Source organism: Leopardus geoffroyi, chromosome A1, assembly GCF_018350155.1.
Source record: "Leopardus geoffroyi isolate Oge1 chromosome A1, O.geoffroyi_Oge1_pat1.0, whole genome shotgun sequence".
Lineage (NCBI taxonomy): Eukaryota > Metazoa > Chordata > Mammalia > Carnivora > Felidae > Leopardus > Leopardus geoffroyi.
The window spans coordinates 122,759,124-123,031,195 of record NC_059326.1 but is presented as its reverse complement, the minus strand read 5'-3'; the positions used below and the strand labels follow the sequence as shown (position 1 = coordinate 123,031,195).

The following is a 272,072-nucleotide window of genomic DNA, read 5'->3' as shown; positions in this document are numbered from 1 at the left end:
TGTGCTTGTGGTCCCACCCAAGCCAGGCTGACACACCACTGTTCCAGCTTCTATGGCATGGCCCCAGCCCTCAGCCCAAGCTCCTCATTCTCTGACTCAGTCAAGGAGACAGGAGTCAGTAGTAGCTTCAAGCATTTTGTAAGATCAGGATTGTCTCACCTCCCTGCTTCTTGCTTTAACTGCACTTCTAGCACCTTGTAAATTATCTTCCAAGTTAAATTCTTCCTATTTGATCACCTGGTATGGTTTTGATTTTCTGGCTGGAATATAACTAATATAGCATTCTAAAATATTAGAGAGCTTTTGCTGAAAACAGATCTTTCCGTTTTTAAACAGTTTTTAAACAGAGGTGTTTGTCTCACAGGTATCAAGTGATAGATTCACGAAGGGCAAGACCAAGACTCCTCCAAGAGAAATAAAGCATCACACACACAAAGCTGCTTCTCCCTTCCAACCTCTAAGGCGTCTGATAGTGTCTTGAGCTTGTCTGCTGGCCCGACAGGGTGAGTTCTTCTCTAGGAAGGCCCGTGTGCTGGATTCTAATAGGCCTATCAAACAGCCTGCCAGACATGCAGTATTGGCTGAAACCTGGTAGTAGACATGGCTTGGACTGAAGGCTGGAACCTGCTCCATGCAAAACACACACACACACACACATTCACAAACACCTACATTCTTACACATGCAAGAACACTCATCTGTGCCTGTGCACACATACACACACAACCAGCAAGTACTACTGTTTTCACTCACTCGTTCAACAAACGTTTGCTGATCATCAACTGTGGGTCAGGAATTAGAACTGGAGCAGTAAACCAGACAAGCAAATTTCTCGCCTTCCTGGAAGTGACAATATGATAAACAGAGAATGAACAAGTAAGCAAAGAACAAATGATAAGAGGTAAGAAGCAAAGAGGATGCAGTGATAGGGAACAAGTAGACTGGGTTATAGTCAGAGTTGAAAAGAAACTTGGACTTGGCTACTTCCATGCTTCTTAAGTTCTGAGACACTGCAGTCATCATGTTTTTTTATTCCATATTTTTGATGCTTTGAGATCTTGGGGACTTGTTGACCTTGGAGGTATTGCCCTTCCCAGGGCTAGGTAATTCCTAGAGATAGCAAATGACACCTTTCATATCCAAACCAACCAACACAGAGCCCATCAGGCCAACTACCTCCTTTATGGAACTCTCATACTCTAGGTTACTACACCCCTGCCCTAATCACCCAAGGCCAGGTACCAGACAACTAGAGATAGTCCCTAATCCCCAGAGCCAACAGAAATTATTCAAACTAGCCAATCCTTAACCCGCTTACCCATCTTATCCATCCCTTCCCACAGAAACCATAATAAAGGCTCTTGCCCCCTTTCCTCCCCCCAACCTTACCCCTTCACCCTCCTGACAGATCGGGTGCTTCCCTTGTGACACCCCCCCCCCCCCCCCGTGATGTGGCCACAAGGATCTGAGTATAACGATCTATCTTTTTGATGGCAGTCATCTCCTGATCTGTTGGCCTGAAAAATAACAAAACCTATATTTTAAAACAGGAATCTAGGCTTTTCTTGTGCCTTTGTGATGCTACTGATACTGTCTTTCTTTGCAACATAATTATTTGAACTAATGTCTTCTTTCCCAGGACTACTTTGTAAACATCCTGATGGGGCTTGTCTTGTTCACGTCTGGATCCTAACTCAGAGCCTTACACACTTGATAATATTATTAGGGACCACTAATCAGTGCCAGGCACTACACTTTGCAAAATCTACTTCATCCTCACAAAATCCTTGACCATAAGGGCTTTTATCCCACTTCACAAATGAGAAGTCTGAAGCCAGAAGCAAGAATTGATTGCCAAGATTACTTAGATAATAAAAAATGCAACCATCATTGAAGTCCTTTCTTTTCTGATTTGTATTCCTTTACTTTTAGACACTTAACTAATATTCATTTCCATTAAGCATTTGTAAAATAGATTACCTCATGAAGATAAATAAAAAGGAAATGAGTGCCAGTGTTTCTAAATTAATTTTGGATGTGCTTTTTTTTTTTTTGTTTTTAATGTTCATTTTTGAGAGACAGAGACAGAGCATGAGCAGGGGAGGGGCAGAGAGAGAGGGAGACACAGAATCCAAAGCAGGCTCCAGGCTCTGAGCTATCAGCACAGACCCAGATGTGTGGCTCGAACTCAAGAACCACGAGATCAAGACCTAAGCTGAAGTTGGACACTCAACCAACTGAGCCACCCAGGTACCCCTGGATGTGCTTTTTGAACGAATTTTTTGTGGAGATAAAATTTGTACTCAGGAGTGGAAATTCATTAGCCATTCAACAGTGATTTACTGACCATGTTTGGTATTTTGGCTCTGTGGTAGATGTTGGGAATACAGCAGGAGCAAAAGCAGGAATCACTCTTGCCTCGTTTAAATTATATTAAAGAAAACTGTTAGAATCAAATCAGTTTTTTTTTTCTCTGTAAGAGGAATGGCAGTTATAAAGAAGCCAACTGAATTTAGATATGAGATACTGATCAGGAAAAAGAAAAGAATCAGCCTGAGATTTCATTCAACACTCTTCCTTCCAGCTGCAGAGGACACAGTCAGTCACCAGGAAATCACACTGAAAGTGTAGAAGTAGAGCTTGTTATTTTCCTTCTTCTCCTTGCTATGACTGGATGGTCAAAAGTAGCCTAAACTGAAGGCTATCTAAGAAGGGGAATCAGTCTTAAAATCTGTCTTTAAAAACACAACCACATAGAATAGAATTAGATGTCAGCCCAGGGAAGCCTGAGTGGCTCACTTGGTTAAGTGTCTGACTCATAATTTTGGCTCAGGTTATGTGTTTTGTGGGATTGAGCCCCCACATCGCTTGGGATTCTCTTTCTCCCTCTCTCTCTCTCTCTCTGCCCCTTCCCTGCTCATGCTGCTCTCGCTCTCTCTCTCTCTCTCTCTCAAAATAAATAAACTTAAAAAAAAATGTCACAGCAGTATGTCAACCTCATAAAGATTGGAGAAAAGCAAAAACTGTTCCTTGCTCCCTTCCATATTGACTGAATCCTATTCAGTGAAAATCAGGCCATTGTCATTTGAGGCTTTTAGTCCCTTTCTAGACACTACAGGGAACCCCAAATGGAACGTGAGCTGAGGATGATGGAACACAGGAAACAATGGGTAAACCAAGACCAACTTGAAGCAAAATGTGAGGAGCATTGGAAGGGGTGACAAGTGATTGGTCTGGGGTTGATTTTTCGATGGATTTCAGTGTTACCTAAATGCAAAGACATGAATAAACAGAGAAAATAAGAAATAAAGCTACAATTTGCAAATGTTTTATGTTAGAAAACAGAGATGATTACGTGGGCTGAAAAGAAGGAAGTGTGGACAGTCTCTCACCTCTCCTTGTCTAGCAGTGTTTATTCACATTGTCTGCCCATGGCAGATTTCAAACAAAAGTTTAGTTTGAAATCAAACAATGAGTTGGGTCACATGAGTTAGATGAGAAGATATGGCTGTAAAAGGCTAAATTCTGATAGCCTGAATGAGACTAGTACTTGATCTAGCAAGATTTTTTTTATTGAAGTATAACTGACATACAACTTATGCTTAACTTCACATGTACAACATAATGATTCAGTATTTGTATATATTGCAAAATGATCGGCACAATAAGTGTGGTTAACATCTGTCACCATACATAGTTACAGAAATTTTTCTTGTGATGAAAAATTTTAAGATGTGCTCTCTTTAAATTTAAATATGCAATAGAGTATTATCAACTATAGTGGCCATGCTGTACATTACCTGTGCATGACTTATTTTATAGCTGGAAGTTTGTGCCTTTTGACCCCTTTCACCCATTTTACCCACCTCCACCCCCCACCTCTGGCAACCACCAATCTGCCAATCTGTCTTCTGTATCTATGAGCTTGTTGTTGTTGTTCTTTTAAAGATTACACGTATAATTGAGATCATACAGACTTTGTCTTTCTCTAAGTTACTTCATTGACCATACTGCCCTCATAGTCCATCCATGTTGTTGCAAATGGCAAGATTTCCTCCTTTTTGTGGCTAAATAATATTCCATTATATATACACACTGGATTTTCTTTATCCATTCACCTACTGATGGGCACTTGACGTTGTTTTCATATCTTGGTTATTGTAAATAATGCTGCTATGAACATGGGGTTGTGTATATCTTTTTGAGTTAGTGTTTTCATTTTCTTCGAATAAATATCCAGAAGTGGAATTACTGGATCATATGGTGGTTTTATTTTCAATTTTTAAAGGAAACTCCATACTGTTTTACATAGTGGCTGCACCAATTTACATTCTCACCCACAGTACATGGGTGATCCCTTGTCTCCACATCCTCACCAACACTTCTTATTTCTTTTCTTTTTGATAGTAGCCATTCTAACAGGTGTGAGTGATATGTCGTTGTGTTTTGGATTTGCATTTCTCTGATGACTAATGATGTTAAGCATCTTTTCATGTACTTGTTGGTCATCTGTATCTTCTTTGGAAGAATGTCTAATCAAATCCTGTGGGATTATTTGGGGATTTTGCTATTATGTTGTATGACTCCTTTACATATTTTTGATATTAACCATTCAGTAGGTTGCCTCTTCATTTTGTTGTTGGTTTCCTTTGCTGTACATAAGCTTTTGAGTTTGATGCAGTCACACTTGTCTATTTTTGCTTTCATTGTTTATCTGGCAAGATCTGATCAATAGTGAGAGATATAGATTCTTATACAGAAGGCAGTCTGGTCATAAGGTTTCTAAGCAGATTAGTATAAAGAGAGGCAGAAAGACCTTTCAGCAACGAGGACAACTCTGGGCTCAGATGAGCACATACTGCCAATCTATGGTATACTCCCACATTCACCGTTAATGTCACTGTCTTTTTAGGGAACCAGGGGAGCATTTGCTACACTTAGTTTCCAGCAAAAATGTCAAACAGAGAGGAGGGGAGATCTTCACAGAGGGGAGATCTTCAATGTCCAGCACACATTCTCCACACTGTGATCTTATCCTAAGTTGGCTTTCAACTGCTCTACCCTGGCAACCTTGCAGAGATCCACTCAGGCAAAGGATCAAACTGTAGCTTATATGAGTCTTGGGAACACCTGTGATTCTCTTGGAACCTGAACCTGAGAGGACTGGAGGCCTGGACCAGCTACTGTGAGGTCATCTCCCCACCCCCCACCCTTCCACCTCCCCTGGAAGGCTGTCTTAAGACATTTCTCATTGCCTCCCAGGTTCTCTGAGACATGAGGCTTCCTGCCCTCCCCCTCTCAGAACAGAGCTGCAGAATATAAAACCAAAACCTCTTTGCTGTAGTCTAGAATGGACACCTCAGCAAGAGGGTAGCCCACAACTCATGCTGCGGTCATCCAACCCCTTCTGGTCAGGTATCATCTTTTTCGCTGTATGGGACAAAGAAGACAGGGAGCTAGCACTTTTGGTTTGTCCTTCTCTTTGCTGTTTGTGTGTTAAACCACCTAATCTAAAAGGGCCTTCTGTCTCTTTAGCAGGTTAATCAATCAGGCTTAGCTCTGCCTTGTCTTCAATGTGTGTTCCTGACACCTTTCCAATAAACAGACAAACAGCACGTTCACCATGTGGGTGTGACTCAGGAACATGAAAAGTTCATGGTGCACTGTGCCAAGTTATAGGGCTTCACTCAACATCTCAGCTATAAATCATTTCCCTCTTTCCAAACATTTACACTCTGACTCTATTGACCAGTGGTACAGTTTGCAGGGGCATTTTTACTAAGGTGAGTGAGCCCCTGACAAGACTCGTACAAATGGGCACAGTTGATGATGTTTGCTCAACAATGTCTCCACCTTCTCCAAATATTTCCATTGTTGTGAATGATCTTTTGTTCCCTGAATGCCCTTATTCTTCCTTTAGTGATCAAGAGCACAGGTCCTAGAGCCAGCCTGTTTGGATTCATGTCCTAGCTCCTCCACTGGGGGAGTTACATTATCTCTCTGGGCCTCAGTTTTATCAAGTTATAAAATAAAGCTAACAAAATGACTTCTTATTGGATTGTTAAAAGGCATAATAAGTTAATATATGCAAAATGCTTACAAAAATTAGTACCTCAGCATGGGCAATCATCATCATCATCATCATCATCACCAACTTCTCCTTCTCTTTTAGTTTTCCAGCTTCCTAACCGTCACCTCCAACACAGCAGCCACCATGACCAACAACTTCATGAACCCTAGTCAATTACTTAATATTGAGTGATATTTGGGAAGTTTTATTTAAAATTTTCTCTTTAAGGAATTCCATATTTCTTTGGCTTGCTATTAAGAACAGAAGGAGGGAAATGGATAATCACTGTATCCACTAACCAAATAAGAGAGGATGTTTTGGTGTACAGTTTTAAATAAGAGACAATTTCATAGCTATAGAAAAGATTTGAGTACCAGTACAAAAATTTTTTTCAGGATCATTTGAGAGTAAATTGCCCATATGATGTTCTATGACTTACAAATATTAGTGCATACAAGCAAAGACATTCTCCAACATGCCCATAATCAGGAATTTAACATTCATGCATTGCTACCATCTAAGACTTAGACCCAATTCGGATTTCATCAACTGTCTGAATAACGTCTTTTACAGCAAAGGATCTGGTTCAGAATCACGTGTTACACTCAGTTAACAGATCTTTTAGTCATCTTTGGTCCGGAAGACTTCCTCAGTCTCTCCTTGACTTTCATGACCTTGACATTTTTGAAGATTACAGGCCAACTTTTTTGTACAATGTTACTCAATTTGGGTTTGCCTGACATTTCCTCATGGCTAGGTTCAGGTTATAAAAGAAGCCAGGCTGAGTTCCCACTTGATACCATCAGTTGGCACAAGGTTTGTTCCCTTACTGATTTATGTTGTTCATCTCAGTATCTTGATTAAGGTGAAATCTGCCAGATTTCCCAACTATACTTTTTTCCTGTTGTAATTAACAAGTGTTTTTGTGGGAAGGTACTTCGAAACTATGTAAATATACCATTCCTAATACAATTTTCAATTTATCATTTAAATATCAAAACTATGTTAAATGGATTATAATTCATTACTAATTTTTAAAAATTTTTTTCATGTTTTATTTTTGAGAGAAAGACAGAGCACAAACGGGGGGAGGGGCAGAGAGAGACAGAGACACAGAATCCGAAGCAGGCTCCAGGCTCTGAGCTGTCAGCACAGAGCCCGACGTGGGTCTCGATCTCCCAAACTGTGAGATCATGACCTAAGCCAAAGTTGGATGCTTAACCAACTGAGCCACCCAAGTGTCCCTCGTTACTAATTTTTTTTTAATGTTTATTTATTTATTTTTGAGAGAGAGAGAGAGAGGGTATTTGTGCATGGGTGGGTGGGGAGGGTCAGAGAGCAAGGGAGAGAGAGAATCCCAAGCAGGCTCCACACCATCAGCTCAGAGCCTGACACAGGGCTAGAACCCACCAACTGTGAGATCATGACCTGAGCCTAAACCAAGAATCAGATGATTAACCAACTGAGCCACTCAGGTGCCCTAATTACTATTTTATTTGATAACCAAATTGTCCCAAATTTTGAGCCCCTTCGAGCTGGCATCTTTGCCTTGGGGTGTGTTCCCAAGATTTTTTGTGCACTGCCTTACTTTCTGGTACTGCCAGATGTTCTAGTCTTATCATCAAAATCCTCTGCCCCCAGCCCTGAATAAACCCCTTCCCTAAGGAATGACCCTTAGTCCTTAGTATAAGAGTAATATTGTGGGGTCATCCATGTACTAGGTTGCTCATTTCAACTGGGGTGTCAAGGATTTGTTCTTATTCTGTGTTTATGACTCAGTTTACTAGATCCATCCATTTGTTGGAATAGAAAGAACTGACATGGGTCAGAGAAGTTTTAACCAAGCCCAGTCTCTCTCATTTAATTCCTGTGGCAAATCATTTCACCTTTCTGAATCTCAGTTTATTAATCTATAAAGAAGGGTCACCAATGGGGCACCTGGGTGGCTCAGTCAGTTAAGTGTCCGACTTCGGCTCTGGTCGTGATCTTGCGGTTCGTGGGTTTGAGCCCTACTTTGGGCTTTGTGCTGACAGCTCAGAGCCTGGAGCCTGCTTCAGATTCTGTGTCCCCCTCTCTCTCTGCCCCACCCCTGCTTGTGCTCTGTCTCTCTCTGTCTTTCAAAAATGAATAAACATTAAAAAAAATTTCTTTTTAAAAGGGTCACTAATGCTTACCATATAGGGTTGTTTGGATTAATTTAGATGGTATATGTTCAGGCCCTTGGTTCACAGGTATTACAATAATAAAAATCGTATCATTCATTCCATCTAGTCTAGAAAAAGAATTCAGGTTCTGTCAGTTGAGCATCTGGCTATTGATTTCAGCTTGAGTCAGGATTCCAGGGTCGTGGAATCAAGCCCAGCATTGGACTCTGCACTGAGCATGAAGCCTGCTTGGGTTTCTCACTCTCTCTCCCTCTGCCTGTCTTCCCTTTTGCGCACACACACACACACTCACTCTCTCTCTCTCTCTCTCTCTCCCTCCCTCTCACTCTTTCTCTAACTCTCTCAAATGAAAAAAAAAAAAAAATAGAAAAAGAATTCAGGACTCAGTTCTTGATTGCCAGAATAGGGAACTGAGAAATAAGACATCAGTTCAATAGTCTTTCTTTTTAAGTCAACAGGAGCAAAAGGTGTTCCGGATCTCCTAATCATTTTAAACTCCGCAGGTTATGAAAACATAGATATAAACATCTACTAGAATTGAACAAATGTGATCAAAATTAAAGAAGAAAAAAGCTCATTTTATTGATGGTTGTTATTCACAGGCAACATATTTAAATCTGAATTCAACACTTTGAAGCCATTTGCAAAATCTTAGCAGTTATTTCAGGCAGCACAACAAATTACTCCAAAATGTAGTGGCTTGAAACAATCCTAATTTATTATTTCTCATGATTCTTGGAAATGACTCTGTTCTTCTGCTTCATTGATGTTTACTGGGACATGGGGTGGTGGGTATGCAAACCCTGGCATTTGTGGTTGGTTTTGCCTAGGAGATCAGCAAGAGCTGTCCACAAGAAGTCTCAGTTGTCCATAAGTTCAAGAATGTGCATTCCAGGGGCGCCTGGTGGCTCAGTCAGTTAAACGTCTGACTTCGTTTCAGGTCATGATCTCATGGTTCGTGAGTTCGAGCACTGTGTCAGGCTCTGTGCTGACAGCTTGGAGCCTGGAGCCTGTTTTGAATTCTGTGTCTCCATCTCTCTCTTCCCCTCCCCTACTCTCTCTCTCTCTCTCTCTCTCTCAAATAAATAAACATTAAAAAAATTGTTTTTAAAAAGTGCATCCCAAAACATGAAATTTGAAACTGTAGATGTCTTAATGTCTTAGCCTCAACAAATACACAGCATCTCTTATGCTACATTTCATGTTTATAATCAAGCCATAGGATGAGTCTAGATCTGAGGAGACAGGAAATAGACTCTACTTGGTGGAAGTTATTACAAAAAATATGTGGCCATATTTAATCCACAATAAACCCATAATAAGAAGGGTGTCAAAGGCTTTCAAAGGATATGAGAGACAGTTCATGAATATTGGAACATCAGCCTTGAGATAAGATGAATCAAGGAGACCTTACAATATTATTCAAATACTTGGAGGGTTATCATACTGAAAGAATAGGCTTGGATAGACAATAAAATTTTAAGAGTTCTTTTGAAATGCATTCTTTACAAGAATGTATAGTTTAGTGATTCAGTACTGAAACCAACAAACAGTGGTTGGCTAATGACTGTAGAAAAGTTCATATATTAGGTGACAAGATGGATTACATCACCTTTATTACTTTTCCCAATTCTATGATCGCGATTCCAACAGCTTCCTTAACCTGAAGCTTAATTCAAGAAGAAACCCTTTAGAAATTAGTGAAGCTTTGGGTCACCAGGGTGGCTCAGTCAGTTGAGCCTATGACTTTGGCTCAGGTCATGATCTCAAGGGTCGTGAGTTCGAGCCCCATGTTGGGCTCGCTGCTGTCAGTGCAGAGCCTGCTTTGGATCCTCTGTCTCCCTCTCTTTCTGCCTCTCCCCCACTCATGCTCTCTATATCAAAAATAAATAAAACATTAAAAATAATTAGGCTTCTCACCTGCCATTTCTAGGACTCTGCCACAAACAGAATTCCTCAGCGCAATAAATGCTGATGCACAAATGACTTTTTCCTCTGGGTCCCAATATTTTTAAGATTTTCGATACGAGATAAATGAAGATATAATAACTTAAGTCAAAAGCAAAGCCAGTTTGAAAGCTCAGCACCAATTTAAATACTTAAAATATTTCTCTTTGAAATATTTAAAATAGTTTGTACTGTCTTACAAGTACTTTAAAGAGTGACCCTATCATAGGTCCTGAGAGCTGGGGACCTTCAGGTTGACAAGCTGAATTAGATTAGGTCCGGCATGTTATGGGAAGTCCCATAACTACATTTCATTTCTTCCAGGGCAGAATGAAAGGAAATACTATGGGAAACCATGGGGTTTGTGAAATTTTCAATGAATCATTTTTAAAATGGTTCACCAGTGCCCTCTTGTGGCCAGGTCAGAGATGGCGCTACGCTTGGTCTACAAAACAAAGCAAAGCAAGCCACAGACAATAGCTTAGTGAATATCTTTGTGCTAGGCAGGCCTGCTGGAGGAAAATAAGCAATTGCTAAGTTAAACAAGGGAAGGAAGGGCTTGTTGGTTTTGTGTTTTGTTCTACTTCTCACATGATAAGCCAGCTAAAAGAAAAACTATCTCAAATGTAGGAGAAGGTGTGGAAACCATTACAATGGGTTTGGGTGTGTATGTGGGTGTGTGTATCTAGGGGAGAGGGTGTGCATGGAGTGATGGCAGAGTAATCAAATTGACTAAGGTACCTGGAAGCCCTGGAAGCCTCTAATCCTGAGATTTTTACGGCATCCCTAAGTACTTAGCAGTGTAGAGGGAGACCTTCAAGATCTGTCCTGCCAGAACCTTGATAAACAACAGACTTCTGGCTGAACACAGGCTGCATAGACATTAAGTCCTCTCGGCATTCCTTAGCATGGATGCCAGATCCAGAGTTTCCAAGACATTATCATCAACAATAGCAGAAAGCATTTAGAAAGGATAGAGCTGTTTTTGGTTCCAGCGTAAGAATCTTAAGTTGACACTCTGTCCTAATAAGTAAAAAGCTGAAAAATCAACAACTCTTCTCAGATCCGTAAGACAAACTGATGCTGCAAGACTGGAGAGACAACCAGGAAATTACAGGGAATCTCGGATTACCAGGGCAGAGACTAGTGAGTAGAAACTGCCATGGGAACCAGTGCCAGGGCAGGAAAACCTGAGCTGTAACTGATGAACAGCTGGAAGCTCAGTGTGGACATTCTGAGTGTTAAGAACTCCAGGGGACCCCATAATATTTTAATATTCACTTCCAGGTGTTTGACAAGATTGCCATAGTAGGTATCAGAAAAATCCCGGGGTGCCTGGGTGGCTCAGTTGAGCATTGGACTCTTGATTTCAGCTCAAGTCATGATCCCAGGATTGTGGGATACAGCCCTACATTGGACTCTGCGCTGACTGTAGAACCTGCATGAGATTCTCTCTCTTCCCCACCCTTGTTCTCCATCTGTCTTTCTCTATAAAATAATAAAATTTAAAACTTAAAAAAAAAAATCCCTTGAGCTTCCAGCAGAGGAAAGGAGAAAAGGGACCATTTTAAACTAAGCCAAGCATTCTGTTCTTAACAAGGTATGCCCTTAGGGGAAACTGTTTAACCAGAGCCTAACCAGCTATTATCCCAACCTAATTGATGTGGGTGGGGAAGAGAAATACCCAACTATAGACTACCCTAGCCATGCTGTGCCCTCTAGATGAGGAGAACAAAAACTAAGAAACACTTGTGAAGTTCACAGTCCAGAGGCATAGGCTCACTAGGACTGAGACCTGATCGTAGGGCAAAGAACACTTTCCCTTCCTGACACTTCATCACCACATTACTAAAGTCCTATTTACAACAGTTCCTTTGACCCAGTACATCATATTCAGGTATTAAAAAAATTATAAGGCATCCAAAGGCAAAAAACACAATATGAAGAGACGGCAAAAGTATCAGAACCAGACAGCAAAAGTATCAGAACCAGAACCAGGAATTTAAAACAGGTATGAATAATATGCTCAGGGCTCTAAGAGATAACGTAGACCACATGCAAGAAGGGCAATGCAAGCAGAGAGATGGAAATCCTAAGACAGAACCAAAAAGAAATGCTAGAGATAAAAACAAACAAACAAACAAACAAAAACACGCTGTAACAGAAATGAAGAATGCTTTTGATGGGCTTATGAGTAGACTGGACATAGCTTAGGAAAGGCATTCTGAACTAGTGGATATATTACGACAATATCTGAACACTGAAAAGAAAGAGAGCTAAAATTGAAAAAAAAAAAAAAAAAAAACCAGAATATCCAAGGACTTTGGAACAACTACAAAAGGTATAATGAACATGTAATAGGGTAACAAAAGGAGAGGAAAGAGAACGGAACAGAAGAAATATTTAAAACAATGACTGTGAATGTCCCCAAATTAATGTCAGACACCAAACAACAGATCTGGAAAGGTCAGACGACACCAAGCAGGATGAAGGCCAAAAAACCCTACACCTAGGTGTAATATTCTCCAATTAAAGAAAACCAAAGGTAAAGAAAAAATCCTGAAAGAAGCCAGGGTTCAGGGGAGGAAACCCACCTTACCTATAGAGAAACAAAGATAAAAATTATACCTGACTCCACCTCAGAAAATCACGCAGGCAAGGAGAGGAGAGTAATATTTAAAGTGTTCAGAGAAAAATTCCACCAACCTAGAAGTCTGTACCATGGGAAATTATCCTACATGAATGGAAGAAAAATAAAGACTTTTTTCAGATAAACAAAAACTGGGAAAATCTGTTGCCAGTAGACCTGCCTTATAAAAAGTGTTTTCAAATAGTACTTTAGAGAGAAGGAACATGATATAGGTCAGAAAATTGGATCTACGTAAAGTAAGGAAGAGTACCAGAGAAGGAATAAGTGGAGGTAAAATAAAAACTTTTATTATTTTTAAATGTTTAAAAAATTGTTTTAATGTTTATTTTTGAGAGGGAGAGAGAGAATGTGCACAAGCAGGGGAGGGGCAGAGAGAAAGGTGGACAGAGGATCTGAAGCAGGCTCTGCACTGACAGCAGAGAGCCAGATGTGGGGGATCTGAACTCACAAACCATGAAATCACAACCTGAGCTGAAATCAACGTTGGACACTTAACCAACTGAGCCACCCAAGTGCCCCTTATTATTTTTATTCTTAGTTATCTAACAAATAACAGTTAAAAATAATAAGAGCCACCATGTATTTGATTATGCATACTTATGTATAATATATAATATAATACATATTATATTATATATATTATAATTATATATAATATATATAATATAAATGTAATATAAATATAATATATAATTATAAAATATAATAGTATATGTAATTATACATAATTAAATAATTATATATATAATATATAAAATATAACTATAATTATATTATATACTTATATGCTTATATATGAGTGGAATGAAGTACAGCAATGATACAAGGAACAGAAAGGAGGAATTAGGATTTTATTATTTTAAGGTATTCATACTACCCATGAAGTGTCACAGTGTCATTTGAAAGTGAACTTAGATTAGTCTTATATGTATATTGCAAACTCTAGGATGACCACTAAAAAAAGTTAAAAAGTATAACGGATATGCTAAGATATGAGAGAAAATGGAATCAAATAAAACGTTCAGTTAAAACCCCAAAAGGCAAGAAAAGAGTGAAAGACAAAAATAGGAACAAAGAAGAAGACCAACCAATAGAAAATAGTAATGAACATGGTAGATTTTTTTTAAAGCTTATTTATTTTTGAGAGAGAAAGAGAGAGGGGCAGAGGGAGAGGGAGAGAGGGAATCCCAAGCAGGCTCCGTGCTATCAGTGCAAAACCCAACATGGGGCTCAATCTCACAAACCGTGAGATCATGACCTAAACCAAAATCAAGAGTCAGACACTTAACCGAATGAACCACCCAGTGTCCCAAATATGGTAGATATTAATCTAATTATATCAATAGTCACTTTCATGTCAGTGGTCTGGAAGTAGAAAAATACACCATGTTAATAGCAACCAAAGTAAGTAGCTTTATCAATTTCAAAAAGAACTGACTTCAAAGTAAGAAGTTTTAAAGAATAAAGAAGAGTATTACACAATGATTAAGGGGTCAATTCAAAGTAATGCAACTTATTTCATTCCTCACCTCTATCTGCTAGGAAAATTTATATCTGTTAGTTGATTAAAATTCACATGTAGGGAGCCTGAGTGGCTCAGTCGGTTAAGCGTCCAACTTCGTCTCGGGTCATGATCTCATCGTTTGTGAGTTCGAGCTCCACATCGGGTTCTGTGCTGATAGCTCAGAGCCTAGAGCCTACTTTGGATTCTGTGTTTCCTTCTCTCTCTGCCCCTCCCTGGCTTGTGCTCTGTCTCTCAAAAATAAATAAATGTTAAAAAAATTTTTTTTCTTAAAATTCACATCTAATTTTCACAAACCTACCTCACTGCATTCAAACTATTAATCTGTAAGTAGACACCAGGTCTATTTTTCAAATGAGAACACTATGGTTAGTTGCCATTGTAAAGATCATAATATTATTCATTCAATTTAGTTTAATCAGAGCCTAGTTCGATGTAGTCAGAACACTAAGGAAACACATAGAAAGGACTCTAAACCCATGTGTGGGAAGTTGAGGGTAAGTGAAAGATGGCTTCCCAGAAGAAGTGAAATCCAAACTGAGATGCAAGTGAACTGGTTCCTAAGCAAGGTGAGAATCATAAATGATCAGTGATGCATTTTACCATAACTGCAAAAAGGGGTCAATAAAAATGTTTAATCAAGAGAGTTACATGATCATTCTGCTTCCAAGGAAAGAAGAGATCAGAGAATTAAAAGCTGGCAGGAGAGAAATAGCTGATTCTAGAGCTGAGCCAGGGGAAATACAAGATGACTCACAAGCATCTTAGATCACCTGAAATTAAGGAACTCATCAAAAAACAAAAAAATAAAAATAAGAGCATGCCACATGGCTATTGGGGCTGAAATCACTCTCCCTGGCAAAAGCTGGAACAATTTGACAAAAAAATAAAATAAAATGTAGTATTGAATTATAGCCAAAATAAACAATAAATATCCATGAGACTTTGTGTGTGTATGTATTTGTACATACAAATTTGTATTTATATATTTATATATTTATATATTTGTATTTCTATATTTGTATTTCTATATTTATTTATATTTGTATTTACATATATAAATATATTTGTATTTATATATTTATATCTGTATATATTTGTATTTGTATTTATGTAATTATGTATTTATATATTTATATTTATATATATAAGTTATTGGATACATGAATAAATAAATACAGGAAAACAGATCATTCTTACTTACAGAGGAATTCATAACAATTTACATAGATTCTTGTGGGGAATAGCTTAGGAATTCCCTGAACCTGCACTGATGGGTTAACAAGACATAAAGAATTAGAAAGCCATAGGATGAATACACCCAGATTTGGGCAAACAAGATTAGGTAAATGGGGCAAAGGTCCCCAGTATAGGACAAAGGTAAAGGACAACAACAGAAAGCTGCCTTCACAGGAAAAGAAGGACCAAATTAGGTAAAAGGTAAATAGGGCTACAGACCCCAGTGGGGCAAAGTTGCCCAGAGCAGAGCTAATTAGCAAAAGAAAGATGCCTTGTTGACCCTAAGGTAGCTTGCTCTTTCTTTTCCCCTAGGCCAGTTTAGGTAAACAGAGGTGGTGCCTCATATTTGCTGTCAACAACCTTCCACCCAACACCAGAATCTTGTTTTATATTGACCCAAACCCCTAACACCGCATTATCTCCAAAACCCCCTTTTCCTCAAGCCCATATGTTAATGTTCACAGTTTCACTGTCTCTCTATGCACACCCATCGCACTTGTAGGCCTTCTGATCCTAATAAAAATGGAGCAAGGACCCTTACTCAGGACTCTTGTCTTCTCCCGGACATAAGCCTCTCTCACATTTTCAATCTTGCAACATGCTCTCTTGGTGGACAAGAGAGAACTCCAAACCCACAGTCTACGACAAATTCTTCACTCTCAAGGAGATAGAGATAAACTTCCTTTCTTCCCAATGTGGGCCACATTTACTGACTTTGTTCCAAATAACAGACTATGAAAAGAGGTAAAAGATAACTCTACAGTTGAAGAAAGTGGCAAGCACTACCTGAACCAATAAATACATTTAACACCAATATGGCAAGTCATGTCAATAGCATGCACTCATGGTATATGGTGAGAAGGGTTTCTCCTTTCTGTGATGCTCTCCCCCCAAAATCCTTAGCTCCAGTCTAACCATGAGAAGATACTGAAAAAAAAAAAAAAAATTGAGGGATATCCTGGCCAGTGTTCCACAAAACTTGTCCAAGAATAAGCAAAGTATATTAATAAAGAATATCTGAGAAACTGTTATGGACCAGAGGAGACTAAGGAAGCATTTCATACTTACCAATACTAAATTTAATACAGTATCTTGGATTAGATCCTAGGAGAGGAAAAGAACATTAGTGGAAAAAGTAGGGAAATCTGAAAACGCTCTGAGATTTAGTTAATGGTAATGTGTCAATGTTGCTTCCTTAGTTATGACAAATGTACCAAGGTAATATAAAATGTTAATGGGGAAAACTGGGTTTTGTAGAAATTAGTATTTCTATAAATCTAAAACTATCCCCAAATAAAAAGTTTGCTTAAAAAATCGAAAGACGTAGGGGCACCTGGATGGCTCAGTCGGTTAAGTGTCCGACTTCGGCTCTGGTCACGATCTGGCAGTTCGTGGGCTCGAGCCCCGCATCAGGCTCTGTGCTGACAGCTCAGAGCCTGGACCCTGCTTCAGATTCTGTGTCTCCTTCCCTCTCTCTGTTCCTCCCCTGCTCATGGTCTCTCAAAAATAAATAAAGATTAAAAAAAATGTTAAAAAAAATAGAAAGATGTAGTGAAAGCAGTTAAAAAATTGTTTCAAGAAGTAAATAATGATCTGAATCAGGGAAGTAGAGAGACACTATATGAGAAGAGAACAAAGTCAACATATTGAAAGTAGACTCAACATGATATAGTGACTGTGGTAGGAGACAAAGGAAACTGGTGAGGTATAGAGAGGGGACAGAGAATACATGGTTGGTGAATGGCCAAACCAACTCATAAATCCAGGTCCTCTGCTTCTTTATGACCTTTAGAGGCAGAGTATAGCACATAGGAGAGCCCATCTGAAAGAATATAGGGAAGTAATTTTGACATGAGGCAGACTGGTGGAATAGGAAGAGAAATAGGATGTGGATAAAAGATGAACTAAGAAAACTGGTGGTTGGTTAGATCTAGGGCCATGGAAAAGTAGCAACCAAAGATGGCTTTAAGCTTAAGATCTGAAATTAGGATGATGCTCTAGAGAGAACAGAAGTCTGGAAAAGGAGGATTGACCAAGAGATAATTCAGATTTCTCTTATAAAGTATGTTTGAAATGATTTCAGGGCATCAGTGGAAATGCCCCATCATACAGTAAAACCAGGTAGAGTGTGGTGACATATACTACTGTGTATCTAGAGATGTGAGAAAAACTAACAAAAGGTCATTAGGATTGGCAAGAATGAATTCATTAATAAAATGTGAGAGGTTAGTTTAAAAGCAGTAGGGCCAGAAATCAGAATCCATTCCAATTATTTTAATTTTCTTGACATCCTCTTCCTCTTGCTATGGTTGTTCCATACCCATCCTATTTCCTTATTTGAAACGTGGTTAGTTAAATAGTGATCTTTTGTACCCAAATATAGACTTTTACCTCTAGCTATTAACTTTTCTTTTGTTTCAGTATGTCACAAAAACATTTTATTTTCTTTCAGCCAACATTTACATACGTCAACTGGAAGGCTTCCTTCTCTCCTGTTCAAGCTTATAATCAATCATTCTTAGAGAGGAATCAGTGCCAGTCTGGGAGAAGACAAAGCTGCTGGAAAGTGAGACTCAAGGATGTATCAACAATGAAGCAAGGATGGGAAGTGTTCACAACTGTTCTGGCTCTAATGGAGGTAGTCTCCAACACTGATGGCTTACCCCATTTAAAAAAAAAAAAATTATGTTCATTTTTTTTGAGGTGGGGGTGGGGACAGAGAGAGAAGGAGACAGAATCCGAAGGAGGCCCCGGGTTCCAAGCTGTCAGCACAGAGTCTGATGTGGCGCTTGAACTCAAAAGCTGTGAGATCATGACCTGAGCGGAAGTTGGACGTTTAACCAACTGAACCACCCAGGCACCCCATGGCTTACCTCTTAAAAAAAAAAAAAAATCTTAATATAAGAGCAGTTTGGAAGTTTCCTGTAAATTAAATATACAATATAGAAAGATTTTACCAATAAGAGAAAGGAGAAAGGGCAGGGAGTAGATCCTAAGTTTAACATGAGCTGAAGTAGGGGAGGAGTAGTAATAATAGCCATGTATTAAGCCTTTAGTGCCATGGTCTGAGCTCTGAGGTTGACATGCACTATCCTCTTTATTCCTGGTGACAAGCCCATTAAGTAGACATAGTTCCACAGTCCCTATTTCATCAGTCCAACCCCAGAGAGTTCTGACAATCACAAGTCTTTGTTATGTTTATTTTGTAACTCATTTGACAGCAAAACCTATCAAGAGATGACTTGAGACTATTTATTTATATTTTTTGCCACAGAATTACTAGTGTGTTTGATGAGAGGGTGCTACCCTAGACATCACTGAGCTTTCTGTAATAAACACTATGTATATCATATGACTTTTTAAAATTTAAAACAATATATATGAATTCCAAAACTCATCAGCACCAGGGATTTTAGAGAAAAGACTGAAAACAAGGGTCATAAATGTGAAGTTTCACTCAAAGTCACACAGGCAGATTTCAAATTAGGTCTGTTGTTCTCCAAAGACTGGGCTTTCAATCTTTATGTAATGTGTTGGACATGTTATTAACTTAACAGCTGGCACCAGAATTTACCCTAGAGAAAGAACCGTCTTTGGTGGGGAAAGACCCTGAAAAAAATGCTGGGTGTGGTATCAAGGACCTAAATGTCACTGGGTTCTGCTTTAGACAAGGAAATATACTGATTATTTTATTCTTGAGTGGAAGGGGTAGGAGAAGGAGTAACCAAACACTTGCGGTTTGGCTTCTGTTTGGGGAGAAATGACTAAGAAAGACTCCAAGTAAGAGTGGTTCTAAAGGCTGAAGATTCTAAAGGTTCTAAGGTGTGGTTTTATAGTATTCTGTTGTCTGGTGTGTGTAATCCCTTCTCCCATTTCTTTGTAAACTTATTAAAGTCTACTATGCCCACGAACAGCTAAGAGTGAATGGATTTTTCCCATTTTATCAGGTACCTTTAGATTGAATAGTGGAGATAGAAAAAAAAAAAAAAGGTTATAACCTCTAATAGTTTAGTAGGAGAGAGATTTAAACAAAAAAATAGAATGCCCAGTGTAACACTTTCTAACAGAAGCATACATAAATTCAGGGTTTTCAGGGAAAAAGGTCCATTATTCTAGCTGTAGATCCACAAGTACAGCCAAGGCAGGAAAGACCTTCACAGGAACTCAAAAGTGCTTTTTTAATAACTATTGTTAGGAAATACATTACTAGGATTTCTAATGCTAGAAGAAATTTCCCTCGTGAACTCCACAGTTGCTTTTGATATTTCTTACTAGTCCTGTATTCAAAGATACGATCTTCTCAAGCTGTTTTCTTCCTTTATTGCCCCAACAGTGAATACTTACCACCTGTCTTTTATGTGTTGAATACGGAAGGCTGTAAGGAGGGTGACATTATTATCTTGCCATTCTGATAAATTAAGGGAACTCACAATTTTGAGTCTCAGAAAAAAAAGTATTTAGAATGAGCCTGATTGTTGTCTTAATAAACCTTTATTTGAAGTACATAATTTCCCATCTTAAAACCCTATGTCCACTTTCAGCAATGACCCTTACGTCTCACTCTCTTCAGAGTAAAACTTCTTAAAATAAACATTGTTCCCTTTGTCTACATTTTCTCCCATTCTCTTCACTTTCCAACACAGTTTATTATTTATTTATTTATTTATTTATTTATTTATTTATTTATTCATATCCAAGTTAGTTATCAAATACTGTAATAATGATTTCAGGAGTAAAATTTAGTGATTCATCACTGACATGTAACACCCAATGCTCATCCCAACAAGTGTCCTCCCTAATGCATCTTGCCCATTTAACCCATCAGTTATTTTCAATAACTGAAAATGAGTTTATTATCCACAAATTCACGTTAAAAAAACTGAATGTTGGGACCTACTTACATCAGTCACAAAAATTAATTACAATGGATTGTAGAGCTTCTAGGATTATATAGAATATTGTCACAATCCTGGGGCGGGCAAACTTTTCTTAAATAGGATACAAAAAACACTAACAACAAAGGTAAAGGTTGCTAAACTGGACTCAATTAAAATTAAGAACCTTTGTACATCAAAAGATATTATTTTTTAAAGTATTTATTTAAAAAATTTTTTTAAATTTTTTAATTTATTTTTGAAGGAGAGAGAGAGAGAGACAGATCATGAGCAGAGGAGCAGCAGAGAGAGAGAGGGAGACACAGAATTCGTAGCAGGCTCCAGGCTCTGGGCTCTCAGCACAGAACCCGATGTGGGGGTCGAACTCACAAACCATGAGATCATGATCTGAGCCGAAGTCAGATGCCTAACTGACTGAGCCACTCAGGCACCCCAATATTTATTTATTTTTAGTGAGAGAGAACGAGTGGGGTAGGGACAGAGAGAGAGAGACAGAGAGAGAGAATCCCAAGCAGGCTCTGCGCTGTCAGCACGGAGCCCGACATGGGGCTTGATCTCCCCAAACATGAAATCATGACCTGAGCCAAAAACAAGAGTCATGCTTAATGGACTGAGCCACACAGGTGCCCCAAAAGATATTATTAAGAGAGTGAAAATGTAACCTACTCAGAAGTTCATTATAACACATGTATGTAAGGAAACTGAAGCCCACAGAATGCAGAGACCTTGCAAAAACTTCAGATTTTCAGTAGCTACCTTAAATTAGGAACCCAGGCCTCCTGAAGTATAAGCCTCTGCTCTAAATAGGTCATTAAGCTCAAATTGCTATAATTACTGTTTCAGAGTATGAAGTGGTGGGTCATAAAGAAGTGCATTAGGAAGAATTAATAAGAGATTTGAAGTCAAGTATCAGAAACACACACACACACATAAAATGTACATCTGTGTATATATACATGTAAATCTGTATATGTGTATCTGTGTGCACTTGACTATTTTAAAAATTTTTAATCAGTATTTGATCTCTGTGACCAGGGAACATAACAACTGAAACCTCTGTGCCTCAATCTCAATTCCCTTACTTGTAAAATGGAGATAATAATGCTATAGGGATTCAAAATGATGGAAATAAAGCACCATGGTGCCTGGCATAGAAACTTTTGAAAATTTTCAGCAGTAATGGTTATAATTAAGACAAGCCATGAAGTTCCATGAATACTGAAAAATAAGATGAAAGAGTTAAGATGCAGTTAAGTCAGAGGTCTTCACACATCAGGCTAAATTCATGAGACTCCATGTCACTAGTGTCTGTTACCAGTTAAACCTTGGGCACAGGATGTGAAAATCAGCAGGTGCCCAAGCAACATCCCCATTCCAGCAAGTATTATCAGCACCCACTAAACAGTTCTCTTAAACTTTTTCTTTATTCAGGCGAATAATTAGTCCTTGAAACAGAGGGAAGTAGGTCATAGTATGTTTGCTGAGTTTCTGAAGACATGCACACATAAATATGTGCACAGAGAGGAAAAGGAGACAGACGGAGAGATTTACACAAGGCTAGGCCATGTAAACACACTAAATACAACCAATAGCCTAGCAGAGTAGCAGAGTTATTCCAGCCAATGCCCATCTTAGGGCAAACGATATTTATTCTGTCCAGACAGTGATCATATAAAGCCTCAACATAGTATCCATTTATTCCAATCTGAGGAAGGAAGAGTCAGGTTATTACCAGCTAGCAATGATTGTTCCAGGGGAATTGGAGCATAAAGCTTTTGCACAGTATTTATTGCTTTTCTACGTTTATTCTCACACTAAATGAATATATTATGATATGCATTTTTGTAGTTGAAGATTTACCCAGAGTCACATCACAGTTGAAATGGCAGACTTCTAATTGGAACCAGGTCTGTCTCTTCATGACCTCTTCAATCTATGGCCTCCCAAGAGCCCCTTCTCATCACAATGTTAGGACCAGCCTCTAACTAGAATTTTATCCTACCTTTTTTTTTTTAATTTTTTTTGGTAATGTTTTATTCATTTTTGAGACAGAGAAAGACAGAGCATGAACAGGGGAGGGTCAGAGAGAGAGGGAGACACAGAATCTGAAACAGGCTCCAGGCTCTGAGCTGTCAGCACAGAGCCCAACGCAGGGCTCGAACTCATGGACCGTGAGATCATGACCTGAGCCAAAGTCGGACGCTCAACCGACTGAGCCACCCAGGCTCCCCAATTTTATCCTACTTTTATAGCACTTAAGAAAAGAAGATTGTAAGGCAGCATAGTTACTGTCGTTAATAGTTTTTCAAAATGCAAGTCAGGGTCAGTGAACTATGAGACAGAACAGAATAAAAGGCATGTAGAGTCATCATATTGAATAAGGCTATGCTTTGTTTCTTAACAATTTTGTCTACACATATGCATGCATACACTAGGCTATACAACAAAATTTCTATTTTTGCTTTGGGTACACAGTCAAAATGTTTAAAAATCAATGTTTGGTAGAAAGAGCCCAGGATTTGGCATAATACAGGTCTTAATCTGAATGTTATTACTGCTGGTATTATTACCTAAAGAGTTTCTGCAACGAGATCCCAGACAGTTCCCTTTTCCTCAGATTGCTTATGAAGTCAAAGAAAAATTCCTTCTCTCGAATATTAACTCCCTTTACAGTGGCTATTAGTACTTTCTTACCATCAACCAAGCTGCTATTTAAATTATGATTTGAGATGAAAAGAAAAAAATTTTTACTCATTCAAACTGTATCTATCAGTGCTCGGCCTAAACTCCATAAAGGCAGAAGCCAAAATCTATTTCCCTAGCAGCCAGGCCAGAGCTTTTACATAGTAGGAACTCAATGGGTATTTGAATTATAACAATGGTTGAATGCATAAAAGATGGAATGAACCAATAAATGAGTACTCTGTGGCAGGCACTAGAGACACAGAAATGAACAAGGCATAGGGGCGCCTGAGTGGTTCAGTTGGTTAGACATTAGACTTTGGCTCAGGTCATGATCTCACGGTTGGTGAGTTCGAGCCCCACATTGGGCTCTGGGCTGACAGCTCAGAGTCTGGAGCCTGCTTCGGATTCTGTCTCCTCTCTCTCTGTCCCTCCCCCGCTCGTACTATCTCTCTCTCTCAAAAATAATAAATAAACATTTTAAAAAATGTCTAAGAAACAAACAAGGCATAGATCTGGGTCTTCAAGGAAATAAGTATAAACATCTATTACTTTATTCATGTTTTCAGCAAATATTTATTCAGAACCTTCTATTTTCCAGGCACTTTGCTAGGTACTGCAGCTACCAAGCAACCATATTTGCTCCTTAAAGGGGAACAGATAGTACATAATAATCATACAAACAGCTACAGAATGAAATTTAAGTGTTATGCAGGGTATCATGAAATAATATAACAGTAAGTCCTAATGTAGATGCAGCAGAGACTGATAAGACTTGGAAAAGCAGCTCCGTGAGAAAATTATATTGAGCCTGAGTCTTGAAGGTTAAAACCTAAAAGCTTTTTTCCCTATTAAGAGAAATTAAGGGGGAACAGAGAAATGACCCACGTAGCTTGACAGACTGAGCAAAGAGCAAACTGGTGAGGGATGAAGTGAGAAAGGTCAAAAAGAGCCTAATCTCTCCTAAACCCTTCCTGAGGATTTTGAACAATGGGAAACTGAGGAGTTGCATGATCATGTTTGTTCTATAAGATCACTGGACTGTTCCATGGCATTATTTCTTGAGAAAGCAATAACAAGAAATACTGTCTTGAAGGAAATTTCAGAAAGCCACAGACTTCAAACATCAATCTACATCTCTCAAGGCCAGATATACCCTCAGGGAGGGACACAGACAATAATGCCATCATCTTTGATAGGAAAGTTTAAGGTGAGAAGAAGCATTCAGCGCTGATTTCAGATACAGATTGAAGAAGAGAACTTGGTAACAAATTAAGCATGGACAGTGATGCATGTTAAGGGCAAGTGAAGGCATCAAGGAGAACACTTAAGTTTTGGCTTAACTGGCCGGTTGGAAGGCAGAGAAGCAAGGGGAAGAGTGAAGAGAAAAATACTTGTGGTGAGTGATCCAAGTAGTAGTATGGGATATCGTACATTTGAAGTACCCATAGCACATCCAGTCAAGAATGCATTTAATATCCAGTGTGAAGAACCGAGGACACATCTAGGAAGAGATACATATCTGGGGATTTTATATAGATATAATTTAAACAATGTGAATGACTGAGCTCACCTAAGGAAAAGGAAAAGTGAGAAATAAATAAGGCACAGGACCAATCCTTGAGAAACTTCAAATCTTCACTCATTAAGAGGAAGAGGAGTCAGGGCGCCTAGGTCGCGCAGTCGGTTAAGCGTCCGACTTCAGCCAGGTCACGATCTCGCGGTCCGTGAGTTCGAGCCCCGCGTCAGGCACTGGGCTGAGCCTGTTTCCGATTCTGTGTCTCCCTCTCTCTCTGCCCCTCCCCCGTTCATGCTCTGCCTCTGTCCCAAAAATAAAATAAAACGTTAAAAAAAAATACTTATAAAAAGAGGAAGAGGAGTCAATAAAGAGGTTGAAGATGATATGAGGATCAAGAAAGTATGAGAAAATGTAGGGGACTATGCAGTCGTGATACCCAAGAAAAAAAATGATACTGAGTGTGATCAAATGTGAAGAGTTAGAAGCCATGTGCTCTGAAAAAGTGTCCATGGAAGTAACTGACCTGAATTTGTGACCTAAACAAGAACAAGTTCAGGAGCAGTAGTGAAGCAGGAGGAAGCTGGGATGGTGAAGGTTGAAACATAGAAGGAATGGGTGAACCAGTCATATACACAGTTTCAACAATGCGTTAGGTGTTGGGTTCAACCAGGTTCAAAATACCACGGTAGCCCAGAATGAGCACAAGAAGTTCTCCAATTAAGAAACAACACCTGAAGTGAATTTAAAGACTGAGGAAGCACCCACTGATGCAGAACATTCCTGTCAGATGGAACAGCATTATAAATACTGAAAAAATAACAAAAATTATGGTGATGGGCAATATCTCTAAGTGTTTACCATGTGCCAGAAATTGTTGTAAATGATCTCTATGTATTGAGATCACCTGAACTACAGAGTCAGCTTCTTCCTTCCACTTCTACCACCATCTCTTGGGTGGACTAGTACAGTAGCCAAGAAGTTGGGTTTTCCTGCTGCTCCCCTTGCCTTCAAGTTTATTCTCACAGAGCAGTTAAAATGACCTTTTAGGGAGTGCCTTGATGGCTCAGTTAAGCGCCTGACTTTGGCTCAGGTCATAATCTTGCACGTTGTGGGTTCGAGCCCCGCGTCAGGCTCTGTGCTGACAGCTCAGAGCCTGGACCCTGCTTCAGATCCTGTGTCTCCCTCTCTCTGCCCTTCCCTTGCTTGTGCTCTTTCTCTGTCTCTTTAAAATAAATAAGCATTAAAAAATGAACTTTTAGGGGCGCCTGGGTGGCTCGTCGGTTAAGCGTCCGACTTCGGCTCAGGTCATGATCTCACAGTCTGTGGGTTCGAGCCCCGCATCGGGCTCTGTGCTGACAGCTCAGAGCCTGGAGCCTGCTTCCGATTCTGTGTCTCCCTCTCTCTCTGGCCCTCCCCTGCTCATGTTCTGTCTCTCTCTGTCGCAAAAATAAATAAAAACATTAAAAAAAAATGAACTTTTAGGATGAGCGCTATATCATGTAGTTCCTGTGACATAGGTCTCCATCGGCTTTCTCTTTGGTTAAAAAACAAAGTCCTTACTACAGCCTACCCAGCCCTTCACTACCCAGCCCTCACTGCTTCCTTTACCTATCACTTTGCTCCAGCCAGACTATCACCCTGGCTGTTTCTCAAAAGTGTCAAGCAAGATTCTGCCTAAGAGCCTTTGCACTCGCTTTACTCTGTCTGGAGTGCATGCTCTTAGATATGTGCCTGGTTCAATTCCTCACTTCCTTCATGTCTCTGTTCAAATGTCACTTAATCAGCAAGGTCTTCTCTGACCATCTATAACAACTATATCCTGATCTTCCAGCATCTTAACCTTTTTATCCTTTTTCTCCATAATATTTATCATAATCTGATATACTTTAAAACTATGTCTCCTCCAAGTAAAATGCAGTGGAGGCTCCATGAGGGCAAAGACTGTCATTTTTATTCATTGATGTATCCTCAGACATAAGCACAGTCCAAGACCAGGGGGGATCTGAGATTTTACCCTACTTGGAAGCTAACAAGTTAGCCTGCCACAGTTAAAGGGATTCTGGCAGAAAACAGACTCCTGAGTCAGAGACAAGGGACTTAATTATTCAGTAGCAATAGCTAGAGTGCCAGTGTCATCTGTTCTGATTTCTCACGCTTCTCCAGGGTGACAGAAAGAGGACCAAGTGGTACCTACAGAGAAAGGGCATTGTGCTCCAGAGAAGGAGGCCATGTTTTCAAAAATCTCTAATTTTCTTAATGCTCATTTTATTTTTTATTTTTATTTTTTAGTAATCTCTATACCCAATGGGTGGCTCAAACTCATGACCCCAAGGTCAAGAATTGCATGTTCCACTGACTGAGCCAGTCAGGTACCCCAAAAATCCCTAATCTTTTTGTTTTGAATTTTTTAAAATCTTTTTGAAGTTTATTTATTTACTTATTTTGAGAGAGAGAGAGAGAGAGAGAGAGAGAGAGAGAGAAAACAGTGGGGTCGGGACAGAGAGGGAGAGAAAATTCCAAGCAGGCTTCATGCTGTCAACACAGAGCCCCACGCGGGGCTTGAAATCACGAACTGTAAGATCATGACCTGAGTGAGCCAAGATCAAGAGTCAGATGCTTAACCAACTGAGCCACCCAGGCGCCTCTCCCTAATCTTTTTTAAAGGGCACTATGCCCACCTAATCTTTGCAATGGAGAGAGATACCATCTTTATTATAATGAATGGTGAACAAACCTCCCCTTTGTTCCAGACAGAGACACTATTCCACCCTCTAAGTCCATTAGTTGTACAAACTTTTGAAAAGATTGTCTGAAGCACAGGCAGTGCGTGCCTCTCCTTATAAGAAAGGCAGAAACACAAGAGACAATGAAGAACTATCTCCTAATAACACATGGTAGACACAGCACACATACATTTGAATGAAAGATAAACACTTTGAGTTAAGTGCTATTATTATTTCAGGTCTCAGATGAATAAACTGAGGCCCAGCAAAAGTGAACTACCTGTCCAAGAACACAGAGCTATTAAGTATCCGGAGAGTACAATCTAGCCCCAAAGCACACACACACGCCTTAGGGAAGTGAGCCCTCTTTATTTCTAACCTGTGTCCCTGCCAGCTACCTTGGGCTTTGTGAATGAGTGCAACAAAAGAGAAAAAATGAAAAAGGGAAAAGCTGAAGGAAAGGAAGAAAGAATGGAGACCCATTTTTGGATATCCACACCTGCTCACATACCCAGAGCTACAGAGTACATACAGATGAGAACACTAGGACTGCCCAGAGTCACAGAGGAAGTTGGGGGAGAACCAACTAACCACCAGAACTTCTCTGACGGTGTCTTGGCCAAGCACATTCTGGCCCCTGCTACTTCTTTCACCTTTCTTATGCAGGTGACATTCCTGAGACTTGGGGTCAGGTTATCCTACCGAGTCAATCAACACGAGTCAATCAATAACTCAAGAGATCTGGTGACAGGAGAGGAGGTGGAGCCTGGGTGGCCACTCTGTCTATATGACCCTTCCAGTCCCAGGGCTCTGAAAAGAAGTGGTGAGTTCAATGCCATCTTCTACTGACTGGATACAGAACTTTCAGCCATGAAGGTAACAAGCATCCTCCTCCTCTGTGCCTTGGCCCTGTTGGGGCTATCTGGTAGGTGCCTGCATATTTTTCTGATTTGAGTAAAACCTGTTTGACTTGTTGCATTACTAAACCCATTACCTTCTAGATTTACATTCTAGTCTTAGATCTTTTGGTCCTAGCGAAATAAGGTCAGGGGCCTATTCCAGGGGGCTTCTTCAAGCCCATAAGTGCCTTGCTGCTTCTTACGACATTTAGCTAGGAAGAGCTACCTCCTTACTTAGATCACTTCAGAAACTGTCAATATCAAAATCAAATCTCACCAACATTTCTTTCTTTGGATACTATCAGGTTAGCTCCTTTCCCCTTCATTGAGCTCAACCAAAATGACCATCCTCTACATGATGTCAGCAAGACCTGTTATTTTCTGGGGAATGCAGCATGGCAATTTTAAGCATCTATCTGTGAACTGGATAAATGTGAATTGGATTAATAGGCAGTGTAATGTAACAGAGGGAATGAGTTCCTTAGGGTCCGATGTTGAGTTGTCAAAAGAGTTCCATGTTTAACATTACTTACAAAAAGATTTACACGTCATTCCAAGTTAGTTTTGTTATCACAAGACCTGGTTACTGCTAGTGGTAACTGCTTTACAATTAGTCGTATAAACTCTTCACATCTTCATCTATAAACTGAATTAAAGATACTTAGACTTCTTACATCACTAATTGTAAGATCAAAGGTCTAGTAACCAGTTGTGACAATGTCAGTGAGCATTCAGAAGATATTTGCTCTGTACCTGATACATTTCAAGCAGTAAGTAAATCACTTCTATTTTCAAAGAAATGGGTCAACTTTTGTGAAATGCTGAACTAAGATACTTTGATCATAATCAAAATTTTGCTTCATTTCCTTGACGCTTCAACAGGCAGGGAGTGATTGGACACCAGTGAGATATCCTTGAGAGAAGACAGAAACAAGAAAAGGTTGAGGGGGTGGGGGGGCAGAAGAGGCCAGCAGAGAAGTCACCAGTCTTCAATGGAAGCTGAGAATTCTGAATAAGAGCAGAGCTGGCTTTTCCCATTTAGGACCCAACCTCACAATGTCTGATTTATGTTTTATAGGCAACACTAGAGCTGACTTGCTGGAAAGACAGGTAAAGACAATTTTGTACTTTCTTATCTCTAGGGCTAGAACTGTTTGCCCCAATCAATGCACATTCAAGCGTTTTTAATTTCAATTTCATCTGAAATCAGGACAGGTGTGTGGTGCTAGCGAGGCTTAACAAGTATGGAGAGTAACAACAGTTTGCCCACAGGGGCTTATGCTGAAGAACAAATGCACTGACACACAGGCAGTTTCCATGTAGTCACACAGCCGTCGCTGTGAGGGGGTTTTATCTATTTTGAGGCTAGCTGGTAGGACAAGGATGTTGGGTGGCATTCTTTTTAACTTCACCCCAAATAGCCCTTCCTCCTTAGGGCCTGCTTGACCATGCTGGCATAAACTTTTCCCAATCCCCTAGGTGGAGCCCTAATTTATAACAAAAGAAAAATAATAAACTAAGTTCTTCCTCTAGAAAAATATTCTATATCTAACTTTCCTGTTTTTTCCTTGTGTTTATAAGGTAAATTGCAATAAATCTGAAGCCCAGAGGGGGAAGTGTCCCTCTTTTCATTACATTTATATCTAGTGAGGGGATAGATGACAAACTTAAAGGGCATGAGTGAATAAATTACACTAATGATAAGGGTTATGAGAAGTTCTGGTACCATGTGGAACCTAGACTGGTTAGATCAGAGAATGTGCCCCTAACTGAGTGAAATTTATTTTGAGTCATAAAGGATAAGTGAGTGTTAGCAAAATACTACTGGTGGTAGAAGTAGTAGAGTGAAGGGGTTAAGAGCCAAAGCTCAGGACCTAGACCAACTAGGTTTGAATCCTGGATCCAGGAATTACCAGCTATGTGGCTTGGGTGATTTAATCTCTATGTGCTTCACTGTCTTCCCTGGAAGATGAGTATAATAAAAAGTTCAAAGGATAGTTTTGAGGTTGAAAGAGAATAGTACATGAAAGCAAGTATGGCCTAAGACAGCCATTTCATAATTCTGAGTTCTTGCTGATGTTGACGAAATAGGCTATGCCAGGACTCCAAGGGGACAAAGCACTTGGTGTTGTCTGTCACATGACTGAAAGAAGGGCAGTATGACTAGGCCACAGTGGGCAATGAAGACATGCCCATGGTGTGGCTGACCTGAGAGGAACCAGCGCCCGCAGTCAATATAAACCTGAACATTATCACACTCACCTCATTTAAACCTCACATGACCATCATGAGATAGTTGGCGAAGTGAAAATACCCTTCTCACTGCACAGATGATGTGACTGAGGTTCAGAGGAACCAAGAGATCTGCCAATATCTCACAACTTGTAAATAGCGGAGGCAGTCCATACAATCAGGCTTTCTGATTCCAAACCCTGAACTCTTTCTCTCGGACACTCATTATCACTACCCCCACGGGAGTCAGGCTTCTGTCTTTAAGCTGATCAACTCCAGGGAAGTGAAAGCTGTTTTAGAGATTTTGTTATAAACTCGAAGACTACAAAATGACGGAAAACAATTCTGTTTAATTCCATTTTCAGGCTAAATGTTACAGTGAAATACCTGGATGTCCCAAGATCTATGATCCTGTCTGTGGGACTGATGGAAGAACTTATTCTAATGAATGCTTGTTATGTGTTGAAAATAAGTGAGTACGAACTTGAGTGTCTTTTAAAACGTATTTTTAAGCTAGTTGTCTTCACATTTTCATATATGTTATCCCCCTAAGTTCCAACCAATATATCAATAACATTAATCTTACCACAAGAGAAATAAAACAAGTAGTTTTCCAAAAATAATTCTCAATCTCTTCTTCTCCTTATTCTATATCTGGTATGATTCTATCCAGAGACATGCATACATTTATGTGTGTATTACAATAAAAGACAATATTTATTGTGTCAAGCATTGTGCAAGGCACTTAATATTCATGAGTCTATGAGGTACATAACACTAAGCTCATTATACACATGAAGAGATTGAGACTGAGCTTAAATTACCTGCTCAAAATCAACAAGCAGGAAGTGACAGATCTGGTTCCAAATCCTTGCTTTTTCCACTACATGTTTTTTGAGAGAGAGAGAGAGAGAGAGAGAGAGAGAGAGAGAGAGAGAGAGAGAGAGAGGCACACGCACACATGGGCACACAAGTTGGGGAGGGGCATACAAAGAATCTTGAGCAGGCTCCACACCCAACATGGAGCCGGACACAGGGCTTGATCCCATGACCCTGGGATCATGACCTGAGCCAAAATCAAGACTCAGATGCTTAACTGACTGAGCCGCCCAGGTGCCTCTCAACTATGCTTTAAAGACAGGTACCAGCCTAAGTAAATTTGTGAGATACAGAAGAAAATCCAACATGTTTAAACATGATTAAAAACAACTAATTATGCCTGCTAGGATTTGGAAAAGTTTGGACACTTTCTCTAGACCCTAAAGAAGGAGAGTGAGGCATTCCAATAAGGAGAAAAGCTGAACAAAAGGGAGAAAGGAATTAATCACATAAGATAAACGTGTTAAGGACGTGTTAAGGAAACGTCCAGTGGAATGGAGGAGGAAAGTATCTGAATGGTTCTCTCAACCAGTTTTTAAAAAATCATGTATATGACAAAAAAACATGCTTTTCCAGCAAGACAGTGGATGGTCTAGATTTTCAAAAAGCTAATACACCCAAAATACCTTTAAATTTAAAAAAATCAGGGGCACCTGGCTAGCTCAGTTGATAGCACATGTGACTCTTGATCTTGGGTTTGTGACTTTGAGCCCCTTATTGGGTATAGAGATTACTTAAAATTAAAATCTTTAAAAAAATCATTCTTGCTGATGGTAATGATTGTGTTAACTAAAGCCCTCAAAAATGCATATATGAATCGCATAGATTAGTTGGCCAAAAATAGATTTTCATAGCACTTTTATTTATGGAGATGAGAGCCGGCCTCAATGAAGCTCATTTTCTGAAGGGATCACAGGTCAGAAATCAAACTCAGGCACTCAGGCAGATCTGCCACAAACTTTCTATTTCACACAGCTACTGAACACCTAACATGTGTCCAGCAATGTGCTAGTTTCCTCTGCTTTCCTTGTGCTTTTGAGTAAGAGAAATTAACTCATCAGGGCAAACAAGGTAGCTTCTTGTAACCTGTGAAAAGCAGCATCAAATGAGGTGTGAGGAAAGTGCTACAGGTGTGAAGGAGAGAATCAGATGTCTTCTCATTGCAAGGGTCAAGAAAGGATTCATGAAAAGGATGTCATTTAAATAGGGCTCTGAATTTTGGTAGCAGTGCAAAAGCATTCCAGGTTAAATAATGGCGTAGAACAATCAAATCAAATAAAAGAGATTGCGCAAGTAGTCCAGAAAACTCTAAGTTATTCTTAGAACTGATTTAGTATTAAAGGGTTTGATGTAAGCTCAAACAACTGCATATTATTTCCATTATTCCACAGTCTAAGTTCCCAATAACATGATCTCTCTTCTTGGTCTGCTTTAAATCACTTCAGAAAATTATCAGTGTTAGCAAGCATTGTGGAAATAGGGCCCCAGGGAGAGAGATCTATCATTCTGAAGTTTTAGAACCAAAATATTAGGTGTTCTGCTTTGTGGTGAATTTATTTCCACACTAAAGATTTGTAAAAGGAACTCAAAAACACTTGTTAATTTTCTCATGATCTAGGCTGTTGACATAAAGGTCAAACATCCTATTTCCATCCAAGGGGAGGAGAAAGCAATATAACAGCCTTGAGATTTAGAAACTTTCCAAGTGCCAAGACCAAAAGGCCCAATATTTATAGCGAAATATTGGGAAAATATGAGCTTAGAGCTGAGACACGTCATTCGTTCAGCTTTTAAAACCTATCCATTCTGCTTACTTGCTCTATTTTTTCAAAAATATTCATATATGGGAAGAATATTTAAATGCCAGAAAAATGTAACTTCTCTTCCTGTATCTCTCAGATAAGTAAACAGGTCTAGAGAGAAAATGTGGTTTGTTCTAAAGTAAAATATTTTCAAATGTACCATGTTGCGTTTCTCTCTACTGCCCATTGAAAGCCCCAAATGAATATGGTGTAGAGTTAACTAGAGCCAAGCTCTAACCCATGTTGGTGGGTTGTGCTTGCATCTCCTAGCTCATCAATGTGCTTGTCAGATATAGTCAGTCAGGACTTTTTTCTGTCTCTTCTATGTCTCCTTAGGGAGCCTGTACTGTCAAATTCTGTTCTATAGATCAGCGTTCTCTGGTAGAACTTTCTTCAAGATGGAAATGTTCTATATCTGTGTTGTCTAGTATGGAAGCCACTAGCCACCAGGGCTTAAAATGTGGTTAGTACATCTAAGAAACTGTATTTTTAATATTACATAATTTTTTAACTGATTTGAATTTAAACAGCTGAATAGGGATGGTGTCTTCTCTACTGGACAGCACAGGTAGAGAAATAAGTCAATGTGTTTAAAAGTTTGCACTGTGTATGTTAAAACAACTCAGACATAAGTGTTATACATGAATAATAATTATGGAACAAAAAGACATTAAAAGCTCTTAAAAAGGTGGCACCTAGGTGACTCAGTCAGTTTAGCATCTGACTCTTGGTTTTGGCTCAGGTCATGAATTTGCAGTTTGTGGGTTTGGGGCCCCTGTTGGGCTCTGTGCTGGCAGTGTGGGGCCTGCTTGAGATTCTCCCTTTCTCTCTGTCCCTTCCCTACTCATGCTCTCTCTCACAAAATAAATAACTTAAAAAAAAAAAAAAGGTCTTAAAAGGAAGAATCATCAAGGTCCAGATAAATACATGCAAAAAGATATATGGAAGTCAGATGTCCCCAAGTAACGAAGAAATAGAAGAATTTTTATAAACCAGTATATTCAAAGAAAGGATGGCTAAGAAGAGAGAGAGAGAGAGCGCAAGCTCTGCAAACAATCTCATGAAGAACAATTACAGGATTTAAGAACATTTAGCTGACAGAAGAGAAAATTGATTTGGGAAAGGTAGTGAGTTGGGAGTGAGTTGGTAGTTGAGTGAGGTTTTTATCTGGAGGGGAGGATGCTTAGAGCTGGCAGTTATCAGGATACAGATATGATTTCCTTTTGTGAGATCCCACAGATATTAATCCCCAGAGTTCTAAGACAAAAGATCAGCCAATTAGAGCATCCCGGAGTAGGCCAGGCAGCAGCTAAGATGGAAATCTTGTGGCTAGGACAATGATATTAGGAGTAAAAGAACCAATGATGACTTAGAGGTTGATTTCACTGGTTTCCTGTAATGCCACAGTAGATCTGCACACTCTGTGAGGACAGACATTTTTCCTTTCTGTTGTATCCTTAGTGTATGTAAGCAACAGCGTTGATATTTGATGAATTTATGAATAAGTAAATGAATAAATGATTGAAAGACAAAGAAATGGGAATAAATTTGAAACCTTTCTATTTTAAATAAAGCTGATCTTTTTTCATTGTTTTTCTCCCATTGTCAGTTTTTTTTTCAGCAAAGTTTGATTTTTTTTTTTTCCAATCTCTTCTATAGGAAGCGCCAGAACCCTGTCCTCATTAAAAAATCTGGGCCTTGCTGAGAACCAAGGTGCTAAAATCCCATGTGGTCACCACAACGCCTAGCTGGCCTTACTGTTGAATAAAATGCATCTAAATACTTCCTGTTGTTCCCGAATGCTTTTTCCTCAAAGGCACATTTGATTACACTGGGGTCAGGGGGCTGAAACAAACTCAGAATGGAACAAATTTTACGAAACACAGCAATCCTGAAATTTTGGACAAAGTCTCCCTCATGATGCTTTTTCCTTTCCCATTTCCTACCTCACATTCTGAAAACTGGCTCAGGAATTGTGACTGCAGGCAGGACACAAATGATCATATAATCCCATAGAGAATTAATTGGCATGAGAAGAAACAGTTGGTAAACTCTCAGTCCAGAAACATGTTATCCACTACCTTTTGCCAACTGAAATAATTCCCTCAGGTTACCTTAGGATTTAATAGAGCATCTATTATTGTACCAGGACTCTGTGTAGTTGACTCAGATTTACAGGTGAGCCACAATAACCCTGTAAGGTTATCCTTATCCTGTGGGTCAACTTAGAAAAGTGAAGTAACCTTACTAATAGGCAAATAAGCAAATAAAGTGGCAAGTTAGGCTTTTAAGCCAGGGCGGACTCCAAATGTAACACTTCGTGTTATCCACCTCAGGTGGATTATTCTTTGCCTATTTCTTCCACATGAATTTTGGGTAACATCCTCATATTAAAAGACCTATATGCTTACGGACAGCAAATAAGGTAGAGATAGGGAAGTACCTCAAAAGAAAAAAGTATCTATAATCAATGAAAAAGACACAGAAATGCAAATCAAAATCTGTCCCAACACAAAATCTGTCCCTAAATTCAAGGTTTAGGTTAATTTCTTGTGCTATTCAGAATACGCGTGTCTTGAAGTTTAAATCTCACCACTAGAGGATGCTGTGGTCTGCTGAGTGACTCAGCCAGCTGACCCTAACAGCTCACCAAATACCGTGCTAACAGAGGTTATGGATGTAAGATGGCTTCCTGCATCTTGTCTATGATGCTAGAGGACACTTGAAGGGCACCCTTAATATGAAAGAACTTTGCCACAGTAAACGGAATTTAAATCATTGAATGGTAGAAATCGTCATGTCTAATTGGACCATTTTACAGGTTTGGAGAGAAGAGGTTTGGAGGTTACACTAAGAAGGAATACATAAACCCAGATTGTTCGCCTTTAATGGTTCTGTTCTGCTCTCTCGCTCTCTCTCTCTCACCCGTTAAAAGGTAAACAGCAACAACCTACATTTCTGCCCAGCCATATTTTGGAGGACCCCAATCTGACGATTGTCAACCTAAGTCGGTAGGACACAAAATGAGACAAACAAGAAGAGAGTAGCTGTCCCTGGGAAAGGACCAACAACTAATGGTACCCGAGAGCAAATTCATGAGTCACAATTCAAAGACCTAATTGTTACAAATGTTTTTGTTTTTGTTGTGTGTGTTTGTTTTTTTCTTGCCAATCTGAATTTGGAAAGGAAGAGGCAAGGACATTTTACCTTCCTCTATCGACCAGGCACCACAGATAGAGATAGGAGAGCCCACTTTGGTACAAACGCTTACCCTGTAGGTGGCCTCGGCCAGTTTTCCCAGAATGCCCCTGCCGGCCGCCGAGAGAGCACGATGCCCCAGCGTTCTCGTCCTGGTCACCAGATACGTCAGAGGAGGACCAATATCCCCTTTCCCTCACGGCGAATGCTCGGCTGGGACGCCTTTGTCTGGAGGGCACCGCGCAGGTGCACGAGCCGCTCCCGGACAGAAGAGCTCCCGCGAGGCCACGGTAACGCGAGACGGTCTTTGCGGAGCTTCAGCTGCTCGTGCAGCCTTCCAGCGGAAGGGCTCGCCACCCGCCGCCCGCCGACCCGCCCCGGCCCCGCAACCGGGCGGTTTTTACAGCGGACGCCGAACAACCCGAACTCAGTCCCCCTTCACAGTCGGACCCGGTCCGGTTTCTAAGCCGGAACCAGTCCGGCCCCGAACTTCTTCCGGTTTTGGAGTCGGACAAAGTCTGCTGTGGGACCCGGCCTGGTTTCGAAGTCAGACCCAGTCCAACTCCGGCTGGCTTGTGGGTCCAGTCAAGAAGAAGAAATGTTCCAGGAACGCTTGAGAGCTTCTCACATAAAAGCTGCTGGGACCTCACAGGGGCGTCCCCATCACCTCCCGAGGCAGCGAGAAGCAGCGAGCTCAAGGATCCTGTTGCTGGAGCTCAGGGGGCTCAACAGGTACCTACCTGGGTCTGGTTGCTTGAGGTCAGGGGGCTCAGCACGTACCTGGGTCTGTTTGCTCATTTTTAAGGGGTTCAGCAGGTACCTACCTGGGTCTGGTTGCTCGAGCTCAGGGGGCTCAGCAGGTACCTGGGTCTGGTTGCTCGAGCTCAGGGGGCTCAGCACGTACCTGGGTCTGTTTGCTCAAGTTTAAGGGGCTCAGCAGGTACCTACCTGGGTCTGGTTCCTGGAGCTCAAGGGGCTCAGCAGGTACCTACCTGGGTCTGGTTGCTCGAGCTTAGGGGGCTCAGCAGTTACCTGGGTCTGGTTGCTCGAGCTCAAGGGGCTCAGCAGGTACCTACCTGGGTCTGGTTGCTCGAGCTCAGGGGGCTCAGCAGGTACCTACCACGGTCTGTTTGCTTGAGTTCAGGGGGCTCAGCACGTACCTGGGTCTGTTTGCTCAAGTTTAAGGGGCTCAGCAGGTACCTACCTGGGTCTGGTTGCTCGAGCTCAAGGGGCTCAGCAGGTACCTGGGTCTGGTTGCTCAAACTCAAGGGGCTCAGCAGGTACCTGGGTCTGGTTGCTCAAGCTCAAGGGACTCAGCAGGTACCTACCTGGGTCTGGTTGCTCGAGCTCAAGGGGCTCAGCAGGTACCTACCTGGGGTCTGTTTGCTCAAACTCAAGGGGCTCAGCAGGTACCTGGGTCTGGTTGCTCCAGCTCAGGGGGCTCAGCAGGTACCTACCACGGTCTGTTTGCTTGAGCTCAGGGGGCTCAGCAGGTACCTACCTGCGTCTGTTTGCTCGAGCTCAGGGGGCTCAGCAGGTACCTACCTGGGTCTGTTTGCTCGAGCTCAAGGGGCTCAGCAAGTACCTACCTGGGTCTCTTTGCTCGAGCTCAAGGGGCTCAGCAGGTACCTACCTGGGGTCTGTTTGCTCGAGCTCAAGGGGTTCAGCAGGTACCTGGATCTGGTTGCTCCAGCTCAGGGGGCTCAGCAGGTACCTGGGTCTGTTTGCTCGAGCTCAAGGGGCTCAGCAGGTACCTACCTGGGGTCTGTTTGCTCGAGCTCAAGGGGTTCAGCAGGTACCTGGATCTGGTTGCTCCAGCTCAGGGGGCTCAGCAGATACCTATCTGGGTCTGTTTGCTCAAGCTCAGGGGGCTCAGCAGGTACCTACCTGGGGCTTTTTGCTCGAGCTCAAGGGGCTCAGCAGGTACCTGGGTCTGGTTGCTGGAGCTCGAGGGGAGCAGCAGGTACCTACCTGGGTCTGATTGCTCCTGGTTCCTTCTTCCGTCACCAGGACTGTGAAAACATAAACATGAGGCATATTACAATTTCAGGACTTTATGTGGACAAAAATGGATTCGGATCCAGCAACATCCAATCTAGCAGATCAAAAGTAGCTCCAAGGAGCTGTACAGAATGAAAGACATTTACAGCCAGAGGGGAGCAGGAACGAAGAGGTTACACTACTAGACAAAAAGGCAGGTTGGTTATTGGAAGGTTACCTTCCTTTAGGGGATGAGGGGGTCTATTGGACAGATTACCTAACTAGTGCTTATCAGGCAATTCTAAATTGACTGGTTTAAGATTCCATTTCTGGGAGAGTGGAAACTGTAATTAAATTACTCTTTGGTTTGGTGGTGTGGGTCTGTCTTGCTTTTAACAGACCCATCAGCATGTGGAGGAGCACCTGGATGGCTCAGTCCGTTAAGCGTCCAGCTGTAGCTCAGGTCATGATCTCATGGTTCTTGAGTTCGAGCCCCCCATTGGGCTCTGAGCTGTCAGCAGATTCTGTGTCTCCCTCTCTCTCTGCCCCTCCCCTGCACACACTCTGTCTCTCAAAAATAAATAAATGTTAAAAAAAAATTTTTTTAAATTAAACATGTGGGTTACTGCATTCATGTCTGGTGGTTACATTTTAAAAGACATATTTACAAACGGAAATGTGTTTAGAAGAGAAAGGCTACCAGGATTAAAAAGAACTTGAAAATGTGTCCTATGATAAATGGTTGAAAGAAATAGGAAAATTTGGTCTAAAGAAAGGAAAACCTGTGGGAATCTGAAAGGTCTTTTCAAACCATTTGAGAGAGTGTTGCCACAATGAAAGCAGAAACATCCTTTTTCATGGCTGTATTATAAGCTGGAGGAGAGTAACATCTAGGAGCTACTCAATATTCTTTTTGTTACATACATGAGTGGGGGAAAGAGGGATGAACATATTCTGGTTGGCCCAAAGGGAGAATTTAGGCTAATTGGGTAGGGATTAAAGGAGGCTGATGTGGTCTCAGTGGGAAAGTATACGCTAGGATGGCTTAAGAACAGGGGCTCTGGGGGCGCCTGGGTGGCGCAGTCGGTTAAGCGTCTGACTTCAGCCAGGTCACGATCTCGCGGTCCGTGAGTTCGAGCCCCGCGTCAGGCTCTGGGCTGATGGCTCAGAGCCTGGAGCCTGTTTCCGATTCTGTGTCTCCCTCTCTCTCTGCCCCTCCCCCGTTCATGCTCTGTCTCTCTCTGTCCCAGAAATAAAAAATAAACGTTGAAAAAAAAAAAGAACAGGGGCTCTGGTTTCGAGTGCTCTGCTGGAATCCGGGTTTCCCACTATTTAACCACATGACCTGGGAGAAGCCAGCGAATTTCCTCATCTCTAATATGGGATGAATAGTAACAGGTTCCTAACAGGACCATGTATGCCATACAGTAAGTGCTCAAGAATTACTAACTTTTTATTGTTGTTGTTACTATTCATCTTGTAATCCTTTGAGCTCACTAAAAAGGTCTCCTGATATATTAACATTTCCCTGATAGAAGGAATTTTATTTCTTCCAGTAACAGTTCAATGCATTATTGAATTGTCAGAGGTTTTATGGAAGAGATTACTCAGCTGTGTACAAGATCGCACTAAAATCTCTCTGCTTTTAAATGTAAAAAAAATTAGAGATATAAACCACACTCCCACAAATAGGAACATGGGTGACCAACAATTTTATGGGTGGAGCAGGGTTTCATGGTCCCGGCAAGGAATAGGGTAATAAACCCAGTTCCTACTGTTAGGTCTTAATCCCTGAGTAAACCTAAGAACTGTAACCCTCTTTAAATGCCAGAATACAACAACTCGAGATAAACTCCAAGGAAGCATGGTCACAGGTCCAATAGAGTTCTGTACAGTTTCCTTTACTGGTTTCAGAATATTTGAAATATGGAGCTATCAGAAGGGAATAGTATATAAAAATATTTTTGTCTCACTGGAGAAGTAAACTTGTTTGAAATGAAACATTTTTTTAAAAACTGTGCTGAACCTTCTGAGAAAGAGGGACATGACTAATACTGTAACTTCAGTTCCATTTCTCTGATCCAATTTATACCCTATGAACCCTAGCTTAATCCAACTAAGTGAAAATACAATTTATTTGCATAGTTCAGGAAGCTCTTACCTTTGAAAGCCTTAGCACTGCCACCAATTTCCTTTTTTTTTCATTGTTTAAGCCATAGCTAACTTTTAGCTCAAAATATGGACTATATAGACAATAAAATTATGTTGAAGAAGGAATGACATAAATCTTTTGCCTTTATACAAATCAGTATTCACTGAAAGGCACAAATAACAAACAAAAAAGGCTGGTTGGAGATCAAGGTACCAGAACCTGGTTGTGTAGTGTGCTGTCTTTGCTCTTGCCATTTTTAGGTTTCAGTCAGTAACCCATCCTCATCGCAGGTGTGGTCATGAATAAAGAGTGTAAAGTAAAATTAATACTACTCTTTTGGCTTTTTATCCCTCCCTGCTGAAGGAAGCAAAAGAAATAAGAGAAAGTTGGCGATTAGGAGTCACCAGGGCAAGACTTGTGTAAGAAAAGTAAACACAAAGAGAAAACAGAGAAAGTAAGAAAATACACATGTGTGGAAGTTACAAGGGGGAAAAAAGTAGAAAGAGCCATGCACACTTAAAAAAAAATTTGAGATAGGGGCACCTGGGTGGCTCAGTTGGTTAAGCGTCCGACTTCGGCTCAGGTCATGATCTCGCAATTTGCGAGTTTGAGCCCCACATCAGGCTCTGTGCTGACAGCTCAGAGCCTGGAGCCTGCTTTGGATTCTGTGTCTCCCTGTCTCTGCTCCTCCCCTGCTCATGCGCACTCTCTCTCTCTCTGTCTCTGTCTCTCGCTCTCTCTCGGAAATAAAGAAACTTAAAAAAAATTCGAGATAAGCACCTGAATATAAAAAGAGTGAGAAGCACAAAGAGAAAAATTAGTTAAGTTTTAATAGCAAATGTGGTTCTGAAGGGCCAGAACCTTATTATATTTTGAACTGTTCATGCTGAATTTCAGCTTTTTAGAGCTCCTTCATTTACTGAAATGAATTATATGTGTTTTTCTTTAAAACTTATAACACTGTTTTGAAGTAAAAACTTTTTCGAATTCTGGAGATCTTTATAATCTTCAAAAAACAGCTTAATAGAAGTTAACTCTCAGACCTTAAAGATGTGGCATCAGGTGAAAGTTAATAAAGAATAATAAAGATAATAGGAACTAACATGGATTGAGTAATTCTGTGTCAGACCCTACATTGCATGATTCCCATGAGTTCATTTTCCCATTGAATCCTTACCACAAACTCTGAGATCCTCATTTTAGGAATGAGAAAACGGAGATTCTCACTCACTCAGGGTTAGAATTAGTCAAACTGCACAGCTCCTTTGCTTCTTTGTCATGTTTAACCATCCATCCATCACTATTGCCACTGCGTCTGCCTTCTGTAACAATTAGCACCTATGGCTTTTCCTTCTTTAAAAATTATTACTTTAGGGGTACGTTGGTGGCTCAGTCAGTAAAGTGTCTGACGTTGGCTCAGGTCATGATCTCACAGCTCGTGGTTTCGAGCCCCACTTCGGGCTGTGTGCTGACAGCTCGGACCCTGGAGCCTGCTTCAGATTCTGTGTCTCCTTCTCTCTCTGCCCCTCCCCTGCTCATGCTCTCTCTCCCTCTGTATCTCTCAAAAATAAATAAACATTGAAAAAAAATATTTTTATATTAGTACTCCAGGGGTCATCTGGGTGGCTCAGATCATGATCACGCACTTTACAAGTTCAAGCCCTCCTTGGGCTCTAGTTCAGAGCCTGGAGCCTGCTTCAGATTCTGTCTCCCTCTCTCTCTCTGCCCCTCCTCCACTGACCTTCTGTATCTCTCTTTCTTTCTCAAAAATAAACATTTAGAAAAAAAGGATCTGCGGGTACTCAACATTTTTTGAGAAGTTGGGTTTTCTTCTTTCATATTTTGTGACGATTCCTGTGTGAAAATTATTGTGTGAGGAAGAAACTTTTCCTCAACCAATTAGACTCAGACACTGGGAGCCTACAAATTAAAGTGACAAGTAACCAATTAATAGGAGAAAAACCATTTATTCATGTGCATATATAGAAGTTAACAAAAGAAGTAGGCAGCTCTCCAAACAGTTAGAGACTTACATGCCTAACTCAATAGAGGAAAGAGCAGAAAAGACTTCTATGGAAAGAACAGATAGGTTTCTTTAGGAAAGACAAATGGGTTTTTTGGAGAAAACAGATTGAGAAGTTTGCTATGTTTCTCTACGCAGGTGTGAGTGGTCTTTCCATCTTCTTCAGGGCCATGGTTATATTTATAATAGTATATTCTTCCTCTTCCTCTTCCTGGTAGACCTGCCCCACAGAGGGAATTTATGTCAGCCTTATTTCCCAGAAGTTGCTGCTTTTAGTCAGATAAGAAAAGCTATGAGAAAACTTCCTTCTGTTTTTGTTTTTAAGCTCAAATGTTTTCAGCTTAAAATATTTATCATACCAACTCTGGAATTCCTAGTGTGTCGCTAAAATTGAATTACATGTTTAAAAATTTTCATCAAATGTTTTGATTAAATGAGGTTGTGATGAAATTTTGAACAGTAGAAACCTAAAAAAAAAAAACAACAAAAACAACCTTATAGGAAAAATAATGCCTTCATTAATTAGGTTGTTAACTTTTTATTTTCCACTTGATTGAACATTGTGTATTTATATTTTTGTGACTTTCAAAACCCAATTTAGGTTTTGTTTTAAATTACATATATAATATCTAACATTTATTCTGCAGTTGCAACAGTTTTACTGTGCTACAATAATTAATAGACTATTTTTTTTTGCTTCCATTAAGTTATACTCTCACCAGGTCTGAAATATCGGCATCAGAATCTTTCCTTCCCACAACCCAAAGGAGTCTAAAAAAAAAAAAAAAAAAAAAAAAAACCAGCATCCTCCCGCACTACCATATTCATTGCAGTATTATTTACAACAGCCAAGATATGGAAATAACAGAAGTGTCCACTGATGGATGAATGGATAAATAAAATGTGGTGTACACACACAAGAATATTACGAAGCCATAAAAAATCAAATCTTGCCATTTGTGACAACATGGATGGACCTTGAGGGCATTATGCAAAGTGAAACAAGTCAGAGAAAGACAAATACTATATGATCTCACTTTTAATTGGAATCTAAAAAACAAAACAAAACACACGCTTATAGATACGCAGAGCAAAATGATGGTTGTAGGGTGAGGGGAAGAAGGTGAGCTGAGTTTGCCAGGAACAATCTGTTCGTGAAGCTATTTCATAGGTATTTCCAGGAGTGAAGATCCACTAGAAACTTTTTCTGAATACTTCCATGTGGAGTAAATGATATTAATCACTGTCATACTATGATTAGGCAAAAAATGGGACTTTGGTATTGTGCTTCCAACACTTCTTACCTTCATCGGCCTCAGGTAAATAATGTATGCACTTTTGTCTCTGCTCTCAGTGGAGGAAAGACAGAAGACGAAAAAGGCAATGGGTAGTTAGTACCCAAAGAGATTGGAGTATTTTGTAGAAAGACCTTTCTTAACCTCCATAACACCTGGTAGTTGTTGATTGATTAGAAAATGGAGCCCATGGGGCGCCTGGGTGGCGCAGTCGGTTAAGCGTCCGACTTCAGCCAGGTCACGATCTCGCGGTCCGTGAGTTCGAGCCCTGCGTCGGGCTCTGGGCTGATGGCTCGGAGCCTGGAGCCTGTTTCCGATTCTGTGTCTCCCTCTCTCTCTGCCCCTCCCCCCGTTCATGCTCTGTCTCTCTCTGTCCCAAAAATAAATAAACGTTGAAAAAAAAATTTTTAAAAAAAGAAAATGGAGCCCATTTATTTGCCTCATGTTATGACATGTGACCTGTAAAACCGATAAAACTATCAATATTTTAATATGTTGTCAAAATGTTTTAATTTGGCAGGGTCTTTTTTGTCATTGTTATTGATAAAGTATATGATGCAGACAGTAAAGCTCGGGCACTGTTTTTACATTGTCTTCCTTCATCCTTCCTCTTCCGGAACTTAGGAAACAGACCCCCCTACTCATAGCTCCGCTCTTATTGTGCTCTAACTTGCTAAGTAGGTGAAGTTCATTTTTGGTGTGGTCATCACATAAATGACCTACTCTTCTTGACCTCTCAGAGATGAGACCATTCCTTCCATTTTCTTCCTTCTAGAGACTCAACCATCCCCTTAGTCATCATCCTATAACCTGGGATTCACACTGCCTTCTGTAGCAGTATGTTTCCTCTTACAAGAACACTCTTTCTTCCTAATCTCTCCCTCCCCTTCTATCTATCACAAGGTCTTTTACATTTACTCCTTTAAATATCAATCTAGGTAAATCCTTTTAGTCCATTTTCCAGGTGAGGGTACTGAACTTCAAAATTTCAGGGACTGCCTACTGCCTAAGAAGAGCAGGATAAGAATGCCTGTTTGACTCCCATTATACCATGCTGCTTCCTCCATGCCTTAAATATTGTCCCTTAATGTGAATTATGATAGATCGCTTAATCTCTACATGTACCATTCATTTTTGGTAGACAAAAAAGGAAACAGCTCTCACACATAAGTAGCAAAATTGTTCATATATATTTACCTGAGGTGTTGAATGTTTAAAAAATAAATTAAAAGCACTATGTTTTTAATTTTAAAAACAAAATTTTTGTCTCTGAGTATTTTCTCAGTTAAGAGAGAACAAGCATTCCAATTTTTGACATTAAGAAGTATGTCCTTATATGCAAAGAAGGTGGGAACCAGTGGCCTTCCAGATAGAATAAAAGCTTTTACTTCCTCATATATCTTCTGGGATTCAACCTTTTCCTAGGTCCTAATTTAAACTCCACTTATCCTGCCCTTTCTCCCTCACACGTTAGATTTACTTCTAGTTACTTGGAAAATGCTTTTCTGCTCATTCACTCCACCTCTTCCCTTTCCATCACTGGTTTCTTCTTAAATGGATGAAGTGGGTCAGTACCCTTCTGTTGAGCTCTGGAGGCCCTGTGTACACACCCCTTTCTACAGCATGCCTCATGCTTTCCTTATCCATATGTGTTGTCTGTGTCTCTCATTATTTTAAAATTCCTTAAGAGTAGAGGACATGTCTTGTCCCTACCTTTGTCTTCAGGAGACTCAATAGATGCTTATTAACCTGAACTTCCCTAATTAACTCTTACTACTATAGTCTCCCCAAAACTACAAATCCAGAGATTAAAATGAAATCTTACTTTTTCAGACTGAAAAAAAATTCCAGTTAAATGCAACGGTTGTATAGATTGTTATTCCAGGTATCTTGTGGTGATAAAACATGTACAAAAAATTGATTATTTGAAAATCATTTTTATATATTTTCTAGGTTTCTTCTTAAAATGATGTGAACTTTTAAAAATGTTTTTTAATGTTTATTTATTTTTGAGACAGAGCATGAGCATGAGCAGGGAGGGGCAGAGAGAGAGGGAGACACAGAATCCAAAGCAGGCTCCAGGCTCTGAGCTGTCAGCACGGCGCCCGTCGTGGGGCTCAAACTCATCAACCACGAGATCATGACCTGAGCTGAAGTTGGACGCTTAACCGACTGTGTCACCCAGGAGCCCCATTTATTTATTTATTTTTTAATTTTAAATGTTAATTTACTTTGAGAGAGAGAGAGGGAGGGGCAGAGAGAGAATCCCAAGCAGGCCCCCCTGCTGTTAGCAGAGAGCCTGACATGGGGCTCAATCTCACAAACTAGGAGATCATAACCTGAGTCAAAATCAGAGCCAGGTGCTCAACATACTGAGCCACCCAGGTGCTCCTATGTGAAGTTATTTGAGTTGACAGTTACTCAGGGTGGTCAAGTTAAAGATGCCTATGGCTGTAGGGATGAAAATGACACATTGGCTCAATATCATGGGTTTCACCTGGTGTGATCTGGCTAACTCCACTGTTGAGAATCTACTCTAGAAGTTGATGCTGAGTCCCTGTATTAGCATTATTCCAGAGGGAACCAGACAGTTTCTTGGTGGCAGGTTGGTTTCACTGGACCCCTTCCCTAATAGAAGGGGAAATGATCTGTCCTCATTAGAAGAGATAGTTATTCTGAGACTGGATTTCTCACTCCTGTGTACAGTTTCCCTGTGTCGTTTTCCTCTGTAGGTAGCATTGTGAATGCTTTATTTGGCATCTTAATATTCCATATAACATTGCTGCTGAAATTGTTTCATATTGTAGCTGTAACACATTACCACATACTAAAGCCTTAAAACTACATAAATTTATTCTCTTACCATTCTGGAGGTGTCAACAGGGCTGGTTCCTTCTGGAGGCTTTGAGAAGAGAATCTGTTACTTTGCTTTTTTCAACATCTATTGGCCTGTCTGTATTATTTGCCTTATGACTTCTTTTTCCATCTTTGAACTGTACCACTCCAATCTCTTCTTCTATCATTACATCACTTCTCATCTCCTATACCAGTATATCCCTCTTATAAGGACACTTGTGATCACATCACTGGGACCACCCAGAAAATCCAGGATAAGCACCGTATCAAGATCCATAACTTAATCACATGAGTAAAATTTCTTTTGCCATATAACATAACACATTAATAAATTCCATGTGGTAGGTACACATCTTGGGGTACCATTATTCAGCCTACTATAGCTACCGGTGAATTTATGCCACAGGAAATAAAGTGTGTCACTGGGGCCTCCTGAAATTCATTGATCTTCTGATACACCTCATCAATGAGAAACAGTCAGTCCTACAGAACATGGGATGACCTTCTGAAGACTTAGTTACAGTATTTCCTAGCAAAAAACACCTCCAAAGATAGGATGCTCTCCTAAAGGATGTGATATACTTTGAACCAGCAGTCAGAATATCTTGTTTCAAGCATAACCAGAATAGACACTTTAGGAAATCAATGGACAAAAGTATAGCCAATGACCAACTTAAATAATTTTGGTTTTTCCTTCCCTATGAATTTAAGCTGTGTTTTTTTTTAAAGGTTTTAATTCCCAAGGGACAATGTTTCCACCCCATGACATAATGATTTCATTGAACTAGAAGATTAGCTCGTCCCTGGCCATTTGGGGATCCTCATGTCACTGAGACAACAAGCAAAGCAGGGTCACTGATCTCTGTTATTAAGGAAAAACAAGGTGCCCCTCTATGATGGAGACAGGGCAGGTTATGTCTGGACCCCAAGGGATTCTCCAGGGTGTTTCTCGGTTCTTCTAAGTACACTAACACAGTTCATGGAAAACTACAGCGACCCAACAGAAGGATGACTAAGAACTTCAAGAAGTGAGGTTTGAATTTCCCCACCAGGTAAAGGATCTCAACCAGATGAGGTGCTGCTGGCCATCAAAGGGAACCTGCAACGAGGAGAAGAGTGAATTACACTTAGATCCATAGACTGGAGACATTCTAACAACCACTTATAGAAATGCTGACTTGTGGCAGTTACATAGTGTTTCTTCCTTAGATGTAATGTAGTATTTGTATGTATGAATCCATTCTTTTTTCTCTCCCTTTCCCACCCTATTTTATGTAAGAAGTGAGATGATGGGTAATTTTACAATTCAGTATTTTGATTATAGGACATCAGGGGTGAGAACATTCCTGTCTGTGTGCAAAGTAGCTTATTGTGTCAGGTAAGAGCACCTTCTTGTTGCAGTTGTTGTTGAGTGAAGTTTAAATAAGGGTGGAAGAGAAATGAATGAAAACTGAGTAGCAAGAGGTGGACCATGGTGATTCTTTGTCTACTAGTTGGCAGCTTTATCCATATTCTTCAGGGCTCTTTTCTGTACTGGCAAAAATGGCAGCCCCCAAACCATATTTCCCAGGTTCCCTTGACACTTGAGCCTAAGACATACAAAAAGGAGGTAAGAGGAAAGCCATTTTATTTTGTTATTGATGGTACATCGAGAAATGGCAGCAGCATCAGTAGGTGTGTCATCTTCTGAGTTCCCGCTCAGCTCTGAGGTGTGGATGCCAGCAGAAGCAGCAGCCAGGCCCTCAGCAGCGGCAATAGGATTATAAGCTTCTGCATTCCTGCTCAGCTGCGGGGGGCAGTTTCAGCACCACTAGTAGCACCCCTTCACGCCTCTGGCAGGAGCAAGCTGGGGTCTAGTCCGGGTTCAAAAGCAACTTCTAGTTTGTAGGTAATTCTCTTCTCTCTTTTGTTCCTTCAGCCTTTTCTAAGAGCCTTGTAACCAATTCCCTACATTCAGTACCCCTTTTAAATATTTAGAATAGTCTCTGGGCATGACATTAACTGATACAGATATGGACCTCCGATTTATAAAAAAAAAAAAAGTTTCCAAAGTTATCTGCTTTTTCTAGTCACTATTTCCTACCCTAAACTGGGGCTAGGTTATTGTTTGGGAAATTAACCCAATTATCTCAGGGGAACAGTGTGGCATGACTGAAGAGGATGGCTAGTCAGGATATTGGTCCAGGCTGAGGGTGAAGGATCAGGATCCTATCCAGAGATGAAGCTGTTGTGTTGATGGATCCTAGAACAGAACTACCACTCACTTCCCTTCTTTCCCCTGCTGAATCAGAATCTTTTTTTTTTTTTAAGATCATGTATTTTTGAAGGGTGAGAGAAGGAGCAAAGAGGGGACAGAGAGGATCCAAATGAAGCAGGCTCCATGCTGTCAGCGCAGAGCCCAATGCAGGGCTCAAACTCATAAACTGTGAGATCATGACCTGAGCCAAATTGAGACACTTAACCAATTGACCAACTCAGGTGCCCATGAATCAGAGTCTTTTGAAGGCAAAGGGATAAAACACCAAACACTATGGTGAGTGTGTGAGCCAGTACAAAGAGAAGATGCTAGTCTGGGGAAGGAAGAAGTAGAGAGGAGATGCTGCCTTCCCCTCAGCCAAAGAGCCTCTACCCCTACTTGTTCCCCTGACAGCTACTGCTAATGGGTAGCCTCTTGTAAGTCCAAAGGTATAAGTGCCCAGACACAGCCTCCCCAGGCTCCTCCATGAGGAGTCCATGAGACTGCTGCTGATCACAGGCAAAATCAAGCAAAATGTCCTAAGCCTGGAGGATTCCTGGATGAGCTACTTCTTCAGTTCAATAGGTAAAATTCTGAACATCGTCTGACAGGAGAAAGGGCCACTGTCCATGGAACAAGAAAGCACAGCCATCAAAGGAGACAAGTCAAGGAACAGAGGATGCCCATTGGCCCCTAGCCTTCTGTGTAGAAGGCAGTGAGAACAAGGCTTCTTAGACGTCAGAGGAGAGAAACATGGAAGGCATGGGGAAACATACCTAAGGATCAGGGCAGATTGTCTGCAAGGAAAAGATTATCACTGTTCTCAAAGACATCCCTGTGCTACATTTTTCACTTACTTCATGCCCCTACAACCAAACTTCTTCAAATCTTGCCCCAGTGTAACTGATGCCCTTACCTCTCTCATTTCTACCTTCCTCTGATCTTGCCTTCAACTATTTTTACCATGTTTCGCTAGAGTTCTCTTGCAAGACAGTGAAGCATATCATCTCCACCCATCATCTCTGAGAACTAAAAGGGGTATTTTGCCCACCTAACTAGGAAGGAGGCTTATTATGATTTTGGAAAGCTAGACAGTTTTCCTCTCAGACATTCAAATAGTCAATGGCCAGAGGTTACTTACCTGATATGAAGTACTTTTAATCAAACATAAATAAAAAGTACTTTCACTCAAACTGGTATCAATGACGTAAGTTTTAAAAGAGAGAAGACGTTAAATTTGGCCTATTTTAAGGAATTTGTGTGAAATATTCTGTGTCACTGGGGCAGGCAGAGACCAAGGCTGGGACAGAGAGCAAAGGCCCCTAACACTCAGGCAGCACTTGCTTTCTCTAGACTGTATTGTCTGACGTGAAGTTTCTCTTAGGACCCAGAAAACCCCTATGTGAAGACTTGGTGCTCCTTATGATGCCCCGCATGGCCCTGATGCCAGCCAGTGAGGTTATGTGTAATTTTCCATGCATCCTTTCGGAAAGAAGTAGATTTCAGGGGTCACTTGTTTCTCATTCTCTGAAAAGGAAAACAAAGGGTTGGGCAACAGATAGAAACATCTGTGTCTATATTCCTCGACTTTTGATTTCTACTCTTTGACACTCACCAAATCACCACTTGTCTAATTCCCGTTGGAAACGAAGGAGAGGTGTGTATACTTCAGTTTCTCCCCATGACGCCTCTACATTCCTGAAACCAGTTAAACTGACTTCAAGATAATTGCTTGAAATTAGCTTCAAGTGGGCAAGATTTGCTAGGATCAGCTGTTCTCCCTGAACTGGGAAAGAACACTTTAAAGTGTGAGAGAAGGAAAACCATAGATGTAAGAGGCACTGAGAACAAGACTGGCCAGAAAGCGTAAGGAAAGGGACAAAGCAAAACCAAGTCAAACATTAGGGTAGGATTTCCCAGAGCTCAGATCATACCCATATGATATCCATATCAAGGCCATTTTTAGTGTTTCCCTCCCTCCATCCCAACTAAACTCTCCAATTTTCTTTGCCAATTTCAGGTTAACTTAGGTACTCACCTGACCCAGTTTCTAAATCTTATCTTACTGTTTAACCTGCTGTTTTCTCAACATTTATGGCTGGATATATCGATTGCCCCAGGCAGGCCAGGTTAAAGACATGTCCATCTGTCTCCAGAACAGCTTAATTTAAATGGGCACATCCTCCTTGCTGCAAACAAGAGGCTGTTTTTAATTGATATTTCAGGAAAACTGGGATATAGTCACTTCCCCTAAGAAAGAGCACTGCATTTCTTAAAGCCACTGGGAAAGGATGATTGATGAGCCAAGGTTTGCATTTCACTATACAAAACCAAAGGAGCCTACATTCAGTGTGCTGTGTCTCTCGATACGTAGTTGATGGAAATATTTTTTCCAGCTTTATCTTTTGAAAAGTATATTTGAAATAAGAGAGAGCTATTTAAGTGGCCTCCTATATTTTAATATTAGGAGTATTAATACTCGACCACAATGAGTCAATTTTCAATATAAAAACTGGTATTTTAGGGGCCCTTGGATGGCTTAGTCGGTTGAGTGTCTTGACTCTTAATTTTGGCTCAGGTCGTGATCTTGGGGTCATGGGATCAAGCCCCGCATCAGGCTCTGCACTGAGCATGTCATGATCTTGCCGTTTGTGGGTTCAAGCCCTGTGTCAGGTTCTGTGCTGACAGCTCAGAGCCTGGAACCTGCTTCAGATTCTGTCTTTCCCTCTCTCTTTGCCCATCTCCTGCTTACACACTCTATGTCTCTCAAAACTAATAAACATTAAAAATATTTTTTTAAAAAGGTTCTGTCTACCTCCCACTCTGCCCTTCACTGCTCACTAGCTCTCTCTGTAAAAAACAAACAAACAAACAAACAAACAAAAAACCTGGTATTTTAAAAAGTCATTGGGTAAATACAAAATTACCAACTTTCAGCCCTTACACCAAGGATGATCTGTATATGGAGACATAGGAGAATTTTTGAGATCAGAAATACTGATTCTCAAAAGAGTATTATAGAAATGAATAGGAGATTCTGACTAAAAGACTTGTTTCTACAGCTTGGTGTAGTGTGTTCTGTATGATTTTCTGGATCCTCCAGTAAATCTGCCTTCATGTTCCACTTGTTTTTGCCACACTTGCTTACCTTGACTATCTGATTAGTCTTGTTCTCACTGTCCTTTTCATGGGGGAGGGGGAGGGGGAGGAGCTACTTTCCCAAATGCCTGATTTCAGGGAACTCTCTCCCATTCCAGAGAACATACTCCTGATGCTCTTTCCTGTACCATACTTGAGATACTTCCTTTTAGGAAGGATGGGCAGAGCATCACATCAGTGCCCAAACAGTGAGATTTGTCTGAGGGGAGGATGGAAGAAGCAGAGTCTAGCTTTTTTAAATTCCTCCAAAAGCAGGCTGTATAGGACCTTTAAATTGTACTTCCTTGAGAAGTAATTACATCATAAAATTGGTCAACAATGAAAATTGTTACCAGACCAGGTACAGGGGTAAGAAAATCCCCCAGCCATTCAGCTCAACTGAGCCCTCCTATCATGTGAGAGCCATGGCTGCCGGATCTCCGGAGTCCAATGGAAGATACAGAGCTTACATTTCATTTCCTACCTCTTGTAGCTCTTGCTTTACTCATTTGCTCTAAACTAAGTGTGCATTTTCTTCCAGTCTCTTACTGGCTGGCTTTATCATTTTGCAAAAGTCGACAAATTAGAGGAAAGAAACTCTAAAGGAGAGGGACTTTCTTTTTTTTTTTTTTTTTTTAATTTTTTTTCAACGTTTATTTATTTTTGGGACAGAGAGAGACAGAGCATGAACGGGGGAGGGGCAGAGAGAGGGAGACACAGAATCGGAAACAGGCTCCAGGCTCTGAGCCATCAGCCCAGAGCCCGACGCGGGGCTCGAACTCACAGACCGCGAGATCGTGACCTGGCTGAAGTCGGACGCTTAACCGACTGCGCCACCCAGGCGCCCCTTTTCTTTTTTTTTTTTTTTTTTTTTTTTTGGGACTTTCATTGGCATGTAGGGCCCTGTTTATTCCAGAGCCTTCTAAGGCAAAGAAAAGAAATCTTTCCTGATGATACCAAAAACCTAGGCTGATTTTAGCAAGATCATCCCATGCAAAGCTCTCAAGCACCTCCATATTTGGGCACAGGAGGGGACAGTTGGGCACAGGAGGGGACAATTGATGCCTATAGGGGCACCTACTGATTACACATTTTGTGATTTCAGTGTAGATGGAGTATATCCCAGAGCACAACCAAGAACTCTGATAGAAATTCTTGGGGAAATCGGAACTCCACTTGGGGCACAGAGTCAAATCTAGATAGTTCACCGGGGGTCGAGATGGGAATCGTGTTTACGATGCATCTCAAAGCTAATGAAGATGTGAGCTAGAGTACTAGGGGCGAAGGAAAAGGAGAGAAAGGGCAAGGCATAACTTGTCATGATAGAAATTAAGTGAGTTATAAAAATCTGGATTCAGAGATGTATTGTGAAATGTTAGTTTTCTAAGAGGAAGAACAGAAGGAAATGAAACTTAAACATGTTTTCAGTGTCAGCTTCTCAGGTATTCTCCTTAATGCAGGAAGCCTATTCAGGGAAGCTCTTTGGAGGGGGACATTTGATTGATCTAGGACTGCTGGGAGGTGGAGGCCCAAAGGACTGTTATAAATCACCTCTGGGGAGAAGCCTTAACTCCAGCCTCAGGTGCAAGTGCTGTGTCAAGTGGTTTCATTGTTAAGACTTCGAGGAAAAAAGATAACCACTGACTGCCACTGATTCTGGGGATTCAGCTTGAGTTTTAGGTGTGTGTTGTTTGTTTTGTTTTATATCTTATGCGTTTTATGTCAGTTGCCTGACACTTAGTAAGCCCTCCCTGAATTAATGAAGAAATAACTAGCAGGGGGTCCCTGGCTGGCTCAGTTGGTAGAACGTGTGACCCTTGATCTAGGGGTTGTGAGTTCAAGCTCCATGGTGGACTTAGAGACTTCTTTTAACAAAAAATAAAGAACTAGAAGATCATTCCTTGAAGGAACACCAGGGACATTAGTAGAGAGGGGCATAGAAATGAGCGTCCCATTGGACTCAAGTCCCTCCATTTGCCCTGGTTTCTCAGATTGGCTTTGGGTCTCACAGACAACACCCAACGGTGATGGGGAACTCCTAACTGGCTTTATGAGGCTTTTCCTTTCCTTTTTCTCTTAGGCCAATCTATATCAGATCCCTACCACAAAAGAAGGGCAGAAATAACAGAGTAAAAGGGTCTGAAATAAAACCCAGCCTTCTGTTATACTTCTCCATGACTCCATCCACTCTGAGACTAAGAACCATGGGAGAATTGGGAGTATGCACTGGAGGTACACAGAAAACCACATTCCTGCTGATTCTACTTGAGTTGATTTGTTGCCCACACTAGGCTGTGACCTATAGGAACTATCCAGGAGTTAAGACCCTTAGAAGGGACAATAGAACAGAGTCCCTAGAGAGCTCATATATTTGTGGGTGACAGAAGATAAAGTCTTCCTTCCAGAATTTTTTTTTTAACCTGGCCTACAAATACCCTCTTAGACAGCTGTTGGGGAATACGAAAAAGCTGTATGAAACCATCCTTTATTGGCATCTTCTCTGGACTATATGTGTACATTTTCCGTGAAGCTAAAGCATAGGAAACTCTGGGATATGAAAATGATCCTGTTCTTGTCCTTCATTGTTCACTAGGATGCAGCACTTCAGACAGAGTGAAGTAGTCTGGGAGAATGCAGAATAGTTTAGTATAAGACTATGAATCTTCATGTCTCCTACATTCAGTTCATCTCTTCCCATCACTCTATTAAAACATTTCCAAGGTTTTCATTGGAAAAGACTTTGTGTCCATTCTAGAGAGTTAAATCTAGCCCATCTGGGAGGAAGGGGTAGAATTAAATAATCTCAAATGTCCCTGTCTAACTTCGGAGACTCTGCCTTGTCATGGCTACCCACTGTACAGTAAAGAAACCTGAATGAAAATCTGGCAGGAAAAGACAACCACAATGATGGAGTATGAGAGTCAGACTCTGAGGGGATAATTTACTTTCTTTGAATTGAGCAACACAAAACCTGCACATATATAACTTCTTAAACTATTCTTTGCAGACTGGCTCTCATGCTAAGAACTGGGTCGTGAAGACTCCTGCTAGAAAGATCTGACAGGCTTAGCAGAGGTTGCAAGAAGCATTCCTTTCCCCCTGATGTCTCCTGACTGCATTTCTCTTCCATTAAGGATCACTGTAAAGTAGACAAGAGTCTCAAGGAATAAGGACATTACCTAAGGCACAGAATCCTGTTCTTTCTTCTCTGTCTCTTCTACATCTCAGGGCTTGAGACAGTGGGGAAAGAATCCTTGGGAAATTAGGGAGCACAACAGAAGATGCAATATGAATTGGCTTTATTTCTTCCAATTCTGTGTTGCTGAATTTGTTCCCAAACTGTACCACCCCCAATTCTTTGGTATTAAGCAGAGCATACCACACAGTTCACTGATCTGCAAATTGATGATGTTCTTCTAGAAGGTATAATCTATTAAAAATAAGTAAACATCTCAGCCCTGAGGGTCAAATTTAGAGAGATCTGGTTATGCCATTGTGAGGGAGAGACACTCAATATGCAATGGAAGGATCTTACATCTAATAAAATCTGGAGGAATGAGGTAGATGATTTCTAAACAGTCTTCCCTGGAGAAGGGGCTTATAATACTTGATTCTCACATAAAGTCCTAACATTAGTGCTGTGAAAGACTTGCTGAGAATTTTATAGCAACTTTGCGCCACAAGAGTCAATTGAACATATAGCTCACTTCCTATGGGATGGAAGTGCCCCTGTTAAGAAATCACACTAGGAATTTTAAGCACTCGTGGATCAGAGTTCTATCTACTGAAGAAGCAACATGAAGCTACCCCCCTAAGGCTGAGTCTCTTACAGTGAAGTGTAAGTCATGAAGACCCCTCCCTGAGCTCTGAAGGGTTAGGAGACAAGGAAGCACTGTCTGTCACACCTTGTCTTAACCCTTCATTACTTTGATTTGTGATATTAGAGCTGGGACAATGCAAACCCCATTGCTTCTTGACCAAACAGCCAACTCTGCCAATTGGAGGTGCTGAAAGAAGACTAGCAGACTGTAGGAGGAAAAGGGGATTTGTTCTTTTTCATTTGCATTCTGTGTGCTTGAGGTTCCTGTGAGCATCACTCCAGCATCACTGGGAGGAGGAGAATGGGGAGGGGAGAGGAGAAGAATAGAAAGAATCAGAGGAGCAAGAGGGGGAGGAAAAGAGAAAACTTACAGGGATAAGTTCCAGATATCATGTTCTTTCCCCTAAATACTTCTGTGCATATTTCCTAAAAATAAAAACCATTTTCTTCATAACAAGAGTTCAACGATCAAAATCAGGAAATTAGCATTAATATAATTCTCTCTAATCTATATACCTCATTCAGATATTGCCACTTATTCCGTTAATGTTCTTTATGGCAAATTGCTTTATTTTGTTTTGGTTCTCCAGGATTCATTCCAAGATTCCACAGCATTTAATAATTATGTCTCTGGTCTCCTTTAGAAGGTTTTCTCAGTTCTATTAGTTTGTCTATTACCTTGACATTTTTGAAGAGGGCAAGTCAGTTGTTATGTAGAATGTCTCTCAATCTGGGTTTGTCTGCTGTTTCCTCGTGGGTTAGATAGATTGCATTTGGGCAGAAATACCTTCAGAAGTGATGCTGTGTACTTTTCAGTGCATGATGTTAAAGAGGCACATGATTTCTATTTGTTCTCCTCTTGGGGCTTTTAACTGTAATCACTTGATTAAGGAGATGTGAATCAGCTTAGCCTTCTTCACTGCAAAGTTACAATTTTTCCTTCTGGGATTAATAGGGACCTTGTGGGGAGATAGTTTGAGACTGTAAATTTGCTGTTCCTTATCAAACTTCCACTTATTAGTTTTAGGGTCCATGAACTGGGTATGCTTAAACATACTGTTATGATGTTTGCCAAATGACGATTTGCCAAATGATGGATCGATCATTCCTTTTATATTTATTAGTTGACATTTTACTGTAAGAAAGAGCTTTCTCTTTTCCCCATTTATTCCACTTTATTTATTTATAACAGTGTGGACTCATGCATTGCAGTTTTTTTCTATGGATAATATTTTCTTACTGCCATTATTCTTGTTTATGCTCTAACTTTCCCATATTTTGCTAATGGCAGACCTTTCAAATTGTCTCCTTTGACTTTTGAAGTGTCCCATCATTCTTTGAGTACTTCATTACTTTCTGATGTGGCAAGATGTTCCAGGCTCATCTTGTACTTGACTGCTCCAGCCCCAGAATCAGCCACTTCCTCAAGGATACCTGGCTTCTTTTCTTTTAATGAAGCATGATATTTAGAAACCATGATCTGGATACCGCTGTGTGATTGCTGCTAGGCCCTCTCAGTGGACAGAGCTACTGTATCTCTCTCTCTCTCTCTCCCCCCTCATCTCACTACCAATTTGTATTCACACAAGCAATCTATGAGAGTGTCTATTTCACCACAACTTCATCAACAGAAGCTGTTTTTGTAATAATCTGATTTTATTGTTTTTAAGTAGTCTCCATGACAATGTGGGGCTTGAACTCATGACCCTGAGATCAAGACCTGAGCTGAGATCAGGAGTTGGATGCTTAACCAACCGAGCCACCCAGGTGCCCCTATAATAACTTGATTTTATAAGACAGTTTCTAATGGTCTGTTCTGGTCATAAAGGCCAGACTCACACAAATCTAGGAAGTGGCAGTGGTCACCATGCCACTTAAAAGTGTATATACTGTGGGGGCACCTGGCTGGGTCATTTGGTGGAGCATGTGACTCTTTATCTTGGGGTTGTGAGTTCAAGCCCCACATTGGGTACAGAGATTACTTAAAAGTAAAATCTTTAAAAAACATGTATTCTGTGTCCTAACCTGTAAACATGGGGGTCAGATGTCTCCAAAGGACTCCCCTCAGTGTGACCATCTATGACTCAAGTTGTGCCTCCAGCTTTCAGTACAAGACAAGATAGGTATTTCCCAGTAATCTGTGTCTACCTACCCCCTTGTATATGGGAGACATAAGAAGGGCCAACGTAAATCAGAGCACAAATTACAGGAGGTTCATGAAGCCTTGTCTGGAAGGTTTTTCCTGATAATGGATTATTAAGACTCCCACTAATTCTGGAGTCCTTAGGAGCACCTCAGTGGAAAAAAAAATCCTCCCTTTTGGCTTTAAAGGCTACACAGTAAAACAAAGACAAGAGTAGAAAGGAATATTGGGGAGATGAGTAAATGACATAAAGCATTACTCCTCTTTGCCTGCCGTCAGGGCTAAGTGCTAAGATTCTTGGCCATAGTACAGAACATCTAAAAGGAGATTGGGGCACCTGGGTTGCTCAGTTGGTTAAGTGTCAGACTTCAGCTTAGACAATGATCTCTTGGTTCAAGGGTTTGAGCCGTGCATTGGGCTCTGTGCTGACAGCTCTGACGCTGGAGCCTGTCAGAGTCTGTGTCTCCCTCTCCCTCTGCCCCTCCCCCGCTCACACTCTGCCTCTCTCTCAAAAATAAATAAACATTTAAAAAAAATTAAAGGAAAAATAGGATAAAAGAATTAGCATGAAGTTCTGTTGCACTTGATTCTGCCATGGCAGATTTGCTCACAGAGTGTATGTGTGAAAATCAGGACACAGGATAGATCCACAGCTGCCCCATAGTTCATATGAGGTCTTGCCAGAAAGCTTGAGTGAAAAGATCCTGGTCTTTCTGGTTAGACTGAACAAGTTCCGGGGATAGTCCTGGGAAGGATGAAATTCAGTGTTCCACTGATGAATTTCTAATCAAGCCAAGACTGGAGGAAGAGTGAAGCAAGATGTGTTTCACTGAAGAAGGTTTTTCACTGGGGAGGGAAAGGTCCAGTTCTGGTTTCCAACTGCAGCTTCCATGCACAACTACAAAGACTGAGGATCTTGCATGGATCTTGATAACAGTCTTGGAGTCCCTATTCTCTACTCTCTATTGAGAGGTGAAGGTGGAGGGGAAAATACCCTCACTACAAGGACACTAGGAATGTTGGTGACTCATCACTTGGATGTGTCTTGAAAGAAAAGGAGAGAAACAATATCAGGGCTCCTCTTGAAGTTTGGTCTCCAAGCTCTGGACTAAGAAATTGCCATATCATGTACTTGGAATTGTGCTTGGAATTGTACTTGGAATCTCAACCATTCATCTTCTCATCCTCCATTTTATACATGAATCTTTCTGACCTGAGAATAATGTGCAGAATGGAAGAAGGAATGGAAAAGGATTGAGGACGCTGAATGAAGCAAACAATTATTAGATTATATATAGATATGTTCATATATATATTCATATATATCATATGATATATTTAATGCTTATTTATTTTGAGAGAGAGAGAGAGAGAGAGAGAGAGAGAATCCCAAGCAGGCTTCACTCTGAGCTTGAGCCCAACCTGGGCTCAGTCTCACGAACTGTGAGATCATGACCTGAGCCAAAATCAAGAGTTAGATGCTTAAATGGCTGAGCCACCTAGTCACTCCTGTTTGGTGATATATCAACTGAAACTTAGATTAAAGAAATTTGGGGAGCCCAGGAGATATTTGTAACCAAAGTATGAAGCTTTTTATTCTTGGTCTCATACCATTTGCTTCTAAAATCCTGATTATAGAGACTTACCCAGGTTGATCTGAGGAACCAAGGCTCAGAAACTAAATTTAATACTCATTCCAACCTTTAGTTCAAGAAATAGAAATGATTGTCATCATGACCTATAAATGGCCAGGCCTTTGACTTAGTCTAATGTAGACTAGGCATAAAATATTCTTTCTGGTGTGATATGCCATACTGAGGTCTGGGACATGAAGGCTTCCCTTTCAGGGAAGATATATGAAACAAACCTATATTTGGTCTATAATATATCCATACAGATATTTACATAAAGTCAGACCTGGGTCATTTTCCAGAAAATTCTGCGAAATTAGGACATTTCATGACATAAAACATTTTGCTCTTCCTTTTTGACATCCTCATACTATTATGTCCTAGGGCCAAAATAAAAATGGTAGGAAAAGCGGAGAAAATATTAGGAGCCTCATCCCTTCTGATTCACAGTGGGTGTTCTAATCCCAGTAATTAGGTATTAAAACCAGATAGTCATTAGCCATTCCACTGTGTCAAAAGAAAGAATAAAGATCTACTCTCAATTATGAAGGCTAGACAAATCGTAAGAGTTACCAAGGAATTTCCCTGAAGCTCAGTATGCCACATCTCCTTTTGCTTTTGTATTTACAGCAGATTACAGCTTACTGGGAATCTAGGCAAAATAATACTGAAGCAATGTGATCTGTTCCTCCTGTCTGGGTCTTCAGTTACTCAGTGACTATAGATAAAATAAAGAAGGGTTGGAACATTGAGCTGTTTGGAGATACAGAAAGGACATTTTTTCTCACTCAGTGTTAATTTTCTCTTTATATAATGACTTTCAAAGCCTCATTCCAGACAGTACAGTAGCCTGAAAGGGAATGTTAAATTCACTTTTCATGGCATTCTTACACATAAGCCCTTTCACAAGATATGAGGATGGTCTAACAATAGTACAGTCTTGAATTCTACCACTGGTACTCTGCTTTCATATTGAAAGCACTCAAAACTCAGGAAAAGGGTTTGGCCCCATTATTCATAATATTAATGTAAAATCTAAGTCTGCTTTTGAGTTGGGGTGATGTAAGTGACCCCCAAAGGGACCTCTGAGGTGTAAAATCCATTGACTGTCTGCATTGCCCAGAAGCAGCTATCATTACTCTGTAGGGAACTGTGGACACATTGTGTTAGGCTTTCTAAGAGGAGCTTCCATTTGAAGGGTCACTAGAGAAGTGAGGTCCACAGAATTTACAGTTAAATTGAACACAAGAAGAGGCATGAAGTCCTTTTTCTAGGCTTGATTTCTCATTGTGACTCTGGGCTGTGAAGGTCTCCACCAGACAACATTCGACAAATCAAGGGAAACTCACAAAGCATAAATTCTCTTCTTCCTGTGCCCTCAAGAAATTCTTTTTTTTTTTATTAAAAAATTTTTATGTTTATTCATTTTTGAAAGACAGAGAGAGAGAGCACAAGCAGGGGTGGGGCAGAGAGAGAGGGGGACACAGAATCTGAAGCAGGCTCCAGGCTCTCAGCTGTCAGCACAGAGCCTGACACGGGGCTTGAACTCACGAACTGTGAGATCATGACCTGAGCCAAAGTTGGATGCTCAACCAACTGAGCCACCCAGACACCCCAAAAGTTCTTTTTTTCTATAAAGACAAACAGTGAAATGAATAGATGGTTTGGGCATGAGCAACTTCTATGAGTAAGAGTCTATATTTTTCTACCCCTGTCCTAATGCACTATAATGTGGAGGCAAGGACACATAAAAAATCAGACAAATGATGGACATGTACATGGTTTCTGCTCTGCATGTCTGTAGCTCAGTCTCATTTTATCTGACTGCAAGGAAGATAGGAGGGATTGGAGATGAAACCTTAAAATACCTACATGTTGTATAATCAAGATATCCTGAATTCTGAGTTGCCTGGGTGAATGAATAAGCCCTGACCTACTCACACTGAAAGGCATTCCCGCCAAATATACTGCCTAAGCCCTCCACATATGCTCTTTCAATATTTCTCTGTAAGTCTCCGAGAGGATTATTATATGAGCTCAAGAATCAGTGCTGCAGCTCTGGTCTTTGTTTCTCACGACCAGGTCTTTCATCGGTGTCACTAAGCATACAGACCATGCTGCTTCTGGATGCTTGTAACATGTGGTCCTCTGTGTTCCCCACCGCTCTCTGCACAAGTCCTCATCTCCTCTGTGGTGCAATGGTGGACCAGTTCACCCTCCCTGCCGATGCCCTCGATCCTTGTCAGGCAGACAGGCTTAGCAGTCCCTTTCAAAGAGAGGGGAATTCACTCACGCCTCTACCTTATGCCCTTTTTAGGGAAGGAGAAAGCTGTTTTCTCTCCATGTAAAGCTCTTTTAGTGAGGATAGAACAATTCTCCCTGCCTTCTTTTTAGAAGAGTTGGCAAAGCAAGACTGCTTGGGCCCCAGTGTGTGGAAGTGTTGAGTAGGATGGATCTTTCAGTTTCTACGCAGAACACGGAAGAGCTGACACCTCCCCCACCCCACACTGTCCCCCAGTGTGACTGCATCCAGACTGATGTAAGGCCCAGTGCCACGTTCCACCTGCAAACATTGCTTTCATCCATTCTCCTTTTTTTATCCTGTACTTTTAGTTACTTATCTCTCTGCCATAAATATAGTTGTAAAATGGGAGGAATATGTGAGAGATGAAGACATTGTATGAAATGAGAACCCCCAAATTTAACTTTGCCAGGAGGAAGCAGTGAGCAGACACAAGACATCTCGAAGATTTCCTTAAGAGGTTTTGTTGTCCTTGGCATGTTGGGATCCAGTCAATAGGTTAAAAAATAATCTGGCAAGACCAAGAAGGGTTAGGGGAAAGGGTATGAAATTCCATTTCTTTGACTTCAGTATCAGACCACTGTGCCCTGAACATCCTGTGTGAGGTCTCTCCCAGGAACAACAGAAAAGATTAATATTCATTTCATCTGTTGATTCAGGTGGTACAAGGGCTGGCTAGTATGACCTACAAAAGATCCCCCAGAAGCATAGTTTATTCAGGGTCATAAAGATTAATCCTGTACATAAATTTATATCTCAAGGCTTGAAGTTCAAATAAGACTGTGTAACCTCTCTTGTCCTCTCTTTTGTATTTCACCTATAAGTATCTAGTTTTTCCAATGCTCTTTGGGCTAGTTTTCACATTTTACAGGCCCTCTGATTAATTAGTTAATTAAAATAAAATCATTGATGTGTACATTCTGCATTTGCCTGAGGGTCCCAATTTTATCATATTGAAAGTTATACTTCAACAAGAGTTCAGCGTTTTAGATTTATTTGAGAGATGGTTTGGGGTTTTGTTAAGGACTGAGAAATTTATTATAAGGAGAAAAGGACGCTGAGAAAAGTGAAGGAATTCAGAATTAAGATAAAAGAAAAGAGGCTTAAAAGAGTTAAAAGGAAGAAAGTTGCTTTGCTGAAATTGAGCTCCCCACTTCTGGGTGTGACTTTGTCTTCCCTGCATCATCCCCACTCAGAATCAAACCCATTTTGTCCACAATGGGAGTCTCTGGCTCCTCAGCTTGAAAGGCCCCTTAGCTTGTACCCATGGCTGGAGGTAGGGGCATGTTAAGCAAGAGTGCCTCAGGAGGCATTGGGCAGACACAGACATCTCGAAGATCTCCTCACAAGGTTTTTTTGTCCTTGGTGTGGGAGTGGGGGGAAGCCACAGAAATCAAATTCCTTCACTGTGCATTTTTCTAACATGGAAGTGTTAGCAAGCTCCAGGCTCCCAATTTCACACTTCAGATCAACTGTAGGAAACAAATCGAATAGTAATAAAATGTAAATACAGGATGTAAATATTTAAAGAAAGTTGGCTCATAAATATGAGACAGACCATGCAGTCTGTAAGCTCTGCTTGTAAACAGCCCTTTTCTCCTTTCAGTCCCTCTGAACCTGGGATACCTTTCAGAGGAAAATAAGCACTCAGTCGTTTGAGGTATCTAAAAAATAATTTGGGGCACTTGAGGTGGGGGGGACATTTGTTTTTTTAAATTTAGAATCTGTAAGGAAATTGGGTCTGTAGGTTTTCACATATGTGGGAGTGGGCATACTATATGTGGGAGTGGGCATACTATAACAGAACAGCTAGAAGTCACTGAGACCTGTCTACATGCCAGGAGTGTACTAAGGTTAAACATAATTCATTTAGATGTCCATTTAGTAGGCAAAGGCAATTTCTACCCTGGCTTCATAGATGAGGACATTGAGGCCTAGAGAAGATATGGTTACAGGGTCTCACAGTTAGAGGGACTTGGGGTTGTAACCCAGGAAGAAGCCAAAGTAGTTGTGGGAGAAAATATGGTTTAGATATTTAGGAGGCTCAGAGCAGAGGAAGGCCATTTCTTTTCATTTCTTCTCTTTTCTTTTTTTATTTAGAAAGAGAGCACGCTCAAGTGGGGGAGCGCGGGGGGTGGTGGAGAGAGAAAGACAGAGCAAGAGCGAGAGAGCAAGAGAGAGAGAGAGAATCTTAAGTGGGCTCCATGCTCAGTGAAGAGCCCGACATGGGGCTCAAACTCACAACCCTGGGATTGTGACCCCAGCGGAAATAAAGAGTCAGATGCTTTAGCTGGTTAAGCCACCAAGGAAGGCCATTTCTTGATGGCAGTCCACTTGTCCAGACTTGGGATTTTCTGAATCAAAATCATGGTATTCTTACAGGCCTCATTTACCTTTGTCAGCCAAGTTGCTTCCATCACCGTGAGCTCATTGGTGACTTGCCCATCGTGCCAGTCAGTTGTGAATGCCTAATTCTCCAGAGCACTAGGCCTGGGGAGGGAGGGAGGAAAGGCCCCTGAAAATGGGGCACTTTGAAACCCCTTCACGTTTCCCCACACTTTGCCTGAGTCAGAGCCCTGAGGCCTTTCCTTCCTACAGAAGGTAAAAACTAAACCTTGCCAGTGTGACATGTGAAATGGAAGAGTTGGCTGTCTACTCAGCAGTGATCGTGGTACCTCTCTGTCCCTCAGCCCCAGATACTCTGCTGGGTATCAACATTAAGTAAAAAGTGAGTCCACCAGCAAGTCCTCAGTGTCACCTTAAAATGTATTCTTTCAAAATAGTCCAATCTTCTCATATCCACTGCTACCATCCTCATGTAACCAATATCACCTGCAGCCTAGGTGTCTGTAGCACCCTAATGGCATCCACTTTTGCCCACTACGAGGTCCTTCCCTACAATGCTTTAAACCAAATTTAAACTCTTCAATGGTCTTCGCTACCTTTACTACACGGTGCTGTGTAATTTGGTTCCTGTCCACCTTCCCAACTTCTCTTGCTGCTTTCTGCCATGCTCACCATTTCCAGCTATACTGACCTTCAGCAGTATTTCTTATTCCTGGCTTTCTTTCTCCTCGGAGCTCATCCTTCCATGTGAACCTCTTTTTTCTCAGCTCCCACATGACTGCCATAACCCATACCTCACTTCTCAGTTTAAATGCCGCCTCCATAGTGAGTCATTCCTACTTTCCCCACCCCCATTCCTATCTTTCTCTCAGTGGTTCATTGCTTCATAGCACTTGTGAAAATTTGCTATTATTTTTGTGGTTTGTTTTCTCATTCTTTGGCTGCCCCACCCATTAGACTCTAAGCTCCATCATGACGTTCACTCTGGGATGCATGTGCTTATTGTGTTATGTGGCTCATGTTCTCTACGCCTAGAGCTGTATGTAGTAAGATGTTTTGAGTTACTAAGCACCGTAAGAATTACGAAAATTATGGTGCCTCCAATAGACAACTAAAAGCAAAAACTGTACTAAAATTGAAATAGAACTTGCATATATTCTGAAATCAAACACACTGACTTGTAGACTTTCTGATTGCAAAATTCTGTAAAAGTTCACTGAAATGGAACTTTTCTCTTTTCTTTGGTGTCCCTCATTTGCTGATAACCTAAGCCCATGTGCTGTCGGCCATGCGGTAATATACAGCTGCCCAGGACCTGAAAGGGAAAAACTGTTTCACGTTTCAATATCAGAGCAAAGGTTTGTGTTACCATGTAAATCTTACTTAATAAATCTGTAATGGAGCAGTGGCCACTGTTAGCATGACACCTCTTTTTCTACTGTAAGAACAGTTAACCTTTTGGCCTCCCTTCATTCCTTCTCATCCCATGCAGCCTGTCGGCTCCTTAGCTATTGACAGACTCTAATCTTCAAATAAATTAAAAAAAAAAAAAACACGGAGGAAAGAAGTTGTGTGCTTATGTGTGTGAGTGGTGATGGGGAAGGAGGTAGATGCTTTCAGCAAACATCTGAGTGCGTGTAATGTGCACAGGTACTGTGCGGGAAGCCAAGACTGAGTAAAAAGTGAGTAACACGCATGTTCTTGCACATCTCAGCACCTGTGTACATTTCCTTCCCTTTGTCTGAAACCACCTGCCCCTACCCTACCCCATTATCCCTCCAGTGATACCTTCCTTGGGCTCCTAAACTAGATTATATCCTCTCTTTATGAGCTATCAGAGCTTCAGATGGTTCTCTATTGTAGCCCTCCCTATAATTTAATTATATTTGATTTTGTAGTTTCTCTTTCCTTTTAGACTATAAACTCCATGAAGAGACTGCTCATGTTGCCTTATTCACAGCTATATCCCTAGTTTTTGAACAGCACACAGGAACAGCTAGCAATAGATATTTGCTAGATTAATGTAGCAATACATTAATGAATGAACAGTATATCCCTGACTTCAGAGTGCTTACAATCAAATAGGGAAGAAAGACAAAGAAACTACTTGCCAGCAGTAAAGACATGACAGGGAACCACAGGAACCTCACTTTTTTAAAATTTAATTTAATTTTTAAATTTACATCCAAGTTAGTTAGCATATAGTGCAACAATGATTTCAGAAGTAGATTCCTTAATGTCCCTTACCCATTTAGCCCATCCCCACTCCCACAACCCCTCCAGTAACCCTCTGTTCTCCACATTTAAGAGTCTCTCATATTTTGTCCCCCTCCCTATTTGTATATTATTTTTGCTTCCCTTCCCTTGTGTTCATCTGTTCTGTGTCTTAAAGTCCTCATGTATTTGTCTTTCTCTGACTAATTTTGCTTAGCATAATACCCTCTAGCTCCATCCACGTAGTTGCAAATGGCAAGATTTGATTCTTTTTGATTGCCGAGTAATACTCCATTGCCGAGTAATACTCACCTCTTCTTTATCCATTCATCCACCAATGGATATATGGGCTCTTTCCATACTTTGGCTATTGTTTATAGTGCTGCTATAAACATTGGGGTGCATATGCCCCTTTGAAACAGCATACCTGTATCCCTTGGATAAATGCCTTGTAGTGCGATTGCTGGGTCGTAGGGTAGTTTTTTAAAAATTTTTTGAGGAACCTCCATACTATTTTCCAGAGTGGCTGCACCAGGGAACCTCACTTCTAATGTTAATCTTGGTATCATTGAAGACTCCCCAAAGGAGGCGATGGATACATTATGAAGGTTGAAGAGTTAGAGGAAGGAAGACACTGCTAGTGGAACAGGGTGAGCAAAGGCCAATGTGTCCACCTGCTATGCAGGAAGGCATTCACAAGATGGTTGGCCATAGGCGTATGGAGTTCACAGGAGGGTTCTTATAATATATTTGCTTACTGGTAGTATTTTTTTTAAAGATTTTGTTTTCTTTTAAGTAATCTCTACACCCAATGTGGGGCTGGAACTTATAACCTCGAGATCAAGAGTCACATGCTCTACCTACCGAGCCAGCCCATTACTGATAGTATTAATAAGGGATATGCAGTGAGGTCAGAATGTTATCCTTATTCTTAATGAACTCAGAAAGATCCTGACTGCTTATGTTTAATGTTCTCTGTAAATACATAATATGTTAATAACCTCTTACAGAGTAGACAAAGAATAAACAGTCACTTCCTACTGTGCCTTTTCCCTTTTTCCCCTTTTTGGGGGAAATGAAGACATTGGCCTCTCTCTGAGATAAACATCTCCAGAATTCCTCATGGTCTGCTGAAAACCAGTGTGCAGCCATAACAAAGTTTTTAGAATAACTCTGAGTGATCTGAGTATTTTGGAAACATCTTGAAAAGTATGCTATGCATAACCATAGTTACTTAAAATGATATTTATAATGATATGAGCTAAATATTATGTTATTTATTACATGCCAGATACTTACTAGCTTTTTGCAGTAATAACTTTGATCTTCAAAACAACACAAAGAAGTAGATACTGCTCTCATGTCCTACAATGAAGAAACTGAGGCACACAGAAATGAAGCATCTTGCCCAAGGTTACTCAGAGAACAAATGGTGAAACATGAACTCAATCCAAAAAGTCGGTCTTCAAAGCCTACACTTTGCAGCTTCCTCCCATTATGCTGTGGTTTCTCCTGAAAATTTAATGCAGCTTTTGGAGCCAAGACCCACACCCTATGCTTTTTTCAGATATCTCATAGAATCCAGAAGTCAAAATTGGAAAGGTCCCAGAAGAGGTAGTCTGCTCATTGTTGGTACTCCTGGAGAAGACATTCTTAGAACAAAATCAGTATTTCTCAAAGAATGCCATGCATACTACTGGCGATGTGCTAGGTGACTTTGAATATGCATGAGCAAACGGTTCCATATTCATAGCTATGTATATTTAAAATATGCTTCGGATAGACATTATGCTAATATGCATTATGATAAGATATTTTGTGTAATTATCTTAGTTTTTAATTTTGAGAAATATCAAAAATATATAACTGGAGAAATAATGTTATAACAATAACTTCTATAGCCATGATTTAGTGCAGAAGTTGTTGATATTTTATTTATTTACTGGTTTATTTGTTCAACAAACATTTATTGAACACCTAATATAGGTCAGGGACTGTTTACAAATAAAAAGACAAGCAAATAAAAAAAATCCTTGCCCCGTTATAGCTTCCATTCTAGTGGGGAGAAACATACCAAAAAATGTAGAAGGACTAATAAATAATATAGTATGTTAGAAGATGACAAATACCATGGAAAAACAGAGTATCCTAAGAAAGGAGATGGCAATGGAGAGAAGGAGTGAAATTTTAAACATTTAAAATGATTACAAATAAAGTTGAAGTCTCTGTGTTAGCCTCCCAAAATATATTATTTTGATTCAGGTTCCTTTCTCTGAGGACACTCTCTTTACCATGCTTATTTTTATTTATATTCTCCTGAAGCCAGAGACAAATTTCATTTTAAAATAAGTAACAAATAATTAAAGTAGATAAAAATAAATGGTAAACAATTAAATATTTAAAAAAAAACTATTATTAAATAATGATAACAATGCTGCATGGATGTGGCAAAAAGTGCAAGAGCATTTGAATGATTAAATTATTCACACAGGGAGCACCAAACACTTTTTTCTTCCCCCATTGATTCTGCCTGTGTTGATGGGAGGAGGGAGAAAAATTGGACTCACTCTCCCCAATCAAGTCAGCTTCTGGCGTGGAAGATGAAATGCTTCCTCACAAGGCCAGAGGGGAGGGTTCTGTCACCCATCACGCCTGAGATTCTACAACCCTTATTTCCTGCTTACTTACATGAGTACCTCTGTGGAGACAGCAGAAGGTGAAATACAGAGAAGAATACAAAAAGAAGCAAGACCATTACAACCCATTCCATTCTGTTACACGACTACATTTACATGACGCTGATGTAGAATTATGTGCAGACTGCGTGATTGTTCAGGGGCTAGTGGGCGAGGCAGGGGCCACGAGGTGCACAGAGCAGGATGCAGGCTTCTCCTTGCAGAGAACCAAGAGGCGATGCCAAGTGCTAAGGATGAGTGCACCCCTTTCCTTGACCACTGAACTATCTTCAAGTCAGTTTTGCTAGGGTGTACCTGGGTGGCTCTGTGAGTTGAGCATCTAACTTTGGCTAAGGTCATGATCTCACTGAGGGCTCTGTGCTGACAGTGCAGAGCCTGCTTGGGATTCTGTCTCTCCCTCTCTCTCCCTGACTCATGCTTTGTCTCTCTCAAAATAAATAAACTTAAAAAAAAAAGACTTAGAATATCCTCAGTTGTCACATTTTACAGAACCTTTAATCTCTCAGGATCTCTCTGTGTTTGCTATCATCATCACCATCACATTTATCATGTATTGTTTTCTCTCAATTTTTTGCCTTCTCTGAACTTGCCATGCTATTCCTTGATCCCTTGGATTAAGAGGCAGCTACGATGTACTACTACTGACTACTACTACTAGTAAGCATTTGTTTGTATGTTTACTACATGCCAAGTGCTTTTAATGCATTATTTCATTAATCTTTACCATGACTGCATGAGATAGATACTAGCATCATCTGTAATTTATAGCTAGAAACAGAACTCACCAAGAACTCGGAACACGCTGATTTCACTTCCTTTTTCTACCTACCACCCTGACTACCAGCTGGCTTGGGAACTCCAAAAGGGCATCTATGAAAGTGGCATCCGTGAAAATGGCATAAAATTTCCTGCAGGAAATTTAACACTCCAGGAGTTTGACATTATAAAGGCCTGGAACTATCCACCAACTGGTTGGTGTTACTGAGATACACGATTACTCAAGAAATTTCTGTTCCCTCTGTTTCAACTTTCTTTTCCGCAGGGGAGTGCCAAATACCTCCAAATCCTATTCAGAGAGAGAACTGGAAAAACAGTGAGACCAAGTGACTCACTTGAGAAGAACAAGCAGAGAGTAGTGCTAAGGAATCAGACTCTTATTTTATTGCAAAGTCCAGCCACTTACTTTGCTTTTTAACAACCTTGAGTGACATTGGGTAAAAGATACTATCAAGGACAAACATATTTGGAGTAATTATAATCTCTGATTACACGATATGATTTTCTTCATTTGTTATGTTTTTCTGATGGCAAATTTTAATACATTCTTTTGGAAAACCTTAGAAAGTGCAAAAAATAGCTAAGCTATTTTGTATGTTTCAGCCTTGATTTCGATTACATTCAAATTATTCTCCTCTTTTGCCTGTGCACCCTTGCCCCATTTTTAAAGACCCAGAGTCCAGGGTAGGAGAGACCCAGAGCATCCCAGAGGGCAGCAGCACAAATTCACTCCCCTCCAGCCCTGCAGCTCATTTCACCCATCTCCCCTCCCCCTTAGTCTGGTGGCTCACCATTGGTCGTTGCCATGACAACCAGCAGCTGCCAGGACAGGCAGCCTCTACCGCAGCAGGGGTGGGGCCTTGGGGGAGGGGGCAGGAGAGGAGGAGCCAGAGGAGGTGTCTGCTGCAAGTTCCTGGCTGCTTCTGAGCTCACCCCATCCTCCAAGAGGGAGGAGGCCAAGTGGTGATGCCGCTGCTCCTGTCGCCTCGACTGCTGATGCTCTAGTGAGGCTGGAAGGGTGGTTCCTCTTCGCCCCGTCGCCAACCAGAGAGCGAGGGAAAAAAATCCCACCGGCAGCTGCTGATGTTGGGTTCGGAGGCTGCATCCGACTCGGTCACAAGGAAAATGGATTCAGTTTGCATCTCTCCCTCCTTTCAACAGCTTCTCCGGGTCTCAGCATGGTAAGCAGGAGACTGTGGGGCTATCTTCTTGGTGTAGCTGCCTGTTAAAGGACCTGTGTGTACATTTGCGGCCAGCACTTGAACAATGACTCCCTCAGTAGGAGAGGAAGATGTGGAGACAGAGATGGGGATGGAGGGAGAGGAAGGTTGCCAGGAAGAGAGAAGTAAGGAAGCATCCGCTGTGTATTAAAAAAAAAAAAAAAAAAAAAAGAAGAAAAAAAAAAAAGGTCTGATTTTATCTTGAACCGGCTCAGAATGCAGACTGAGCCACTTGGTCCCTTTCCTTCCAAGCTTAGGAGCAGAATCAGGGGTGGAAAAAGACCTAACAAGAAATGGGTGTTATTGAAAGGACTCATTTAATTTGCAGCTCTCACATACAGGGTTGGGCCTTCCTCAAAAACCCATTTGGTGCCTCCTGAGCTTCCCGGCCTAATTATAAGGTGATTTTGCTTATTTCCTTCATCGCTAAGAAAAGGTGGCCCCGGAATTTAGCATTCCATTTCATATTCTAATGCACTCTTGTTGAGAAGCGATTTGCCGGATAGAGTTTGATTTTTAGTAGATAGATGTGATTGTGAACATACAAATGTGTATCCTATGGATATACATATCTTATATACACATGTTTCTAGTGCATTTAGGAAACATTTATATGCATACTGTGCTTTGCCATCATATTTATGGGTTATAAATGTCCTTGCATGCTTGGAAGTAATTGCACATTTTTGAAACTATGCTTCTGGTTTGTATTATTATTCATTGGCTTCATTTGGATTAATGTGAGATTTATTCTTGTTATTGTCCCTTAGTTTCATTGTGACCAATTAGGACAGATGCCTATCATTTAATTCTGTATCTTAGCACTAGATGCGAATTCACAGCCTGCCTCTTTTCTTTATTTTTAATTGGGTTTGTGGGAGGTGACTTGAGAGCCCTGAATTTACAATGATGGGAAAGGGAGGTGGCTTGTGGTATTATTTTGTGTCCAGCATCTTGCCAAGTGAATATTGAAACAAATCAGTTTTCTCAAAATTCCACTCCATCCCCTTCATGTTTATGCCTTGTGTCCCAGGAAAGCACAGACAAGCTGGAAGGTGAAATGCATTCATTTTATTTGATAAGGCCGCTTGCTATTTGGTCTTCATTCCTTCAGTATCCAGGCACCATTTTACAGTTCTCTCAAATGTTGTATTATGGGTCTATTTATTTAGGTGGTTAAGTAGGAAAGTGGGATTGTTTTGAAAATATAGGTGTTCCCAAGTATCTTAGCCATTTCCAAATTAGCCTGCTTATACAATGAAATGAAACAAGAGAGTGAGCAAAGCTTAGCATGAGAATGTGTGGCTTGTAGCCCGAAATGGGGGGCTGTTGTAGTTTACAAATGCTTACTGGGATCTGTTTGACCTTTATTATGTCAAGGCTTTAAGGCAGCTCAGGAGACTGAAGATGCCTGAAATGAGTAGGGTACAGGGCTCCGTTACTACCCGGGATAATGGATCTCATTGAATTAAAGCCAGAAAAATCCTTGCAGGTAAAAGTGTATTACATTCATCATATGGACTAGTTTTATCCATCCATCTCTTCTCAAACAATATCATTGTCAGTGCAAACATTTTTTTGCAATGTAAAGTAACATTATTTTTTGTCTTAATCTTGCGTTTTATTTTACACACTGCCCCCTCAGTTAAAATTTTTACATGTGCTTGAATCAAGTTTATAGTTTAATTTCTCAGAGAATAAATATTCTAGTTGGTTTATATGTAGGAAGATTTAGTGGAAGAATGGATTTAATATGCTCACAGCATGTCATATATTATGTAGATTCACAACTCTGTAAAGTCATGCTATCGTGTGCCTAATTATAACAGCTAAATAAAGTAGAGCAAGGAAAGAGGTACTGGTCTTACATGTCATATCAAATATTTATAACACACTTCATCCTACATCTTTTAATAACTTTCGACTTCCAAAAATTAAAATTTCAGATATATCGACAGTAAGCTTAAGAAATTAAGACATGTTTTGGTTGACCCTGTTTCATGCAATGAAAACCGCTTTGTTTTATTTCCTTTGTGTTGAGTTTTTATTGGGTTGTGGTTTTATAGGAGAAGTTGGTATAGTTAGGGCAGAGGCCAATCACTGTAGGCCGTGGACACAGAACAGACTATCAGTAGTAGCACGTTTCACCTGTGTGGTAAGACCCTGATGGGAATCATAGACCTAGTTTTTGATCCCATAGCTTGAGACAATTATGTGGCCTTTGCTGAAGGGCCACACAAAAATGAAGTGTGTTTAAAGGACTACAAGTGGAATTCTCTAACAAAGGATAAGGAAACTAGAATTATTTCATTTGGAGAAGAGAAAATTGAGAGAAGACAATCATTTGCTTCAGAAGAGCTGGGGTTTATTTGGAGCCTAAAATTTAGTCAGTGGGCTTTATCAGGAAGAATGAAGATTAGAAATATAGAATGTAGAGGGACACCTGGGTGGCTCAGTTCGTTAAGCGTCCAACTCTTGATTTTGGCTCAGGTCATGATCTCGAGGTTCATGAGTTCAAACCCCACATCGGGGATCCTCTCTCTCCTTCTCTCTGCTCCTCCCCTGCATGTTCTCTCTCTCTCAAAATAAATCAATAAACTTAAAAAATATATATATAGACAATGTAGAACTTCCTGATAGCAAAGTTGAGTTGTCAACTGGGCAACCAGATTAGACCGTGCATTCTTTCTTTCATCAAAACCTCCAAAAGTTTGACCTAGACATGCACTTATTTCAGATAGTGTAGACTAGATTCTTTGTCAAGAATTTCTCTGGCTTTTTCTAGAGTAAACTGTCTATTTTATTTTATTTATTTATTTTTTTTTTTAATTTTTTTTTTTTCAACGTTTATTTATTTTTGGGACAGAGAGAGACAGAGCATGAACGGGGGAGGGGCAGAGAGAGAGGGAGACACAGAATCGGAAACAGGCTCCAGGCTCTGAGCCATCAGCCCAGAGCCTGACGCGGGGCTCGAACTCACGGACCGCGAGATCGTGACCTGGCTGAAGTCGGACGCTTAACCGACTGAGCCACCCAGGTGCCCCTAAACTGTCTATTTTAAAGTGTGCTTTAGTTGTTTAATATCTGGTACTTCAAGATCTATAACATTAAGACTCCATTTTGCAGTGGGCTTCTAAATTACAGAATCTGTATATTTTTAAAGAAATCGATTGACCATCTGCTTGGAAAATTTTATATGTCATCTTGTCAGGATGCACGGAACTAAATATTGGCCTCTTCATAAGAGTCTTTTCTCGCAACTTTGTGTAGTCTGATATCTAACAGTCATATTAAAATTATTCCCTGTTGTATGGCTAATTTTGAAAACTAAAATGCGGTTGAGTGGGTCTAGATACAAAATAATTCAGAAGCCATCAAGTTGATTTCAGAACAAAGTATTTGAAAAATACATGCAAGTTATTGTGTAAATGTGCTGTTTAACAACATACAAATTTTGTTAATTACCCTTTTGTCAAACACTGTCTTGTAAATGCCAATCGTGTTGGAATGTTAAATATTTTGAATAGAAATTTGTTTTAGTTGGAGCATAGCATACATTATCTAATTCCTCACTTTGTAATAGGATGTTCCCTATTTCTTCAAGTGACCTCAGAACATATTTCAATTTTATGTACATGCTTCTAGACTCCAAAAGGATGACTTAGTAAATGTCTGAAAAGTCAAAACCATTTTCTACATTTCTCATAGATTCGTAAAAAGATTAATGATTTGTTTTCCATGATTACAACCTAAAAGAAAACCAAATTTATCATGGAAGTTTCAACATAAATAACTCAAGAATCTGTTGTTCTGCCTGAAATAAATAAACCAGATTTATACCTGAGTGTTAATGTGAGAGGTCAGTTACAAAATTCCTCCTGTTTGTATATCCCAACTATTATTCTACCAAGTAAAAACTGTGTTTTTACAAAAGAGGAATTAATCATATAATCAAACTATTTGTAGAGCTCTTATATGACTGGACAAATTTGCGTATCCTAGGAATGTAGAATATCCTACATATTCTGTAGGATATACAGATATATACGTAAGATATATAGATGTGGAAAGAATATAGTTGTAATAAGTACCACCATTACACCTTACATTAATATCATCTTTTGTAGTTCACAAAGTCTTTTTACATTCTTTATTTTTCATCTAATATTCCCCCACATTCTATCTTGCTGGTAAAACTGTGTCATTATAACTATTTTAGATTTTTTTTTTAAGTTTATGTATTTATTTTGTGTGTGTGCGAGAGAGAAAGAGAGAGAGAGAGAGAGAGAGAGAGAGAGACTGTGCACGAGTAGGGGAGGGGGAGAGAGAGAATCCCAAGTAGGCTTCACACTCCACACTAAGCCCCACACTGGGCTCTATCTGAAAATCTGAAGATCATGACCTGAGCCAAACCTACTTACTGAGCCACCCAGGTGCTCCATCATTATAGCTATTTTAAATAAGTGGAAACAGGCTCAGAGAAGTTAGACTTGTCCAAGTTTGGGTTTGGTAAATGGTCTAACTGGACCTGGATATCAAATCCCATGAGCCCACATCTGCCATGTTAGAACATTTAACATATTATCTTGCTAATTAGAATTTTAAAATATCAAATATAGCAAATCTGCATTAAATGTGGCTATTTGTATTTGACTTTTTATTTGAATATGTCAGGTGCCATGATTTGCTCTTTGATCACACTGAATTGCCAAATAGACTCAGTGTATGCTTAGGGTATCAGCCTCCCCCTCAAAAAATGGTGCATGCAAAAATTATTTTGGAGAAAAGCTGGATTCTTGATATTTTAGAAAAGCATAGTTGCATTTGTTTGGGGAAAAATCAGAACTTTGTTGGATTGATGTGCCCTTATTTTATGGCTAAGTATTGTTTTTATTTTTGGTGACATCCAGTTTGGGAAGTAACATAATTTATTTCTGTGCTTAGGACCAAATTAAGATTTCTATAGACCTCGGACCTTGAAAACACTTAGCCATACCTCCCACCTATACTTCCTAAGCATCGTTCCATGTACATGTTCTTATAATTAAAAATGATATTAAATCATAAAAATGTGTACATCAGTTCAACAGCTTTCTGATATTTTCCCTGGGCAAATACTTTTACACTTTTGTGAAATACCAAAAATTTAGTACTTTTCTCCAAAAATATTCTAATTTTTTGGTGTCTTCCTTTCTTTGCCAATGCCCTAGGCACATACTTTGTGTCTGACACTACTTCAGCAGTGGCCAAAGAGCAAATTAAGCCATTTGAACTATCATTCCACATTTGGGAAGTGTCCTTTATAATTAACTAGCTTGTAGTACAAGTGAGATCTGTCACACTAGACATTCTAATTTAAATAAATATTCACCAATATAATTAAATTTTATCTTTTAAAGGGTTTTTTTCACATTTAAAAAATATATCCTCATTGCAAGGAACAAAAAAAGGTAATATATAAATGTGTAAAAGGAAAATCACGCATAAGCCTGTCATCAAGAAATGATTACTGTAAGCATTTTGAAATATTTCCTTCTAGATTTTTTTAAACATGCGACTATAAACACACTCAGACATACAATTTCATTAATGGGACCATACTCTAGGCATTGTTTTGTAGTTCTTACAAGGTAACCATCTTTTCATGTCAACAAAATATGTCTGTACTAAATTTCCAATCTCTATGTGCTTTTTTTCCCCTGATGATTCAAGCTGTTTTTTCCCCACTCAAGGGTCTGTATGCTTTGTTTCAAATACTTGTCATGAAACAGGTAGATCTTGCTTGATTTACAGCAGCTGTGAGTCAAGCATTTTTTTTTTTCCAGGAAATCTGAGCTCTGTTACCCTGACTGCCATTGCACCTCACAATGGGTATTAAATTAACCTCGGTTTTCCCTTGTCTGCTCATAATGAGTGAGTTTTAAGCCCAAGTCAATGAAATCTTTGAATCACTAAAATCATCGTCATGTACATGCATAAGCAGACAAGCCAACACAAAAACAAAATAAATTTCTTTGTTTTTGTCATTTTATCCTCAGTATGGTAGTGGCATCTTGCAGTCTTAACCTCTTTGTCCAACTCAAATGCTCTATGAAAGCAGACTTAACATATATTAGCTGTCACATGACTTCTCAGACTAAACTGAGATATATTTTTGGCATCTATTTCTTAAACCTGTGTATGGTTTTTATTTTTTTTTTAATTTTTTAAAAGTTTTATTTATTTATTTTGAGAGAGGCAGAGATGGCATGAGTGGGGGAGGGGTGGGGGGGGGAGAGGGAGAGGGAGAGAGAGAATCCCAAGCAGGCTCCACACTGTAGCACAGAGCTTGACGTGGGGCTCAAACTCATGAAACTGTGAGATCATGACCTGAGCCAAAACTGAGAGTTGGTTGCTTAACCTACTGAGCCACCCAGGTGCCCCTGTATTATGTTTTTTAAATGAAAGCTGAGTCATCTGGCTCTTTTAAAATATGAATGGTTGGAATCTCCTTATACTTGAAGTTTGAGCTTTAAATATAACTCCTTGGAGAGATTTTCTTAAGTATATTTCTGTTCTCTGTGCCCTGTGGTTTTCCTTCATAGCATTTATCAAAGTTGTAATTACAGAGCTATTTATTTGCTTACTTGATTTTCCATACCCTTCAGTAGATTTGAAGTTCTATGAGGGCAGAAAATGAAACTGTTGGGGCACCTGGGTAGCTCAGTTGTTTAAGCATCCAGCTCAGATCATGGTCTCCCAGTTCATGAGTTCAAGCCTCACATCAGGCTCTCTGCTGTCAGCATGGAACTGGCTTCAAATCCTCTGTCCCTCTCACTTTCTGCCCCTCTCCCACTTGCGTGTGCGCATACATGCACAGTCTCTCAAAAATAAATAAACGTTAAAAAAAAAGATTGTGGAATAGCTGTGATTATCATTCTTTTATTTTGGTGCAAAAACAAAGTGGATTGTATTCTTATTTGTGATATTCTCAGGATTTTAAGGTTTCGATAAAGGAAAACCAAATTATTAAAGGCAATAAATCACAATGCTTTAAAAATCTGTAATTAAGAGTTGTTCACTACATGCTATGACATCAAAAAGAAAAGCCGTGAACATTTCTGTGGCTCCTCTTATTTCCTTTCAACACTGAATTGCAAGTCAGAAATAATGACACCAGTAGGCAAATACCTTTGGATTCATTGTAATTTATTAAAATAAATTAATAATTTAATTACTATTAGCATCAAATTACATGATCCACACTCAGCTATTTTGCTATTCTGGAAATCCACTCTACTAAATTCGCAAATCATAAACAAATCATCCCTTCATATCTGTATCCAGAAATTAAGACTAAACAGAAATGGAGGTAATATCCTTACTGAAAAGATAAATTAAGGTGGCATCTTGCCTTCATGGAAATTCTGGAACTTAAGGATGAGGTAGAAGTCTTTGTTCCCTTTCTTTGCTTGACATCTAAATCAAGATCATTTACTGCAGTGCTTGAAATTCCGGAGCCTACTGCAGCAAAAATATACTTAGAAAACCAAGAGTCTGACTAAGTTTAGTTGACAATCTCTGTCAGAAAACAAGTCCCTGGTATTATTTTCAAGGAGGAAATTTGCTGAAATCACTGGGACTCTAAAAAAACTTTGCGAGCATGTGCCAAAGAAAAAGGGTGATATTTTCCTCATGACTTCTGTTCCACACTGGAAATATTCCCCTGGAAAATGCTACCAGTATAACTACAATGAAAATGTAAACCAAGCAAATGTTTCTTTCCCGCATTCCTTATCTGGTTCTTTCCTGTGCAGCATTTCATGGAGAGAGGTTACCTTCCAAAAATAAACTGAGCTCGTACTCTGTAATCATTACTGATCCACATTATGTCTCCCATAAACTACTCATAGGTCAGATATACCTACTTTGAACATATTTTCCAGAACAAAAGCCTTTTTTTTTTTTTTAAATGAGAACATACTGAGGAAAACAACTAGAAAAAAATACTTTAAATGAGTACCATTCTTAAAAATCCGCAATATGGTGGGGTGTCTGGGTGTCTCAGTTGGTTGAGTGTCTGACTTTAGCTCACGTATGATCTTACAGTTCATGAGTTCAAGCCCCACATCAGGCTCTGTGCTGACAGCTCATAGCCTGGAGCCTGCTTTGGATTCTGTGTCTCCTCTCTTTTCCCCTCGCCTGCTCATGCTCTGTCTCTCTCTCTCTCAAAAATAAATAAACGTCAAAAAATTTTTTTAAATCCATGACATGGTGTCATTCTACCAAAAAACCCATTAGACAACTGACAATAATTTTTTATATAACAATCACCAACCTGGAGGTGGTACAAAAATGAACAGCCTGAATTCTCATGAGAATTTTCAAAATTCTGTTTATCGGCACTGCCAAGACAGAGAGAAGGAGTTAGGTGTTTTGCAGATACTCTAGATCCCAAATGTGCTTTCTTATGAATTTCCTAGATAATTCAGATTATGAAGATGGGTACTCTGGAATTATTGGGGTTTCTCCATCATCTGCTCTGCTCCAGTTACCTAGATCCAGGGGAAAGAATTACTCTTACCTCACTGGTTCATTCTTTGTCTCTCTTATCTCTTGACGGGGAATTTAAGTGTATTGAACCATGAGATAAATTTTATATTTTAGAAAATAGATGATTTTGATTTATTAAGGAAAACATTTGAATTATGATTTACTTTTATTTTTAAAACACTTCATTGAATAAAAGCATCTACAAAGTTTAGAATTTATAGTGTTTTAAAATTTTTATTTATTATTTATTTTTGAGAAAGAGAGAGGGTGAGCAGGGGAGGGGCAGAGAGAGAGAGAATCTCAGGCAGGCTCTGCACTGTCAGTTCAGAGCCGGACATGGGGCTTGAACTCATGAAACTGTGAGATCATGATCTGAGCCAAAATCAAGAGTCAGATGCTTAACCAACTGAGCCACCCAGGCAATTCTCACATTTACAGTGTTTTGAGCCAGATGCTTAAAACATCGGCCATCATTAAAAATAAACCCTAGCTTTTAAAAAATGAAGTAGCAAGGAACCTCTTACCCTAGTTACTTTTTCACAGAAGGAACAGTTTGGCCATCTTGTTCTCTTAGGTAGGTTATCCACATTTGGGGATCCACAGGGTGCAATGCTATGCTCTGAAACAAGAAAAAGGAAAATAGCCTGCTATAAAGGAAATTGATTTCTTCACCACTGTGTGACTGTTAGGCTTTTATCCCCCATATATTTGAATGAACCCAATCTCTAAATGTATGCTTAAAGATGCCTGATTCATACTAATGCTCTTGTCTGAACAGGTTTGACTACACATACTGTCCCATCTCATTTAATATGTGATTTTATATATTTTTTCTTTTCATGTTGTTTTTACTTTTTGAAATCAAACCTAAATGGTTCAGCCTGGGCCCCTGGAAGGTAGTAAAGAGATAAGATTAATATTTCTAGTCAGTCACTGGTCATCTCTTACTGAACTTTCAATAACATTTGTATAGTTGGAAAACATTAACTGTCTAAATTTGTTTTATATAATCATCTTGCTTTGAAACATCGATCTTTGGCTGTATTGTTAGCTGTAATCTAAGCAGAATTGATCCATTCTTAGTTCATATGGTATCATCACTTACTACATTCTTGATGTCCTTAAATGCTGTTTGACTAACAAAAGGATCTTTATGACAGAGAGTAGCTGATGAAATAGTTGAAAAGCATTTTGTTTAGGAGATGGTCATTTTGCAAAGAAGCACTCTCCCTTGAGTCAATCTGCAAAATTTTCAGACTTGATGCTGACTTGTCTCTATTCTTTACAAGAATTAGGGACATCCATCATTTACCATTTTATTTATAATTCAAGTAAAACAATTTATTCCAACAATGAATGGGATAATCCTAACCCTGTTAATAACAAGGATATCTGACATGCTCTGAGTATAACAAGTATGAAAAGAAGAAAATAGAACAACTTATTTTCTCTAAGTCATCCACAAAAAGAAAAGCAGCAATATTCTTTGAGTACCTATTCTGTATCTACTAGACTGTTTTCATCCATGTCCGTTTTTGCAATCCTCACAACAGAGACATTGTTCTTCCCACTTTGCAAGAGGAAAATGGAGCTTGGCGAGGTTAAATTTCTTAACCAAAGCCATTCGGTTAGTGAGTTTAGAGCTGAGATTGAAGCAAGATTTATCCAATTTTTTAACACAGTAGTTCAAATCTGGAGCCTTGTGGACTAGACCCAGCTCAGGTAAGTGTTTGTAAACGTGTGTTAAGCGTTTGTAAACAACTGTCTATGCCTCCAGCACAGAGGTTTTTAAAACACACTTTTATCCCCAAATTTTATAATTTTAACATTAAAAAAATTTTTTTAATGTTTATTTATTTTTGAGAGAGAAAGAGAGAGCATAAGTGGGGGAGGGACATAGAGAGAGGAAGACACAGACTCTGAAGCAGGCTCCAGGCTCTAAGCAGTCAGCACAGAGCCTGACGTCGGGCTTGAAACTCATGGACTGCGAGATCATGACCTGAGCCGAAGTTGGACACTTAAATGAATGAGCCACCCAGGCACCCCTATAATTTTGACATTTTATAACACACCTGAGTATCTGCTTCTTCTTAGCAAATGAGAAAATCTGGACTCACTAGGCCCACATCCCCTCATGGCAAACATATGTGAGTTTGCTAATGGGGACTCTTCTGGGTGGGTACCGTGCTCTGCAGTGTGTGTGTGTGCTGCATTGACCACCCCCCTTCTGTCCCCTCAACTCATTTGCTTTAACTCTTTTGCACTTGACACAGTTGGGGTCTTAACTCCCGTTTGGCCCATTTTCATTTCATTACTCCATGTTATTTCCCAGTAAAACATGGATTTTGTTCTTCAGGGAAACATCCAGATTTCATTAATATAAAAGCTGAAATTAAAGATAAAGAATGACCCAGCAGATAAGAATTTGATAAAAATGAACTGTCTGCATGAACTTTAAAGCTGTTGGTCTGTTTTTGGGGCAATCACAATGACACAATGATAATTTGCAACTTCAAGTGTTTTTTTTTTATGCCCCATCAATTATTTATCTTTTTTATAATTAGTAAGCTAAGACATTTTTTCACAATTGATTTGTATTTAATACTTTAATAACTTAATACAAGTTATAAAGAACTTTTGATAAAGTCTCACATATGGTATGTTATATTGTATTATTTTCCATTATGTTGTGTTGTTTATAATCATCCTCGGAGTAAAGTTCAGAGTGTCTACCTGTGTTTAGTTAGCATCACCTAACTGCTAATTGAAAGGTATGGAACTTAAATCTAGATTTCTTTACTTAAGCATTGTTTTTCTATAAGATCCTGCCTCAAACAATCAAACAATCCATCAGTGATGTGGATCAGGGCCAAAAATTTATGACATGATCTGAACTGGCCTCTAAGCCTTAAGTCAGGTGCTAAGGTAAGTTAGGTCTTTTGGTTCTTCCTCCCAGCTCCTTCTTTTCACGTATAATCTAGGTGTGTATGTCTGTATATGGGAACAACTAGATAAACCAAGAGCTTTGATCCCTGTCCAAAAGGAACCTCTGTTTTCACAAGGAAAAAAGGCCAAATTGAATAGAATGGTAGCACATATAACACTTACATGGAACGTATAGCCAGCACTGTGGTCACCAGCCCAAGTCTCTGTCTTTGTGAGGTGACCTCCATGGCTTCTAGCTAATAAACCTAGCCTACTTTTTTTAAGCCTAAACTATTGATGCATATGCTGATGAGGATGGTTTTGAATCAGTATTGAATCCTATCTTTCCCCTCCTGAGGTGTATCTTTCATTTGATGAGCCAAATGTAATAATGCTTCCATTAATAAATAGAGATTATTGAGGTATATCAGTCTACTCTTTAGACTAAATTTAGGTTTAAAAATGTCTAAAAAAATGCAGTCAAAACATATTCGACGTTCATGTCAGTTGTTGCTGTTGGGTTTTGTTTTACTACTTTGTCTAGATGCCAAGCATTGCACTAAGGTCATTGCATACCTTGTACCAGCACACTTTGAAGAAGGTAGTAGTATTCTTATTTTATGCATGATGAAACTAGGCTTTATGGAGGTAAAGGAACGTGATGCTTTCTCCAGATTATCTGTGAGCGATGGAAGCAAACTCTGAAATCAAGTACACTGGACTCCCAAGTCGTTCTTAACTAATATGCTAATTACTTCCCTTTTGTAATGAAAATTTGATTGTGATCCTGAAAATTAAAGTAAATGAAGAGAAAGGCAGATACGTTTTTAATGTTATTATTATTGTTTAACATTAATCAAGACCCACTTCTTGCTGAAGAAAGGATAGTGGCAATGTGTGAAAATGTACATTCAAGAGCAAGGCCCATATAACCAGTTTCCTCAGAGAAGAAAGAAAACAAGGAAGGGTCTGAATGAATCCCAGTTCTATTATAAACCTTTTGGAGAGTGTGTGTTTAAGTAACTACTTGATCATGCATGAGTTATGTGTATTTGTACAATATAATCGGGGGTTCTCTTTTTAAAGCAAAGTTTTAAATAGGCATTTAACATATTTTAATAACAGAAAACTACCTAGGTTTTCTTCCTACTTTTTTCAAGTAATAAAGAAGCAGGAAAACATCTTATGCTGTGTTTTCCACAGTTCTGTAAACTATGAACATTTTCTTTTTCTCTAAAGAGATTCAGAGAGCAGTTTTACAGAAATGTCATCTCTGGAAAAAAATTCCCAAGTGCAAAACAGACTGAGCAGCACAAATCCTAGCACTTAATGTTGTGAACAATACAGTTTCTGTGCTCTTATAGTTTCCGTGGAACCAAATTCATGCAACTTAAGACTTTTTTCGCTTCAATTTTTGCTTATAGTGAATAGCAGGAGTTTTGACAAGGATATCTTTGGGTGAGAAAACACTGAAACTTGATTTATCTATCTCTGTATAGATCAGAGATATATGATAAAATAATTGTGACCTGTCACACCTGTGGAATACAGTGAGACCCTTCAAAAAAGGTTTATGTTGTAGAAAAAGGTTTAGTAACACAGGACAATATGTAAGGAATGTCTTTTAAGTTAAAAGCTCAAAAATCAAAAGATGGAATTTAATCTCAACTTTGTGAAAAGAGAAAAAAATTACACAAACATCTATATGTTTTTAAAAAGACCAAAATAGCATAACTCAAAATATTAACAAGAACTAATTCTGGGTGGTGACTTTGTGAAAAATTTCTTCATTGAGTTTTTGAGGTTTTTTTTTTATGATTTCCAAATTTGCTAAAATGTATTTTATGTATTTAATTAGCAAAATGTGAATATATTTTTAAATGACAGATTTTGTCATCAGAATTGGTAAATCATCCATAAACCTGATATTTAAGTATCTGAAGTGACTCTGCAGGTCTTCTGGAAGATGGAAGATTTGTTGTGCTTGTGTGAAAGATTCCACAGTGGTATACACTGTGTTCCCGGTGAGCCATAGAGAGAAGGAAATGGCTAAGAGGACAGCATACAGGCTCTTCACACAAAAGACTCATTGCGTGTCCTCCTACTAAAATTTTGAGAAGAAGATTCTGTCACAAGATAGTTTGAAAATCCAATGATGTAACTGATAAAATTGATACTCTGTGTGCCAAATACCTATTTAAAAAAAAAAAAACTAAAATTTTCAGTTTTCACTTGGATATTCATCATCTTATTGTCACAGCCTTGAGTGGTTTTAGTTCACAGTAGTTACTGCATTCAATATTAATAGGACAGAACTCCAAGCTTAACTCCATGTGATTCAGTCATAATTCATTCTTATTGAAAACCTTAAACAGGGATTATTGGATTCGAGGACAAAAATCCATACCTAGTTTTAAAAAAATTTCCCATTTTCCCTTTAGGAGGCAGGCACAGTTATCCCCAACATGAAGGACCTGCTTACACTTTTGCTGCTCTTTCTGCAGTTTAGATGAAGTGAAGTCTTTCTGTTTAGGGGCCTGATGAGGAGGATGGTGGCTGTTCCCACTTTGAGGATGAGGTCTGGAGTTGCACAGCTCTGGGGAGGACTCTGTGAAGGACACCTCCAAAGCTGTACAGTAGGGCAGTACTGAAATAGCACCTGCTGTGTGCTGGGTGGAGTTTTGAACACTTGACAAGTGTGACACCTTGAGGTAGGTACTGTTGTATCTTCTTCTTGCCTTTTTAGTTGAATCTAAGAGAGAGAGAGATGATCAACTAACAGATGGTTTACTGAATAGTTTCTAACTACTTGTCTTTTTTTTTTAATGTTTATTTATTTATTTTGAGAGTGAGAGCACAAGCAAGGGATGGGCAGAGAGAGGGAGAGAAAGAATCTCAAGCAGACTCCACACTCAGCATGGAGCCCGACATGGGGTTCAATCCCACAACCATGAGATCATGACCTGAGCTCAAATCAAGAGTCGGGCATTCAACCAACCAAGCCACCCAGGCACCACTCTAAGTACTTGTCTTTATATTAGGTATATGGGATAAAGATCAATGTTCTATTCTCAAAAGGCTTATAGAATAGTAGGGAAGACAGCTCAAAGCATTAACCATAAAACGTGGCTAATATCATGATAGTATGTGATGGCTGAAGTGATGACCAGAGTATCATCTTTGCTTCTCTGGTGCTGTCAAGGCTGTGGGCAAGGTCATCCCTGAGCTAAATGGGAAGCCCACTGGTATGGCCTTCCGGGCCCCCACACCCAGTGTGTCAGTCATGGATCTGGCCTGCTGCCTGGAGAAAGCTACCAAATACAATGACATCAAGAAAGTGGTGAAGCAGGCACTGGAGGGCCCCTTCAAGGGCATCCTGGGCTTCACTGAAGACCAGGTTGTCTCCTGCAACTTTAACAGTGACACCCATTCTTCCACCTTCATTGCTCGTCTGGCATTGCCCTCAGTGACTACTTTTTCAAGCTCGTTTTCTGGTAAGATAATGAATTTGGCTAGAGCAACAGGGTGGCAGACCTTAAGGTCGACATGGCCTTCAAAGAATAAGAGACTCCTGGACCACCAGCCCCAGCAAGAGAACAAGGGGAAGACAAAGGTCCTCAATTGGTGGAAAGTCCTTGCCCCAACTCCTCTTCCAACACACTGTGAATCTCCCAGCCTCCACGCAGTTTCTATCCACAGTTTCTAAAGGGGAGGGGCTTAGAGGGCCCTAACTTGTCATGCATCATCAATAAAGTGCACTGTGCCTAGCCAAAAAATAAAAGTATATATTGATGGTATGGCTTTCCCATTCAGCTACCAGAGGACATGGCCTGAAAAAAAAAATTGAATACTTTAACCTTTGCCATCAAGATATGGAGTCTTACTTAAGCTAAATTGATTTTTTTTTTTACTGAAGAAATAAAAACAGAATGTGAATGATTTTGTAGTGCCTACTTCCTGTCGTATGCTACACACTGCAATACTGTACCTTAGATTGTGTATTTTAATTTTATGTGACCAAACCCATCTCAGTGATGAATCCTAAGATAACTCAAATAGCTTTTTCTTATGTGAATTATTAACCAAAGGTTATCTAGTTTTCTTCCTGACATCACCTGCGAAACCTGTTCATTGAAAAACCAGGAGTATATTTGAACATTTTGAATTAAAACAGAAGTTTAATATTTTCTTCATACCAAATGCAAATGAGTAGTCTTTCAATTTGTGGTCCTGATTTTAATACAAAGAAAAAATTAAGTTTGAAGATAATTCTAACACCTATGATGGGTTCTCTAAGTTACGGGTATGTGTGGAGGAGTAGAGAGTGGGAAATCTACAAAGATGAGTAAGATTCATTCTTAAAGGTACAGCAAAGCAGTAAGCACTTAGACACTAAAATCATGCCAAGAATTTAGTCATTTGACTATACCTACATTTGTTTCATATTCATTATGTCTCAGGGTTTCAAGGATGTCCCAACAATGGTTTTTATAAATTTAAGAAACTCAAAATCCTGTAAGTATATAAAAACAGATAAAGTATGATTAGGTTTCCAGTGAAACTGAGATACAAAAAAATGCCACAGAACCTGCTTAGGATTTAGGGCAGGCATTGTAAAGGCAGGTTTTGTGGGTTGAGATCTCTCAAAGATTTTTGACAGATAACATATATTTGAGGGTCACTTGTAGATTCCATATTTGGGGCAGCAGCAAAAGATAAAAAAAAAAAAAAAAAAAAAGAAAGTGGGTAAGAAAACCAGATCACTTTAGAAACTTAGAAATCTTGGAAGCAGATCATTTTTGGAAAGAAAGAAAATCCTGTATGATCAAAGGTATTAGAGACCTGGAGAAGAATTATGACTACCAAATTCTCCTTGAATTCATCCTTTAGAAGGTCATTGTTACCTTAAAATCTCTAAACTCTGGAGAATAATTCTATGAGATTAGAGCAAAGGAAGTAAAAGATCAACTGGTAAATATATGGAGAAAGTGGGGACAGACTACTAATTTTTAAAATAGGACATAAGAGAGAGGATTACAGCTAGAAGAAAAAGATTTGTGTAAAGATTTTTATTTTTTATTCATATTTTCATCTGTCTTCATTGTTATTGAAAATATTTGCTTTAAGGTTAATATTTGAGGACACAAGCGAAAAGCCTCATAACATAAAGTGCAATGCGAATAACTTAAAGCAGAGATGATAAGTAAACTAAGAATTAAGAGACAAATTAAACTAAAAATTACAAGGGCAAAATACAGAAAAAATAAATAGAGAAAAATCAAATCGAATCAAATCATATCATGCCAAGAGACCCTGTGACCTTTATCAGAACATAAGAACATTTGCAAATGTTCACATTATCAAACGTGAACATGTATACAGGAAAACTTGGTTAACAACATCAATCAAGGAACACGAATGAAGAAAGACAGTAAATTCATGAAGATTGAGTTTCTGTACCTGGAAGTGGGGGATGGGGGAGGGGGCATCATAATCTGCCTTTTTCTTAAAGTTAAAAAAGAATGTTACAGTGACATGAAATCAAGCCACTACTGGCCTTCGTTTTCAGAGAATAATGAGAATATGGATTTTCAAAATAAAGCAAAACAAATCCACATAAACAAAGCACTTTGCAGCAAATGTTTTTGTTTGTTTCCTGGGCTCTGAATTTCAGCATAATTGAAGCTTTATCACTTGGGATGTATTAGAAAACACACTGTAAGACTTAAGTAAGGAATAACTGTTAAATCCTGAAGAGAAAATTATGAATGGCTTTCTAAAGTTTTTTTTTTTCCTTTTTGAACCCTTCCTAGTATGTTAATCTAATGAGGCGATATAAACAGTAAGTATTGGAAAACATGTTAGATGCATTGATTCCAGTTACAGTTAAGGGACTCTTTCATTATTTTTTCCCCTGTATTTAATGCATAAAAAGCAACCTAAACAATAAGGAAAAATATAAATCCAGAGGGGAAAGGTCATTGAGTATTTGATGAGAGTATTGATCCTGATTTGCCTGCCTTCACTTTGGTGTTTTTCCTTTTTTGAACTATGATTATTACCACTACAACCTCCATATTAAATAATCTATAAATTCCCTTCCTCTATGTGTGTTGTCAAATGCCACTGAGGCAGAAACCTATAAAACCCTGGAAAATCTCTTAAACTCTTGATTTCCCTTTAAGTAAAAGGAAAGTCTTGGGCTAGATTATGTACAAGAAGGACTATTCTAGCCAGAAACCTGTATGTTTATGAGTCTGTGACTGCCTATCATGTTTTCTGTCAGTCATGTGTCATATCATTGCTTCCCAAGATAATACAGTAATATCGACTTTTGATTATTTTCCTCTTTCATGGTGTACAAGTGTGTGTGTGTGTGTATGCGTGTTACAGAAAGATGTTGACATTTACTTTAGCAAACAACTCATTAAATCTAAGCCATACAGCTAAAAAGACATATAATTTGGTATGCTGCTGGACTAATTAGTCCAGTACATAAAGGCACTGTGTTTACTTTTTCTTGATTTCAGCCAGATGCTGCATGCATTAATTGCTAATGTTCAAGCATAAGGTGAATGACTTATTGACAGAGGTATTATTGAGAAGGTTTCTAGTTTATTTAAAGGGTTATATTAGATTATATTTAAGGTCTCTTTCAACATTATGAGTGTGGTAAGTAGACCCCCAAGGCAGGAACATTCTCTGTCGTGCAAAATGATTTGCTCTTGCAATTGGGTGTTGTATGGAAACCAATTTGACAATAAATTTCATATATTAAAAAAAAAATAAGTAAACATTAAAAAAAGTTAAAAAAATTATTTGCTCTTACACATTCAGAAAATCACTTTCTAGATATTTCTTTTGGGGGGGGTGGCATGTTGGAAGCCAATTTGCATTTGTGTGATATTTTAATCAAGGTATGAATATAGCTCTATTTGAAAGAAAAAAATCAAATGAAAGGATTATCTTTTTCATTCCCTTCCATTTCTCAAGACATGTTTTGCTATTGTAAAAACAAAAAACAAAACAAAACAAAAAGAATCCCTTGACTTGGCAAGTATTCTTTACTCACAGTCTTGCTATGGGAGCATTTTCTAGGTACTTTTTAGGGTGAACCATTGTGCCATTGTGAAAGCACAAACCTGGGATTCAGAAATCCTGAGTCTAATCTCTCTGTTCAGCTACCAACTAGCTGTGTGACGCAAACAGGCATCCTGACTGTTAGTGGTTTTTGTTTTTTTTTTTTCCCAACTGTAAAAAGACAGAGAAAGGACATCACCTCCTTTTTTTTTTCCTTGTTGTTCCCCTTGAAAGGAGAAAAAAATAAGTCAAGTCCAGAAGGGTTTTCTAAATCCTTTGTTGTCAGGTGTGTGTGTAGGCGTGTTTGCAACCTGGTTGAAGGAATCTTCTGAGATTGGAAGGCCTTCTATTTGCCCTTTTATTTGCCTCTGGCAGTGATTACAATTATTTATGGACCTGACTTATTTCCCCCATTAGCCTACAATCCCCTCAAGGGAAGTGAGGTAGGAGGAAGAAGGAGAGAAGGGGGAAACCGAATCCTAAGGAGTAAATCAGAATGCAGGAAGGGGTGAGGGGATTGCAGATGGCACAGAAACACATCTTGATTTAACCTTGAAGTTTGTAATACTGCATAAAATTGCCTCGACTGGTTGGGTTGTAGTGAAGACTGGTGAAAGAACATTGTGGAGGGCATGTGTTTTCAATGTTTTAAACAGTTACAGATTAAACAATTTTTGTGAATGACATGGAAAGATGTTTAGAATACATTCAGTAAACATGTAGACATAACAGCACTGTCTCTCTGAAAAATATGTTCATATATGTATGGAGAAAAAGTCCTCAAGGAAATATAAAAATATAAAAAATACTAAGTGGTAGTAATATGGGTGAATTTACTTTTTATTTTTTGTTGATGAAGGTTTTCTAGGTTTTTCCCAATGAACATACATTACTTGGTTAATAAGAAAAGAAGCACACCAAAAAGGGTTTTTAATACATTTTTAATGTTTATTTATTTATTTTGAGAGAACGGGGTGGGGGGGGAGGGAGGGGTAGAGAGAGAGGGAGAGAATCCAAAGCAGGCTCCGCATTGTCCACCCAGAGCCTGATGCGGGGCTCGAAACCACGACCCATGAACCATGAGATCATGACCTGAGCCTAAATCAAGAGTCAGACATTCAACCGACTGAGCCACCCACGTGCCCCAAGAGCTTTTATTTTTTAATTTTTATTTATTAGTTTTTCAAAGTAGGCTCCATGCGGTGGTAGTCACATGCTCTACCAACGGAGGCAGCCAGGCATCCCCAAAAAGAACTTTTAAAGTTGCTTTTACCTGAACATTTTTAGAAAGTTCCTTATGGCTATTAAGTAGGTGAAAGTCAGGGCTCATATTCTTCACTATTAAGGTGAATGATTTCACTGTTCCTTTTTGAAAAATGTGAATTAAAATAATTATCAGCCAGAAGTAAGTGCAGGAAATGAAAGACCTGGGAATTAGATAAGACAAATGAAGACCAGTAGCACTGTCCTGCCAGTATCAAAGTGCAGTGATACTGAAGGAAAAGTCCCAAAATCATGTCAAGCAAAGTAAAGTGATTATGTCATTACTGTCACTTAAAGAGGTTTTGGGGCGCCTGGGTGGCTCACTTCGTTAAGCATCCAACTTCAACTTAGCTCATGATCCCGCGGTTTGTGAGTTTGAGCCGAGTCGGGCTCTGTGCTGACGGCATGGAGCCTGAAGCCTGCTTCGGATTCTGTCTCTCCCTCTTTCTCTGCCCTCCCCCCACTCATGCTCTGTCTCTCTCTCAAGAATAAATACGTGTTAAAAAATTTTTTTTAAATAGCTTTCTTGATATTTCATGAGCTAATACTTATACAAATTAATATTGAGGTCATTTCTCTTTTTTTGAAAATATGACCAATTGGTTTATATTTGCAGATCTTTTTCTTATAATTTATAAAATGAATTCTGATAAACCATTATTGCCATCTATTAGTATCTATTCAGTACATACTCATACTGTAATTCTTCTTTGTCATTCTAGTTATTTTTTATTTTTTTTAATTTTTTTTTTCAACGTTTATTTATTTTTTTGGGGACAGAGAGAGACAGAGCATGAACGGGGGAGGGGCAGAGAGAGAGGGAGACACAGAATCGGAAACAGGCTCCAGGCTCTGAGCCATCAGCCCAGAGCCCGACGCGGGGCTCGAACTCACGGACCGCGAGATTGTGACCTGGCTGAAGTCGGACGCTTAACCGACTGCGCCACCCAGGCGCCCCTCTAGTTATTTTTTAAATGTGTCCGTTATGAGCCTTGCTCTTTTCATAAATTATAGGCCAGTTCCCTAGTTTCATTTGTCTCTTTTGCTTAATTGTATTCAATTCCCTACCATTTGTTTTTGCTTCAGCTTCCCCCCCCCCCCCCCCCCCCCCCCCGCTTTCAGTGTCCTCTTTCCTCAGTTCGCTTCTCTGTGACTTAGTGCAGACACCCAGTGTGTGAGACCCAATAATTAGGCGAATCTTCCCCTGGCAGTGTACTCTGTTGCACTCACGTCTCCCCTTGTCTAAATTCCTATCGTGCTTGTGATCACTACCACACTGTTCAGCACATAATTGTTCTCCTTGTTTCAAATGTTCTCATTCTGTCTGCATGTCTAGATTGAAAGGCTCTTGGAGAATTTACAGTGGAGGAAGTTCTCTCACAAGTAGAGGAAAACCTCTGTTTTATGAGTGAATCCTGTATGGCATATACCATGCTGGGTGTTTTGCACGTCGTATCGCTTATACCTGATATAGTACTCTGTTCGGTTGGTGTTAATAGCCGCCTATGTCCTGGCATGAGTGAACCTGAGAGAGGTTTACTTTCTTAGAGCTGTCTGCCTCTGCGTCTCTAAACGTTTTCCATTCTACCATATTGTCTGGCTGACAACAAGTCATTTTATGTGGTAGGTCACATAATTGTATTTAATATTCTACTTTCCCATGCTCTTGCTTTGTTTGACATAAGTGAGGTAAAATGTAATGGTAGAAGCATTAAGTGAAGTCAACTTTTGGTTACTTGCTTTTAAATGGCCTTTCCTGTTCCTGTCAAGTTTTTCTTCCCCTCTCCTGTGGTATTTTTGCCACTCACCAAAACTACATTCAACCTCAAAGTGCCCAATTCAGTAACTGCTCTTCTAGCCCAGGAACCATGTTAAAGACACGGATACATGAATAAGCCCTCTCTATTCCCTGCGTGCAAGAACGTACTTCTCTCTATTTCATTTTGAGATTGTTTTCTGCCTCTAAACTAAAATATTCTCCCAGTTGTGGAGGCTCCAGGCTCCAGAGACAAAAGGCAATGAAGAGGAGGCAGTGATTCCAGACTTCATTCCCTGCGGTGCCTCTAGGATATTCAGAAGCCTATTGTAACCTGAGCCCAACAGGAGACAGCAGAACAGAATATTTACATAGAGAATGCGGAAAATGGAAAGGCTCCCCTTCAACTGTGTTAGCTTAGCAGGAAGAAAGACTAAGACAGTCTCCGAGCTTCTCCCAAATTGACCACCACTTTCCCACACCTCTTCTGCCTCACTGTGTTCCTCACTGTGTGTCAGTGACAACAACTGGGTTTCATCTTCCCATTAATGCAACGTGAAGAAGTGAAAGGGAGTAATTTGAAACAAACACCAAAGATACTAAAGGAAGCTGTCCGAATGCACCAAGCCAGGCTGTTCGGTCTCTCTGTCTTCATGAAGTTCTCCTGCACTCCCCAGATTCAGATGGGACTGCAGGAACAAACCAATGGCTGCCAGTGGTAGTCTGGGGTCACTTGTCATAGAGAGTCAAGAGATTATGGACAGAGCTAAGATTTAGTTCAGGGCTAGAGATTTTTACACACATATATTATTCTTCAAAATGATTGTGTTTCGGAGTGCCTGGGGTGGCTCGTTCGGTTAAGCATCCGACTCTTGATTTCGACTCAGGTCACGATCTCAGTGTTATGAGATCGAGTACCATGTTGAGCTTGCACTCGGTGTGGAGCCTGGTTAATATTTTCTCTCTCCCTCTCCCCCTGCCCCTCCCCTCCCACCCACCCCACATACATGTGCATACTCTCTCTTTAAAATAATAAAATAAAATAAAATAAAATAAAATAAAATAAAATAAAATAAAATAAAATAGTTGTGTTTTCATCCTGATATACTACTGGCAAGAGTTCACAGGGGGAAACATTTCCAGAAAACAAGTTGGCAGTTAATGTCAGAAGCCTTAAATGACATACCCTTTGACCTAGCAATTATGCTGTTAGGATTATATCCTAGGGAAATAATTGGATAAAGCCCACTTTATCATTTGTCATCAGTATGACTTATGCTACCAAAAAATTGGAAATAACCTATTACAGACTGAATCGTGTTTTCCTCGTATCTCTATGTTGAAGCCCTAATCCCTAATGGGATGTATTTGGAGTTAAGGCCGTTTGGGAGATAATTAGGCTTCAGTGAAGTCATAAGCGTGGGACCCTAATCCAAAATGAGTGGTGTCCTATAAGAAAAAGAAGGGACACGAGGAATGTGTACACAAAGAGGAAAGGCCATGTGAGGACATCAGAAGGGCGTTTACCTGCAAGCCAAGAAGGCAGGTCTCACCAGAAACCAGTTTTGCTGGCACTTTGATCTTGGACTTGCAGTCTTCAGAATTGTGAGAAAATAGGCTTCTGTTATGTAAGCCACCCACTCTGTGATATTTTGTTATTATATCCCTAGCAAATTGGTTCACAGTGTAATTGCCCAATAGTACAAGAAAATTATATGAATTAGTGTGCACTCTAACAATGGAATATAATGCAGTCATAAAAAATAGTGATTTTTATCATGTTTATTGATAAAGACAATGCTCCCAATATGATTTTAGTTAGAAAAGTAAGTTACTGAAAAACACATATAGTGTGATCCTATTTGTATAAAGTGAATTTATCTCTGTGCATGTGCATGTGTATATGTGTGCAATGTCTGGAAATATATACAACAAACCTTCATATCCTTTCTAAATACAGTTTTCTTTCAGCCTCCTTTCCTTCCTTCCTTCCTTCCTTCCTTTTTTTCTTTGCTTGTCTGTTTTTCTTGATGAACATGAATTATTTCTGAAATATTCATATAAACATGTATATTTTAATCCCATGTTTTAAAAGTGGCTTTTATATGGAATAAAATGTGTATAGATTGTAAATTACTTGGCTCACAAACTACTATCTTATGAACCCACATATATAATATCATTGAATATTTAATTATCTTCATCATCATTATAATTTAATCTGTTGCCTGTGAACAAAAAAATCCGTTTCTACACCACTTGTATTTATTCAACACTTCTGAATGATGGAAAATGTAAATTTTTTACCTTGTCTGTGTCTTTTTTTAAAAATTTTTTTGAATATTTATTTTTAAGAGAGAGAGACAGAGCATGAGAGGTGGAGCAACAGAGAGAGAGGGGAGACAGAATCTGAAGCAGGCTCCAGGGTCTGAGCTCTCAGCACAGAGCCCGACACAGGGCTCAAACTCACTAACTGTGAGATCATGACCTGAGCCGAATTTGGACGCTTAACCAACCGAGCCACCCAGGTGCCCCTACCTTGTCTGTTTCTAAAATTTAGTGTTAAACGCCACGAATGCACACTTGTAGAGGGCAAAATCCAGATAGAATGCTGGCCCAGCCCCTCAAATAGTATGACTTTAAGAAAGTTACCTAAACATATAAAGTCTCACTTTTCTTCGCTGTTAAATATATGATAATATAGTTTTCTTACAAGTTTGATGTTAAGATGAAATGAGATAATATACCTAAGGTGCAGCAGAGAGTTTCAGGGCAAGGATTCTGGCGTCAGAGTGCCTGGGTCCGAATCTTAGCTCCCTGGCTTAGCTGTGTGGCTCTAAATAAGTTACTTAACCTTTTTGTGCCTCAGAGGCCTCATCTGTGAAATGGGAATCATGATGCTACATACTAAAAGGGTATTATTTTGGGAGTTAAATGTAATATTTATAAAATTCTTAAAATAGTACTGGCACATAGTAAGACTATGTAGGCACTTATTAAGTCTATGAAGAATTGGGGCTCCTGGGTGGCTCAGTCGGTTGAGCGTCCGACTTCTGCTCAGGTCACGATCTCAGGGTCTGTGAGTTCGAGCCCCGCGTTGGGCTCTGTGCTGACAGCTCAGAGCCTGGAGCCTGTTTCAGATTCTGTGTCTCCCTCTCTCTCTCTGCCCCTCCCCCGCTCATGCTCCGTCTCTCTCTCTCTCTGTCAAAAATAAACATTAAAGAAATTTTTTTTAAGTCTATGAAGAATTAATACAGTGTACAATCTTTATCACCAAGAGCGTCATACTGTCAATTATAGTAGCAAGATGTTTTTGCATATATTGGAAACATCTGTATATTTGTCAGCTCTTTTCTTGCTGTATAACTGCTAAGAACACCTTGATTTAAGAGCTTGTTTGAGAACCTCTTTTGAAAATTCTGTTTATTATAAAGACAGACACTAGAAGATTACCCCCCAGTGCCCTTATTTAACTCTTAAGTTACCTCTATTTGCTTCTGGCCTGCCTAATACATATGCAAGGTCATTGTTCTATTGTTAGGGAACCAAGCTAGAACACTGGCTAAAAAACCAGCTGGCAGAAAAAAACCAAGTGGCACTCAGAGATCTTGGTGGATCTGAAATTTATTTAACACCAGCAGGCTCAGAGGAGACCATTTTTCCAAAGATCTGAGTCCCCAGTGAAGGGGGGAAGGGTAATTTATAGTTGTCAGCTTCCATATGTGTGGCGGGTTTTGGCGTGCGCGGCAAACAGGGCAAGAAGAACCTGGAAGAGGGGTCTCCAAGCTAGCGACCAGAGCCTGTTTTAGTCCCTTCAGCCATCTTATGGTGTAAAACTTTATTCATTTTCCCAACACTATCATGTGTGTGGGTCTCCTACCTTTCACAGTTGAAGAATGTCCCTGTAACCTGTTGAGGCCAGAGCAGAGCTCCTCTCCCCTTCTCAAGGTCTTTGCTCCTGCAATTGTGTTCTCTTTCTCCTGAATCATCCATTTCTTCCTCTCAACTCGATTGCTCACGTCAGCATTTAGTATGCTCTTGCCTTTCCTCTTTCCACCTGAACTTCCCCTTTAATCACTGCCCCAATTATATCCTGCCTTCCTCAGCAATACCTGTTGAGAAAGCATTTTCTTTTCTTTTTTTTGGAGAGCTGTTTTTTGTTTGTTTTTGTTTTTTAGAGAGAGAGAGAGTGCACATGAAAATGGGGGAGAGGGGCAGAGGGAGAGAGAGAGAGAGGGAGAGGGAGAGAATCCCAAGTAGGCGCCATACTCAGCGCAGAGCCCGACTTGGGGCTCCATCCCACAACCTGGGGATCATGATCTAAGCCGAAATCCAACATTCAACTGAGCCACCCAGGTGCACCGAGAAACATGTTTCTCAATGCTACCTACATCTACCCCACACATTCTCCTTAGTTGGCTCTAGACTGGCTTCGAATCTCATCACTCTTCTGGGACTGCATTTGTCAAATCCCAATGACCTCTGAGATGCCAAATTCTGGTCGCTTAGTACTTTTCTTGACCTTTTTGTGTCTTGATGTCTCAGATAAGGCTATTGACCTCTCTTCCCTTCATGGTTTTTATTACTCTACACCCACTGATTAGTTCTCCTATTTCCCAGGTTCTCACTTCTCTTTTCTTGTGGCAGGTCCGTTTTTCTACTTTCTACTGCTAAGTATTTGAGTTCAGGCTCCATCCCAGACCTCCTCAAGCTGTCTAGCTTCATTCCCCCAGGTCATTTTACAAATTCTCATCTGGAGAATGACAGCACCATTTCCAGTCCTACTTCCCCGAAGTACAGATTCAGTCACCTATTTAACTTCTCCACTGATGTGTTTATATGTTTTTCAAACTTAACAGGGACAAAGTAGAATTCTTGACTTACATGCATGTCACACTGAGCACAGACTCATCCTTCCCCAGTCTCCATTGTAGTAAATGGCATTAATATCCTCTAATTTTTTTTAAATGTTTATTTATTTTTGAGGGGGGACAGAGGATCTGAAGCAGGCTCTGCACTGACAGCAGCAAGCCCAATGCTGGGCCCGAACTCACACACCGTGAGATCATGACCTGAGCCGAAATCAAGAGTTGGACACTTGGGTCCCCCGAGTGGCTCAGTCGGTTAAGTGTCTGACTTCAGCTCAGGTCATGATCTCTTGGTTCATGGGTTCGAGCCCCACATCGGACTTTGTGCTGACAGGTCAGAGCCTGGAGCCTGCTTCCGATTCTGTGTCTCCTTCTCTCTGCCCCTTACCTGCTCACATTCTGTCTCTGTTTTTCTCTCTCAAAAGTAAATAAACATTAAAAAAAACAAAAAGAGTTAGACACTTAAGCAACTGAACCACCCAAGTGCCCCAATATCTTCTAAATTTTTAAAGCCAATTTATGGAGTTGGTTTTGATTCCTTTGCCTGACACTGCACATCTGATCTATTTACAATTCTATTATTTCATCTCAAAACATTCCCTAAATTGGCCTGCTTTTCCATCTGTATTTCTTCTTAGTTGAAGCCACCATTTTCCTGCTGGAACAATCTCAAGAACCCACTAGTGGGATAGCCTGCTTCTCTCCCCTCCTCACAGAAAACAGAGTAGTCCTTTGAAACATAAACCAGACCACAACTTTCATTTTAGAACTATGGAAAAAGACAAACTTCTTGTCAAAGTTATATAGTCCTACAAATTGACCTCGCACACCTTTCGTTTAAAAAAAAAAAGTTTTTTTTTAAATTTATTTATTTTTGAGAGACAGAGGCAAAGTATGAGCAAGGGAGGGCCAGAGAGAGAGGGAGACAAAGAATTTGAAGCAGGTTGCAGGGTCTGATCTGTCAGCACAGAGCCCGATGCAGGGCCGAACTCACAAACCACAAGATCCTGACCTGATCCGAAGTCAGATGCTCAACTGACTGAGCCGCTCAGGCGCCCCATGCCCTCACACACCTTTCTAATGTCAAATTCTACTAGTCTCTTCCTCATGTGCTCCCCTCTCTGTTTCTCAGATGTGCTCTTCTTGGAATGTTCTTTTCTCTTACTTTGAGGAGGCACTCACATATATGCTGGGTGAACACCCCTACACTAGGGTTTGCAGAAACCTTTCTCCATGTAACTACCTATGTGGTCCGCAAAACTACCTTTAAAACTAACCATTAATTTCATTGATGTACCATTTGTTTCTTGGACATTCAGGTCATTTCCTTTTTTTTTTTTTTTTTTTTCTTCCTCCTCCCTTGATCTCTTCCCTCTCTTACTTCCTTCTTTCTTTCCTTTTTTACATTAAATGTATAGTTAACATACAGTGTTAGTTTCAGGTGTACAATATATTGATTCAACAGTTTTGTGCATTACTCAGTGCTCATCAAGACAAGTGCATTCCTTTTTTAAATCTGAGAGAGAGAGAGAGAGAGAGAGAGCACGCACACCAGGGAGGAATAGGGGTAGAGGGAGAGAGAATTGTAAGCAGACTCCACGCTCAATGCAGATCCCAATGTGAAGCTCAATCCCACTACTCTGGGATTATGATGTTAGCTAAAATCAAGAGTCAGATGCTCAACCAACTGAGGCATCTAAGTGCACTCCTTAATCCCCATCTTTTATTTTACCCATCCCCCACCCACCTCCATTCTGGTAGCCATCAGTTTATTCTCAACAGTTAAGAGTCTTTTTTGGTCTCTTTTTTTCTTTGTTCATTTGTTTTGTTTCTTACATTCCACATATAAGTGAAATCACATGGTATTTATCTTTCTTGGACCAACTTATTTCTCTTGCAGTTATACCCCCTGGATCCATCCATGTTGTTGCAAATGGCAAGACTTCATTCATTTTTATTGCTGAGTAATATTCCATTGTGTATATATACTCCATCTTCTTTATCCATTTATCTGTGGATGGACACTGGGTTGCTTCCATATCTTGGCTATTGCAAATAATGCTGCAGTAAACAGAGGGGAGATATATCTTTTTGAATTAGTGTTTTTGTACTCTCTGGGTAAATACCCAGTAGTGGAATTACTGGATCATATGGCAATTCTATTTTTAATTTTTTGAGGAACCTCCATACTGTTTTCCACAGTGACTGTACCAGTCTGCATTCCCACCAACAGTGCACAAGGATTCCTTTTTCTCCACATCTTTGTCAACATGTGTTTTGAAAATAATGTGATATGAAATGTGATATGAAAATCTCTAGACATACCCTTTTACTCTTTTTCTTGACTATTTTCTGGGAATAATTTACCTGGTAATGAAAGGCCAAAGTTGTTGCCTTTCTCTTAATCCCCTGAGTCCTTTATCACCAAAAACGAGAGAAGGCACAATGTATGATTAGATAGTTGGGTTTCCAAGAGTAACAGAGTGGATGATGAACACTTTCCAATAAGTAGCATTAGCCAGAGTGTGGAATATCTTACTGATGCATCTGGACTACACACAGGCTCACAAATTGCACTCTTAGGGCATTTGGTTTCTTTTTTTTGTTTAGTTTTTGCATGTATATATGGTATCTATCTGTTCTACTGGGATTTCCATTGTATAAAACTCTAAAGCTTTTATGATAGATTCCATTGGACCTTTTCTTCATGGACTTTTCCTTTGTAATTTACAGTCTATATGTTTTCAAACTTTAGAAAGTGCTTGCAACTTTGAACATCTGATAGTCCATTTTAGATAGTTTTTCTATGATTTGAAAGTCCTAGGTAGCTCATTAAACAACCTGATGCTTATTTTGATATATGGTATAAACAATAGGATATCTAAGTTTTTTCAAAATAGTTTTTTTTTTGCTGTTTCACATTGCATCTTTTTTTCAAAGAAGTTGCTTTTTACCTTTCCTAAAATTAGCTATCATGTGCTTTTTAGCAATTACTAAGTCTTTCCATTACCAACAGCAATTATTTAAATTATTTAATTGTTACATTGCCATGTGCTTTTCTATAACTGTTTCAATATGGTTGCAGATATGAGAAATAGTGGGCACTATTTTGATTACCCCAGTACTTATGTATTCTCATAATTGGTCTAGTAGCATTTTAATTGGAGGAATCAAAGTTTAGGGACTCATATTCTGAATCTTTACTAAACCGTGCATTACTGCATCTATTTTACCTAAAATAAAGTCTATGATGAATAACATTTTACTATATAAATTTGTCCTTAAAAGTTAAGTAACACATAATATAGCTTATGCATGAGTTAAAAAAAAATCATGACTTACATTTTGAAATGAAAAAACAAGTTAATCAGTATCAGTATTTGAGAGGCACCTGGGTGACTCAGTTGGTTAAGCGTCGGACTTCGGCTTAAGTCACGATCTCATGGTTCATAGGTTCGAGCCTCGCATTGGGCTCTGTGCTGACAGGTCAGAGCCTGAAGCCTGCTTCGGATTCTGTGTCTCCCTCGCTCTCTTCCCCTCCCCCGCTCGTGGTCTGTGTGTCGGAAATAGCTAAACATTAAAAAAATGTTTTTTAAAAATTGGTATTAGTATTTGATACATTCCAGAAAAGAAAAAGAAGCAGCAGATCCTGTGGATTATGGGTTGATATGTGTGTATATATATATATATATATATATATATATATATATATATATACACACACACACACACTTTTATATTGATATAAAAACTAAATATATATATCAAAATCCTATCTATATTAAAAATCATCAGAATGCTTTTCAAAATGGTATAGGTGGTAAATTATCACAGTTAATAAATTATCATCCCAGGATTTAAAAAATTGCTACCAGCATAAACTAATATATATTGAATTCTTACCACTTGCCAGATGCTGTGCTGAATGTCCACATGCCTTGTCTCACTTCATTATGATAGTTGTCCTGAGAGGTATATATTATGCATATTCTTATAATTATTATTAATTATTATTACTCATCTCATAAAAAAGGAAACCTGGGTCTAGAGAGTACTGGATTTCAGTCAGAGATTACATACCTAGGTCCAGGTTAAGTGATAAGGGCTGGATTCACACCAAGGCCTGTGTGACAACAGGGCCATTGGGATACTATACCTGACTTGGTTGATTTGAGTAATTCTTCCGTCTTGTGAAAGCTATAATTTTTCAAAGGACTTCTTTAGACTTTTCTAAAGATCTAAGAACAAGTTTAATTTTGTGCGTAGAAAGCATAAGATGTCTCCCTAATGCCACATCACAGTCTCTGCTCTGCTATCAAAATCAGGACAAAATTAGGACAATGACTTCATTTATGAAAAGTTCTTCCTTACCCTCAATAGTCTACTCCACTAAGGAAAAGATTTGTGGATCGTTTTTATTCTTTGCTCCAGTGGCTACTTCAGTGGCTACTTCACTTGTCCTTTGGGTTCTTCATTCTTGGTCGTAATATTTTCTGTAAATGGAATGGGTCTTACCTGGGTGTCATCACTATATGCAGTATGTTAACCGACCTTGACCCAGCACTGTGCCCCCTCTTTGTTTTATGTCTCCAAGTACTGAAATAAATTACTTTCTTTCTTTCATGATCAGCAGTTCTAATTCACAGGGACTCTCTTCTTTTTCTCTACAAAAACCAGTTTCCTTAATCAGATAGAATGAACTATAGCATTTATGTCAAAGTCTGCCAGTCTCTACCTCATGTTCATTGAACATAGCATACTTTAGGGATGAGAATAAGTATTTACTGAGTGCCTAATATAAATGTGGCAGCATCCAGCACAGTTTGCTGAGCACAGGAAGCACTCTGTATTTGTCCCTTTTTCTTGTCTTCCTTGTTCTGCTCCCCTACCCTCCACACTTTTGATGTTCTGTTCCCTGTTGCTCACCTGTGTTAACAGATGGCAAAAATCTAGAAGTAGCAGCTGTCACATGGGAAGCATCGAGCACTGGTTGTTTATATTGACAAGTCCTATCGGAGGACAAATGTGTGCAGCCCTGTGCTTCTTTGTTGACTTTAGATGACAGTGGGTTTATGTCCACTCTCCTTTTCTCCTCTCAGTCTCTGTTCTCCCTTTACCTGTCCCCAGTCTCCATTCAGTGGCGAAGAGTTCCCACGGGCAACTGCCTTACAGAGATTTATTAGGTCTCGTTTGTAAAGGTTTTTCAGTTCCTCAAACAAAAAGAAATATAAATACAACATATCACGCTGGACAGGTTTTTTTGTTTAATGTTTTATAACCATGAGAACTTTTCATGAACAAAGCCATTCTGAATAGCTGAGAAGGTAAAGTATGTAGTAATTCTTAAAGCTAAGTGGTTAGAATGTTCTAATCTCTGCACGTACCAGGGTAAGAGGTGAGGGCAAGAGCCTCCCTGTTGTTTTTTATTGACCTTTACTGACAAATGATTTCTCCTGTAAAGACAACACAAATGCAAATTGTCTTCTATAGAATTCTTCTGTAAGGTGCTTTAAGAAGTAATTCTTTCAAAGCATTGTACTTTCCTTTAATTCACTAAAGTTGGAACATTAGTAGTTACAGTGACCATTCCTTTTTCAAAAAATCATTTAAAGGGCCCCGGGTGGCTCAGTCTGTTGAACATCTGACTTGATTTTGGCTCAGGCCGTGATCCTACGGTCATGGGATTGAGCCCCATGTTGGGCTCTTCACTGAGTATGGAGCCTGCTTAAGATGCATCCTTTCTCTCTCTCTCTCTCTCTCTCTCTCTCTCTCTCTCTCTCTGCCCATCTTCTCTCATGCACGCTTTCTGTCTAAAATAATAAAATATAATATTTATAATGGGTCCCTTCCCTTTGCAGTGATATACTCATCTGTTTATGATACTTTCATATGGATGTTTGTAAGTAACCTATGTTTGTTTTTATTAAAGCTGTATAGAATATACACAGAGATGTAGATCAATTAAATGATCTCAGTCTGACTGTGGGTCCCCAGTTAGAATATGTTCCATATACTGATCCTGAGGTATCAGTGATGCTTGGATCTGGCAGCCATTAAATACTTATACATGGACTTGTAAAAAAAAAAAAAAGTTACTCAGCCTTGGTTAATTTCATACAATTAGTAAAAACATTACAGAGGCACTGGGAAGAATCATGTTTATTGTCAGGTTAAACCTTACTGTGAACATCCATGTGTGAGTATAACTCTGGTGTTGCTACTGTGCCTAGGTCCTCATTTCCTCTCATGGCCACATTCTGCCCGAGTACAGGTGATCTTTCCTTTCTTATGGCTCCTAAAACTATGTTTTTAAGAAAAGTTTTTTTTTTAATGTTTATTTATTTTTGAGAGAGAGAGAGGCAGACCATGAGCAAGGAAGGGGCAGAGAGAGAGGGAGACACAGAATCTGAAGCAGGCTCCAGGCTCTGAGCTGTCAGCACAGAGCTTGACGCGGGGCTCAGACTCATGAGTCTGAAATCATGACCTGAGCCGAAGTCGAATGCTTAACTGATGGAGCCACCCAGGCACCCCAGGAAAGTTTTTATATTACCAATTATTTTCTTTGACTTATCAACTTGAATGTCCATGGTCCTTCCCCTTATGTCCCAAACTTCACATCAACACCTACCCAGTTATTCAAGCCAGAATTCCTGGTGTCACCCATGATAACTCTCCTTCATCTCTCCAATCAGTCCATTGGAAATCATGTTGATTCTCCCTCCACGACAACTTGATGCATCCTTATCTTCTTTGTCCTCACTGCCCACACCTGAGTTTAGACCATCATATTTTGTCTGGACTATTTCAGTAAACTTTTTATAGATTTTCTAGCCTTTGGCTTCTCCAAAGCTGCTTCAGAGCTCCTGGATTTATCTAATGAGCTCATTCTTGATCATATTATTTTGATTCTTTCAAGCATCCAGAATCCTTACTTGCCTATGAAGTTCCAACTCTTCAATCTTAAAATCTGGACCCAGTTTACAAATCTTATATTGAACATTCACAGCAGCTCCTTACCTGTACCTTCTACCCCAACACACATAAATACAAGCTATCTTCTACTTACAATGGACTAATTGCTAATCATCAAACACTTTTTTTTTTTTGTCTACATGCTGCTTATCCTACCTAGTGATTGAGTATAACATTTAAAATGTCAGGCTTTCGGGGCACCTGGGTGGCTCAGTTGGTTGAGCATCTGACTTCAGCTCATGTCATGATCCTGCGGTTTGTGGGTTTGAGCCCCACGTTGGGCTCTGTGCTGATAGTTCAGAGCCTGGGGTCTGCTTCAGATTCTGTGTCCCCCTCTCTCTCTGCCCCTTCTTTGCTCACTCTCTCTCAAAAGTAAATAAACATTAAAAATTTTTTATTTATTTAAAATTTTTTGTTTTATTTTACATTTGAGAGAGACAGAAAATGAGCAGGGGAGGGGCAGAGAGATGGAGACAGAATATGAAGTAGGCTCCACGCTCCCTGCTGTCAGCACAGAGCCTGATATGGAGCTCAAACTCATGAACTGTGAGATCATGACCCGAGCTGAAGTCAGACGCTTAACCAGTTGAGCCACCCAGGTGCCCCTAAAAAATCTAAAGAAAAAAAAAAAAACCCAGATTTTCAAGTCATGTGGACATGAAAGAGTACAAGTTTTGTCAATAACTAGCTGTGAGGCCCTGGCTAAACCATTTTACTTTTCTGGGCCTCAGTTTCTTAACCTGAAAAATGGGTATGTAAAACATGTGTAACTTATTGGGTTGTTGTGAAGAATGAAGTGTAAATGCTCAGCACAGTACCTTACTCATGGTAAATCTTTGATAGATATTAGCTTGTATTACCCAGAATGCACCTCCCTGAACTGCCAGCCATCTTTAAGTTAGAGCTAAATTGTAACCTTTCCTCTGTAGCTTTCCTTGACCTAGACTTCTCTCAGCTCTGCCCCCATGAAATCATTATTAATCATCCTTTTATTTAAGCTCCCAGAGCATTTGTAATCCTTCTATTATAGCATGTGTTTCAATCTATTATTATTTATGAATCTGTTTCCCCCAATGGAACATGAGTGCTCATGGGCAGGGGCAATGGCCTGTTCATTTCGTATCCTGGGACCTAGCACAGATCCTGGCATATAATTGGCATTTAGTAATTGTTCACCAAATTGAATTTGTTAGATATTTTAAACATCTCCTATCCCTCCTTGTTACATTCTTTAGAGGTTGTTGTGCTAAAATTGAAATGATAAGCCAGTGATGGCATTTTTTAATCTCCCGCTTGTATGAAATTAACTTAAATTGGAATCATTAGGACGATACCCAGTCTCCAAAAACCAGACTTAGTAACAAAGAATGAATCTTAACAGAAAGAAAGAAAGAAAGAAAGAAAGAAAGAAAGAAAGAAAGAAAGAAAGAAAGAAAGAAAGAAAGAAAGAAAAGAAAGGAAGCATTCGATATCTTTAGTTCTAAAATTGCAGGCCTTGTTGGCACAGGGAGGTCAGCCTAGTTGCATCATTGCATTAGGAGGACTACATGAATTCATTAGCCACTTGCACAAGATGATTTGGGCTTTCACTCTAGTTATCAGGCAGATGTTCAAACACCAGAGAATGGCTACAGTGTTTGAGACACAAAAAGCAAGTGCCAAGTGCAACCCTAAGCTATTATAAGAAACATCTTCAACAAAAAATACATTTGGCTGAGCACACAGGGACAGTGTGTTACACCAGATTCACCAATAATTACTAAGGAGTGGATTAGCTTTTTCTCTCCACTGAAAAGATAGTGGATAAAGGAAACTGCAAGTGGTGCCTGCTAGGTCTAGATTTTTTAGTGCTTCCTCTAGGACATTGTCTTTTTTTTTTTTCCTTTGAGAGATCTTACATTTATGAAATAAACTTGATTTCCAGTTTCTCCTGGGAACTCAGAGCTGGCAATATTGGGTGGTTGTTTTTTAAAGAGCAAAGCTTAGTGACAGCTAATAAGCCATTGAATGGATTGCGTAAGGAAGAACGTCATTGTACTAGTTCTCATCAGTCAGTACATGGTTCCTTTCACGCATTTATATCTCCTAACTCAACGCTGTAGGACAGGCATTTGAGTTTGTGATCCCTTTCTCTAAGTCTCAGTTTCCAAATTTGTAGAATTGGTATATCAGCAACTGGCTTGTGGGATTTTTGTAAAAATTAAATAATGTAATTTTTGTGAAGTATTTCATCAAGTTACTGAGGTTCTAGTAAGTTCTTAGTAAATGGTTGGTGATTATTTATTCAATTCACTTTCAAAACATGTATTTATTAAGCTCCTCCTATGTGGCAGGTACTGGGCTAGGCATGGAGATACAGTGGTGAGCAATACTGGCATGGTCCCTGCCTGCAGAATGTTTAGAGTTGATCATCCAAGGAAATGTCAATTATCATTTTCCTGGCCATGTGGCTTTTGTTTGTGTTGTGGAACGAGGAAGGGAAAGTCATTGGTTATTTCGAGAATCACTACACTGGACTGAAAAAACAAAAGTAACGGGCAGGCCTTGTAAAAAGGCATTTCAAACTGAACATTCTCCAATAGTTCTTTATTCTCACCTGCCCCGCGAAGTTACTCCCAGTCTAGAACTCCTTAATGTAGCATGACCTTCTTATCCATTCAGTTGCTCATGCCAAAAAGCTAGGAATATTTTGATTTCTGTCTGTCCTCTCCTCTATCCCCCACCATGTTTAATTCTTTAATTCTGTCGGGTTTTTTTTTAATAAATGTTGGCCGTTTTTTTTTAATTTTTAAACGTTTCATTTATTTTTGAGAGAGAGGGAGACAGAGTGCGAGTGGGAGAAGGGCAGAGGGAGAGGGAGACACAGAATGGGAAGCAGGCTCCAGGCTCTGAGCTGCCAGCACAGAGCCCGACGCGGAGCTCAAACCCGTGAAGTGCAAGATCATGACCTGAGCTGAAGTCGGACACCCAACCGACTGAATCACCCAGGTGCCCCTTCTGTCAGCTCTTGTTGCAAAGCATGCCCTAGATCTATCTACCTCCCCACGTTTGTACCTCTGCCAACCATTCTGGTCCAAGCCATCATCGCCTCTCCAATGGCTCTTGACAACAGACTGCTTTCCCTGCTTCCACTAGATCTAACTTTTTCTGTCAAGTGCTAGATAGTAGATTTATTTTAGGTGTTTTGGGCCTTACAGTCTGTGTCGCAACCACTCATTTCTGCCCTCGTGGCACAAAAACAGCCACAGACAATACTTAAAGCTCTGGGCCTGGCTATGCCCCAAGCAAACATTATTTATAAAACCAGGCTGAGAGCTCAGATTTGGCCTGTGGGTCCAATGTCTGTAGTTAGACTTCACTTTGCTTAAACCCCTGCTATGGTTTCTCAAAGCAGTAAGAATACATCCTCAACTCTCCTGATTATGTTCTGCCTGGCCCTCTTGATCTAGTGCCTGTTGTCACTCCAGCCATGCCATCCTTGCCTCTGATTTTCAGACACACCAAGCTGATTCCCAACTTAGAGCCGTGGTACCCATTGCCCTGGATTTTCCTCCCCCATCTTAGTGTGACCACAGTTCCAGACTCACTCCAATGACAATTTAACGTCATTCATTACTATATTTGATGATCTTTTCAACACTTAACCATCATCAGAAAACACCTTATTTATTAATGTGGTTGATTTCATATGGTTGTCTGTATTTACATACTAGTTGGTGGCAGACTGAGGCTGTATGTTTCCCCAGAACCTTGTCCAGTACCAGACACAGAGGAGGCTTCAAAAAATACTTTTTGGAAGAATGAATGAATGAATAAACGAATGCTCTCAATCAGTATAAACCATAACACCCCTTTAAGCCTGTAGTTCCAGAAGGTCAGGAGAGTCTCATCAGTCAGTGCAGGCCCTGGCTTGTTCCGCCCTCCTTGACCAAAAATTGCCAGGTGTGGCTAGCCTAAAAAGGTGGAATTGTCAGATTTTTCCCAACCAGAAATAATTTAAATTTCAGAAAGACAAAGAGTAAAATCCATGTAACAAACAGCCTGTATCATTGCTAAGTTTATGTTGATTTCTGCTGTGTGACTGGTCTTTGTCTCACTGTGGCCCTTTGCCCCTGCTTAATGTCTGGAGGGAAGTACGTGGGGAAGTGATTCCTAGTAAAGAGATACTTTATAATAAACAAGTGTTATGTGTGGGAGTATTAATTTTTTTTTCCTTTTTTCTGTAGTATGAAAGGTAGAAGATCCAAACTACAGCTCCCAAATGGACTCCTTGACTTGAAAGAGACACGAAAGTCCTTTATCTATTAAACCCTTCTGACTCTTCATTGGAAAAATGTAACCATTATTATTATAGGAGGACAGGAAATCATTTAATATAAATATTAGTGTATTAGTCTGCTTAGGCTATCATAATGGAATACTATAGACTGGGAGGCTTAAAGAACAGAAAATTCACTTTCTCATGGTTTTGGAGGTCTGAGATCAAGTTGCCTGCACAGCTGGTCCCTGGTGAGACCTTTTTTCCTGATTTATAAAAGGCTGCCTCTCACTTTGTCTTTCCCCTGTGCATGTGGAGTGCCTTCCTCTCCATGTAAGGACACCAGTCCTATCAGATTAATAGGTCCCATCCTTATGACCTCCTTTAAACTTAATTACCTCTTTTTTTGTTTGTTTTGTTTTAAATGTTTAATTTTGATAGATAGAGGCCAGGAGAGGGGCAGAGAGAAGGGAAGAGAAGATCCAAAGTGGGCTCCACGGTAACAGCAGAGAGGCCAATGCAGGAATCAAACTCATGAACTGCGTGGGCTTAAATTCAGGAAGCAAGAGATCATGACCTCAGCCTAAATCGGTCCCTTAACCTACTGAGCCAGCCAGGCACCCCACCTTAATTACTTCTTTAAAAACTTTATCTCCAAATATCATCACATTGGGGGTTAAAACTTCAACACAGGAATTTGGGGGAAACACAATTCAATCCATAAACACAATTCAGTCAGGAATCTTTAAATGCTGCAATTTCATGTAATACCGACTTCTTTGTTGCTTAATGTATATATAGGTATATGCATATATATGTTGCTATGTGTATACACACGCACACACACACACACACAAATATATATATATTTCTATTTGCTTGCGATATGAGTGGTATCTTCCTTGAGAAACCTGTGCTTACTCTTTTTCTCATTGGTTGTAATACTTGCAATCTCAGTCTTGCAACTCAGTAAATTGGAGATGGGAGTTTCCAAATGAGTACTACAGTGAAATTCACTCTTTCAGTGTGACCTGAGAACAAAGGGAAACCCTCACTGTGGGGCCTTCCTGGGGCCTTCATAATACATTGTAACGACACAAAGGTACCCTCTGGAGATTGTGTCCCTTGGGTTAAGAATGAAGCTGTTTACCACAAAATGGCCTGCTTTATTGCCATTTCTCACATGCATGGTCCTTTCAGGGCACCTTTTCCTGGAGAGTTATTTATTTTCTTTTCTTTCACCTTTACTGAAGTTTATTTCATAATATTTGTGATCTTCCTTCAGGAAGATTTTAGATCTCAACAAGAGAAATCACTTGAATGATCAAGAAGCTATTCTTCTAATTACTTGACTTTTAAAAATAGTTTTTAGGAGCATCTGGGTGACTCACTTGGTTCAGTGTCCAACTCTTGATTTTGGCTCAGGTCATGATCTCATGGTTCATGGGATCGAGCCCCACGTGGGGCTCTGCACTTACAGGGCAGAGTCTGCTTGGGATTCTCTCTACCTCTCTCTCTCTCTGCCCCTCCCCTGCTCGTGCACTCTCCTGTGTGCATATGTGTTCTCTCTCTTGCTCTCAAAAATAAATTAAAAACTTTAAAAAATTTTATTTATCAAGCAAACTTTGCTGAGTGGTTACCATGTATGAGTCACCATGCTTGTTATGCCCAGAATTCGTGATTCCCAAAGACCTCTAGGGAGCCGAGTCCGATGCAAAAGCAAAAGAGCCTTTATTCGAGCTAGCTCGAGCTCAATCCCCTACCTGCACCAACGCAGCAGTGAGATACCAGGGAGAGAGAGCGAGTTTCAAAAGGACAAAGGTTTTATTGGGGCCTAGGGGCAGTTGGTGAGGTAATGATTATGGCCTCAGCCGATTGGCTGGGGAAGGGTCCGAGTCCTGTTAGGGGTGAGGGGGGTGGTTACTCAAGGGGAGGCGTGTGGTCAAGGTGAAGGACACAGAACAAGATGGAGTCGGCCGGCGTAGGCCCGCCCTTTCAATGCTAAGTAGCTTTCATGAATGTTTTCACTTAGTCATATCAAAAACCCTAAGAGGGAGGTATTAGTCTTCTGTTCACAGATGAGGAAACTGAGGTTTGGAATGGATAAGTAAAGCAAGCAAAAATGTTAATAAGCTTGGGGCTTGATTCCAGCTCAATCCAGTTTCAAGGCTGAGCCTCTTAACTAATGTGAAAGTTGTTTCTCATTCATTAGTCATTCTTAGAGAACTGGATTCAAGCCCTTTGTTATTATAATTTAAAGTGTCAGCATATATGCAAAATATTTTCTGTGCAACATTTGATTCTCTATGATCCAAGTTTCAACATGAAGTTCAATTCAGTCCAAGATTTCCTTAGGCTTCTACTACTTGGAAGACACTGTTAGGCAGGCAATGTGAATGGGACAGGGTCCAGCTTTTCAGGTGATTGACAGGTTGGCAGCGGCCTCAGACAGAAGCTTAAGCAACAAAGTGCCCAGTGACAGAGACACAGTTTCTGCTACGAGAACTGAAAGAACAGAGGAGTAAGGGAGTCATTTAAGCTAAAAGCAAGGTGGAGTATTGTTTCGGTAAGAGTCGGACGTGTGAGTCCTAGCTGTGTCACTTATAAGCTGTGTGACTGAACAAGTTTCTCAAAAGCAGTTTCCTCCTCTAAAAAACAAGGACAAAGATGGTCTCCAGCTAAGTCCACTGTGAAAGTTAATGAGGTAATGCGTGAAGTGTTGAGTAGTGTGCCTGATACATACCAAATAGTGAGCATCCAGTCAGTGTCAGCAAACACGGTGTTTGTTGTTGAAATTTCAGTCAGGGGAGGCACTGGATTGAAAACAAACACAGCTAGTCTTCCCGTATTGCAAAACAGAAGATCAAGGTTTAGAGTTGACAGGTTTGTGTGTATGTTCTGAATCTGTCACCTGTTAGCTGTGTAACGTTGGACATGTTTTTCAACATTAGCGAGCCTCAGTTTCTTCATCTCTTAAATGGGAAGAATGAGAACTTCCACTTTGTAGCATATTGTGAGGCACAATAATGGCAGCCTCAGCTATTTATATTGTAATGACAGTGTGCTGGGAATTGTTCTAAGGGCTTTATGTGTATCATTTCACATAATCCTTATAAAAACTTTATTAGGCATTAACTCCGTTATAACTGTCTCCATTTTACACATGACAACACCATACACACAGAAAGTGCAGGCATTCCTAAGTTTATCAGCAAATAATCTGTAGAACCAAGATTTGAACCCTGGCATTCTGCACTTTCTAACACTAGGCTATACTTTTCTCATTTGTTACTCAAGTCTGTGAAACCTTTAGCAGAGTGCCTAGTGCACTGTAAACATTCAGTAAATGTTTGCAGTTTTTGTTACGGATAATAATGTACGGGAAAATGGCTCCTCAGAGGAGGTAGCATCTATGAGATGCTCTTTGAAGAATATACATCAGCAAGTAAATAGTGAAGCAAACCCAGGCTCTGAGGGCATTTTTGTGTGCAGACATTCTAGACAGAGTCAACGGCTTATGCAAAAATACAAAGGCAGGAAGACACAGGACCTATTTGGAAAATAGTGAGAGCGCAATTTGGATGGAACAAAGGGTGAGGGAAGAGTCTGGGACAATAAGCCTGAAGAAAAGATAGTCTAGGATTGAACTTTGGAGTGGTTTAAATAAAATGAAGAGATCTGATAAGGGGAAGTCACTTACTGATTGTGAGTACAAAGAGACACTGTCAGGCAATAACTTCCATGGCCCTTTGAAGATGGGTTGCAGGAAGCAGAGGCTGGAAAAGAGGAGACAAGGAAAAGCCCACTCAATTGGTTGACATGACATCTGATAGGGTAGACCAGGTGGCCTTGAGACCACATCAGAAGAGGACATCAGCTGTTTGTTTACATCTTTGGTAATGACTAGTTTTTATTGTTAGCATCCTTGTATTTTCAGGCCAGCTGGGTTCATTGTCATAATTTTTGGTTTTCAACTTGTTTACCCTCAGAACAGAACCTCGCGGGATCTAGGTAGAAGTGATGTTTGAAGCACTTTCTCAGACAGTGATGTTTATAGGCATAATGATTTTGGGCCTTTATTCCCAGCAGAGAAATGGGGAGCAGTTCATTTTCCTGTGCTTGATTACAGAGCCTTTTCTGGTTCCACCATGGCATCACCAAAGTTGATAAGGACTTTGTTTTTCAAAAGAACTCATAATGACTCTACTGGGTGAAATAATGCCAGCTCTGTGGTATGTGGGCATATAGGGAGGCATTTGTACTTACATGGAGTCTTTTTCACATCCTTAAAATCCTAGTGCTGCCTCATCGTTAATAAGCATTGAACACGTAAGACAGCTTTTTCTGCATGGAGAGTTGGTCCTAGGCTATTAGGAGAAAAATTCAATCTTCTGCCTTAAAGCACTAACTTATGGGCACTGGCCCATTTGGTGACTTCATTTTTTTTATTAGCAGAGTAATTGGCTTATAAATGTTTAAAGACATAGAAATCATAAAACAAGCTATGCTGAAGCAAACCAATGGACTACTGGGTTACCCATTATAAAGTCAAATATGTGAACAGCAATAATGCCTCAACTGTAAGTAAATAAGAATTTCTGAGTAATAATCATTTTTACAGAAACAAAAAGTGTATATCTTTATGCTACTGAATGAATGAATAAAAATGCATGTATAAAAATGGAAGAAAATACAGAGTAGTATAATTGGCTGATATTTTGGCAGATAATTCTTCACTAATGAGACTAGCTAATTTTTCTTGAATACTTTACATGTTTCATGCTCCATGATCAATGCTTTTGCATAAATATATATATTTATAAATTGTATATTTTCATTCATACATTTATTTGTTTCTGTATATTATATTTACATATGTTTATATATAAATAATAGTTTATAAAGCATAAGACCATCTAAAGTCTCAGGTGCACAGTTGACTTCATAAAATGGTTCTTCTGTCAGATGAAAGGTCTATCTCTGTGTTTATTCTATTCTTACTTTTTAATCCCTGGATAGAACTCAGGTCATCAGGCTTTTTTCTAGGGAGAATTATATGAGAAAATACCTCTACCAGATTCATCTGAACGAAAGGCCATTAATCAGGACATGAAGATTGGTGAAGCCTTGTTATGCTACGATAACTTGGATGCTCCAAGGAATCCTGAGAACGTACACCTATTTCCTCTGGCTGAGTCTGATAAATGAAAGCATCCACTTCTTTCTAACTATATATTTATTGTGGATTTTTTCAACTTGGATTTTATACCCTCAGAATTTCAAAATCCAATATCACCTCCCCAGACTTCAGCTCTCTGGAAATCCCATCTGTCTTTAACACAACAATTAATCACAAACATTAATAACTATAAATGCCTGTCTGTGTTAGTATAAGGGCATATCATCTATTTCTATTATACTACATGACTATATTAATATTTATCAAAATTGTATGCACAGTTTTATGGATGATGAATCTCAGGCTCAGAATGCTACCGAATAGGCAAGAGAACAAAAATAAAATCATAAAAGTTCAGGTATTAAAGTTAATGTCCTGTATTTGGAATTCATAATAACATCACTCCAAGACATGTTTTTGTTTTTGTTTTTAAACACAGCCATCAAAGTTGGTTCTTTAATCTTTAAGCTCTCAGGAAAAAACAAAAGAACAAGCCAGAGGAAAGTCTATTATTTGCAGTTTCAATAGCAGATGCGAGAAATATAACTGTAAAGGGAGGAGTACGAAAGGCCATAAAAATCAAGCCGGACAGCTGAAACTTCCATGTTGGTCTGTAGTCATGAGGGAAGGATGGACATTCTTGTCCTCCTGGGTAGACTGAGGCCACAGCAAAGACAATCGGCCACTGGTCATTATAGAGGTGACACAGAGACCGCAAGCCGAGATAGTTACTCTTGGTAATTTCTGTTTAATAAAGCAAAGAGTGGTCAATCAAGCAGAATTGAACAAATGCAAAAGTTTGGGGATCTAAAAGAAGAGTTCTTAAGTGGTCCAAATCATTTCAAGACCATTTTAGTCTTCATTTTCCTGCACTAGCAAACATGTTTGATAGTGTGCTGTCCTTAGGTCCCTCGTGTTTGTAAGTTTCATCCCCCAAGGTTTGTCTGTGTTTTCCTGTCAGAGCTGCTGTTTGGGGAGCACTCAGTGGGCTTCTAATAGGGGCTGAGGGCAGACCTCATTTCCAAAGAGAGTCTCCCATTTAAACTTTGATGCTATGTCCATGTACAGATCTGTGTACAGTCAGATACCTTGACAGGATGGAAATACGTCCATCATAAAATCCAGAAGTTTTGTCCCATTGCAAGACTTAAGTCTTTAGTGAACTGTGATTACTTTTTATAAAATAAATACTGTAATTATTTTTGTAAGCAGCACAGTTATTTTGCTTTGCATCTTTTGCTTTGAAAATCGTATTGAGGAACTAAATAGGTTTAAAATATGTAACAAATTTTACACAATTGTTTTGGACTTTTATTCATTTTTTTAATACAGTTGGCCTTTGAGAGTCTTTGGCAGTTTATTTGTAAATATCATAGAATGTTTCTACAATGAATGTTTAAGAATCTGAGCATGTTCTTAATAGTGTCACACAAAGGGCCAAGTTGGAACCTGGTGGCTCCTTATCATGAGCATAGTGTCCACTGTCGTCACAAAATAGGGCATGATAAGCTGGGGAAGGCTTGGTTTGCTTTGCCAAGAGTAGTCTGGGAAAAAATTTCTTTAGCCATCCTAAGTCTTCTCCTTGGTATCTCCAACTACCCTTTGGAGTCAGGCCAATTCTCTATGGGCTCATTTCTTTGTCTTCTTTCTTTGAAAAACAAACGAGGCAACTTGCTAGAAAGGAAAGGAAGGAAAGAAAGAAGGAAAGAAGGGAGGAAAGAAGGAGGGAAAGAGACAGAGGGAGACCAAGAGAGGGAAATGGCTGGGTGCTGCAGGGGAGGGATATTGAATTCAGGCTTTGATTAACCTTGGAAAAATTCCAGCCTTCTCAGAGGAGCATGAATTTCTGTTCTGTTTTTTGAGGCTGAGCCTTTTGGAGAAGAATATTACTACATGGTTGAGGCTTCAAGGGCCTTCTGGTAGCTCTGGAGAGTTTACAAGGAAACTAGAGCCAATTAGAATGTAATATCCTAGACCAAAAACAAGAGAAGGTACACAAATCCCCTAGACAGATTCCCTGCATTGATTAGGATATTAGGTGCTATGTGTAATACTCTCAAATAAAAATTGATGTAGCACTGTACTGTCTAATCAAGTAGCTCTTTCATGAATGATTGTCTAAGATAATGGAGAGACAGTAAGAATAATCTACTAATCTGGGTTTCTGTCTTGCCCAACCTCAACTTCATCTCATCAATGAACAGAAGAGATTTTTAAAATATCTGGGCTATTGGTTTTCTTTGAGGTCAAGTCTAATGCTTGCGTTTTATTGTGAGGATTACACAGATTCCAACTAGAAGAAAGCATTTCTCCTCCATATACACACCCGCTCAAGTACTATTATTCAAGTACCATGAGCAATTTTTGTTTATTTAACAGGTTAAACAGCTTTCTACATAAAAGCTATTTCAAATTAAATAAATAATATAAAATTTATTTAGACAGTGTATGTGAGAGTGATGAACGCTGGCTCAGCTCAAATCAGATAGCCTTGGTTCTAAACCTTTCATACCTCATATTAGCTGTGTGATGCAGAGTGGGTCACCTAATCTCTCTGAGCGTGTTTCCTTATCCATACACAAAAAGGATCATTGAGTGATTCCCTCATAATGTTGCTATGAGGATTCTCAAGATGATAATCTAAAGACTTAACACAACAACTCGTTTATTTATCAGGGTAAGAACTCAATAATGGTTACAATTATCGTCTGAAAGGTTTATCACAGAGATAAACCTGACCTTATCTGGTAAGGTCAATAATGGTTACAATTATTATCTGAAAGGTTTTTCACAGAGAAAGCTAAACACGAAGAGTTGGGATAGTGTGTGGGATTCCAGAGGGAGAGTCAAAATTCAGTCCCATTTCAGGTTTTCACTGTTATAAGTCAACCAGCCTTTTAGTATACCTACTATATGCCAAGCATTGTGCTAGACATTTTTCTAAGCTATTAATATTTATATTTCAATAATTAATTTGTTCTTAACATAAAAATAGTGTAAGGGTGATAAACAATTCAAAAAGTTAAGATGAAAACACCTTGGAGAAAGGATAACAGAGGTAAGTTCAGGACATCACTTCTTGAAGGACCAACTAACTGAACAGATACAAGATTGTGTATAGTTGCACTCACTCATGCAACAGGCATTTATTGAGCACCACCAACACACGTTCTTGCCCATGCTGCATAAATAAACCCTCATTTCTCTATCCCTTATCCTGCTTCACTATTTCTACTTAACACTTATCACCACCCGCCATACTGCATGCTTATTTTTGTTGTGTTACTATGTGTCTGCCCTTTTTTTTTACAAGACTGTAAGTTCCATGGAAGCCATACTTCATTTGTTGTTTCCCTTCCACTGGGCACATAGTAAATATCCAACAAGTATTTCTTTTTTTTTTTTTTTTTCTTATTGGAGTATATCTGACACACAATAGTATGTTAGTTTCAGGTGTACAACGTAATGATTGAACATTCATGTACCTTACTTTATGAGTAACATTTATATACCTTACTTTATGTACCTTACCTTATGAGTGATGACCAGCAGAAGTCTAGCTACCATCTGTCTCCGTACACTGTTAGAATATTACTGACAGCAGCATTCCCTATGCTGTACATTATATTTCCATGGTTTACTTATTTTATAACTGGAAGGTTGTACCTTTTAATCCCTTTTACCTATTTCACACATGTACCTACCTCTTTTGCCTCTGTCAACCACCAGATTGTTCTCTGTGTCTATGAGTATGTTTCTGTTTTGTTAAGTTGTTTTGTTTTTCAGATTCCACATATAAGCGAAATCATGGGGTATTTCTGTTTCTCTGACTTATTTTACTTAGCATAATACTGTGTAGGTCCATCTGTTTGGTTGCAAATGGCAAGATCTCATTCTTTTTTATGAGTAATGCTGAGTAATATGCCATTGTATGTATATACCATATCTTCTTTATCCATTCATCTGTTGATGGACATTGGGGATGCTTCCATATCTCGGTTGTTGTAAATACAGCTGCCATGAACTTAGAGCTGCATTATATCTTTTGAAATTAGTGTTTTCATTTTCTTTGAATAAATACCCAGAAGTGGAATTGGTGGATTGTATGATTGTTCTATGTTTAATTTTTGAGGAAACTCCATAGTGTTTTCCAGAGTGGTTGTACCAATTTTTATTCCCACCAATAGTACATGAGAGTTCCCATTTCTCTACTTCCTTGCCAACATTTGTTATTTCTTGTCTTTTTGATAGTACCCATTCTGACAGATATGATAGCTCATTGTAGTTTTGGTTTGCATTTCCCTGATGATTAGTGTTGGTGAGCATTTTTTCACCTGTCTTTTGGGCCATCTGTGTATTTTCTTAGGAGAGATGTCTATTCAGGTCCTCTGCCTGTTTTTTAATTGAATCAGTTTTTGTTTGTTTGTTTGTTTTTATATTGAGTTGTGTAAGTTCTTTATGTATTTTGGATATTAACCCCTCACCAGATATATCATTTGCAAATATTATCTCCCATTCAGTCTGTTGCCTTTTCACTTTTTTGATGGTTTCCTTCACTGTGCAAAAACTTCTTAGTAGTTTTAATTCAGTACTTAATTAGTAGTTTTAATTCAGTAGTTTTAATTCAGTAGTTTAATTCTGTACTTATTTACAGTTCACAGTTTAGTAGTTCCAGTTGTTTGTTTTTGCTTTTATTGCCCTTGCCTGAGGAGGCAGATTCAAAATATATATATTTCTGAGACTGACATCAAAGATCTTACCGCCTGTTTTCTTCTAGGAGTTTAATGGTTTCTGTTCTTGCATTTAAGCCTTTATTCCATTTTTAGTTTATTTTTTTGTGTGGTACAAGATAGTGGTCCAGTTTCCTTTCTTTTCTTTTCTTTTTTTTTTTTTTTTTTTTTTTTTTTTTTTTTTTTTTTTTTTTTTTTGCCATGTAGCTGTCCAGCTTCCTGATAGCAGTTGTTGAAGAAACTGTCTTTCCCCTTTGTATATTCTTGCCTCCTTTGTCATAGATGAATTGACCATAAATGTGTGGGTTTATTTCTGGATTGCATTCTGTTCCACTGATCTATGCTCTTTTTGTTCCAGTACCATACTGTTTCAATTATTATAGCTTTGTGGTGTATTTGAAAACAGAGAGTGTGACACCTCCAGCTTTGTTCTTTTATCTCAAGATTGCTTTGGCTATTTGGGGTCTTTTGTGATTCCATACAAATTTTGGGATTTCAATAAATAGGTGTTGAATAAATAAAGGGATGAATAAATGAAAATAAACTTATTCGTTGCCACAGAAGAGCTCAAGAATGAGTTCACTTAAGAAGAGGGCAGGATCTCAGAGGGCATGATCCTGGGAGGCAGGATTGAGAGGGAGCTGTATCTTAGTTGCATCAAGTAAACAAACATCAGGGTATAATATGCACATTTGTGCCAATAGGTCAGTATTTGCTAGCCCTGCTTTTGTGACAGCTCAGGGGGCTTTAGTTATCTTAATAAACATGCTGTAATCCCACCAAAGGTCGGCCAAAAAATTACTAAAAGTACCATACACTAATGTAAATATATATGGTCCACATGGCTTGTGGGGAACAAAAAGACGAGGTTCCAGATGATCCAATATCAAAGTAACAATATGCCGTTTGGCAGTATGGTTTGATAATGTGGCAAAGCTGTTGTCTTTTAATATTGTGTGCCTGTGTGTGTGTGTGCGTGCGTGCACGTGTGTGTTCAAATGAAATCTTGAGCTGAACCTTTTCTAATCTGGTCAATATTAATACTATTGTCACCTTGATTGTTAAGGTTAGGTGACCTGGAACAGCAAATGGAATTTGTCTTGAATTCTCTTTCTTTTCAGCCATTTTGCTGATGCCCATGCTCACATTTCATTCCGGCTCAGATATTGATTGTACTATTAATTCTAAACTAGTAGCGTTAATTCAGTACTTAATTACAGTTCACAAGCTTTCCCTGAAGCTAGAAAGAAAACGCTTTCTTGCATATTTCTTGAGTAAAGAAAAATTAGTTGCCTTTAAGTTAAAATCTAGACTGAATATTGCCCATCTCTATCAGTTGCCTTTCAAAGTATTTTCTTTCATAAAATAACAAATATATTACCAACTTTTATGGACAATTACAAAATAAAACAAAGATTTCTTAATTTGCTTGTGAATTGAGCAAAATTCCCTGCTTCTAGGAAGAAAAAATTGTGTATACTTATATTTATAATTTTTACCTTCTTATGTATTAAACAAGTTATATGGGTTCATTTTAGAAAACTTAGAAAATGAAGTAATAAAATTTTAAAGAATAGATACATAATAAATGCCACCTACAATGCTATCTCTAAGAGATAACATTTTGACATTCACATTCAATAGCTTGAAAAGGTGTATTTTTTAAAAATTATATGTCTTAAGTTTTTTGCAATGTAGTTCTCATCAGAATTATTTAAAATATACTCTATGCAAATGTTTTTAATTTACATTTGGAGAAAGTACTAAAATTACTTTAGTATTTAGGTAAGGTAAAAATAAAATGTCATGTAGTGATATCCCTATAACTAATTTAGCTTAACATGTTTGTATTTTAGTTAATTTTTTTTTCAGCAAGATGTATCTGGAATGTACTTCCAGGCTTGAATAGACAGGACTCTGTACTGATCAACACCATCTTAAGAAGGTGACCCATGTGAAGAGTCAGTCCGTTGTGTAGGATACCATGAGGAGCTGCAGCAAAGCCCCTCATTGGACCTTCCAATTCTGGTGATTTATGATGATATTACAGTGTTACCCACATAAAAGAAACCCCACAGCCCATTGTGGAGACAGTGTTCTTCACCAGTCCTGTATGTGAGGTTTGCTCTTCGGGAGGGGGTTGCAGCAATGATAATGACACATTTTTTTTGCCCAGCTGTCATTTATCAAGCCCATATGTAGCAGCAGTCACCGTGCCGGATTCTGATAGTGGGGGGTGGGGGGTGGGGAACCTGATATTGCAGCTTTAGTTTTAGCCTGTTTATTATACCAGGGGTTCCTGGAAGATGAGAGAAGGGCCTGCAAGACAAAGATTTCAGGATTATTGTGACTATCCCATACTACTTCTAAGATGTCTAAATATTTTTGGAAATGCAGGCATGCCGAGCATCAGTGGAGAAAGACTTGGCATTGCAGAGAAGGTTCATTGGGACAACTACCAGGTTCCAGCATGGGAAAAGCTGAAAGTCAACTAGCAGAAAAAAGAGATTTCATGAAGGTGGCTCTGTCCTTAGAAACAAGTCTGTAATGAGACCTGCTTGTTAGAGCTGCCATGGTTGTTAGCTCCCCAAGCCTCTCCCCTCCCCCAGCAATGTTCATTTGGGCTTCACGATGCACTGATAAAAAATGTATTTTTTTATGTGTGTAATAGCAATCAGTCCTTAAGTTTTCCTTTTACTTTCTTTTTTCAATAATAAACCAGGATTTCTGGGCTGCAGACTTTTTTTTTTAAGTGTTTATTTAATTTTAAAGAGAGCACACTAGAGGGGAAGGGGCAAAAAGAGAGGGAGAGAGAGAATCCCAAGCAGGCTCTGTGCTGTCAGTGTGGAGCCCGATTTGGGGCTCAATCCCATGACTTTGAGATCATGACCTGAGCTGAAATCAAGAGTCGATTGCTCAACCCACTGAGTCACCTAGGTGCTTCCTTAATTTTTTCTTTATATCTGAGAGGTTAATGCGTTTCTTGCATTCTGAATCTATAATTAGCTAATATATCTTAGTGCTACCTACATTTCCACTTTACATATTATTTGCCCTTATATAACATTGTGCTGCACTATGTGTATAAGCACACCTCTTCCATCGTGCCATTATGAGTGTGACTCATGAAAAACCACCATATAATTGTATGGATAAGAGTCTAGTGTGCAGTAAAATGTTTTCCAGTGGATTACAAAAAGAGAGAGAGGTATTTATTACCTATAATCAATTATGCTTTGCACAAGTATAGCTCATGGAACATACTCAAAACTTTATTTTTATTTTTTATTCCTTTAAAATTTACCTACTAGACATAGTCTTTCTATGACCCTGGACAGAAAATGGGCAGGGGCTGTGAATTTTCTGGCCAGTTTTAGTAGATAGAAAGTCCTGCAATTTTTTAAAATCACAGATAGTCTCATTTTAGGAATTAGGCTGTCTATTCACAGAGGATGATCAGGACTCTGAAGTTGATTTAATGTTGGATTTTCTTCCACCCACAGTGAAGTCTAGCCTCTTGCAGAGTGTGTGTGTGTGTGTGTGTGTGTGTGTGTGTGTGTGTGTGTGTGTGTGTGTAGGGGTGTTCTTGTCTTTTTCTCACCCACCAGCTCCTCTGTTGTTGAAGTTTCAGAAAATGAAAGGGCAAAGGAGGAGCATATAGAAGTTGATTTCACTTGAACTGGTATGGTTTCAAAATGGTTTCATGTTCTCTTCTCTCATGGACATTTTTCTTTTTTTCCACAAGAGAAAAGTGTTCAAAGCTTACTCTTTTGCCTTGTGGACATTTTTTGAGGATTCTTCAGAGGCTCTTCTTTGGGCCTCTGGAGCTGTTACTCTCATGAACCAGGCAGTGTCGCTCCTTTGGTTGGCCACCCCCTCACTCCACTGCTGGTTGTCTGGAAGGACCCATATATGGACTCTCACGATTGGAGTTCCGTTGCCCCTTCCAGGTGGTTCTTCTGGGTGTAAGTAAAAACAGCCCTTGGCCAACTTTCCTCTCTTGTGACTTAAACTTGAGTGTAAACTCACATATTCTTTGATCTGCTGTTAGAGAGACTGCTGTTACAGCAGGAACTGTCTCCACTCTTCTAGAAAAGCAGCTCACCAGACTTTGCTTCCCTCCACATTTCCTTGGGGGGAGTCAGACTCCAAGTCCATTGCCTCTAAAGTTCTGGGAGACCATATCAAGCTCTCCCAGTGGTCACGTTAAAGGTCCTCACTAGGCTTCGGTGGAGAGGAATGGCCCTCCCTCACCCCTTCCCTTTTAGGGAGGGTTAGGTAGCAGGTGTGACGTACCATCCTTTGAAGCCTGTTTTCCAAAATCAACTAAACAAAACCCTCCTTATTTCCACCTTCAGACATTTTATATCCTACCCCTTGTTTTAAGATCCTTGGATGAAGACCCAGAGGTCATAAAACTGTTCTCAGGACAGACATGAGCACTTATTTTTTGGTCTGGAATCTCTCTTTGTTTTGTAGCATTTATCCTCTATTTGACCTTAGTTAGAAGATTAGCATTAACACTCTTCTACTTATGATCATCTCATGATCGCATTCAATCTTAGTAACAGTCATGGAAGGTAGTTGACACTCTTTCTGATGTGAAGATTTAAACTTAGAAAAGTGACTGGCTCAAAGTCACACATCTGGGAAGTGGCAAAGCCAATGTTTGATCCTGATTATTTTTCCTCCAGTGCCCAAGTTCTTAATCAGCAACTTCATCCAGTAATTTCCTGACCTATACATTGAATTTCCATACCTTGAATTTTCTTACAAAATGCACAACTTAAATTTCTCTTGTCTTCAAGGCATTGCTGCTTAAACTCATTATGTTTACATTTTGGGAGGAAAAAGCGTATTTATATGTATGTGCTCAATAAGACACTTGTATTAACTGAGACATGCAAGTCACTCACATTAATTAATCAAGAATTCTGGCTCTCTTTAATGAGAATGTTATTTTCCAGTAGAAGAATAAACATGTTTTACAAGCAGAACCTTAAAACCAGTCAGTAGCTATTGAAACCAATTCCTGTATAATATTTTAAATAGCTAAATCTAAGTCTATCACAGCTTAAATGCATTCTTGGTCATAATACACACTTTAAAGATTACAAAAGTAGGAGAATCATGGGAATATCCTGCTCGGTGTAACATTTCCCACCTTTGAGGACTTCAGTTCTAAATTTATATCATTGCCATCTCAGTTAAGGGAAATTAAAGTCTCAGTGCGATTTGTTAGTGAGTTCTTTCTTCTTAATTTCTCCCTGTCTCTAGAAAAAAGTACTTGAATGTGTTGGTCTAAAAATGACAAAATAATGGGGCGCCTGGGGACTTAGTCAGTTGGGCGTCCAACTTCAGCTCAGGTCATGATCTCACGGTCTGTGAGTTCAAGACATGCATCAGGCTCTGTGCTGACAGCTCAGAGCCTGGATCCTGCTTCAGATTCTGTGTCTCCCACTCTCTCTGCCCCTCCCCCCCCCCTTTCTCTGTCTCTCTCAAAAATAAAAAAACATTAAAAAAATTTAAAAGAATAAAAATGACAAAATAAAAAGTTACATCCTTCTTTATTTATAATCCTTATTTATAGCACCAAAAGAGCAGAGTTACAGCAAGGCTAGGACAGGACACAGAGAAAAACCATAGTGATAATCATATGATTCAATTCTAAATTAATTTTTATTAAGGAGATATTTTGACACTAAAGTGGGTAGCATCTTCATTCTGAAATATCAGGCAGTACTTAAATATAAGAAATTAAAATTAAATACAGCATGCAAAATTTCTCTTACAATAAATATTTCTGGAAATATTTTGGCTTTTTTCTCTAAATTTATGTTCTTTAGTGGAGATTACTGGGTCTGACGTCAGATAGACAGTCAGCAAATAACTTACCTATAAGGACAAATGCCCATCTGTACTTCTTCTGTACTACTTCTGAACTACTTCTGTGTAGTAAAAGAGGTATGTGATCACTTAGACAGTCTTACGAATCATTTAGCTCACGCAATAATAGTAACTTGGGACACTACAAATCTCTCCCTATCACATGAAGTGTCTCTTCTAGGAAACTCTTTTCCCTTGGGAACTCAGTTGGGAAACAGTAATACTCAGTATGGAGTATGTGTGAAGTATTAACCTTAAATTTCCTAAATTGCTACCAGTTACCTGAGTATTCCCAGTATTTTAACATTGAAACAATATAGGGCTCACATAAAATATGTGTGAAAGATATCTATAAATACTCAACATCAGAAATCTTCAAAATCCAGAGTTTTGATAAAATGAACTCTAAAATATTCCTTAGTAGCTAATGTTTTATAAAACAAATGGATTAATCTTTCTCAAATGTTCTTGGCAATGATTGAAACAAAAATTCACTTTTAATTATTTAGGAAGTTAAATGAACTAGAAAACCCAATTCTTTTTTTCCCTCAGATTATTTTATTATTTGATTTATTATTATTATTCTTGAATATAGTTGACACCCAGTGTTACATTAATTTCAGGTGTACACCTTAGTGATTTGACAGATTTTTACATTATGCTATGTTGACCAAAAGTATACCTACTGTCTGTCCCATTACATCTCTATTATAGTATTACTGACTCTATTCCTTATGTTCTGCTTTTTGTTCCCATGACTTACTCATTCCATCACTGGAGGCCTGGATCGCCTTCTCCCCTTCTCCCATTTTGCCCAAACTCCACTCCTTCCCTCCCTTCTGGCAACTGTCAATTTGTTTTCTGTATTTATGGTTGTGATTCTGCTTTTTGTTTGTTCATTTTTTTAGATCCCATTTATGAAGGGAATCATATGGTATCTGTCTTTCTTAGTCTGACTTATTTCACTTAGCATAGTAGCTTCTAGTCCCATTCATGTTGCCTCAAATGGCACGATTTCATCCTTGTTATAGCTATGTAATATTCCATATATATATATATATATATATATATATATATATATATATATATATATCCCATTTTCCTTATCCATTCATCTATTGATGGACATTTAGGTTGCTTCCATGTCTTGACTATTGTTGATAATGCTGCAATAAATATGGGGGCACATATATCTTTTTGAATTAATGTTTTCATTTTCCCTGGCTATATACCCAATAGTGGAATTATTGGATCATATAATATTTCTATTTTTAAGTTTTTAAGGAACATCCATACTGTTTTCCAGAGTGGCTGTGCCAATTTACATTCTCATCATTAGTGCACGAGGATTCCTTTTTTACACATCTTTACCAATATTTGTTGTTTCTTGTCTTCTTGATTTTAGCCAATCTAACAGGTGTGAGGTGATAACTCATTGTGGGTTTGATTTGCATTTTCCTTATAATTAATGATTTTAAGCATCTTTTCATGTGTCTGTTGGCTATCTGTATGTCTTCTCTGGAAAAATGTCTATCCAGGTTCTCTTGTCATTTTTTAATTGGATTGCTTGGGGTTTTGGTGTTGAATTGTGCAAGCTCTTTATATATTTTGGGTATGTCATTTACAAATATCTTTTCCCATTTAGTATATTGTCTTTTGGTTTTCTTCACTGTGCAAAAGCTTTTAATTTTGGTGTTGCCCAATAGTTTACTTTTGTTCTTGTTTCCCTTGCCTTAGTAGACATATCTTGAAAAATGTTGGTGTGGTTGATGTCAGAGACATTACTGCCTGTGCTCTCTAATAGGATTTTTATGGTTTCAGGTTTCACATTTAGGTCTTTTATCTGTTTTGAGTTTATTTTTGCATATGGTATTAGAAAGTGGTCCATTTTCATCCTTTTACATGTAGCTGACCAGCCCTCTTTATTGAATAGATTGTCTTTTCCCCATTGCATATTCTTTCCTCTTTTGTCACAAATCAACTGATAATATAAGCGTGGATTTACTTCTGGGGTCTGTATTCTGATCCATTGATCTATGTGTCTTGAGACTTGTAGGTGAGAAACAGTTTACTATATTCCTTTCTTAAGCCAGCTTGTGGAATGAGTGATAGGAAAGAGCATTTATTTATAGTAATTGCCTGATTTAATCTGCCCTAAGGCTCAAGAGGACAATGACTTGCCCAGAGTGGTAGTAAGTTCGACTCCAAACTGAGAGCAGAATTATCAACTCCTGACTTCTAAATCAAAGCTCATTCTAGTCCACTGTGCTGAATTTATTATTTCATAGAAGTGATTAATGAATTACCAATAGCAATGTTTGCTAGAAAGTACAACAGCTAAAAACATTTAGTATCATGACTGACTAATAATTTCAAGATGGCCATTTATTAACTAAGGCTAATCAGGAGCAAACATGAGAATTCAGCTGGTGAAAACATTCGGAAGATGATGCCTGTAGTTATAGCAAGCAACATTTGAAGTGGGCTTCATTGCTTGAAAATCACTTTCATACTCTGAAAGTTGATAGGAGTTTTGCACCACCCACTTTTTTTAGACAAGGGAACTAAGACAGTTATAGTAATTTGGCCAAGGTGAGCAGGAGGGAAACACACTGAAATAGGGACAACTGAATAGCAAGGATCTTTTGGGTACTGACCCGGGCATATAAAGATCCACAAGAACACATTTTCAGGGAATTCCACTCTTACCCTCTGCATGGGACCTTGCAAAACTAGCAGGAGAGTTAGCTCTCTTGCTTGTAGCAGAGCATTTCCTCCTCTTATGACATGTCTGCAAGAGCCCTCAGTGCCCCCCTTATTCCTCCCTTTACACAGAGGATAAATCACACTCTGTTCACACTCATATACAGCAAGCAGTTTATTAGCAGTTTGTTATAATCTGCATGTAGTTTGTAAATCTTGCCCCCAAATCAATTTCTGTTGTTCTTCTTGGAAAGCAATCTGTTTTGTCAATAACCTTACCTACAAAGATGCTGAAACAGCAGTGGCAAATGCAAGGATGGAAAGTTCTATCAAGAATAAGCAGGAAAACAAAGAGCGTAGAGAGCAGGATGGAAAATACCAGTACAAAAGGATAATAATAAGAAAAGGCAAAGATGAGGTAGTGCTGGAACAGCATAACTGTAAAAACACACATTCTTCTTTGTTCCTTGCTCCCTTGTCAAACGCAGAGCCCAGCTTGGGTGACGCTGCCCATTTCCGTTCTTGTCTGAACTGCTCTCACAACTAAAGGGAATGATGTTATCATGAATAAGTGTTGTTTTTTTTTTTTCCTTTACATTCGCATGTATTCAAATAAACATTACTTGGTGACAATTACCCGTCAACTTTATGGTCATCCATGAGGATAAAATAATTGATACTGTCTCTCCCCTTAAGAACCTCAAAGTTTCATGAATTAAAAATATTCTCACGCAGACCATGATTTAATTGTGAGTAACAGTTTTGCACAGGTAATCTCTAGCAATTTTAAATTCTATAAGCATCATAAAGATTTTAATTTTAGATATTTCCTTAAAGGTGTCACAAGGACAAAAAAAATTCTGATATAACACTGTAAGATCATATGGCAGGATGGTGTTAGGCATTCAGAACTTCATACTGTGAAAAAGAAATATCATAGGATGAGATTAAGAGCAGATTCAAAGGTCAGACAGATCTGGGCTTAAATCCTGATCTTATGAAAAGGTAGCACTTGTGTGATACCAGGCGAGCTGTTAAACCTCTGTGAGCCTATTGCCCAACTCAGACAATAGAAGTGACAGTACTTACTGCATCAGGTTTGTAAGAATTAATGACGTGATGCAGGCAAGTCCTTCAGCACCTAGAAAATGTTCCTTATACATTTGTTACTGTTGTTATCATTATTACAGTAGTAGTAGTATCCCTCATTATAATTATTATCATCTGAATGATCCCAATAAGCCCTGTTTTTTCCACTGTCTGTTTTATCCACTATCAAGGCAGATGGGGAGAAATTGCCATATTTAAATTCTAGCACACTCCACTTCTTACAAGAGATGGAGCCATCTCTTTTTTTCTGTTTTGATAATAGCAGCTGTGACTACAACACTGGAGGCCCCACAAGCACACAATGAAAGAGAACATTAAGAAATACTCCAGCAAGGCGGGGGAAGGGCCCCCAAACAGCAACATTCCAAATGAAGCTACTAATCTTTTTTATAGTTATGTGGAGTGTTATGGGAAATACATGGAGTCACATGACCTGCTTTCTTAGATGCCATTTAATCAAAGCTTTATATATAGTCAGTTATGGGTTGAGAATAATTCACTAAGCATGGACTGGAAACCTAAGGTGGTAGGGTTTGGAGATGCAGATCAGGAGTCTATATTAACCATCTTTCTTAGAACAACTACTCAGGGACAGAGGAAGAGATCACCCGTACAGAATATAATTTCACTTGCAAAGCTCGGCAACATTTAGTTTTAAAAGCCCACGTATTACATGTTCCAAGATTCTCTGTGGTGATGCTTTGTATGCACAACACATGGATCCTAATTGAAATGCTGAGTGGTTTGTTTCTCCAAGGTTCAAATTCTTGATACATCTTCTGAATATCAAATACCCAGAACAATGCTGCAATGCTGGCAGATGTGCAAATAAATGTGTTATGTCGGATTTCTGCCATGCTACCAAGAACAGCTAATTTCAGATTCATCCTCAGCCCCAGATGGCTTGAAACAAAATAGTTTTGAAATCTAGGTGACCTATTTTTCAAAATTATTGTTGCGATTATCTTGGAGGAAAATAATCTAGATTAAAAAAAAAGAGGTGAGCATTGCTGTGTTCTCTGGGACTCTAAATATGAGGCTTTTTCTTGGGTAAACATAACCATGAATTTAAGAGACAGTGCAAAACCTTTGAAGCATTCAGCACATTATTTGAGGATCTGTTGCTCTCACTCCCATGAAAACCTCATCAGAATCCTCCAAGGAGTCCCCCTTTATTGTCAGGTCTCATGAGTAGGGGATTGTGTATAACTGCCTGGACCTGGACCCTTTCAGAGCACCGTGAATAATTACACCAGGAAAGCAGGTTTAAGCAAGTCTGTCCTGAACAAAATGGAGTATTCCCATTCCTTCACTCAGAAGCTTTCATAGTCTTACATCCCCAAAAGGGTTTCTTTCATCTTAAGGATTTCTTTTCCTGAAGATTCCAAGCAATGCCTTTTATTGTCAAACTAGATCTTGTCCTCATGACCTCTCTTCCCTAGTCCATTTGAAATGGAACTGAATGATTCTTGTTCCCGAATCACACAGCCTCTGTGCATCTGGCCTGGGACATTCTCCCTCATTCCTTGCTCATTTACGTTGTTCCAGTCTGACAAACTTGCCACGATTGTTCTAGCCCTTCTGTCTGCTTGAGTTCTTGATTCACCTTAAATGGCCTGAAATCACTCAGGTTTGGCCCACAGTGAAAAAAAAAAAAAACAGTATGACTACTGTGGTAGGAAATCATCCAACGTATTGCATTGCTGAGACCATTTATTGAGCATTTTCTAGGTGCCAGACACAAGTGCCTGACACAAGACCAAGCCCTTGCATACATTATTTGCATTTAGTTTTTGCAACCATATTTTCAGGTAGTTGTTATTATTCTGTACAATAGAAAGGATAGTGAGGCTTTGAGAACTTACACAACTTTCCCAGTCTTGTAGATAATGAAACGGCCAATCCCTTTGAAGGGAGGCACAGCTGACATGGAAGTCTGCTTCCCTAACCACCACACTCCATCACTTCCTACAATTTTTTCGCTTCCTCTTTAAAGACAGAATCTTGTGTTTACTCTGCTGAAAGGTTTTCCGGGAATAAATATTTCACAGAACAAAGCTTTTTATTTGACAGCATCTAACCCTGCCTTACCCTTTTGAAATTATAACACTTCAGAGATATCAGGCTTGACAGTTTTTCTGTCCTTCATTTTCCCCACTCCCCCTCGTTTTTATTGATGATGCTTGAGTGTCTTCTTCCTATGTCCAGAGTGCTGGCTCAAACAGCTTCATTTTATCCTCTTGAAAGTGAGGACGTAAACTAGGCAAGGATGGAATTAAGACTTTATAGATGGGAAAAACAACATGGAGGTGTTACATACGCTGGACACATCTCTGACTAAAAGTGATGTTGGCCAATTTTTAATTCAGGGACAAGTACATTATCTATCTATCTACCTATCTATCTATCATCTATCATCTAATATCTATCTATCTCATCTACCTCTACCTATTTATCCATCTATCTGTTCATCTGAGCAGTGATTGAAAAGGAAAAGAGAATTACTGATCCAACTCTTTTAAAAATCAGCTCAAACTGCCCCAACTTGGGAAGACTTTATACAGAAGGTGTGGATATGGGAAGATCTTCCCTTTGTATCACCATCCTATATAACAGACCTGCGTTTGAGTTTGAGCTGAGCCTCTTAATAGCCTGGTTAACCCACGGGATTTAGTAAATCACTCTGAACCTCAATTTCTTCTCATTACATTAAAATGATAATAGTTGTTACCTGATAGACTTTTTAGATGGATTTAAAGATTCAAACCCTATAAAGCACTTAGCCCAATGTCTGGCACACAATAAGTGCAAAATACATTAGATGTTTTTCTTTTTCTTTCTTTCCTTTTTTTTTTTTTTTTTTTTTTGTTGAAGAGCAAGAAAGATATAAAAAGATACTGGTGTAGGACACCTTGTCTCATTACATCAAGATGCAGGTGTGATAACGAACGAGAGGAAGATGACAAAAATAATGGTGTTAGAAAATGTATGTTTGGCATGTTTACCTGGGCCTTCATTTATGAGTATGTGCCACATTAGATGGTGAAACAAAACTTCCTTGCATTGTAAACACTCTAGAATGAAAAACGGAGCTGAGGTCAGGTGTCATGTATTCTCAGGACATAGCTCAATGCTTGGTAATAGTAAGGTTTAAAAAAAAAGTGTAGAATTATGAATAAAGGAATAGTTTATTTAATTAACTTCTTATTCTCGTAACCGCATTATCTTACAGTGTGCTGCCACAGAATAAGACTTCAATTAAGTATAGGGTGAAGTGAATTGTTCTTCTTTGTAACAAATAGCATTTTCTAGATATTGAATTGAGGAGTTGATTAAAACTCCTTTGGAGGGGTGCCTAGGTGGCTCAGTTGGTTAAGTGTCCAACTTCGGCTCAGGTCATGATCTCATGATCCTTGAGTCTAAGCCCTGCATCAGGCTCTATGCTGTCAGTTCAGAGCCCGGAGCTTGCTTTGGATTCTGTGTCTCCCTCTCTCTCTGCCCCTCCCCCACTCACGCTCTGTCTCTATCAGAAAATTAATACACGTTAAAAATTTTTTTTTTAATTAAAAAAAAAAACTGCTTTGGAGATGTAAAAATGCCTTCCTGCAGGTAGTAGGAAATTATAAGATCATTTTATCGGAGTATCTCCCAGATATGTTATGTGTTTGGGTTTTAGACCATGCATTATATTTTTTAAAGAGTTATGGTGTTTGGGATTATTATCCCCAGGCTACCATGAAGACACAACTGTGTAGTGATCGCTAATAGATCGAGTGAGTACTTTCTAAGCCATGTGCTGCTGTTCTTTCCTGTAATGTGTAATGATGGCTTCTACAGACTGCATAATGAATGAGACACAGGCAGAGCTATAATTACTAAAAATAACTGTCAAAAGGCATAGAAGAGTAAGAGAATCATCTTGTGAATATTAAGAAGGAATATTAACTCGTTACTATATTTGGATCAGTGATTTCCTGTTTTTAAAAATTGTCTATAATCGAACACCCAGCAGTGAGAGAAGAGTTCTTTTTTTGAAAATAGTGGCCAGACTTCATCCCATGGCATTGCCCAAAATTGGTGTTAATAACCCAAATAGGGAATTGGAACAGAATGTACCACCCAGAATGTACAAAGTCATTGTAATTAGACTCTTCCCCTACCCTGTTTGAATAATTCTTTTAATTGCACAAATGTTTCTTATTTTTTTATTCTACATTGTCTCCATATTCTAGTTAACATATGTGGGAGGCTATGAATTTATTCACTTTAATTAATTTTATTTTCTAAAGATGAAATCTTCTCTCACAGTGCAGAAATGTAACTATTTTGTTTTCTAAAGATTTGTATAAGCCAGAAGGTGAGTATTAAAATCATAGTATTTTATGCTACTTTATAAAATGTTTCGCTAGGGTACTAAATGCTATGTAAATCAACGTATTTACAACATACACATATGTCTGGCTTTGTGTGTCTGATGATGTATGATATCATCTTGTTGATGTGTGATATTGTTTTCCTCTAAGTCTGATATTAAATTGAGAGTAACAGGGTATAAAAGCCAAGTAGCTTAGAAAGACCAACCCTATTGAAATGCTCAAGTTATGGATTATATTTTAAAATTCTCACTACTAAAATAAAATGAAATAAAAAAATAAAATAAAAAAGATTCCCCACTATTTCCTTTATATTCATTACCGTAATAGTAATTTGTGGTTAAATTTTTCAAAATTCAAAATGTAATTAATCGCATACTGTTTTTCGTTTCCCAGAAAGGCTTTGCTCAGGCTGTGTAACTATAAGCATGTAAAAGTAGTGTAATCTCTCTTGCAATACAACATGAAATGGGTTGTGGGGGAAAGAAAGAGGATGGAAATGAAAATGAGATGTAACCATTGGCTACCTTTAATTTTTTTAAAGCAGACAATTCTTTGAGAAAATTAGTTATTATGGTATCAAGAGAATAGTAAATTAATGCTTTGTGTTATCAGTCAGAACACCAGACTTGACATCTTAACATCAGATGAGTTGGTTTCTTCATTTGTTGTCAAAACCTGACTTCTGTGCTCTGGATCCTAAATATGCAACCTAAAGACAGAGTTTGGGTATAAAGAGGACCGATAGCTTTGTTGCTTTGCGGGGCAAAGGACGCTGCAGCAGACTCAGGCCTTCAAAACTGCACGTCTCCCCCCTGGGAAAGGAACTGGGGGGCTTGAGAGGGAAATAGAGGATCTAGCCAGTTTTGACAGGAATTGTGTAGGTGCTGTCAGCCTCAGTGTGGCGCTGGTTCCGAAACAGAAGGCTAATAAGGGAGGAGAGGGGCGCCTGGGTGTCTCAGTTAAGCAGCTGGCTTCATCTCAGGTCATGATCTCGATTCCTGAATTTTAGCGAGTTGGAGCTCTGCTTCGCGAGCTCGGCTTTGCGAATCGGGCTCTCTGTTGTCAGTGGAAAGCCCGCTTTGGATCCTCCGTTCCCGTCTTTCTGCCCCTTCCCCGCTTGCGCTCTCTCTATATATCAAAAATAAAAATAAAAAAAAAAAAAGGGAGGAGAGGAGGTTTGCAGTAGAAAGGAGAAAGGTTATTTAGTTTAAAATCCAGCTTCACTGGGGGTGCCTGGGTGGCTCAGTCGGTTGAGCATCCGACTTCGGCTCAGGTCATGATCTCGAGGTCTGTGAGTTCGAGCCTCGCGTTGGGCTCTGTGCTGACAGCTCGGACCCTAGAACCTGCCTCGGATTCTGTGTCTCCCTCTGTCTCTGCCCCTCCCGTGCTCATGCTCTGTCTCTGTCTCTCTCTGTGAAAAATAAATAAACGTTAAAAAACAAAATCCAGCTTCACTGAAGCATCGTGCAGGCCTTGTGGATTTTGTTCAACTTTATGCTTTTAAGAAGTTTCAGGGGCACCTGGGTGGCTCAGTTGGTTAAGTGACCGACTCTTGGTTTTGGCTCAGGTCATATCTCATGGTTCATGAGTTCCAGCCTTGCACTGGGCTTTGTGCTGACAGTATGGAGCCTGCTTGGGATTCTCTTTCCCTCTTTGGGCCCCTCTCCTGCGCTCTCTCTCTCTCTCTCTCTCTTTTTCTAAATAAATTAATTTAAAAAAGAAGAAGGAGAAGGAGAAGAAGAAGAAGTTGTTTCCATTGCACTTCTGATGTAACCCAAATATTGTCACTGTCCTTCTATGAATAACATTGCTCCATGCTATTCCTTTATTAGCTACCCTCTGCTGGGACTGGTCATGCACTTTAACAGTTTCAGCTCACTCTATAAGAAAAAAAGAAATAAGAAATTTCAGTTTATGATATCCTGGAACCTGCTGGTGCAAATCCTCAAAGATTTAGAAATTTGGGGAAATCATGAAGAGGAATTTTTGGGAAAGAGCCACTCCTTACACAAGGAACCTCCCATGTGTAAACTGCATAATTAAAAGCAAAGGACAAATTAAAGGGGTGGAGGTGGGGGAAAGAAGTGAAAGGAAGAGAAGGGCAGGGGAGAGAAAAGAAGGGGGGAATAACTAAAAAGAGCAAGGAGAGAAACCTGAAATCTGTGAGAGCATGTTATAACAGCATCCTTTAAGAAGTGCACAGGTATTTATAAAACTGCAAGGGTGAGAATTGCAACCAGAAGCAAAATACTAAGATTAGTCATTTGCAGCAAAGTTGGGTACAGAGTGCAAACAGCAATGAGTCAAATTTAGACCTTTTAGAAATCATTCAGTTCACTGGCTTTAAAATGTTGTACTTTCAAATCCTTTTGCAGTGTAAACTATTTATGAATACCCAGGATAACTGGGACTCATACCTGTTGACAGGTAGTATAGTGTTTCATAATTAATCTTAAATACTTATCATTTCTAAGGTGAATCCTTCCTGAGCGGTCCTAGCCCTGGAGAAAATAAGGAAGGTAATTCCCACTTCCTCCTACCCTTGAGTATGAAAGAAATATGATTAAAAATAATAATGTCATTAGATGTCTGGAAGGGGCCGTCATTTTTTTTTTTTAAGATTTTATTTTTTTAAGTAATGTCTACACCCAACGTGGGGTTTGAATTCATGACCCCAAGATCGAGTGGCTGCTCCCATTGAGCCAGCCAGGTGCCCCTTGAAAAGGCCATGTTTAACTCAGAAAGGAGTGTTTACAAAACAAAAACAAAAACCTCCCAGTATGTTTATGGATTTTTCCACTTTTGTTTATAGTTTGGCTAATTTTGCTTTATGTTCTTTGAGGCTATGTTAGCAGATACACATAAATTTAAAATTTTTATATCTTTTTGGGGAATTGAATTTTGTCATTGTGAATTTACTCTATTTTCCTCTAGTGAAATTTGTTTTTTGCTATTAATGCAGTCGACACTTCTTTCAACTTTGTTTTAGATTATATATAACATAAATATCCATTTATATAGTTTTAACTATTTTATATCTTTGCACTACTATAGATATGGCTCTTTAAGAAGCATGTAATTTTGGATTTTTTGCTTTTTTCCCCAGTGTGTCAATTTTATCCCATAACTGATGTATTTAAATTATAAATTTGATGTAATGTAATGTAATTACTGATATTTGAATTTATATCTACTACCTCATTATATATTTCCTGTTTGTCGCAAGAGTTCTGTATTAGTTTCATTTTTTTCCCATTCCTTCCTTAACTTCTTTTGGATTGATAGGATAATTCAGTTTCTTCTCTGATAACTTAGAAGTTACAAACTCTTTATTCTAGTCTTTTAGTACTAACCTAGTAATTATAACATAGTCTTGAGTTATCAAATCCCTCTATTTTCCTCCTAGTCCATATTTACCCCTGTGGAATTCTAGAACTATATGCTGTATTATTTTTGTGAATTTTAATTATATATACTATAATTACATATATAACTATATATATCTCCCAAAAAATTTTCAAATTTTAGAATAGTCTGTGTTCATTTAGATTTGTCCTGATTTTTATCACTTGCCTGTTCCTTATTTTTCCCTGTATCATTTTCTTTCTGCCTGAAGAATACTCTCCACAATTTTCTTTTTCTTTCTTTTTTTTTTTTTTTTAATGTTTATTTATTTTTGAGACAGAGAGAGACAGATCATGAGCGGGGAGGGGCCCAGAGAGAGGGAGACACAGAATCCGAAGCAGGTCCAGGCTCTGAGCTGTCAGCACAGATCCTGACATGGGGCCCAAACTCATAGACTGCAAGATCATGATGTGAGCCAAAGTCGGACGCTTACCCTACTGAGCCACCCAGGCGCCCCTCCACAATTTTCTTTAGTAGAAAACTAAGATGTCTTTATTTTACCTTCATTCTTAAAGAATATTTTCAGTAAATACAGGATTCTCATTTGACAGTTACTTTCTTTTAACTTATTGAAAATATCATTCTACTGTCTTCTGCTTCTCATGTTGCTGTTGAGAAGTCAGCTATTAGTATAAATGCTGTTCTTCTGTAAGCCAGACCTCTATTCTGCTCTGATAGATTTTAAGATTTTCTCTTTGTCTTTGATTCTTGCTGGTACTTACTGGACTTTTTGAATCTATGGATTGGTATGCTTCACCAATTCTGGAAAAAATTAACCATTATCTCTTCAGACACTGCCTCTGCCCCATTCTGTCTCCTGGATCCTTCTGTGGCTTCACTGAACATATGCCAGACTTTGATGCAGAATCCTCTCTGTCTTCTGCATCTTGCATCCTTTTCCATCTCTTGATGTCTTCGTGGTTTCGACCTGTTTTTTTTTTTCATTCACTGATTTTCTCTTCTGTTGCACATAGACTGCCTGTGAGCTCAACTATTGATTTCTTAATTTTGGTTGCTTATTCCTTCTCAGTTCTATAATTTCTATTTTAGAAATTATATTTTACATTTAATTTAAATATAAATATACATTTATATATTTAATTATATAATATTTTATATTTTATATTATACTATAATTTAGAAATTATATTAGATTTAATATAATAATTAAATTATATTATATTTCTGTTTGCTTTCCCAAATCTCCTATGTTACTTTTTATATTTTAAGGTTGTCTTTCAAAATTTTCAAGCTCGATTTTGTATCTCCTTGAATTAGGTAACAGTATCTGTTTTGTAGGACCTTTCTGATAATAGCAGTACCTGAAGACTTTATGTTTCTATTGTCTCTTGGCTCTGCTGGTTTTTCAGAAATGCTGTCTTGTCTGCTCATGTATTTGGTCACCTTTGATTGTGTGCCGAGTGTGGTATTTCAGTAACTGTTACTAGAAATTGTTTGAGCGCACCATGTCAATTTTCTTTTGCATTTGCCAGTCTCCTGTGAGTAATATCAATCTGGGATTACCTTAATCTAAATTTGGAGTTTGAGATTTTCTGGGTCATCTAGATGACTCACAGCCAGTCTGGAGTCTTTATGAATATTCATGTGCTTTTACATCATCTTTTCTTTACCCATATGCAGCACTTTGAGGTCCTAGCCCAAAGCCATGGCAGTTTATCCGAATTCCAGCGCTTTCCACTCTAGCCTCATTAGTCTATCAAAAACTCATTTCAGCCTCTTGGCCTTCTCTCCTGGGTTAGATAATACCATCAGACCAAAAGCCCCTGACTGCTCTGTGTTCTTGGCTCTGGGTTCCTATTTTTCCCCAAATCTCAGTCTAGGAATTCTTTATAAGTCTTGTTTTTTCTTTAAAGCATTTTAAAATTTGGGGTTTCCTCCCCCCCCACCCCCAGAGTTTTATATTGTCTTTATTGGTTGAGGGTTAGTCAGAATTATCTGATCTGCCATTAATTAACTAGAATCCCCAATGCACTTAAATATTTATCATTTTTCCTACTATTAATTTCTTTATGAGTAAAAAAAAAAAGGATTACTTGCCTCTTTAGACTGTTCCAAGCAAATTGATGAATGCAAAGCCCCAGGATAGTATCTGGTACTTAGTGAATGTTCAATAAAGTGTAGTTTATATTGCTTTTCCTGGCATTATTGCTGTTTGTTAAAAATATCTCATAAAAATGGAACCTTGATGTTAGTGAAGGTTCACACTTGTAAAAAGGCTTAGTCTGAACTGTCAAAAAAGCTAAACACATGTTAAACAATTTTGTAATCAAACAGTAAAGATATGCTAATTCTACAGTCCTTAAAGGGAAAAAAAATCTGAACAACCTGCATTGTATCATTCCCGGCTAGAAATAGTTTAAATACAAAGTGTCACAAATATATACAAAGTACTATCAATATTCTGGATGATGTGGTTTATTTTTGGAGATTACCAGTTTCGGTATTTCCCTATACTCTCACTTTCCTCCTCTCCTTGTCACATTTCTGAATTGTTAGCTTTATTACTTACAGGAGCCCTGCCTAACTAGAATTATTGGGTTTATGATCTCAGCATAACGAAGAGTATTTATTTCACCATTAGCATTCTCAAAAGGATTACTGCTTGAGCTTTTACTTGAGAAAGAAAATACAAAGTGTCTGTGTTTGAAGCTGAAATGTGTGCCCTTCCATTTTTGCTTTTAAACATTCATAGACATGGCCATTATTTCCATCAGAGTGGGAGGGGTGGGTGCTAGGTGCTGTGTGGTTATGGTGTCGAAATTAAGATGGATGAGGGAGCAACCGAGTGAAACATCCAATTCCTAGTTTTGAAATGTCTCCTCCCCCCTCCACTAACTGATATTGGCAAAGCAATTTTATGATGTGAGAAAGCCACACAAAGAGATGTGAGCAAAGCCCTGTGTAAGTATTATTAGTGGCAGGACTTTATGAAATGTGTTTCCTATCCTACCCTGCGCATTCCTACTGTTTCAAAAGATTCATATGATTTTACAAGGAACTGTATGCAAAATAGTATCTTATTCATACCAGAATTAAAAACAAAGAGAAACAGGACTTTATAAAAATGATGCATAAAAAGGCACTATCTAATCAAATCTTGTCATTTAACAGATGCAGAAACCAAGACCTAGGGAACATAAATCACTTTATCACAAATAAAATAGACTAAATCCTTTCCCTGGGCTGGGACTAACCCAGTGGGTATCTTGATCCTATGGGTCCTCCAGTTATTTCGTGGAGTAGGTGGAAAGCATGACTTCTGCAGATGAGTGTGGAGTGGAGCCAAGAAGGGCAGCCCAGAACAGGAGGAGAGTTTCAGATACAGGGCTGATCGCAGGTGTGTAGGTGAAGACCTAAGACAAAGACAAAGGCCAGAACAAAGAGGGTTTGAATCAGAAAACAAAGTTCAAAGTGAAACATGCCATACTTTTTGAAATCTAAATTACAGATAAAGCAAGGCTCCTTGTAGAATGTTCTAAATGGTGTAATGTCTGTGCAACTCATTTAAAGTTGTAGAGCTGGGGGGGCGCCTGGGTGGCGCAGTCGGTTAAGCGTCCGACTTCAGCCAGGTCACGATCTCGCGGTCCGTGAGTTCGAGCCCCGCGTCGGGCTCTGGGCTGATGGCTCCGAGCCTGGAGCCTGTTTCCGATTCTGTGTCTCCCTCTCTCTCTGCCCCTCCCCCGTTCATGCTCTGTCTCTCTCTCTGTCCCAAAAATAAATAAAACGTTGAAAAAAAAAATTTTTAAGTTGTAGAGCTGGTAAAGACCTCTTTATCAATGCCTTAAAGTCTACCATTTTCTAAGAATTTACTGTGTGTTACACACTATAATTTACATCCACTGTTTCATTTAATTTTCTAAAATACTCACGGGGTCAGTGACAGTACTATTCCACTTTTATCCACGAGGAAACTGAGGTTTAATAAAATTAAGTTGCCCCCAGTTCCCACAAGCATCTGTCTCTAAGCTGTCTGTATTGTCACCAATATGCCAGCCAGCCCATTTCCATGTTATTTAACGTTTGTTTCCCCTGCCTGATTGAACAGCCTGGGAAGGAAAGAAGCCCATCTCTCTTATTCACTACTGAGTCTCCAATTCCAAGCATAGTGCCCAATGTAAAATAAATATTTGTTGAATAAACTAATAAATGAGTAAACGAGTAGAATAACCTATTTTGTCATCACTCCTGTGGACCAGAAACCACCTCATTATGACTATAGAAAAATGCATGTTGCCCCTACTATTAGGCACAGGCATCTGTTTCTTGGCAGTCATGGTCCTATTGTCTTTTTCATCAAGATCCTGTTTTCAAAGTCACTATGAAAATAAAAATAAGGACAGTTTTTTTTTTTTTAAGGTGGAGCCATTCATATCTCTATTGTTGTAAAATGGTGCATTTTAACATGTTATCTTTTCAAAAAAGTGAATAATTTTCAGAAAGATGTAAGAGCCTAAAACTTTGGCTTAAATAAGAAATAGTGTAAATATTTTCATTCCTTTCTGTTCAGAAACAAGCATTTGTTCCCTAGACATTTTACTCCTTGGAATGTGTCCCTATAACTGATTCAGAAATCTACATCCAGATGGAAAATAATAGTAGTACCTTACATTTGCATAATGTAATTAAGTTTTCAGAGCTGTTTCCCATCACATCTATCATTTTATTTTATGCTTCTCTTTATCAGAGCCTTGGTGCATTTTGAATTCATCGTGCCATAATAATATATAGTTGAAAGCATTAAAACATTGGTATTGGAGGATAGAACTACAACCTTCATTTGTACGGCACTATATAAACTGCTTTCACATATATTATCTTAATGGACCTCACAATAGTTCTGAGAAGGAGATAAAGCAGGTATTATAATCTTTATTTTATAGACCAGGAAATGGAGCCTCAAAAGGTATTGACTTGTTTCTGAAGGTCACTGTTAGGGTCAGGCTTAAGGCAGGGTAAAGATAGGAGTCAGAGGCTAAAAAATTTTAGCAGTCAAAGGCTTTATTTGGGAACTAAGGTCTCAGGCGAGGTTCCGTGACTCAGGGAGAGAGAGAGGAGTCAGGGAAGTCCGCACCCAGGTGTGGTGGGGTGGGGTTTTTAAGCTGCAGCGGTTCCGGGTTTAGGTCCAGGTGGGCCTTTTTCCGCATCAGGTCGTGCTGTCGCTCGGTGATTGGTTGACCTCCAATTCGTCCTGGCAACTTTTCGTTGGGTTGCGCTGGCAAAATGGCCGTCCCCTCTACTGTGGTTCCAAGGACATCCTAACAGTCACCAAGCTAGTGGCTGGCAAAACTCAGACTAGATTCTAGGATTTCTGACTTTTAAGTGAAATAAGCCTGTTGCAAAAGATCATATGTTGTGTTTCTTCTCTTTGACACTTTGCTGTATATATAATGCATACCTGTTGCTTTAACTTTTTTTTTAATGTTTATTTATTTTTGAGAGAGAGAGAGAGAGAGAGACAGAATGTGAGCGGGGGAGGGGCAGAGAGAGAGGGAGACACAGAATCTGAAGCAGGCTCCAGGCTCTGAGCTGTCGGCACAGAGCCTAATGCAGGGCTTGAACCGACGAACCATGAGATCATGAAGTGAGCCAAAGTCGGACACTTAACCAACTGAGCCACCTAGGCACCCCTGACTATTTTTAATGTTTATTTGTTTTGAGAGAGAGAGAGAGAGAGAGATTGAGAACATCAGTCAGGGAGGGGGCAGAGGGAGAAAGAGAGAGAGAGAGAAAGAGAATATCTCAAGCAGGCTCCACACTATTAGTGAAGAGTCTGATGCAGGGCTTAATCTCATGAACCATGAAATCATAACCTGAGGCAAAATCAGGTTGGTAGTACAACTAACCGAGCCACCCAGGTACCCCTGACTTTCTTTTTTGATAGCTAACATATTAGATGGAAGAGATGATAAAATTGTGTGTCACTGCAGAATCTATGTATCTGTGTAATGTTATAAAGCACTGACCATAGTTTTTGAAAAAAAATTTTTTTCACTATATGAAACAAAATCTACAAGACACCTTAGAGCATAACTAACACCATCCTATGATTTTAAGTATGAGTGAACTAGGTTCTAAGGACATTAAATGACTTGTGCAAGTTTAAAGAGGTAATTTGTAAAAGAGATCAGAATGGAGCTCATGTTTCTTGACTCATCATTCATTCAGTATTCCTTCAGATATTATTAAACCTCTATGATATGTCGATCACTCTGTTAGGCATTGAAGGATGCAAACACTAGTAGAATATTATTGCCTTTAAATAATTTGTAGTCCAATGGAGCAGTGAGGCATGCACATTGATAAACCAAATGCAAGGCAGAATGTAATGGGAACTTTAAAAAAAAATACAAACAGGAGAACAAGAAAGATTAGAATAATAGTTTTACCTCTCATTTACTTTACATTGAGTTCAGAGTAAGTTATTAATATGTGACTTGCTCAGATACTAAGATAGACCACAGAAACGATTTCATTGCATTTTTAAAATAACTTAAAGCACTTACTGTATATAAAAGTATATATGTGCATATTTAAATAGGGATGCTTGTATAGATCCATGTACATATACATAGAAATAATTATATATGTGTAATTTTAAGCATGTGTGCATCTGTAAGTAATTTTCGATGTGTACATAAAAATTTTTAGGGGGATGTGTGCATGCATATTTCCTTTTTTCTATACAATTAAACTTTTTTCCTTTTTTCCAGTTTTATTGAGAATAATTGACACATTACATTGTATTTGTTTTATTATAATATATGCATCTATATATACATATATGTATAATTTTGCAAAATGATCACCATAATAACTTTAGTTAATATCTGTCACCTCGCATAGTTACAGATTTTTTTTCTTGTGATAAAAACTTTTAATATTTACTCTCTTAGCGACTATCAAATATGCAAAATAGTATTGTTAACTATCCCCATGTTGTACATTACAGGCCTAGAACTTCATTATCTTTTTTTTTTTTTTTTTTAATGTTTATTTATTTTTGAGACAGAGAGAGACAGGGAGGGAGGGTCAGAGAGAGAGAGGGAGACAGAATCTGAAGCAGGCTCCAGGCTCTGAGCTGTCAGCACAGAGCCTGACGCGGGGCTTGAACTCACGGACTGTGAGATCATGACCTGAGCTGAAGTCGGCCGCTCAACCGACTGAGCCACCCAGGCGCCCCGAACTTCATTATCTTATACCTGGAAATTTGTCCCTTTTGACCTCCTTCAGCCATTTCTGTCATCCTCCAATCCCTACCTCTGCCAACCACAAATCTGATCTCTGTTTCTATGAGTTTGTTTTTTTTTTAAGATTCCACATATAAGTGAGATCATACAATATTTGTCTCTCTCTGACTTATTTTTCTTGTGTGTATATCTTCATACCCAAATGCATGCAAATATATACAATAGTTTCATAATATAGACCCTTAACATTCTAAGCAGATATCTGAGATCTCAATTACCTAGTAATGAAGTTTTCATAACACAGTTGTAAAATATCATTTAAACAGGACACCTCCACAAATCTAAACTATTTGTGTGATTGATTTAATAGATCTTATTTGCTGCCACAGCTCAACTTCTTTAGAGAAGAAGATCACTCTTGGGTCTTTCCACACCCATATCAGAGCCAACCATTGACTTTATTTGGGGAATGATTTTTACCAGGAAACAAAATGTGCTGTTGGTAGTGGTGATGGTTGCTTCTTTACTTTAGGAAAGTCACTGCATTTCTAAAGAGTAAGGCTGCTTTTGGATGTTGGCTGGGTGCCTAGGCTCACTCACCAGCAGTAATGTCAGCTACACACTGATTTCAGAGTACCCCCCCCCACCCCCCCGTTCAAACCTAGGAATCTACAATATTACAAAGTGTCCTCCTTTCAGGAGAAAAATACATAAATGGTAAGCAGTGTCTCAGTTTCAGGAATATTGAAGTGTGGGGGGGTTGTATTAGAATGGAAGGAATGGAAGTTAAAATTGTGGATGAAAAATAACTAAGTTTAAAGAGCTGTTTACTTTGTAGATTGATTACTAAACTAATCATAATTAAAGTGTTGGTAATTGTAATTCCACCTTGTTCCTCCTCCTACCTGACTAGCTGTCAGTTAAATCTTGAAATGTGTTATGCTTCAGAATCACCTGGAATTAGGGGCGCCTGGGTGGCTCAGTCGATTAAGCGTCCAACTTTGGCTCAGGTCATGATCTCATTAAAAAACATTAACGTTTTTTAACGTTTATTTATTTTTGAGACAGAGAGAGACAGAGCATGAACGGGGGAGGGTCAGAGAGAGAGGAAGACACAGAATCTGAAACAGGCTCCAGGCTCTGAGCTGTCAGCGCAGGGACCAACGCGGGGCTTGAACTCACGGACTGTGAGATCATGACCTGAGCCGAAGTCGGATGCTTAACCTACTGAGCCACCCAGGCACCCCTAAAAAAAAATTTTTTTTAATCACCTGGGAGCTTGCTAAAAATGGAGATTCTGGGCCCTCCCCTCAGAGCTAATTCAGAATGTGTACAGGTAGAGCTTAACATTTGATTTTTTAAAATTCTGTTTTAGAGAGAGAGAGAGAAAGAGAGAGCGAGGAAGGGTCAGAGAAAGAGAGAGAGAGGAAGAATCTTAAGCAGGCTCCATGTTCAGTGAAGAGCCCGATGCAGGGCTCAATCCCACGAACCTAGGATCATGACATGAACTAAAATCAAGAGTCAGAAGCTCAACCAGCTGAGCCACCCAGGCACCCCAACTTTGACATTTTAACTAACTCTTCAGGTGATACTAAATCTGTTCAAAATTTGAGAATCAGTGTCTGAAACCCAGTGTTGAGGAAATGTGGATCTTTCCTTGATCCATTTTCTTTATTTGAAATTTTACATTGATTTTTGTGAGGTTTTTTTGTTTGAAATTGATATTAACCTTCGATTGTCACTTGAACCCTAGTTTGCTGGAATTTCATCATGTATATCTAAATGTGTAAAATATTTTCATGCTCAGTAACACTTCCAAGAATGTCTCCTAAGAAAATCGTTTAGAAACTAACTTAATATTCGTTGATAGTATATAATATAAATTTAAATCTCCCTTCTCTCTGACTTGTACTCTTAGGAGAAATTGCTCAGAAATCAGCCGCAACTAAAGCTTTTTTGTAACTGACTTTCCTCAGACCAGTCAGTGTTTAGCCTACATCAAAACAGCCCATGTTCTGTCCTCTAGAAACATCAGTTCAGCTCCTTTCCAACTTCTTGTTTCAATTCCTTTTTGCTAGGAAGACTCTTTACTTACTCTTTTGGGCCTGATTTATATATCAAACATTGACTCACTAAATTCAGTATCACAAACCCGTTCTTACATATCGCATCAACAGTCTTGGTCGAACATTTGGAAGGAGAATATGTGATGGAAAATGTATATGTCTGTCAAATTTGGAATGGGATATGTCACTAGGAAGTATGTACCAGTGCTAGCAAAAACTAGTGGTTATGCATCACATTTCTGTGAGCACTAGCATCATAAAAGTTGAATGAGAGAATCTCATGGGTCATCGGAGGGGGCGCTATCACTCTGCCACAATTTGGCAGTAATCCAGTATTTCCTAAAGCGTGATGTTAAGTGGGACATGGATAGATTTCCCCCATAATTACATTTTTATTGTAGCATATACCAGAAAAATATTACTAAGACACCAGAATTTTGGTTTTACAAATATACCTGTTTAGATCAAGGTAAAAAAAATAAATAAATAAAAAATAAAAAAGTAGACTTTGAGGGAAAAATGAGTTGATTTAAAGAAAATTAATTAATATTATAGCTAACATGTAACTATAGTGAAAATTATGAGGGTGGTGTGGAAATGTCTGAAATTTGGGAAATAGTGTATTTATCAATATTGGCTGCACAGACATCATGGGCATCCAGCATCCATGAGAGCTCATGTTCATTTCTGTCCTTTCTGGGACTCTACAGCTCGGCTGTACTTGCCAAGGACTCAGCACAATGCCTGGTATGTATTAATTACTATGTATTAAATCACAATGTCTGTTTAAACTGTTCAACTTTCTGTATTAAAAAAAAACAAAACAAAACAAAACAAAAACATTCATGGGGCTCCTGGGTGGCTCAGTTGGTTAAGTGTCTAACTTCTGCTCAGGTCATGATCTTATGGTTGGCTCTGTGTTGGGCTCTGTGCTGATAGCTCAGAGACTGTAGCCTGCTTTGGATTCTGTGTCTCCCTTTCTCTCTGCCCCTCGCCTGGTCATGCTGTCTCTCTCTATCTCAAAAATAAATAAACATTAAAAAAATATTTTACATATCCTCTAAGAAAGCTTTGACAGCAGAAAGAACCCTTTAGTAACTGTCATTCTCTGCATAGATTATTAAACTTCTCAAGAGTCTGTGTTTCCCCATCTGACAAATGGAGGTAATATTTAGGTAAGTCATAGTTTTTAAGATAAATGGCAGAATCTACATAAATTTCTGGTCATGCTGCATGGTGTATGGTACTCAACAGTATAATTATTATTTTTTAAAGAGATGTCCATCATATCAGGTAACCATTCAAAGTGTTAAAAAGAATCGTGAGTATTTATGACAGAAGGTATTAACATGCAGGCATTATTGGGAAGGGGGAATTGTAGGAAGAGGGACAAGGCAGAGGAAGAGATCATGAATAGAATACCTTAGCCAAGAGTCCCTATGCCCATCCTTGCCAGTGCTGACTGGTAAGAGGTTCTGGTCAATTCTTTGTTAAAATGTGGTTACTGACCTTGTAGCCATTCCTGATTCTTAAGCCTTGGGGAACATGAAAAGAGTCAGCATCCCTTTTAAGCCTTTCTTTAATCAGGTACCTAAAGTGATTTCATTTGTGCAAGACTTTCCTTATTAACACATTTTAAGACTTCTCTATCAGTTCTACTCTTTGTCACAACAGCATGATCCTCCCCTGTAGAACTATTCCATTATAGATACTGATATTTAAATAGTTCTCCAGTCTCTTGCTGCTATGAACAATGCTATACTGACTAGCCTTACACAAAAGTCATTTCACACATGTGCAATTATACCTATAGCACAAATTTCTAGAAGTAGAATGTCTAACTTAAAGGCATGTGCATTTTCAGTTGCTAAATATGTTACCACATTGCTCTGCAGGAAGTTTGTGCTAGTTTCTCCTTGCACTACAGTACAGGAGTGTTTCCCCACATCCATGCCAAAATGGCACGTTAAAAAAATTTTTTTTCTGATATATAAAGAACAGAATTACAGCTTTAAATTGCAAGTCCTTAGCTATGTGTAAGATGGAACTGTTCTCTTTCAATGCTTTGTTTAAAATGAATGACCAACCTTCCAGCCACACGCTTTATCCAGAGGATAGATGATCAGAGCATTTCTGCCCTGGAGTTGACCTCAGATTTCACTTAGCCCAACTCTCTCACTTTGCAGGTCTGGAAGTCGAAGCCCAAAGTGGAGAGAGTTTTGCCAAGAGTCACATAGCACCTCAAATATATTCTTGACTTAGTTAAGTAACCATTCACTGTTCCTTAGTTAAGTACTCTTTGAATCCCTTCTGACTCCAATAATCTGCTTAAGGTACAGAAAAGATAAATGACTGTATTAGAACTCTGGGGTTCAAACCCAACTTGAGCAAGACAAGTTTTTCCACATTCACATTTGGGCTTATCTGATTCAAAAGGCATTCTAAGGAACCAAGTAATCAAAGGATAATTATCCTTAAGAGCAAGGAATATTCTCTCTTGCAGCACCAATGAGCAGATTCTAAAGAGATTTCGCTCATGCATGCTGGCTGTAGCAGATGATGAGATAAAATTATCCCCGCTGATTTGCGTGCAGATGTTTGCCTGTACCTTGTTATTCACACTCTGCTATGTTGTGAGGGCTATTCTTTCTCTCTGGGTTCATCCAATAAATGCTGCATCCATCAGAAAAGTGAACAGACACAGCTCCACTGGGCCTCTGACTACCTTTACCCACAGCCACACTGCAGTGCTTTCTCTGAGGTGCTTCCTAACTCCACCTCAGAGCCCTTTTTCTTTTTTTCTTTTTTTTTTTTAACGTTTTTATTTATTTTTGAGACAGAGAGAGACAGAGCATGAATGGGGGAGGGTCAGAGAGAGAGGGAGACACAGAATCGGAAGCAGGCTCCAGGCTCTGAGCCATCAGCCCAGAGCCTGACGCGGGGCTCGAACTCACGGACCGCGAGATCGTGACCTGGCTGAAGTCGGACGCTTAACCGACTGCGCCACCCAGGCGCCCCTAAAATCTCATAATTTAAAATATTTTTAGCCTCTATAACTTATATTCTATGCCCGATAATTTCAATATTTGAACCTTTGTAAGTCAGATTTTATTGTCTGCTCCTCTCCCAGTAAAATTTTCTACTTTGGAACTTTATCTGGGAGAAGTTTTTGAAGTCTCTTTTAAAGGTATGTTTCTCCGAAGAGGTTTTGAGTCTGCCTGTTTCATTTCACTTAGATCACTGGCTTTCATCCAACATGTGGATATAACATAGGTAGTATACTTTCAGGTCACATACCATCTTAAAGGGTGGATGACTGTGGCAATTTCCCTTGGTATTCTTCTGTAGAGTAGTCTGATATTTAATTCTCTTCGGGAGCCCAGTTGTTTGCAGGCTCCTTAATAAAATGTCTGAGCATATTCTTGATAGACATTAAGGTTTATTTCCTGTCCCTAGTGCCCAAGAATCATCACCTTTTGGCTGATGCCTCTACGATTGAATCATCTGTGGTGTTTGTTTATATTTCTGGAATTCTATTTTTGATCCATTATTGGTTGTTGCTATTGTTGATAATCCATAAATTTTAGGTGTTTAAGTGGGCAAAATGTTCAAGAAAACTAGATCAGTGTTATGTCTGGAAAAGAAATTCTTTCTCTCTCTCTCTCTCTCTCTCTCTCTCTGTCTCTCTCTCTTTATTTTAAATGTTTATTCATTTTTGTGAGAGAGAGAGCACATGGGTAGGGACATGGAGAGCGGGAGACAGAGGATATGAAGCAGGCTCTGTGCTGACAGCAGAGAGCCCCATGCAGGGCTTGAACTTAAGAACTGTGAGATCATGATCTGAGCCAGTGTCTGATGCTTAACCAACTGAGCCACCCAGGCACCCCCAAAAGAAATTCTTTTTAATTCAGGTCAGTTCCCTAAGCCACTCAGCTCTATCTCCCCCTCACTTGCCTGTCTTCTTACCCCTATTCTTCTTGGTCTTACTCTTATAAAAGACTCCTCTAATTGTTTCCTTACCAATATAGAGACTTTTCAGAATCTGTGTGTCAATTACCTTCTCTTACCCTGGAAATTTTTCTACATCTGTCTTCTCTATATCCACCCAGGTTAAAGCCTAATTCTATCTTATTTAACGATTGCAGTAATTTTCTTACTATAACTCATTTTGACTTACTAATGCACAACTTTGCTCATCTCACACACCTGTTCACACCATCAGCAATCCATTTGGCCTACTGAATAAGGCTTTTAGCTGGCCTAAAATACCTTTCCAACTCTATTGTCTCCATTTCCTTTACCTACAGCACACAGTTGATGTGCCTTAGTGTTTTCTTACCATAGATTGTATGCCATATATATGGCAATAGTAATAGTATTAGTAATATATATATATATATATACATATATATATATATATATATATATACACATACTATTGTATTTATTGTATATATAGCATACAATCTGCTATATAGTAGCAGTATACTATACTATATAGTATACTCTCTGCTTTATTAGACTGGGGTCACAGCATGAGCAAAGGCAAGAAGGGATGAATGTGTATAGACCAATTACAGAAAAAGATGGGTAGCAAAGAGATTCTTTATAGATCATCTTAGACTACATAGATTGTGATAAATGATGTTTGACCCAGATTGTAAAAAGCTCTCCGTGCCAGACAGGTTGTTGTCATTCTGTGGGCCAGAGGGCACAGATGAAAGACCATATTGCATTTATTTTTGTATCACCACCTTGCACAATTCTAGGGAGCATACATGAATGACATCTCCCAAAATTGTGCAGTGGGCTAACCTCAGTAGACCTCATAGCATAGAAAACAAAATCTTAAGCATGGCTGGCATTTGGTATCTGCTTACCACGTTTTGTCCAGTCTATACTGGAATATGTCTTAACATTATTTTTGTAGTTACCTAACCTTGTTGGAGTGAGGAAAGTTATGACAGGTAGTGATCTGTAATATTGGGAAGATCTCCATAGATTTTTATTTTGTATTTGTCTCTCCTTTATTTATTTATTTTTTTCAACGTTTATTTATTTTTGGGACAGAGAAAGACAGAGCATGAACGGGGGAAGGGCATAGAGCGAGGGAGACACAGAATCGGAAACAGGCTCCAGGCTCGGAGCCATCAGCCCAGAGCCTGACGCGGGGCTCGAACTCACGGACCGCGAGATCGTGACCTGGCTGAAGTCGGACGCTTAACCGACTGCGCCACCCAGGCGCCCCTATTTGTCTCTCCTTTAGAATGGAAGCAATATAATGATATTATATTGAGATTTTAGATACTGGATATGCTGTGACTTTAAAATGTATAAAAGAAATATGTATTATTCAGCATCACCTTACTAGAAAAAACTTTTTTGATTTATTTAACTATGTCTAAGTCAAGCAGGTATGCCAAACATTAGTTCTCAACTCGTATAAATCATTATATAACAAATGAGGGAAAAAATCCCAAGCAACCTAACTCTCTGACACTTCTCTCTCTCTCTCTCTCTCTCTCTCTCTCTCTCTCTCTCTCTCTTTCTCTCTCTCTCTCTCTCTCTCATTGTCAGACACACACACACACAGATATACCTTCGCTTCCATAACAATAGAGAAAGAAAAGAGAAAAGCAATCCTTGCTTTGCTGGTCAGAAGCTAAGGAAGAACAGAAATATCTAGGTTGAGGGCACAGGCTAGGCCTGCTTCAGCTGGAGTGCTGCTATCCCTGTTAGATAATGCAGTAAGAAGGAATCCTACTCATCTGGCTCTCCCTAGACAGGAAATACAGGATCTGGGGTAGCCAAGCTGTAGACTAAGAGAAGCCATCATAAATTTTACCTATGTTGAGTCTTAAGGAATGAAAGCCTGGATCCTTGAGATCTAGCTTTTAAAGTGGGTGTGGAAGGAAACCCGACAATTGGTGCCACTTTTCTTTTCCTTTTTTTTTTTTTTAACGTTTATTTATTTTTGAGAGATGCAGCACAAGCAGGCCAAGGGCAGAGAGAGAGGAGACACAGAATCCGAAGCAGGTTCCAGGCTCCGAGTTGTCAGCGTTGAGCCGGACACGGGGCTACGAACCCATAAACTGAAAGATCATGACCTGAGCCGAAGTTGGATGCTTAACCGGCTAAGCTACCCAGGCGCCCCTGCTTTTCCTTTTGATCCTGTTAACTAATAAATAGGCTTTTCTTTATTTAAGTTTGTGTTAAAGAGCACTTAATTTAGCTAGACTGGTAACTATCTATAAACTGCCAAATTTAGTGCACAAATCACTTCATAAGAGTCCTGAGTGTTAATACTTGCCATGTTTTTAATTTAGTTTGATTTTAACTTGACCACGAATACTCAATCTAGAGTCTGAATTTGAGAATAAGGGGAGAAAATCCTTCTGGTCCTGTGTCCAAAAATGGTCACATACAAAACAAACTGGTTTGCTTGCATGTGTTCTTCTATTATTCTGCGCCTTCTGGTTACTCAGCCTCCAATTTAGAACTTTAAACACAAAATGTGTCACAATTTTATAAGCTTTGTGCCACATGTACTCATTACTTGGGTCAAAAGGGCAAGAGACATAACATTTGATTTCTATGGCTTTAAAAACAACTTAGTTTTCTGTTTTATATTCTTCATTTGACAGTGCATCTTTATTTTTTGCAAACATGAACTTGGATTCTTCGGCAAAGAGTGAATCTGAACGATACTAAGAGATAAGAAAAGTTTGAAAAATATGCAGTCTCAAAAAGAGAAGTAACACAGAGGCAAAAATTCAAGGAGGCATGAGAGGCCAAATTACACATCAGGCTGTAAAAGCTGCAGATGGAAATTGCCAGCGACAGAGAGGGAGGGAGTTGAGGAGAATGACAAACAGCAGCTTTGACAAGCATAGCCTATCAATTTCACTAGACAATTATAGGACCTGTAGGAAACTTGTTGGGGTGGCTCATTTTCCTTCACGGCCTCTCCATCTATCAGGAAGTTCTGGAATGGGGTAATGACTGCTTGTGGTGTAACAGCCCACTGAGGCGTCCTGTTTCTATTTGTGGTATGATCATGCTCCCCAAATAACCAAAAAGACCAGATAGGAAACACCCAAAAAGATAATGAGCTGCTAGCATCCCCTCTGGAAGATGAATTTTATCTTCTCTAGCCTAAAATAGAAACTTAGAGAAATTTTTAGACCTCAGTAGTTTTCCAGTGTAGGTTGTAGCACCTGCCAGCTGATGGGTCAACCTTAAATCTGAGATTGAATGAGAGCGATCCTATTTGACGCCCAGAGAAGAGCTAAGTTTAAATACATTAAATAATTGTCCATAAAATTCTTTTACAAATGAGTTATTGAAAATGTCGCTAGAAGAAAGTATTTCTTTGAGAAGGAGTAAACACCACCGATGTGCTTAACAGATTTGATTTTATACTGAAATCTTACATGTCTAATCAGAAGTTCAAACTCAAAATTAATTGTAATTCTGAGTCTTTAAACCATGTAAACCATTAAACCTGAGTGTTTAACAATCCTTTGAAATTCTGACTTGGCAAGACTGAGACTAAAGGGTAAATACTTGCACTTTAAAAATTACTATAAAAATAAGTTAATGCTTCTAATAGAGTGAAAATAAGGTGTTATAATTCCGTGTTTGGGGGACATTTTATTTTATGCCCCTTACTCCCTATCCCTCCCCCTCAAAAAAAGATAATTAAGCCTTCAGCATTTTTTAATACAAAGAAAGGTGTTTGCAGAATCTCTTTGCCATTCCTAACCCCACACATCACTCAGCAGTCTATTTTGTCGATGACTTTTTAATTCTGAAAGATGAAAAAAGAAAATGATTTGCAATTTATAGTTATGACATGAATAGATGAGATTATCTCAGTGACTACTCACCACGGTCTCATCAAACATCAGATGTCTAATAGTAATAATAATGCTAAAATGTATTGAGTTTTACTGCATGCCAATTATTCTTGTATGTATTTGCATGTATTAGCTTATTTCACCCAAATCACAATCCTATGAGACAGAAATTAAAAGCTGAGCAGAGAGAGGTTATGTGTCCAAGGTCCAGTGTAACCATTGTAGATGGTTAAAGCTGGTCTTTAAGCATGGGGTCTGACTCCAGAGCTATTGACCTCAGTCATCGTACATCATTTTTCTGTAATTTTTAAGACACATGAGAATGCAGTTATATTTATAAATAGCTAACCTAAAGATAGAAAACAATGTATGATTTTTACTGTCTTCGTCAAATAAAAATTGTCTGCCATTTTAGATTATATACAAAGTTGATGTACAAATAATTAAGATTGCACTGTCTGATAAAAGAAAATGACGAAGCATATCCACTTTCTCTAACTTAAAGAAAGAAATCCTTTGTTTTCATTTTTCACAGTTTTCACAGTGTATCATCCGTGTTGGTGTTGACAGTTTTCCCTGATGTTATTAACTGTCTTGTCAATCTTATCATTCCCCACAAATTTTTAAAAAGACAAATGTTCCGAATCTAACTTGGCAAAAGCAAGAGAGAGGGAGATGGCTATTGAGAGAGAGAAGAGAGGCAGAGTTTAGAGACAGAGAGAGATAGAGAGATCTTTGTTTTGCTCGCTGGAGGACACTTTTCCCACACCCCTGGGCCAAAATTGCAAGTGCTCTGCTGTTCTCTTGCCATTCATCGCTCTTTTCATTCATTCACTCTTTCTTTTACTTAAGAAATATTTATTCCAAACTGTACTGTTTTTATGCTAGTCAGTCTAGTGAGTAAAACCCAACATCATTTGTTTTCACAGGGCTTCCATTTTAGTGGGGGGATGAATATTGATAAAAAAAATCAAATAAATATATAACCCACATGCTGTGATGCAATGCTCTTTACAAAAAAATAGCTGGTGCTGTGAAAACATACAGTAGAGGAAACTGGCCAGATCTGGAGAAACTGGAAGTCTTCTGTATTAGCTTCCCAGGGCTGCCTTAACAAATTACCACAAAGTGGGTGGCAAAAACAACAGAGATATACTCTCTCACGGCGTTGGGGGCCAAAAATCTGAAACTCAGCTGTCTGCAGACATGGTTCATTCTGGAGGCTCTGAGATCTCCTCTGTGACTTTCTCCAGGCTTCTGCTGGTTGCTGCCAATCCCTGGTGTTCCTTGGTTTGTCGATGTGTGACTCCAATCTCTGCCTCCTTCATCCAGGCATTCTTCCCTGTCAGTGTCTGTGTGCAAATTTTCCTTTTCTTAAAAACACACTATTCACTGGATTAAGGCCCACCCTAATCCAGTAAGACCTCCTCTTAATTGATTACAACTGCAAAAACCCTATCTTCAAATAAGGTCATGTTCAAAGGTACTGGAACCTTGGACTTGACCATCATTTTTTAGGGAACACAACTTAACCTACAACAGTTTCCTTGAGTCAATTACATTTGAACTGAGATCATTAGGATCTAAGGAAGAGAGGACCCTGCAAAGGTAGTGGGATGTGTGAAGGCCCTGAGGCAAGAAGGAACATTCTATTAGATGACTTGAAGAGGATCCAGAAACAGACACAGGGAAACACAGGAGGCAAATGACCCAAGGGCGTGCATGCACAGGTGCAGCCCATGGGCTGCCACACAGGCTTCCTCACACAAGGTGTGGACAGTCACAAACCATGTATGCTTAACTCTGGTTCTGAACTCCTCCTTCTGCATCCCCCTAATCAACCAGCACCCTCACATGTTCTTGAGTAGAAAGAGGGAAAACACTCCCGTGTTCTGGGCAAGACTATAGGAGAGAACGTCTATGTGGTAAAACGCTCTTCAGGGCCAGAGCCCGGGTTGTGGTATGTGACCATGGCATTTGGAAGAAGACAGCTTAGCTTAAACACCAGCCTTGTAACAATGTGGGTAAGTAATCACACACTCTGAGCCTCAGTTTTCTCATCTATAACGTGGGGACACTAGAATCCGCCTCAGTCTCATTGTGAATATCGATGAGATAAAGCATGTTCGGACACCTTGTAAACTTATAAATAAGGAGACAGGCTACTAAGCAGCACTAGGAAGAGGGAAGACTGGAATCCTTGGCCTTTCAGCTTCCTGCAGTTTCTGTGAATGCCTTCCCAGCAACAGAAGGAGCAGGGCTGGGGGAGGGAGTTTCTTATAGCATTTCCTAATGTGTATACCATGGAGGAGGTGAGAAGGGTAATAATAATTGTAACATTTAATCTGTGTGCAGTGGAGAAGATGGGCGAGTTAATAGTCATTTTAATAACTGAATTTATATACAGTGGTTTATGGGTTACAGCTTGTTTCCTCATACACAATCTAATGCAATGCTTGTGTTTCCTAAGTCCCTTTTTTTAAAGTTTATTTATTTTGAGAGAGAGAGAGAGAGGGAGAGTGCAAGTGGGGGAGGGGCAGAGAGAGGGAGAGAGAGAGAATCCCAAGCAGGCTTTACGCAGTGCAGGGCTCAAACTCATGAATGGCTAGATCATGACCTGAGCCCAAACCAAGAGTCAGACACTTAGCTGAATGAGCCACCTAGGTGGCCCTCCTAAATGCCTTTTTAAAATAAAATTCACATATCAGGGGAGATGGGAGAGTTTGTGAACACAAACATTATCTACTGGCACACAGGCAGAAGTGGTTTATCATGGTTACTGATCATGGGGAGACTGAATGGAGCGAGACAGGGCTTGAGAAGATGGTGGCAGAGGAGGAGAAAGGAAGCCAGAAGGGACTCTCATCACCCCCAAACTCCCAAGAAGGCCTTGAAAGGAGAGAAAGTGAAGAAATCCTGTACACACCCAGGACTAACCCTGTCCTCTCTAAGGGTTTCAGCTTTTCCAGAGTAGATCAAAGTCTGTAATTGTCAGAGCTGTCGTCAAAGTGGGGCAGAGGACCACACAGTGTATTGTGCAGTGACCACAAAGCCATGCCGCCATAGAGGGTTGCCTGGGGACTGACCCATGGTTGAGAAGGGAGGGGTTGGAACTACATTCCTCACATGGGTTGAAGCCAGTGAGGTGAACATCTAGGAAGCCTTTTTGATTCCTAAATCTATCCTATCATATGTCATTCCAGAGTATATTGTGGCATTATAGATTTATATGTGTACATAGAGGTGTGTGTGTGTGTGTGTGTGTGTGTATAACATTAGGCTTTTTCCCTCACTCGTTATCTTGTTCTTTATTATATGTCTTGAAGTAAAATTAGTCTCATTGATTCATTAGATCTACTTATATATTTTAAAACTATTGCATACTAATTTGGAGACTGGGACATGCCACTTTAAGACAGTTACCTTTACATGGACATTACATGGTTCCCAATTTTTCACTCTTAAGGGTGTTGTGCAGTATGAACTTGATCTTTTTGAAGTCCCTCATTATTACCTTTTAATATGGTATATAATTTATATATATTTCTTGATGATTTTTTGTCTCTATTAGAATATAAACACGAGGGGCGCCTGGGTGGCCCAGTCGGTTAAGCGTCCGACTTCAGCCAGGTCACGATCTCGCGGTCCGTGAGTTCGAGCCCCGCGTCAGGCTCTGGACTGATGGCTCAGAGCCTGGAGCCTGTTTCCGATTCTGTGTCTCCCTCTCTCTCTGCCCCTCCCCCGTTCATGCTCTGTCTCTCTCTGTCCCAAAAATAAATAAACGTTGAAAAAAAAAATTAAAAAAAAAAAAAAAGAATATAAACACGATGAGAGCAGGGATTTTTGTCTCTTCTGCCCATCTATTTCCAGCACTTAAAACTGCACCCAATATATTTATTGGAGGAATGCATATGGCTACATTATACCTCCACATATAGTTAAGGTGTATTGTCCTTTTAGCAGAATTAAGCTTTTAAAGGGACAGGGATAGTCACCATCTCTTTAGTCTGCAGTGCCTGGCATAATGCCTTTCTTAAACTGGGAGCTTAATACATTTCAGAAGCAAAGAGTATAGAACACTGTATAAAACTTCAGTGAGGCCTCTGTGGCTTTGCATCTCAGCTCAGCAATTAAGTCGTAATTTTTGGCCAGATATCAATTTAAGAAGGATTAACAGCAGCTTATATCTGATTCCCCTTACTGCCTCCACAGCTCCTACCCCTGCCCAAGCTACCACCATCTCTAAACTGGATTTTTGCAAGGGCCTCCAAACCTGTCTTGGTACCACCACTCATGCAAATTCTTCCACTCTTACTACTGCCGTCAGTAAAATGCTAAAACCTGAGTCAGATCAGGGCACCCTTCCATCAAACCCTCCAGTGGGGCCCTCACTCCAAGGAAAAGCCCAAGCTGATGTAAAATAGCCTAAAAAGCACAGCATGGTCTGCACACGCTGCCCTCCCATTAATGTCTGCCCTCAACTTGGCTGCTGTCCCAGTTTACTCATTCCTTCCAGCCTCGCTGGCTGCCTGCAGTTCCTGGAACTTGGATGTCTGTGCCCGCTGTGGAGCTCTTGTAATTGCCCCACACTTGTCTGGAATGCATCCCCTCCCCCACCCCACCCACGCATCTGCATGGCTCGCTCTCTTCCAGACAGCACCTATTTGGTTAGAGTGTTCCTTATCACATGAAACCTTCCACCCCTTTCTCTCACTCTTCTTCTGGAACTCCTATGACATAGATATTGTTTCGTTTCATGGAATCACTTAACTCTCTAATTGTCCCCTCATGATCTAGTAATTTCCTTTCCCTCTTTTTTTCAGCTTCATCATTTTCCATAATTGTATCTTCTATTTCACCTATTCTCTCCTCTGCTTCTTTCATCCTCGCTGTCACTGCATCTAGTTTATTTTCCATTTCACTCATAGCATTTCTTACTTAATTCATTGCAACTAGTTCTTAGGTCTTTGATCTCTGCAACAGGAGATTCTCTTCTGTCTTCTATGCTTTTTCTCAAACCCGGCTATTAGTCTTATGCCTGTTATTCTAAATTCTTGTTCAGATGTGTTGCTTATATCTGTTTCAAGCAATTCTCTGGATGTGATTTCCTGAATTTTCTCTTGAGGAGAATTCTTCTCTTTTGTCATTTTGGCTAAGTTTCTGTCTTTTGCGTGTTTTAATAGCTTGTTATGTGTCCTGTACCTGCGAGCACTACTATATTACAAGGGGGTCGTACACCGTCCAGGGCCTGGCACAGGAAGCATTTCTGATGTATGTTGCATGCATGCCATCATTGCATATTTGGCTGCTCTATCCCACTGGTCAGTCCTCTGGAGAGCTCCTCCTTGCTTGCAGTGGTGGAGTGTTTGAGTCTTCAGCCAGGTGTGCTTTGATTTGTTCATTGAAGTGACCCTCGATCCTGCCAAGCTGCCTCCCTCCACCTGTGCAGATCCTTCTGCCACTCCGCAGATCGATTTCCTGGGTGTTCTGAGTGATCTGACTGCAGTACAGCTGTGCTTGAGGGATGAGGAAAATCCCAGTCCCTCTACTTCTCCACCATCCTAACTCCTCCTAGACTTTCCTTATCGAAAATTACAGGCCCACCTGGACACTTCCTATTGCCTCTGTGCTTTTTAATTTTTTCCCCATAGCACTTTCTCATAATCGAGCATAGTACTTATTTATTTAGTTATCATGCTTACTGTGTGTCTCTCCCAACTAACACTTTAGCTCCAGGAGCCAGACATGTATGTCTTACGTTTTATTTTATTTATTCAGTGCCAACAGCAGTGCTTAGCAAAATTAAGTGTTCGTACATATTTGTTGAACCGATTTTAAAGAGAGTGCTTATTTGACACATACTCTGCTAAACCTTTTACCTGCATTATTCCATGTGATTTTCACCTCCTCCCTATGAGGGAGGTGCTATAGTGAAAGAGCAAAGACAATTGCCTGTACAGTCAAACAGCTTGGATTAAAGCCTCACTCGGTAACTTACCAGCTCTGGGCTGAGAGCCAATCGTGTGTCTTCTCTAAGTCTCCGTTACCCCATCTGAATGAATACAAGGGGAATATTAATGATTACTATTTACTGCTATTGGTTGTATTTTGTCAGTCTCTGTACGAAGCAACCAGGTGAACACTGTACGAAGTTTGTCCACCACAGCCCTAGATTTAGGCTTCAAATCCCATCTTATTTACTTATCTCTCTCATGTGATCATTTAAGATTTAATAGCTATTTTGTGCGTACTATTGTGCCAGAGTAAAGTACTCCCTTGTCTTACCCTATTTCACACAGGAAAAATGTTAACTGCTAGATTATAAGTGCCCTGAAAAATGGGATTTATCAGTGAAATGCCCTAAGCGATTAACTCAGTCAGCTCTCAGAGCAATGATACACAGCTTTGTAGTAAATCTCTGTAATGCTCTGGACCAGAAATGTGTTTAGTAGCCTCACTCTTTGCTTTCTGTAGAATAGGACTTGTCTTTGAGTCATCTGAGAGTTTTAAAGATAATAATGGATATGAAAAAGAAAAAATAGAGATTCTGTCTCTTATACTAAATGAGAGACAATTACTGTGTAGTGGTTAAAACAAATGTTTTTGAATCAGGCTGACATGATTGTAAATTTTAACAGACACACCACAGGCTCTGAAGGAAAAGTCGAATGAATGAGTGGCTTGTAGACATACAAGCTGTGTCATGCTGGGCAAATTTAAAATTTTAATTTCTTCTCTTGTATAACGAGAAAATGATATCTATCTCATGAATTTGTTTTGAGGAAATAATATATGCACAATGGTAAGTACTGTGCTTGACATATAGAAAGATTTTAATACAGTTATTAAACAACTTTTCACTGTCCAGTTAAAAATATGGAACCCTTCACCCCAAATTGAAAATTCAGATCAGCTTAGTATCAGATATAAAAATGAGCCCTTTCCAAATTCCTTACCCTACTCCCCTGTCCTCACAACTCCGGTTCATCAATAGTCTTGGTACATCCGTGATTCTTACCCAATCTTATATTTATTCCATTCTTCCCTATCCTTTCAACCATATGACAAGTACTCTGTCATCCTTCAAGACTCAGCTCAGCTGTGCCTTCTGTTAGGCGCAGCCTGAGTCCTCCCCAGGGAATTGGATCTCCTCTGTGCTCCAGGAGTGTCTGCTTTCCTCCTCTGTTGCAACACTCATCACATCTTCAGGCCTGCGGTTCATTATTTGGATGTTGGTGTCTCCGACTGGGGACGTGTCGAGAGGATTCATAAATCATGCATTCAGAGCTGGACTAGATGACTTTTAACACCCTTCAGAGCACTGAAAATATAATGCTTGTAAATAGCTTAGCACTGTGGCCAGCGGGAGTAAATGGCCAATAATAATGATGACGATGATTAGCAGTACCAGTAGCTTTCATCTGTCACAGTATGAGGTGAGTAAGCAGATGAAGTTTAATAATTATCTATACAAATGCTATTGTGATGTAGAATGTTATAGGCCAAGGCCCCAGGGCTTTGGAAATATCAAAGATTGCTTACAATCCAAAGAGGAAGTTTGGCTCTCAGAATCTTCCTGTAGGTTCCATGTGGAGAAAAACTGGTGAGCTTTGAGACTGCTTTTCCTAATAAGACTGTCTATAGAAATAGTTTGAAAGTATTGAGTTTCAAGTGAGAAACTATAATTCCTACTTTCTCTGTCAGGAAGTAATAAGTCAAGGAAAAGTACTGGAGGAAAATGTATTTCTTAGATGTAAATTGCTTACATTTGAAAGTATATTACTTAAATTTCTGAGTACTTAGATATTATTAATATACCCCAGAGTTTAACATAGGGTAAGATAGCAATATGCTTAAGTCAATCTTGAATTACACCTCCTTTGGTAATAGTCCTTCTTTGGGAGAACAACATTAATATTTTGTGGCTTTAAAGGAGTTCTTTATTCTCGCCATTGAAAATTCCATTTTGGGGGCGCCTGGACGGCTCAATTAGTTAAGCATCTGAGTGCAGCTCAGGTCGCGATCTCACAGTTTGTGAGTTCGAGCCCTGCAACAAGTGAGCTCGAGCCCACATGGGGCTCCACTCTGACTCTCTCCTTCTCCCTCTCCCTATCTGCCCTCACTCATTTGCATCCTCTCTTTCTAAAAAAAAAAAAAAAAAAAGAAAAGAAAGAAAGAAAGAAAGAAAAGAAAATTGCATTTTGGCTCCATTCCCTTACTTCAACAAACATCTTTATATCTGAGTACCTACCATCAGGCTCTATGCTAAGCACTCTGTATAAAGTGGGGAACAGGCCCAGGAAAATCTCTGCCTCTATGAAGCAAAAAGGGATAGAGATATTGAAGGAAGGAAAGTTAATTTCATAGGTGATACAATTTAATTCCCTGAGTGATGTGTACTCTTAAGTCTGTAAGATATACATGGAAGAGGCTGGCAGGCAGTGAAGAAAGAGAAAGGTTTGATAAAAAACAGTGTTCCCTGTGATTTCCAAGAAACGATTTATTCAAGGTCCAATCTAATTGACTGCATAGTCCCTTCCTGAGAAGGGGCCTGGCATCCATTCAGGAGTTTGTTCTGATCTTGTTCATTTCAGCTGTCCGGTTTTACTGAGTGAACAATTGTGCTATGACTTGCTGTGTCTAATGGCTGGTTCTCTCTTCAGCGGAGAGAAGGGGCATTTTAGAATCCAAAGCATTTCAGATTCAGGGGCAAAATTTCTGTTTGCATTAATTCCAGCTTTTCATAATGTGATATTGAAAGCATGCCTGTGTGTTCCAGGCTCACTCCCAGCTCTAGCTAGTTTTGTACCTTACTTTCTTTCTGTTTGCTTCTCTTTCCTTACTGAGTTCTTCATTGCTCCCCCCCAAAACATTATGTAACTTATTATAGAAATCTGGGGGGGGGGGGTTGGGGGAAGAAAAGACTTAAGAAGTTTAAATTCAGGGGCGCCTGAGTGGCTCAGTCAGTTAAGCATCTGACTTTGGCTCAGGTCATGATCTGGCAGTTTGTGAGTTCAAGCCCCACGTCGGGCTCTGTGCTAACAACTCAGAGCCCAGAGCCTGCTTCAGATTCTTTGTCTCCCCCTCTCTCTGCCCCTCCTATGCTCATGGTCTGTCTGTTTCTCAATAATAATAAATAAATGTTAAAAAATTAAAAAAAAAGAATTTTAAATTAAGATCTCTCAACATCTACCACTCAAAGAAAAAACTATTGCCATTTAAACCCCTATATCTATGTATACACACATCCTATATACTTCATGTTACATGCCTTTAATCTTAGTATGTTGAAGTGCATTTATTTGATTGGGGGTTTGGACATTGTTTTTGAATAAGTTGTGGAGAAAAATTTTTTAAGTAGGTATATAAATCAACAAATCATTGCGGGTGCTTGACTCGCTCAGTAAAGCACAGGACTCTTGATCTCAGGGTCATGAATTCAAGCACCATGTTGGGTGTAGAGATTACTTAAAAATAAATAAAATCTTCAAAAAATTATAAATTTAATTTTATAATTAAATGATGCTACTGCATGCCCTCAAACGTGATTTCTCTAAAAAAAAAAAAACTAGAGTATTTCTGGTCTAGCATAGCTGTTGGGTAAACAGTCTCTGGCACGAGACTGTCTGTGTTATGTCCTGACTTTGCTGTTTATCACCAATGTAATTTTACACAATCCATATGTATTTGGGGGGCTTTTCCCCCCTTATCTGTAATATTTATAATGTTGTGGATTAAATGAGAAAATGGATACATGTTATTTAGTGTGATGCCTGGCTTATGTTAAACACCGTGAAATATTAGGTCTTGTGATTTCTTTTAATTTTTTTAATGTTTATCTTTGAGAGAGAGACACACAGCAAGGGAGGGGTGGGGGGAGAGGGAAACACAGAATCCAAAGCAGACTCCAGGCTCTGAGCTGTCAGCACAGAGCCTGACGTGGGGCTCGAACTCACAAACCGTGAGATCATGACCTGAGTGGAAGTCGAAGGCTTAACCAGCTGAGCCACCCGCGCACCCCAGGTCTTGTTATTTCTAAGCACTTGTATGACTCATCTCACGAGTCTGTGGACAGTACCCACATTCTTCTAATGTCCCATGTGCAAGAGTGGGTTGTCATCTTTGACCTTCCCTTCTTTCTGTCATTACTTCCCCAAGTCAGCACATTATGTGGACTCTTCAAACACCACCCACCAGATGGAGAGAAGCATAATGAATCAAGTCCGTAAGAAGCTTCTGAGTCATACACACCTTGACTGTGCCATTTCCCTAGCTCTGTCTCTGATTAACAGAATGGGTCTCCTGTCAACTCAGTTCTCTCATTGATCAGTGGAGAATAGTAACTGCATGTGTCTCATCACCTTGTTCTAAGTCTGAAATGGGAGAACGTGCACAAGCACATTTTGTGCAGTGCTTGGCACATATGATATACTCGATAAAGCAAAAAGGTGTAGAGTGATGATCAAGAGAATGGTGATGGTGAGATGAATACAAGTTCTTTTAGCTTTGGGAAGAAAAAGCTTTTCTACTCTCCATCCTAATACAAACGTCCTCTCTCTCTATCTGAACATTGGCACTGGATTCCTCTGTGGACTTCTAACCTCCATTTCCTTTCTGTTCCATTCCGCTCTGCACACAACTTCAAGATTAATCTTCCTTTAAAAAAATTGGATCATACATCTCCTCTTAAATATGTTTATCAGATTCTCAGTATTTATTAGAACAAGATGTAAATTCGGTATCTAGGTCAACTCATGCATAATGTACTTGTGCATAATCTACTCTTTCTTTATTTCTCTACTTGTCCTTTCATTGGTTCCTCACAATGAACCTTGCACACCAGACATTGTGATCTATAATGTATTCCTCACACTTATCTTCCCCTTGTCCTACCTTCCTGTCTTTCCTTGATTCCTCTTCACCATTCAGGTCCCAACCTTAACCATAAGGACTTCTTTTTTGGTGAAGTCATTCCATTATTCAGAAGTTTTTATTCAGAATCTACTTTGTGCCTGGCACTGTGTTAGGCCCTGAGATTCACAAGGAGCCAGTGATGGAGAGTCCTTGTCTTCATGCTGCTCTTCCTCGTTTGTGTGTGTGTGCACACACGTGTGTGTGTTTTCCCCATTCCTTTGACACATGGTATATGCAGCTTTGTTTGGTACATACATAATACATCAACTTCACTGTAACACAGTACTTTGCAGATAACTGTGGTTCAAGAGAGAATAGTTGATCTGTTTCTTAGAATTATTTTCCTATAGCACATGACTTACATTGGGGTTAGGTTGACTACCTTCCATTAGTCCATCTCACAGGCTTGCTTCTGAGATCCCATCAATTGAAAAAAAAAAATGTAGTTAAACATCGGCCTCTGGGACAGAACTCAAAACAAAATCCTAAATGTTAAAATGGGAATAATCTATAATGGTCTATAATTTATTATACTACTTTATGCTATATTTTATCATAGGGAAAATGGTGACAGCCAGTTTCTCTTCAGTAGAATATGGAAAATTAACTGCAGTTCTAATAGAACCATATAGTATATGCAGAAGTTTATGTGCTTTTACTTAAGTCATATTAATCTGTGAAAATCTGAATACAGATATTGTTCTGCCATTTTTTTTTAAATAACAGGTACACGTTATTCACCTCCTATATATAGAAATTTCTGCTCATGTTTTGACACTTTGCAAAGGTGCTTTTCTATGATAGGTGTTTTTTGTTTTTTGGTTTTTTTTTTTTTAATTCAAGGACTTTGAAAACAAGGAAACAGCAGAAGAGGTTATACATGTTTTACTTATACCTAAAATAGGAAAGCTTGCTGTCACTTATAAATATACTTATCTGAGGACCACTTCCTTCATTGATTTGGGTATTTTGCTTTAACTTAATATGCCAGTTTGTTTTTAATAAGAGCGTACAGACACTGAATGCCTGCCTGAGGAAGGGGCTCTGAGACATGTTTCTTGCTATCTGACCTTGAACACATAATTGTTTCCTGCTGTGTTTGGGATTTCTCCTCCATATCCAGTGAAGTTGGTACTTTTCATTCTATAACAGCTGCAAAATACTTCGAATACGGAAAGGAAGGACAATGCAAAGAAGTTGATAAAGCACTGAGAGAGTTATTTTGCCACACTAGTCCTTCTGAAAGCCTTCTAAATCCAGACAAAAGATTACGGTGCAAGATGACTTACTCAGTGCTGAGGAGTGAAATTAAGCTTGGGAGCATGATGGATAGCAGCAAGGACTATGAAATTTCAACACATGGCTTAAATAAAAACTTATTAAGTTTTATTGTTTATTTAATTGTTACACCAAGCTTTAACTTTTGCCTGAAATCAAAACAGTCATTCAAGGGCTCCTGCAAAGTAAAAGAAATTTCCCATCATAAACCTTATTACAAATGATGTTTATAAAAATTGTGAACTATATCCCTCAATCTCAGTTGTTCTCCCTGGGTTTGGATCAATATTAATTCACTTGAATTTCGTGGTCGTCACTGTGACAGGTACTATGAGTACAAAGAGGAATAAAACACAGTTTTGCCCATAAGTTAAGGGACTCAGTCGCCTAAAAAATAACTACAGTGTAAATGAATTATGGCGACAGTCTCCTAAATTTTCTTTCTGCATCTCTGTTTACCTCTTTAGTCCATTCCATCCTCTGGATGGAATAAGCCAGAGGATTATTACTAAAACCAAAATGTGATTAAGTCCCTCCCCTGTATGAACCCTTTGGTGACTCCACATTACTATGGGCATGGAGTCCATATCCTCTGGTGTTGCTGAGACCGCCAGCCCCTCTCTGCCTACCTCTGTAAACTCATCTCTTAACCTTTCCTCGTCTGAGCTCCTGCCTATATTTTTTCCCACAGCATCATTCATATTCTCTTTTACCTGTAGACCTTCATACTCTGTGCTTTGTCCACCTGGAACATTCTTTTCTCCCCCTCAAACCCTTTATGGCCGATTCCTTCTCATCTTACACATCTTTGTTATGTATCACTTTTCCTAAGCAGTCCCTCCTGACCCACCAAGGCTCCTATGATTCCTATCTCCTATCATATGTGCAACTACCACACTGTACAAAATTGCTGACTCTTCCTCTGGGAAGGACAAGGACCTTGTCTCTCATGTTTAGCACAGACACCCGTCTCCTCAAGGTGCTTCATTAATACATATGAATTGATGAATAAATAGATTAAGGAATGAGTGATGAATACTGTAATAAGTGTCTTCAAAGTGAAAATGGAAATCCAGATGAGGGAATAACTTACTCTGTCAGGGTATGGTGAAAACGTGCAAAGGAAAGTAATACATGATGACATCAGACCTGGGCCCTAAAAGATGCAAGGGAGATCACCAGGATTTTGAGAAAGGGAAAGGCATGCATGAGCAAAGCCAAGGGTTTGCAGAATAGAGCATTTCTGGATGAATCCTACCTGGTTTGGATCCCAAATTTGACATCACTTCTACCAAACCTTCCTGACAAGCCCCCTTAAAGAGGTTAGATATCTGTTGTATGTGTGCTAAAATCTCTCTCTTATTCTACATTTTATGAAGTATATTTCTGGTGTAAATTTTTGAGCCTGAGATCTAAAAAACACATCTTTCAGGACTAACAAGTTTTGGGTTTTATTTAGCATTCATTAATAGGAAAAAAACATTTCATTAATAAGAAAACTTAATACGTTAACTTTGAATACTTTATGATAATAATGATTGCTAATATTATTAGGTGATAAAGAGGGCATTTCAGTGGAAGACTAGGAGAGAGAGAAAACACAAACATAAAAAGACATACATGCCCGGTACCCCTACAATCTTGAAGATGCATAATCGCTACTATGCTGAATGTCAGCCTTTCAGATTCATTTTCTTCTAACAGATGTGTAATGCGTAAAAAGTCTTTTGATGCCATGGCCACACCACCACATCCCTTTTATATAGGGAAACTAGGACTCCAGGGTCGGACTGATTTAAACAACACCACCTTGTCCTTTATATTAAATCGCTGTGTCAAGTTCATGGATGCACAGTGAGACTTGTTTCCTGCATACAGAAAGGTTTAAGAAGTGCTAATATGTCTCTGCAGATCACCAGGCATCAAGTAAGCAGTTTAATTCGTTCGTTTTAAATACTAATAACATTGGACTCAGAGCATTGTCTTTAGGAAAAAGGTGGGAATGGCTGAAACAAACTACCACGGCTTTGTAGAGTGGACATACTCAAATATTAATCCCAGAGAAGTGTTGGAGCCTTTAGCTTCACATTTAGGAACGTCAGCCCTTTTATATTACAGTTGCTTTGCAAATTATGACTCAGAGGCAACAACCTTATTGGAACCTCCAAGATTAATAATGACTTTATCCAGCCTATAGCTTAGGGCAGAACCAACTGCAAAGCCAAGACTCCTGGGAATACTGATCCTGCCAATGCAGGTCCCATTTCCCCAAAAGCATAAACATGAATTCCATTAGTCTTCCCAGGGATCTCTGTGCTTTTCCTGGCCTGTCTTTTTAACATGAATAGGTGACAAATATGTTTCTTCTTCTCTTAAAATCTAAACTGGCTTTTAGTGGATAGTTAGCTCCTAGAAAGAGAATAACCATGGTAATGATGGTAATAATAATTTGCCTAATTATTTGACACACTTTAGCTTATTTACTCCTTGCAGGAGCTCAGTGAAGTTGATGTATCCCTTTCCCCATTTTACAGTAAAGAAACAAAAGCTTGGAGAGTTTAAATAGCTTCTCAAGAAGATCCAGCTAGGAAGGTTGATTCAAAGCCACTTTTTCTGATTTCAGATTCTAATCTCTTAACCACTACATCCTACCATTCTTTTTTGTAAGCCCCCAGTTGACAGTGGCACACTTCTGCCCACCTCTTTAGCCTATGCACAGTCAGAGCTGAATCCTGCCTGACTTTCAGGACAGTGGTAATGAAAGTGTTAAGAAGCTTTGGAGATGGACAGATGGCATATTTGAGTTGCAGCTCTGCCATTTCTTAGCTGTGTAATTTTTCTCAAGTTAATTAACCTCTCTGATCCTCAGTTCCTGCCTAAGAAATAGTAAGAGTAAATATCTGAAAGGGTGGATTGGAACAGTTCAGTGAGTTAATGTACCTAATGTTAGTGTACCATAGCACAGTGCCCAGCACAGAGTAAGAACCCAATAAGCTACATGACATCATTTAGACTCAGCTCACATGACACCTTCTCTATCAATTCTTCATCTTCCTCAGTCCAAACTAAGCTACTCCCACAACATGTACCAACTATAGCATTCACTGCTTTCTAGAATTTTTCTCTTTACAGACGTTTGTCTCCTTTTATAGGTTGGAAGCCATTGGAGGATAGAACTGATGCTTAGATTTTTTAACATCTATGACTAGACAAGAACAGTGCTCCATAAATAGTGGCCACATTTTCTTGACCAAATATGGGGCCATGCTCCTGACAAAGAATCGTGTGGTATCCTAGGATGTGAGAATAAGTAGACAGTGTAGTTGGACATTAAAATATCAGAATATCTAGGATATTTTTACTTTCTTGGACAGACTATGCAACCAAAATTATATTCTATGATCAATAGCATAGATTAATCATACTTAAATATTTATAAACTAATTTAATAAACATTTCTAATTTCTTGTTTTTTAAAAACATTCCCATATAGTTGACATACAGTGTTGTATTAGTTTTAGGTGTGTAATGTAGTGATTTCAACCATTCTATATATTACTCAGAGGTCTTCATGATAAGTATACTCTTTTTTAAATTTCTTTTAATATTTATTTATTTTTGAGAGAGAGAGATAGAGCATAAGCAGGGGAGGGGCAGAGAGAGAGAAGGAGACACAGACTCTGTAGCAGGCTCCAGGCTCTGAGCCGTCAGCACAGAGCCTGATATGGGGCTCAAACTCACAGACCATGAGATCATGACCTGAGCTGAAATTGGACGCTTAAGTGAATGAGCCACCCAGGCACCCCTTTCTTTTTTTTATTTTTGATAAGTGTATTCTTTTTTTTAATTAAAAACTTTTTAATGTTTATTCATTTTTTGAGAGAGAGAGGGAGAGAGAGAGAGCGCGCTAGTGGGGAAGGGTCAGAGAGAGAGAGGGAGACACAGAATCCGGCTGCAGGCTCTGAGCTGTCAGCAGAGTCCAAAGCAGGGCTCAAACTCACGAACAGCGAGATCGTGACATGACCCAAAGTTGGATGCCCAACGGACTAAGCCACCCAGGCGCTCCTTGATAAGTGTATTCTTAATCTGCATCACCTATTTTACCCATTCCCTCACCCATCTCCCCTCTGGTAACCATCAGTTTGTTCTCTATAGTTAAGAGTTGGTTTTTTTTTTAGTTTGTCTCTGTTTTCTTTCTTAAATTTCACATATGAGTGAAATTTCACATATGAGTCATACCCTTTAGACCATCCATGTTGTCACAAATGACAAGGTTTTATTCTTTTATTCCATTGGATAAATATTCAAGGGATATTTTATTCCAATATCCTTTTATTCCACATCGTCTTTGTCCATTCATCCATTGATGGATACTTGGGCTGCTTCCGTAATTTGGCTATTCTAAATAATGCTGCAATAAACATAAGGGTGCATGTATCTTTTCAAATTAGTGTTTTCATATTCTTCGGGTAAATGCCCAGTGGAATTACTGGATCATAGGGTAATTCTATTTTTAACTTTTTGAGGAACCTCCATACTGTTTTCCACAGTGGCTACACCAGTTTGCATTCCCACAAATAGTGCATGGGGGTTCCTTTTTAAATTTCTTGATTTTTTAAAAACTTAAAGTGTGGATGTCTTTAAAAGAGAATAATGCTGAATGAGAATTTTTAAACCTGGACATTTTGTTCTAAAAATAGCTGCTTGATGTTCCTTAAACAGTAAAAGACATAGAAGGGCTACACCTGAAAGTAGATGATCTCAAGATAATTCCAAAAGCAGCATCCTATTTACAGTCTCCAGAAGGGGTGTGCAAGGAGAAACCAGGGTGAGGAAGCAAAAAGGCCTCCTCTGCTCATGTTCATGTCACTCCCCTCTCTCCTTGCTTTCTCTCTCTTGGGTTTTGTGCCAGTGCCTAAATGAGATTGTTTAGAACCAAGAATAAGAACAGCTTTTTTCTGTATTAGAGTCTTTCCGTAAGTGTGACATTTGAATTACTATTTTTTCCATGTCTTCCATCATTCTTACTCAATTTAAGCTTCTTGAGGACAGCGCTTAACAAACTATTTTGTTCATACAACCTTAGCCAATAGTAGAAATAGAAAGCACTCAGTAAGTGGCAACTCTCATGTGTCATGAACTATGTGAGACTATCACTTACATTTTTCTGTATAATCGTCCAACACTCCAATGCCATAGTACTTTATATTCCCCTCTCAAACAACGTTTGATTATTCTTAAACAACGATCCTTGTTTTAAAATACAAGGATTCCTGAGAGGTTATCTCTTAATTATCTGATATCTTTAAGAGGATTGGGGCTTAATTGAATAAGGCTTCCATTCCTCCTCCAGGTCATCTGCTGTGTTGGACATTGTCATTGACAAAGACTCCCAGGGTGGTCCAGAAACATTCCATCTGCATGCAGTGACACCTTAAAGCATTCCTTTATGCTCTCCAGCACACTCCTTTCAGGGATGGCATCCCTTTACAAGGCTGACAGCTTCTCTGGAGGGCTGTCCTCAGGCCACTTAAGCAAAGGCAGTATGAGTGTCCATCAACTGATGACTGGGTAAATGAAATGCAGTTTTAGCCATATGAGGGAATATTACTCAGCAATGAAAAGAAATGAAATATCTGCACATGTTACAATGTGAGTGAACCTTGAAAATATTATGCTATAGTGGAAGAAGCTAGACACATATCATATAATTCTATTTAATACACAATGTTCGGAACAGGGGCGTCTGGGTGGCTCAGTTGGTTAAGCGTACAACTCTTGATCTCAGCTCAGGTCTTGATCTCAGGGTTTGTGAGTTCACGCCTCACATTGGGCTCTGTGCTGTGTGTGAAGTCTACATAAAAAAGATAAGAGAAATAATTTCCAAAATGTTCAGAATAGGCAAATCCATAAAGAGAAAAAAATAGATTAGTGATCGCCTAGGTCTGGGAGAGTTTGGTGAGGAATAAGCGATGACTGCTTACGGGTATAGGGTATGGGGGTGATGAAAAATTCTGAAATTCATTGCAGTGATGATTGCACAATATTGCAAACATGCTAAAACCACTGAAGTAATACACTTTAAAAGTGTACATTGTTTATGTGAATTGTATCTCAGTAAAGCTGTCCAAAAGGGGGGAAATGCAGCACAAAGTGACAGAAGCATTGTAGTAAAATTATACTCGAGAATCATGAGATTGCCAGATCCTCGTCACAACTGGAAAAGACTCCAGAAAGTTCCCCTTCACTAGGTGGATGTACGGGACCGTCCTTATGAATAAACGCTCACCTTATGGTATCCATAAGTTGATTCTATTGCTAACTTTCTGTGATGCTTTTTTCTGTCCTGAACATGTTTCAAATTTTGTAACCCTTTTCTTTTCCCTAGCCTTTATGGGACTAAACTCAAAATAACTGTCAGACAAAAAAATCATGAAGTCAAGCACATAATATTATATTTGGGAGAAAGGATTATAAATTAAAATGTAAACTGTGACTGTGGCATTGCACATTATTGTTGCGAGCAATACCACAACGCTGGTACTCGTTATTTACAATGGCAGAGAAGAATGTTCAAACCACTAATAAAGTTTAAAAGCAAGACATGAATCCATCAAAGTCTCCATGTGTCAGAGTTGCCACATCATTTTTCATCCCCGTGGCCACGGGTAGGTTCAGGGCTGTATTACGTCTGCCCCGACCAGTGAAGCAGTGAAGCAACTTAATTTCCTGCCTCTAGTCTCTGTCTTCCTAGGAACTCACCTTCCCTCACACTGCCCGAGCTACCTCTCTAAAATGCAAAATGAGCTACCTCTCTAAAATGCCTCTAAAATGAGGCAGTGCAGCCCAGGACATGAAAGCCTGGGTCCCAGTCTTGCATGAAGGCCCCATCAGCTATGAACTCGGGCATTTTAGGCAAGTTACTTAATCTTTCTGTGAATCATTTCCCCCTAATTTTAGTGAGGATGAAATGAAAGCAGTATATTAAGTGCTTAGTCCAATATCGAGCTCATAGCAGTCAGTCAGTATAAGCTTTTACTATTGCACTTCTATTCAACTGTTTCATTTCTACATAATGAAATCTAATCATTGGCAATGATATCTAACCACTGATCATGCAGGAACCTGTGTGATCTAACCCCCGTTAGTCTTCTCCCAGGTCACAACCGTCTCTAAATACATCTGGCAAATTTGTGACTCCAAGTACTTCTCAAGCTCCTTCTCTGCCATTTCTGTATCTCCGATGTCGGTTAACCATCCAACTTCAGCTCAGGTCATGATCTTGCAGTTTATGAGTTTGAGCGCAGTTTAGGAGTACAGAGCCCGCTTCAGATCCTCTCTCCACCCCCCTGCCCCTCCCCCACTCGTATACATGCACACTTTCTCTCTCTCTCTCTCTCTTTCTCTCTCTCTCAAAAATAAATAAATATTAAAAAGAAGAAAAGGAAAGCCTTATTTCATCCAGGAAGACCAAGAGGCTATGAAGTGACTATGAAGCTTTCCTCAAATTCCTCCTTTTTTTGTGTTCTGGCAGCACCATAGGGGTTTGAGAGAAGTTGACCAAAGGGAGTCATATTTTATAGGAAACACAAACAGGACCCTCGGTGGACTAGAGAAGAGAAATGATGGATACAAGAAAAAAGGATGGCTTCTAAGCTTAGATCTGAACAACTGGGCCTGTCATGGTGCATTTATTGATATGGGAGACCTGGAGGGAATAAGGCTGTGAGGGACTAGTAATAAAGACATCCATGTTTTAGGTTAGGTTTGATAGATAGGCCAGTCAAATATCCCGGTAGAATTGGTAAGTAAGATGTTGAATATGTGAGTCAGGATTTGGGAAACAGTCAGGGCTATGGATATAAAATGGGGAGTCATTACTCTATAGGTGGGACCAGAGGAGATAACTTTGGGGAACCCTGGGGACCAGCAATATTTAGAGATCAGCTAGAGGAAGAGAAACCTGTTAATATACATGTGTGAGTTTACTCGCCTAGCACCTTCTTGAAGTTAAATACTGTCTCATTTAGCTTTGTGCCTAGAAGTGTTTGTCATAAAAATCCAATAAAAGCTTGTTAAATTCATTTCAACTCTAAAAGCAAAGAATGGTGGCCTCTTAGACATCTCCCACCTGTACACTTAAATACTTTGGCAACATTTGCAAAATAAGCATGAAGAACGACGCCAGCATCTAGATTAGGGTGGAAAATGGTGGATAGTTCCATGACTTCTGGAGACAGACTGGTCCTCCCTACCTCCTAACCTCTCCCTAGCCCTTTCCATAGGGTCACACTCCAAAGGGCAGGGCCCCAGTGCTCACGTAGAAATGGCAGGAAGCCCAGGATCCCAGCATGGTTCTCCAGGCTGTATACCATGGGCCTTGAGAGAGCAGCAGCTGCCAGAACATATGGGTGACCAGTAGGAATTCCCCATAGTTGTGGAGTGAAGCACCTCCGTGTACACAATACCCAATTTTCAAAAAGGTTTTGCAACAAACTTTCTCTAGTATCTTGCCATGTTTTTCCCATTGACTTTAACAGTTTCATACCCATATTTTTCTGATCCCGTTCCTGTGAAGCATTTAAGAATTTGTAGATCAAGACACATCCCTCTTTTTCACTCTCTTCTTGCTACTGGTCTGTTTAGGACTTCATCATCCTTCACTTTGGAAAGTTCGGTAGCCTTCTATCTAGTCTCCCTACCTGCATTTTCTCCCCACTTTGCCATCAGAATGACTACACCAAAACATTTCCCTGTTAGGGTATCCACCTGCCACGAGCTTCAATGGCTTCCATTGCTTACTAAAAATGTAAGATTCCAAAATTTTAAGGTTGATGTTCCAGATCTCCCACAATCTGTCATTTCCAGGCACCCTGTCCAGTATTAGTGCCCATCAACCATACTCTGCCTAATGGATCAGGCCCCCATTTTTTCCCCACAAAATAGTTACTGTGGTTGTTTGTTTGTTTGTTTTTGTTGTATATCAGCACCTGCCATTTCTTTCGCTCAGGATGCTTCACCTGTTTCCAAATCCATTAACATCCTACTCCTCAAATTCCAGGCCAATGCCACCTTCTTCAAGGAAACTCCTTACTCACCCCACTGGAGGGAGAAGTCCTTGTCTATACTTCTGAAAGAACTAGTGCTTATTTATTTATTTATTTATTTATTTTTTTACATTTTATTTGAGGGAGAGGGAGTGTGTGTGTGGCATGAGTGAGTGCTAGCAGGGTAGAGGCAGAGAGAGAGGGAAAGAGAACCTGAGCTGAAAGACATAAAGAGCACTCCAAGATATGAAAGATACACTCAAATAGTCATAGGTCTTTGGAGGATTTTGAGCAGGGCATCGACATGACCAGACCAGATCTTTGGAAAGATCGCTCTAAATTTATGTGCAAGGTGGATGGGAGGATCTGGGGACAGGATCCCTCAGGAGGAGGCTCCTACATGTTGCTCAGGCTGAGAGACACCGCCTGACACTTCTCCCAGGTCTCTGCCACAGCAGTAACCGCTGTCTCTGCCTCTAATCAGGGCTTCCAGGGCAGCGGCTGAGGAGACCTTACCAAGGAGCACCACGCAGTAGATGCTGAAACATCGCCCCCAGGAGAAGAAGCAGTAACATGGCAGCACCTGTTTGAAAGGAATTAAAAATCAGCAGACTCCCTTTAGAAAGGAACAATGTCCAAGAAAGGGCGAAATAAGGGCGAGAAGCCCGAAGCCCTCATCGTTGCCCTTCAAGCTGCCAATGAAGACCTCAGAACCAAGCTCACCGACATCCAGATAGAGCTGCATCAGGAGAAGTCCAAGGTGAGTGAGGCCCCTTGGGGCCACAGCCTGGAGAGCGGCTCTGGCCCAGCTCTGCCTGCTGGCCCACCCCAGTGGCTCCTCTCTGCCATTTTCTGGGGAGAGCAACGACCCCTGTATTTTTGGTGATTGTCTTGTGTATGTGTGTGTGTGTGTGTGTGTGTGTGTGTGTGTGGCAGGACTCGAGCGCAGGATTCACAGAAGGTGAAAATAACATGCTCATGAGACTGATCTCTGCCTCCTCAGGAAGCCTGGTTCAGGAAACCAGGTATAATCATTGAGACGACCTCCACCCCCACTCCCTCCCACCACTTCTTAGCTGTCCTGTCCTGGGCGAACTCCGCCCTGCCCTCTATGGGTTCTTCCCGGTATGGCACAGGACAGCCTTTCTAAAATAGATCCTATCAGGTCACTCCTCTTCTCAAACCCTTCAACGGCTTCTTACCTTTCTCAAAGCCAAAGGGTTTTCCCTACCACTACAGGATATCTCTTCCGCCCCTCGATGAGCAATCTCACAGTACTTTACCCCGGATGACTCTGTTATATCCTCTTTGCTGGATCAAAATATCCACTGATCACATTTAGGGCCTTTGCCCCTTTGCCCCCAGGCAGCTGTGTACCTCTTTCCTATGTCAGCTCTGGTACCTACCATCTGTCGCAGTCTCTAAGATAGTACACTTCTCATGCCCAGTTACTTCCATAGCCTATTTTGATTCATTTAATAATGATTTCTGTATTTATCTATTTACTTGTTTAGTGCTTATTTCTGCTGTCCAGTGTAATCTCCAAGAAAGCAGAGTCCTACCTGACCTTTATCCCCAGAACCTAAATAAATGTCTAGAACTGAAAAGCTTAGCCTGGGTTTGTCGACTGAGCAGAGGAACAAATGAAGGGTGACTTATTCCTTATACCTTAGCTTCGTCAGCAACATCCTACTATCTCAAGAGCTCTGATGAGGTTCCAGTTAGGCAAGTATGTAAAGCACTTATGATGATTGGATGAGAAAATTCGTATCACACGCTCAGAGAGATGCCAGGCACCTGGTATACTCCTAAAAAATTATTCATAGTAATATTCTTTCTAATACCCCTGTACCTGAGTCAGTTGCTAACTCAATTTAGGAAAGTCTCTTCACTCCTCTGAATCTCATCTCTTAGCTGGATATGCTAACACTTATCTCTCCAGAGTGGTGCAGATATCAAATAGGGTCACAGACAGGAAAGTATTTTCAAATATCCGACATACAGGAGACATTTTGCTCCCTCCAAACCAGGCAACTGCCAGCATAAAGTTGCCCTATGTAGATAACTCTTTCTATAGTAACACAAATAGATGTTCCTGATCTAGCTATAGATCAAAAATCAATATCCCTATTCTTTTTTATCTATATCTTCTTCCTTGACATTACTATTAAATTTTAATTATTGGGGTGCCTGGGTGGCTCAGTTGGTTGAGCGTCTACCTTCAGCTCAGGTCATGATCTCACGGTTTGTGAGTTCGAGCCCTGTGGTTGGCTCTGTGTTGACAGCTCGGAGCCTGGAACCTGCTTCGGATTCTGTGTCTCCCTCTCTCTTGCCCCTCCCCTGCTCACACTCTGTTCCTGTCTCAAAAATAATGAATAAACATTAAAAAAATTAATTATTGGGCCACCTGGGTGGCTCAGTCAGTTAAGCATCCAACTCTTGACTTCCACCAGGTCATGGGTTCGAGCCTTACATCGGGCTCTGTGTCCACAGTGTGGAGCCTGCTTGGGATTCTCTCTCCCTCCCTCTCTGTCTGCCCCTCTCCTGCTCTTGCTCTCTCTCTCTCTCTCTCTCTCTCTCAAAATAAATAAACAATTTTTAAAATTATTTATTTTCCCAAATATCCATTCTCCTGGTTTCAGCAATAATAAAGCTTGGATCTGCCAAAGCCCCTTGCCTCCTGTCTCTGCTAAGGCTTAACCTTGGATAACCAGACCCCATTGTAAAATTTGTGAAGGAAGCTTTTTTCCATGAAGCAAAACGGACATGATATCATAAAAACAAAGAGAATAAAACAAAACAGAAACATTCATTAGAGAGTCAGTAGACCAAGGCCTTGTGTTTATCTCTCCTCAGGGACAAATTTAAGTGTCTCAATACCTTGACCCGTAATTCAGATGACTGAATGTGTTTCTGCATATCTTTGTCTCTCAAGCATCACTGTGCATTAGAATAACCTGGGGGAACTCATTAAAAATTGAGATCTCTGGACCCACAGCGCAAAGATTCTGATAAAGCAGGCGTGGTGAGGGCCAGGACTTGTACCTCTAGCAGACCATCCAGGCAGTCCCCGTGGAGGTGGCTCTCTGCCTTCTTGTTGGCAAACATACCACTCTAAGATTCCTTCCAGGTCTGACAGTCTATGAACATTTCACCAGTTTTAACTTTCCCTGGGGCAGCGTAACGTTTCAAGGGAGGCCGACTCCTTTAATTGTAGTAATGACAGGATGAGAAACTCCATTCATGGGAGAAGCCTGTCCATCTGGAGACCGGTAGCCATAAACTGACGCTGATTTACGGAGAGCAGACTCCTGAGGTTTCAAAAGGCAGAGGTCCTGCAGACCCTACCACTGCCAATTTTGCACACATTCAAGTCTTTTAAAAGGGGGAAGTCTTGAGCGTGGACAGGGCTACCTGTTTATTCAGGGCCTGGCACTGGTATCTAAGCCAGCAGATCAAATGTAACCTCCCCTTCCTCTGACAAGAGCCTGGAAGTCAGCCTCATGTAGAAAAGCACTGCCCTTAGCCTTCTCTCTGCTGGCTGCCCCCAGTCTCCCTCTCTGTGGCAGTTAATTACAGTCCCAGCACAGGGACTAAAACAAAGCCCCACCGCCTGTCAGCAGCCTTCCCCAAAGAGCAAAGGGAATTTAGAGGGCAAGCAAGTCATAAAGCAGTTTTATTAAAATAAATATGATTGTGTTTCCAAAGGTCCAGGCTTTAAGAGAGAGAATATAGACAATGCCAAGATGGAACTCATCCTCTCAGTTTGGCTCCTAGGCTATCATGATAAAATCACAATTCAGCTACTGAGAAATGGGCAATGTAAAGAGGGGAAACCTTTGGAATGATGGAGCATTACTCATTTTTCCAGAAAGACACATCTTCCCACTGACATTTACAAAACACACTGCAGACAGAGTCATGAATGTTTTAAACTGATTATATAAATAGCTACACATTATTGAATGTGAACGTGTACTATCTGTCACACACTGTAATAAGCACATTTCATCCTGACATCACTGCACCTCTCTCACTTAGCACCTGGGTGACCCTGAGGAGGTTTTAAAATCCCTCTGTTTCCTTTTCTTCTCTGTCAAATGGGAGAATAGCAGTGTCTACTTCATACGGATGTGTGTGGGTATGTTGGTCTTGAATAGTGAGTTTGTGTCAAGCATGTTCAGTATTATGATTCAAGTGTAGGTGGGCGTTGTTGTTATCCCCATATTACAGATGAGGAAACTGAGGCCCAGTGAAGTAACATAATTTACCCGGAGTCACATGTTAGTAGGTGGCAGAACTGGTTCTTCCACTCCCTTTGCATCTCCTCCAAAGTCTATTCTCTTATTTTCTTTTCTGATACATTTTCCCCAGCTTTATTGAGCTATAACTGATATATCACATTGTATTCATTTTAGGTGTACGACATAATGATTTGACATATGTATATATTAAAGAATGATTACAACAAGAAGTTTACTCAACATCCATCACCTCACATAGTTACAAAATATTTTTTCTTGTGATGAGAACTTTTAAGATATCCTCTCTTCACAACTTTCTTGTTTTTAAATGTTCTATATCTTTTTTAAAAGTTTATTTATTTATTTTGAGAGAGAGAGAGAAAGAGAGTCTGCAGGCACAAAAGAGGAGGGGGGGGGCGGGGGGAGAGAGAGAGAATCCCAAGCAGGCTCCACGCTGTCAGCTAAGATCCTGATGTGGGGCTCCATCCCACAAACCATGAGGTCATGACTTCAGCTGAAATCAGGAGTTGGACATTTAACCAACTGAGTCACCCAGGTGCCCTTCTGTCTTCAAAAGTTTCAAATATGCAGTACAGTCTTGTTAATTATACCCACCATGCTGTACGTTATATTCCCAGATCTTATTCATCTTATAATTAGGAGTTTTTCCCTTTTAACCGCCTTTACCCATTTCTCCCACCTGTAACCCCCGGCCTCTGACACCCACCACTCTGTTCTCTGTTATCTATGGGTTCAAGGTTTTTAGATTCCTCATCCAAGTGAGATCACATAGTGTTTGTTTTTCTGTCTCTGACTTATTTCACTTAGCATAATACTCTCAGGGTCCAACTGTGTTCTTGCTAATGGCAAGATTGCCTTCTTTTTAGTGGCTTAATGATATTTTATTGTGTATATGTACTTTATATAATGTGTGTATACACACACTTTCTTTATCCATTCATCCATTGATGGACTTAGGTTATTTCCATGTCTTACAGAACCTATGCTCTTAAAAAATAAGAAGGTAACTTTTTTTCTCCCTTCCCCTCCCCCATGGTCTTAAATACTGAGAACAAACTGAAGGGTTGATGGGGGTTGGGGGAGAGGGGAAAGTGGGTGATGGGCATTGAGGAGGGCACCTGTTGGGATGAGCACTAGGTGTTGTATGGAAACCAATTTGACAATAAATTATATTTAATATATAAAAAAAGGGAATATCTGGGGCACCTGGGTGGCTCAGTTGGTTAAGTGTCTGACTCTTGGTTTTTGCTCAAGTCACGATCTCATGGTTCGTGATTTCGAGTCCTGCATTGGGCTCTGCGATGACAGTGCGGAGATTCTGTCTGCCCCTCTCTCCAAATAAATAAATAAGCTTAAAAAAATTTAAAGGTCCGGAAAAAAATGGAAACCTTCAGCAAAGAAAGAAAGAATGGCAGAAGTTTGTTCTACACTATTATGCAAATTACAAGTGAAGAAACAAAGTGTTGGGGGTGGGAGTAGATGAACCCTTCCCCCATAGATGTCTGCGTTTCCACTGCGGGGAAATGAAACAAAAATACTAGACACAATCAACATCTAGTTAGTAGAAATTTGTCTACAAGAGTTGCCAAGCACTGATAGGAATAACAATTCAGGTAAGTCGGTCGTTTTGACTGAACTCCAAGCATAATGACTGAGAAGATGGAACCGGGGAAGCCCCTGTGGTGGGTAGGAGGGAACAGAAAGTGAGGCCTCTGTGCTGTATGTCCTTGTCATTTCTGAGCCTGCACATTCATGTCTATAAAATGAGCAGATTGTGGACAGCATAGAGTCGCTACAGTCCTTCCAGAATGGTAGGGATACGTCAGGGAAGGCAACTGTGTGCTCCAGCTCTTCCTGCATGGAGATAGCTCTCAGGATCCTCAGGGGTCAGACTTCCCCTGGCCCCCTGGTATAGGTGATGCCTCTTACCCTATATCCATTTACTCTGTCACATCACCCTGCTGTACCTGTGTCATAGAACTCTGTACTGTCTGAAGGTATCATGTTCTGCTTATGTATCGCCTGCTGACTCCCTCACTCTCAGTATAATGTAAGCTTCTCATGGGTAAGAGACCATGTGTGCTTAAGGTACCCCCTAGGGAAGATGCCTTCAGTGATTTGAGTACTGCCTGGCATGAAGGAGGTGCTCACTGCTACTTGTTGAGAACATTCTCATGTTGCCTTTTAGAAACTTTCCCAACAACCCCCTGGCATAAATTTATTTATTTAGGTAGAAAGCCTGAGGCTTGAGCAGAGAAAGGATTTCCATCCAGGTCTGTCTCTTTTTTGGACCAGCCCTCTGAGCCATTAGGCTTCGGTGTTTTCCTCTGTTTGTCTCTCCTGTGGACAACGTGAGGCCATGATCCACTGCCCAGGGTGTGAGCTCACAGGGGATTGCTGTGAGATGTGAAATCCACTCACCAATTCCCTAGGGCTTCCTACTTTTCCTCAGAGGCAGCCTACAGCTCCAGTGAACCCTGAGGGCACAGTGACAGAGGGCTTGGAGGCCCAGGTAGCAGAGAACAGGGCTCTACGCTGGAGGCAGCAAAGCAGCAGGCCTGGTTTGCAGGGTCTGGAGGAGTCAGCTCCAGACAGGGGTTTGCACAACTGGAACAGCCCTCAGACTGCAGAACACTTTCAGACCTCCCAGCGAGCCTGGGAGGAGGGCAAGGTGTAATTACTATTCCAATTTCTCTGAAAAAGAAAATGAGTTCTTAACTCATTTAACTGATGTGCTCCCAATGACACAGCAAGTGGAGGAAGGAGCCAAAATGGGAATTCCCAGATGACCTGGGTAATACTGAATATCTTGTTGCCTCCAGGACTCCCAGAAAATCAGCCAATCTTTGTCCTCAGGTGACTGCTAGGGAGCCTCCACATTCAAGGCCCCAATTTGGGAGGCAGTATTTCTTGCCTTATGCACTTTTTGTTTTGTTTTCAGGAAGTGTTAAATGTCTAAAAGTAAGAAATGCAACAATAGAAGCCTTTGTACCTTCCCAGTCGTATAAAATTGCCCTTATAAGCAACCTTGTGATAGTGGGAGCTTTTCCCTCCTTCTCATCTCCTGACTGAGTGGTACTTAGTGCCTGGGAGACCCCCTGCCTGCTTACTGTGAGTTTCGATCTCCTGGAACATCCAGGGCAGATAATCCACACCAAAGCTTAACATTAGCTTGTCTTGCCTTGATAACCTCTCAACTTCCTTATCTTGGACAAGGCCATCCAATTTTTAAACCTAGATTTCTAAGGTCACGTCAAAGCTCAAACATCACCATCTTTATCTTGGCAGAATTTACACTGGCATTTTTCAAAGGCCGGACTAGAACGGAAGATACAATGCGAGACCATTGTGGGATAGTCATAAATGTTCTTCCTTCTGTCACAGTGTCAGCTCTTCTCAGTAAGATTACATTTTCCTAGGGATTTGTTCTCTTCCATAAAACCTCTGTATCTTTCAGAGCCCTGCTCACTGCTCAGCCCCTTGTCCTGTCTCACCCCACCCCCCACTCCTGCACACACATAATCTGAGTTTCTTCCAAGTTAAGAGTAGATGCTGCTAATACTAGGGAACTCAAGACATCCCTAGGAGGCCCAGTTTTACCTTTGAACATCTGTATCTGTTAGGAAAATGGTTATTACAGTCTTAATATAATAGTAATGTTAGTCTTATCCTGATAATATGGGTTTTTATATTTATGTTGTTGGTATTAATATAGCATTGCATGATATTATGGTATTAATATAGCATTGCATGATATAATAGTATTAATATGTACAATATCTGTCAAAATTAACACTGTACTATTTAACTATTGATAATTATTAATCTCCCAGGTGTTTCAGCCTTTGCAAAGGACTTTTGAAACATTATCTAAGTCAGCCCTCACAACCATATGAGAATGAGGCCCCCAATCCCAGTTTACTTATGAGAAAACTGAGGCTGGGGTTGGTAAAGAGCTTGCTGGAGGTTTCAAAGTGAGCAGGCAGGTCCAGGACCTGACCCAGACCCGCCTCCTGGCCCACACTGGTCTCTCCACAGTCTTCTTCACACTCTGTTTGTACAGAGACCAGTCCTCACGCTTCTCATCTGACATTCAGGTGACACAGACGTTACCTACATCACAGAGCTGCTGAGGGTAAACATGGTGGTGTGTGTAAAGCCTTTGGGAAGGTGCCAAACTCACAGTAAACCTCCAATAAATGCTATCATGTGATACAGTGGAAATTTTTGTCTGAAATATTTCCACTTATCAAAATGGATTCTTTCTTCTTCCAAGTATTTTTTTTTTCTACTTCAAGTATTATCTTTATATTTTTCATTGTTACTCAGGAGTAGTCTTTTCTCTTTTTGGGTACCATTTACATTAAGATGGCAAAGTCCATTTTCTTACCAGTACAATCTGAGCTGCAAATAATTTTCAGAAAATTATTTTACTACAAAAATTTTAATTGGCTTTTTTTTCCCTCCCAAATGTCAATCACATCCTTTGTGTCTCCTTCATAGTCACACACTTCTCCCAAGCTTAGAAAAACAAGTCATACCTAGAAATTCTGCAAAAATGCCAGTTTCTATGGCAACCAAATAAGCAGACATGAAAAATGTCAAATGTAATCAATCAATGCCTTTGAATTTTCTTTGAGTTCTATGGATTCCTTTAAGTGATGGACAAGAAGGCCAGTGTTTGTTTTTTTCTTCAGGTTGGAATATATTTTCTGTATACCTATATTTTCATTTTTTTTCTTTTTTATTCATCTCCAATCTACACACAAAGGATCAGTGTTTATAATTTGAGGGAAATGACAGAATCACAATGTGAAATAATCTAAGACCCCTGCAGAGAGTTTGACATAAATAATTTTAGGTCCTGGATATCTCCTCTTATAGTCAGTAATATTACCCTCCTTTTCATAGTACTTTACAGTTCAAGGTACTTTCCCAAGCATTATCTAATTTAACCCACAAAATAATCCTGTTATGGGTAAGTTGTAAGCATAACCAAAGATCCTCAGAGGGATAAAGCAACTTCCTTAGATATAGCAGATTGTTAAATAAAAATGCAAACCCAGAATTACTTATCCTTTGTCCCTTTTTACTAGTTATTTATTGTTCTCAAAAGAACTGCTAAAATTTCCGTTAAGTAAGTTGCTACCTGCCAGCCTTTATAGTCAAGATGTTCCAAAGGCCTAACATAAGTACAACCTGCTGAAATTGAAGGTAACTAATTTCTTATCACTTGAAGTAAAGTTAACTTCAAGTGCAGGGTAAATTATCACAGTTTCTAAATCAATGAAAAATAAGCCCTCTTTTTTCACAAAAACTGCATTATTAGAAGAGAAATCAGGAAGCTTTTTCTGTAGAGGGCAAAATAGTACAGATTTTTGGCTTTGCAGACCAGTCTCTCTGAGACCGCTGAACTCCATTGTGGCAAGAGCATGACTGTGTTCCAGTAAAACTTTATTCACAAAAATAGAGGCAAGAGATTATTTGTCTCATGGGCTGTGGTTTATCTACCCATAGTCTAGTCACTTGAGTTTATTCTAGAAAAATGGGGAGTAAGGTTTAGGTTGTCCTTATTGAAGCACTGAGAGAATTATCAAGCAGAAGACAGGCATTCTTATATGTGATGGTCTTTTGTTTATTTGTTTCTTTGATTGTTTTATGCAGGGAAGTGATGGATGAGCGGTTGCTCCAAGAAACCCTACAAGTCTGTGTTCTCTAAACCATATGACAGGATGTATTATTCTTGCCTCTGGTTAGAGGGCTAGCCAGGGAAACATACTGGCATACATTCTTTAATTGCACACACACTCTCAGGCTCTTTATTATGTGTTGTGCTGGCAACCACTGGGTAGACAAAGATGAACAAGGCTTGTTGGCAGCTTTCGAGCAGTTTGCAGTCTGGAGTAGGAGCAGGAGAAGAGGTGGTGAAGACAGATAAGCATGCAAAAAACGATACCCATAGTATAAAGAAAAATGCAGAAAGGAGCAGTAAGGGGGTATTAGCCAAGTGCACTGAAAAGACATAAGCAGGAGAAATGAGGTTTGTTCTGGGCAGTCGGGGTGGTATGACTGGAGAAGGTGACATCTAGCTGGCCACGAGTGATGATAGGATCCCCAAGAGAGCTGAGGGAAGGGCAGGTCAGGAAGAGAAAACCATAGGCACATGGGTACAGAGATTCAGGGCATGTGCAGGAAAGAGCATAATCCCCCTTAATTGTGCCTGCAGTATGGGACAGGTGAGGAGAGGTACAGCAGGAAGCAGAAATGGGAGCTGGAAGTCCAGCCGAATCTTTTTTTTCACTTTTTCTTAATGTTTATTCATCTTTTGAGAGGGAGAGTCGGAGCGCGAGTGGGGGAGGGGCAGAGAGAGGGAGACAGAATCCGAGCAGGCTCCAGACACTGAGCTGTCAGCAAAAAGCCCCATGTGGGGCTGGAACTCACAAACCATGAGATCGTGACCTGAGCAGAAGTCAGCTGCTCAACTGACTGAGCCACCCAGGCACCCCAGCCAAATATTCTGAGAGCCTGAAAGGCAAAGCTGAGGTGTAGGGTTTCCATTCTACAACATAAAGGAGCCCTGGGTGATTTTTGAGCAAGTACATAGATCACGTCAGACTTGGGCTTTACTAAGAGAAGTGTCACCAGCAGCGTGGGGAAAGCCAGGTTCATTCATTCAGCACACCAAGAGCCCTAGACCAAAGCTGTCCAGGAGAAATATAATGGGATCCACAAATGCAAGCCATGTATATAATTTTTAAATTTCTTGTAGCCACAATTATAAAACATAAAAGGAATCATTGTTTTTTTTTTTAATATTTATTTTGAGACAGAGACACAGAGCACGCATGCACACATGCATGGGAGGGGCAGAGAGAGAGAGAGAGAGAGAGAGAGAGAATTCCAAGCAGGTTTTGTGCTGCCAGTGCAGAGCCAGACACCGGACTCCATCTCACGAACCTCGAGATCGTGACCTGAGCCAAAATCACAAGTCGGTCACTTAACCGACTGAGCCACCCAGGCGCCCCTCGTTTTAATAAGATACTTTATGTAACCCAATTTATCCAAAATACTATTTCAACATCTAATCTATATAAAAACAATTACTGAGACTTCTACATTCTTTGTCTTACACTAAGACTTCAAAATCCGGTGTGTATTTTCACTTAGAGCAAGTCTCAATTCTGACCTGGGGCATTTCAAGCGCTTGGTGTGGCTAGTAGTCCCCAGACTGGATAGCACAGCTCTAGAGCATATTTAATAAAAACACATCCAGGAGGGGACCTTGGCCTGAGTTGGAAGCAAGATCAAAAGACAGCCATTTAAGGATGCCTGGCTGTTTATTTTGCCAAGTCTCCTTGTGCCCTGAGTTCTTTTAGAATAACCAACGTGGGAATAACTGCTGTGCCTTTAAAATAAAATATTCATAAATTGCCATGTGGACTTAGAAAATCCTGCTCTAGCCAAAGGTAGGTAAACTGTTAAGGTAAGTAAAATCTCACACTCTTGTATTATAATTACAGTAGTCTGAATGAGGAGTTTGAATCTTAACATTTTTCAGCTGGAGAGACTCTTCACAATTATTTCACGAAAACTTCCAATTTTACAAATGGCAGAGACCCAATTCCACTCAACCAGATATTACTCCAGGGGTTGCCTAATTCTTCCCTTTTTCTAGTTTATTGTGTGTGTGTGAGAGAGAGAGAGAAAGAGACAGAGACAGAGAGGAGAGAGATTCTTTGGGTACACGGCAGAGGCAGAGAGACAAAGATAGGCAGCAGAGATGTGGGGTTCAGGGGGAGGACAAAAATAAGGAACATTTGCTAAGAGGCTTTTTCAGGCTACAAATGCCAGGCCCCCACCCTGATCTACTGAATCAGAGCCAGACTCACACACCAGATTAAGGTAGCGCCATGGCTAATCTACAAGAAGACCTATGTTATCGTGACAAATGTAACAAAACACGGAAGATTTTGTTCATCCAAAGTACCTGAAAGCTCTAAAGGCTGGAAGGAATAGTTATTAAACTGCTTGGCAGGTTGGTTGTTGGGGGAGCAGGAGAGGGAGAAGAGTGGAGGTAGAGAAGGGCACAAAGGGACATCTGTGGACCATGCAGAAAGTTCCGGACACCAGACCCCTTTGGCAGAGACAGCCCAGTGATCTGCACTGTTTTTGGCTGGTGTGTGTGTGTATGTATAATGTCTGGGGGTAGAACTAAGTTGTCACAGAAGGAAACATGATGTTCAGAATGTATCAACTGTCTTTATTTTTTACCTCCCCCAGTGCCTCAGACAAAAAGGAAGGGGGAAAAGGGGGGAAATGTTTTGTAATATCACTTTGGGCACCATTTTACGAATCTGATCGTAATATTGAACAGTCCTAAGATGCCCACATTTAATCAGCTTGCACCTGGCCGGAAATGTGTAGCCTGAAAAGGTGTGCAGGTGGTCTGTTTTGAACTCCTCCCCACCAAGGTGAAAACCATTATAGCTCCGTGTCCTAATTTTAATGTGCATGCGGTCACCTGGGGACTTGTTAAAATGCACGTCCTGATTAGAGGTCTGGGAAGGAGGAGCCCCAGATCACGCATCTCTGACAAGCTTCTGGGCGATGCCTGTGCTGGCTGTGTGCAGACCACACATGGAACAGTAAGGCCGAGGAACATCAGATACTGCCGCACAAAGTAATACAGCATCCCCAGGTATTTCCTCCTCAACCTGCGCTGTTATTTCCCCCTTTGGGCCCTTCAGTTCCCTTCCCTCAGAGGACACCGCGGCTGGGAGGAAGCGATGAGGGGTTAGGAGCCCAGAGGGCCCGAGCTAGAGATGCTTTCCTTGAAGGCTCCTCCCGTTTCATCCTTTGACCTCTCTGCCTTCAGGTGTCTAAGCTTGAGAGAGAGAAGACTCAAGAAGCAAAGAGGATCCGTGAGCTGGAGCAGCGCAAGCACACGGTCCTGGTGACGGAACTCAAAGCCAAGCTCCACGAGGAGAAGATGAAGGAGTTGCAGGCCGTGCGGGAGAATCTCATCAAGCAGCACGAGCAAGAAATGTCAAGGACAGTGAAGCTGCGGGATGGGGAGATCCAGAGGCTCAAGTCGGCCCTGTGTGCTCTCCGGGACGGCAGCAGCGACAAAGTACGGACAGCGCTCACCATCGAGGCCCGGGAGGAGGCCCGGAAACTGTTTGACGCGGAGCGCCTTAAGCTCCTGCAGGAAATTGCGGACCTGAAAACTGCCAAGAAGCAGGTGGACGAGGCTCTCAGCAATATGATCCAAGCGGATAAAATAAAGGCTGGGGACCTAAGGAGCGAGCATCAGTCCCACCAGGAAGCCATCTCGAAGATCAAGTGGGAGTCAGAGCGGGATATTCGGAGGCTGGTTAGTAACCCAGTGCAGTGCGTCGGGAGCACATTGTCTTGGCAGGTGTCAGAGCGCCGCGGGTGCGCTTTTCCAGGTGTCTCTCATGAGTGCCCACCCCTTGTCGAGTGCTCTACCCAAAACACAAGATGGGTCCATAGGTAGGCAGGTAGGTAGATAAACAGATAGGCCCAGGCCAAAATTGGAACTGTAAAATGTAAAAGACACTGGAATCACCTTTCTCCTAAAAACTGGATTCTTCCAGCCGCACATGTATGGAGAGTGTCTGTTCAATGATTCCTGTTTTCTCGAATGTCTATAAAAATATTCTAACTTATGAACTCTCCTAAAATCGACATGTTTTGTGGGCGTTCCATTTATAAAATGTTACTGGGTTTTTAAAGGGGTAGGGAAAGTTTCTATGGCTTTTTAAGTTTCTGTGCCATCTGAAAATGGCAGCCACTGAGAGCTTCCTGAATGATTCACCTGTGTTCTTTCCAGGGACTGTGTCTGAAAGCAAGAAATAGAACTATAAGATCCCTAGTCATTTTTAAAATAGATCTTCTTTCCCAAAATAAATAAGGGCCATTCTAAGCCGGAGCCCTTATAATTTTTAAAGTGGATGTCATTCCTAAGTAGTTTATTTGCTATTGCCAATTTCTAAGACTTATTTCAAAGCCTACAGAGTTAGATCTTTTTTCTCTTTTTTTAAATGTTTATTTATTTTTGAGAGAGAGAGTGAGCAGGGGAGGGGCAGAGAGAGGGGGACAGAGGATCTGAAGCAGGCTCTGTGCTGACAGCCGAGAGCCCAGTGAGGGGCTCATACCCATGAACCGTGAGATCATGATCTGAGCTGAAGTCGGACACTTAACCGACTGCGCCACCCAGGCGCCCCCAGATCTTTCTTTTTAATACGTATCACCAAAAGCCACGTTGGTCTCTCACTATACATAAAATAACAACAAAGTATTATGTGAAAGCCTAGGTTGACCACATTCAATTGTTTTAGAAGACACATTTACATGCATTTATACTCTGAATGTTTAGCCTTAGTTATATCTTATCAAATTAACCCTCACCTATTAGAATGCACTTGATGCTTCTCTAAAAGTAGTATTTTCTAGGAACCTGGCAGGCTCAGTCAGTAGAGCATGCGACTCTTGATCTCAGTGTTGTGACTTATACCCCATGTTGGGGGTAGAGATCACTCAAAAATAAGATCTTTAAAAATAATAACAATAATATTTTCTTAGGAAATCTACACTTTCTGTGTCTGCTGGTTCTAAGCAATTATTTTTTTAAGAACCCAATTATATTCCTTGGATTATATCTCTAGGATTTCAATTTTAGGTAAAAGTGGTTATCATAGAACATTGTAAAAAGATAAATGTGTAATTTTCTTTGTACTGCAATATGGTGTGACTGTAAGTTGTTGCCTTTTCCACACTTTCCAAATTCTTTATCTGCAATTCATTCTATTGCCCTGGTTGACAATAAAGACCAAACACAGTGCAGAAATATTGGTCTCTGCCCTGCCTTTGGTTTTTGAAATGACAACGGCTGATGAAGAAAGAACCAGCACTGTGAACTCTGGAGTTAGCAGGTGGGTAGATGAAAAGGGTGTTGTACATCAAATATTTGTGTTTGTTGATGGTTTTGGATATAAACTCTCTGAGTATATCCACCTGTTGGTCTGTAGTTTCTTTCTGTGACTTGCTTTTACCAGCATACTACTAAAGTAGACACACAGTCTCTCTTAGTAAGAGTGTAAAATCTAAGCTACCTGAGGAGTGGTTAAAAAACTGGGTGCAAACAGAGAATCATGGGAAACTTTTTCAGTAGTACAGATGCACTTGTCTTCAGTTTTTTCTTTTTCTTGTCTTGTCACTACCCCTACACCCAGCTCCATTTTTGGAACTGGAAAGGAGGGAAATGGGAGCCGTTCTGTTTAGAAAATTTCCCCAGGGAATTCTGGTATGTACCCCTCCCCATCTAAGAACTAGAACTGCGGAAGGATTTTCAGTATTCTGAAACCAAAGCCCATGCTTACAACCACTAAGCAGTAGAGACTCATCGGCACTAATTACTGGACATTCTACTTTGAATATCCAGTTACTACTGGAAAACTACTTTGGAAAATGCTGGAAGTATGATGTTGGGGTCAATATTGCATAGTGCCTATTAGAATGAGCTCTGGAGTCAGAAGACTGAATTTAAAATTGGGCTTCACCACTTAGGAGCCATAGGCCTATGGCAAAGTTTTTAACCCTTTGGGTGCTCAGTTGTCATCTGTCAAGTGGTGATAAAAGAACTTACATAATAGAATTGTCATAAAAGGTGATAAGGTATATAAAGCTTTGAGTATAGTGCCTTGAATGTAGTAAAAATTAGTAAATTTTAGTTATGATGATGGTGATGATGAAGATGATTATATTGGCAGTAATGGAATCATTTCCAGTACGTTCATTTAGGTAGGGTACATCCGAACCAGCTAGGAGCATGCAGGTGTGGAACTATGGTAAATTGTAAATGACATCATCGATGACAGGTCTAACAAATGAATGTACCATTCAGTTAAGAATAACACAGGATTCAAATTTCTACAAGGAGATAGAAAAATAAAGGCAGTGCTTTCGTTCCCAAATTAGCAGGACAGCGTTTGAATACTCACAAAGTTATCAGATGATATCATAGGGCCATGCAGAGTTTAGCCCAGCGTCCTTCCAAAATTGATCTAAAATGTAATCGAGTGACTGGGAGGCAACAGCTCACAGATACTTATATATGGAAAAATGGGACTATTTAACAATTTCTCACAGTAAAGAAAGATTTGTACAAAGTCATCTATTATAAATGAGAAAGTATAATACAATTTTATTAAATGTCTCTATCCTATCCCCATTTTGAATATTCTCATGAAATATAATGAAATGAGAAGAAAGGTTTCACCCGATGGCTGTGCTCCCCTCAAAAATTGTTTACAGACATTAACTTAACTAGTCCTCACCAGGAGTGGCAAAAATTTTTCAGTCCAATGAAACTCTGATCAATTGATATTGAATATTTATGGCCTTCAGTTGGCACGTAATTCTGAGATCAAGCCCAGGCTTAACAGAAGTGAGTGTTGGGATCAATAATTATATCCCACAGGTGTAGGAGGGGCAACAGTGGCTCATATTACCAGGTGTTTTCCATTCCTGCTGTCCCAACCATGGTTTTGACAGTAATGGTAAAATGCTTGCTAAGAGCTATTTGCTTTGACATATGGAAAAGAATGGAAAGAGCCACATAACATGAACCATGTTCCAAATCCTCTCCTGAATTCGCTGCAAATTCACCACCTGAATGCAAACCTATTGACCTTAGGAAATGACTAGGCTCCTGCAAAAGCTGAAGCTTCTTCAGTAAAAAATGGCCAATTCATAGCGGCTGCTGCTGTTTAAGGTGAACTCAAAGGCTATTCCTCTAAACAGGAGGGGATATCAACGATTGTCCTGGGAAATACTGTAGTGGAGTATTGAGTATCTGTATTTAGTAAAACAAATGACTCATTTTAAGGTCAACCTTTCTTTTCTAACTCCAACCAACCTGGACCATTTCAAACAATATATTGAATTAAAGCATCTACACAGGATATACCAGAGAGAAAAGGTTGTTCTCCTTGGCACCTAATTAGCCTAAGAGAGCCTTTCACTGTACGGTACTGCCTTGTCGTATTCATAAATTCAATGTACTTGTCACAGTTGTGATTTTTTTCCGTATCAGCAGAAAGAAGTTAAACTCATACCATTGTAAAAATGCATTTTTTTTTACAGCATTGTTAAATAAAATGTCCTGGGTGTCGTTTAATTCAGATGGATGAGATTAAAGCCAAGGACAGGATCATCTTTTCCCTGGAAAAGGAACTGGAGACCCAAACCGGCTATGTACAGAAACTGCAGCTGCAGAAGGAGGCTTTGGATGAACAGCTCTTTCTGGTCAAGGAGGCCGAGTGCAACATGAACAGTCCGAAACGAGAGATTCCAGGAAGAGCAGGAGACGGCTCTGAGCACTGCGGCAGTCCTGTAAGTCTTTCCAAGCTGAAGTGAAGAACTCAGGAGTCATCTTTTATTTAGCTCCCAAGTTTTACTTTCCACTTAAGCTTTTTTCCTGTTTACTGCAAGGCAATCAATTCTCCCTCCTACTATAAAACCAGCTAGTATCTTGGGAACAGGGTTTTCTAAACTCATAGACAACAAAGTGGTCGGCACCACATTAGCGGATCAGGAGAGAATTACCGGTCTTTTTAAATCTTTCATAGAATTTTTTTAGCCACGGGATACCTGTCCAAACTTCAGCCTGTTGTAAGTGCCATAAATTAGATGAAACTACTTTGCCTCTTGCCAAGACTGGTAATTTTCCCTTGTGTGAACATTGGGTTGGAAATTGGCAAAGATGGTTGTCATCTGCAGGGGTCAAAATGTATAACTGTATAAAAGACTAAACCACTTAAATCATCATCTGAAAGCTTCTATTCTGATTGAACTTGCCGCTTATTACCCTGGATTTTCATCATTTTATATGAGAAATTATTTTCAGAACTGCAGCCGTAGAAATCAGCTTGTATATAGTTGACTTTCATAAGTTATACCTTTCAAATTATTTAGCTGCTAAAAAGATGAAAATGGATTATTTAGGAACAGAGAGAGGTTCCAAAGTAGTACTTAGAACCAAGTAATGAATAATTTATGAATTGGTATTCAGGATATATATATCCCAGTAGGTGGCGGAACCAGGATTTAGCAGACGTAAGTTTTAGTTCTATCACTGACATTTACCTGCAGTGCAGCAAAACTGTCCAGAGAATGGGCTCTAGAGTCAGACCCTTTAGTTCAAATTCTGGATCTACCACATACCAGATGACCTTAGGCAAATTATTTTACTGCTCAGAATTTCCTCATTCGTAAAAGAGAGGCCATAGTGCTACTCTGTAAGGCTGGTCAGAGTCTAAAAGAAATGGTATGTAAAATGTTGAGCATAGTGTCTGGCTCATAGTCAGCATTTAATGCATATTAATTATGGATCTACTGGCAGTAGCCACAAGCCCTTGGATGAGTATGACCTCTCTGAATCTTCCCTGATCTGCTGAATCCTCTAGGATTCTATGAATCTGGAGATATAATGTGTGGGAAACTGCTTTACCAACAGTACAACACTCTCAAAATATAAGATGATAATGGAATTGCAAGTCTCTAATGGTCCTGTGGACTCTGGAGCATAGACTTAATCCATGATGCCATGTGTAAAGTGATCCACAGCAATGATGCCAGTGGAGAAGCCAGGTGTTCTGGGCAAAATGTACTAGCAAAGGCTGTCTTATAATCTGCTGCCTTTTATATGTGAAGGCAATGTACCAGCCTTCTCACACTGGCCTTTTTCACCAGGAATACATAGGAATTTTTAAAGCCCAGCCCTACCTTCTACTCTTTGGCTAAGTGTAATAGGACATCTGTCTTAGCTGTGGGAAGCAATGTGCAGCCATGACTTAAGAGATGCTTCTTGAACCTCATGTAATTATGACATGACCCTGGCCTCATAGCCCACAGATCTGATAAGTTCATCCAACCATCTACTACTCCCCCTGCCAGGAGTCAGGGCTCCAGAGAGTATCTGCCACATGGAATTCACTTGCAATTTCAACCAGTCTTGGTCTTCAATCCATGCAGTGAATGTTGAGGGTTAGAAGAGGGTAAATATTTACTCTTCTCTGAATAGAGAACATTTTAGTCTCACCTCATAAGCCAGATGAAAGATATCAAGCCTCTTAATTATTTATGAGTGGAACTCCAAAACCTTGTGAAAAGTGTTATTGAAAAAAAAAAGAGAAAAGAAAAATGTTATTGAAGAAATACCCATTTCAATTTTCATGTGTAGGATTTGAGAAGAAATCAAAAGAGAATAGCTGAATTGAATGCCACCATAAGAAAATTAGAAGACAGGAATACCTTGCTTGGAGATGAACGAAATGAACTGGTGAGTTCTGATCAGAATTAGTTAGTTGGTTAATTAGTTAGTTAAGCATTTTGTTTAAAAAAGTATATATGATGTTGTAGAAGTATAACATAATAAAGAAAAATGCAGAAATGATAAAGGCACAGCTTAATAAATGCACCCAAAGTGACACACCCATATAACTACCACCCAGATGAGGACATGGATTACCAGCAGCTCAGATCGTCCCTTTCTTGTGACTGCTTCTAGTCACCATCCTTCTAGAGATAATCGATCGCTCTACTGAATTCTATCGCTCTAAAGGTCCACCGGTTTTAAAATGTTTTATAAATGGCACCATACAATAATTACTCTTCTGTGTCTGGCTTTTCTGCCCAGCATTACATTTGTGAAAGTCATTCATTGCATTGCACGTATAATTCATTCGTTTTCTTATTCTATTTTTCCAATAATACACCACAGTATATTTACTCTTCTATTGTTAATGGACATTTATGTCGTTTCTTGACAGTTTTAATGTTAATGGTGCATGTCTTTGGTGAGAAAACATGTTCATTTCTGGTGAGAACTTCCCAAGGAACAGAATTACTGGATCATAGAGTATGCATGTGGCCAGATTCAGTACGTATTGCCAGTTTTGCACACATGTTATAGCAATTACATTCCCACCAACGATGTATGAGAGTTACGGGTTCTCCACATCTTTTCCAACATGCACTGATAATTGATCATATTAGTCACTTTGGTGAGTGTGAGCGATAATTTGTATTGTAGGATTTTAACTTTTACTTTCCTTAATACTGAGGTTGAATAACTTTTCACATATCTTTTGGCCTTCTGGATATCCTTGTGCAAGTTGCCCTTTGTCTTTTGTAAAATTTTCTTTTGTACTGTCTTATTAAGAATAGGAATTCTTAAATAATTTTTGGACACTTGTATTTAAAATATCTTGCTCTGTGCCTTACATTTTAGATTCTTGATGGTGGCTCTTGGTACAAAGAAGTTATTTCCAGCCTTTCCTTTTTTCAAATATATGCATTTTAGGTTATAAATATCTCTAAGCATGACTAGCTTCATCCCATTTGTTTTTTTTTTTTTTTTAATGTCATAATGTATTACTATTTAGTTCAAAATCTTTTCTAACGTAAGATTTCTCCTTTGATCCATGGGTTACTTAGCCCTCAAGGCTTATTAACTTCAAACATCTGGAGATTTTTGAGTTACCTTTCTCTTACTGATTTCTACCTTAAGTCCGCTACAATCATAGAACATACTTTGTATTATTTCTTTTTCTTTTTTAAGTTGAAGTATAGTTGACACACAATGTTACATTAGTCAGGTATTCTTTGTATCATTTCATTCTTTAAAATTCGTTGAGATTCACTTTATGATGCTAGCCTCTTCTCACCTGTAGAAATATTCCATGTTCCCATGAAAAGAAGGTATACCCTGTGATCATTGCATGCATTTTGAATCAAGTTCATTAATCTCCTATATCTTTACAACGTTTTTGTGTGCTTGTTCTCCCAACAGATTTGTCCATTTCTATTCTTAGTTCTGTCGATTCTGCTATATATGTATTTGAAGTCAGGGTACTAGGTATATGTAAATTAAGATTTGTTAAATACTTGCATCATGATTTTTTTTTTATCTTCCGTAATACTTCTTAAAGTCTTGATCTGATGTTAGTTGAACTACATCAGAATTTTTTCTGTTAGTGGTTTCATGAATAACTATATTGACTTTCAAACTTTATAGCATTTAAACCCTCTCTTTTTTTTTTTTTTTCAACGTTTATTTATTTTTGGGACAGAGAGAGACAGAGCATGAACGGGGGAGGGGCAGAGAGAGAGGGAGACACAGAATCGGAAACAGGCTCCAGGCTCTGAGCCATCAGCCCAGAGCCCGACGCGGGGCTCGAACTCACGGACCGCGAGATCGTGACCTGGCTGAAGTCGGACACTTAACCGACTGCGCCACCCAGGCGCCCCTCTATGTCTTTTTTTAAGGGATTTTTTTGTTTATTTTTGAGGGAGGGGCAGAGAGAGAGAGAGAGAGAGAGCAGGACAGAGGATCTGAAGCAGGCTCTGAGCTGTCAGCACAGAGCCTGATGCAGGGCTCAAACTCACGAACCGTGAGTTCATGACCTGAAATGAAGTCGGACACTCAACTGACTGAGCCACCCAGGCATCCCTAAGCTACCTCTTTTAAAAGGAACATTTTTGGGGGTACTTTGGATCTATGGTTACTGATGTATGATCTGGTAGAATTACTGATATCTCCTTTTATTTCTGTTTATCTACATCTTCCATAAATAGCATCTACTAAGTAAATTTAACTATTTAAAACCCTGGGGGGCACCTGGGTGGCTCAATTGGTTAAGCATCTGACTCTTGATCTCAGCTCAGGTCTTGACCTCAGGGTTGTGAGATAAGGCCCCGAATTGGGCTCCACACCGGGTGTGGAGCCTGCTTAAAAACAGCTATTTAAAATGCTTGTCATTGACCTTCGGCAAAGAGACAGTTTAAAATAGCAAACCTAGTGGAATAATTTATTTGTCCTTGTATGTGCTCAATATTTAATATGTTTGCTTCAGATACTTGAAGCTCAAAACTCAGGATTAAATAGCGTTATGAAAAATTTTGGCCTTCAATATAAAATGAGTTTTCAAATGACAGTTGGGGAATACTGTTTCAGAATCACACGAGCAGCTTTTTCAAATATTTATAGGTCGCTAAGTCTCCTATCCCAGCACTTCCCAAAACGTTGGAGTCTCAGAAACAGGAGCAGTCTTGTCAGATGGTTCTGACACACCCCACCACTTTTCTTGCTTCAGTACCCCTCCCCCAATACATATCATTCAGAATCATTAGTATAAAGTGAATGAACTAACCATAGGAACTTTAATATGGAAATCCATTAGGTATAGAATGAACATAAAATATGCCATCCAAGTGGGAGAGTTTGGAGAGTAAAAGGGATGGGGACTATTAACAATTACCCCAAGACAGCATCCATAAAGTTAGACCAGTGGTTCTCAGCTATAGGCAATTTTGTCAGTACCTGGAGACATTTTTGATTGTCACAACTGGGAGGATGTTACTGGAATCTAGTGAGCAGAAGCCAAGGATGCTGCTAAACATGGTACAATGTACAGGACATCTCTTCATGGCAAAACCTATCTAGCCCACAATGTCTACAGTGCAGAGGTTGAGAAATCCTGCCTTAGACTAACAGGTGAACCAGAATATGGTCACTCTTAATTACTGGGGGGTATGAATACAATCATACTTAGCCTAGACTTGGTGAGAATTAAATGTTCTTAAACATAAATATCAACAGAACTTTGAGAGTAAGTCCCCCCCCCCCACCTTAGTAACATTTTCTTAAAAATAAGCATCTTTGGAGCACCTGGATCTCGGGGTCATGAGTTCAAGCCCCCTGTTGGGTGTCGAGATTACAAAAAGATAAATAAACTTCAAACATGTAAATAAAAATAAAGAGCTTCAGCATGGTTCAGGAGTCTTAGCAAGATCTCCCATGGGAAGAATAGACTTTGGCAATAACTAGGCTTGGGTTTGGGTCCCAGTTGTACTACTTAGTGATGTGTGATTCATATGAGCTGCTTTATCTTTCTGAGCCAGTGAGGGGTCATTACAGGCCCAGGGAGATGTGTGAGCAGCGTGAGATTGGGGCTGAGCACAGCATGGTAACTGGACTACAGGAATCAAGGACGTGCAAGGTATGAAGTTGCTCTTCCTGAGCATTTCCAAAAGCAGAACTTTGGCAGCTTTTAAGGTAACACATTGATACAGAGTTCAGAAGACTGTGATGAAAAACCATCAGGGGCACCTGGGTGGCGCAGTCAGTTAAGCGTCCAACTTCAGCTCAGGTCATGATCTCACGGTTCGTGAGTTAGAGCCCTGCTTTGGGCTCTGTGCGGACGGCTCAGAGCCTGGAGCCTGCTTCGGATTCTGTGGCTTTTTCTCTCTCTGCCCCTTCCCTGCTCATGCCCTGTCTCTCTGTCTGTCTGTCTCTCTCTCTCTCTCTCAAAAAGAAATTACATTAAAAAAAATAGAAAAACCATTAGAGGAAACTGAGAACAAAGCAGTCAGGCTGTTAAATGAATGATGGAAGTGGTCAATCCCAAGATACATGGTGAAGCAGAGAAAAGGTGGCCCCAGATGGGCTTTGACTCCTTCTGCTCCCATATCCACTCTTGCACAAGAGACAAATTGTAACTTATGTCTTCCCAGTTAAAACGTGTGCGAGAAACCGAAAAGCAATGTAAACCTCTTCTGGAAAGGAACAAGTGCCTCGCCAAGAGAAACGATGAACTGATGGTGTCTTTGCAGCGCATGGAAGAGAAGCTAAAAGCTGTGACAAAGGAAAATTCAGAAATGGTGTGTATCAGAGACTCTGAAAAGCTTCAGCTTCTGTCCTTACGTTACTCCAGCAACCTGTCTTATTTGTTCTTTCTCAGTTTGTTTTTCAAATACGATGCCGGTCATGAAAGTTTGGGTTTTCCCTATGTAAGCAAGGAACCTTTAAGGAAGAAAGCAACGTGGGGCTGAATTTTAAGGGGCTTCTAAGTTTGCAGAATGGTTGGAATCTGCACTTTCCAGAATCTCCCAAATACAGAAGCAAACTTTTAACATAGCCCTCAGCCACAGAAACTTGCAAGAATTTCACTAATGTGCTCTTTATAGAACTGTACAATGGGTACCTCTCGTCTTCTAAGACCTTGCGTAATAGTTGAGAAATAGTTGCCATCATTTGTATTATTTTTTTTTTAAAAACTTTTTAACGTTTATTTACTCTTGAGAGACACAGAGAGACAGACCGTGAGCAGGGGAGGGGCAGAGAGAGAGGGAGACGCAAAATCCAAAGCAGGCTCCAGGCTCTGAGCCGTCAGCACAGAGCCCGACATGGGGCTCGAACTCACGAACCTCTAGATCATGACCTGAGCCGAAGTCGGATACTTAACCGACTGAGCCACCCAGGCGCTCCGCCATTGTTTCTATTCTGTATGGACAGGTGATGAGCACATCCACTCCTTAACAGACTTACAAGGTAGCTATAGGGATCTTCAGACATTCCCAGTGATTTTGACTTGTAGCAAATAAAATGTACTTGAGGGTTTTGGTTGGTGTGCAGATGAACCTGAGCAATTTTCACATTTAGCTGGAGCCTCATAAAGTTTCTGCAGATATTTTATGTTAACTACTAAAGTTTGGGGTTTTTTTTTATGTCTTTAACCTATACTTTCTTCTTTTCCACTCCAGAGAGAAAAAATAACATCCCATCCACCCTTGAAGAAATTAAAATCACTGAATGACCTCGATCAAGCTAATGAAGAACAAGAGACAGAGTTTTTAAAACTTCAAGTCATTGAGCAGCAGAACATCATTGATGAGCTCACAAGGGTGGGTCTTGATCAGTCTATAAACTCTAAGTTGTTCCCAAGGACAAGTAGCCAAGAAATCAACATATGCTGGAAGCACTTGATAATTTCTTCAGATTAGCCCCAAAGGCCCAAGTTTATATATTCAATATATAAATAGTTTGAAGAGACTGTATTCCAAAATTACTTTATATTATTAAGCTGTTTTATATATTTTCAATTATAATCCTTAGTTAACTAATTTGACAACATAAATAGCAGCTGCAAAGTACCTTATAAGGACTTTCAAATGCATCCTTATGCAAGTAGAGAGGTAGTGTGGGTATGCCTTCTAATTGCCTTCCTGTATCAAGATTCTGAGGGTAAGAGATGAAATATTTTGCCAACAATAGCAGGACCACATGCCCTTTATTTCCCAACATTTAATTCAGTGTCCAGTACTTATGTGCAGTTTACTAACTATTTGTTGAGGGCTGCCCAGGTGGCTCAGTTGGTTAAGCATCCGACTTCGGCTCGGGTCATGATCTCATAGCTCATGAGTTCGAGTCCCTCACACTGCTGAGCCTGCTTGGGATTGTGTCTGTCTGTCTCTCTCTCTCTCTCCCACTCCCTCTGCCCCTGCCCCACTCAGGTGTGCATGCATGCGCGCTCTCTCTCTCTCTCTCTCACGAAATGAATTGATAAACTTTAAATAAATAAATATTTGTTGAATGAATAGTGACCTCGTAATTACATGACACAGTGGAAGTTTTATTCCCCATGTTCTGACTGTGAATTTAGTACCTACTGAAGTGTGTAGAACAATTACTATTCCCATTTGCATCCGGTCAAGGCCTGTTTACCATCAGTAGTGGACTAAGACCTTCAGATGCCTTTGGGTTTCCTCTTTGCCTCTTGGTCTTTATTCTGTGATTGATATCTCTGGTCGCTCTCACGTTAGGACCCAGCTGAGGCCTGGAGAATTGAGGAACCAGCAGTGGGGTGGTGGTGGTTAGGTGTCTCCAGAGAAGGGTGAACAAGATAATTTCCTGCCATTGAAGGAAGAGAAGATTATAACTTCTGTTTGTAACTATTTGTGGTTTACCCTTTGTAAATGGTCTAAGTTCAGTCTGTGTTATAAGACATATAGTGTATTAGGAGGATAATCTAAGTGTAAACTTCCCAAGTTTCAGATATGTTGAGGTTGTATGATCAAAATACTTTTTACAAGGCAGGAAATCCAAAAAGTTAACATCACTGACTTTAACCAGACTATAAAACATGTGAAGCACTGTGCCTCTTACTTCACATCCATATCCTTAATAACTCTTAAATCGCAGATTCACTCAGCCAAGAATTTGCTCAGCTTTGAGTATCTAAGGTTAAAGCTAAGTTTCTTACAGGATTTTGACATGTGGAGGCATGTCATCCAGACTTTCAGGGAAACTGTCACTTATTTAATCTACCTTTGAATTTGTACAGTAAATACATAGAGTACTTCGTAGATGAACGCCCAATTCCCAGGATATCTCTACCCATAACAAGAATGAATCAGGAAATCAATCATTATTTCTAGATATTCTTTGAGTTTCCCAGAACATTCCAACAAGAACCACTGTCCCTTCACACACCAGATGATTCCAATTCAGTAGATACTCCTGTTTCCATCTTCAGAGGCTGCAGGTGAGAACAAGGGTCTAAGAATAGTCAAAGGGCAGTTTTCTGTGCCTTCAACTGATTAAATGCAAAGAATAAAGTTTTTGTACAGTAGTATTTTTTTCAGTACCTAAATATAAAGTAATTTGAAAAATTACTGAAAGAAACTGAAAAATTGTGCTTTGGGAAAATAGGAGTGACTCTTTTCAGAGCTACTTAATCTTTAGGTATAACAAAGGATTCTATGAAGAAAACTGTGCCCTTCCTGATTGGGAGGCTCTCAGATCCACATAGATGATCAAGAAACGTTGTAGAGTATTTTTAGTATAAAAATATATAAGTATATATGGGACACCTGGCTGGCTCCACCAGAGGAGCTTGTGACCCTTGAGCTGAGGGTCCTGGGTTTGAGCCCCACCTTGAATGTAGAGATTACTTAAATAAATAAAAACTTTAAAAAAATATGTAAGTATCAAACCTAAAAGTTGCCAAAATTACAAAACACAATTTTACTTTAAATAGAAATATGTAATGACTCAGGCAAAAACAAACTCTGTCATTAAAAAAAAAAAAAAAACACAACCTAGGGCACCTGTGTGGCTCAGTCAGTGAAGCATCCAACTTTGGCTCGGCTCATGATCTCGCAGTCTGTGAGTTTGAGCCCCACGTCGGGCTCTGTGCTGACAGCTCAGAGCCTGGAGCCTGCTTTGGATTCTGTGTCTCCCTCTCTCTCTGCCCCTCCCCCACTCACACACTCTGTCTCTCTTTCTGAAATAAATAAACATTAAAAAATTTAAAAAAAAAACCATCTATAGGAAAATATGTACCAACTCAACACCTGAAAAGCTTCATCTGTTTTCCAGGACCGAGAAAAGCTCATCCGTAGGAGAAAACATAGAAGAAGTTCCAAGCCAATTAAGGTAATGGGAAAACTAGGTTATCAGGCTTTTGCCACAAACACTGCCAGGGAAGTGAGGCTTGCCAAGGAATCTTCCTGCAAAGATGTGATAAATCAGATGTTCCTACACTGAAGCAAACCATGGGCTTTATTTGCTAGAAGAAAATCTCTTCTCCTGACAGTTCTTAGAAGTCCCCAAATGATTGTGTTATGGATTTTAACCTTTAAAGTTTGCTTTAACATGAGACTATCTGAGTGAAAGAAAGCACTGGGTTTGATGTAGAAAACAGTATCTGACAAGCTGGAGAGTCAAACTCCAAGAACATGCAAGAGATACATATGATTTAATGCCTCCCAGCGAAAAATATTATTAGTTTCTCATACACACCCTATAATTGATTAGTATATTTTTATTCAGTTGGACAATATTACTGATAAGGGTTTGATTTTTATTCCATTATTCACTTGGATAATATTATTGATAATGATTATTAATAATGGTACTCTCAGGGGTGCCCGGGTAGCTCATTCGGTTAAGTGTCCAACTCTTGATTTTGGCTCAGATCATGATCTCGTGGTTGTGAGATTGAGCCTCGCATTGGGCTCTGTGCTGAGTGTGGAGCCTGCTTGAGATTCTCTCTCTCACTCTTTCTCTGTGCCCCTCCTCTGCTCATGCTTGCACTCTCTCTCTTCTCTCTCAAATAAACTTAGAAAAATTATCATTAAAAAATAATGGTACTCCCAATCCATCAATATTTATATAGCCTCTTACAATCCACAGAGTTTTTTTATTTAATTTGTCTACTTGATTTTGTTTTTATCAAGTACATCATTTGATTTGGATATGGGATTGGATGATAAGACTTAAGATTTGAGAATCTCACATAGATGCCTGGACTTTAGGTTTCTTGATTATATTTTAAATACTGAAAAGACTATTCAATGAATGGAGCCAAATGTTAATGAATATTCCCCCCAAAACTTCAGAAGTGTGAAATAATGTGGGACAAACTTTTATTGGAATTATAGTGTTCATGCCCAGAGCTTTTCTTTCATCTGAGAAGCACTAAAGGACCCCTCTCTTCTGTGTCCATTTGCACATACGCCAGCCGATGGTGCCTTCATAATATGTTGACTTTCTCCACTTCTAGTCGTGTCAGTAAATATGTACTTTCCCTCCCCTAGAGGCCTGTTTTGGACCCATTTATTGGCTACGACGAGGACTCCATGGATTCAGAGACGTCATCTATGGCATCATTTAGAACAGACCGAACACCAGCTACTCCTGATGACGACTTGGATGAAGTAAGCTTTTCCGCTTCTCTAGTCTTTTGTGATATTGTCACCAAATCTTTCCTTTAAGGTGGGAAAGAAGCCTTGCACTTCTAATATCCTGTATGAGCTGCACAACATGATCACATAATAGTGAACCCTTTTGACTTTTTTACCTCTTGGAAAATAGCTTCACCTGTGTCATGTAGCCTTTTTAACAACTTGTGTAAACTTCTGTAACTTGAAGACTTTTTTTTTTTTTTTTTTTTTTTTTTCCCAAAATAAAAGTCCCTTTTCTGGACTGCCTGGATGGCTCAGTCAGTAGAGCATGCAACTTTTGATCTCAGGGTCATAAGTTCAAGCCCCTACTTAAAAAAAGAAAGTTTCCAAAATTCTTCATCTAGGGAAGGTGTGAACCAAGAAACAAGCTTAGAAGAACAAGCTTCTCGATACAGTTAAAGACAGGGTTTAGCAGAATGTGCCCTGTAGACTACCTTTATCAAAATCATCTAGGGGGATTTGATCACATTGAAAATTCCTGGATTCTATTGCATAACTCCTGACTTAGGATCCTGTGGGTAGAACCCTCAACTCTGCATTTTTCCCAAAACTCCCTGGTGATTGTATTATGTTCTGAAGTTTGAGACGTTGTAATGCCCGAAGTTCCTAAACCTCCCACAAAAGACCACCAGAGTCGTGAGTCAAAGCCAAGCGGCAAGGGGCGTTTATTGCAGGTTCGAACCTGGACCTCTGCGCACTCGTTGCTGGTGACGCTAAGAGGCCTCGATCAGAGTTGGTATAGGGTTTTTATAGACAGGGACAAACAGCATAGGTGAGTGAGGGTCCTGATTGGTAAATTCTAAAGTAAGGACATTTGTGGTTTTCTGATTGGGCGTCCTTTGTCTGTCCTTCGGCGAGAAGGCTTTGTCCGTTACTTGTGATGGGAGGAGAAAAAGGGGGAAGGGGAGGAATGTGTTAAGCAAGCAAGATTACAGAAGCGAAGGACGCCAGTTAGTTTGTGTACAATTACTATAGTTACTCATTTCATTACATATCAGACTACATTCATTTAGGGAGATTTACAACCCATTCTACTACACGGCGGGTTACATCCAGGAAAGGTCTCACAATGCTCATAGCAAACAGCAAGCAAAACAGACTTCTCAGCAATTGTATTTCTTGTCAAAGATCCACAATACGGGAAGAGAGAACTTAGCTTTAAACTATTTGGATTGTTCTTTTCAACGTAAAACTATAAAACTATGTTTTTATAATTTATCTCTGAAAGAAGTTGTTGGATTTGAATGTATTGAAAAGAATTGAGACTAAAACTCTAAGTATTATTGACTCACATTTGTATCCAGACTAGATATAAGTTCTCATTTGGGTCCAAAATTGACTGCAATGCAAGCCCAAATGAGCAATCATCAGAAATGTATAAATAAGCAAATGCCTCTTATTAACAAATATTGAGTATTTCTGCAATGTCCATCTTGAAAGTACATAATTCATGTCTATGTATGCATTTTAAAATTAAGAATAAAATCACACCAAATCCAGTATCAAACATTTACTTCTCCTTATAAAGTGGGAAAATGTTAATATTTCATATTGAACACAGGACCGGAACGTAACATAATTATTTTTTGGCTTTTTTTTTTTTTTTTTGTCACCTTAAGAGTTTAGCGGCTGAAGAATCGGAGCTACGCTTTCGACAATTAACAAAAGAATACCAGGCCCTTCAGAGAGCATATGCCCTCCTACAGGAGCAGACTGGAGGCATCATCGATGCTGAAAGAGAAGCCAAGGTCAGTATCCATCCAGGGAGCATGCTCTGAATTGGCTTGCAGCAGTCACAACATGAAAGTACTATGGACGTAAAAATATCAATAGGATAGCTTTCCCTGGATCCTTCTCTCCACTGTGGCTTTTGAACTGTTTCATCTTTTATGTCAACAAACCTTGGATCTAGAGACATTAGAACCAACTTAGATCGATGCTTTTGTTCCTGTAAAGATAGTAGTTCTTATGCTTGCTATTTGAAAACTTATATTTTCAAAGCTAGACAATATTGAATTTTGATAATCCGCTTTATTTAGCTTCTTTCTTGGGAAAAAAAATACTTCAGTGGTTAGTCATTTTCTTTTCTTAGTTAATAAGTGCACAGCATGAAACTGAAAGCTCACAAAGAATTTTCAGTGCCAGTATCTCATTTGATTTTTATAACAGCACCCTAAGGCAGGTATTTTATAAAAGAGGAGTTTAAGGCTCCGAGAGGTTAATTGACTTGCCCAAGATCACACAGCTAATAAATAGAAAACTTGGATTCCAGGTAAAATCTAACTGGGTCACACGTTCTTTTCATTACACTACAACTGCCTCACGGTTTTTTTAAAACCGTTATTTTAAGACACCCACCCCCCCACACACATACATATATGCATACAGTACTAATGCTTACAATTTATTGAGTGCTTGCTGTGTTCCAGGCATTGTTCTAAGCACTTTACATACATTATCTCACGTAATCCTAAAACAACCCTATGAGTTATAGGCTATTATTAACTATGTGCTTTTCATAGGAGAGGAGATAATAGCTTAGTAGGAGTTAAATGTAGATTAGCTAGGTTGAAACCAGGATATGTAGCTTAGTTAGATGATAGCTAGGATATGAACCTCGTGTTTCTGAGTTCAGTCATAACCACCATGCCATAACTGCCTCATAGATTAATTTACGTGGGGCAAGAAGGAATATGACCACCCAGTGATTTTGTCTCACTTTCAATTTAGAGGGTCTGTAGTATGCTGAGGAATGTTGTAAGAACTACTGTTAGTTGCTTAGTGAGACAGGATAGATATTATAATTATGTATTTTTATTTTATTTTTTTTTTAATTTTTTTTTTCAACGTTTATTTATTTTTGGGACAGAGAGAGACAGAGCATGAACGGGGGAGGGGCAGAGAGAGAGGGAGACACAGAATCGGAAACAGGCTCCAGGCTCTGAGCCATCAGCCCAGAGCCCGACGCGGGGCTCGAACTCCCGGACCGCGAGATCGTGACCTGGCTGAAGTCGGACGCTTAACCGACTGCGCCACCCAGGCGCCCCATATAATTATGTATTTTTAAATGGAAATATATGTACATGCACATGTTTATACGTAACCGAATAAATGTTTTAAAAAAGAAACCTGTGATTTGGAATAGACAGGCAGGCAATCATTAGAAAGGGAGGTATGTGTGTTCCTTTGTGTTTATGCTCTACTATCAGTTGTGGTTTTCATTTTCAGTATGTTCTAAGCACTCTCACCAACATAGGATTGGTCATTTAAAATAAGACCATACATCTTGTTTTTGAAGAGGTAATGATGTAGAAACTTTCTCTCATCTCACCCTCTTCTCCAAATAAAGGTTTAGCATTATCTCTGGCCAAAAACAAAACAACTTAATCATTCTCAGCAAAATAGTGTAAAACAAATCAATATGTTAGAAATAAAGCAATAGAGTAAGTTCAAAGTAGAAATGCAAAAATAAATAATATAGATGAATGAGCATCAGTGAAACAAAAGATGTAATCATTTTGATATACGAAAGAAAATTGATTGTACTCAACACTCATTTGAGGTTAAAATGATTCTTGGCAAAATTAAGCTTAGAATTTTTTTTAACCTGATAAAGGTAAATATAATCTTCATTGTCCAAAGATACATCTTCCTCATCATGAAGAATAAGAAAAGGAGGGATTCCTGGCTGGCTCAGTCTATAGGGAATGCAGCTCTTGATCTTAAGGTTGCGAGTTCGGGCCCAATGTTGGGCATAAAGATTACTTTTAAGGAAGGAAGGAGGAAGAATGGAAGAAAGAAAAAAGGAAAGGATACCTGCCATTGCTGACTTTATTCTACATTGTAATAAGGAACCTATGCAGATAAGATAAAATATGTGTATGGGCAAAAAGCAAACAAAAAACCCACTAATTTTTCACGGAGAATAAGGTCCTGTGTAGGGAGAATACAAGGGAATCTGAAAACAAATGAAGTCCGATTGCTCCATAGAAGGTCAGTGTCCAGGGGTGCCTGGGTGGCTCAGTCAGTTAAACATCCAACTACAGCTCAGGTCATGATCTTGCCATTCATGGGTTCGAGCCCTGCATCGGGCTCTGTGCTGATCAGTATCCAAAACTGCTGACACACACACACACACACACACACACACACACACACACACACAATACATACATGCATGCATACATCTGGATTTAGATTTAAAGCACAAAGTTGGTTCTGAAAGAATGGTAAGTTTTGGGAGAGGCAACATGAGAGAAGGCTCCCCAGAAGGGGAATTTGTTCAAATAAACAGAGAGGTGGAGGGTTATAAGGCATATTTAAGATATAAGGAGATCACCAGTAAATCAGGGATGAGCTTTGTTGGTAAGTAGGGGGAAAAGACTGCAAATATAATGGGAGTTCTCAAATCTCAGCTAACACGTTTGAATTTTAACCTGATAATAAAGAGAACATTGAAAGTTTGAAGCAAAAATTTAGACCATAAAAATAGGGTTTTTTTAAGTTCATTTATTTATGTGGAGAGAGAGGGAGAGAAGGTGAGTGGGGGAGTGGCAGAGGGAGACGGAGAAAGACTCCCAAGCAGGCTCTGCGCTGTCAGCACAGAGCCCCAGGTGACGTTTCCATCTCATGAACTGCGAGATCATGATCTGAGCTGAAATCAAGAGTCAGATGTTTAACCAACTGAGCCGCCCAGGAGTCCCGACCATAAAAATAGTTTTAAAAGGAGGGGCACCTGGGTGGCTCAGTCGGTTAAGTGTCTAACTTCAGCTTGGGTCATGATCTTGCATTTCGTGGGTTCAAGCCCCTCATCAGGCTCTGTGCTGCCAGCTCAGAACCTGGAGCCTATCTTCGGATTCTTTGTCTCTGTCCCTCTCGTGCTTTCTCTCTCTCTCTCTCTCTCTCAAAAAAAAAAAAAAAAAAAAACAAAAAAAACATAAAAAAATAGTTTTAAAAGGATCTTTGGTCATAGAAAAAAGTCGTTTTTCTTTCTTATTGAGTGCTAATCAAGGAACATGAGGGGAGGAAAAGTACTGAACCATTTTACTTACTGAGTTCTGGAATTTTGATTTCACTAGGCTCAGGAACAGCTTCAAGCAGAGGTGCTAAGGTATAAAGCCAAAATTGAAGATCTGGAAGCGACTCTGGCTCAAAAAGGGCAGGTAGGCATTTGATGGCTAGCACTCCTGCAGATGCAGACAATCTAATCTGACCTTCCTCTAGACCACCCTTTGCATGGGCCGCACCCAGGACACAGCTTGGCTCTCCACAGTGACCTTTCTCACACTGTGTCAGAATGTTCAACTCTGTGTTTCTGTCCCTGGTGTTTTTCTGGCCAGAGTGTGAGCCCAGCTACAACAACGAATGAGGCTGGGCAAGAGAGGGAATGCCAGAGGAAGCGGAGCGCTGTACAAATAGCCTAGAGTGGTCACAAGCTGCTAAGACAAAGACCCGCCCCTCAAGCTGCATTCTTTGCCTCTCTGCTACATTTATGGTTTTGCATTTTAATGTTTTCCATCCATATGTATCTAGCCTGTGTGCATTCTGACCCTTTTCACTTTTTGCCTGTGTGGTCACTTCTGAGTCCCCGGAAGGCTGGTCCTGGATTATTCAGACTGAATAAGTTAGAGATAGTGAGTGACAATGAAGAGGGGGTTCAATTTTCCTGGCAACTTTGGCCCCAATGTTCTTGAATGAGGAGCTGACGGGGGTGGGTGTCATTTACCAGCCATCAGCAGGCCAACAAACTGGGTGAGAGAAGACAGCTCTGGCAAAGTGGTTTGACACAGGCTCTTTCGTGCCACTCTGAAATGCTGACTACACGGTATTCTTTGTCAAACAGGATTCACACTGGGTAGAAGATAAACAACTTTTCATTAAGAGAAACCAGGAGCTTTTAGAAAAGGTATGTTGGGCGCAACACCCTAGTGGGGCAGAGGAGAAAATGATGAGAGATCCAGGAGCAGCAGGGGGTCCTCTCAGGAGTGGCACAGGGGCTCGGGGGAGGGGAGGCTTTCCCGGCGCTGCACTCTCCTCCGCTGCGTGCTCAACTGCATCCCTGTCACCACCATCGCCATCACTTAGTGGCACGTGTGCATGGCTCTGCGCTGGCGTTGTGCCGACTTGAGAGGATGTGATCCCTGAAGCCTATTGATTTGTTAACTATATATATATATATATATATATATATATATATATATATATATATACTGTGTAGGTACTGTACATCTATATGTATATATATGCACACACCCACACGTGCACACATCCTATGTGGTTGTCCATCTACAAAAAACACACTGTGATTAGGACTTGTTATTTTGTGCAAGGCAGTGACAGAATATAACTCCAAGAACATGCTGCACCCTAGCATAGACTGTGTTCTCACTCTTAATCATTTTGCTAATCTTGGCTATTTATATACATATATATATGCATATATATATGCGCATATATATATATATATATATATATACTTTTTTTAAATAAAGAACTTTTTAAAAGATGCATCCAAGGTACAAAACAGCATGTCCAGGAAGTTGTTCAACAAATCAAGATGCAAAAGCATGGTTTAGGCCTAGTACATACAATTAATTCAATTATCTGAACACAGGCTTTTGATTGGGGCAGTGAAATACAACAGAGATCATTTTAACTTCAAAGGTGGTTCTTTCCATCAGTATTCACCTTCCATAAGTCCAGTGAAAAGATTACTAAGTAACTTTAAATTATTCTTGAAAAAAAAAACAGAATTTGAAAGCCCATTTGAATAAGGGAAATAATTCTGTTGGTTCATCCAAAGGTTATGTAGAAATTACTTTAGGATTTTTTCTGCCAATATTCACTAGCCGTGGCAAGTTGAAAATTAACCACAACACTCTTGGAAGAATGCAAAGGGAAAGAAGATGCTTGTCCTCCCTCCCCTCTGATCTAGCAGTCCTTACCCTACCTCACTTTCTGAATGAGGAGAAACAGAGCAGATGGATAAAAGGCGGGTGGGTATTCCAGGATCAAGAACTGGTACTCTCAGAGAGGTGAGGGGTCCCTGTAAAGAAGCTTCATCACACATCGGCCCTGGTCTCTGAATTGCAACCCAGGATCCACTGACCTAATTGCTAGTGCTATCCACCAGAATCAAACATCTCCTCAAATATCCCATCTCTGATCCAAATTCAAGATTCTAGGTAGTAGAATCTCTTTTTGTGATCTAAGTCAACTTCTAGTAGTCTCAGAGATGCCCAGTAGTAAGTGTTACTACACTTCTTTATCACCTAAAAAATAATTCTCATTATGTCTTCTGTCTGATTCCATTTGGTCTTAATTTCTTGGGCTACAAGGAGAATTTGAGGGGCTCAAGCTTCTAAGAGTAAAAGAAAACCAAAAATGATAATAAAGCTAAACATCCTACTTCAAGTGTGTATACTTGGGGAAGTAAGATTCATCCTATGATAAAAAGCCCCTGGGTTTTTGTTTCTAAGTTCAAGATTTTAAATAGTTACTGTGCCTAAGGGTCCACCCACACAGCTTAAATATCAAAGGCAGCCCCGAACCTATTACAGATCACGAAAATTTTCTGAGCCCTTGTAGATATGGGCCTGTCTTACAGGGTGAGGCGTATTTTACACAACTAACTTAATTCTATGCTTCATCAGGTTATAGACGTCGTATAGGAAAACAGAGGGAAAAGGTGTAACTTCTAAATGGGTAAACAAAAGAAGCCTCTTCTGGTAGGGGATATTAGAGTTCCGTGTTCAAGGAAGAATAGGATTTCCTCACATAGGAAAGGAAATGGGGGGGAGCCTCTTTTAGGCAGAGAGATGAGCAAAGATATAGCTCCTGGCATAATCAGTCCATAGGGTAGATAGGAATTTCTAGATTCTTATGTGTGATCACATGTGAGAGAGAGAGAGTGTGTGTGTGTGTGTGTGTGTGTGTGTGTGTGTGTGTGTGTCTAGAGATGACAGAATATTTAAGCCTGGAAAGCTAGGTGTTTGAATTCCATATTGACAAGTTTGGCTTTATTTTATGGGTAACTGGAACCCCTCAAAGTTTTGTATATGATCAGAGCTATTTAGGTAAAATTTCTCCAACCGTTTGTAACTCCAGAAACAAGAGATGTCATTGTCCATGATTTACCCCATTAAATTTAGTCTCAGGACACTGTCCCTGACCCACAGCAAGAGCCTAATGAGTACTCGCAGATTCACTACTCACAGGGTTCCCAGACGTTGTCAGTGAATGCGTGTCATCTTGTCTCATTTTCCTCCATGACACAAAAAACTCAACCAAAGGATAACTAGGAGGAAAGCCTAAGACTTCTTTTGCTCACATCTCATTGGGATTTTTTTTTTCATGGTCTAGATGATTTATTCACCACATAAACGAGTGCTCTCCATGCTTGCTTTGCTAAGCTGTAGACGGTGTTTGCAATGTTCACCTAACTTGAGGATTTACTTTATTAGATAGAAAAACAGGAGGCAGAAAATCACCGGTTGCAACAAGAACTACAGGATGCCCGAGACCAGAATGAGCTGCTGGAGTTTCGAAACCTAGAGCTAGAAGTAAGGCAATGATGATAATAATGATAATAGAAATACTCTTAACAGTTAACATGCACTGAACACATTGTGTGTGGGAGGTGCTGAATTAAGCATTTCTGATGCGTACTCTCCTTGGACCTCAACGACCATAATCAGGATTTTATAGATGAGGCAACCAAGGTTAAACAACTTGCCCAAGACCTGTGACTATAAGTGGTGAAACACCGACGCAAGTCAGAATTGTCTGCTCAGAGACTGTACTTTTCAACACTATTGCCTTTAAGAACAAGACTAATGAATAAATTTTAAATAATTTAAATAATAGATATCAAACTTCATCAATATTTCATTGCTTCTCAATAATCATTTCCATCCTTCATTGAATTCTGACTCATAAAAATGTTACCTCAAGAACAGTATTTCAGACTGGTATATACAAAAATGTTTTAGACACTTGAATTTGTGAGTAAACTTTTAAATCTATAACGTACTTATGAAAAAGGCCAAAAAACAAGGTAACTTGTTTAAGGAAATACCTTGGCTGACCTGGCCAAATTTCTGTCTTTTTTATTTTTTTTTTTAAGTAAAACATAATAAAATCAGATTTTTATTTTATCACACAGAATCTGGCCTAGTGGGGTGCCTGTCTGGTTCAGTCAGTAGACCACGTGACTCTTGATGTCAGGACATGAGTTCAAGCCCCATGTTGGGTATAGACATTACTTATAAAAATAATCTGAAACACACACACACACACACACACACACACACAAAACCTGACTTCTTTTGGGTGTCTGGGTGGCTCCATCAGAAGAACGTGTGACTCTTGATCTCGAGGTCATGAGCTCTAGCCCCACATTGGGGATAGAGATTACTTAAATATATATTTTTTTAAAAAAAGAATCTGGCATAGGGTCTGGTTGAATGTATGTTGGTATGTAAAAGGTAAGAAATTTCCCATTTGATAGCTCTGTTATTTTGCCAGCAGCTTCTTTTTGAGATTTTTTCAAATTAGATTTGGATAGAGTTAGTGGTTGGTGCTCCTCCGTGAAGAAATGTTAAGTCATCTTTGGTAGCCCACATATCTTAATCATAAAGCTTGAGTAGATTGAATATGCAAAAGGCTATTAGCTGCCATGAAACTTCATGGTCAAAAGACCATTCTCTGTGACACCTGAAAGCTCTAAATATTCATGTAGTTTAAATTGGAACTTCACTTCCTACATTTCTCTGATCAAAAAACTTTCAAGACTGAATGACACTATAAATTCTTCTACCATACTTCTTAGTTGATTTATCTCTTCTTTTCCATTAAATTTAAGCATGAACATCTTAAGTTCAATTTTTTTTTTTGCACAATGACATTGATAAACTGAAACAGTATAAAGAGAGAACACAGACAACTGGTTTAGCATTTGATCAGTTGTTGCTTTTTGTTTTTTAATTCCCATATACTTTTCACTGTATTTCAAGGAAAGAGAGAGACGATCCCCTCCATTTAATCTACAAATTCACCCATTCTCAGATGGTGTGAGTGCTCTACAGATCTACTGTATGAAAGAAGGTGTCAAGGTAGGCAGACACTCAATTTTTTATGTTTGTAGAAAGTGGAAAAACTGGGAACTGGAAAAGGGGAGGTTGTTCATGACTTGTTTTTCAGTCACTGGATGTCATTTTGATACAAACTATGTAGATATTGAAAATAGCTGCACCTAGGGCTGCCTGGCTGACTCAGTCAGTAGAGTGTGCTACCCTCGATCTTCGGGGTCATGAGTCTGAGCCCCACATTGCATGTGCAGCTTACTTAAAATAATTTTTTTGATTTATTAAAAAGATGTGTGACAGATATATGAATGGTTCATAGAAAACACAATAAACCATGATTATTTAGAACACAATAGCATAAGGAATGATGCAAATTCAGATATTAAGATAATTAACCTTCATTATCTAGGGGAGATACTAAATAAATTCCATACTTCAAGAAACACATTTCAAGGATACCAGATAAAAAAGTGTTTGTCGAGTCCCTTTGTTGTGCTGTTCTAAGTGCTGTGGGATTCATAATCTTGGAATTTGGTGCTGGAAGGGACCTTGAAATCATCTGGTCCACCCTCTCTTTTGATATGTTTCATCTAGGGAAGATTTGTCTTTTGGAAGGATTTATGATTTGTAACATTGTTCATTTAGATAAAATGTAATTTTATCTTTAGGGATATCGGAATACATTTTAAACATTAAGGTTGAATGGAGGTGGCTCCATCTCCTGGAAAATATATTATCCCTTCAATGTAATGAGATCACATGGTGAATATCTATCCCAGAGGGAAAGCTGGGATGCCTCCCGCTATTCCTGGTCTCTCCTTGACCTTGTGCATGGCACTTCCTGCTCCCACCCCAAGCTGCCAGATAATACCTGCTTTCATTGCTTTCTCTCTACCTATGAGATTGAGCTAGACCTCCCCCTTCCTGGTGGAAGGAAAGGATATACCGCTATCTGAATGTGAGTAAGAGGAGAAAGTGGTACTAACGCAGTAAAAAGTGGGAGGAAAATTAGGCAGTAAAATTGTGTTTCCTTGTTTTCCATCCTGAACCTCTTTCATGGTGTTTAAATTTCTGGCCTTCCTGGGCTGCACAAAAATTTGTAAACCAGAGCCATGTTTTTGTTTTGTTTTGTTTTGTTTTGTTTTTTATTCAGCTCTAATTAAATGAAAAGTACTTTACTTTGTCTTTTCCTTAGATGCTTTTTCTTAGATATATCACAAACAAGCTAAGCCAGTGGATGTAATTTATATTCAGGGAAATTTTTTCAAATGGAGTTCGGCTACTTCAAACTGTCTCAAGAAATATAGTTAAAATGAGCTGTTTTTCACAGCATGAAATTAATGCTAAAAGATGGAATGTGCTGTATTTTTTTCTATGTGGCAGTCAAAATCTCAACCAGGTTAGAATTCCATTAATTAAAATGAAATTGGTTGATTATATTTATTACCTGTTAGTTTTCTTTATACCTAAAATTTATTGCAATTGAAAAGAAAATGGCAATTATCAGGAAAAAAATTAATGAAATAATTCCAAGTCCTTATTATAAACTAGACTCTTTGATATAGAATCTCTTATCCTCAAGATCAGGAGATATTTTGCAGCTGGTGAATTTGAGAATGAGCCATTAAGTAGTTTTCCCAGGTTCACGCAACTTGCAAGAAGCAGAGTGGAAACATAAAGCCACATGTACCTGATTGAAAACAACCCAAGGAAGTACAGGTCTTAAAATGTCTTCTCAGACTTAAGGGTCAGGCACTGATAGAATGCTAAACCGCATTTGTGTCTTTAACTTGAATGTATCTCCTTGATATTGCAGGATGTGAACATCCCTGATCTCATAAAGCAGCTTGATATCTTGGGTGATAATGGGGTAAGTAATGAATTGATTAAGGGCAGTAAAGATACGAATTTGCCCAATGAGAAGCAAGAAATATTTGCCAGTCATGTAAAATAATAGCGAGTGAGATACCATGTTCTCTTAAGGATGTGGCTCATGGAAGAGAACCAGTCATGGTTTATCAAACAAGTTTGTTGAGGGGTTCTAAGGATCTCTGGAAGGTAGTGGCAGAAATGGAAACTGGTAAAGTCCTTTTCTTCGCTGGCTGGTTTCAGGTTTGAATGCCGACCACATCTGCAGTGATTAAAGCTAATTACCTTCTCACTGTTGCTTAGAGCCATCCGGCGTGAAATTAATCAGTCATGCAGTTGCAAATGTTGCTAAATACTAGGGTTGGTGGCAGCCCCATAAAAATGGACCAGGAAACTATAATCTCTTTTCTTTCTAAAAACACCTTCCAGGCAGGGTCAAGGCATATTAATTCAGTGGGAGGACCATTCATTGAGATACTAGATGAATGATGCATATGCAGGTTGAAAGAGTCACACCATTTTTTTTTTTTTGCCTTGAAAAATTATCAAAGGAGAGAACAGAATCAATTAAATCACATCAAACGACTGTGAAACAAAATCAAGTCCGTTTTAGAGATATAAAAAATCACATTTAATGTACTTTTTACACGTTTTGAATGAACATTTTGTTAAGAATTGTTACCAAGTGAAATAGAACAGTTGTTAACCTTCATGCATGCATAGGCAAGAGTATCTATAACAGGCAGTTAGGCAGTATTTTCTGATAGTGTAAATATTGTGTCTTCAGCTTATTTTCTCTTTTCTCTCTCTCTCTCTCTCTCTCTCTCTCTCTCTCTCTCTCTCTCTTTCTCTCTGTCTTTTTCTTTTTGACAGAACTTAAGAAATGAAGAACAAGTGGCCATAATTCAGGCCAGCACTGTGCTGTCCCTGGCAGAAAAGGTAATACATCATACTAACATTCAGATCATCTCAGTGTCTGGCTTAACCCCTAAAGACTAGAGTAGAGTTGAAGGACATTTTCTTTGCACATGACTTTGTGTTATTGAGTACCTAATAAATGTCTTTTTTTCAAGGTGATGCAACCCCAATAGAATGGGAACACACTAAAGAAAAGTTTGATTTGGGGTGGGTGGATAATTCTTGCTTTGTAGTCTCTTAAAAAAATGTATTTCTTACAAAATGGAAAACTTTCTGGATTGTATTATCCACACAGTCCCTCCCAAGCTGGGAAACCAGTAGAGGTTTTTGTTGAGAGATGGTAAACTAGAGAGCCTGGCTCTTTTTATGGGCTTTTCCCTGGGTGTGCATATAGCAGTTGTTCCCAGATGATTCTGTAACCTGGCGGTGGTTCATGGCTATACGATTCAGAAAGTCCAACCTGGGGACTGTCAGCTGAGCAACACTGAGTGTGTGCTCTGGCCCCCTTGTGTCTTAACCTGGTAAATGGCAGGAAGAGAGGAGGAAAGAGCCAATCGGAGAAGCCTGAGAAGTGGCTGTGTTCAGGGTGCCTTGAGAATCAGCACATACTTGAAGAGGGAAGGGCTGCTATAAAATAAAAGATTACTTAAAAATTATTAAAATAATCCCTTTTTTGGATACTGATTCAGGGAAACCAAGGTGGGGGGGGGGGGAAGACATTTTGCTGACACCTGGGGAGATTTTAGTATGGACCAGGTATCAGATAACAAAAGGAATTATATACATGTGAAATAGTACCTGGTATTTGTTTTTTAAAAAACTTAGTTCCCTTGCAATTTAATTACAGACCCTTCACTTTCCCTCTCCACAACACATTAATAACCTTGCATTGTCCCTAACATAAGGTCCAGAATCTAGAACTTGCCAAGAGGGTCCCTAGGTCTGGCTCTTGCCTGCTTCTCCAAGATCCCACTCGTTTCTTTGGTCCCTAGCTGAGGGCCAGCCATATACAAATCCTTTCGGTGTCCCAGTCTTCTCTGTCTCTGTTTCTCTGTCTCTTTCTCCATCTCTATCAGTATTTCCATCCCTTGGTCCTTAGGCTGTTCTGTTTGCCTAGAAGTTACTTTCTTCTTCCTTTTCTCCCTTTGTGTGCCTCAATCTTAACCATTAGACATCCCCATACATGGGTAGCCTTCTTCTTCTCCCAAGCCCTGTTAGGTATTTTTTTCTCTGTATTTCCACAGTGACCTGTGCATCTGCTACTATGGCTTTTAACAACTGTAATGTGGCTGCTTGTTTTTTGTTGTTGTTATATGCCCCACAACTACCTACCACTAGACGTTAAACTCCATGAGGGCAACTATGGTATGTGTTTATTCCACTTTGTTTCCCTAGTTCTTCACAACAGTCCAGCACATCTAACAGGTGATCAGCAAGTATTTACTGAGGGAGTGAATAAGTGACTTTGTGAATGTCCACAGGACAGTGTTCCAATGCCACGCTGATGAAGAAAATATAGTTTGTACTCCCATATCTGCTACATTTATTTGGCAGCAATAGCCAGTGTTGCATTCTATTGGACTCATGAAGGGCTACAATTCTTTATTGAAAGAAAAGTCACCTTAATTTAGGGATATCAAGAAAACTTGGGCCAATTTCTGTAAAAGGCAAGGACTAGGATGTGAAGGAAAGATTAGGGAAATGGAAAAGAAAATAGGAATAGGCTGGGGCGCCTGGGTGGCTCAGTTGGTTAAGCATCCAACTTCGGCTCAGGTCAGGATCTCGAGGTCCATAAGTTTGAGCTCCACGTCGGGCTCTGTGCTGACAGCTCAGACCCTGGAGCCTGCTTCGGATTCTGTGTCTCCCTCTCTCTGCCCCTCCCCCACTCATGTGCACGCGTGCGCACGGGCGCTCTCTTTCTCTCTCAAAAATAAATAAACATTAAAAAAAAGAAAGTAGGAATAGGAAAAAGTAAAGGAAAAATGGGTCTGTGTGCCTCACATTTACTTAGATTGATGGAAATTTTCTTCCATTCCCTGCCCTGTGTGCATGCGATGCAACTTGAACTTAACCATAATTAACACTTGCATAGTGCTTTGTTTGTACCTGGCACTTCTCTTGATACTACTGTTATAGATGAGGAATCTGAAGCACAGAGAAGGCAGGTAACTGCCCTAGTCACACAGCTAGAAAATGATGGGGTCAGGATTCACACTCAAGCAGTCTGTTCCCGGAGTCCATGATCTTCTTCTCCACTGCACCACAATTCCCCTCAAGTATTCTATTGAAAGCAGGAAGTGCCCTTTACAGAGCCTGTAGGAGCTGATCTATTAGCCCTTCAGCGAATTAGTTCGCACCTCCACATACCTCCTTTGCAAGACCGGTGTGAGGGGTTCACTTGAACATTTAGAGTGATGACAGTGTGCTTAGCACTGAAGGGAGTGAAGAACCAAATGCACAAGATGCAAACCTGTCCTTAGAGCGCTCATAGTCTGTGCAGTTCACAAGTTAGTGTCGCCTCCTACTTTTGGGATTTACAGATGAACGTGTCTATCTCCAAGTAATTCTAAATGTCAGCCTTGAACTTTTGAATACCACAACCTTGGATAGCATTCTGCTGTCTAGGAGTATACTTGATAACCAGAGATTGAACATAGACAAATTTCCAACAAGGAAATCCTATTGTGACTTTGTGTTAATAAGAGTAAGAGCAGTAACCTTAAGTGAGAACATGTTGTAGGCCAGGTACTGCACAAATGTCATTGTTCTCCCAACCATCCTAAATTTATCCACTGTTTTCATTCTACACATGAGGAAACTGAGGTGTGGGCTATTCAGTAACTTGTGTCAAGCTTCACAAGTCAGAAGGGCTACAAGTCAACACACAAGTCTGTATCTGAAGCCCATGACTGAACTGCTTTAATTTACTATACTTAAAAATACGGTTTCTCAATGATAAATGGGCAGTAAGTAAAAGGCAGCATTTTAATAAAGCTTGATGGTCTGCACTTGCAGAGACTACCCATGATTTCGGATGGAAATCTGTTTCATGGGGAGGCCACGTGTATGTACAAGAACTGAGAGAGTAGGTCCTCAGTCTCCCTGTGCATTTATTCTTTCCCCACATTTCTTATAGCTAAGAGGCTGTTGGACACGGTGTCGCCTTGTGAATGTCAGGCTATAGTACATAGAAAAAATGCTCGGGGCACCTGGGTGGCTCAGTCGGTTAAGCATCCGACTTTGGCTCAGGTCATGATCTCATGGTTTGTGAGTTCAAGCCATGCATCAGGCTCCTTCCTGGAGTCTGCTTTGGATTCTGTGTCTCCCTCTCTCTCTGTCCCTCCCCTGCTCATGCTGTTTCTCTTTCTCAAAAATAAATATTTAAAAAAAATGCTCAGTGCACCACATAATTTATCACAGATAAACTGAAATGAAATCACTAGTATTGAGGCAAATTCCTAACAGTGTAGATGTATAAAAATAAATGTTGGGGTGCCTGGGTGGCTCAGTCATTTGAGCATATGACTCGATATCAGCTCAGGTCATGATCCCAAGGTGGTGGGATCAAGCCACGAATCGGGCTCTGCACTGAGGATACAGACTGCTTAAGATTCTCTTTCTCCTTGGGGCATCTGGGTGGCTCAGTTGGTTGAGCGTCTGACTTCGGCTCAGGTCACGGTCTCACCATTCACAAGTTCAAGCCCCATGTCAGGCTCTGTGCTGACAGCTCGGAGCCTGGAGCCTGCTGTGGAGTCTGTGTCTCCCTCTCTCTCTGCCCATCCCCTGCTCAATGCTCTGTCTCTATCTCTCAAAAATGAATAAATGTTAAAAAAAATTTATATTAAAAAAAAAGATTCTCTTTCTCCTTCTGCCCTTCTCCCCTGCTCACATGCTTTCATCTCTCTAAAATGAATGGATGAATGTTAACCGAGAACTAGATTTATTGTGTACCCAGTACATGCAGTACATTGTGCATAGTGTCTTCCATTAATTACATCCTGTAATTCTTCAAATTATTAACCCTATTTCACAGAAAAGAAAGTTAAAGCTTAGAGAAATCAGATAACCTTTCAAGGCCACACAGCCATGAAAATCCTGGATTGGGATTAGACCCAGGGTAGTCTGCCTATAGAACCCCCACAATTATTACGCCCAGTTGCCTCCCTACAGGATAAGCTGATGTTTAACTTGGGAGAGACATGTTATAATATGTTCTATTAAGCAATATATGTGGTAAGCTTATTACTCAAAATCTTATTATTCAATCTTATTATTCAAAATCTTATTCAAAATCTGATTTTACTCAGGGTGTTGATCAATGTTAACGTCAGTGCCATATAACAGGATGATATATTCTAAGTGTTAGGAAAGGTAAGTTTTTTAATGTGATTTAAAATGCCTCCACTCAACAAAAATGATTCTTCAACACTTAGCTGTAATCAGTTTCATACACTGAAAAATGGCCATTTCTCCAGTCTCACCTGGCCTTCTTACTTTCATTATGTTTCCCCCAACCACGAAGAATTGGATATCTCTTCTGCTTGGAACTTGCCCGTCATTTTTGCCTAATCATGTTTGACTCAAAATCGTCAGACTCTAACGCAGTTGTCTTTTCCAAGAAAGCCTCCTATGATGTGTTCTAATGAGCGCAAAAAACATGTTGGTCTTACTCACCATAGAAGCCCTTGTACCTAGTGCAGTGCCTGACACATGGTCGACATCAGTGAATGCGTTTGTTGAGTGAGTGAATGAATGAATGAGTGAATAACTCTATTTCCTGAACTAAGAGATAAAACGCACCGAGTTTCCACTTCAGTTCTCTGAGAAAAAAGAGGAAGAGACAAAGCAACTTAGTAGACTGCACCATATACACCATGTTAAGCAGTGATGTCAGACATTTTTGTTTACTCCTCGTTTACTCCTTAGTGGATCCAGCAAATCGAAGGAGCGGAGGCTGCCCTGCACCAGAAAATGATGGAATTGGAAAGTGACATGGTGAGTCCAAAGATGAGGCATCATAAAAATGACAAAAAATAGGACACCTGGGTGGCTCAGTGCTTAAGCATCGGACTTTAGTTCAGGTCATGATCTCACACTTTGTAAGTTGGAACCCCGAATCAGGTGAGCACACGCCCCATTTAGGGTGAGCTCGTGTCCTGCTTCACGTGAGCTTGAGCCCCACCTCAGGTGAGCCCCAGTTCTTTCTCTCTTGGCCCCTCATGGGATTCTCTCTCTCTGCCCCTCAATCACTTGCACCCTCTCTCTCAAAAAAAAAATTTTTTTTAATGAAGAAAAATAGTCAAGGCAAATGGAAAACAACTGTTTTCTACCAGTTTCGTTGGCACCAATGAAAGTTTGCAGCTTCGCATTATTTGGTGGACAGACTGGGGAATGAAATTCCTGAAAGTATCCCACAATTTCAAGTTATATTCTTCAAAGATATGTTGTATTTTTACAATATTTCTAAAACTAATGCTGAATAAAATTCAACTAGGTGATTTCTTTCTTAAGCTAAATAATTTTTCCACCATGTATAGTCAGAGTAAAAATTACAGAAATGATGAGTATAACTATGATTTTAAAAATCTCCAAGCCAGTTTGTGCCCATTAAGATGACCACTATCAAAAACAAAACAAAACAGAAAATAACAAGTGTTTGTGGGAACATGGAGAAATTGGAACCTATGCGTTGTTGTTAGGAACATAAAATGATGTGTAGCTGCTAATGAAAATAGTACGGTGTGGTTGCTCAAAATATTCAAAATAGAATTATCGTATAATCCAGCAATACCACTTTTGGGAATATGCCCAAGATAATTGAAGGTAGGTTTTCAGAGAAATGTTTGTACACCCATGCTCACAGCAGCATTATTCACCATAGCTTAAATGTGGAAGCAACCCAAGAGTCTATCACTGGATGAATGGATAGCAAAATGTGGTCTGTACGTACAATGAATATTATAAAAGCTTTAGAAAGGAAGGAAATTTGGGGCGCCTGGGTGGCTCAGTCGGTTGAGCGTCCGACTTCGGCTCAGGTCATGATCTCGCGGTCTGAGGGTTTGAGCCCCGTGTCAGAGTCTGTGCTGACAGTTCAGAGCCTGGAGCTACTTCAGATTCTGTGTCTCCCTCTCTCTCTGCCCCTCCCCTGCTTGCGCTGTGTCTCTCTCTCTCTGTCTCTCTCTCTCTCCTCTCTCAAAAATAAACATTAAAAAAACTTTTAGAAAGGAAGGAAATTCTAATATATGATATAATGTGGATGAACCTTGAGGATATTATGCAAAGTGAAATAAACCAATCGCAAAAAGACAAATAATGTATGATTCCACTTACGTAAGTATCTAGAGTAGTCAGACTAATAGAAAGTACGAACAATGGCCGTTAGGAGTGAAGACGAAGAGAAAATGAGTTGTCATTTAATGGATATGGTTTCACTTTTGCAAAATGAAAAGCATTCTGGAGATTGGCTGCTTAACTGTGTAAATATACTTAACCCTACTGAATTGTACACTTAAAAATGGTTAAGAGTAATTTTGTGTGTTTTACCGTAATTAAATATTTCTTTAAATCCCTAAGCACAGGAATTGTTCATTATAACTTACAGGAATACATAGGATTTTATAACTGTACTGTCATTATTATTATTACTACTGAAAAACAGGTAGTGATTCCTATCAGGTTAGGGAATCCTATAACAAGAATAACTTGCAGGGTGCCTGGGTGGCTCGGTTGGTTAAGCGTCTTGATTTTGGCTCGGGTCATGATCTCACTCTTTTGTGAATTTGAGCCCCACATTGGGCTCTGTGCTGACCACACGGTCAGCTGAACCTACTTGGGATTCTCCCCCTTTCTCCGTCCTTCCCCCCACTCATACTGTCTCTGTCTCAAAATAAATAAACTTAAAAAAAAAAAAAGCCTCACTGTCACTACTTGTAAAGTGGGGGTAAAATATCAGCCTGGAGTATTGTATGGAGCTGCTATGACATTCAAAGGAGGTAAAAAGTGTGCAGAGCTTTCAAAGTGATGAAGTTTGCTCTGTCAGATGATTTTATGATTTCATTGAAATATGGAGCAAAATGAATTCTGTGACAGAACACCAATATTAAATGTTTTTCTTATTTTTCATTAATATTGTACTACAGTATTGGTAGCCTTGAGAGATGTAAAATGGACAGTACAGTTCAAAGTTTTAGCTATGAAACCAACGGAGGAGTCAAATACAGAAAAAATAGAGAGACAGCATAAGTGGGAAGGGGGGCAGAGAGAGGAGACAGAGGATCCAAAACGGGCTCCACGCTGACAGGCTGACAGCAGTGAGCCTGATGCAGGGGTCGAACTCACAAACGAGGTCTTGATCTGAGCGGAAGTTGGATGCTCAACCGACTGAGCCACCCAGGTGCCCAATGAGATATATATATACTTTTAATGTTTATTTATTTTTGAGAGAGTATAGAGTGCAGGTAGGGGAGGGGCAGAGAGAGAAAGGGAGACACAGAAGCCAAAACAGGCTCCAGGCTATCAGCACAGAGCCTGACGCAGGGCTTGAGCTCATGAACCTTGATCCCGAAGTTGGACCCTGAACTGACTGAGCCACCCAAGTGCCCCACAAAGTTATATTTTTAAATGCTGTTGGAAAGATGCTTGCAATGTGAGACCAGGCATGCAGACATTGGGGACAAGCAAGGGAACTTCAGATTTCGGTCTCAGCTCGTACTGGTTTTGTGGCAGAAGCAGAAGCCCATTCATGAAGTGACATCGTGGGTGGAATAGCTGCCATCCCCCCACATCATTATCCATCTTTGTGTTTGCTAATTGTGCGAGATAATTTTGAATCATTTTTTATTATACAACTGTACATATTACATTTCAAAACATTCTTACAAAAATAGACTCTCACAATATATTTGCACAGATATAGTTATTAGTAACCCTGTCCTTAACCACGCGCTCTTGGACTGGCATAAAAATCCTTGAAAGCATTCCATGTGGTGGATTGTTCATGATATCTTGTATACTTCTTTCCATTGATTTTCACATTCTCTGTGTGAGACTATGAAAGTTGAACTATTTTCCTAACAGAATCTATAACCCTATAAATGCTAGTGACTGGTCTTGTTGGAGAGTTAGAGGAAACATTCATCAATACCATTTATATACCGCTTTCTAGTAAACTAAGTTCTTTTCTCTTTATCATTCTCTTCATCTTTTATCATGTAAGCTCATATCGCTTTGTCTTTTCTCTTTATCCTTTTTATAGGAACAATTCTGCAAAATAAAAGGCTATTTGGAGGAAGAACTAGATTACAGAAAACAAGCTCTCGACCAAGCATATATGGTAGGTACAGCAAGCACTCAGGACACCCAGAGTTCACAGTCCTGTGCTGTGGAATGAAGCATCATGGTTCACTTGTCCCGCCATGTTCTTGAATAGACCACAACATGCAAGCTCATTTATTCAGTGGTTTCCAGTTCTGGTTATAGAATAAATACATCCCTACCTATTTCCCGTTATATTACTCTTATAATATGTAATGCATACTTAATTATGCTTCATATAAAAAAATTAAGTGTCTGTTACAAAATACTTTAACGAGAGACAGGTTGGATGGTACTGTAGATGAAAGAGAAATTTTATTAAATCTAACTCTTTGGGAGCCTCACGTAGTGAGAGAAGAGTAGAGCATTTAATGTCTGCTGTGTATATTTTTCCTTCACATATTTCTCACAACAACCCTCTGGGGTGCAGGTAATATGATCATTCCTGTATTACATATGAGGAAATGAAGGCTTGGAGAGTGAAAGAACTCTGCCCGAGAGAGCAAGCACGTAGTGCTCAGTTCTGACTCCAGACCCTGTGGCCTTCTCTACCGTAATCCAGCCACAGTAAGTGAGGCTGTTCGGGAGATGGGTTGTACCTTTTCTCCCCCACAGAAGGCTGTGTGGACTGAGGACCCCATTTGATTCATTCCCCATGACAGATTCATAACACATAATTCCTAATACGGGACAACAGCTTGCATTTCTTCTCTCCATATACTGCCCCACCCCCTCAACCATTAATTCACAGTAATGACTCAAGAGAAAAAGACCAAACTTAAAAGGGGAACATTTCAAGGAGTTGCTGGTAGAGGTTTTTATAATGCTTTCCTGGAAGCAGCCTGAGTCACTTTGGGGATAAGAATGAAGCACTTAGCTCCTGCTTGTAACAGAGATGAATTAGTATTCTTCTCCAAAATGAGTAAGAGATTCTGAGCACTGCTTGATGGGGAAAGGAGAAAAATGAGAGTTGGTCACCAGAGAATAAAGAAGGAAGCACTTTCTCCCCTCCCTTCCTACCCTTTTATCCTTGCCTTCTTTACCTACACATGGTCAGGTTCAGGTGCTTATGTGTCCCATGAGCAAGTACTCATTCAGACACATGTCATGTTAAAAAGATGAGATCTGTTCAGTCGAGTACAAGAGCTAGGAACTTGGAAACAAGAGCTAGGAAAATACTCTGTACCAAGGCATGACCCTTCACCTCTGTCAAAGTCACAGGAGGTAAGATTGTAGATTTTGGTGACTATAACTGAAGCATGTTTAAAAAACAAAACAAAACAAAACTGGAATATAAGGATATAAGGATTCTTCATCCAAAACAGTGAAGACTCAAGGAGGCATTTTATAGCTAAAGCAGCTTTAAATGTCAGAATATTAAAAAAACAAACCAATTCCAAAGACTCCAGAGCATTTTCAGATCATGTCTCCTAATTTGTATTTTAAGTTAGGGAGGCTGTAAAGCCATCTTCAAGTTCGTATGTGTGTCATGTGGAAGAGAGGTGGCATTTTGTGTGTGAAATAGATCCCCAACTTAGTATTCCAACTTAGACCACTTTTCAGTGCTTATTTCTAAACGTACAGCCACCATGATAGATGTCTACATATCTGAAGGGCTGTCAGATGGAAGAGAGCACAAATCTGTTCTCAGCTACATTTGAGAATAGAAGAATATACAATTTTTATAACAAAGTAAGGACTTACTAAAAATGAAAGGTGTGTGAAATGGACAGGATCCCAAGAAAAAGAACAGATGCCCCATCATCAGAGAAGTTCAGGTATTGTCAGCTCGATGACTCACGGAGTCTTACAAAGGGGATTATCAAAACGGTAGTGTGGCTGGATAAGCTTTGAGATTGATTTTAGTGCTATGATCCCGTAAGACTCCAGTAATACATAACTCTCCTCTCCCCCACACGCAAGTGTCTCCATTCACATACCACCAGAAATGCTAAGTTCCAAAGTTAGACTTTTCTAATTCTGTTTGCCAGAGAATCCAGGAACTAGAAGCTACTTTGTACAATGCTCTGCAGCAAGAAACCGTTATCAAGTTTGGTGAATTATTAAGTGAAAAACAGCAAGAAGAGCTGAGGACAGCGGTAGAAAAGTTACGGCGCCAGATGCTGAGGAAGAGCAGAGAGTATGACTGTCAGATTCTTCAGGAGCGAATGGAGCTCTTACAGCAAGCCCATCAGGTGAGGACGGAGCCACTGCATCTCTGTAGGGTTGGTACTAAGCAAATGGGACTTAGTACTAAGTACGTGGTATGGAGTGTGGGTGAGAGAAGCCCAGGAGCTGTACACCATCTTCGGAGAGTAAGATACAGAACTCTTGTTGGCCAACTAGACTCAGAGACAGGATGACAGTTTGGTAATGATTCAGTCTTGAGAAAATTGGCATTCCAGAAGCATTGCCTACTGTTACTATTCGGGGAGCTGTTTTGTCATGAAATACCCTTTGGGTCTCCTGGAGCCTGATTAGCTCCCTTATGCAGGGAAGCAAGACTCTCCCCAGGACAGAAATACTGCTTCCTCCTGTTACTCATCCCAGTCCATAATCTAGCCTGATCAGATCATCTGAATAGGGTAAAAGAGAACAAGGGCCTTTTTCTTTATTCCCAGAACAAACAGCAACAACAACAAAGCCTGGAAGCTGCCGCTTACTTACTGGTATTTGCTATGTCAGGAACTAAACTAAGGGCTCTGCTTACATCATTGCATTTAATCTTCACAGTAGCCCACTAAGGTAAGTATTCTTATTATCCCATTGAGGAGATAATGATACTGAAGACATGAGTGCTTAAGTCATTTGCCCAAGGTGACACAGATAGCGAGCACCAGAGCCAGTATCTACTCAGGTGTGCATAACTGAAGGCCAGTGCGTATAACCATTGTGCTACCCTCTCCTACGCAACTTGAGTCCTCTCTGATTGATGTGACCCATCTAGACCAGGAAGGCTCTGGAGACACTCAATATTCATTTATAGCCAAAATTCTTAATTCCATCTCTTAGTTCATGTCTTAGCTTGACAGGTGAGGACTAAGGCTCTGGTCAAAAAGCAGATTCCAAAAGAATTACAAAGTTGATAGTGCCAGTAGGATTTGGTACTTAGAAGCTAGGATAAGCAACTGATACACAATCCAGATGGACAATACAAGAAGTAAGAGTTGTGTGGTCTTTAGAGATCAAGGTGGGTGGAAAAGGAACAGGTTATTTTATGACACCCATAAGAACGGTTTATGGGGAACATGACACTTAGCACACTTCCTCCATAGTTTTGTGAATCTTTATAATCGAACAGATTATCTGAGTTAACAGGGAACTAAGAGTGGTGAAGCCTTTTGTCCCAGAGATGGTGAACACATGCATGTTTGTTTCAGTGCGCTTTCAGGTTCCATCATAAAGTTCTGGGTTTTGATCCTGGAATGTTTTTCAGCCCTTTAATGATAGACCCCATGGCCTCATTAGTTGTGGGAATAAAAGTGCCCTCTGCATAATTTTTTTATACTGCAATGGCATTTAGTTAATTTCAACAAATCAGCAGTTGTGCTATGGAACCACAAAAGTGTTTATTTAAAAAAAAAAATTTTAATGTTTATTTATTTTTGAGAGAGAGAGAGGGAGACACAGAATCTGAAGCAGTCTCCAGGCTCTTAGCTGTCAGCACAGAGCCCAATGCGGGGCTCCTACTCGTGAGTTGTGAGATCATGACCTGAGCCAAAGTCGGACGTTTAACTGATTGAGTCACCCAGGTGCCCCAAAAGTATTTATTTTTAAGATGGGCAAAGAGTTATCTAAATTTATTTATGATTAAAACCTTGTCATTTTTTTGAGTCTCTAACCAAGCCAAACCTGAAAGACATGTTTTGTTTGCTTTAAGCTATCCAGTGAGAGGTACATTACATTTCTAAGCCTCAGAGATTTCCATTGAAATTTTCTATCTCCCAAACAAATGTTCATTAGAAAATGCCTTTTCTAATTATTTCTTACTCTTTGTCTCCCCTTATAATCAGTAGATTTAAGAGAATTATTCCAGAAGGTATTGTCCAGGTTTTGTCATGTATAAGCTATGTGATCCAGTTAAATCCTAGAGCCTATCAGTAACTATTTATTGGACATTTCTGTTTGAATGTTTCACAGTGAACTCATATGAAACACATCTAAGTGTGCATTTTTATTCTTTCCCCTTCTCTCCCCATCTGCCTGTTTTCGTCAGTAGAATTACCATATCCCAAAGCACTCAGGCTGGAAACCCTGGAGTCTTCTTTGTCCTTTATCTCCAATCATTAATATAGCACTACATCCAATTAGTATTTCTCCTGAAATGTTTCTGAAGCTGGTCTATTTTGTCCACACTTGTAACTTGAGGCAGAGGCAGGACCTTTCAATCCTGCAACAGCTCCCAGATGCTGCCAGATGTCCTCTGATATAACCTGACTCCGTCATCTAGGCATTTATTCAGTCACATATTTAAATGCACTTCCCAGTCTTTGGATACCATTTCAGACATAGAGAACTCACATGGACTCTGCTTTTACAAAGCATAGGACTTATTGATGGAGACAAAGGAGGTTAACACAAAGAAAAAAAATTACGTTTGGTATCTCTTGACAAGTGGCATAAAAAAAAGTCATATGCAGGATGCCACGGGGATTGGTGGAGAGGACTTCCTGCCCTCTCTGTAGTTCATCATGCATATCACTACACATTCTTTCACCTTTCCTCATGGTACATTCTTCCTCAAAGCCTCCATGATCTCAATTTGCAGTTGGGTCTAGGCCTATGCAGCTCTCTCCAGGTCCTTCATTAGCTGGCTACCCCTTCTCTGAAAACCTGATCTGAGACAATCTCCAGAGTATACTGTCCTCTCTCCTCATGCAGAACTCTTCCTGGTACCGCTTAAGTCATGACTCCCTCCTCTAAGCCTTTGTTGGCACGACCACTCACCATAAAATGCCCTTCGTGTCTGCTGCATTTATCTAAATGTTCTCATTTTTCCAGTCGCAGCTTAAGATCCACCTCCTTTAGGATGTTCCCCTGATAATAATGGACTGCATACTACTGAAAAAAAATCTGTACTTCATATCCTGTTACACATTGTTTCAAAACCATATTTGAAAGCCTGCTTGTGCCAGGAATATTATGGTGGACAGAGACCTAAAGGTCACTGCTCTCGTCTGTCCTACCCATGAAAAGGGTCAAAGCAACAACACAAATTAGCAATGAACAAGGCAATTTCAGAGAGTGTCAATAAATGCTACGAAGAAAAGTATACAATGTGTGTGTGTGTTCGGGAGTAGGATTCTCCACGTTAGACTGGCTAGGCAGATCAGGCATCTTTGAAGATGTCTAAAACCCAAGGGACCAGCCACACAAAGATCTTGGCAAAGTGCCCCAGAAGATAGGGACAACAGAGTCTAAGTCTCTATTGTGGGAACATTTGGAATAGTTAAGGAACAGAGAGAAGGCCATAAAAATGGAGCACGTAGAGCCAAGGTGAAGTGGATGTGAAGTGAAGTTGGAGCGGGAAGAAAAGGCTAAATCACACCGGGCCTTGAAGGAGTTTGGGTTCTATTCTGAGTGCAGCCTGGCTGCCTCTCCCTTATTCTTATGCTTGTTCCTCTCCGCCTTAAACTCAGGGCCTGCCCTGATTATTCCACATGTCAGGAGTACACACAGCTGCTGTAGATGGATGTACTAAATTAGAAACAGAAAGAACTAGCAGTAAGCTCTCACCCCAGTCCTGATGCAGACAACAGTGACTTGGTGTACTGATTAGCAGGACAGGTAAGATAGAAAGGGGTCTCTTTTGGACCTGAGAAGGTTCCCCCTTGGTTGGGGTGGCAAGTGAATGGGAAAGGAAAGAAATAGAGCATGCAGCACACGACTGTAGCATAAATAACTCATGTAGTTAACAGGCATAGGCAACTTCCTTGTGCTGAATGCTGTCCTACTTACTAGAGATTGGTGATGAAGTTACAATGGCGTTGCCATCGTTTACCTTTTCTACTTAATTTGTTTCTCCCTGTGTTTTAGACTCCATCTCCCCATCTGATTCCAATGGTTCTTTGGGACCAAAAATGGACTGGTGTCTGTATTCTCCATTATATCCAGCATAGTCCTGACCTTTGTAAGAAGTTGCTCAACAAACATGCACTTGGTGGCCAAGTAGACACTGTAGTAATCTCTAGTAATCCCACATGTCCATGATTGTGTTGAGATAACACTTGCCTCCACATTCAGTAGACATATAAAGGAATTACCTGTACACTCAAGGTGGAAATGTCTAGCAAATTTATTCTTTTATTGTGTAGCTTTGGTGCCTGAGCAGCACTGTGGAAATATACACAAGCACGCACGTCACTCCCGTGTACACACACCATTAGCTTCCAGGCCCGTTCTCTTACCCATCATTCATTGTCCTATAATTTCACGGTCAGCCTTGATAGTCTCTCTGACCCAAACACCTCATCCTCTCCTGCACAAACCTCAGTCCCTTCCCTTTAGAACACATTCCTCAGTCTTCTCATTCCCTACGTTTGGTCAGATGATTCTTTTTCTGTTTTTTATATATTTTGGTTTTTGTTTATATATTTTGGTTTTTATATATTTTGAGAAAGAGAGGGTGAGAGAGAGCATGCACATGTGTGTGTGAGCGGGAGAGGGGCAGAGAGAGAATCCCAAGCAGGCTCCACACTGTCAACACAGAGCCTAATGTGGGGCTCAAACTCCCAAACCATGACTTCATGACCTAAGCCGAAATCAAGAGTGGGATGTTCAACCAACTGAACCACACAGGCACCCTGGTCAGATGATTCTCTATGGTAGGGGGCTGTCCTGTGTATCATCCTGGGCTCTGCCTATTAGATGCTAATTACAACCCCCACCCTAGGTGTGATTATTGACCACATGTGATTAAAAAATGTCCAGATAGTCAGATAGTGATGATGGTTGCATAACTTTGTGAATATTCTAAAACCACTGAATTATATACCTCAGATTAAATTAAATAACTTTAAGAGATATCCAGACATTGCCAAAGCTCCCCTGGGGGGCAGAGTCATCCTCTGTTGAGAACTACTGTTTCAGAGTAGGGAGATATGATTTTCAAGTTCAAGTATTTGTTCTAGCTTCCTCTTCTTCACATATTGCATTATAAAAACCTCTTTTTTCTATATTATTACCACATTTAGCTTCCACTGTTTTCTTCTCAGACTCCTGTTCTCATTTTCTGATTATTCCCAAGAGAGGCATTAAATAACAAACTTACACTGTATAACCATGTGCCATGAACATAAAAGGCCTTTAGTTGCCTAGAAATTTGAAGATTATTTTTCACTTGCAAATAATTATGTAATGTTGATTTCAAATCTGCACTTTTTAAATCACTGGAATTTTGTTACACAGTTGACAGGTGAGTTCAAAGATAGTTCTGGAATTATTTTGTCCTTAGGATTCCTTATGCTTTTTGCTATGTTTAGTTTTCTCCTAACTTAATCAGTTGTCTCTTTGGAATTTTTGCCCAAGTCTTATCTCTACTTTGTTTTATGAGAATTGGCAAATCCTGTTTTATGAGGAAATTCTACCCTGAAGCAGAGATGAAACATGGTTGGAAAGGAAGGGTAGCAAAAAACAAGGGGACTGTTTGCATTTGTGTATGTATATCACCACTAGCCATTTTTTACAGTGGTAATCAACAACCAAAAATCCCAATCCCAATGGCTCCAACACAGTTAGTTTCATGCTCGCTAGTTCCAGGACATAGTGCTGTCTCGATGAGCAGGTGGTACTCCTGCGTCTCCTACTCACGTTCCACTGGCCAAATAGGCCTCACGGCCAAGCCCGAGGACGCTGGGGTGAGAACGTTACCTCCCTCCCAGAGATAGGTCTGTAGAGACAGGTGCATAGACAGGGGTAGCAAATTTAAAAACATATGTAATCAATGCCGTGCTTTTGCATGACAAGTATGGGTAATCCAACCGTCTTCTGGGTGTGGGAAAACGTATATGTGATGCTTCCAGCTGTGAGTACTAATGTTAATGTTTTCGTAGCAAGTTTCGTGTTTTAGGTTGACGAACAGTCTTCTTGTTAACACCCACTAACTCTTTCTCTTTTTTCCTTTGTTCAGAGAATTCGTGACTTAGAAGATAAAACAGACATCCAGAAAAGACAGATAAAGGACTTAGAAGAAAAGGTATGTGTTAAATTCAGTGTGAATTTCAGTCTTTAACTTTCAGACCAGAAAATAATAGGAGTTTCATTCACCGCATTGTGTTTCTTCTGTTACTGTGTATCTTGCTGAGGCAGGTGTTGTTACAGTCAATATAAACTTCACCTCCAGTCAGTCACCAGCATTCCAGAAAAGGTTCTGTCTTCAGCAACCTAACCTGGACATGTTTGCCTTTTGTGTTGATTCCTGTTTTTTGCTATGGGTGTTTTCTTTCCTCACTTCCCCTTTCTTATCTTCATTTCCTTTCCAGAAATTTCTCATGAGTTTTGTGCCTCTACTTTGCTCTTTCTTTTCAAAATATTTTTGGTCCCTTTTTGAAAAAAAAAAAAAAATCATTCCTGTTACTATTGATAAAAAGCCCTTTCTTCCTTGTGCTGCAGTGTCCCCTCCACAGTAAGTCCAGAAACTTAGGTTGACACGTGATGATGAAGCCCTCATGTCACTTCCCCCAGTGGCCTGAAAGCCTCCTCAGAGTCAGCCAACACTTTCAGGGGAAAGCATAATAGTCCTGAAAGACTGCATTTGGGAATGTACACGGTGGGGGGACGGGAGAGGGCTCACACAGGAGTGCTGAACAAGCTGCAGTGAGGCCAACAATCTTAACACAACAACAGTGACCCTGCCGTGATGCCGGGGAGCATCGTGCTGAGGAACACAGCAAGGATCGCAAAAGGCTTTGCCTAGAGTTCCCATCTGAATTCCTGTGATGCCAAAGAATATGGCTATTTTGCTGCATCTTCCTTGGGCACCCAAGAAGAAAATAGCAAACCATCTGCTGCTTCTGAGACAACGGTCAGGATTTTCTTCCTCCCAAATTGCTTCTGCAGCTGCCCATACATGGGAGATCAGAGGGAGCTGGTCGGGGCCAGGAGCCAGACCATCAGCAGCCTGGATTCTTACGTCGGCTGGGTCTTCACATACTTACTTGACCTTGGGTATGTGACCGAGACTTGTGTCTAAGCCTTATCGATAAAATGGGGATGATAGAGCTTGTCCTCATCTCCTCTCGTGGGTTCTGCAAGGAACAAACAGGGCCACTTATGTGAAAATTACGAAACACTGAGAGTGTTGGATTAAAAAGTATAATTTTTAAAATTTCCAGACATAAAGTACACATCCTCTGCAAAATTTTAAATTTGAATGGTCCTCATTTCAGAAGTGTGCTGCCTAGCTCTGTGGGACTGAATGAGGCAAAGGTGAAGTGCAGTAAGCCAAGGACTGAGTCTGACTTCCCAGTGTTTGGCAAGAAGACCCACAGAAGGTGGGAACTGTTTCCAGCTTCTCCAGTTGTCAACGCACATGCCTGATGCCTTCCATTTTCCACAGATTCAAATGGCTAGCTCTTGGTTCTAGTAATTTTCTGTGCGAAGTGTTAACCAGCTCTGTGGCTGACAAAGAGGAAGTCACAATTAAAACCACAAACTTCAGTTTGATTCCATCCCCATTCATGTAAGGAAAACCAGACTAAAAAGGGTGGGGGGAGGGGAGTAGATTTTTAAAATATCTATTAATGTCACTACCCTAGGCATTTTCTTTTTTTAATGTTTATTTATGTTAGAAAGAAAGAGAGCGTGAGCAGGGGAGGGGCAGAGAAAGAGGGAGACACAGAATGCAAAGCAGGCTTCATCGGCTTCATTGACTCTCCTGCAGTTACTCTGTGAGACAGACACAGCAGATCTCAGGATCCCCTTTTTTGCTGGTAATAAAACAACAGGTCAGAGAGATTAAACAACATTCCCAGGACCATATAACCAGTCCATATCAAGACGCCCAGAGGCCAGGGTGTCTGACTCAAGGTGCTACGCTCGGCCCACCACACTGCCTGGACAAAGAATCTCATTGCCAGCGAGGTGATGGGCCTCTCCTCATGCCCCGAGAGGCGGCGCTGATATCTGACCTCAGAGGAGTAGAGGAAGCCTCCTTTCCCCTCCATCTTCTACTACGGGCATCATTTTACCACTCTCCATCTTCGAAGAATGGGGAAAAAAAAAGATAAAGGACAGAGTTTCTGCTTTCCAGACTCCTAGAACAGTCACCAACACATGGCTCTTAGCACCATGTTTATAACTTGTCCCTACAATTTTGCTATGGTGAAGCCAGAGCCCTGTAAACAGTGGCCTTAAAAGACACATGAGGATAACATGCTCAACATTAGAATGCCATACACCACCCTTATTCAAGGAAGTCGTGTCTGACAAAATGGTGCTGAAATGTGATAACAAGGTCAAAGTCTGACTCTGTAGGAGTACCTCACCAAGGAAATTGGTATTTGAAAACCACTGATCTGACCTGTGACCTTCTGCAATTAGTATGCAGTTGGTTATGCACCACTGCTATGCAAGCATGTCTGTCCACCCAAGTATCTGCTTTTCTGGAGAAAGTTCTAAGCGAAGAGACACAATTCAGACTCCATTTAAGTTCTACGAGTCAAAGAAAGAGAATATCTGCGAAGCATGGAGGTTTGAACAGCAGCATGCATTCACTCATTATCTAAGGCGTCCTCTGATGTACAAGCACCTTTGATACCACACATCCTGGCTCATCCAGGGTAGACCCAGGATACACCTGCTGTCCTGATGTAATTACTGATAGCGTCTGCATTTCTACCTCAGGAGTAGCCCACTGCAGATAATTTATCATAGGTTTACCTTACATATTAATATTCTCTCTGCTATGCCTTCTTCACATTAACCAAACAATGATAGCATTAAGTGATGAAGTGGATACTCTGATCATATTTTTGTAGTTTTGATTTACCCTGTCACACATTAAAAAACAGACAATAATATAATAAAGTAGGATCCAGGAGGTCTAAATTCAAGGCTTTACTATGACATGCAATTACATGCAATTAGACTGTTGATGAACCGTTCAGTGCTTGCTTTTCTCACTTAAAGAATTAGGAGCTTAGATCCATGATCTATTAGACCACCTCAGTTGGTCTAATAGATCAACTAAATGTATCAACTAAAATGTATCAGTTGATGTTGGTTGACACCAGTTAGTCCTCACATTGTTTTGCCAATAGATAAGTAAAACATGTTTGTTTGGTTTTTTTAAACAAAAGGTCTTTGGTATGTATGTGACAAGTGGTCAGACCTGAGTAAAGTGGAAAAGCTTGAGGTTTCGTTGACACTACAGAAATTCAGATTTATGTAATCTTCTTCTTTTTCTTCTGCAGTTTCTGTTTCTATTCTTGTTCTTCTCTCTTGCCTTTATTCTATGGCCTTGATGTCAAGGTGCCTCTTCAGGTAAGATTTCATTTAATTCTCAAAATGTGGTTCTAAGAGGTGTTTGATCAGAAGGATGCTGTATACAGTTACTAGTAATGCCCATGTTTGTTTGGTTTAAAAAAAAAAAACACAGGGGCGCCTGGGTGGCGCAGTCGGTTAAGCGTCCGACTTCAGCCAGGTCACGATCTCGCGGTCCGTGAGTTCGAGCCCCGCGTCGGGCTCTGGGCTGATGGCTCAGAGCCTGGAGCCTGTTTCCGATTCTGTGTCTCCCTCTCTCTCTGCCCCTCCCCCGTTCATGCTCTGTCTCTCTCTGTCCCAAAAATAAATAAATGTTGAAAAAAAAATAAAATAAATAAAAAAAAACACAAATACATTTGGTTTGGTTAGCTTAAATGCCATAAAAGGAGAAACAGATCACCTGGAACTAACGTAACATTGTGTATCAACTGTGCTTCAATTAAAAAAAAGATTAAAGTAAAAAAAGTGAGAAACAGATCCAGTCCATTTGGGTGATTTTTTTTTTAATTTTTTAAATGTTTTTATTTGTTTTTGAGACAGAGAGAGACAGAGCATGAACAGGGGAGGGGCAGAGAGAGGGGGAGACACAGAATCCGAAGCAGGCTCCAGGCTCTGAGCTGTCAGCACAGAGCCCCACGCGGGGCTCGAACTCACAGACTGTGAGGTTATGACCTGAGCTGAAGTCGGATGCTGAACCGACTGAGCCAACCAGGGGCCCCCCATTTGGGTGATTATTAAAAAAAATAAAGTAACCACCAAATATGGAAATCAAGAATATTGTTCCAGTTAACCGTGTTGCTTTGGGAAGTCATGATGTTTATGGGGCTTAGTATTCTCATCAGTCTTTTAATATATGGAAGGATTTGCTTCCCTCTCTGCAAAATGAAGAAATATCAGTATATTTTTAGTATCTCATCCAGCTTGAAAATTCGGATTCTGTAAACCTAACAAGCTAAAAATGGCTGGTTATTTTTAACCCCTTCTCCCAGTCTGATTTCATCAGAATTCAGGAAAGCAGGCTATTAAGTGAAATTGGATCTTCTTTTCAAGTAAGCTAACTTTCAGTGCCCATATAGAAAAACGAGAGTTTTATTACTTCTCAATGATTAAGTCTTTGTCTCACAAATACATGTATAAATAATCTTAGACACTGATTCCCAAAGCTATGAAAAATACAGGTTCCAAGTCCTTACCTCCAACTCAGTGGATCAGGTTACTGGAGGTGGAGGTGAGATGGAGGGGTGGGAGAGGTGGAAAGCAAGGACCAGTCTGTGTTTCTAACAGGCATACCAGCTGAGTCTGATGTCTCCCTGGGTACAGAAACTGCACCTCGTAATAGCATTATTTAAAAATGAGCAAGGGCCAGGTGCTCTTCTAAATCCATACGTCATGGTCTGCGTCCACTTTGATTTTCCTCTTAAGTTCCATTACACAGGGATCTTCCCTGGGCCTCATGTTATTCAACATTTTCTATAGCAAGTTGAAAAATAGAGAAGAGACACTTTCTCTCCATGGGTATCAACCCTGTTACCTACGTGAGGAACCGACAAGCAAAAGTACATTAGCATGGCCTGATACAAGGAAGCAGTTAAGCATATATGCCCAGAAAGTTTATGTCCTCATATAACCAACCTTCTGGCTTTATGCTTTCTTCCGAAAGAGTTTCTGTTCAGCCTGCCAGCCGTCCTTTGTCTGCCAAGAAGGATGGTAATCCTGCAGAACATAGGAAAAAGACTGTGTCTCTTAAATTGAATGAAAATGTAAGGTGAAATGGGTGAGATTTTCTAGGACGAGGTAGGAATGGCCAGAGCATCAGAAAACGAATAGCCCCCCCCCCCCACCAAGAATAATAAAGAAACAGGATACAAGTACTATGTGGTAATTGAGGGGAGAAAAATCAAAACTCATCAGTACTAGTCAGAAAATGGGTAGGTTCGAGCAGTCACATCATTAATGGCTTACCCTTACACGCCAGGGGCTGTTCTGAGCTATAGATACAGTAATCCTCAAAATGCCCCCTGTAAAGTAAGGGCTGCTTTTATTCCTTTCTTTACAGTTGGAGAAACAGTAGCACGGGAACTTCCAAGGCCATACAGCTACAATTGGCAGGATTAGTATTTGTACCCAGACCCTCACTCTAAAGGCTTTTAGCCACTTTTAAGCACCACGCTGCCTCCCAAAGGAGAGGGCATTGCTGTCACTTTGTGAGCGCCATTTCTGTTTGTATAGATAAGCAATCAGAGGCGTCTTCTGAAATGTGGGTGGTACTGCTGGGCTAGTGGGTTTTGAAATTACATTGTGCTCATCTCTCTATCTTTTCCCATTTTGTGTGACTCTTTGAGGGTTGTACAAGACTTAATTTGCTTTTCCTCCAGAGTAGCACATAACTGACACTTAGTAATTGTCTGTTGAATGAAAGATCATGATTATAAGTAATAAGGATATAGCAGATCAATGTGACAGGGAATCTGGGGAGTCTAAAATACGTATGGGAAAATGGCTGAGTAGTTTAGAGTTACAACTTCGAAGTTAGATATACTGTTAAGTTTGGATCCTGCCATTTACAAGCTATGGCATGGTAGCTTTAATCCACCTGAGATTAGGTTTCCTTGTCTGTAAAGTGGTTGTATTACCCACACCATGGTATTATATTGAGAAAACTAAATGAGATTGTGCATATAAAGGACTAATTGCATCACTTGGAACATAGTTCAATCATCAGCAACTCTTAGCTGGTATTATTTTTAAAAGCTGTCTATCACGTTTACTGAATTTGTCAATATATAAGTTTGAAATTATAACCTCTACCATTATCAAGTAGTTTACCACCTAAACCAGAACAAGTAGTTGATGTTTCATCTCCTCTTTTCAGGGAGTAATCTAGATTTAAATAAGACATGCCTGGAAATTGATTAATGCCACTTTTATCTCCATAGCAGATGAGCTAGAGATAGGAAAAAAATCAGGGAGAAAAATGCTTGGCTTGTCTGCAGAGAGTAAAGGCATGCTACACACATCATCATAAAAATATTTTTCCTACTAAATTAAGGGTTTATATTCTGCTCTTAAACCCAAGACTAACTTAAAGTATATTTAAAGATATCTTCCTTAAAGTGAAGCAACTCATGGTTTTTTTCCTTTTAGTAATTACAATTACCTAAGTCATTTTTGTCAGTGATGATCTAGAAGCTGCTGAAGGCTCCCAAGAAGCCACCCTTATTGCCTTATTGCTCTCAGTGGCTGCTAAGTAATGCAAGTCTGGATTATATTGGGACTTTTATCTTAAGGAGGGGAACCCCGGGTAGTTTTAGGAGATATCATCTGTCCATGCATTCTGTATATTTACTCGAAATAAGTAGGGTACCACAAATTCTTTCATATTAGTTATTTCGGGAGACAAAGGAAAGAAGAAAATGAGAGGAGTACAGAAATAGCTATCACTGGGTTGTTATATCCAGGTTACAATAACCCACTGAAAACCCTGTTCTTCTGAAGAGGGACAGTTTAATAAAGAACATAATAGAACCAGCTCTGTTCATTATGAAGTTTGGAAGACAGACAGAAAACAGGTGATCATGATTCTTTGTCTACGTACTCTGGTTCCTTTTTTCTCTTTTTAATTTTTTTAATGTTTATTTATTTTGAGAGAGAGAGAGAGAGAGAGAGAGAGAGAGAGAGACAAAGCACAAGCAGGGGAGGGGTGGCAGAGAGAGAGGGAAACACAGAATCTGAAGCAGGCTCCGGGGTCTGAGCTGTCAGCACAGAGCCCAACGCAGGACTTAAACTCACGAACCACGAGATCATGACCTGAGCCGAAGTTGGAAGAGTAACCAACTGAGCCACCCAGGCACCCGTACCCTGGTTCCTTTTTAATGATTCCTGTGTCAACCACGAACTCTTGAACCTGATAGCTCTGTATTTTCACTTCCTGTCTAGTAACATAAGACATATTAAAAGTCACATAATACTGTATTATTGTTCTGATCCAAAAAAAAAAAAAAAACCTTTTAAAAATATATACTGCAGTATAAGAACAGCCACCACAGGTCATTAGTTACAAATTCGCCATTAAAATATGCAAATGTTCATTTCTTATTTATAATTTTCAGTCTCTCCTCCCACCAAAGCCTGCAGGTGGCCTGTGGAAAACAGATGGCAACAGGAACTCTACTATATTTATTGTTTCAAATAAAGAATTTCGCTCCTTATTCTTTTATATTGGTAGGACAGGTCTGTAAGATGAATCATTGTATGCCAGTTAATCAGTCTTTCTTTATGTAGATGTATCTATTAGCCTTCATCTAGTCATATTAAGAATGTTTCCCTATCTGTCTTACATAGACTATTAAGAAAGCATAGAGTAGGGCTTATGATTTATCTTTGTATCTTCAATGTCTACAACAGTGTCTTATACATACTAGGTGCTAAATACATTTTACGTTGACATATGGACAAAAGGGTAGACAGATGAATGAGTAAATAGTTGGGTAAATTGAAAGCAGATTTATGACATGTTAGATTGTAGCCCTTGATAGCATAGTAGTGTAATACAAAGATAAGTGTGTGATTTGTTCTTTATATGTCATTGGAGAATAACCTCAAGAATAAGTGAACACAGGAAAGGATACATGAACAAATACCCCAACGTCCTAGTGGGGATACCCTCCTAACTCAGTTCATTGCTTCTCCAGACACTCTTATAACTCACTCTCCACACGGCCACTGAGTCCGTTTTAGGAAACAAATCTAATCATGCCCCATTCCTGGGAAAGTATCATTATTAGAGGGAAATCCCAATCCCTTCATGTGGCCAACAGAGCCCTGTGTGATCTCACTGCAGATGGTCTCTTTGGGCTTTTTCTTGCTCTAGGATCTCCCTTGATGAGTCTTGCTCCCTTCTGCCTACCACAGGGGTTTGCCCACACAGTCTTTGTGTGCATGGTACTTTCAACCCTGCTTTATCTAGTAAACACCTACTCACTCATCCTTCAGAACTCAGCTCACTTGTGATTCCTGCAGGGAAATCTTCCTTGATTTCACTCCCAGCAACATTTCACGTGCATTTGGCTTGTTTTGGTTGTTGTTATTGTTGTTGCTGTTTTTAATTAATAATGCCTCTCTCCCTCATTGTATATAGGTTCATGAAGGCAGGGACCGTACATGTTTTCTTCATCCTTGTAACCCCGGTACCCAGATAGTGCCTGGCTTATAGTTGGGCATCAATAAATACTTCTTTTTTATTATTTTTATCTTTATTTTTATTTGTTTGAGTTTATATACTTATTTTGAGAGAAAGAGAGAAGGGGTACGCAAGCAGGGGAGGGGCAGAGAGACAGAGGGAGTGAGAATCCCGAGCAGGCTCCTCGCCATCAGCACAGAGCCCGATGCAGGGCTTGAACTCACAAACCATGAGGTCATGACCTGAGCCGAGGTCAAGAGTTGGATGCTTAACAAACTGTGCTACCAGGTGCCCCAATCAATAAATACTTCTTAATGGTAGTGATGATATTATGGTAAGGAAGAGGAAGAGGTTATCTCTTTTGTGGTTGAAAGAGTACATTTCATATCTATTGTATTTAATAGAGTGATTCTACAAAATAAATACTATTATACTTCTCTAAACATTAATTTCTTAATATAAAAAATTAGCAAGTATTAGCATCTACTATTTTCCTAAGGATTAACTGATGTTATATAAGTAAAGCAACCAATATAGTACCTGGCACATAGAAAGACTCATTAAAAGCCAATTTCCTAGGACATAGCAAGCATTCTGTCCTGGATCATGCATTATGAGACACACTTGCATCTACTTGGGCCACATGTTTCCCACACCATGGTCAACTATTTAATATCCATTTGTACTGCCCATCTCAGTGTAAAATCAGGGACTCAGGGAAGCCTCCCCTGATCTTCTGACTTCAGTTACATTTCATTCAATATTTCCTGCCTTTCTCATGGGGCAGTTTCCTCATCTGTAAAATGGAGGCAATAATAAGAGCTATCTTTTTTTGAATATTCTACCATATGATAAACTGTATATGAGGACTGATGGGATGCAAGGTGTCATGAAGGCCCATAGGGGTCTGGATGGTACAGTTGGTTGGGTCGTGGTGACCTTTATAGAGACACAGGAAGCAGGAAGAGGGCGTGACTGCTGTCCAGGATTTACAGTTACTTGTGATAACTAGAGATCAGGATGTGGCTACAGTTTGTTAATCAATATGCCTCTAAATATGTGGCCCATAAATTAGGATCTAAACTACCTTCTAGCAGTTAGAAAACCCTCAAGAATGGTGAACATAAGTAGTCTGCCGATTGGACCCGACTCATATTCGCTAAGTGTCATCTATGAGTCAATTGGCATGGTGGGTACTTGGATACTAGAGTCACAGGTCAGAAGTGACATCACTGTGTTCATTCACTTAGAGTCTGGTGGCAGGTAGTAAATTCTCAGAAATGATAGCTGCAATCGCTATTTTACAGAGGAGGAAACTAAAGCTCATTGAAATTAAGGAACCCACTGAAAAGAATCCTTGAGGTTCTGTAATATCAGCTTTCAGAACCAAGATGAATTTATATTCTATACAGTTTGAGTTATAGTGTTCTGACCTTTAGTTGACTGAAAATTGGTCATCGATGGCTAGTGCTTCACGTATTCGGAATGTCCGTTTGAATAAATGTGGCTTTGCTCCTAGTTCCTTTACAGATACTCACTGTACAGAAATTTAATATTCTGGGAGACTACAAGCCCTTTTTTTTTTTTTTTAAACCAACATGGTTTTATTCAAATGATGGGCTTTACTTCAGTTGTGACAGGCAGAAATGATGCCTGTGTGTTTTGAAACAGAATTTAGGATTTATCTCTGAGAATGTATAAATTGAAAGTTTGTAAGTAAAAGACTTTCTATGTTTACATATTTATTTTATACACACACGTACATATACTATATACATGTAGTATATATATTTGTATACATATAGTATATTTGTATATATATTATATAGAAACAGGCCAGGTTCTTAAATAGTACATGATAACATGTCCTCTGTGCTGTCTTTGCCTGTTTGGAGGAAGAGATTATTATGTCCTTAACTTCTAACCAACTAAAAACCCAGACATAGAGACTTAAAGAGGAATAGGGATAGGAATCCTAACTGGCATAGTCCAGGGACGTACCTCTTTCAGGAAGATCACTGGAGCCAATGAAGAAACCCTGTATGGCATAGTTCCCAGGTCAGGACCTCAGGGTGGAGACCATCTGGTACTGGATACAATTGTTGAGGAGGAAGTGTGACATAAAAGTAAGTCATTGAAGGGCACAGACAGACCTGCTTTTTAAAATCTTACATTTATATTTGGGGATATAATTCATTAGAGCTTCTTAAGGTATTGTCTTAGAAGGCCACAGAAGAAAAGGCAACAATCGTAATTGCTAATATGTCAGGCCACTTATTATGAAACAAGAACTGTTAATTGCTTTATGTGCATTATGTTGCAGTAACCCTTAAAATAGATCATCTGTTTTCTCACTTAAAATCAAAGTAATTAAGCTTAGAAACTTCATTGATGTAACTTAAAGAAGATCGTAGAGCTCAAAGAGGTGGTAAAGAATTTTTTTTTCTTTAGAAAAAAAAAGAGCTTTTTTCCGGTTTCAGCCATGGACAGAAATGATGATTAAAGAATTTTCCCTCTGTTTTACAGAGTAACCGAAAACATGGATAAGACCCCAGAAAGGCAAATGCCTCTAAACCTTCAAAGATGGCAGAAATGTTTACAACAGTGAGAGGGAGATCAAATGCTAAGAACTACCCTGTAGCCAGGACTACAACTGTGTATTTTAAAGCCATTATTCAAGGTTTCTTACTTGACAGTTCCTACATGACCCTGTTGAAAATCTACAATATATGCTGCATTTAATGAAACATGTATATGTCAAACCAGAAGAGAAGAAGTATAAACATATATTGTGTAAAGAAAAAAAATCAGCAATGGAAACAGTTTCAGCAGATCAAGGAAAGATGTGTCTTGGGCATGGAACCAAAGTTACAAAGAAACATTCTACCCCTGCTGTGCAGGGGGATCATTTTAATGTAACACTACACCCCATGGAAACTCTAGTTCCGAAATAAACATTTTAAAAAATCAAAACAAACAAACAAAAAACAAGGGAGGGTGGGGAATGAAGCACGAGGAATACCTATGAGGAGCTATTTACAATAAAATGTTTCATTTGAAAAGTCTGGTTTCTTACTACAGGGATTTGCTTTTTGTCTTTATTGTTGTTTAAAACTCAGGAACAGAGACATCTACAGTGTGAATGGGAAGAAAAGCAGTCTCCCGTTGGTCTTTCTGCAAAAGGTGAAGCTTGTGGAATGCATTCCACAGATGACAGAGGATCACAGTGAGCCCCAACTAAACTGGCAACGAGGCGAGGCAAAGGACCTCGGCAAATGTAACATAAGAAATAAAAGCAGATTTGATGCTTCCCTGGCCTTCTGTCACATCTGTGTTCCTCCACGAACAGACTGATCTCATTGCTATCGAAAATTAAGAAGACGATGCTCTAAATCACAAGCTCCCTGACGTAGTTCTTTTTCGAATGCCAACGTCTATAGGGAACACGGGCCAGAGAGCATCTTTGAATCCATTTCTAAAATACCGGTTTTCAAATGGCTGCTTAAAATGCCTGCAAATAAATATGTTATACGATTTGAGTAAAAACACACAATAGAGGCGATAAGTAAACTTCTACCAACAGTTGAGTTTGCCACAGAGATGTGAATATTAAATAAAATGATGATTATTTTTTAAAGTATCCTGATATGCCTAGAGCATTCTGACCTCTTGTCATTTAGACTGATAACATTTTTTCCCCCAGAGAGCTGACCACAGCAAGACAGCTCTACTTTTTTTATACAGAAGCAACATATGTTATGATAAGGTCGTTTTCTACCAGAGGCAATTAGAAGACTGGTACTTTTCCTAAGTTATGTGATACTTAGTCTTGGATTCAGCTCTGAGAGCCAATAAATGTTCCTGAAACCTAATTTTACACCTCATTGACTGTAGATAACAAAACAGCCTCAATTTTTCAAATTGTCAAGGTTTTATTTACAGGGCTAGATCTCCCATGCCTAAAGAATGTGTGTAGGGAACCAGAAACTCTTTCTATGAAATGCTACACAAATCCTTCCAGACATGAGTTCAGTATCTTATTCTTTGGTTTTAGCACTGGCATTTTCAAAGCCAGAACAATAACTGAAGAATAGGCAAGAAAGGCTAGAATGCTGGGGTCCCACTTTTTGTCCTTCTATTTACTGCTGATCCAGGTATCTTTGGCCCAGTCACTTAACCTCTCTGTGCCTCAGTTTCCTCATCTGCAAAATGAGGTTAAATGCTTTTTCATAAAGTTGTTTTTTTCTTTTTTTTTGCAATTCTCGAACAAGAGGTGCTTAAAGTAGCACAAAGTGCTTTGTAAAATTATGACTGCTGTATTATTTGACTTTCTTATATTGTTGAGAAAGAGTCCCCTGTGTCATAAAATTGTGCTTCCATCTGGTTAAATCTAAGCACTGCAGCACTGAAGCTTTCCCATCAAACTACCTGGGATATTGCTAGCAATAAAGGTTGAGAGATCCAGAGCCAGAATCTCTGATAACCTATAGTAAATAGATCATCTCATGCTTTTGAACAAGATAGAAGAATATCATCTCACTGATAGGCATCTCCTAGCTCTCTCTATTGCATATGCATGCCATGATACCAAACTCCACTTTTATCTTAGAGCCAACTACGAAATTAAGGCTTGGAGTAAACCGATAGTTATCACATAATTAGTCTGATTAATTTTTAGTCTGATTTAATTTTAATTTTGGGGAGATGTACAGTAATATATCCTACTGGGAATATACAAAATATCCTTCTGCTGGATTCTGTATTCAACTAGGTACTTTCTACACTAAATATGAACAGCACATTCATTGTGCAGACAATGTAAAAGAAGGTGCCACTACCGTCTGTGACCCAGCCCTTTCAAGTTTCAGAATATATGGAGGAGGATAAATTATTCTTCCCTGTCTTTGACTTCTGTCTTCCGTTGCTCTTTATTGGCCATTCCAGGGTCCATCTGAGCAAATTCATACTCCATCTGCTATATCATACCTACTTTCCTTCTCTTCATCTTGCTTTTTCCACCAAGAAACTTTATATTAAATTTTATATCTAAACACTGACTTTGGTTTAAATGATCAGAAACATTTGTAAACTAGTGTGGCTTGATCATGTACCTTATCTGTTATAAATCTGATTGTATCACACACACAGAAAATCATACAAGAACAATACAGGTAGGATGACCACCTAAGCAGCTTTTGATGTTTTTAGGGTGAATGCAAAAGGAGAGATTCTTTGTTTAACATTCAAGAGATGAGCAAAGTTCTCTAGATTTTAGGCTAAATGGTGATATTTTACCAAGTCTTACTTCTGATCCTCATAATTAACATATCTTTGAATGAGGCTGAATATTTTGGTAGGTACATCTCTCTGTTACTCAACAATTACAAAAAATTTAACAAAATTGTAAATGTGTGTTTCACTCATGGATCCACAGAAATGAATTATATTTAAATGAATGCTTCCCTTGCAGATAATGTTTAGCAACAGTAAAGAGTGTCTCATTAGTAATGAAGAGGCTTACTGTGGCTGAACTTCTTACAGAGAGTACATAATCCCCACTTTGATCTTTAATTTCTGCATCTTAACTATCCTGACACATTTGGCCAACGAGTTAGTAACAGAACAGCGTTCTTCAGGGCTCATTTGCCTAATCTTTCTTAAAGTATTCATCTCTTGGAAAATTAAACATAACTTATAATATTAAAAAATAGTTTGCCCTAAAATGAAAGTCCCACTCTGGCACAGTTATTCATGGCAGGAAAATTTTCATGAGGAAGGAAAAACAAAATCAAAAATTATTTGGCTATACTAGCAAGCATCTATTACTAATTTGACTGTCTAACCTTTTTTTTTTTTTTTTGGTCACCCACATTTTATTTTAGGAAACACTAGAATGTGCTGAAAATAAGTATCAGATCCCTTTTTACCTATGTCATATAAATGAAATCATTGCCAATAGGGAGGTGTAGAGGTGGAAGAATAAATTTTGCTTTGATCTTTCTGCCGTTCACAAATAAGCGTTCACATAGGTTGCCTGGTTCTTCAGGAGGATAGAAATGATGTAGAGGGCTCATCAGTCATCGCTGGAGTAGAAAGGGGACATTCATTCTCTGGTAATATAGAAGATATAGTTTTGCCAAATAATTTTTGCTACAGTATTTTTTGCAACTAATTTTTGTTTAAATCTTTGATAAACTTGTTCCTTTTTGCGTATTTATTGTCGCCTTTTTCTGTAAACCCACTGTGTGATTCACATGTTCAATGTCTTCAATGTAATTCAAAAGTTCATTGTTTCAAAATGAAGTGTTTTTTAAAAACTGCCTAGGTTTTCATGGGAGCTGTAAAAATAATATTTATAATTTGTGTTGATGTTTAAATAATTGGATCATGTGTGTTATGTTACATCGAAATAGATGGACAGCATAGCCATTTTATTTTCTAAATATTGCATTTTTTTGATCTGTCAAAGAGTGGCACTATATATGTACATATATACACATATATACAGTATACGTATGGTGTATGTATACAACACATTATCTACTATATTGAAAAAGCTCAATATAACATCTGAGAGATCAGTAATCAAAGCAAACCTTAGACGATTATTTATGTCATGAGTTCATGCTTTCAGGATGGGCCTGAGCCTTTCCTTAAGTGGACTTCTCCTTTCTAAAAGGAAAAACAGTAGGTCACAAGGTCTTAAAGGACAAAAGCTTCCATTGTGTTCAACCGCCTTGTCACTTCTATATAATATATTACCTTGAGACTGAATTTCAGGTGTATTGGCAAGAGGATTCAGACATAACAGAAGGGTGGAGTTGATCCTGTGATTTCATTTTAGTACCGGGCCGGGCAGATTCACATTCCTTTGTTGCCTTTAATTTGGTAGTTCAATTCTTCCTAAAGAAACCTCTTGTTGAAGGTCCAAGTCCAATGTTTAATCAAGTTACTAAAGATCTACTTCAAGGAGCAATGTGACAAAAATAGAAGGATTATAACTTGCTATATTCAACCTAATGTATCATACTCAGAGATGCAGGTGACCGACTGGGTGAAGTTCCCTGATTTTGTATTTGTGTTTTCTCATTGAGATCTTTGCATCCGTGCTTGTATTTCCATCCTTGTTATGTCAAAGTTCTGTAGGATGGAGGTGGTGTAGCTAAAGAAGTTTGTGTCCAACTTTGCCTACAATCAAGATTCTACAAACTTGCTAAAGTGTGGGTGATGCAATTTCCCAAAAGCACATCCTCAGCATCCAGTAGTAACAGCAATCACTTACCTTTGATTGACATCTCACAAAATGTGCCTATTTTCCCCCATTAACTATAGTAACTTCTTACAATGAGACAGATCAAAATCCAAACACTTTTATAAATATGTACATATATGCGCATATATATTCTGTACATAGTATGATGGTGTGAGCACTTACTAGATGTGTACTTCTGTCCTAGGACTGAGGACTTCAGGAAGGGGTTTTTCTGATGCTGCTAGGTAACTCATATTTTGGGTTAGCATCTGGTGTCTGTGCTCTCCTCCTTCCCTGCCTCTTCTCCTTCCTCCCCTACCTTCAGTTCACTACCACGATTCCTTGTTGTTGACTGAGGCAAAGAACTACTGATTGGTTTTCCAATTACTCAGGCCGGGAACCAGCCTTGTAGTGATGCCACTGGCTTTCTAGAAAGAGCAACAGAAAGTCCAGTATGATCTACAGCATTAATATTATCCCACAGTCCCATTATTTTTTCAGCTAAAAATCTCGTTCCAAGAAGGGTTTATGCGTGTTTTAACCTTCAAGATACAATTCTTTGGGGACTCAAGTAGAGAGCCAGTGTATTTGAATACATGATTCCCCAGATGCCTACTGTACTAATGTGGCCAGGGGACCAATTTCTCAGAGCTTTCATCCAATCAACTGCCTCATTTGGGGTTCTTTATCTCCATCTCATTAGCATGACTCCATATATTGGTTCAGTGCTTGTTTATTAATGCGAGAGAAATATAAATTGAGTTTCACCAGGATGATCCCTCTGAAGTACACTGAACATGTACATGTAATGTATGTATTACCGTAGAGATGGGAATCAATTTATTGTATGTAAAGTTTTATGAATGGTTATTTTATAATTTATGTATTTAATATAGGAATCAATGAGCTCTGGTGTTTTAGTTTATATAAAAATAAAACAAGCTGCATTTTTTAAAACTTTATCTTGCATCGTTCATAGGTTTTTGTTTTTGCCTTGTTGTGCTTAACTGTATTTTGAAAAACAGGCTCAAGCAAATCAGAGCTATCGATATAATGACAGTGATCAAGGATAGGAAACATTTTTCTCCTCATGTGTTCACTCTCAATTTTTATTGCACCTGTCAGGAGCACTGTGGTGAAGAATCGAAGGCAGAATTTACACTTCTGAGGAGGGAACAATGATCATTCAGCATGCCTGCTCTGAGTGTAACTTGGGAGAGAATCTTAACGGGTATTTGCCATCCTTGTTCCAGATATTTCTTTTCCTTTATCCACCGCCTTTGTTTCCTATTGTACAGGGTCACTAAATGTAGCAAGTTAACAAGTATGTATTATGTGAGCATCCATTATGTACCCATCCTTATGGCCTGGTATGTATGGGTCTACCCTCAAAGAGCTTATAGTTTAATGTGGGAAACAACCCATGTATGCATCAAACAAAGAACCGAGATGGCACAATATGAGGTACAATTTTGTAGGTCATTGTTAAGAACCAGTAAAACTAATAATGGTATTTGGGGGTGGGCTTCAAAAACCCATGCCAAGACAGTTTCTTTTTTCAGTTGTATCCAGTTATTTTTAACTGCAGCAAACTTTAGTTGACTTAAGTGCTTAAGCAAAAAGCATTACTCATCAGTTCATTACAACCTTCTGTTACTCTTTTCTAGGAATCATCTGTGTGCCGTGTCAAACCATTAAAACAGAGAAAACTAAAACAAAGCCCCAGCCCTCAAGACATCACAACCTGCATTATTTGATGAAGCCTTACAACTGACTGAACCTCTTTGAGAAAGGTACCAAGCATGTCAATATTCTAGGAAATTGGCCGTTACTGTTATGGATTCTATCTAATTTTATAAATGAAAAACTCTGTTTTGATGAACTTTAATTCTGATACATAACTCAACTATGCCATCATGTCAGCAACTCAACTGACTTCTCCTAGCTCATGAAGAGAGTACCCCACTGTCTCCTGGAGATAGTGCAGGGGATGGGAGACACTTCCTACTACAGTGCCTAGGAGATGAGTGAACATCTACACACAGGGATCCCTCTGAGGATACAGCGCTGCCTCTTACCTCCAGGTGAGCAAGCACAGTCACACAAGTGCAGATATTTAGACAAATGCTCGCCTACCTCCTGGCTAAAGATCTATGCCAAACGGCTGACGGAGCATGCTTATTTTGTTTAAGGAACTTTGTAGTTACATATGGAATGTGAGGTTGAATTATGAAGGGTTTTTTGCTCACTGAAGATACTTCAAATAAAAATCTGTTTTTGACAAATACATTCTATGTGCATATAGAACCTTTTGATCAAAAAGTTCAGGGGCACCTGGGTGGCGCAGTCGGTTAAGCGTCCGACTTCAGCCAGGTCATGATCTCGCGGTCCGTGAGTTCGAGCCCCGCGTCGGGCTCTGGGCTGATGACTCAGAGCCTGGAGCCTGTTTCCGATTCTGTGTCTCCCTCTCTCTCTGCCCCTCCCCCGTTCATGCTCTGTCTCTCTCTGTCCCAAAAATAAATAAACGTTGAAAAAAAAAATTTTTTTTTAAAAAGTTCAGTAACAAATAGTCACTGGTAATCTGTGCCTGTAATTACTGTAAAATTTTGAGAACAAGGGCCACTACATGTATGTTATCCATCTGACATATGAAGCTCCATATGACACTTTGTTTTTTTTAGAATTGAGGAGGAGGAGGAGGAAAAACAAAACTAAATAAGAACCACCTCAGGAACAGAATTTTTATTCCTTTATAAAGAGATAATTTACTGTGCAAATTATTTTACCATACCTAGAAATGCACGAACAAATCTAAAATTTAATTATGGCATCCTATCAGTTCTTTCTGTTTTTTTACTTTATTGATTTTATTGTTTTGCCTTTAATTTAGCCTTTAATTTATACCACCTCAAATCTATTTTTATACAGCACAGGATATAAATTGAAAAATTTTCAAATGCACATTAAATATTCTAAGAGCTACTATAGGAAAGTATGTAGAAAAATATCTTAAATAAGAATAAGACAAAATGATGAGTGTGTATCTTTATAATTTCACCTTGGAGGAGTTTCAAACATGCTAGCTAGAAGGTAATTTGGGGCACCTGAGTGGCTAGGTCAGTTGTGTGTCTGACTTCAGCTCAAGTCATGATCTCACAGTTTGTGAGTTCGAGAGCCCCGCGTTGGGCTTGCGCAGACCCGGATCCTCTGTCCCCCTGGCTCTCTGTCCCTCCCCCACTCACGCTCTCTCTCAAAAATAAACAAACTAAAAAAAAAAAGAAAGTTATTTGACCTCGGGGAAATGGAACAATTGATGAGAGTACACATGTACAGTCACAGACTTAGAGAAAGTTGATAAGGTGTGACCTATATTTTTTATTTCTGCTTTATAGAAGAAGAAAAACCCAAAAATTAGGTTTTTGTCCTGTATACAAATTAACCTGTCTGGTTTCCAACCTATTGTCTTCATTTCAGCCTATCTTTTCCCATTCTTCAAACTTTTCATGAACCAGCTTAGTTGTTCTGCTGGTTTCTTCCTTCCTTCCTTCCTTCCTTCCTTCCTTCCTTCCTTCCTTCCTTCCTTCCTTCCTTCCTTTCTTTCCTTCTTTCTTTCCTTTCTTTCCTTCTTTCTTTCCTTCTATCTTTCTTTTTTTAATTTGCATCCAAGTTAGTTAGCGTATAGTACAATAATGATTTCAGGAGCAGAACCCAGTGATTCATCATTTATACATAACACCCAGGGCTCATCCCAACAAGTGCCCTCCTTAATGCCCATCAGCCATTTGGCTCATCCCTCACCCACCTCCCCTCCAGCAACCCTGTTTGTTCTATTTAAGGTTCTCTTATGGTTTGCTTCCATCTCTGTGTTTATTTTATATTTACATTCCTCCCCCTATGTTCATCTGTTTTGTTTCTTAAATTGCAAATATGAGTGAAATCATATATTTGTCTTTCTCTGACTTATTTCACTTAGCACCATACACTCTAGTTCTATCTACATAGTTGCAGATGGCAAGATTTCATTCTTTTGGATCGCCAACTAATACTCCATTGTATATATATACCACATCTTCTTTATCCATTCATCCATCCATGGACATTTAGGCTCTTTCCATACTTTGGCTATTGTCGATAGTGCTGCTATAAACATGGGGGTGCTTGTGTCCCTTCAAAACAGCACACCTGTATCCCTTGGATAAATGCCTAGTAGTGCAATTGCTGGGTCGTAGGGTAGTTCTATTTTTAGCTTTTTGAGGAACCTCCATACTGTTTTCCAGAGTGGCTGCACCAGTTTGCATTCCCACCAGCAGTGCAAAAGAGATCCTTTTTCTCTGCATCCTCGCCAACATCTGTTGGTGCCTGAATTGTTAATGTTAGCCATTCTGACAGGTGTGAGGTGGTATCTCATTGTAGTTTTGATTTGTATTTCCCTTATGATGAGTGATGTTGATTGGTTTCTTTAATTAATGAAGTACATAACATTTAGACATATGTTCATTTGTTTTTATGAGAATAACTTTCTAAAGTTTATTTCTTTTGAGAGAGAGTGTGCATGTATGGGACAGAAAGAGAGGGAGAGAGAGAATCCCAAGCAGGCTCTGCACTGTCCGTTGAAAGCCTGATGTGGGGCTCAAACTCCCAAACCATTGAGATCATGACCTGAACCAAAATCAGAAGTCGGGCACTTAATCAACTGAGCCACCCAGGCGCTCCAAGAATGACATTAAAAAAACTTTTTTTAATGTTTATTAAAAAAATTTTTTAATGTTTATTTTTGAGAGAGAGAGAAAGAGACAGAGACCGAACACTAGTGGGGGAGGGGCAGAGAGCGAGAGAGGGAGACACAGAATCCGAAGCAAGCTCCAGGCTCTGAGCTGTCAACACAGAGCCCGACACAGGGCTTGAAGTCATGAACTGCGAGATCACGATCTGAGCTGTAGTCAGACACTTAACCGACGGAGCCACCCAGACACCCCAAGAATGACATTTTTAACAATTTGATAAGAGTGTTTTTTCAAAAGGCATTTTAAGGGATATTGAGACAAGATATGGTCCCTCCTGTCAATGAACTTGTAGGAAAATAAGACAGATCAGGCCGAGAAACAATGAAACAGAAATCAATCCAGGATGATGAAAAGCCATGAGGATACCACAAACCAGTAAGTGTCCTGAGTTAATTTTTCATTCCAGAACTGCTCTTTCTCATGTTCCCCCAACTCAGTGGGAGATTCTAGATGAAATCATGGATCCATGGCCTTAATTCTCTCCTATTTTTCCCTGACCCTCAGCATCAAATCCTTCCCAAGTTCCAGTGAGCCTAGTTCTCCTACCTGTCTTCTGTTCTTCATCACTTCTATTAGGAGTTTCCACCCGAACTCCTGCAGCAGCTTCTTAGTTAAATTAACTGTCCAGTTATGCCGTCTTTGAATCTACACTGCTGGGGCACCTGGTTGGCTCAGTCAGTGCAGCACAAGACTTGTGATCCTGGGGTAGTAAGTTCAAGCCCCACTTTGGGCCTACGTAGAGCTAAAACCATCTGATAAAAACACAATGAATATACCTACTTGTTTCCAGTTTGATTTAATGTGCAAATCAGACCAGGTTGTTCGCATTAAAATCCTATCTTGGGGGCGCCTGGGTGGCTCAGTCGGTTAAGTGTCTGACTTCGGCTCAGGTCATGACCTCACAGTTTGTGAGTTCAATCCCCACGTCAGGCCCTGTGCTGACAGCTCAGAGACTGGAGGCTGATTCAGATTCTGTGTCTCCCTCTCTCTCTGCACCCCCGCCCCCCGACGCTTGCACTCTGTCTCTCAAAAATAAATAAATGTTAAAAAATTAAAAAAAAAATCCATCTTGGGAGGTGCCTACGTGGCTCAGTTGGTAAATATCTGACTCTTGATTTCAGCTCAGGTCATGATCTCATGGTTCATGAGATCAGGCCCCAAATCAGGCTGTGCACTGACAGTGAGGAGCCTGCTTGGGATTCTGTCTCTCCCTCCCTTTCTGACCACTCCCCTGCTCACACATGCTCAGTCTCTCAAAATAAATAAATAAACTTTGAAAAATAAAATCCCATGCCTTCCTTGGGTTAACTCTCAAATGCTTATTGAACTAAACACATGACATAAACCTGGGAGTGGGACCTGGGGTAAGACACTGCAGACAGCAGAAGGCTGCTATTTTATCTAACCAAACTCCATAAAATAAGGTTCACATTCTCTCCTCAGCATGGCCATGTATGCCCTGGATAAATCCTATCCATAAAGACTCTGCTGAACCATGATCTTCTTCAAGAGAATGAACAAAATAGCCTTTGTTCTCCCGAAGCATTAGTGTTAACCTAGCTTGTCATTTACCATGTATATTACTTGCTCTGTTTGACCCCACCATACCCCCAATTAAATCTGAGTTATCTGAGGGCAGAGAATAAGCCTTTTTCAACTTTCGGTCCTGTGCATGTCACATAATTCCTACTACCTAGTCAAGTCTCACTAAATTATTCTGTTGTTTATGTATGGAACTATGGAGGGAGGAATCGCTTTTTGTTTGGATGATCAAAGTCTCCATGAAGGTGGAAATAGGTAAATTGGGCCATTTTTTGGAAAGTTATTTTGTTGTAGTTTCTGGGTTTTTCTTATTTCCTTATTTTTTTCCATTTTTTTTTCTTTTTCCCTCTTTTCCATTTGCAAGAAGAGTTTTATTCCGTAAAACAAAAGCTCTTCAGGGGTGCCTGGGTGGCTCAGTGGGTTAAGCATCTGACTCTTGGTTTCGGCTCAGGCCATGATCTCACAATTCATGAGTTGAAGCCCCACATCAGGTTCTGTGCTGACAGTGCAAAGCCTGCTTGAGATTCTCTCCCTCCCCCGCCCTGCCCTCCCCCCACCCCATCTAAAAAAAAATAAAACATTAAAAAATTTTTTTAAAAAGCTCTTAAAAAAAACTAGACAGAAAGCCACATTTCCCTGCTCGCTTCACCTTAACTCCCCCTGTATTTTACTATCTGACCACAGGAGGGGAGCATTTGTCCGGAAGCCCAGCAAAAAGTGTTAGCTCAAGGAAAATGTGAAGCAGATCTTAGGGAGTATTTTGTGTCCCTGGGTTTTGTGTTTCTCTTGCACATATCCATGGGAAAGCAGTAATCTAAATAGAAGCAATGCCTTGTCCACTCTCCTGATAGGGTTTTTCACCATCCTGGTGTTTATAGCCTTCCTTCATTTCAGGGAGCTGAGTTGTCTTCACCCAGGCAGCAAATTCATTTACAAACACAAAGGCTCAGAGAAACTTAGCTACCAATTACACAGTCTCCAAATATTCCAAACTCGCTCAAGATGCCAGACAAAAGGGGTCAAGGCAGTTCATCAGATTCACTCCCTAATTCTCCACCTCTGAAGCAAGCCCTCCCCAGGGAGCAGACAAGGAAAGGTATGTTACTGTGTCTAGAGTTTCTCTATGTGAATGCACTTGAATTTTTTTAAATAACAGTATTATGTTTTAAATATCTTTGCCAAAACGTATTATGTTACTTAAAGGAATTTTTGAAGAAAAAATTAGGGATTTGTCCTTAAAAAGCATTTACCTCCCAAGAAGCATGAAAACACCAATAATTTCTTGTTGTTTGCACAAAACGTTGGCTAAATAAGCTTTTATTCCACTAGTTTGCCCTTCTTAATCATAAACAGCATTTTGTATGTCTCTGTGTAATTGACAAAGGATCCCTGCTTCTTAGTACTGGCGTCCCCCTGCATATATATATGGGGCTGCGATGGGAAAGCACAGCTCAAAATGAGCCAGGACCTTCAATTTTCTTTTCTTTATTTATTTACTTATTTTTCTTTTTGAGAGAGAGAGAGGAAGAACAAGGACCCAAAGTGGGATCCACACTATTAGGACAGAACCTGACGCGGGCCTCCAACTTACCAACCGTGAGATCATGACCTGAGCCGAAGTCAGACACTCAACCGACTGAGCCACCCAGGGCCGCACCATTTTCTTTTATTTCCTGATGAAATTAGGGGTACCTGGGTGGCTCAGTTGGTTAAGCGTCAGACTTCGGCTCAGGTCATGCTCTCACCGGTGGTGAGTTGGAGCCCCACTTCGGGCTGTTATCGGCGCTTTGGCTTTCAAATACCCACTTTGGATATTCTCTCCCCCTCTCTCTGCCCCTCCCCTCCTCATTCTCTCTCTCTCTCTCTCTCTCTCAAAAATAAAATAAAATAAAACATAAAAATATTTTTAAAAAATAAGAGGAAGAAAGTAAAGCAGAGACCCAATCATGTTTGTCTTTTCTCTTTCTGACTTATTTATCTTTTCTTTCCTGCTATGAGAGGCATTTTATGTATAGAAGACCAACAGACTAGGCCCCAGTCCCACCTCTGCCACTAGGTATGTGTTATTCAGTGAGAGAATCATCCCAAGCCTCCCTTTCCTTTTTTATAAAATGGGATAATGAAATCATTTCCCTTGTTGAGCTGTTGTCAGAATTAAATGAGACATGTAGCAAGATTAGTACAGAAAATTTTAATGTATGACTGCTATATAAGGGCCCAGTCACTGGCAGTCTCCATAAATCAGATTTGTATTATTTGTTATGTTTGAAGTTCATTTGTTAGTGTAAAAGGAAAAAGTACACAGGATGATACGAGAGCACAAAGTGTGAAAGAACAGTAGTAAGACATCCCTGCCTTCATGATCCTTCCCTAAATCCTGCCACTCAGGAAAAACATGCAACCAGAATATTGCAGAATAAACAGTGATTTATGCAGAGGAGCAAGCAGAAGCCTTCCTGCTTGGGCAGGGGTTATTAGGCCGTGGAGGGAGAGCAAACAATGGGCTGGACAAATCCCTGGCAACGTGTGAAGGACCCGGCGCTGCGGGGAAGCCTGTGCAATGACCTTGCAGTTCCCCCTTAGTACCACAGGGGGGCACTATAAGGACCTTCTGTGATCTTGTGCATCTGGAATCCGATATCGCTGACAGTTTTTCTTTGTGTACATCATAAGGACAAGTTGCTTTCTTTCTTTTATTTTTTTTTAAGTTTATTTATTTGAGAGAGAGAGAACGCAGGAGGGTCAGAGAGAGAATCCCAAGCAGCCTGTGCACTACCAGCACAGAATCCCATACGGGGCTCAAACCATGAGATCACGCCCTGAGCCAAAACCAAGATTTGGATGCTTACCCGACTGAGCCACCCAGGCGCTCCGAGAACAGTTGTTTTTTTAGATCTAGAAGAGATCTTACATTTATTCATTTGTTTATTCATTCATTTTTTTTATTCCTTCATTTTCCAACATTTATTGAACAGCTACCATGTGGCAGGCATGCCTGTGTATAAATGAGAATACTTGTATGACTTAGCTGTTGGCAGAATTAATAAATAGCAGAGCCAAGACATGGCTCAGATAATCTGATTTCAAGTGTAGTGAACTTCCCCTAAAATATATATATAATTAATTCATGCAATTAAGGCATCATATAATATATTATATAATCCTATATAATATTAATATAATCATCAATATAACTAACATGTAATTATTTATACATTAAGTGAATAACAACATACAGTGGCTGAGACTCTGCCATATGTCAGGAATTTTTATGCATTTTTTTCATATACTATATAGCCTCTAGACTGGTCTTGTGAGTCCCAACTCTGTTCCCCATTAGCTCTGTGACCTTAATTAAGTTAATGAATGTCTCTGAGGCTCAATTTTCTCATTCGTAAAATGGAAATAATACAACTTATTATGATAAGGGTTATGATAAGGATTAAATTAAAATGAAATAAAATAAAACATTAGTAAGCTACGTAAAATGTCCCATACATGGGGTAGCTGGCTGGCTCAGTTGGTAGAGCATGTGACTCTTGATCTCGTGATCATCAGTTCAAGCCCCATGCTGGATGTAGAAATTACCTAAAGAAATAAAATCTTCATTTAAAAAATGCCCCCTATAGGGTAGGATTTCAATTATTATCATTCATGCTCTTAACTTTGCATTTACTAATGAAGATACTAACACATAAAATTTTGGTGATTTGCCGGTGTTTATTCAGCTAATAATTGGCTGCGTCAGAATTTGAACTCAGATCTACCTCTGAAGTTTGTGCTCACTGCACTATACTGTGCTGCCAGTGTGCTTTTTGTCTCCAAACAGTGATTAGGTCTTTGAGGTGAGAGAATATTTAATGTGCCCCACAGTGCCTGGCTTAGGCTATACATAAAACATGTTGGGGAGGAAAATTGTTCCTCTATCATCTAAGATTCTTTTGGCTGGTTTAAGAGTTAAATTGATGTGAGACAAATTAATAGGAGAAAATCAAATTTAATTACTCAAAGGGTCATCACAAGAATATGAGGCCCACATACAACAGGCAACTGAGGCTTATATGCCATTCAGAGGTAAGGAAAAGAGGGTGGAGATCTGAGACTTCAGGGGAAGAAAGACAATTCACAGAAAGATGAAAAAACATAAAGATTCGGTAAACAAATGTTTGCTCGGCCTTATAGAAACAATTGGACATAGACAGAAATTTTAACATACTTTGCCAAGTTCCAATCTGTCGACCACACCTAGTTCATATTATACTGGGCTTAATCTGTAGTGATAGTTCCCTTTTTGAAACGGGAACTCTACCTAAACTCTTTTAGGTAGTTAGAGGGAAGGTCAGAGTTTCTTCTTAAATCTTCTGTGTCTTAAAAATAATCAGCCCAAAATAATCCACATGCCAAAGAGACACATTTGAGGTGGCAAATTTTGCTCCCCTCTACCAGTTAGTCTACACATGTCTGTTAAATGAGCAGCATATGTAGACAAGGGGAGAATACAGAATAGGAAAGTTATATTTTTGTTTTTACTCTTTTGTGTGTGTGTGTCTATAATTAATATACTGGTAAAAAGGAAACCACAGACCCAAGATGGAGTCACTTATGCTAGGCCATGTCCCCAAACTGAGGCTTAATACCTAACCTAACTACAGTTTCAACCTCCCAGAGAAGTGTAGTCTTAACCCATCAGTCATAAATTTTCTGGTCAGCACCAGTGAGGTAATCTGTCCTGTGGACCCTCTCCATCCCCATCCCAACCCCTCAAAGGGGTTATGCATAAGACCCTCTGCTCTCCCCCTAAGGGAAAGTGACCTTGCCTGCAACAATCCTTCCTTTCCTGTTGCTAGTAACTTCATTGCCCCACCCTTTCACCTATAAAAACCTTCCATATCGTACAACTTTTCGAAACTTCCTTCTGCTTGCCAGGTGGGATGGTGCCTGATTCATGAATCTCTTTATAAAGCCAATTAAATCTTCAAATTTACTCAGTTGAATTCTTCTTTAACAATCCTAAGAGTTAAGAAGAAACATAGCTAGAGTGTTAACTAAAGATGGAAGGATATTGTCTCTTCACTATAGAAAAGGTTGTGTATTCACACTGTTCTCTGCAAAGAATCACTTTGGCTTTTGACCTCTTTTGAAGTAGAAAACAAGGTTCTCCCCTCCATTCCCATCCTCTCCCTTAACCAAGAGGGCCCAGTGACTCCCTGCTGCTCTACAGAGGGAAGGGTGGGACTGGGGGAGTGAAGTCAGGGCTGACCCTGAGTGTGGGTAAACCACGGGCAGGCACTGCCTGCCCCGTTGCTCCTTCTACCCTCCTTACCTTTTCTGCTGCCTGTCTCTCACATGCCCTCAAACATTCTCATGGAGTTAAAAACAAATACATATTCGAGAAAGTCTCTGGGCAAAACAGAAGTGAGTTACCCAGAAAGGCAATATACTAAAGTAGAACAGAGAACCTTTTTTACTGGATTATCTAGCTGTTTTTTTTTTACAGCCCTGAGGCCCGGCGTGGGGGTCGGGGGGGGGGGGGGGCGGCGGTGGTGGTGCCGGGAACCCATCAGGCTTTGTCTTACAAGGGAATAAGGTTTTACAGAGAGACCCAAATGAAAGGAGGGATATGGGGAATTAGGATTAGCCAAGACAAACTGTAAATGCCTTGTGATCAATGGTATGCTGGCAAGCAGGAAGAGACAGGAAGCCTTGATTTATACTCTTTGCAGATTTCTCTAAGATAAACATTTCTACCATGGCTGATTTCAAGCCACCAGTGACAAAATTCCAGAATATTTAACAATCGGCCTTCAGGGCTGGTACAAGCCAACTCAAGTACATCATCACCAGTAATTAAAGATAACTTCCTGCCATATGAGTGATAAGTGATATGATTTTTCAAAGTAGGCATGTGTTTATCCCTATGACGTACAATGTGCTCTGTACCCCACCCCACCCATAATAGTAGTGCTCACTGAGGAATAAACAGAGTTAAGATGGACAGTCACCACAAATCAGTACATGTGACAACTGGTGATATATGAATCAAGCCTGTAGTTTGTACTATACCAATGGTAATTTCCTGGTTTTGCCATTGCACTATGGTTATGTAAGTAGTTACCATAGGGAGAATCTAGATGGGACTTTGTACCAATTTTCCAACTTCGAGTTTATAATTTTTTTTTTTTTTAGGTTGGGGGAAAGACCCTCAAACAATATAGGCAAATAGATGACAGTGAAATTTACCTACAAATTGTATCATTTGATCATCATTATCAATACAGGGATATCATCCTAGACATCTTTCTATGTAACTATACAGGTGGATGGGGAGACTTGGAGCTACTTTAGGGAAATGGAGTTCTATCATAGATCCTATTTTTAAATATCTGTAAATAATTATACTTGAATTTAACAAAAGAACCTGATGTTAAACAATAAGAATCAATGTGAACTTGACTTATCATGATGAGCACTGAGTAATGTATGGAATTGTGTATTATACACCTGAAAGTAATAAAACACTGTACATTAATTATACTGAAATTTAAAATCCAAATTAAAAAAAATAGTTTGAAATAAGTTTAGTGTTACCACACACACACACACACACACACACACACACACACACACACAAAATGGTGTATCAAATTTTTTAAATGACCAGAGCCTGTGGGACCATTATTTTGGCCTTAAAATTAAGGCCCCTAAAATTATAACTTGAATTCTTTTTCCGTTTTCAAAGATAATACCACTAAAAAAGGAAGCTTTGAGAGAGCCAGCCCACTAAGCTTTCAGAAAAGAATGCAAAAAACACTAACCCTTCAAAACATCTTAGAATCTTTTTCTTTCATCTTAGAATCTTGACTGACAACTATTTTTTTTCTGTATTTGACTCCTCCATTGGTTTCATAGCTAAAACTTTTAACTGTACTGTCCATTTTATATCTCTCAAGGCTACCAATACTGTAGTACAATATTAATGAAAAATAATAAAAACATTTAATATTGGTGTTTTGTCACAGAATTCATTTTGCTCCATATTTCAATGAAATCATAAAATCATCTGACAGAGCAAACTTCATCACTTTGAAAGCTCTGCACACTTTTTACCTCCTTTGAATGTCAGAGCAGCTCCATACAATACTCCAGGCTGATATTTTTTCCCCAGTTTACAAGTAGTGACAGTGAGGCTTTTTTTTTTTTTTAAGTTTATTTATTTATTTTGAGAGAGACAAAGAGAGTATGAGTGAGGGGAAGGACAGAGAGAGAGGGACAATCCCAAGTAGGTTCCGTGTGGTCAGCACAGAGCCCAACGCGGGGCTCAAACTCACAAAATCGTGAGATCATGACCTGAACCAAAATCAAGAGTCATATGCTTAACCGACTAAGCCACCCAGGTGCCCCAACAAAGTAAACAACTTGCCTATGATCGTAGGAGTAAATGGAGGGGCCATAGAGTTTTATCGATTTCTGGACTTTTATCTTTTCTATCACATGTTAACAGAGGCTTAGTATGACTTAAAGACCCTTAAAACTCCCAAATCGTAAATATAATTTAATACAGCTTTGTAGTATATCAAAAAATTAAAGCATGAAGTGAATTGAATCTTGTCAACTCCCCCCAAAGAAAAATATTTCAAATTTACTAAGAGGTCAGGAGGATTTTGATTTATTTATATTTTTTGTCAATATATGAAGTTTGTTGTCAAATTGGTTTCCATACAACACCCAGTGCTCATCCCAAAAGGTGCCCTCCTCAATACCCATCACCCACCCTCCCCTCCCTCCCACCCCCCATCAACCCTCAGTTTGTTCTCAGTTTTTAGGAGTCTCTTATGCTTTGGCCCTCTCCCACTCTAACCTTCTTTTTTTTTTTTTTTTTTCCTTCCCCTCCCCCATGGGTTTCTGTTAAGTTTCTCAGGATCCACATAAGAGTGAAAACATATGGTATCTGTCTTTCTCTGTATGGCTTATTTCACTTAGCATAACACTCTCCAGTTCCATCCATGTTGCTACAAAGGGCCATATTTCATTCTTTCTCATTGCCACGTAGTACTCCATTGTGTATATAAACCACAATTTCTTTATCCATTCATCAGTTGATGGACATTTAGGCTCTTTCCATAATTTGGCTATTGTTGAGAGTGCTGCTATAAGTATTGGGGTACAGGTGCCCCTATGCATCAGTACTCAGGAGAATTTTTAAAAATCATATTAGTAGGTTATCTTATAGGGCAGGATCCAAGGAAATGGAACAGGGGACAAATACATTTTATTTTGGATAGAGAAAATAATAATAATAGATAATAGTTTAAAGATATCATGGCACTGTGCTATGTATACTCACTGATCCTTTGAGGTAGACATAATCACTCTCCCAATTTTCTAATGAAGAAACTGAAGTCAAGGAGATCAAACAAGTAGGAAGTAACAAAGGAAATAGCAAAATAACAAAACATCTGAGATTGGAGCCCACGATTGTCTGACACAAAATCCTACATTTTTAACCAGAGTGAGGCTATATTATAGTCGGTGGAGAACAGAGGGAGACCAAACAATCAAAACCCAAGACTAATTAAAGTACAACTGAAAAGAAGGAAGGTTGACCTTTGAGATTGTCTTGTATTCTCTGTCTCTTTGTCCTTTTCCCCTTTTCCCCTCCAGTGACCCAAAGCCACTGGACTCTATTTTCTCTCATCCCTATCTGAAGTTGCTCTCTAAAAAGTGTCTGGATCTCATTTAAGATAAAGGATGAGTGACTCTTGACAGCTTTGAAAGTTGTTGCTCCTGGGGCTTTAGATCAGGCATTAGTTCATCCTTTGGAAGCTTAAATTGCTTAGTTCTCAGGAACTGGAGATTGGGGATAGAAAAAAACAACTTTAAAAAATATAGCATCCAATCAATTCATTTTTGATAAGAGTACCAGAACAATTAAATAGAGGGGAAATAGTCTTTTTAACAGACGGTGCTGGAACAGCTGGATATCTGTATGCAAAAGAATGAATTTGGGCCTCACACCCTAAACAAAAATTAATTCAAAATATATCGTAGACCTAAATGTAAGAGCTAAAACTGTGAGACTCTTAGAAGGAAGGTGTAAATCTTCACACTCTTGGATTAGGCACCAAAATATGGCAGTGATACGGATAAGGCACTGTGAAAGCATAAGCAAGAACAAAAAATAGTTAAACTGAAGATGATCAAAATTCAAAACTTTTTTGCCTCAAAAGACACTCCCAAGAAAGTGAAGAGACAACCCACAGAATAAGAGAAAATTTGGAAAATCATATATCTGATAAGGGAGATATAAAGAAATCTTTCAACTCAGTAATACAAAATAACTCATTTAGAAAGTGAGCAAAGGATCTAAATAGCTCACTAAAGAAGATACATAAATGGCCAATAAAACACACAAAGATGCTCACCATCACTAGACATCAGGGAAATGTAAATCACAATGGGTTACCACTTTATACCTGGTAGGATGACTCTAATCAAAAAAAAAAGAAGAAGAAGAAGAAGAACTGTTGGCAAGAACATGAAGAAAGTGGAGCTTTTATACACTACTGGTGGGAGTGTAAATTGGTGCAGCCATTTTGGAAAAGTCTGCAATTCCTCAAATGGTTGAACATATAGTTACCATATAACCTAATGATTGTATCCCTTGGTGTATACCCAAGAGAATCGGTAACTTGTTCACATAAAAATGTTCATATGAATATTCATAGCAGTATTATAAATAATAGCCAAAAAGTGGATCCGCCCAAATATCTAGCAACTGATGAATGGATAAGTAAAATGTGATGTAACCATACATTGGAGCACTATTTGGCAATAATGAAACAGTAATTTGTGCTACAACATGGATAGACCTTGTAAACATTAAGCTAAGTGAAAGAAGCCCATCAGAAAGGACCAAAAATTGTATGATTCCATTTATGTAAGAAGTCCAGGGGCACCAGGGTGGCTCAGTCGGTTCAGCATCTGACTTCGGCTCGGGTCAGGATCTCACTGTTCATGAGTTTGAGCCCCCTGTCTCTGTGCTGACAGCTCGGAGCCTGGAGCCCGCTTCAGATTCTGTGTCTCCTCTCTCTGTTCCTCCCCTGCTTGCACTCTGTCTCTCTCTCTCTCTCAAAAATAAATAAAGATTTAAAAAAATTTTTTTTAAAAGTCCAGAATAGGCAAATCTTTAGAGATGATAAATAGATTAGTGGTTACCTAGGGCTGAAGGTGGGATGGAAGTTTGGAGGGTGAGTGGTTAAAAAGCAAGGGGTTTCTTTGGGGGATAATAAAAATACTCTAAAATTGTTATGGTGAGGGATGCAGTACTCTGTGAATAAACTAGGAGCCATTGAATTATTTTAAAAGTGTGAATTATATGGTATGTGAATTACAACTCAATAAGGCTTTGTAAATGTGGCAATACAGCTGGTGGGAATACAAATTAAGACTATGATAAGATGTCACTCCATACCTATTAGAATGGTCAAAATGAAAAAATAGTGACAATACCAAATACCGTAAACATGTGGAGAAATGGGATCTTTCATCTAATGCTAGTAGGAATACAAAGTGGTATAGCCATTCTGGAAAAGAGTTGGGTGCTTTCTTAAAACTATCCATGCACTTGCCATACAACCCAAAAACCTTGGGCATTTACTCCAGAGAAATGAAAACTTATATCCAAATGAATCCTGTACATTATTGTTCATAGCAGCTTTTTTTGCAATTTCCCAATAGTGAAAATCCTTTCAAAAGGACAATTTGCTTAAGCAAACTGTAGTACAGCCATATCATAGACTATTACTCAGCCATAAACGCTAGTGAGATACTGATATGGGTGCATGTCAAGGGCCTTGTGCTGAGTGAAAAATGAGTGAAATGAGTGAAAAACGAAAAAAACCTATATGAGTCTAATTATATAATATTCTCAGAACGTCAAAATTGTAGAGATGGGGAACAAGTTAATGGTTGCCAGGGATTAGCGACGGTGGAGGGATAGGGATGAGTGTAAGCCTGAAGGCATAGCGTAAGGAAAATCTGTGGTGATGAGATAATTCTGTATCTTGAGTCAAGACTCCTTGCACCAACCTATACGTGTAACAAATTACATGGAACTGTACCTTGTACCAATGCCATTTTTGTGACTTTGATACTGTGCTACAGTTAGACAAGATGTAATCATTGGAAAGAACTAGATGAAGTGTACCTGGGAACCTCTTTGTACTATCTTTACAACTTTCTATGGACCTATAATTATTCCAAAGTAAGAGGTTAAGTATATGCATGCATGTATGTATGTATGCATGTATGTGCATATATATGGCAATATACATAAATACATTGCCATATATACATGTATGTATATACGACAATGCAGTTGGTAGATACTCAATAACTTATAATTAACCTATTTATTTAGGGTATATGTATAAATGTACGAGAAATGCAAGAGAATCCATTAAAATTAGGCACATTGCCCCTCAATCCTCTCAGGTAACATCACCCAAGGTAAGAACCAAGAGAAACGAGTCATCCTCTGAAGAAGTTAGAGGAACTTAGATGCTTTGTCTACACTGAAAATGTGTGCAGGGGCCCCTGGGTGGCTCAGTCGGTTAAGCTTCTGACTCATGGTTTTCAACTCAAGTGATGATCTCATGGTTCATGGGATCAAGCCCTGCATCAGGTTCTGTGCTGCTGGTGTGGAACCTCCTTGGGATTCTGTCTCTCTGCCCCTCTCTCCCTCTCTCTCTCTCTCTCTCAAAACAAATAAATCAACTTAAAAAAAAAAAAAAGAAAGAAAATGTATGCAAATAAATGCTAACAAACATGACATGCTTCTTAAATTTTTCCAGCTTCTAAATGCTCATCATAATAGTGGATTTTAGTTTCTAAAGATATCTAAACTGTCGCCCCAGTCCCCTAGTCTGGAGGAAATGCTATGCTGCAGGAGCCATGATCTCATTTCCTTCCATAGCAATTTCCCCCTTTCAGGTTCTTGCCCATGTGAAATCCCCTCCTCATACACCCCATTGGGTAGTTGATTCCCAGTCTTGGAGTAAATTCAAAACTTGTGGTTCAGAACATGCCAGCAGCTGCCAGAAGAGTCCTAATCTTTCCGTTCCTGGACCATTGTGAGAAAGGGTTTGTAGCCAAGGTAATCAGAGACTGACTGAACTTCTCAACACAAACCAGACAGCCAGTGTGGAGGGATCCCCCTCGGGCCTGGCTCAGCTTTTCATCCCCACAGACTACTTTCACAAGGTCTCAGCTATGTGAACCTCATCCCTCATTGGTCATTTCCCTCCCCTGCAGGAGTGGGGCAAAGCTCAGCAAACATGGCTGCCAGAGACAACTAGAACTCTATGTCTAAGGCCCTAGGGCCCACCAGGCCAGCATGGACTCAGTGAGGAAGGCTTCACTCACCATATTGGAACCCACTTAAAATCATCTTTTCGCCTCTGATGATAATCCTTCAAGCCTTCCACAAAACTTTGAACCCACCACCCAAACTTCCGGCTTTACTTCACATTGTCTATCTATTTTCTCATTTCCCAGAAAGACTCCTACAACACACGGCACTGTCCAGTTACTAATGTTAAAGTTATAACTTTTCATAAAACCTTATTAGGCTCCGAGAATTTATATACAGCATTTAACTTAATCATGGCAGCAACCTTAAAATTAGGCCCAATTTGGGGCGCCTGGGTGGCGCAGTCGGTTAGGCGTCCGACTTCAGCCAGGTCACGATCTCGCGGTCCGTGAGTTCGAGCCCCGCGTCAGGCTCTGGGCTGATGGCTCAGAGCCTGGAGCCTGTTTCCGATTCTGTGTCTCCCTCTCTCTCTGCCCCTCCCCCGTTCATGCTCTGTCTCTTTCTGTCCCAAAAATAAATAAACGTTGAAAAAAAAAAAAAATTAGGCCCAATTTTTGTCCCGTTTTTTGAAACAAACTAAAAACAGTGTCAGGTCTGTATATTTCCAAAGTCCTTGCTTTTAATGTTGCCACCATACAGTCTCCCTGCTGTACAGAAGAGCTTATATTTCCATGGTCCATGTTGTGACCATGAGACACCTGGGCTTGAACCCAGCTAAGTGACTCTCTTGCTAAATGGAGCTTGCATGGCACACAGCCATCTGAGTTTCATTTCCTGAGTTGTGAAAGTTGAGGATGAAGATAATGCCTCGTTCACTAAACTGTTGTGAGAGTTAAATGAGATAATGAAGCATTTAAAATATGCAGCATGATACCTGATTAACAGAAGACCCCAGTGAATGTCTGTTAAATGAATTAAGGAGTAAGCCTGCAGAAATTAGCATGAATAGAGGACAGAAGAGACACAGAAAATGCCAAACAATGACTAACAGGAGATCAGTAGGTATCGGCTGTGTGATGCAGCCAGAGACATTTGGAAAAGAAAGCCCAATGGCTCTCTTCCAGTTCTGCTGGCTGTTCTGTCTGTAGGAGTTCAGTGCTAATGAGGCCACACCTTGTGAACAGTTCACTTTATTTGATTCCATAGGCACCAATAACATCTTCAAGGCAGCCACTCAAAACACTGTTTTTGAGAGGGACTAATCCAAAAACACTTATATCTGAAGAGCTCTCTCTCTCTCTCTTCTGCTAGACAGAGGGATAACTTCCCACAGAAAGCAAAAGTCATAGGAGCCCTGACTCATATCTGTGCTGGGCCCAGTGGTTCCATGTCATTACCTTACCAGCTCTGGGACTTAAAGATTTTCCTTCCTAATAAAAGAGGGGAGAAAATAGGGAGAAACCTCCAAAAAGTAGTTTAGAAAGTCAAGTAGATTTTAAGCCAACGAATAAAAAGGATATATCTCCATTTTCAAAATTGTGCAAAATTTGATTCACACTCATGACACTGATCTTCTTTCTCTTATTTTGCTACATACTCATGAAACCTTTGTTATGGCACTAACCTCAGTATATGGACTGGTATTTGGGAATGTATATTATATTATACAGTATATTATTTTATTTCATAAAAACCCAGAAACAGTTATTATTTTTAGTTGACAGATGAAGAAACTAAGGAATATATAAAGAAATTTCCCAAGGCCCAATACATTAGACTGAGTGGGTGGGCTCAGACCCAAGAAGTTCAGAATTAGGAAGTTCTCATGATCTAGTGCCAGTGCCCTAAGAGATGCTAAATAATTCATGAAAACTTTGTCATAGCAAATTTTAATCCACAGTTATATAACTATAAATATGTTTTAAAAATTGAAATTTTCAGCAGCTATCTTTAGAGTTTTGCCACTCCCCCAAACCCCAAATTACATGTTTAGATAAATCTAAAAGTATGGCTACTGATTTGTTATAAGGATGGTATATTTTTTAAATGTTTATTTATTTCAGAGAGAGAGAGAAAGACCGCATGCGAGCAGGGAAGGGGCAGGGACAGAGGGAGACAGAGGATCCGAAGCGGGCTGATTCAGGGCTCAAACTCACCAACCATAAGATCATGACCTTACCTGAGGTCAGACGCATAACCAACTTAGCCACATAGACGCCCCATAAGGATAATATTTTAATCATTATATACTGTGCATGTGTGTGTATGTACTTATATGTATTCTCTCAAACATATATATTTCTAAATATATACTCTGTCAAACATATATATTTATATATATATACATTTTTTATATATATACTTGAGAGACCATAGCTTCACCATTTTCTCTCTCCAGCTTCCTTCCTTGCCCCTCCTTCTTTTCCCCTGTCTGAAGCATACTCCATGACATTCTCAGTTCTACGTAATGCCCTGAACTTTCATACACTCTGTATACTACAGTAGGAAAGAGTTGGAGTGAGTAAAGTCTTAATATGTTTTTAGAAGCAAGTTGATAATGAAAATATCTTGGAAATGCCACTAATTAAAATCCATACTTTACTGCAAGGTCCCGATATCATGATAAAGTACTTACCCATGCTGGTTCTACCCATTAAGACTTCTTAGCTCCTGAGTCCTCAGAATTACTGTCCTTAATATCCACCACTTTAAAGCAACACCTGGTGTCATCACATTTGTTGCAAAGGACATTTTTTGATGGACTAGATGCCCTGCATGCAAACACCTGCTCTCATGGCACACATCTGGGTGAACCAGAGAGCAGAGCAACACAGACCTCTGTTTTTCAGGGTTTCAGTACGTGCACCCTTCTGTTTCCTGACTCCAAACAACCATAGAAACAACAACAGACACTTTATATTCAAATGTATTTGGTTAATGCTGGATTATGTTATTTTTATGCAGGCCTGCTCAGAGCCTCTATGGTACTGTTCATTAGGAATTGCCAAATATGCCGAGTTTTTCAAATACATTAAATGAAAGAGCCAACCCTCCCCCCTTTTCTTTAACAGGGTTCAGAGAGATAATTTAAAAAAATCCTATACTATTATTCTGTGGGAATGTGGCTTCGGAACTTATGCTTGATCATCAGTGTGTAAACCAGTGTCATTTACCTGACACCTTTCAGATTAGTAAAATCCTTACTAATGTTGCACCTAAAGTAAAAAGATAAATTGCAGATGTCTTTATTCTCCAAAACCAACTCCAATTCCCAATACTTGGGCTTGAAATATTCTATAATTTTTCCCTTTCCAGGACCCAGGGCCAGTGCCCTCCATATATCTATCTTTAGCTGTAATTATAAAGTGAGAGTTTAATAAAAGCTCAAAATATGCCAATAAGCAAGCTACATACAATCTTTCATGTAATCCTCTAGTCAATGCAATGAAATTACTATAATTATTGTCCCTATTTATAGACAAAGGATCTAAGTCTTGCTAGGTTGAGGCATTTTTCAAGATCACTTGCATAATTATTGGAACCAAGGCACACCGTTGCAGAGTCAGCATTCTTCAACACCCATTTCTTCTCTGTTGTGTAAGTCTGAGCACCTACACAGTGTACCTCCTTGATATTTTATCAAGCCTGACCTTATAAAACACCTGCACCTGACTCTTGCCATTTCTGCAGCCCCAGCATCTGAAAAGTGTGTTGGAGGTTTCAACCCCACTTTTTTATTTGAATAGAGACAGAAAATCGTCAAAAGGATCAAGACATCTGCAAAAGGGCAAAGGGGACTGATTGGATGTCCCACCCCAGACAATAGCTGTGTCCATCTCATTCCTTTGTGAACGGCTCCACACTTAAAGGATCCTCAGGGAACACAAAAGACTCATGAAAAGAGAAGAGCAGTCCAGCTGACTGATTAAAAGCCTTCTCTGTGTCCCGTCCCTTGGACTTGGACCCTAGTGAATACCATTTGTTTAAATAATGATCACAACATAATAGATATGATGAGGTTGCCAAGAGCCCATCCATTCAACTCTGCTTGGCTAAGGGAAAAAAAGAAAGAAAAAGAAAGAATGAAAAAACCTACCCTGATGTGGCCATGACATGCTTCACTGGGCTCAGATTTCTCCAAACTGAAGTTTAAACTGGAATCCCAAGATCTATCACTTCTGAGGAATAAAGAAGTTGGCAGACAGACAGGACCTCCTCCCCCTCTCCAAACAAAACAAAACAACCCAAGTGGGGTGGAGAGGACTGGTAACTACTTAGAAGCAATTATCAGAGCAGGAGACCTTTGTGACACTCCCTTCCCGTTAGTCCCTGCAGCTGGGAGCAGGGTAGTAATGGCTGATGTATTCTGCACTGGCAGAAGTGTAAAATGGTTAAGAATAGGACCTTTGGTGTCTTTGGACCGAGCTTTAAAGCCTAGCTCTTCTTTGCTCAGATCATGTGCTCTTGATCAAATTAATATTTTTTTCTCTGAGACTTGGTTTCCATAGTTGAAAAAGTGGAGAAAATACAACTGCTGAGTTCTATGCAAACTAAGTGACTTACTGTATATTATCTAAGGACTGTGGAATGGAAAAATTTTGCTTGTCATAGGAAGCAGAATCACTACCATCAAAACCATGGAGGATGCATGATTTTCTTCCCTTCTCCATTCTAACCCAAGAGCCCTGAACTCTCCTCCTTGTTTTAGCCATAGACCACATACAATTTTTAAAAAGAAGCAGATAGTGCTTAAAAATCCAGTCTAATATATAATAAATAGAGATCCTGGCGGAGGC

At 39.6% G+C, this 272,072-nt stretch overlaps 3 protein-coding genes across 6 annotated transcripts; all 3 read left to right on the top strand.

The window, feature by feature from the left end:
* Positions 1 to 28,207: 28,207 nt before the first annotated feature.
* On the top strand, positions 28,208 to 35,009 carry SPINK1 (serine peptidase inhibitor Kazal type 1). The gene is made up of 4 exons (XM_045493125.1): positions 28,208 to 28,337; positions 29,390 to 29,421; positions 30,909 to 31,015; positions 34,884 to 35,009. Exons 1-4 carry the CDS (start codon positions 28,283 to 28,285, stop codon positions 34,927 to 34,929), a joined length of 240 nt encoding a protein of 79 aa, XP_045349081.1. The 5' UTR covers positions 28,208 to 28,282; the 3' UTR covers positions 34,930 to 35,009.
* Positions 35,010 to 70,917: 35,908 nt separating this feature from the next.
* Positions 70,918 to 249,602, top strand: JAKMIP2 (janus kinase and microtubule interacting protein 2). 4 transcript variants are annotated; one of them, XM_045493059.1, is made up of 22 exons: positions 70,918 to 71,212; positions 175,151 to 175,426; positions 187,807 to 188,304; positions 192,138 to 192,347; positions 194,197 to 194,295; positions 198,531 to 198,677; positions 199,560 to 199,700; positions 202,177 to 202,233; positions 203,397 to 203,516; positions 205,163 to 205,291; positions 208,622 to 208,705; positions 209,386 to 209,448; positions 212,006 to 212,104; positions 213,557 to 213,655; positions 215,445 to 215,498; positions 216,371 to 216,436; positions 221,342 to 221,410; positions 224,670 to 224,747; positions 226,720 to 226,923; positions 232,857 to 232,922; positions 236,140 to 236,209; positions 244,508 to 249,602. In XM_045493059.1, the coding sequence occupies exons 2-21, from the start codon at positions 175,298 to 175,300 to the stop codon at positions 236,188 to 236,190; spliced, it is 2,463 nt and encodes an 820-aa protein (XP_045349015.1). In that variant the 5' UTR covers positions 70,918 to 71,212; positions 175,151 to 175,297; the 3' UTR covers positions 236,191 to 236,209; positions 244,508 to 249,602. The 4 variants fall into 4 exon arrangements, with proteins under 4 accessions (XP_045349015.1, XP_045349033.1, XP_045349024.1 ...); XM_045493050.1 differs by having other exon boundaries at positions 70,919 to 71,212; positions 243,915 to 249,602; XM_045493077.1 differs by lacking the exon at positions 209,386 to 209,448 and having other exon boundaries at positions 243,915 to 249,602.
* Positions 85,649 to 87,197, top strand: LOC123605725 (glyceraldehyde-3-phosphate dehydrogenase, cytosolic-like). Its single transcript, XM_045493093.1, has one exon. The coding sequence runs from the start codon at positions 85,956 to 85,958 to the stop codon at positions 86,412 to 86,414; it is 459 nt and encodes a 152-aa protein (XP_045349049.1). The 5' UTR covers positions 85,649 to 85,955; the 3' UTR covers positions 86,415 to 87,197.
* Positions 249,603 to 272,072: the final 22,470 nt, after the last annotated feature.

Bases quoted from the DNA above. Each gene is read 5' to 3' on its own strand.
- SPINK1 (XM_045493125.1), top strand. From the start codon at position 28,283: ATGAAGGTAACAAGCATCCTCCTCCTCTGTGCCTTGGCCCTGTTGGGG. The intron at 29,422-30,908 runs GTAAAGACAATT...TTCCATTTTCAG, and splicing joins CTGACTTGCTGGAAAGACAG to GCTAAATGTTACAGTGAAAT. The intron at 31,016-34,883 runs GTGAGTACGAAC...TCTCTTCTATAG, and splicing joins TTGTTATGTGTTGAAAATAA to GAAGCGCCAGAACCCTGTCC.
- LOC123605725 (XM_045493093.1), top strand. From the start codon at position 85,956: ATGGCCTTCCGGGCCCCCACACCCAGTGTGTCAGTCATGGATCTGGCC.
- JAKMIP2 (XM_045493059.1), top strand. From the start codon at position 175,298: ATGTCCAAGAAAGGGCGAAATAAGGGCGAGAAGCCCGAAGCCCTCATC. The intron at 194,296-198,530 runs GTGAGTTCTGAT...ATGTCTTCCCAG, and splicing joins GAGATGAACGAAATGAACTG to TTAAAACGTGTGCGAGAAAC. The intron at 221,411-224,669 runs GTGAGTCCAAAG...TCCTTTTTATAG, and splicing joins TGGAATTGGAAAGTGACATG to GAACAATTCTGCAAAATAAA.